We start from the raw sequence: 288,358 nt of genomic DNA, 5'->3' as shown, positions 1-288,358 counted from the left end.
CGTTGCATCTCTTGTAACATATCAGGTCCAAGAATAACTCTATCAACTCGATGATCCCAACTAATGGGTGTATGAAAATTTTGACCATACATTACTTCAAAGTGACTCATGTACAATGATTTATGATAGTAATTATCATAATAAAACTCTACCAATGGTAAATAGTATTCCCATTTACTTGGTCTACTCATTACATACATACATAACATGTCTTCTAAATTTTGATTTTTCCTTCTTTTTTTTTCCATTTGTCTGGGGATGATAAGATTTATTGAACTCTATATTTTTCCCAATTCCTTCAAACAAAGCTTTCCAAAATGTTGAAGTAAATTAACATCTCTATTAGACACAATCATCTTTATCATGCCATGCAACCGAAAGATTTATTTCATAAATATCTTAGCAAAATCAATTTCTTTGTGAGTGGACTTCATTGGAATAAAACCAACATAGATCCATCTTAAGCACGGATCTAACATGAGCCAAGAGAGATCAAATTTCTTCATGTACAAACTTTTCTGAGAGTGCAAAATATAATATGTAATTTTTCTTTGTTTAAGTTGTATTTTTGAATACTATATAGAGTACATAACTTAAACTTGTAAGTCCAAAAACTATTTGTTGGATTTCGAGAAAAAAAGATATACCTAAAAAAGGACCAACTGTAAAACATTGTCACTACTTCAAACGTTTTAACTATAAAAACTTTCCTTTCTTCAATAGTTTTATATAATATAAACATAATTTTTTTCAAACAATATATATTTTAAGTATACATCAATATTAATTCCTATTAAAATATTTTTTTGATCACCACATTCAATATTGTTATTATATGCAACATTAAAATATTTTCTTTTAATAATTTTTTAACTTATAATTACTTTTTATGAAAATAAATTACATCATATGGAAAACTAACTAAACATGCATATCATATTCATTTTTGTTTTTTAATTATAGGGGACATCAATTTTCTATTAAGAGAATATTTTTATTTTTATTTTAAGAGTGGCATGCGTCAACTCCACGGACGGACATACGTACACATCACCCTCATACTGGGTTGTAGAATGAGCCTCTCGGCTCAATGAGTTGTTTTTCTTAACTTGTCTACCACAACCATGATAGAATCATGTTGTTTACTTATCTTGGGAAACCCGATTATAAACTCCATGGTTATAGTCTCTCATTTCCACTCTGAAATTGGAAGAGGTTGTAACAAACATGTTGGATGCTTATGTTCAATCTTGACTTGTTGATATTCCAAGAATCTATAAATGTACTCAATGATCTCTCTCTTCATTCCAGGCCAATAAAAATGCTTCCTTACTATTGTTATCATTTTCTGATATCCTAAGTATCCAAAATATGGTTCTGTATGCAATTCATCCATGATCAACTTCTTTAATTCCTTTGAATTTGGCACATAAAATTTGTTATTATATAACAACAGTGTATCCTATGTTAGTCAATATCTCATACAACTCGAGATTTCTTTTCCTTGCTACAAAAACTCCTTAATTTGTTGAGAGTTTTCATCATGTTGTAAGGCATCATTTATCATAGAATTGAATCTAGTTTCAGTGGAACTAATTATCATAGTTCGATTCTCTTGAAAAAATTGAATTAGAGAATCTACCACATGTTTTTTCTTTCCTTTGATATGCCTAATTTTAAAGTCAAATTCATTGATCAACATTAGCCACCTAGCTTTCCTGGCATTCAAGCAAGGCTAGTCAAATAAAGACTCTAATCCACTGTGATCTCACATCAAAATAAATCTAATCCCAAGTAGATAATGTCACCACATTTTGAGTGCATGAACAATGGATACCAACTCTAAATCATGAGTCACACAATTCCGCTTATGTTCATCCAATTTGTTGGACTCACAACATATCACATACCCATCTTGCATGAGAACTCCACTGAGTCCATCCTTGCAAGTAGTAGTGCATACTTTGAATTATTTGCTTGGGTAAAAAATTATTAACAAAAGTGCATTGGTAGGTAAGTATTTCATTTGTTTAAACTTTCTTTGCAACCCTTGGACCAAACAAAATTCACCTCCCTTCTCTGCAATGAAGTAATTGGATGACCAATTTGAGAGAATCCTTTGATAAATCTCAAATAGTAACCAACAAATCTCATGAATGATTTCACTTACGTGACATTTCTCGAGGAAAACCAATCTCTAATGCCCTTTATCTTATCAATATCCACAACAACTCCTTGCTCTAAAATCATATGTCCCAAACAATAGATTTCTTTTTGGTAGAAATCACACTTGCTAAACTTGGCATATAACTTGTACTCTCTTAGCTATTGCAATACCATTCGAAGATGCTCATCATTCTCTTATTTTTGTCTTTGAATAAATAAGAATATCAACAATGAAAACTAAAACAAACTTGTCCAAATACTTATTGAGGATGTTGTTCATGAAACACTTGAATGTAGTTGGTACATTAGTTAACCCAAGAGGCACCACCATTAACTCATAATGCCCATATCTAGTCTGGAAAGTTTCTTTTATGAATGTCTTCATATTTTATTCAAACTTAGTGATACAAAGACCTTAAGTTTAACTTGGAAAACATTGTAGCTCCTCACAACTAGTCAAACAAATCATCAATCCTTGGTAGAGGATACTTGTTCTTAATGGTTACTTTGTTTAGTTTCCTATAATCTATACACAACCGAAGAGTGCCCTCTTTCTTCTTCACAAATAAAAATGGTGCTCTCTAAGGAGATACATTGGGTTTGATACTCCCTTTGTCCAACATTTCCTTCAACTAAATCTTTAACTCAATCAATTCAAGAGAACTCATCCTGTAAGGTACTTTGGACACCAGTACTACTCCCAACATAATATCTATTGAGAAATCCATATCTCCTTTAGGTGGAAGGCTTAATATTTCTTCCAAAAATACATCTTAAAATTCTTGCAAAATTTTGGATTCTTCAAGCTTTTCTTTTGTATTACCTATTGATTAGAACACATGTATGGCATATAACTGACATCCTTTTTGTTATAAATTAATTAAAAGAGCAATGAAATACATAACATATTGCGGAAACACAAATACAGAAATGCATGAAACAAGAGAGACACAAATATATATGGTTCACCCAATTTGGGCTACGTCCACGGAGAAACAACCATTCCTTCCTTTTATATTATCCAACAAAATGAAGAGAAACTACAACATATCCATTGTAATTTCCTCTTCACTCTCACACAACCTCCTCTCTCTCTCTCGCTAAGAATAATAATCCATATCTGCAATACAATTCCCTCATATAAACTGAGGGTTTCCTTCTAGGGAAAAAACTCTAAATTAACATAACTTCTACCGTCAGATTATCTGCCTGATGAATGACCCAGATTGACAACAAAATTACAATATTTTACAAGGCAAATTTCATCTATTTTTAGCTTTGGGGGTACTTCCCCCAAACCCTTGTCGGGGGGGCTCATTAAAAGTAGTCATCGACCCCCCCTAGACCCCTTTGACAATTATCATATGGGTGGTGTTGCTGCCCCGTTTAGGAACTGGGGTCCAACACATGTGAGACCTCCGAATCAAGAACATAATAAAGCTCCACACCCAACACTTTTATGTAACATTTCTTCAATTGCATTGTTGATACTTCTCTTATAGTCACAAGTTTAATTATGTCATTCAAAGTTATGGGCTTCCCATTCTTAGCCACACCTTCCAATGTCTTATGATATAAATCAACTTAACCTAATATGCCTCTAGCCAATCTATGCTAGTCAAAACATCATATGATCCTAAAGGAAATATATTCGAAGTTACGTGGGTTTGATACCCATTCATAACAATTGGGCATGCTTCCACCATTTCAGTTACCTTCCTCTTTATGCTTGTATCTTGTTGAACTAGTCATGATTTCTTATTCTTACTTCTCTTCTACTTCAACCACATATGCTTGATAATATGCTTGTTGATTATCCAAGGTTGCATGAATCCCAGGCATTGCTTTTGTTACATCATTGACTGTAGTAGCCTCTTGTACTTGGTACACCTTTCTCTTGTTGTCCTCTTGTCTATGGGGGCAATCTTGGAGTAAGTTCTCTTCTCCACAACCCCAACATTTCAAAGGCCTCTTTTTATGATCCCCTACCTTTCCTTCCACACTTTTTGTTGGCTTCATCTCACTTTGCATAAGATAACTCTGTTGAAGCTTACTTCTTGTTGGAAAACTCTTATTTGAACTCTTTCCATCAACTTTATGATGTTTGAGTATTGACTTCTTTTCCTTCATATCATGTTTGTCTTTCCTCTTCCAAGACTTTTACTATTTTTCTCTATGCTTTGATTGTTCATAACAACACTTGCCTTTCTTATAATTTCATCCAAAGTCTTCGACTCATCAAACTCTATCTGGCCTTGGTAAGAATTAGGCAATACAATGATGAATATTTGAATCTTCACTTTCTCATCCTTGATATAAGGCACATGGTGCAAAAAATCCAAAAATATGCTCGCATAGTCTTCTATAGAGAGTTATCTAAGCTTTAAATCATGAAATTATTTAACCTTTTCATTATAGTACCTTTACGATAGGTACTTCTTTCTAAAGTACTTTTATATTTGCTTTCAAGAGCTGTCCTTTTCTTATATTCCTTTTGTATTCTTGGAATCTTCTCACCATATGTATGTCTTTCCATGCATGTTATATATTGCTACTATGGCCTTCATGTTTGTTAGATAATCATACACATAGAAGTATTTCTTCAATCCTAATAGGCATGCTTCAACTTCCTCACCTTTCTTGGTCTCCTCACTAAAGGTGGGTGGTAATCCTTCTTGAATTCATCATGTAATGGAACTTTAGAGTGATTCTTTGTATTTTTCTTATGTTAGTTGTTGCTACTCATCCCATCTAATCTAGTTGTCCCATCACTAGAGGAATCAAAGGAGGAGCCTTCGCTAGAAGTAGACACATTCCTACTTCAATGTCTTTTCTTAGATGTATTCTTCCTTGTATTACTGATGATCAATACATGCTTCTAATTTTCTGAAGGGGTATCCATTTTCTTAGATGGGTATTTTCCATCATTGCCAACATTTGTCCTTGTTGCATCTGCTTTTGAATTTCAAACAAAAGTTGTAAGAACATTGCATTCAATTATGCCTATCTTTCCTGTTCTTTGAAGAGCCTTTCATTATCTGCTTTGCTACTCTGAAGGTCTTCCTTCAAACTCTTCATCGTCTCAATAAATTTAGGAGATGTTCCCTCTTCTCTACCCTTTTCCTTAAAGGAGATCATTTTACACTAAGTTATGCCTTCCTGTTGGACATCCTTCTCTTTCCTTTCATTGCTAGAAAGTCTTCTTATGTGCTAAAATAACACATAACTATTAGTACCATTAAAATCATACAATCAAACATGTTAGTTACCTTTAATTCGTTTTTTCCAAGACTATATCAGCCTACATGTTTATATTGTTGCATCAAACTTAAGTCAATCTTCAAGTATCATCAGTGTATTCATATATATAGTAAAATAATTTCACATAAGTACACATGCATGCATAAATATTATTAAAACCTATTTTTTTCATATACTTGAGCCCATCATGGTTCAATTCTAAACCTTAGCTCTAATAATACTCTATCACACACCAAACTCCTAATCCTTCATTAGCGTTGCGGGACATCACTTTTTTCTCAAACATAGTCCCTTAAAGCCTAATTAAGGATATGATATATCATTTGTTTTCCTATTTCTCTTGTGCTTTGCTATCACAACAACTAGTTCTCATTTCAAGAGCATTCAAGCTACCCAAATTCCTTAGGGCATATCTCTAAAGTTATAGCAAACTAATACATGAAACTTCTACCATAGACACCTTAAGATATTTTCTGTCTCTAAGCTTAAGGGTTTGAAACCTCAAATAAATAAAATTATAGTGAAAATAAAAAGCTAACATGTTTGAAGTATGATTTCAAGAGCATTCAAGATACTCGTCTTCCTTAGAGCATATCTCCAAAATTATAGTAAACCAAGATTTAAAAATCAATCCATATGTTTAGTGAGATTTCTCCTCATTATGGTCCAAGTTTCAGTCTCTAAAATGCCTTAGAAGAAAAGTTATAGCTAAAATGCCAATATGACATGTTTGAAGATGCATTTAGGAATCCTAAATTCCTCATATTATATATTCGAAAATATAGTGAACCAACATTGGAAAATTGAACTTTGTGTTTAGCAATATTTCCCCTTATTATGATCCAATTTTCAGCCTCTGAAACCTTTTAGGCAAAAAAATTTTTAGTGAAAATTCCAAGATGACTTATTTACCCCATAAATCACATTTTGATTTCCACCTTTAAACTCCAAGAATGACCCCAGAACTCTTCCTCAACTTCTTTTTTGCATCTCAAATCTATTTAAATTATAGGATAAATTTTGGACTTATATCTTGTAGAGAAAATTAAAGAAAAAAACTTCACACAATTAACATGGAAAACATGCATGCGCAAAACCAACCCATGAATTTGAAAATTTATTAATACAATCTCTACTAGGAAGAAAATATTTCTCAAATCAATTCAATTGCTTTACTTAGAGGTTAAGAAAATAATTAACAATTTTACCAACAACAAAATTCATATCCTCCACATGTTTATTTTTCGTAAATGAATCTCATTAAAGCAAAAAAACTTGTCGAGAATAAACAATTTCAACTATTACAATTTCATACATATATTGCTACAATAATTAATTTAATTTACCAAACATAGAAGTACTTATCTGATTTAGAAAAAGTGAATTTGGAACTAAAGAAGGATGAGTCAGTATCCACCCAACCATAGACAAGATTGTGTTTTAATCTTTCTCGTAGCCAACCACCCCCAAGCTAGATTCTTGATGCCTTGAGAGAAAACTAAACTTAGGGATTTAGCACACAATTTTCAGACCAAATTTAACATAAAGTGAAGGCCACTCTCCTTTACAATTTGGAAAAACTCAGTGTTCAACCTTTCCATCTTTGACTAGGCTCATAAAAATTCAAGAGGACCATGCAAGTCTGCACGACACAAGGGAGTCATTCTTTGATCTCTGTAATCCCTCAACCCACCCCTATTTAGTGCTCTATGTGCCACACACAAACAAGACAATTCACAATCCTCATATCCATCTAGTCCAAAGAAAAAGTGCAACAACACACCCACTTCCTATCACATAATTTGTCACTAATAACTCTTAACCAGTAACAAGGTATGAACTTCTACGAGTTTTTCCACCCTCTTGCAAATTCAAATTTATGAGTGAGAAGGAAAATAATGTATGAGAGAGAAAATGGAATAGCTAAAAATTTAAAGCAATAAGAACCTCTTGATTCCCCCCCCCTCCTCCCCCCCCCTCTAGATCAGCCTTCCCTTCATCCTCCAACCCCTTTGAATCCTTGTCAGCTGAAGAACCTTCTTCCCCTCCCCCTTCCCCTCGAGCAGCTTCTCCTCGCTCGATTCCTCCTCCTTCCCCCCCTCCCACCATTGAGAGAATCCTTACTAGAAACAAATCGAAAGAAGCCAGTCAACCCATAGATCCTCCGAGAAAAGTTGTTCGAAAGTCAAATAAAGAACTCAGAGATGAAACAGCTGCAAAAGAGATGGCAACGGGAGCACAACAACCTATGGAGTCATACTTAGGCAAGCTAAAAGGGAGTGGAGAAAAGGTAAAGGAGAAGACTGGATCCCACCCAACAAATGGTAAATAATGATCTTGGTCTATTGGAATTGTAGGGGTATGGGCTCTTCTTAAAACTGAAAGCAATCAAGGATTTATTAAAACAGGAGCAGCCAGACTTTCTCCTTATCCAGGAGACCAAAATCACCGAACAGGACTTTCAACAACAACTCCAATACTTCAAAAACTTCACAGGTTTATCAATAGGCTCAGAAGGGGCCTCAGGAGGAATAGGAACATTATGGAACAAGAATAAATGGGAAATCATAAACTCTCAACTCTGCAACTCGTGGGTCAAAACAGACTTGAAAAACAAAGGTACCCAGGAAGTCTACTACATCTATAACATTTATGCCCCAAACCATTACAGGGACAAAGCCAGCTGTTGGAACACCATAGACACAGATCTTCAATCTGTTCAAAATAGGAGAATAATTTTGGGGGGAGACATGAATGTAATAAGAAATGTGGAAGAAAAATTCGGAGACAACTACCATGCAGACTCCTCAAGCGATAAGCTAGAATCTATTATACAGTCCCACAACCTGATTGACATCCCTCTGTCCAACGGCAAATACACATGGAGTAATAAAATATCCGGCTCCCACAATATTAAAGAGAGATTGGACAGGTATTTACTTCAGGAAGGAATAGCAGCAAGTTTCCAGTCTATTAAGAGTCACTTAATCCACGCCTCAGCATCCGACCACAAGCCCGTGATCCTTAATCTGGATAAAGGCAGAAATTTGGGGCCACTCCCCTTCAAATATAATAAAACTTGGGATCTCCAAGAAGACTTCCGCACCCTCATCCAAAATCAGTGGGCCAAGGAAGTAATCGGATCGCCTCATTTTGTTTGGGAAACAAAATTAAAACATCTCAGAGCAGTTATCAAGCAGTGGGCAAGGGAAGCAGCGATCTTGGAAAACAAAAAAAAATCAGAACTTCTCATGAAGATGGAGCAATGGCACAAAGACAAAGAGCTCACTCAATATACAATCGCAGACTTGGAGCAGGAAAAAGCCATGTACAGGGAGCTCTATCGACAAAATAGAATAGAGGAAGAGGACCAAAGACAGAAATCTCGATGCCTCTGGCTGAAAGCAGGAAACAAAAACACCTCCTTTTTCCACAACAACATCAAACTCAGGAGAGTTGGTAACCAAATAGACAAAATAGAGGCAGAGGGAAAAGAGACTACTGATCAAGAAGAAATTAAAGAAGCAGCTCACAACCATTTCAATTCACTTCTCTCTGCTGCACCTTAGCAAATGGACAGCTCTGACTTTCTCAGTGCAATAGAGAGCAGACTATCAGATATTCACAACAAAGAGCTGGACCAGGACATCACAGAAGAGGAAATTCAAGCAGCGACCTTTAGCATGCAGCAAGATAAGGCCTCGGGGCCGGATGGGTTCACAGTTTCCTTCTACCGCAATCACTGGGAAACAATCAAAAAAGACTTTGTGCGGATGGTAAAGAATGTATTCAGAAACCATAAGATGGGAGAAAACACTAAGTCTTCCCACATTGCTCTGATCCCTAAGGAAGTGAACCCTCTCTCGTTTGATAGGTACCGCCCCATATCCTTGTGCAATGTTTCTTACAAGATTGTAACAAAAATCCTAGCCAATAGGCTCAAGAAATTCCTTCCTCTTTTAATATCTGAAAATCAGGGAGGTTTTGTTCCAAGCAGGCAAATAACTGACAATGTCATCTTGATTCAAGAAGCTATTCACAGCAGTCTTAACAGAGGAGAGCGAGGGATGATAATCAAACTTGATATGGCTAATGCATTCGACCGAGTCGACCACTCCTTCCTAACAGTAGCTCTCAAAAAATTTGGGCTCTCTAACAACTTCATCAGCATCATCAATGGGTGCATTTCCAACCCCTGGACTGCCCCCTTGATTAATGGTCGACCTAGCAAATATTTCAGAAGTTCCAGGGGGCTGAGACAAGGCTGTCCTCTTTCCCCATTCTTATACATTATCATGGCTGAGACCTTGACTATCCATCTAGAACACCTTCGTAGACAAAAGGAGATTACAGGAATCTGTATAGAAAGAGGGATAAAAGAGATAAATCACTCGCTCTTTGCGGATGATACTCTTCTAATTGGGGGAGCCTCCAGCCTAATGGCAAAAAGATTCAAGAGAGTGTTGGATGCTTTCCTAACAGCCTCAGGCGGTAAGCTGAACAACAGAAAATGCAAGATCTACACCTGGAATGTCCCTCTCCAAATACAACAAAGAATATCCTTGATACTGGACATTCCAGTGCAAAGGAATTGGAGCTCTTTCTCTTACTTAGGTCTGCCTCTGGCTAAAGAATCAGTCAAGGCAGAGATCTGGGTTAAACACATAGAAAAGATGAGAGGCCTCCTTCAGAGTTGGGGAGTGTCATGGCTTAACTTAGCAGGCAGAACGATCCTTATTAAGGCCATTCTCTCAGCTCTCCCAATTTATCAGTATGCGGTCATCATGGCCCCGGCCAGCACTCATAAACATATGGAACTAATCATGCGAAGTTTTCTTTGGTAGGGAGGAAAACAGGAGTCCAAGAAATTTAGCCTGGTCAAATGGGATCAGGTAACTCTACCATATGAAAAGGGAGGTCTCTCCATTAAAATTCCAAGTCTCTCCAATCGAGCTTTAGGGTTCAAATTGATTTGGAGAATTCTCTCAGGCAAAGGAACGTGGTGGGTGGAGGCCATAAAAAGAAAATACCTCAGAGGCTAGAACTCTAACATTCTTACTGAATCAATAGTAGACAGGCCCTGCACCCCGGTATGGAAACTTATCAAAAAAGTACTACCTCAATTTAGAGAAAATGCTTCCAAACTCCCTGGAAATGGAAAGGACACCAAGATCTGGTCAGACAGCATTATGGGATCTAAGCCGAGAAACCTTCTTCAAGGCCTCCGACCCCTTCAGAAATGGATGGAAGATAGAAATTTAACAACCTTGTTTGACATATCAATATGGAATCAAAACAGTTGGCATGACTGGAAGGATCTCCAAACCCCCATCGACCTCAGAGATCTTTGGCTCACCCTCAAGCTCTCTCTCTCTGGTTCCGCGCCTACCAATATTGGGACTGAAGACAGATATATCTGGGACTCCTGTGGAGGGAAATTCACGGTAAAAGAAGGATACAAAACCCTGCAAAACATAACGCACTCAGCAAATTGGAACCTATACACAGCTGTCTGGAAATCAGAGTGCCTCCCAAAGGTTAAACACTTCAATTGGACACTCCTTAAAGGAAAAATCCTCACAGCAGAGAACTTAAGGAAAAGAGGAATCCAGGGACCATCGATATGCTGCTTCTGCCGAGCAGAGGAGGAAAACATCCAGCACACCTTCTTACTTTGTCCCTTCTCTCAAAGCTGCTGGAAGCAGGTGACAAGCCCCATGGAAATTCGTGAAAGTTTTGATCAGATCTCCAATCTTCAGAAAAATTGGGGAAAAGGTTACCCCTTCTCCAGGAAAGGCAAACACAACATCAACAGAATGTGGAAATGTATCCCAGCCACCCTCTGCTGGCAACTTTGGCTAGCCAGGAATAACTATGTCTTCAACAATAAAAAGCCCAACATGGCTAGCATTCTTGCTAAGACAATAGCTAGCATCTCTGAATCCATCAGTACTAATTTCATAGCTCTCCCAGATCAGTCGAATTGGCATCAAGAAGAGAGAGATTGGTATGACAAATTCAGCCTCAACCACATCAAAAACCAACTCTCCCAGGCAAAAGCTTACAAGAAAAGGATAGACTGGAAACTCAGAGGACCTAAGGAAGAGGTTAAATAGTGGATTCTCGATCAGAAGCTCCCTTCTCTTCACTTTGATGGTGCATTGAAGAAAAACCCAGGGAAAGCTGGAGCAGGGGGCATCATTAAAGATCACAATGGGAAAACCATTTTAAGCTATGAATGGGGTCTGGGGAGCGCCTCCAACAATGCGGCTGAAGCGTACAACCTCCTACTCGGCACCTCAATCTTGAACAGACTGGGAATAAGGAATGCAATCTTATTGGGGGACTCGGCTATTTTCATTGCTGCCATGGTCACGGGCTCAGAGTTCATTAAGGCAGCCCTGAACAATATCAAGATCAGGATCCAGGATAACCTCAGACACATGGGAGATACAACCTTCAAACATGTCTTAAGAGAAAATAATTCGGAAGCAGACTCTTTAGCAACCAAGGCCGTCAGCAGACAGAGAGGCCAAATCAGAGAAAATGAGAGAATCTACGACAAGGCAATCTCGTAGCAGATCAAGTTGTCAGATAACCTCTCGGAACAATACCCTCAGAATCCGTCCGAAATCAAGTCATATCAGTAGTCACACTCTCCTCGACCTCCTCTTTTTCTCCTTCGCCAAGTCAATCTCACTCTGCTTCATCGTGATCAGTACAATATACTCTTACCATCACTCCCACAGGAATGCTCCGCCAAGTGGACCACCTCATGCCTCCCGTGACTCCCTTCCTTGGAATTCTGGTAAACATCCCCTCTCAATCCTCATTGACTGCTTCAAGGATCTTGAGCAGGATTTGGAATCAGTTATTTCCCAAAAAAATATTCCGACCTCCCATCATGACCGGCCTCCCTCGATGCTTTATATCCCTTCTTCTCCCCTCGCCCGACTCAGAACACTCTTGATCTATCAGAAACAGATTAGGAAAGCAATGCGTTCAGAGAAGCGCTTAGGCGCTCTCAGCAGCAGAAGCAGACAGTGCGTTCGTTCCTCCAAGCTCCCTTCGTCCCACACTTGTATTCAGCAGCCCAGCACCAAGCGAGGCAGTCCTCAAAGCAACTGTGAAGAGCCCGTCCCCTATTCAGCTCTCAGGTATAAATCGTGTCATTTCCAGACTCTTTGTTTGCTGACTCTCTTTTTTCTAGCAATGGCAGAGAACTCAGAGAACAGAAGGCAGAATGAAGCTCAGGAGGGCCATGAGCAGCAGGAGAACCCGCTGGACCGAGTGTTGGGAAACAACTCCTGCACTCTTTGCAAACAACACTGCTTCATGATCGCTCGGTTCATCAAACACCATAATGAACTTAAAGAAGACTTCCAGGCAGACAACCGGTCCAAGAGGAAAAAACTCGAAAAGCAAAGAGCAGAGATAGAGAGCCTCAAAGAGAAATGTAAACACCTGGAGGAGGCCATATCCCACATAAAGACCATCACTCAGAGCTTGCAAGCCGAGGCATCAACCAAAGCAAGCATTAAAAAGGAACCTGAAGACTCGGTCAATCAGTTCTGGTAATCAGCCATATGTCCAGTAAATTTTGTCTTCTCGCTGGCCTCTTTGTCCGGCAGTATAGCCGCTACTTATTTCAATTTATCCTCTCCAAGCCTAACTTTCAGAAGTCAGGGTCTGCGTACCCATTTTGGACTTCCTTCCTTCTATTTTCTTTAACTTATGTAACATCTCTCGCTACAAGCAGTTTTTTATAATATAAAAGTAGACGATCATGTTAAAAAAAAGAACCTCTTGATTGATCCTCCCTATTACTTTTATATTCACACCTTTACCCTTCATCTTCCCAACCTCTTGCTAGAAGCTTCTTGGGAAGATTAACCATCTCTCATAGTGGAGGCTTCTGTGAGAAGAGTAAATTTATTCTAACATTTCTGGATTACTCACATTAAACCCTTTATAGTCGATGTTTCGAGCCATCAAGTGTGGTTCATCCTCATGACATATATATGAATCTAATCCAACATTGATAGATAAATAGGTGAGAGATGCAGGAAAAAAATACGTTAGGTTAGTTTAACGTTGGGAGGTCAAAAATAAAACAAAATTTAAAAGGGAATAAACAAGATTCAAACGTTCAAATAATTAATTCTGACCTTTTCTTTTTATTATTGTTTATTATTTTATTGTTATTATATGGTCAAAGTCTATTTATTCTTCATATTATTTTAAAATGACTTTTTTCCTATATGTATGGTTATATTATTCTTTTCTTTTGTTATTATGTTTCGTTTATCTCTTTTTCTTTATTTATATTTTTTTTATTTAATTAATAGTATTTAATTTTTAATAATTTAATTATTACTAATTCTATAACCTTTGGATTTTTTTTTTACTTCCCTTCTCGTGTTCATATTCTTATTAATTATTTGAATGTTTGAATCTTGTTTATTTCCTTTTAAAATAATTTTCATTTTTTACCTCCCAACATTCAACTAACCTATCGTCTTTTTCCCCCACATCTCTCACCTATTTATCTATCATTGCTAGACCAAATTTCATATCTTTTTCCTAAGGATGAGCCACACCCGATGGCTTGAAACATCGACCATAAAAGCTTTAATGTGAGTAATCCAAAAATGTTAGAATATAATTAACCATCTCGTCAAAAGGGAAACTTAAATCAAGGAAATTTACCTGTCAAAGCATCATAATGCAGTGGCTTTTATCCTCCTTCCTTCAACTCTAGATATTTTTTTTATTAACAAAAATAAGCATTACATCACATCATAGATTTTTAACTCATGGCATCAATGTTGGTAACCCAACATTATATGTTCTCAATCACATCAAAAAAATGGGAAAATAAAAAGGGTGTCACACTAGAGTATTCACTAACCCCCAGGAGGTATTCCCCAATGAATTCAAAGCATTAAGTAAAACTCAATAAGGAAACCACCGGATTTGGACTTTTTCCTTTTCGAAAGATGTGAAGAATATTCTCCGCTTTAGGTTTGGTCACTTTCTTTATGAGGAATTCATCTCTGTCACTATCCATAAATTTGGGAAGTGATTTGCAAACTTGGAGGATCTTGTCTATTGTATCTCTCCTCCTCTAACTGAAATTTTTTCCAAAGTAAGTGCAACCTTCGCTGGAAATATCTTCAAGTAAGTGGCCTTTGTACCATCCTCTTTTGTTATTTCCCAGATAGTGTTCGTGGATTTCCTTTGATTTGCAATACTGTGGAAGTATTTTGTGTTTTCATCTCTAGCTTGAAGCCAGAGGGCTCTACTTTTGAGTATCCATTCTTTTTCCTTTTCAATGACGATTTTTGTTTTTTTCTTCGAGAATTTTTAACTCTAATTTCATGTCCTCTATGTAGACAACATTGTCATAGTTTTCCATAAGAGTTTGAATTTTAGCTTCCATTTCAAGCAAGTTTTTGTCATCTTGTTCCCTCTTATTTTTACCTTAGCTAATGATTTCATGTTTGGATCATTTAATGTTATGATGAAATTGAATGGGGGGATATTTTCACAAGAAGATGTTGTAAGGATTGCCATACTTTCCTAATGTCTTCCACAAGTGAAGGATCCTCAATCCAATGTGGGTTTAACTTGAATGACCCGACGTTTATTCTAATAGGAGACTCAATATCTAGGGTGATAGGACAATGATCAAAATCAACCCCCATCATCACTCATTGACAAAAAATTAGATTTGGGCGAGTATGGATTTAGAGACAAGGAAACAATCTAGTCGCTTCCCAATCCTCGTTTCCCTCATGCAATTGTTACTCCAAGTGGGAGTCATATTTGTAGGTAAAATGTTTGCCAGACCCATCTCATCCAATTTTTCAATAAGAAAATCAACTAGAGTATCTATTAAAGTAGAGGGCCCCCAAAATTTTGAAATCTCTAAAGTAAAATTTAAATTACCTCCTAGGATTGAGTTTCTAGGGAAGGTGTGCAAGAAAAAGAGAGTGGTAATCTGGAAGGGCTTCCTTCTAAGTAGGGCCCATAAAGGTTTATGAAAATGAAGAGTTATTTTGAGTCCTAGGAGCACATAATAGTGCCCAGTCCTAAGTGAATGGACTAGATGACCATCCTTCCAACGTCTAATAATTACTCCAAAGTTCCTAGTGGCATTTGTGGAAATTAAAGTCTAGCTTGGAATGATAGATTTTAGTAAAAATTAGGCCTTGGTTCCATCCATCATGGTTTCTTTTAAAAACTCATATGTGAAGAGTAGAGCTCAATGATTCTTTTGATGGCTAGTGTCTTTTAGGGGGAGGCCAAGCCCTTGCAATTTAATGAGAGGAGTCTCATATAGAACCCTTCACTTGCATAAACCTAGGACTCAAAATAACTCTTCACTTGCATAAACCTTTATGGGCCATGCTTATTTTGTGAGATAGATAACAATGATTTCCTTCCCCATCCATATTTCTTTGGGATGTCTTCTGCAAATGGTCCTAAACCACCCCCCGTATTCGGAACCAATAAGATAGGGATATATGATTCCAACGAGGGAGTCATAAATTATTAGGATTCAAGATTGTAAGGAGCCAAGGGGGGATCAAATGAGGGTTGAGAAAGTCCAGATTAGGGAGGAAGTTTGGGTATGAGAGGGGGTAGTGTAGGTAGTAGGGTGCACCGACGAGGCAAGAGGGAACATGGATGAGGAAGAAGGTAGAGATAGATACATGAGGGAGGCTAGGAACTCATATGGTGACAAAGAAGTGCTTGAAGGAAAGAACACAGGAGCATCCAAAGAAGAAGAAATGGAATTATAAAAAACGGGGGGCATGAAATGCATACTTATGAAGGGAGGGCCTTCTAGAGTAGGAGAGTATTTAGTCGGTGTTGATTGAGGTGCATGATAAGGAGAAATCATTGCGACCAGAGCTATACCCTGCTCTATCGAGGAAGCTTGAGGCTATAGAGAAGGAGAATGTGGTTTCTACACCACATACCGTCTTTATAACACTTTTTTTCCTTGGTCTTACTCATGAGACAGTCTTTCCCTAGACGTTTATAAGCATGATCTCTTCCACATTTGAAATGGACCCCCTCAAAGTTAAGGGCATGACAATGAGTAATCTAGCCCATTTTAATTGAAATCACATCTAGGAGTCCAGAGCATAGAATTAGACCTACAAGGTATGTAGCCATCCCCATATACCATGATTATTGGAAGGACAAGTCTTCCTTATATAAAAAACTAAACATATTACATGTTTATTTGGATACTTCTTTAGATAAAAAAATGAGAGGTAGTCCAAGTAATCAAACCCACATAGGAACCATACAAATATTTTTAGAGAAAGCATCAAAACTTATCAGCTATTTTTTTATAAATAGTGCCTAAGTACCCCACTTATAGTGTTGATGAAGGATTTTCTGAGCATCCTCTCTAGAGGCGATTATCTAGCCTAGCCAACCTTTTACCAGTATCATGCATTGAGGCATGTAGCCTAGTAAAAGAGTAAAATTTTCTTCAGTGTAGGATCTAAGAATTGCCATTGACGTTCTCTTGCTCACTAATTGACCTACTACTGTTGATTCTTCCATTTTGGAGATGTTGTTCAGTTTTATATCTTTTCCAAGTATGAGACTTGGTTCCTTCACCTTTCTTTTGATATAATTCTTGTTTTTCTTGGTGGGTTCCTTATCAAGAAGGGGAAGGGAGGTTGATAGTCCTTTCGAGTTAGTGCCTCTAGTCATCATGTCTAGGGTTAGGACATTATTTAGGAACCTAGCTCGAAAAGAGGGATTTGAGAAACACAGGAAATATATTGACAAATAGTGGGGGACTGGAACCAAAACAAAATATGGGATCACTACATCTAAGGGGAATGATGTGATGATAATATGCTAGATGTTGAGGGAGAGTGGTAGTGTTGGAATCCAGCAAAAAAGGAAAGGGGAATTAGTTAGATCCCTGAACCCTCACATGTCTTGTAGTCTCTGTGACAATTGGTCAGCGACTAAGTTACCATATCGTGAAATATTTTAATATTTTTTGTCAAAGTATGTTATGGTTTGTGAGTTGATCATTGAACCTTCATGTTTGATGAGGAGAGGGGAAAAGTGAGAGTTTTATGTGGAGAAAACAAAATACGTATCCAATCGTAGGGATCCTCTGAGAAATCTAGTTACTCTTCCTCCATTCTATCCTATCATAGAAAGGTACTGTTAGAAGAGGGCTATGATAGGAGATCCAAGCATGATTCTCTCAATTCTAAACAAAATATATTTGAAATTCAAATTTATTTAATTTAGAAATTATAAGCTTAATAAAGGAAGTTATTTTGATGCTACATTTAAGGTGATAAACTTGATATATTGTGGGGGGAATACATTGAAAATTTTATGTTCAACACATATGTTTTGTTGGACATGGTGTCTACAACAAAGTTACATTGGCATTGTTGATTACAAACAAGGCCATCCAAGACAATCATTAAATGGTGAGGCATCGACAATTAAATTCTTGTGGAAATCCTTCAAATAATAGGGTTGATCATATGCCACATCAATTGATTTTCTCACATGTTTGTCTAATCTAAAATTCATTTTTCATTGTGTATTTAAACATAGTATTTTCCTATATACAAAACTACTTTACTTTTACAAGCTAGATTATATAACTTTACTTTTACAAGCTAGATTATATATATATATATATATATTATAACTATTTAACAATTTCAATATTTTTTAATAAAGGATAAGCAAAATTCATTCAAATCAAGCAAAATCACCTTAAATTGATGTTACAGATGTTACATAAATATTCAAAGTTGTCAAAAATGGTTAGAGAGCCTTTATAGTATGCAGTATTAATAAATTAATTTCAATATTTCAACAATGTGAAATGTGATATAGAAAATTTCAAATTTATTGAAAAATAACCATAACTAGATTTGGTTGTTTATTTGATTTGAATTTAATATTAATTTTTACTTTTCTTATGGAAAACTTTACAGTGAAATTTTAAGGCATTTCCTTGTATCTCATGAATAATACTCAATATAAAATCATTGATGTTGATTATAATGTGGAATCTAATGGAGGCACTTAAAGTGAGCAGTAAAAGCATTAAAACCAGAGGATCATCACTTTGAGTTTTATACTTAAGTTAGCTCGGAAAAATCATATGTGAAAACCCAAAGGAAAACCTTATGGGAATATCCAAAGGAAAATATTATGGGAAATGTAGTGACCAACCCTATGATATTTTTTTTAGAGTGATACAGTAAACTAAGAATACAGCCATAAAAAGATAGCATTGAGAACTCAAAAATCTTAATCACTTATATAAAACATCCATGAAATTCACTGCATGACACATATCGTCTATTTTACATGTTGTTAACTATAGTCACAACGAAGTTATATAAAAGAACATTATAATAGCATAGGTATCGTTCACCAGGAAACGAGATTCAATCTTGACTTGCTGCTACTTTCACTCCCTTGTTGTCGTTCGCCTCCAAGTGTGAATTTTGACGTGCTTAATCCGAATGTATTGACCCACCGATTGACCTCCCAGCCTACTCCTTGGGTACTATCCTTCCTTGCGGACCCCCAAGCTACAATGGGGTTGTAAAATGGAGGAAATGTGCTAACTGATAGAGGAGAGCACTCCTTGGCTCAAGAGTCCCATCTCTAAAGTCCTCTACCTCACTAAACTCAACTATAGCTCGTAGTCACTTCTCTGACATAGTCTCATCCATCCAACAATAGGGTAAAAAGTCCCTTCTCCCATGGCTTTCCCCTTCTTTTATAGGAGGCTTCATAGGTGACACTTAGCATTTCATGCATAATTAATTATTTTTGTTAATCCAATAGTTTGGTTATTCACCCATCCATGTGTCACTCTTTCAACAAAGATTTCCAAGATTATCTACTTAGATTTTAATTTTAAAATAATATTTTTCCTCACCCAACAAGACTTCCTATTTCTTCTCCTAGTTGTCTCTTGATTCCCCTTTTTTACTCCTTAATTTGTGTTCATTACTAAAGTCAATTGATAAGTCTCAGATTTGGTCCCCTAACTACATCCTAATTTAACTCAATTTTCCGCCTAGATGGATATTCTTATGTTGATTGTTGCCACATGGAGGTTCTCTAAATTTCTCTAAAATTTAATTTATTAATTTTTATTTAATTCACCATCCTCTTTTATTAATGAAGTTTAGCTATTTTAGGATTAATATTTATACTTACTCTATGTCCCTCTTTCTCCCTTTTACCTAATTAAGTTACTTATGTACATTATCTACCTAATAATTTCCAAAATGGGAAGGGTAGAGTTCTAAAGGTAAAATATTTTATTTCTTCCTATTCTCCCCTTACCCCAACTTTTATTCTTGATTTAATTACCTCGTTTCTAACGTCATTTACCACTTGATGTGAATTTACAAGGTTTTCATTTATTGATTGTATTTATTAATTTATTTATTTTTAGTGGTTCCAAGGGTGCCAAGTTGGTTGTTCCCTTCAAGAACTTCCCTTGAAGTTCCAAGGGTGTCACACCTAACAGTTTATTTGTGATACCAAGGGTGCCAAATTGGTCATGCCCTTTAATAACTTCCCTTCAAGTTCTAAGGGTGCCATGCCACTTGCCCTTCAAGTATCCATTGGCTATGAGGGGAAAGTATAGATGCAACGACAAAGACTGTTATCATCTCTTATGTTGCATGTTATAGTGAGACTAATGGTGTTGGGGATCAAGGAATTCGCCTTGATATGCGCCCCCATTAAAATCCTCATGGGCGACCCAAATTTGGGACCTACCCCCAAAGCATCGTGATCTTCAAGGTGAAGGTGTTTCAACCATTCCAGCCCAAGTCATGACGGGAGTTCTAGTGGGTAATATCAAGGACACTGTCCCACCCCTCTTTTGTATTTCCATCCTACTATACAACCCCGTCACCCATATGTGAGTCATTCGACCAAGCAACTAATATGTGCCTGCAACCACTAACATATCAACTAATTTTCATTATTGATATTGATGGCTAGTGTCTTTTAGGGGGAGGCCAAGCCCTTGCAATTTAATGAGAGGAGTCTCATATGGAACCCTTCACTTGCATAAACCTAGGACTGGAAATAACTCTTCACTTGCATAAACCTTTATGGGCCATGCTTATTTTGTGAGATAGATAACAATGATTTCCTTCCCCATCCATATTTCTTTGGGATGTCTTCTGCAAATGTTCCTAAACCACCCCCTGTATTTGGAACCAATAAGATAGGGATATATGATTCCAACAAGGGAGTCATAAATGATTAGGATTCAAGATTGTAAGGAGCCAAGGGGGGATCAAATGAGTGTTGAGAAAGTCCAGATTAGGGAGGAAGTTTGGGGATGAGATGGGGTAGTGTAGGTAGTAGGGTGCACCGACGAGGCAAGAGGTAACATGGATGAGGAAGAAGGCAGAGATAGATCCATGAGGGAGGCTAGGAACTCATATGGTGACAAAGAAGTGCTTGAAGGAAAGAACACAGGAGCATCCAAAGAAGAAGAAATGGAATTATAAAAAACCGGGGGCATGAAATGCATACTTATGAAGGGAGGGCCTTCTAGAGTAGGAGAGTATTTAGTCGGTGTTGATTGAGGTGCATGATAAGGAGAAATCATTGCGACCAGAGCTATACCCTGCTCTATCGAGGAAGCTTGAGGCTATAGAGAAAGAGAATGTGATTTCTACACCACATACCATGTCTTTATAACACTTTTTTTCCTTTGGCTTACTCATGAGACAGTCTTTCCCTAGATGTTTATAAGCATGATCTCTTCCACATTTGAAATGGACCCCCTCAAAGTTAAGGGAATGACAATGAGTAATCTAGCCCATTTTAATTGAAATCACATCTAGGAGTCCAGAGCATAGAATTAGGCCTACAAGGTATGTAGCCATCCCCATATACCCTGATTATTGGAAGGACAAGTCTTCCTTGTATAAAAAACTGAACATATTACATGTTTATTTGGATACTTCTTTAGATCAAAAAATGAGAGTTAGTCCAAGTAATCAAACCGCCATAGGAACCATACAAATATTTTTAGAGAAAGCATCAAAACTTATCAGCTATTCTTTTATAAATAGTGCCTAAGTACCCCACTTATAGTGTTGATGAAGGATTTTCTGAGCATCCTCTCTAGAGGCGATTATCTAGCCTAGCCAACCTTTTACCAGTATCATGCATCGAGGCATGTAGCCTAGTAAAAGAGTAAATTTTTCTTCAGTGTAGGATCTAAGAATTGCCATTAATGTTCTCTTGCTCACTAATTGACCTACTACTGTTGATTCTTCCATTTTGGAGATGTTGTTCAGTTTTATATCTTTTCCAAGTATGAGACTTGGTTCCTTCACCTTTCTTTTGATATAATTCTTGTTTTTCTTGGTGGGTTCCTTATCAAGAAGGGGATGGGAGGTTGATAGTCCTTTTGAGTTAGTGCCTCTAGTCATCATGTCTAGGGTTAGGACATTATTTAGGAACCTAGCTCGAAAAGAGGGATTTGAGAAACACAGGAAATATATTGACAAATAGTGGGGGACTGGAACCACAACAAAATATGGGATCACTACATCTAAGGGGAATGAGGTGACGATAATATGCTAGATGTTGAGGGAGAGTGGTAGTGTTGGAATCCAGCTAAAAAGGAAAGGGTAATTAGTTAGATCCTTGAATCCTCACACGTCTTGTAGTCTTTGTGACAATTGGTGAGCGACTAAGTTACCATATCGTGAAATATTTTAATATTTTTTGTCAAAGTATGTTATGGTTTGTGATTTGATCATTGAACCTTCATGTTTGATGAGGAGAGGGGAAAAGTGAGAGTTTTATGTGGAGAAAACAAAATACGTACCCAATCGTAGGGATCCTCTGAGAAATCTAGTTACTCTTCCTCCATTCTATCCTATCATAGAAAGGTATTGTTAGAGGAGGGCTATGATAGGAGATCCAAGCATGATTCTCTCAATTCTAAACAAAATATATTTGAAATTCAAATTTATTTAATTTAGAAATTATAAGCTTAATAAAGGAAGTTATTTTTATGCTACATTTAAGGTGATAAACTCGATATTTTGTGGGGGGAATACATTGAAAATTTTATGTTCAACGCATATGTTTTGTTGCATATGGTGTCTACAACAAAGTTACATTGGCATGGTTGATTACAAACAAGGCCATCCAAGACAATCATTAAATGGTGAGGCATCGACAATTAAATTCTTGTGGAAATCCTTCAAATAACAGGGTGGATCATATGCCACATTAATTGATTTTCTCACATGTTTGTCTAATCTAAAATTCATTTTTCATTTGTGTATTTAAACATAGTATTTTCCTATATACAAAACTACTTTATTTTACAAGCTAGATATATATATATATATATATATATATATATATATATATATATATATATAAAATTCAAAATAACTATTTAACAATTTCAATATTTTTTAATAAAGGATAAGCAAAAGTCATTCAAATCGAGCAAAATCACCTTAAATTGATGCTACGGATGTTACATAAAGATTCAAAGTTGTCAAAAATGGTTAGAGAGCCTTTATAGTATGCAGTGTTAATAAATTAATTTCAATATTTCAACAATGTGAAATGTGATATAGAAATTTTCAAATTTATTGAAAAATAACCATAACTAGATTTGGTTGTTTATTTGATTTGAATTTAATATTAATTGTTACTTTTCTTATGGAAAACTTTACAGTGAAATTTTAGGGCATTTCCTTGTATCTCATGAATAATACTCAATATAAAATCATTGATGTTGATTATAATGTGGAATCTAATGGAGGCACTTAAAGTGAGCAGTAGAAGCATTAAAACTAGAGGATCAACACTTTGAGTTTTATACTTAAGTTAGCTCGGATAAATCTTATGGAAAACCCAAAGGAAAACCTTATGGGAAAATCGAAAGGAAAATATTATGGGAAATGTAGTGACCAACCCTATGATATTTTTTTTAGAGTAATACAGTAAACTAAGAATACAACCATAAAAAGATAGCATTGAGAACTCAAAAATCTTAAGCACTTATATAAAACATCCATGAAATTCACTGCATGACACATATCATCTATTTTACATGTTGTTAACTATAGTCACAATGAAGTTATATAAAAGAACATTATAATAGCATAGGTATTGTTCACCAGGAAACGAGATTCAATCTTGACTTGCTGCTACTTTCACTCCCTTGTTGTCGTTCGCCTCCAAGTGTGAATTTTGACGTGCTTAATCCGAATGTATTGACCCACCGATTGACCTCCCAGTCTACTCCTTGGGTACTATCCTTCCTTGCGGACCCCCAAGCTACAATGGGGTTGTAAAATGGAGGAAATGTTCTAACTGATAGAGGAGAGCACTCCTTGGCTCAAGAGTCCCATCTCTAAAGTCCTCTACCTCACTAAACTCAACTATAGCTCGTAGTCACTTCTCTGACATAGTCTCATCCATCCAACAATAGGGTAAAAAGTCCCTTCTCTCATGGCTTTCCCCTTCTTTTATAGGAGGCTTCATAGGTGACACTTGGCATTTCATGCATAATTAATTATTTTTGTTAATCCAATAGTTTGGTTATTCACCCATCCATGTGTCACTCTTTCAACAAAGATCTCCAAGATTATCTACTTAGATTTTAATTTTAAAATAATATTTTTCCTCACCCAACAAGACTTCCTATTTCTTCTCCTAGTTGTCTCTTGATCCCCCTTTTTTACTCCTTAATTTGTGTTCATTACTAAAGTCAATTGATAAGTCTCAGATTTGGTCCCCTAACTACATCCTAATTTAACTCAATTCTCTGCTTAGATGGATATTCTTAGGTTGGTTGTTGCCACATGGAGGTTCTCTAAATTTCTCTAAAATTTAATTTATTAATCTTGATTTAATTCACCATCCTCTTTTATTAATAAAGTTTAGCTATTTTAGGATTAATATTTATACTTACTCTATGTCCCTCTTTCTCCCTTTTACCTAATTAAGTTACTTATGTACGTTATCTACCTAATAATTTCCAACATGGGAAGAGTAGAGTTCTAAAGGTAAAATATTTTATTTCTTCCTATTCTCCCCTTACCCCAACTTTTATTCTTGATTTAATTACCTCGTTTCTAACATCATTTACCACTTTATGTGAATTTACAAGGTTTTCATTTATTGATTGTATTTATTAATTTATTTATTTTTAATGGTTCCAAGGGTGCCAAGTTGGTCGTTCCCTTCAAGAACTTCCCTTGAAGTTCCAAGGGTGTCACACCTAACAGTTTATTTGTGATATGAAGGGTGCCAAATTGGTCATGCCCTTTAATAACTTCCCTTCAAGTTCTAAGGGTGCCACGCCACTTGCCCTTCAAGTATCCATTGGCTATGAGGGGAAAGTATAGATGCAACGACAAAGATTGTTATCATCTCTTATGTTGCATGTTATAGTGAGACTAATGGTGTTGGGGATCAAGGAATTCGCATTGATGCGCGCCCCCATTAAAATCCTCATGAGCAACCCAAATTTGGGACCTACCCCCAAAGCATCGTGATCTTCAAGGTGAAGGTGTTTCAACCATTCTAGCCCAAGTCACGACGGGAGTTCTAGTGGGTAATATCAAGGACACTGTCCCACCCCTCTTTTGTATTTCCATCCTACTATACAACCCCATCACCCATATGTGAGTCATTCGACCAAGCAACTAATATGTGCCTACAACCACTAACATATCATCAATATATATATATATATATATATATATATATATATATATATATATATATATATATATATATATATATATATATATATCAGGTTTCAAAATTGACTTAAAATTTCATAGACAAAATATTAATTTCCATCAAATCAGGTGTCGTCAACTCATCATATGCGAGTGCCTCTAGTGGTTTCCTGTCATACTCAATAATCATCAGTAACAAAGTTTCTTAGTGTTAGTCATTGTCATAACATCATCATCAACATCACCTAGTCATTCGCATCATTGTTCATTGTGAACCAAAACTAATGTAAGTAGCTAACATAGGGGACACATCCATCATGGCTATCATCATCATAACATTAATGGAAACATACATATCTATTAAAGCTATCATCATCGTAATATCAATAGAAAACATACCTATTCATCAAAGCTATCATCATCATGATATCAATAGAAAGCATACATATCCTTTAATGTTATCATCATCATAATATCAATAGAAAACAAACATAACCATTAATGCTACAATCATCATAATATCAATAGAGAACATGCATAACCATTAATGATACAATCATCATAATACCAATAGAGAACATACATAACCATTAATGCTATCATCATCATAATACCAATGGATAAGATACATAAACATCACAACCACTAATAATAGAGTCATGTGTTTGGATCCTCAACCTGAGGTCCTCAAAGAATAAAGTGTGGGCCTTAGGGCTAAATAAATGTTAATGTCATATCACTCTCAGTCAACTAGAGCGGGGCACTACAGGAAAATCCAACGAATACCTTCCCACACCTCAAGGTGACACCCCTAGTAAATTCATTGGCATAAACTAGTGGATATCACTTAAGGGGATTTGAGGTGGACATTTATTAACATGAAATTAGTTAAATACCCAACAACATTGATAACAATCAATTAAAATAACCATTTTAAATTGTTTAAATACATTAACTTTTTTCCTTTTCCATGCTAGGTTGAACTATGTTGGGACTATCCCCAATGTCGAATGGCAGAATGATTTGCCAATCTCTAAGATGTTATCACCAAGATCATGCGATGATAGGTTGAGCCTAAACATCCTATGAAACAATTTGTATCCCCTATAGTTGACTCTCACCCTCAATCCCTTTCCATAAAATTTAAATATATGATCTCAAATAGGCTTTAAACCCCACACACATTAAATAATATATACCTCATGGATTTCTTTTTTAAATGCATTGTTTTATATTCTATTTATAAAAAATACAATAACTCCCATTAATAAAATATTATATTTAAAAATTAAATTGATTCAAATATTTTACATTTAAAAAATAAGATACATTTTAATATATATCCTCAACACTTACGCTCCATACTATTCCAGAATGGATTTTTGGAAAAGTTTGGATGAAAGTGGTTTGATGAAGGTCGGATCCCTCATAATAACTAGTGATTTAAATCTCACAATTTATAGTGAAGCAATTTGGGGGGCATGGGTTGACTGGATCCTCCGAGTCCATATTTCAAGGAGATCTCGGTCGTAACTACTTGGTTGGTGTTCAACCTTTCCCCCCATGAGGAGTTAAGAGATTGATCTTAAAGTGTTTGATCTGACCAATCCTAGGTTCTTATGTGACGTTTCTCAAAAGAAGATTATGGACCTTAAAGATCATAAAAGGTATATCTTGTGAATATAGTAGGAGACATGTAGGTTTAAAAGCCATACTATTTGGATAGTGACCGGCAATAATAATACTGCATTTTTTTCATCATTATGCTACATGGGAGACAAAAAAAATACTATATGGGAAATTATTGATGATGAGGGGGTTTAATTTGCATCTCATCCAAAGGCCGCGATTAAACATTTTGAGAATCTCTTTTTGGCTAGAGAGAATGTGGACATGTTCGATGAAGAGGATGACGGGACTGTTGGAGGACCTATCACATTGGAAGAAATTAATCGGGCCCTTAAATCCTTTGTAAAGGATAAGTGTCTCAGGCCCGACGACTGGACTGTTGATTTATTTAACCAGTTCTTGGATATTATGGGACATGATTTATTGATGATGGCAAAAGAATCTAGAACAAAGCGCCGTATTTCAAACGCTGTAAATTCCACTTTTATCGCCCTTAAACCAAAGTCTTCAAACACCTCTACCTTTTTGGACTTTCGACCTATATCTCTATGCAACATTTTATATAATATAATCTCTAATATCATTGCCTCACATTTCAAAGAAAAATTATTGTTCTATATTTCCCCGCAACAATTTGGGTTCCTCAATAAATGGCAAATTCATGACACCGTGGCCATTACACAAGAATTCATTCACATTATTAAGGCAATGATATTGAAGATGGATTTATTTAAGGCTTATGATTGTGTGGTTTGGTCTTTTTTTTAATTAATTCTCCACTAGATTCGGCTATTATGATAGTGTGGATTGGTCTTTTTTTAATTAATTCTCCACTAGATTCAGCTCTCACTGGAAGTGGTGGAATGGATCATTGTAGGTGTGTTTTCTATAAATTATGTTGGTGGAATGAATCATTGCATGTGTGTTTTCTATAAATTATGTTGTGCTTATTAATGGTGCTTTTTCCTCTTTTTTTAATGTGTCAAGTGGTTTACGATAAGGATGTCCTCTTGCTTCTCTATTTTTCTTTTTGGCTATCAATGGTTCGAGTAAGAAGTTAATTATGGCTAATCAATGTGGTTTGTTTCAAGGTGTTAAGATTTCCCAAAGAACTTTGGGGTGAAAGCATGAAGATGGGTTACACTTTTGGGCGAAATGTGGCAATGAAATTTCAAGTTTTTATTCTTCTATTGCATTGAAGCCACTATGACTTTTGATTCGAAGTAAAAAGACAAACTGTGGAGAATTATGTTGTCGTCCTAATGATATTTTTTGCAAAAGTATTTAGTGGCGTATAATATGTCAATTTTCCATTAAATGAAATGCTTGTTCTTGCAATTTTTCACATATCTTAAGAGGTATGCGTGTGTTCGAGTAGCATAACTTAGTCTAAAATGTGTACTTTAATATATATATATATATATATATATATATATATATATATATATATATATATATAAGTTTTTCATATTAAAAAATTATATATATATTTTTATAAATTTTGTATTATTTTTCGAAGTTGGCGAAGTAATATTTCAATTTCATTTTGCATGCACATGTGTTCACATAAGTTTTTTTTTTCAAATATTTAAATAAATTTAAAAACTAAGAGTACTTGTTGTAATAAATTTTCCGAATATATCCCATCGATATTGACTTGAAGATCGACGTTTCGAACCTAGAACTAAGGTTCATCATCACGATAAAAGTGTGCAAGTTGCTTGCACACTTTTATCGTGATGATGAACCTTAGTTCCAGGTTCGAAACGTTGATCTTCAAGTCAATTTGGATGGGATATATACGGAAAATTTATTACAACAAGCTACCAATCTCAGAAATCTAAAATCTAAAAACTAAGAATACTCTTTTGAAGAGGACTCGTAAACGAATATAATGGTATTTTTTGAAAATTTTTAGTTGTGTATATTTTATGATATTGATTTTTTATTCAACCTCTTTAAAATTGTTCAAAAAAATTTCAAGCATTATTTTTAAAAGAAATTAGATAAAAAATATCATATGAATTCAAAAAATGTCAAACTCATATGCCATTGGATAGAGGGTTCCTACCCGAATCCAGCATGGTCAACTCTATCACTTAAAGACAAATTCTTCTTAGAGTTTGCTAGGGTACAAAATGGTATCGCAGAAAAATTTGCATAAGAAGATCTAAAATTCTATTATTTAGGCCCTCAACAACTCCATCTTAAAATGCTTGATCAAATGTTTGAAATTTAAATTCCAAATAGCTCGATCGAGCTATCATAATTATCTTAAAAATTAATAATAATAATTGAAAAAAAAAACAAAAAATGAAGTCTCTCAATACTCATCTATAATCGAATTATAAAATTGATTTATTCCACAAAAATAATTTTTATAAATATTCAAATATATTTCAAACTCTAATTTTCCTTAATTATAAATCCAAATTTTATTTTATTTTACAAAAAAATAATTATAATAATATATAGATAACTTTCTATAATAATAAAAAAATTATTTGCTTTTTCAATTTTGAAATTCTTCAAAATAATAATTTGTTTGTGGTTTTGATTTTAAATATAACACATTTTTATACTTAATCATATTAAATTTTTTTATTTTTTATTTTTATATATATTATAATTTTTTTATTTTTTATTTTTATATTTAATCAAGTTATAATTTTTTTAAAGAAATTTTCAATAAAAATAAATAAATTATAATATAATAAATAAATAAAACAACAACCTAAATTTTATAATATTATTATTTTAAAAATAATTTCATAAGTATATTTAGATTTAGATTACTCAAATTCAAATTAGTCAAATAATGTTTTAAAATTTATGATTTCTTTTTTTTTGTTATTTTAAAATTACATATTGCAAATCTAAGTTGGGAGTAAAAATTTTACAAGTTGAAAGCCATTTATAACTATAGATACCATTGCATCCATTACAACTATATTAATTATAACTTACAACTATTAGTGCATTCATTTCTTTTCCTGAACAAGTGGATATCACTACATTATAATATATGTGTGTACCTGTGTGAGATTTTAATAAATATGATTATGACTAAAGGAATCATGTTTATTTTATAAAATATATATTCCTAGCAATCTCAAATCCATATTTTTGAGTATATACAAAATTATAATATTTATTAAATCAAATTGATAATTTTCTTATGTTTAATCAATTTATTATTTAAATTATAAAGTTGAAAATTTAAATTATATTAAAACTATTTTTTAAATTACTAAATTATAAATATAAGAATATTACAATTTCAATTGCGAGTAAGATAGATTTTTTTCAAATTTATACACAAAATACTAGAAATATAATAAAAATTAATCCACACCATTGTTAATTACTTATTTAAATATAATTAGTAATTTAATTTAATTTTTTTTCTAAATTATTGAATACTTCAAATTTTAAATATATAAATTTTAAATTTTCCAACTTTAACCCTGAATAGAGTTTTAAAAATTAAAATATACCCGAAATGTTTTGATTGGTTTATTTGACACAATAAAATCTTTACCGGGGAGAATTTGAAAAAACGAGGATTTCATGGCTCGAGAAAATGCCATATTCCTACAGAACATTGAAGATCAACTCCATTTATTTTTCAACGGTTCAGACGCACCACGGCTATGTCTTCTCAGCTAAACAACCTCTCATTTGCACACATTCGGCGTCAATCAAAATCAATGGGCAAACAAAATGTGAAAGAAAGGTTTAATTGGAAAACAATATTGGAACGTCTAAAACAATTTGTTTAATAGAATTGTGTTCCATAATATTGAGCTTTTACTTCGAATTAGCATACACAATGTATCTTGAGATTAAGTATTTTAATATTTAGAGATGTTAAGGAAAATTATATTAGTATAGGTTTATTATTCAAATGAGTTAAATAAATAATAATAATAATAAATTTAAATGTTTATTATATAAAAATTATTAAAAGGAAAAATTAAAAAATAATTTATTAGACTTTTTTCTTAATAAATTTATTGGTGCATATTTTTAAAAATTCAAATAATTTATTATGATAATTTATTACTATTTAAATCAACATATTAAAATATATATATATATATATAAATATTAATTATTGGTTTATCTTTTAATGGTATATACTTACTAAATTGTATAGCAATTGTATTTCATTTTTAATTGAAATAAGAATCTAACGCATAAAACCTTAGGAGAGAAGAGAAGAGAAATGGTGTTTGATAAGGGATACTTAAAATATTTTATTTTTAATAATGGATGAAGAAAAATTGAGAACAGTCTTTCAAATAATATTTCACATCCTGAAGATGAACCATCGTTGCTGGTTCGAAACGTCGATCGGAAGGAAATCTAATGCGATGTATCCGGAAGATAATATAGACAATGATGTAACTCGCAGAAACCTCAAAGACAAAATAATCACCCAATACGGAAGGGAGACAATGAAAGAAGTTCGCAGATTTGAACGACACAGATTGCTCTTAACGAAAAGGAAGACTGACCTTACATTCTTGAAGAGATGCAGAGATGTCGGCTAAGCATCTTGTCTATATATATGTGAAGAAAAATTGAGAATAGTCTTTCAAATAATATTTCACATCCTGAAGATGAACCATCGTTGCTGGTTTGAAACGTCGTTCGAAAAGAAACCTAATGCGATGTATCTGGAAGATAATCTACACAAGGATGATAAAGTATTTCAATTTTATATTAAAAAAAATTATGGTTGAGTTGGATGATGTTGTAATATAAAATTTAGGAGTTTGGTTTTTGCTTACATGTTTTTTTGTTGGTCAAAATCTTTCATTAATTCTTCAAAATACAAGAGGGTACATTGTGTTGGTCATTGTCTCTCCTCCTTTCACTCTGACCAAATTTTTTAGGGAGAAGATGATTTTTCAAAAAGCTAGTTAAACAACTAATATATTTACAAAAAGACAACATGACACAACTTATATGAAAACATTTGACAATATACACAAAACCATTTTCCAGATTGATATCAAGGTGGAGGGTTAATATTGGCACTAGGTGCTCTTGGCAACCCTTGACCCACAAGGACGTGATACTCTAGATGACCAATCCTCACCTTAAGCTCGTTCAACCGCTCTATAATCCATCTTTGGCCCCTTTTAACTGACAAAAACTGATCCAAAAGCTCCTCCTGAGTGTTTTGCAGGTCATTAATATAAGCAACAAATTCATTATTGTCCTCATATCGCTAATGATGGAGCCTATTCACCGAGGCTCGAATGTCTCTCAATTGCTCCATAATCAATCCCAAAGATGATAATTTCTCCACACATACCCTTGTCTGAATTATTTTCTCGGTCCTCCTCAATCTCCCCCCCCCGCACTCTAGCATCCTCATTGGTTGGTTGTCTCTGTTTTAAATATCTTTCCTGCCCTCCATGCTAACCGACTCCACAACGAACGTGGCCCCTTTGCCTCTACATCCCCACCACTATCCTGTAGCACCACTTATAGATAACAACACCTAAACACTTCACTTGAACCAGATTCAGATAAATAGACAAGCCTTGAAAACAATCTTCACTGCTTAGCCAGATGAGAGGGCTAAAAGGTTTAAATCGATGCCACAACCCCAAGACATAAAAATTTCTCAGAATGGAGTGACCTACTTCAAAGTTCAGAAACCCAATACTGGGCTAGCCTGCACGTTTCAAGTTAGAACCACAAATTCCTCCTAACACCTCCACACCAGAAATGATTGACACATATACAAAATTTACCCAACCCAGGCTTCTTCCAACTACCAATAGAATAAAATAAACATCATAGAGGAATGTCCCCGCAATGAAGACCTTCCCCCCAAGATTTTGACAAAGCAACTAGATGACCTAGAGAGTGCACCAACAAGTTACCCATAAGTTAAAAAATTTCTCATCATTATTCCCCCCAATAAACACAGACCCAACAAACCTTAGAGTACAATTTTCTGCCTCTGCAGTAGACTGAAGCTCCAAAAAGCCTAAAACACAAAATATTATCTGCAAGTCCTTTTCTAAACTAAAATCCCCCAAGTACAACCTACACTTTTTAACATTTACATTATAAGATGAGAAAAACCAAAGACCAGTACACATGCACAAAACAAAGATTCACTCTAGACTCTCAGAATTTTGAAACGCAATCACCACACACACATTATTAATCCAAGTATCCTCGTAGGAATATAAAACAACACACACCTTAATTACCTCGAGGCTGGAAATATGTAGAGATGCAGTTTGTCCCACAGAAGAATGGAGCGACCACGAGATAAGTCGACCCTCTGCTCACCAAATTAATTGCCCATAAAAACTATTGTGAGTTTCCCTTCTTCTCCATCCTAGACAAGGGTCCCAGATTACCATATGCTGGCATAATTCATGGTTGAAAGCAACATGAAAATTTGAATCCCTCACAATAGTTTGTCGCAGACCACCAAGATTCCAAGAACGCCCTGTTACGAAGACCTTCCTATACACCAAGAAACCACCAACCTCATAGCCTCTCCACTTCATCTCCCAACTAGTGGAATAATTCCACAACGCTAACACTCCAAACCATATAATCATCATGTCCTCTAGAGAATTATGGGTTGAGACCTGAGCCATCCACTTGCCCAAAGACCAAGGATCTATTTCGATGCACGAAGAATTAATGCCACATACCCCCATTTAATTTTCGTCCCTCACCCCCATCAAGGTGTCTTTTCTTACATATTATTTAATTATTTTTTATCCTTGATGTTTTAGTTCCAGCAATTATAAGCATGCCATGTATATTGTCCTACATATTGAAATAGTAAAAATATCATTCAACAAAATATATCAAATATAGTGAAAATATAGAGATTATGCACTTAAAGGGATTTAGCTATTAAGTCCACACGAATCTCCGTTACATCATCCTCACAACACATCTCCACTTTAGAATGAGTCATAAGGATGCCTTCACTTATGGCGTTGACTAGTTCTTGATTCAAGAAATGAAAAATGTCCATATCCTCCTTGTTGGATAGACAAATTATAAAAAGGAAGGAGTCCCGAGATGATGCATAGGCTGATAGGGGAGGATACAAGACATCCTCCTAAGGGAGGTTAAGGTGGGTTGAAATTTATCGAACTAGAGATTATAAAGAACCCATCTGTGATGCTAACTCTGGATATTTTAAGCAATGAATTTGCATGAAAGAACTAACATGCTCCTCCATTTCTCTAAGTTTTAGAATTCATGTTGTGGTCTCTACTACACACTTGTACCTAACACAATTTTTCACCTTAAACTTCTTGTCTAATTCTTCCTACCAACTATTCCAATGAATGGTGAAGTTCATTACACTACACCATGCTTCTACTATCTCATGCTCCTAGTGTTTAACTTCTCTCTAAACCTCCTAAATATACATAAAACAAAACATTTGGTTTTGCAATGTTTGTGTGCCATTGTCACCTTAGTTTTACATATTGTCTAAGTAAATCTTTCCATAGTTAGAGCACTCCATCCCACTTATAATACTTGTTTAGAGCTAGAGCCGAGAGTAGAGATGGTGAGAATAACATTGAACTAGACTACAAAGGCATTCCCAATAAACTCATATGCTTAAATTAACTCTTTGGTCATAATGAATATAATCACTCATGTAGGAGGGAAATGAATGAATTGAAGTGAGCAATGGAGGGGCCTTAATTCACCATCAACTATCGATTACATAATGGAACAAATGCTCAAATGTGTCATAAATACCTTGGTGCATTTCCAATTCATCGGAGATGCAAGAAATATATAAGCCTCTCTGTGCCCTTTCCCCCTAATTTGTTTGATGTAACCCTTCATTTAACCTAGCCAGTGCATTAGCTTCCTCATTTTTCTTTTGCAAAACATGAAAAAAGTCTACCTTAACAAAGTCTCAAGTTAAATGATGATCAATTGAGTAAATCCAAAGAGTTTAAAGTTTTGAAAAAATTATTGTTGTATTCTCAACCATCATCACTTAATATACTCATTTCACCCTTAAAACAACTAAACCTTAATAAAAAGATATACTATTATTTATACTTATTATTAATTAAATCTCTTAATCTCTGACCATACTTTATTTTATTTTTTCCTAAAATTAAATAACTTTACACCTACTATCTTAAAATTCAATAAAATATCATAAATATATATTTTTATGTATTTATTTAATTTTTATTTTCTTTCATTATATTCAATCCTTATTAGCTAAATTCCACTATGGAAAAAAACTCTAATCACAATAAGACTTTGATTATTGTATATTTTTATACCAATTTCAACTAAAATAGCAATAAAAAACAATTAATATACCATTTACACTACCAATGAGAATGCCCCCAACAAAAAGGACAAACAAACCATCATCCATTGACCTATGCCATATATTACTACAACAGAGGACAATATGCCATCTATTACTAAAGTACATGACAATTTCTAATTTAACTTGTAATTTTATAATGCCACGAGGATACTTGATATAAGTTGGTTGCTCTATGCTAGCCTTGAAAGTCAATATCAATGCCACAAAAGGAAAAGAGAATGAAGAGTACTTCCAAAATAGATGAAGTGAATCATGTGATCACGTACCATCATATAGTGAATCATGTGACAATGTACCATAATTTGTATGAGGGTATGGATAATAAAATACATGCACCTATTCTTGGAATAGATTATTCAACCTCCAATGAGTGGACATCACATGGTGAGCAGTCTCTCCATTAAGGTAGGGACTCAACCCTTTAATTAAAATAGCTAATATATTCTAAGGAACATCATCCATAATTTTCTAATGTGCTATGTCCACCTAATAATTGACCAACCCAAAGATCGTTTTTTAATTCATATTTTACATCATCACCTTCCCTTGTTCCACTAAACATCATGCGTATTCTCCAATATTCCCTCTCCAAACCATTTCCCCAATTTCTAATGGCATGCATTACATGCTTATTCTCTAGGTAGGACTAATTGTCTTTCTCCAGGGTGGAGCAAAAGTCAAATTCATAATACACTACCAAGCCATGCATATTTAGGTTGGAGGTGTTTATTTAATGGTGAATGGATCTTTAGAAAGCATTGAATCAAATGTTTGACTTTATAAAATGTGAGATGCAACCACCCATCCTCATAATTACCACCTAGTTTTAGGTCGAGTCCTCTATGGGGGAGTTAAAATAGGGTTTAAAGATGGACTTCAGCGACAATGGTACGGAAGGTCAAATTTCATTTGAATTGGGTAGCAATGAGATTTTCCTAGGAATAGGGTCTATGTAACCTTATTTGAGCATGTACAAACATGGGTAATTTATAGAAAATCTATTTAAAAAGAAAGCTGATTGTGGTCATGTTTTTAGCTTGGAATAACCAGAAAATATATTTAAAAAGCAATCTTATTGTGGTTGTTCTGTTTTTAGTTTGGAATAAGCATCCCAAGTAGTGAGATTGATTTTTTTTAATGTTATATTCAGTGGTTATAGTTATGGCTTTATAATATTTTTTTAAATTTCAATGTTTTCTGTTGTTTTTTATAAAAAAAAATTATAAGTTATAAGTAGTGTTAATTTTTTTTTTTTTTCACTTTTGAAATTTGGTAAAATTGTATGTATTTTTTGAAAATTTTAAAATCAAATAAATTTAAAAAATTTTGTTATCACTTGTAATGGAAAATTTATTTATATATTTTTTTTATGGAGAATTTATTCAATTTTGTTAATCTCTATAGAGCTCTCAGAAAAGTGATATAATCTAAATGTATAAGAGTGATATAATCCAAATGTATAAATATTCAAATTTATTCAAGATCATAACTCTAAATATTATAATACTACATCATGTATGTGAGGGAGTCATTATATAAAACATGAATTATGCATGGGTCTTGAATAAAAAAGGATTTTTAGACATGATTAAGACTAGTGGTATGTGAGGGAGTTATTTCCCCTAGACACCCTTTCTACAAATGCTGGTTTCTTTGATGGTGCATATCAAGCAAGGGTTTGTGGAGGCAGTGCAACCATCCTCCTTTCTGATAACACTTCCTTCTACATCTGTTTAAACACTAGAGTTGGCTCAAATACTAAGGTTGAGGTGGCAATTGCTTGGGCCCTTATTTTTGTGGTGGATTCCTTGAAAATTTCCTCGATCCACATTTATGGGGATTCAAAATGTGTGGTGGAATGGTTATCAGGAAATGGTCACTTAACAATCCTCTCCTTAAGCTATTGGTTGAATTGTATCCTTCATCTAAAGGGCCTCTTTAAATATTTGAGTTTCCATCACATCCACAAAGAATGGAACAACCAAGCTCACTTGCTTCCAAAAAATCCCTACAGGAGGAGGAAGGAAAAATATTATTTGAGGAGCGAAAGGGCCTTCAACTGATTAGGAAAGGGTCCTTCTAGATTCCAAACAACATGTAGCTGGTTCAGATGGACTATAGGTTCTAAATCTTCTTTTGATCAATTGTTTTTATGCTTATAAGTCGTTTGGGCAGAGTATTCCCAAAATTTTGTTTCTAGTTTTGCCAGTATGGATGGACTAACAAGAGTAATTTAGTTTCAACCTTCACATATTGTTGTTCTCATACTTTGCTGGTTCAGGCTTTATGGTGATCAGACCAATATTTGTTTCTATTTTTTAGATACGTTTGATGAAAGGATCATGTTTATTCTTTGTTCAGATCCACCAAGCTTTGTAATTTTGTTTTTCTATACTCCTTTAATAGAATGGACGATGTCTCCAATTTGGAAAAAAAACATTGTGGTTGATAACATGATGCATGGATGAACCACCACTTGGTACGATTTTGTGTGTTCAAGAAAATATCAATATTCGTGCATCCATTTAACATTTCTCATATGCATGGATTTAACCAAAAGTGGCAATTTTAAATGATATTACTTTGATTATCATTGGTTCCATGGAGAGGAAAATATAAGTGAATGAACATGAAATCATACTTTGTTATGGCTACTAGACCCAAAGATATAGATTTCAATAAAATGATGTGTCATCACTATGGAAGGTCTTATATAGATATGAATATAAAGAATTTAGAATATGTCTCGATGAGATACCCAAAAGGGTTATAAAATAGAGCTAATTTTGAGATCAAATTTACAATAAAATACTACATAAGTTTTAAAATAGGAAGTGTTCAAAGGACCTGCAATTTAGATTTGCTGGGACTTGGAATCTCTCCAATCCGATAAACTAATAAACTACATCGAAAAATTTATTGGATCCTTATTTCTAATGTGTCATTATATGGTGGAAGGCTTCAATAATTCCATTGTCTTGTTGATAATTTATTGATAACAATATGTTTGATGTAGATCTTGGGGGCAGAGATCCAAGAGGCTTAAATGTCGAGAGAGGAGGAGAGAAAAGATATAGATATGCTATAAAACTAATTACAAGAACATTGATAAAAATGAAAAATCTAAATACGTCACTAAAATATGAGGAAAGAGAGAAAGAGAAGAAGAAGAAGAATTACATTAAGAAGAACCATTACATGCAATGAGGCCAATTTTGGGACCTCTCCTTCTTGGCCTTCACTCTCTTCCTAATGCCTTATTATAAGGTGTCTTGTTGACTTAATCAACTTTAATTAGAGTTTAGTCCGTCACTTACATATATATCAAGATCCATTTTACATAAAAATAGGAATTTATGACTTATACATCCAAAATTAGACTATAAACCTCCCTAAGATTCGAATCAATCTCCCCCCTTAGAAAATAATGTTCCCATCATTCACCCATGCTAAGAAAATAAGGGACCACATTATATTTAGTGTACCATCATGATTACAATATGCTATGAGCCAATTAAGATAAGGATTTTGTGTGGTAACCCATAACCGCAGGGTTGCGGATGACCCACGACCAACATGATTATAATGTGCAAAGTGCCAATGGAGAGAAGGGTTTTGTGTGGTTAACCCATAACTATGGGTTTTTGGATGACACATAACCAAGTTGGAAATGGAAAGATTGGAGAAGGGTTTTGTGTGGTTTATTCATAACTATGGGTTTGTGGATTAACCATAACTGTGGTTTTCCTTTGAATTTTTTTTTGGCAATGGATTTCTTGTTGCAAATTTATTGATAAATTTTGCTACAACTGATGAAACCAAATTTTGTCAAAGAAACATTTGAGGTATTGAAGATACTTTTCCATTGATATAAGATATTTGCTCAGTAATGGTTTATGGGGTGAAAAAATCATTCCTGAAACTCAATGTAAGTACAATTGTGCTACATTATATACATGTGTGACTTCAATCTATCATATTTCTCACACTAGCAAACAAAACACAATTCTATAAAAACAAAAAAAATAATAATTTAAAATTAGCTATTATGTAGCCTTTGATTTTTTTATAGAGGTTGTGGCACCTACATAAATTTGGATGAAGATTGTTGCCTTATGTTCCATCCATGATTGTGCTTCTATGACAACCATACCATTGTGGGGAAGTTGAGAAATAAATGAAATGAGGTTTTCCAACCTTTTATGTGTGCATAAAATTATTTTGGTTATGACGCGGTTGTATAAATCTACAATAACAATGAATGTGAGAATACCAAGTGCATAGGGCCACAAAGGATGCTAAGGGTTCATAGAGAAACATGGGCTGCTATAGAGGTCATGGAACCTCCATGTTGTAGACCAATGCACATAGTGAATGGATGTAAGATTTCTCTTGCTATGGTGAATGAAGATCTAAGGGAAGATAACCCCTTAATGCTTGTGAACCAACTATGATACTTACAATATATGGCCCAACAAATGGACTCCAAAGGTGCCAAAATTAGGTTGTAAATTGTTGCAAAACATTGAAACTGAAATATCCTTCAGACCCTATTTCCCATGAAGTGGTAACCTACTCCAATACTGATGATACAAATCTTGGGGGTGGAGATCGAGGATGCTTGAATGTTGAGAGAAGAAGAGAGAAACCATATAATTCTACCATAAAACCAGTCACAACAACATTGATAAAAATGCAAGAAATGATTACATCATAAAAATGAGAGAGAGAGAGAGAGAGAGAGAGAGAGAGAGAGAGAGAGAGAGAGAGAGAGAATTGAAGAAGAAGAATTCCATTAAGAAGAGCCATTACATGTAATGAGGCCAATTTTGGGACCTCTTCTTCTCAACCTTCACTCTCTTCCTATTACTTTTTCGTAAGTTGTCTCATTGACAAAATCAACTTTAATTAGGTTTTACTCCATCAATTACGTATCTATCAAATTATGTTTTACATACAAATATGAATTTGTGACTTATACATATGAACTTAGACTATAAGCCCCCCTAAGATTAAAATTAATGTTGGCGTGGAAAACTCAATATGCTAGGTGGCACATGACCTTAAATCATTTTTTTGGTGCACTGGCATTATTTTTTGACTAATGCAAGCATGGAATACTGTTGTTGTTGACCTACTTATTGACATGGGTGGACACTTAAAATTAATTTACGCATCTAGGGTAGTTCTTCTGTCACCTAAAATACAAGTTCTAAATTATATTTGGTTGCTTTATGGATTTGAAATATCATAGAACCCAATGTAACATGTTGATGAGTTTATAAAACAACTTGTGAAAATTAAGGAACGTGGATGATGTAAATAACAAGTGTGATCCTTTATGTCGTAAGCCCCATCTCCACATGGCATGTGACCATAGTTTATTTGTAAGCTAAGTGGCCTTATTGTGCCATATCATAAGGATCTTCAAGTGGCCTTACAAGTCTTTGACCTTCGATCTTTAGGTTCTTTTATGTAGACAAGATTGTTGGGTTTGGAGTTTGATTATCTTCTCGATTCATAGGTATTGTTTCAACCATGTTTAGATCCTAGTCCTTGACCGGGGGTGGGGAGGATTTCCCCACCACTAATGCTGCCAGGAGGGGGGGGGGCAACAATTATTTGGGGCACCCCCCCGAAACAAAAATTAGATAAACAAAACTGCCTTGTAAAATATTGTAATTTCGTAGTCAATCTGGGCCGTTCATTAGACATAAGATCTGACAATAGAAGTTATATTAATTTAGGGTTTTTTTCCCTAGAAGGAAGCCCTCAGTTTATGTGAGGGAATCGTCTTGCAGTCGGGTATTATTCTACGAGAGAAAAACATAGGAGACTATGAGAGAGCGAAGAGGAAGTTACAACAAATTTTTTGTAGGTTGTATCCCTCCAGTTTGTTGGATAATATAAAAGAAAGGATAATTTGGTTGTTTCTCTGTGGACATAACCCAGATTGGGTGAACCACGTATATTTGTCTCTCTTGTTTTATGATTTTTTCTATTTGTGTTTCCACAATATTTGATGTGCTCCATTACTCTATTATATGATTTCTAGCAAAGATTACATTAGATGTTCACACCGTATGCTCTTGGGTTGATTTCATAACTAGTTGGATTCTCTTATTGCATGTGGCTATAAGTATATTAGGCTCTTTTACATACCCAAAATACTTGTGAATTGCATTACATAGTGGGTTTTTTGCATTTAATTTGCACATAGCTGTACAATTCACCCACCCTCATTTTGTACCAAAAGGCTATTTAATTGAGTTATGGTCTTAAGTTGATTTTGTAAAAAGAGTAATGTAATAAACAAACCATAAGAGTTAGGGTTTATTTGTCTTATGGACTTTGTCAAGTCTAAGGTTGAACACTTAAATGTTTTTTTTTAAAGAAAGTGCTCTTTGATTTTCAAGTACCCAAGATGAAAAGAAATATTTATGTTTTGAAGTCTAAAGTTGTTTGTTTTTGAAATTATGAGTATATTAATGTAAGTTATTTTGATGGTATGTTGGGGTAATGATAAAGACTATCTAGTGGGTGCATAAGTTGCATGACTTTCATGTGTAAGGCACACAATTTGCTACATAAGGCATTCTTGATTGTGCCACATTGGTATCGATGAATACAAAGGGAGAGTCATTAAATGTTGAGACATTGACAAATGATGCTTGCAAGAGACCACTATATAATAGTTAATCATATTGCGCAACACTAACTTCCTAGACATCAAATGGAATGTTGTAGTCATGATCGATAATTTTTATCCTTTGTCATGTATTTGCTCATAATATTTTCTCATATGTATAGTTACTCCAGTCTCACAATTTAGTTGAACTATACAACATGTGATTTTTTCCCCAAAGCCAAATAATAAGCTAATATATAAATTCTTTTTTCCAAGGAAGCATAATTAGAGTCCAATAAGCCAAATCGATACCTAAAACATGTAGAATAGCTGAAATAGACATTATTGATGTCACAAATAGATTTAAACGTGTTGAAACATGTAAAACACTCACAACATGCAATCTTGATAAATGGTTTTTAACTTTCCAACACCGCAAAATCAAAATTGATTGATTTTCAATTTTAAAAAGGAAAAACAAATATTTTCTCTCACATATATATAATCAAAAAGAAATATTATATACATGAATAAAATAAAAATAAAATTCTCTCTATATATTATAAAAACTAATATTTATATTCTTAATTTTTCCCAAATCCAAATTAAAAATAAATATTTAAAAAAAAATTGAATATTTAATTTAATTACACATGGCAATGTACATTCTAACACCACAAGGATATTTGATATTTAAAATAATTATATACCACAATGAATATTCTAACAGCACAAGGATATCTTATAGGAGTTAGGATGCTCAAAGATAATGTGCTAAACCTTTAAAGTCAATACCAACCAGCTGTTGGGAAATGAATCATGTGAAGGGTACGAATACTCAATAGCATGCCTCTTCCCTTAGAAGAAACAATCCAACATGCAATGAGTGCACATTATACGGTGGATGGGTGGGCATGGGTATTGTGCTCTGGCTTGTAATTCACATAGTGCAGGTCAGGTACTTTCCTCCTTTGTAGCTTTTCTAACATCACAAGTCAACCTAATAATTGATTCCCTAATAATTTTACATGCCCACCTTCCTGCTTCCCTCTAACAACATGCTCATTCTCCAATGATCATTTTACAAACCCTTTTTCCATTCACAATAGCATTTTCCAAAAGAACAAGCCAATTTGCAACCATTTACCTTTTCTACTCATGATTTTTTATGGCTCCACGACACTTTTTGACAGGTTAGCAAGATTCTATTTCATTCACATTTATTGTACGAAAATTTAGCACTCATTTGAAATTCAAAGATTTTTTTGACATAATATGAGTACCTTATAACCAATCAACTTTTATTTTTCATTGTATCTGATAATATAGTTTACGTATTTGATTCATGAATCTAGAGAAATAAAAAATCTAAAAATATTAAAATACAATTTTGAATTAAAATGCATTATTTTCATTTGAAATTCAAAGAAATTTTCACATAATAGGAATACTTTATAATCAACTTTTACTTTCATTGTATCTCATAATATAGTTGATAAGATAGTTTACATATAGTTGATAAGATAGTTTATATATTTGATTCATGAATTTATAAATCTAACAACAAATAAGTCAAAAATATTAAAACACAATTTTGAATTAAAATACATTATAGTTTATATATTCTTGAGGTCCAAATTCTTCTAAAAATTAGAATAAAATGTGCATTTTGTATCTATGAGATATATATCTTTATATTAGAGTTATATTGGATTTTCCAGTATGTCTTTTTTTCGTGGTATCCATTTGTATCTGAAATCGAATTTGTATATAAATATTGCTACCATGCCTCTTGATGAGTCCTCTTGAGCCACCACTACTAGGTCAGTTACCTTAGTTGCTCTCATGCTATCACCTTAATATGCACTGCCATCACCTCCTTAAATGTAACTCTCTTTACCCCATCTATGAATGCCTTCATTCTCTATAATTCCTAACAAAAATCATCTTTCCCTAACTACCTTAGAGAATGTTGAAGGTGTTCATTATGTTAGTCTCTAGATCCATTAAAAAACCTTCAATGACTATCTCCTCTCTAGTCGTGGTTGCCATCAACTTCTCCTTAGCTTCTCATAGCTCAACATTATGTCATAGAAACATTGACCTCAACTTTGAATATAGGGCAACCCTTGACCTCTCCTCGACAGTTTCAAATGATATAAGAGACCCTTATAGTGCGATATATGACGATTCCCGCATCTAGGCCAAATACTTTTGCTAACATGGGTTTATATGCAAATTCAACTAACTTTCACTAATACTTGTGAATATTCATCAATGAATCTCTACAACCTAGAAGTTGGAAATCCAAGAATAATCCTTCATATATCCTTGTCCTAAATGGTTTTTGGTTGTGGATTTTGACTATTTGAAAGATCTAGATCTCATCCTTATTATGGGTCATTGGTTTTGGGGTAGCACTAGCCTCTTCATTAAACTGTGGTTTTCAACTTTTGATCAAGAGATGGAGTCCTTCTCAACCCTTGTTTGAGTATGACTCCCTAATTCACCTCTCTAATGTTGGGTTTTTCATTCTCTAAAAGAGATAATGAATGTTAATAGAAAGTTTCACTTTCAAAGTGAAGAAATAAGTAATGATAAATAACCACCTATGTTCACATTTGTGTGAAAATGGATTTCTATAAGGGTTCTCAATAGGATCAACCCAATGGCCAAAGGTTGTACTTTGGTGTAGCCCCTATATTATAATAGGGGACATTCCATTGTAGATCTGATTTGATATTGTACAGATTTCATCCCACTACTTTATGGTCAACAAAAATACTAGAAATCAAATAAAGTAACTCATGTAGTGGCTGGGGGTCTAAGTTCAAATAAGACTACATGATCAACAAAGAATATCCCACTTCTTGACCTCATTTGAAAGCCCTAGAATCCTTAAGCTCCATTGGCCTCAAACGTAATAGCAGAGGAAGGGTCCTCTCCTTACTAGAAGAGATCCTCAAAATGCACCTTGGTGATCATTGAAGACCCCTTTCCTAGAGTAAAAATACACACTTGTTGAACATTGTGCTCTAAGCAAAAATTGAGTAATCCCATCCCATCCTAGATCCTACTAAAAACCCCAACTATAAAATCAATTGACCTAATAATACAAAAGTAGAACAAACCCATCTCCCCTAAAATTGAATGATATATAAAAAGTAATTAAAAATAATCAAAACTAAATTATAGCAAAGATAGAAAACATAACATAATTAAAGTAACAAAAAATATAAAAACCAACAATACCATATCAAACTCAACAAATACCTGTGAAAAAATAAAAATAGCAAATCTCATTAATAGATATCTACATACATGAGTTAGACACTATTACCACAATTTATTTAACATCTAGTATATGTTTCTTTTGAAAATTACCTTATAACCATTTTGTAAAAAGTTACTGCGACACAAAAACTCTTTAAAAAAATAAAACTTACTCCCTCAAAATTCCCCGCCCCATTTTAAGGTGACAAGACCGAAATAATGAAGTCATTCAATTTTTTTGCAATCAATTTCAATTTGCACTTTACATATAGATAAAACTACGATCCTTTATTCATCGATACAAGTGACCATTTCTATTATAAAATAATACTATTTTTTCTAAGTTTATTAAAAAGTCTATCTACTAAAATATTCGAACACAAGCATAGTGGATACATCTTATTTTTTTCCCGTCCTTGTCTAAAACGTGGATCAATTACATATTCCAAGTCTGTAGAAAATTAATGAATGGATTCTAGGACCATTCAAAAAATTTTAAATATAGGCTCATGATGGAGACCTAGAAGGTATAATGGGGATTTTAATAGTTTGCATTGGCAATATATTTGAGACCAACAAAATGGCAAATGAGTTTGATAATTATTATAACTTCATATTGATGCGAATCTTTGGTTATGAATCTATGGTTTTGGAATCAACATCTATCAATGTTCCAAGAAATAAAGCTATTAAGTTTCAATAACTTTATAATTAAAGGAACTCAGTACCAAGGAAATTCACTAGATAAGATAATTGGTATGAAAATTGTAAAAGTAAGTCTTACATAAATAAGTCTTTACATTCTAAGTTTAAAAGATCGTTTTTGTTGGTATTGATGTTAACATGTCTTGATGACGATTAGTCCTCCTGATGATGTGTGATGAGTGTTTGGCTTGATGCTCTTTTTGGTTGGAATTGATGTCAACGTGCTTATGGAATGACCTAGTGTAGGAATGAGAGGCTTAGTAGAGATGGATGAACGACATGTTATGATTGGCTTGTCATATGATGTTGCTGCTACAAGTGGTTGGAGTGTTACTACAAGTGTTGCATATGCTTCTACATGTGTTGGAAGCATTATATATGTTGCTACATATGTTGGAGGTGCTTCTACCGACGTTGGAGGCAGTTGGTGTTGGCATTATGACATAGGTGTTGTCCTTGATGGCAACTCACTCAGATGATAAATCACAGTACAATAGGTCAACAACACAGAGTTACAGATCAGACTTCACAAAACGAAGAAAGAGAGGTATACGCAGGTTCACCACTGTCAAAGCCGCGTATACACGCGGGTTCACTGTATACAAGTCGCATACACGTACACATGCACTTTCATAAAAGGAAAAGCGTGTATACCTTGGAAAACTAAGTTTTTGGTCCAAAGTATTTGGTCCATGGTATTTTGATCCATGGTATTGGTCCAAGGTATCGGGTCCGAGGTATTGACCTTAGGTATTTGGTCCAAGGTATTGGTTCTAAGTGGTTTTGGTCCATGGTATTGAGAAAGGCCTAAAACTATAAAAGGAGGAGAAAATCATTAGGCCAATGTGTGCAAGTATCGAATATCTGATGAAGTGTGAGATCTAATATGTAGGTTATTGGCTTATGGTCCTGTGCTTGATTCGATCCAAGGATGAACCTTAGAATTTGATGAAGGACAAGGTCTAATGATGTATTAGGATCTTAAGGGTTGAAGTGAATTATCTTTATGTGGTTTGATCATGTATCTAAATAACTAGTGCATGTTGTAGTCTGTAAATATGATGATCTGGGTATGACTGAAGTCTAGAATAGTTGTAATGTTTAAATCATCATTTACAGATCTGTACGCAGGTTCACTGTAGAAAAGAAGTTTATACACGTTGGTTCTACATATCAAAGCAGCGTATACATCATAAATTTGATTTGTAGATCTGTATGTTGGTTTGCTTTGAGGAAAGCGCGTATGCACGCAGGTTCGACACATGGAAGTAGTGTATACCTTATAAAATATGTTTTAGTTGCTTTTGTTTGCTGTTGCAGTGTTCTGGGTTCTGGCTTGGGTTCTGGTTACTATATTCTAGTGACAACATTCCGAATTATCAGATTGATGGGTTGTCAAAGTTATTGATTGATTCAATTGTGGTTGGTTCAAAAGGAGATTGGTTGATGCAGATATATTTGATGATTGAATGATTTTGTTAATGGATCCAGTTTGAAAATTTATGAAACGTGGTCCCTGGAAGAAAAGAGAAAGTTGTAGCCTTTTGTAGGCTGACACCTACATACTAGCTAGTACAAGAGCTAGGGGGTTGTAGCTCCCTTGCAGTAGAAGTTGGAGAACAAGAGAAGGTTGTAGCCTTCTACGCAGGTAGAAGCCTGTGTACTGGTATAAGATTGCACCGGTACAAAAATTGTAAACAAACTTTTCTTATTATTAAAAGAAGATAGAGACGATTGCAGCAAGTGGTTTTCACCCACATTGGGTTTCCACCTTATATCTTGGTGTTTATGTGTGATGCTTTATTATGCTTTTACTGCACTGTCTAATGAATTCTTGATATACTGATTAAAGTTCACTACATGATAATTTGGGTAAATCAAAAGATCTGTGCATATATGATGGTTTCATTAAGTATAGTTACGTATCCACACTAGTTCATTGAGCTGAAGTAGCGTATACAAATCAGTTTTGAAAATTAAATTATTGATCTAATAATACTGATTCACCCCCCCTCTCAGTATTATTTCCAACAATTGGTATTAGAGCAGGTCCTTCAAAAGAAGCTTGATCGCTTGAAGGTAGATCCATCATCATGAGTAATCAAGAAAGCGGGGGATCCATCAAACCGCCAATCTTTAATGGGAGAAACTTCGTTTATTGGAAGGTAAGAACCACACCCTATCTTCAATCTCTTGGAACAGATGTCTGGGAAATTGTGGAAGGAGGATATACATTTCCATCAGCAATTCCTCCATATACGACAGGTAAAAATCAATATGAAACCAATGCCAAGGATGTCAATACATTATTGGGAAGTCTGTCATAATCAGAGTTTTTCAAAGTTATGCAGCTCAAATCAACCAAAGAAATATGGGACAAAATCGTTCTAAGCTACGAAGGAGACTCTTAGGTAAAATGTGCTAAACTGCAAACTCTCAGAATTCAATATGAAACTCTCAAGATGCACAATGATGAAAGTATAGCTAGTTACTTCTTACGTATAGACGAGGTTGTTAATTGCATGAAGAATCTGGGTGAAGAGGTAAAGGAAGTTACCTTAGTTGAAAAAGTTTTAAGATCCTTATCTGCTGAATTTGAATCAAAAGTATCTGCCATAGAAGAAAAGCAAGATCTATAGACTATTACTATGACACAACTTCACGGAATCTTAACTACCTTTGAGATGAGAAAATGAGGTCCATCAGATATGAGAGAAACCACATTTAAAGCTTCAACAAAAGGAAAAGAAGAACTCAATGAATCAGGACATATTTCAGAAGAAGAAGAGGAAGTAAACTTTGTCAAGAAGCTTCAATGGGGTTCCAGAAGATTTAGAGGTAAACTACCTTTCAAATGTTTTGCCTGTGGTAGAGTCGGTCATTATGCTGCCAAATGTCCTCATAAAGATAAATATGATAAAGGGAAGGAATCTGCAAAATGGAATAGAAAACAAAGTGTAAGTAAAAAGAGCTACTATACTCATGAAGATAGCGATGGTTTATCAAATAGTGATGAAGATGAAAATAGTAATGACTATAGACTTCTGATGGCTTATGAAGATGATGACTTTTTGGATGTTTTAGATGAAGATGACCTTTATGAAGAAATCTCTAAACTCAAAATCTGTTTAGAAGAAAAGAATATGATTATAGATACCTTGACATACCAACTTGCTGAAAGAGAAAAACACAATGAAAAACTAGAATGTGAAATTGTGGGTCTAAGAAAGGATCTTGAGAAAACAAAAGCTCTCAATCTTATATTTGCTAAAGGATCAGCAACCTTAAATGAAATGATCAAAGTGCAGCATTCTCCTCTGATAAAGACAGGTCTTGGATATACTGAAGAAGCATATCAATCACAGAAGCGGTCAACCTCCACTAAAAGCTATCTTGATTCAACAAAGAGTAGTGAACAGTTTGACAATCACCAGTAAAGGCATAAAGTAGATCACCAGGTAAATCAGGCTCAATTTACTTCAAGGATGAACAAAAGCCACAATCAACCACAGGTAAATCGTACTCAATTTGCTTCAAATACAAATATCAATAGAAACTACAATCACCAGGTTAGTAGATTCTATAATCGCAGGAACTTCTTTAATGGTTAATGTTTCTCATGTCATAATTTTGGACACAAAGCTGCTCAATGTGTTTGTTACAAAACCATCATGACTAGAGAAGCATGAAATCAAAAGAATGTGACAGGGATCAAGAAAAGTTCCTATAATAACTTTTCTCTTCTTGAAAATGAAATAGAATGCTCAATCTATAACAACTTTGGCCATGAAGAATCTGAATGCAGGAGTAAATTTCAGCAAATATCTCAAAAGGAGCAAACTCCATTAAATCCCAAAATATGGAGAAAGAAAGAACCGCGAATAGAAAGATGTGGTATAGCCTTGTATGAAAAAGGACAAGAAAACCAGTGGTACATCGACAGTGGATGCTCAAAACACATGATAGGTGACAAAGAAAAACTACACTCATATAATGCCTTAGAAAGGAAAAGAGTGTCTCATTTGGAAACGACACTCCTGCTGTCATAAAAGGTGAAGGCTTTGTTTTCTTGAAAGAAAAAGTTAAAGTTGAGAATGTTATGTATGTTGATGGCTTAAAGCTTAACCTGTTGAGTGTGAGTCAAATGTGTGATCAAGGAAACGAAGTAGTGTTTCGATCAAATGGATGTGTTGTTCGTGAGCTTGATATAGGAGAAACTGTGATTAAAGGTACAAGAACTCCAAACAACCTATACATACTCAAGGGAGGACAACAACAGTGCTATCTACACAAAAATAATGAAAACTGGCTATGGCACAGAGGATTGGGACATCTAAGCTTTTCTCAGATAAGAAAAGCATGTAGATTCCAGGCTATTCGTGATCTTCCAAATATCAACATTCTTGAAAATACTATATGCAAATCATGTCAATTCGGTAAGCAAACAAGATCTCAATTCATCGAAAAGGAAGGGTCAGCGAGTAAGCCTCTTGAACTTGTTCATACTAATTTATGTAGACCATCAAGGAAAAAGTCACATCGTGGAGAAGAATACTTTATATTTTTCATTGATGATTTTTCCAGAATGTCTTGGATAGGTCTTCTAAAGCATAAAGATGAAGCATTTGAAAAGCTAAAAGCCTTCAAATCTTTGGTTGAAAATGAATCAGATCGCAAAATCAAATGCCTCAGATCTGATCGAGGAGGGGAATTTACCTCAGATGAATTCTTTGACTTTTGTGAACAACATGGAATAAAAAGGCAGTTCTCCACCGCAAGGACTCCTCAGCAAAATGGAGTGGTAGAAAGAATGAATATAACTGTTCAATAAATGGCTCGTGCTATGCTAGATGAATCTGGAACTCCTACAACCTTCTTGGGTGAAGTTGCATTCGCCGCTGTCACTATTCTCAACCAAGCAAATGTTCAGGTAAACAACACTCAAACTCCACATGAACTTTGGTATCGTAAGACTCCCACTGTAAAATACTTCAAAGTTTTTGGAAGCAAATGTTACATCAAAAGGACTGATGAAAAACTTGGTAAGTTTGAACCCAGAGCAAATGAAGGTATTCTTCTTGGCTACTCTTCCCAAAGTAAAGGATATAAATGTTATAATAAAATACTTGGGAAAATTATTGAAAGTATTAATGTCGTGGTTGATGAAGCATGAAAAAATCCAAAACAGATAAAAACCGAAGGTTATGGCAATGAAGAAGATGAGGAACATTTTCCCACATCAAATCACATTGATTCTGAAGAAGAAACCAATGAATCACCAGAAGAAGAGATAACAATAGGAGAAACGACTCCGTCCAGGTATGTTCAGAAAAATCATCTAGAAACTCAAATTTTAGGGGGAAAGGGGGTAGGTGTGCAGACAAGAAGAATCATCGCTGAAGCCTCAAGCTATCTAGCATTACTATCTTCCACCGAACCTCAAAATGTAAATGAAGCATGCAAAGATGAATGTTGGGTCAAGGCCATGAATGAAGAACTTGAGTAAATTGAAAAGAATAGTACTTGGGAATTAGTTCCTAAACCTCATGATAAGAATATCATAGGAACTAAATGGATATTCAAAAACAAGCTGAACGAAAATGGAGAAGTTATTAGAAACAAGGCCAGACTTGTTTGTAAAGGATATGCTCAACAAGAAGGTATAGATTTTGAAGAAACTTTTGCACCTGTTGCTAGAATTGAAGCCATGAGAATGTTTCTTGCTCTTTCTAGTATTTAGAGATTCAAACTATGCTAAATGGATGTAAAATCTGCCTTTCTTAATGGAGACTTAGAAGACGAAGTCTATATTGAACAACTAGAAGGATTCATACTTGGAAATGATGCAAAACTTGTATGCAAACTCAGAAAAGCTCTCTATGGTATAAAACAGGCTCCAAGGGCATGGTATTACCGTCTTGACAATTATCTCCACCAACAGGGTTTTTCAAAGGGGTCAGTAGACAACAATCTATATAAAAAGATGGACACTGATAAATTGCTAATAATTGTTGTGTGTGTTGATGATATCATTTTTGGTAGCAATGAAGAATCCATGAGTCTGAATTTTGCCTTAGTAATGCAGCAAGAATTTGAAATGTCCTTGCTTGGTGAGCTCACCTATTTTCTTGGTCTACAAGTTCAACAAAATAAAGATGGTATTTTTCTCTCACAAACCAAATATCTCAAACAGATCCTGAAAAAGTACGACATGGAAGATTCTAAACTAGTATGTACCCCAATGGTAACAGGATGCAATCTTAGCTCAAATGATGAATCAACAACAGTACATCAACCAACTTACAGATCCATGATTGGCAGTCTACTTTATCTAACAGGTACCCGATTGGACATCATGCATGCAGTGGGAATAGTTGGAAGATTCCAAGCAAATCCAAAGGAATCACACCTTCAGGCAGTCAAAAGGATTTTCAAATATCTTCAAGGAACACAGAACTTTGGTTTATGGTATCCTAGAGATACAGACCTTACACTTCATGCATATACAGATGCAGATTAAGCATGGAGTGTTGATGACAGAAAAAGCACTAGTGGTTATGCATTCTATATGGGTTCCAGGTTAGTGTCTTGGTTGAGCAAGAAACAAAGTTCAATTGCATTATCTACAACTGAAGCAGAATACATGCTTGTTGCATCTTGCTGCACACAACTACTTTGGATGATGCAAACCTTGCAAGACATTCAGATCACATGTACTCCACCCATCTCCATTCTATGTGATAATACAAGTGCCATTAGTATTTCAAAGAACCCAGTCATGCACTCCAAGACCAAGCACATACCTATCAAATATCATTTTTTACGTGAACAAGTGCTTGAACAAAAGGTCAAATTGGAGTATGTTCCCTCCAAAGAATAGGTTGCTGATATATTCACTAAACCACTATCCAGAGAGACATTTGAATATCTCAGGCAAAATCTAGGAGTAGTTGCTGCATCATCCTACCGTTAAAACCTATTTTCTTCAGAGAAATATGGTTATACGCGAGTTCCATAAAGCGTAATTGCGTACATACGCGGGTTTATGTGGGCATAGACGCGTATATGTTGGTTTAAAGAAAAGAAATGGGCCAGACTCAGAGAAAAGAAAAAGAAAAAGAGGGGTCTGCTATGGTTTTGTCAATTATCTGCTCTGTTTGATGATGGTTTCAATTTGTTGATAACATGTGGAAATATATTGGTCTTCATAAAGTTGTTGATAACTTGATGTATATCTGATTGATGATGATGCCTTGATAACTCTTTTGATATATGCAATGATCAGATCTGACAGTGAACATCTGACACAGGTTCAGGGGGAGCATATGCTTCTGATAATGCATTGTTGGCATTATCTCAGAAGATCTCATTACAGATTCACATAGTTGTTTTTGATTCAGGTGGAACAGGTTCAAGGGGAGAACATGGTTGATGGTCTGGATGCTGATTGACAGATGTTGCTGATGATAGTTGTTGATGACTATCATGGTCTTGTTTAAGATATTTAGTCTCTGTTATATATGTCATGTATATCATTTAATGTAAAGGTCATGAAAAGACCTAATTTGTAACCCCACTATGCATGGGACGGATGATGTGATGTTTCTTGTATAAAAATTTGGTATATCCCCGTTTGATTAGAAGATGTATGTATGTATGAGTCTTTGGTGATAGGAAGGTCATTGGTGATGTATGTATAGAGTCATGTTATCTTTTGGTAGACCTTGCTTGTGCTCAGGGGGAGCATGGACTCAATCATAGGAGCTTAATCAGCACACTTCAGCATATTATAGAAGTTCAACATGTACTCAGTGAGAGCATGACCCTTTTCCCTTGATGACAAAGGGGGAGAGTGACTTGGTTTTGCCATCAAGTCCAAAGTGTTATAGACATTTTTGTGCCTTACAACATAGAGCATGAAATGTCGACAATCTAAGGGATCCAAAGTCCCTAAACATGTTGTTCTTACCCTTAGAGGAACAAGGTCAGCAAACCACAGCACTGCAAATCAGTTCTCCACTGAAAAACACTCAAAAACAGGTCAATCTTGGATCAAAGCAGCTGCTCCACTAAGCATTTGCGCTGAATGTCAAGAGCTCTATGGTGTACCTGCGCTGCATTGCAAGTGAAACAAAGGCTACCTGCGCTGGGCGTACTTTGACATGTGGAGGAATCTTTTTCTCAATGTGCCAGTGCCCAGGAAGCTTCCAAAAAGACACTTGATCAAAAGATTCGCCTAATGATGAGTTAAGAGCTTCTAAAACTCCAAGTGGAAGACATAAACTCCAAGTGAAGAACTGAAGAACAACTGGAGTTGAAGAGGACAACAAGTCACACATCAAGCTGACTTATCTTCACTCCAAAACTCTATATAAGGATCTCATCCCATGGGATCTGGAGGGCGGAATTCAGTGCAAAGAATCGCTGTTGGTTTACAGTTGAGAGTATTGGGTGATTGCTTGAGGGAGGTGAAGAAGAGATTTCTCTCCGTCGGGAAGGTGATGCTGGATTGGACCTCTCATGGTTGTATCACCGCCTGAACCTTACTTCCATATATTAATAAAGCATTTGAGGTTCTTCTATTCGCATGTGTTTCAATGGTGTATTGTCTTACTTGCGTCTTTGATTTATGCTAATCCTTGAATCGATTATGAATGCATGCTTCTTGTAGTTTCCTTTTCTTGTCTTATTTGCAGGATCTCGTGTAGCTGGGCCCGTGAAAAGACTTGGAGCTGGGAGCAAGAGGCAAACAAAGGAGATTGGATCGACCATTTGCGCAAGACATCGGTAAGTGGATCTCTCCCTTTTATCTCTTGCATGTCATAAAGAAGAAACTTTAGATAGCTTTGCTTTCAGCTGTTGCTAAGGAACTGTCACCCTTAGAGTGGGTTAGGGTCATTCCGAGTTGGATACTTTCCCCCACAACAGACTGGCGACTCCACTGGGGAATCGTGTCTTGTTGGTAGCTTGTGTTTCTTGCTATTCATTTCTTAAACAAAGGGAGTACCGAATCGAACTGCATTCGAGTCCTTCGAATGCAAAGTAGAGGGCAGCTACTCTAGCCCAGTGCTGGGCATGTTTATGATCTGAAGAGCTGATCCACAAGGACTCTTTTTAGCTCTTTGTGATAGTGTTCATCTTCCTTTAATCATCCTCTAGTGTATACTTGACTGATAGCCTCTGATTTGGCCAAAAACCATTGATTTTTGAGCAAACTGTGACCCGGAATCTGAGAGAGACGAGAGTTGTCTCATCAGTGCAGCTGCAACAAAGGCTACCTGCACTGCAACGCAGGTCCCGAAGGGGCTACCTGCGCTACATCTCAGATTGACAGTGCAACACCTGCGCTGATCCAGTTTTGCCTTGTGCAGCTGGGATTCCCCACTGTCTGTTGCCCAGTTTTCAGTATTGTTTTTGCAGCCTGTTGTCAACCTGTATACCCAGCTGAAACCACTTCTCTTTGCCTTCATTCCGCCTCAGTTGTATGAAGAAATCGTGATTGTTCTTATTGTATTTCTTGCTGTCATTCACAGTTTCCCGTAGCGAAAGTGAACTAGTCTTGCTATGACCTCTTGGATCTAGACCTATGAGAAAGTGTCGTTGTGATTCTAAGAGCTAGTTTATTGCTGTTCATAGCTGCTTGAGCATTTGCTTTCGTTATATGGTTCGAATTTCAGTATTTCTTGTGTTGAAACAAGTGAATCTTAAGGTGTTCTTTTGATTATTGGACAAAACTTGTTTGCTTTCGCTTGAAATTGAATTCGAAATTATACAACAGCTTTCTTTTTGTAATACATCAACATTAAGGAAGAAGAAAAGAAATACTTGCATTGTGCATGTGCGTTTTGACAGTTTGCATGTCGATTTAGGAAAAGTGCATCAGTGTGTGCTCTATGATCTGTTTGAAAAGATGATGTCTTTCTTTTCCTTCAGTAGTTAAGGTTTTCATAAGTTGAAAGAATTGAAAAAGCTTGCTTATCATTCTTAGACTGAATTTAGGAGTTGTATCATACATCACGTGGTGATCCATAAAGGCAAACTGCTAAGCAAGATCAACCTAAAAAGAACTGAATTTATCTAACAACGCTTTGAAACATAACGAAACACAGTAGAGGTCTAGGTAGAGACGTGAACCGACGTCGTTAAACATAGTGACTGTCGATCTCTACGAAGGTGGGTGATTCCTCCTGAGGGACGATAGCACTAATACGGACTTGTGCCCCCGCGTACCGTCGCGTATATTGGGGGACCCCTATAGGAACAAAGCCTTTATCCATAGGAAGCCGTGTCGGCCGCCCTACTGATCGCGATGCAGTGAACACAGCATTCACGAAGATCGACCACTCGTACCGTAAAACGTATTCTGTGGTTTCGCGAAAGGTTTGGCACACCCTCTGCCTAGAACTCCAGAGTAGTTTCTTTTGGCCTTTTTCAAACTCTATAACTGAAAAAGTCCATCCGAGCATTTGTCACTTCGGGCTCGTTAATACATCGAAGGAGACTAGAGTCATCTTTAGCTTTTTCTCGACTCTTAAAAAGTGAAAAAGCAAGTTGTGTCTTAAAAAGCGTCTAAAATTAATTCATTTCGAAAACACATTACCCTGTGCATTGTTGGTTGATCAAGTAATCCGCAACCGTGGAAGAAAGTCAATCGATGAACCGTCGTTCGCGGAGGAACACGAGACAAACGTCTTTGTCCCCGGAATCGAAAACAACCCGGGCAAAGCGACCTCGTTCAACTGGTTCCAAATCTCCTGTCAAAGTTAGAACGAGTGTTCCAACGACATCTGAGGTTCCAGTTACTCCAAACATTTCTGGAAACCCTGCCCCTATTGAAGAAGTTCAACAGCCCCAGAAGGACAGTAACACTGATCCTGGTCTGAGAGCAAATACTTGTGTTACTGAATCAGTTCCATCAGTGATCGGTTCAGAGGGTCTTGCTCCTCAAACAACTGTCGCTATCGAAACAACCCCTTCTTCGGCACCAGAAATATTCTACGGACCTGACGGTCTTCCTCTTCCACCCGGTCTGATCGCAATAGAGGAAATGGTAGAAGATCCGCAAGCAACTACTCCAACACATTTTGGAGCAGGGATCACTCTACGTCCTACTGCATCAGAAGCTAGCCTATCACCCAGAGAAGTTCCTGAAGAATCACTAGGCAATCAATTGGATAGACTCAAAATGTCTGAATAACCGTCGACATCTAGGACTGTGCCAAATGACACAGCGACAGCAGAACTCCCTGCAGTCATTCCGACAATGTTCGCTGGCATACCATCTGTCCCTAACTCTCAACAGCTGGAGGGGGTCCCTTCGGGGGCCATGACGACAGTATGGTCTGTTCCTGTTTGTTCTCCCGGGTTAATACCCGGTAACTCCTATGTTGGAACTCAACAGATTGATCCTTTCGGAAATCAGTTTGGGCAATCCGGTCCTCGAGGTGTAATAAATCCTCTCGGTTCCGGACCACCACCGTATGGGGGGCAATATGCTTTTTCATTACCCCCTCCGGGAGGTTACCCATACGGGAGCTCACAACCATACTCAGGTTATACTGGAATAACTACAAGTGGTTGGATACCTATGCTACCCCAGCAACCAAGAGTTGTGTATTCTATGCAACAACAGATGCCTGTGACGAACATCCCGATGACACCAGCAATTGTGACTGTGTCGCAAGTTCAAACGATACCTGTTGCATGTCAACCTCAGTTTTCTCAGGTTGTAATGCAACAACCCTTTGATCCTGCAACCCAACCACAATCGCCGACTGGCGGGGCGACACAAGCACAAACGGGTACCCTTACCCCTCATCTTGGCCCAGTGGTAAGCATCGCACAACAACCAATGGTATCACAACCATGGTTGGTGCAGTATCAACAACTGCAGTTCCAACAAGTGTACCAAGGTACCGAGCAACAAATTTTTGCGAACAATGGACAACCGTACCTACAATACGGTTAAAACCAACCACTCTATGGTGGAGTAGTCCATCAACCGTATCAATCATATCAGCATCAATTACATTATGCTGGTATGCAAAGACCAACTGCTCAGGCGATTCCATCGTATCCTAGGTACGCTTCACCTAACCTGAGTCAACAGCTGCCATTCGTGGCAACTTTGGAGTTACCCGATTTACATCGGTTGACAAACGATCCGATTGCTTATGCCCCTTGGTGGCCAGCGATTCCTCACAAACTTCCCTCCGACATTCCTAAATTCAATGGAAATCCAGGCGAAGACCCGTCGAATCACGTCATGACCTTTCATCTATGGTGTTCATTGAACACTCTGAACGATGATTCGATAAGACTTCGCCTCTTCCAGAGGACATTGACAGGTCCGGCGGCCAAATGGTATATAGAATTGCCAAGAGCCTCTTTCGACAATTTCAGCTCCTTAGCCACGACTTTCTTAACCCATTTTCAATTACCTATCAGGTATGAAACAGGAACCGAGATACTGACCAACTTCAAACAGATGACAGCTACTCACATATCTGATCATATACATGAGTGGCGTCGCCGTCATAGGATGGTGAAAACATACGTTCCTGATCAGCTACTAGCTGAATGGTTTATAAAGTCATTACTTCCAGCTATAACGGAGGATGTGGCCAAGGGGGGAGTCGTAACAGAGGAGCAAGTCATTGCTCGTGCTCAATATTTAGACTTGGTATATACTCAGTCTGGCACGCTCTATGACAAAATACCTGATGCCCCCAGACCTGAATTTTCACTTCCTCCCCCTCCTAAATCGAATATTGACTCTCATGCCAGAGATGGCGTGATTGGCACTGCAAGCGCGAAGTCGAAAAGGGCTTCACCTCAGAAAGCCCGTAAGACTTCAGATCGAAATGCCCATGAAGAGATTCTTGCTTCGGAAGTAAATGCCATATCAGTGGATAAAGGCAAAGAAACCAATCAACCAGGAAGCAAGAAAAAACAAAACAAAGGGAAGAAGAAGCAACAGGATGATCCGTCACCTGAAAAAGCTTCTTCAAGCTCTCCTAGGAAAGGGAAACAGAAAGGGAAGCCACCTGGTCCATGTTTTATATGTGACGAGGATCATTGGACACAAGATTGTCCATACAAAGCTGAGCTCAAGAGATTCTTTAAAAGTCCAAAGAACCCAGCTGTGTTGACTGACCCGTTTCCCAACCTAGGTCAAAATATGGTTGATAGTGGAAATGCTTCCCCGTCGCAAGTGCTGATGTTGTCGATCTCTAAGCAGCAAAATGATGCTTTGATTTCGACAAGGAGCAAAGATTATGGGAATCCGCAACTGTCGAACGAAAAAGGTAAAGATCAACCTAGTAGTTCGACAACAACTTCGACAGAGGTTGTCCCACCCATAATGCCAGAATTAACGATAAAACCACCTAAGGGTGTAGTACACAAGTCGACGTTTAATCCTCGTGCCAGAGCGGCGCAGCATTATAACATAGTAGAAGATTTGGCTCAATCGCCATCCACTATGTTGACTCTAGAAGTACTACAAAATTGTCCATCCCAAAGGCAGGCATTGTTATCGGCAATAGGGGGGTTGATCCTAAGGATTCCAATCTTGTGTCCTTTGATCACAAAGGGTATGACCCTTAGTTACCAGCTCAAATAGCTTTCCTTATTCAAGTGAAGGCCCTCAACAAAACTGTTCACAAAACAATTATTGACGAGGGGGCATCGACATGTATTATGTCAATGAGCTGCTGGAAAACGCTAGGGTCACCAACCTTGTCAAGATCTTCGACAACACTAAAGGCTTTCGACGGTAGGACATATACCCCTTACGGTATCCTAAGTAACTTGAAAGTTGAACTAGGTGGAAAAACAGTAGAGATTGATGTTGAAGTCATAGATGGAAATCTGGATTACAACATCCTACTGGGAAGACCATGGATCTATGCCATGGCAGCTGTAGTGTCGACTTATTTTAGGAAGATCGCATTCCCGTTTGAAGGGGGATTACGGTCGTCGACCAACAGAACTTCCTCCTTAATGGTTCGCAAGTTACAGGAAGCATTCCCATGATCCATGAAAGCGACCATTCAATTCAAGATATAGGAGTAGGCTTGTTGAAAGACCCCACGATGATGGGGACTTTCTCGCTACCAAATCATATGTACATAGGAAATGTACCATTGGTGGCTACCTGCAACATGATATCTTCCACGAAAGTCGCAAAAGATAAAGTCGTCATGGATCGGGCAATGGTGTTGCACCCGAGCCCAATCGAAATATTGTAGCAATCAATGTTTCAGGCATGGGAGGCGAGCCCAAATCAATGCTCGTCAAGCGTTTGGGTAGATAGGTCAGGAGAATGTGGTACCCCTTTGGATCCTTGGTCACGAGTGCATGCAAGTGACGAAGGAATCCTGCAGTCAATGATGATTGAGGGGGCACCATGGAATGATAACCACCATCGTTCCCTTCCTCAGGAAGATACTCAAGGCGGCCTGTATCACCCTTCAGTATTTGAATTCCTAACAAATACTGTAAATACGGTGGATTCCGAGAGAAACCTATCCAATATAGAAGAGACTATAGCCATAAATATCTCGACCAAAACAGACATTGTAGAGAATATTTATGTTGGCAAAGGTTGTTCCCCTTCAGAACAAGAAATATATAAAGCTCTTTTCCGCGAATTTAGAGATGTCTTTGCTTGGTCATATGATGAAATGCCAGGCATTGACTCAAGTATCGTTGAACATGAAATTAAGATGTATCCTGATGTCAAACCAGTGAGACAACGGCTTCGGCAGGTGCACCCCAAGAAAGCCGCTGCTATTAAGGCAGAAGTTGAAAAACTCCTCCATGCTGGTTTCATCTACCCGGTTCCTCTAACCGATTGGGTATCGAATATTGTCCCTGTTATGAAGAAACAAGGAACAATACGAGTGTGCGTCGATTATAGGGATGTAAATCAAGCTTGTCCAAAGGACAACTACCCTACACCCTTCATCGACCAGATAATTGATGAATGCGCCGGATGTGAAATCTTTTCGTTTATGGACGGATTTTCCGGGTATAATCAAATTAATATCCGCCCACAGGACCAGTCAAAGACTGCATTTATTTGTCCGTGGGGCACCTTCGCTTATCGAAAATTACCCTTTGGTTTAAAGAACGCAGGGGCGACGTTTCAGAGAGCAATGAATTATGCTTTCCATGACATCAAGAACATCGTTCAACCTTATCTCGACGATCTTCCGGCTCATTCGCAAAAGCGGACTGATCATCCGCATCATTTAAGAGCAATATTTCTACGTTGCCGACACTACAAGATAAGACTCAATCCGCACAAATGTGTGTTTTGCGTCGGTTCTGGTCGTTTACTTGGCTTTATAGTCTCCAAGGATGGGATTCGTCTCGACCCTTGTAAGGTGCAGGCAATCATTAATTTGCCTCCACCTTCGAACTTGCTTCAAATTCAGAAACTCCAAGGGAAAGCAAACTTTCTGAGGAGGTTCATTCCGAATTACGCAGAACTTGCTAAAGGTTATACCCGTCTCCTGAAAAAGGATGTACCTTTCGTCTGGGACCAGGTTGCACAAGCTTCCTTTGGTGCTTTGAAAGAAGCGCTAGTCAAAGCATCATTAATGTACGCCCCAGACTATCTAAGGGATTTTAACCTGTATCTGGCTGCAGTAGATACGACCATTGCGATGGTTTTAGTTCAAGAAGTCGATGGAATTGAACACCCTATATATTATTTAAGTAAAAACTTAAATGATACGGAAAGTAGATATTCTCATGTTGAAAAGCTGGCATTGGCAGCTGTTCAAGCGATTCAAAGATTTCGGCATTATGTCCTCTTTAGGAAGACCACTGTATTGTCAGATTGCAACCCCATGACTTATATACTGTCGCGACAGTTGCTTGGGGGCAAATATTCAAAGTGGATAGCTATCCTTCAAGAGTTTGATCTGGAATTTGTGAAATCCAAATCAAAGAAAGCTTTAGTTTTCGCAGAATTATTATGCGATCTCCCATCATCATCCAACGATGAAACGTCCAAAGAATCGATCGTGGACGAAAGTTTGTTTCTGATATCAGCAAGTGATGAGTGGTATGGAGATATAATAGTTTATCTCCAAACCCAAAAGTTTCGGCCAGACACCTCTCACTCAGAACAAAAACGCATTCGATACCAAGCAAAAGACTACATGATCGTCGGTGATACGCTTTACCGTCGTGGTGTCGATACGGTCCTGAGAAGGTGTCTAACCCATGAGGAGGCCGAAAGAGCCCTGAATGAATGTCATTCAGGAACCTGTGGGGGGCATCAATCTGGATATGCTACAACACAAAGAATCTTATGAGCAGGATACCTCTGGCCAACCATGTTCAAAGATTGCATAACCGCAGTTAGAAGTTGCCATGCATGTCAGATTTTTGATAGCAAAACCAGAAGACCCCCCGCTCCTTTACAGCCAATAATAGCTGTGGGGCCTTTCGCCAAGTGGGGCATCGATTTCATGCAATGTAACCCCGCCTCGACCGGGGGGCATGGGTATATTATAGTCGCAGTTGACTATTTTACCAAATGGGCCGAGGCGATGCCTACATTGGATAACACTGGTGAAACAGCAGCCCTATTCTTTTTTAATCATGTGGTCGCTAGATTCGGCGTGCCACAGGCCATAGTAACAGATCATGGATCACATTTTCGCAATCACATGATGGTTGAATTAACTGCCAAACTAGGATTGTCTCACGACAGCTCTACTCCGTACTATCCACAAGCTAACGGACAAGTTGAAGCGATCAACAAAGTCCTGAAGCACATGCTGCAAAGGATGGTGGGAGTTCAAAAAAGAAGATGGCATTTGATCCTGTACTCGGCCTTGTGGGCCTACCGAACATCGGTAAGGAATGCCACTGGGTTCACACCGTTTCAACTGGTGTATGGCCTGGAGGCGATCCTACCAATCCAGTGTGAAATTTCGTCCCTTAAACTCGCAATTGATCTCCTCCCCGGGACCTCAGAAGAAGAAGCTCGTTTCTTGGAGTTAATCCAGTTGGATGAAACCCGTCGTGATGCCGCCTTGGCCAACGAAGCCCATAAGAAACGAGTCAAAGCGCAGTTCGACAAAAATGTCAAACCCCGTGTCTTCTCGGAAGGTGATTTGGTCTTGCTTTATGACCAAGAATCCGATAAATTGGGAGCTGGGAAATTCAAGTCCTTATGGATGGGCCCTTATATTGTTAAAAGTGTGTTAGCAAAAGGTGCCTACGAGTTGGTAGATTATGACGGAATTCCACTGGCGCAACCCCGCAACGGGTTGTACCTTAAGCGTTACTATGCCTAATAGTAACCTGTATGCTTTTGTTACATTTTTGTTTTCGCTAAAGCGTTTGTTCCGGTTTAAGTAATCCGCTTTTTACACTTATTGCAGATGTCAAATCCATTGGAACCATGGGTTGGATATGCTGACGGAGCGAGTCGTAGTTCGAGGAACCTATCCTCAGCAGCATGGGCCATTTTTAACCCAAGCGGCGAGTTAATGAGTTTCAGGGGGGTATGTATTGGTCAATCAACGAATAATATCGCTGAGTATAGCGCATTGATAGAGCTCCTCTCTGATGCCATTACCCATGGCATACGCCGGCTAGTCGTCAGGCTAGACTCACAGCTCGTGGTACTACAGCTCAAAGGTACCTACTCTGCCCGAAATCCAACTATTTATCGCAAGTTCCTAAGAGTTAAAATCTTGGAAAGACAGTTTGATTTTATCCAATATCAACACATTTCCAGAAACTTAAACACATTAACCGACTCATTAGCAAACTATGTGTTAGATAGACATTTGCAAATTTGATAAAAAGAGAAGCATCATCGATGTTTCATACATGGATCACATAAAAACCGAGATAAACCCCGAAAATAAAAAATATATATATATAACTGTTTACGGTTTACATATAATGTTCTGTAACCAAGAAAAAATCGGTCATACGACCCCAAAACTCAAAAATGGCTGGGGGGCACCCTAGCCTAGTGATGCTCATGATAACATGCCACGGCCTGTGCGATCATGCGCAGGAGACAAGACCATCGTCTAGGAACACCAGCAGTATGTCGCTGCAATCGCAGAGGCAACTCGTCTATCCATACATCCGGAATCCCGATGGTAAGACCCTCGACCTGTTCCTGCACAGCAGCAAGAGTCTCGGCCAAGTCAAGGTCACGGAGAATAGCCCTCCCTGGAGCCTCCCCTGCTGGGGCAGCGGCCGGAACTCCCGGACGAACTGCTGGACGGACGGGGCCCACATCTGCATGCACACATGAGTTTGATTAGAGTCTTGATAGAGTAAAGCACAAGGACATTATAAATAAAAAAACAGTAAACGGTGATAAGGTCAAAATATTTACCGATATCACCCCACTGCTCGCCATCCGGTAGTACCAAATCCGGATCACCTCGGAAATCCATGCCAATATATGGATACTCAGAAAAAGCCATATCCTGCCGCTCGAACCACCTAAAGAAGGCATCAGTAAAAGTAATCCGAGATTGACCTGCATGTCTAGCCATGTGGTCAACCCACCTCTACATGCGTGGCTCAGTAGGAGATGGCAAGTCGAGGGCAATGTACTGAGGTTGCATCACGGGTATCTTCTCCAAAGCGAAGGCAGTCAAAACTGAACCAAAGCCAAAATTATTCAGTCTCCTGTCCTTTACTTTGGTCAACTGGTTTTTCATCTGAACCAGTACTGCATCACACCAGTTAAAAACTTTCGGCTGAAGACACTCCAGGGCGTGCTGCACATATGACCTGTTGGCAACATGAGGGGATGCACTACCGGCCATCCTACAAATCGTGTACAGAATAGACCTGAGAGACCTGTCAGTAACATCACAGATAGAAATCTTGCCGTCTCTGCTCGGCTGGGATCCCTCCCTGCAATACTGACGGATATAATCTTTCACGGAATCGCTCCCTTGGGCCGAACCGGACAAGGAAATGAGGGCACCCCGCCTTGACAACCCAGTCAAGAAGTAAATGTCCACTATGGTCAAAGGGATGGACTTGCCCCTAATCTGGAACACTTGGTTAACAGGATCCCAAGCATCAAGCAGGTACTGCAGTAAACGTATCTGTGCCCTCATGCTAGATATATGGAAGAATTTTAGCAAGCCACAGTTCCGCAACGCGCTCACAGTAACAGGATCATGGAGGGCAATCATGTCCTCCTCTTCATGCTCTCGTTCTCGCCACGTAAGAGTCATTCTGCTCCAATAAACTCTGCAAAACAAACAAGAGGAGGAGTAAGATCCCTGACTCAGTAAAGAAAATGGCAAAAATCTCATAAAAAATTGTGCAACCAAGATGTTTTCTGCGCCCAACGCAGGTAGGGAAGGGTCTCACCTGCGTTGGGAGACAAACTGCCTTTGAAGAGAGAACCCCCAACGCAGGTTTCGATATGGGGCACCTGCGCTGATGGCAGAGCGCCCTAGAGAAACCCCAGGGGCTCATGGGGGCATGAAAACAAGCATAAAACTGAGAAATAAGACCATGAAAAGATAGAGCTAGGGTTTAGCTCCTACCTGGTGGAAACGGCGCTGAAAATCGTCCACAGAATCTCCCGAAATCAGCTGGTGAAAAATCAAGAGGAAGAGGCACCTCCAAAGCTCCAACAAACCAAATGCACATGAAATGGTAAAATGAGAGGTAAAAACATCTTTTAATTGCTTTTTACGTAGTTCAAAGTGAAATATTAGTATTTTTACTTCATGTTATCCGTTTCTAACAAGTTTGTTGCAGCAAATTGATGAAAACAGTACTATCTCTGGAAAAGAAAAACTAGTCATGGTAAAATATGAATTTGACCTTATCAAACGAGCAGTTTTGGCAAAGTTCATGCTCGTTAAAAAATAAACGCAAGATCCGAGCAGTTTTAATGCAGAAATTCATGCTCGTTAAAAAATAAACATAAGCTAGTGAGCAGGCTTCCCCCAGAGTTCAAGCTCATTCAGAAAAAATGAACCGGTAAATAACCATTTGAGACCGTAAATTCATCAGCCATAAAATCCTTGGTCGTGTTTGTGCACCGTCACCTCCACTTTTCATTTGGCCGATCATTCGCATCCACTTGATTGTTTACCTATTTTGAGGAATAACTGCGAAGAGTGATCCCACCTAGCCATCCTTGTAATACTGCCGTGATTGGAAAATTCCAACCTGTACCTGGAATCTGCTCCTATCCCTGTTTATCACTCGTTCCTCAAAATACGAGTCTTCTTTGAGCTCTTTTCACTGACTCGTAAAAAATGAAAAGTTTGCCGAGTTTTGGCCTTCCAGCTCGTCAAAAGGACCGGAAGAGCTATCCCTCCTCTAAATTTTAATCTTTTTGGACCTGAGGGATTATTGCACAAAAAGATCGAGCACTTGTCTAGTTCGGCTCGATAAAGATATCGAACATTCATCCCTTCTGTATTGTTTTATAGTTTTTCAGACTTAAGGGATTAGATGACGAAAAAGGACCCCTGGAGTCCACTTTATGTACCCTTTTCAGACTCTCTAAAAATGAAAAGGACCGAGTTGTCTTTGTCGCTGGGCTCGTTAAAAATATTAGATAGCGACAAACTTGTCTTTAGACGAGAACGAGTTTCCCTATCGCTAGGCTCGTTAAAACATAGCGATGGGCTTGCCCGAAGGGCAGGTTATAGATCAAGCATATGTTATCCTCCTCAAGCTTGACAAAAATAAAGAGGTACTGGTCAGAAATGACTGGGGAAAAATTGGGAAGAACCTCAAAGCTTAATGGTAGCAAGTCGCTCTTGAACATGACACTTCTGCCTCCGTAAATATCGGGTTGGGTTATTATCATTCACCGGTCCCTTCACCATGGTCTCGCCATACCATCCATACATGGGGTAATGCTACCGATCCATCACATCAGTGTCGTTATATGTTCAAGAGATGTCATTCAGAAAGTGTCAACCGGGTCCCATCCACTACCGTACATCATCTTTCATCCTTCCATGACCGCCACCCTGAATCATATTTCACAGATCGTTTTCACCATCATCACTAGCTCCGTTCCGTGTCACTGATGTGGGATTCATTAAGGCCCTCCTTTGACCGATCACTTCTTGTCGACATCAGCTCATTATCCAAGAAGTTGGTCTAGGAACACCCCCTCAGTACTTTGAAGCTTGCATGCCTCAATGGCAAGTTTCTCACTCCTGGCGATAGGTATACATTAATGACCTTCGACCAGGAGACTTTGCGTGGTGTTCGACGTCAGATCCTATATTCACACCACGTGAATTGTGCTGCAGTACCTTGAGGGTCATCATCATTATCGGTGATTCCTCTCGCGCTTGTTAACAGTTTACATTATTGACTGGTAATCAAGCGATGTCTTTCCATGTTCGACTTCAAGAAATTCTCACATGGATCGACTTGTACTAGAGTGAAGATCGGACAAGTTTGAAGACCCCGGATCTAGTTTCATCCATCCGGGCTGCGATATATATTCAGGAGATAAAAACATAGACATGTGCAGCAGATGATCATCCTACTAAAAGGATGATAATTAAAAGCAGAGAATTATCAGTCTATCATCAGACGATCGTCTGTTTATGTACAACGAATGTATTTATAAAGCTGAGCATGGGAAATGCCCGCATCAGCTAGATCATGGAAAGAAAGTATGAAAAGATAATGTATTGTATTGTATTTTGTTACAGGTCACCTCCCGACGATTGAATGAACTTCGGATCCTCCTAATAAAGCATTTCACCCGATAAACGACCTCATACTTTAGGGGGCAACTGTTATAGACATTTTTGTGCCTTACAGCATAGAGCATGAAATGTCGATAATCTAAGGGATCCAAAGTCCCTAAACATGTTGTTCTTACCCTTAGAGGAACAAGGTCAGCAAACCACAGCACTGCAAATCAGTTCTCCACTGAAAAACACTCAAAAACAGGTCAATCTTGGATCAAAGCAGCTGCTCCACTAAGCATCTGCGCTGAATTTCAAGAGCTCTATGGTGTACCTGCACTGCATTGCAAGTGCAACAAAGGCTACCTGCGCTGGGCGTACTTTGACATGTGGAGGAATCTTTTTCTCAATGTGCCAGTGCCCAGGAAGCTTCCAAAAAGACACTTGATCAAAAGATTCGCCTAATGATGAGTTAAGAGCTTCTAAAACTCCAAGTGGAAGACAGAAACTCCAAGTGAAGAACTGAAGAACAACTGGAGTTGAAGAGGACAACAAGTCACACATCAAGCTGACTTATCTTCACTCCAAAACTCTATATAAGGATCTCATCCCATGGGATCTGGAGGGCGGAATTCAGTGCAAAGAATCGCTGTTGGTTTACAGTTGAGAGTATTGGGTGATTGCTTGAGGGAGGTGAAGAAGAGATTTCTCTCCGTCGGGAAGGTGATGCTGGATTGGACCTCTCATGGTTGTATCACCGCCTGAACCTTACTTCCATATATTAATAAAGCATTTGAGGTTCTTCTATTCGCATGTGTTTCAATGGTGTATTGTCTTACTTGCGTCTTTGATTTATGCTAATCCTTGAATCGATTATGAATGCATGCTTCTTGTAGTTTCCTTTTCTTGTCTTATTTGCAGGATCTCGTGTAGCTGGGCCCGTGAAAAGACTTGGAGCTGGGAGCAAGAGGCAAACAAAGGAGATTGGATCGACCATTTGCGCAAGACATCGGTAAGTGGATCTCTCCCTTTTATCTCTTGCATGTCATAAAGAAGAAACTTTAGATAGCTTTGCTTTCAGCTGTTGCTAAGGAACTGTCACCCTTAGAGTGGGTTAGGGTCATTCCGAGTTGGATACTTTCCCCCACAACACAAAGGGGGAGATTGTTGGCATTATGAAATAGGTGTTGTCCTTGATGGCAACTCACTCAGATGACAGATCACAGTACAACATGTTAACAACACAGAGTTACAGATCAAACTTTACAGAATGAAGAAAGAGAGGTATATGCAGGTTCACCACTGTCCAAGCCGCATATACACGCAGGTTCACTGTATACAAGTCGCGTATACGTACACACACACTTTCACAAAAGGAAAAGCACGTATACCTTGAAAAACTAAGTTTTTGGTCCAAAGTATTTGGTCCATGATATTTTGATCCATGGTATTGGTCCAAGGTATCGGGTCCGAGGTATTGACCCCAGGCATTTGGTCCAAGGTATTGGTCCTAGGTGGTTTTGGTCCATGGTATTTAGAAAGGCCTAAAACTATAAAAGGAGGAAAAAATCATTAGGCCAATGTGTGCAAGTATCGAATATCTGATGAAGTGTGAGATCTAATATGCAGGTTATTGGCTTATGGCGTTGTGCTTGATTCGATCCAAGGATGAACCTTAGCGTTTGATGAAGGATAATATCTAATGATGTATTAGGATCTTAAGGGTTGAAGTGAATTATCTTTATGTGGTTTGATCATATACTGAATAACTGGCGCATGTTGTAGTCTGTAAATATGATGATCTAGGTATGACTAAAGTCTGGAATAGTTGTACTGTTTAAATCATCATTTACAGATTTGTATGTAGGTTCACTGTAAAAAAGAAGCATATGCATGTTGGTTCTGCATATCAAAGCAACGTATACATCATAAATTTGATTTGCATATCTGTATGCTGGTTTGCTTTGAGGAAAGCGTGTATGCATGCAGGTTCGACACATGGAAGTAGCGTATACCTTATAAAATATGTTTCAGTTGCTTTTGTTTGCTATTGCAGTGTTCTGGGTTCTAGCTTAGGTTCTGGCTTGGGTTCTGGTTACTATATTCTAGTGACAACATTCTGAATGATCACATTGATGGGTTGTCAAAGTGATTGATTGATTCGGTTGTGGTTGGTTCAAAAGGAGATTGGTTGATGTAGATATATTTGATGATTTAATGATGTTGTTGATGGATCCAGTCTAAAAATTTATGAAACGTGGTCCCTGGAAGAAAAGAGAAGGTTGTAGCCTTATGTAGGTGAGCACCTACATACTAGCTAGTACAAGAGCTAGGGGGTTGTAGCTCCCTTCCAGTAGAAGCTGGAGAATGAGAGAAGGTTGTAGCCTTTTGCAGGTAGAAACCTGCGTACTGGTATAAGATTGCACCAATACAAAAGTTGTAAATAGAATTTTCTTATTATTAAAAGTAGGCAGAGATGATAGCAGTAGGTGGTTTTCACCCACATTGGGTTTCCACCTTATATCTTGGTGTTTATGTGTGTTGCTTATGTATGATGCTTTATTTTGCTTTTATTGCACTATCTAATGAATTCCTGATATACTGATTAAAGTTCACTACATGATAATTTGGGTAAATCAAAAGATCTCTGCATATACGCTGGTTTCATTAAGTATAGTTGCGTATACATGCTAGTTCACTGAGATGAAGTAGCGTATACAAATCAATTTTGAAAATTAAATTATTGATCTGATAATACTGATTCACTCCCCTCTCAGTATTATTTCCAACAGTTGGATGACATGATGCTACTATTGTAGGAGTTGGAGATGTTGCTACAAGAGTTAGAGATGTTGCTACAGGTGTAGGAGGTGCTTGGACAGGTTGGGAGGTGTTGGCCTTGGTGATGAGGTTGGAAGACTAGGGACTGCTTGTCACTGACTTGTTATAGGATTCCGTGGCCTATGACATCAATTGCATACTTGTCACAGAGGTTTGGAGGTGTGTTCTAGAGTTGATGAAGGTGTTCCTAATGTTTGGCAGAGCTTTGAGCTGACTTGGTTGTGTTTTTACTTCATCCTCTACCGAGTCGTGTTGACGGTGAGTCATGGGAGCGACTAAAAATTTATAGGCACTAGTAGGCATGCCCGTGGGAACAACTGAGGAGATTTGGTCGAGTTTGTGTAGTGTTGTGCGTGCGACTGAGCTTTTTCATGAGTTTTTTTTCACATTCCTCACACAACTCAACTAATTTTGATATTACGACAACATTATTGATCAGAAATTTTTGACATATGGTCGGAAAAGTTAGTGGGGCCTCCAGAAACTAATCAAACTTGAAAATATGAAAAGGAAACTGGAGTCAGTGGCTTGATCGATTTATTGAGCTAAATCTGGATCAAATCAAGTATATGAACAGAGTTGTGGGGCTTAGTAGTTCTTGGTAATTGATGAGTTGAGCACCTCAATTCATCTATATATTAGAGATAGCTCAATGATAGTTTGGTTGGATGAGTTATGTGTTGACTGAGTGTGAGTTTGGAGGATAGTGTGCAACAGTTAGATGAAGTATGTTTCAGCCAATATATTGTGCATATAGTGAGGAGATGATTAGTGCTAAATTGCAAGAGTATTTGGAGATTGTTTTGCAGGTTGCGTGGAGAGATCATGTTGCAGTTTGTGGTGCAGATTTGGGTTTCAATTTTGTGCTTTGAAGAAATTTTTGTTGTGGTGTTCATGTTGAGCAGTTCTTGGTTCCAGTCTGAAATATTTTGAAACGAGAACCACATAGAGGATTGGAGTTGGAGGACTTCGGTGAAATAAATATAAGTGAGTAGTTTTCTCAATCCAATGGTGGTTGGATAGTTCGACAGAAACTGGGCGAGGCTCGTTGATCGTGGTGGCTTCCAATAAATCTGAGTCTATATAGTTGATTGATAGTTCAGGAGTTACCAGGTGAGGATTGTTGATCGTGGTAGCCTTCAACGGATGGAAGTTCGTAGATCCACATAAGAAAGAGTCTCTGTTTGACAGTAGCCATTTATATCTCTATGTAAAGAATTTGCTTGACTAATAGAATATTTGAGCAACACAGCAACAACAGGTGGTTTTTTTGTCTTGGAGAGGGTTTTCCACCAGACATACTTGTGTTTTATGTGTTGAACAGTTTTCATGTTTCATGTTCATTTTTGATGATTTGATTTCTATTTATGTGTTTTAGTTTATGCATGGTTAAATATTAATAATTTGGAGAAAAAATTATAAGTGCCTTCACTACTGATTCACCCCCCAATAATGATTTAGTTTCCAACAATTAATATCAGAGCGGGGCTATCAATTGAAGCTTTATTGCTGGAGAGTGGATCTTGGAATTTTTGGCAGAATTTTGCAATTTTTTCAAAATGGATCAACAAGGGGTTCCAGTACTTCATGGAGGTAAAGTTTCAACTCGGAGGATGGAATTGGATTCGTGTTTTATATCTCTTGATGAAAATATTTTGCTATCAGTAGAGTATGGAGTTAAAGATGAATTCAATGATTTGGCTAGAAGGATTATCTTGCATAGTATTTCAAAATCTGATGGCATGTATGTGAGACACTATGAGACTGCCAAAGAGATGTTGGACGTGTTGTAAAGTTTGTATCTTGGAGGAAAATTGCATTTTTTAGATATTGAGAAAAATGGAAAGGGTTCAACACATATTGTAGTAGTAAATCAATCCTCCTCACAAGAATAAGATGAAATTACCAATCATTCAAAAGAAGATGATGAAATCCTAAGTGATAGCGGTGATATATCGAGCATCAATCTTGAGACACAACAAAAAGGTATCAACAACAAACTTGAATAGAAATCCAATATAATGGCACTAGAAGAAAAAATTCAAAGGCTCATGGTTGAAAATAAAGATCAAAGAATATTATTGCAAATATTTGATGAAAAGGAGTGCGCATTCAAAGAGGAAATTTTAGATCTGGAAACTTAATTGGAAGAAGGAAGAAAGATAAAAAATGGAATAAGGAAAAAGTACAAGGAGTTGCAGGATGAGTGCCAAAAATTGAAAGCTAAAGAAAAATATGCAAGAAAAGAATTAGAGAGATTTAAAACTAGCGCTTAAGCTTCTACAAGAAAATAAGAAATTGTTGGAGCAACTAGTAGCAGTGAGGAAAAGGTAAATCAATAGTCATGCAAAAATCAGAAGAACAAGCATAGAAGGCCAAATTAGAAGAATAGAATTAGAAGATGTTATAATTGTGGAATATGTGGATATAAAACATCAATTTGCAGTAATGGAAAGATCAAACCATCTCATAAAAAAAAGTAGCCAAAGGAGAAACAACCTCAAGCATGCATGCAAAGAAGATATCCATCATTCAGGTATAATAGTCCATATTATGGTTATTATTTCTCATGCAAGGTTTTTGGCCATATGGCTATTGACTACAGGGCACATGCAAGGAATCCAAATTGGATCAACAGAAGATATCAACCCATTCCTTGTTTCCTTGGTCACATAAGATGTTTTTTGTGTGACAATATTGGCCATAAGGCCAAGGATTGTAAGCTGCCCATGTGTTTTAGGAGATCCAACCAGAGGGAGGAGAATATGCAAGGACAACCACATAAGAAGGAGGATCAACATATGAAATTTTGGAGGAGAAAAGAGCAGCAAGGAACTCCCATAAAAAACTGAGGCTTGCATGGTCTCAGGGGGAGCATATGGTTGCATCATGAGTTGCATGTATATTTTTGGATGTGCAACCATATCTGAAAGAGTGCATGAAGATAAATCTGCATATTGAGAGATGCATGTGTTCAGGGGGAGTTCATGAGGTTTGGAGTGCATTTTCATTTTTGATCTATTTCTATTCTGGTTTGGTTTTAGTTGGATCAACCATGTACATTTGTTGATAGTTTTTGGAGCAACTATATGTTTTGGTTTCTATTGATGCTAATGAGATTTTTTAGCCTTGTATTTTTATGTGCTTGATTATGGTGTGATGGAGGATCACACATTCAGGGGGAGAATTGTTGCTTCCTAATGGAGTTGCAGATGGTTGGCATTGTGTTCCTATGTAGGAGCATGCAATGCATATATTTGACATTGATGCAGGAAGGATTATTGTTGTTGTTATCACATATTGTAGGATGATGTGCTTGTATGACATAGTTGGTACATTGATAGTGCTCATATTGCTAAATCCGATTTATGTCATATTTTTCTATATATAGCTTCCATGGAGATCTGATGATGTGTTGGAGATAGTTCATCTAGAGTATGCACCTTATTGCTCATGCCTTCTATTCTAGATGAATCATGCATGTTGTTGATATGTATTAGATGGCTGAATCATGTGTTGTTATTGCATAGAGAGAGTATGATGTTTCTTATGATGTGTTGGATATTCATATGGTTAAGTCATGTTGATTTATATTGATTCTCATATTTGGAGAGAATACATTGTTTCACATGTTTATGGACCAAGATGCTGATGAGTTGATTTATGTTGTTGTTGATGTATAATGATGATTTGATGCTCACTTATTTGCTGCTTGTGCCTTATTGATGATATGTTGCCCACTTATGATGAGGAGATGATGAGTTTAGTGTTGCAAGTAGTGCTATAGTGCCAAATCTTATGATGTTACGGAAAATAGTGCTATAGTGCCAGATCTTATGATATCGCTGTTGACGCTGCCTATTGATGTGGTGTTCATGGCTTGAGTTAATAGTATATTGTTAGTTGATGAACCTCATGATGATATGGATATATTTGCTGCTACTTCTATGACATATTGATATGTTGCTGCCATTAGTTGATCTTGTTGTTGATGCATGTGGAGCATGGTGGTGGATGCTAGTGGTTATCATGATTTTTCTACAAGATCTTCATTGATGGGATGGTGATAGCCAAGGTGTTGAGTGTCCATACACTAGCACATGATGTTGCTAGTTCTTCTATTGTTGTTGCTACATGTTTAGATCTTATGTCATTGATCATGGAGGCCTTATGTTTTGATACATATGTTATGGATTGTATAATCATTGTTGCTGCTATATGGAGCATATTTTGTTGCTCATTTTTTCCCATGTACTCATGTGGTATCATTATTTTGAGGATGCATAAAGGAGAGCAACTTGCAATTGTAAAAGCCATGTACCTTTATTGTTCTATTTTGCTCGCATATTGCTTATGAAGAGACCCATGGTGCATTAAGGGAATTTTGAGGTCTAAAATGGGCCTCTTAAGGAAATTATAAAATAATAGTGGAAATAATAAAATAAAATTAGATTACATCATCAAATTTTAGAGGGAAAAAAGAAAAAAACTACTTTTTTCAACTTGTATTTTCATCTTATCCCCCTGTGGGTTTACTCAAATTTCTAGTGGGAACACTCGTTGGATGCAAAATTTGATTCCTCATACAAGGAGTACCCATGTTGCATACTTTCAATGGAACCCGCTACGTGAAAAATGAGAAATACATGAAAAACATGATTGCAATTATGTTTTTTTGTGTATTTCTCATTTTTCGTGTAGCAGGGTATATCGAATGTATGCAACATCGGTACTCTTTGGATGAGGAATTGAATTTTTTATCCAACAAGTACTGCCTCCTTAAATTTGAGTAAAACATTAGGGAGATAAGTTGAAAATAAGAGTTGAGAAGTAGTTTTATTATTTTTTAATCTTTTTACTTTTTTACTCCAAAAATGGTGAATCATCCCCCATGGTTGTTATCATAATATTGAATCCTATTGGTTATTATAAAGTTTATTTTGGTTGTACATTTTTCTTAGGAGGTCCATCTTAGACCTCAAAATTCCTCTAATGTCTAGTATGTCGTGCCATTAGCTATGTATGGGTCAATGGAAGTCCAAGTCATGTATTACTCGGTATATCCTTGATGTAGCACCACTATATTGGGTGCATGATGTAAACTTGGGTCCATAGGGTCATGGTAGGTGATAGGTGTGCTTATATAGGAGTCATATGTTAGTACTTGTTACAACTATACATTTTCTCCATGAAGCATTGTATGTATTGTACTTCATGGTATATCATTTCTCAAAGTCAGTTGGAGTCATGGTTCATGAGTAGTAGTCTCTTGCACTTGGCAAGGAGGCTTATTGTAGCAGGCATATGTGTTTCTACAAAAGCAGAGAGAGTGTGATTGTAGCTTCATTACATGCATAGGGGGAGCATGTGCAGTTTTAAGGATTGCATGTAATCGGCTAGAGGTGTTTGCAACTGAGCTCCTTGCTTCCCATTATTATCTTGCAAGAGAGACATCTTTGAGATGCATTTGTATGATGTTGAGTATGATAGGGGGATCACTTCTCTCATCCGACACATTATTGACATTTTTGTTTTAGTGTTTGTATGGACCTTTGCCATTGATGTCAAAGGGGGAGAGAATTGGATGGATAGAGATCAACTTCAGTGTTAGACAATGTATAGAGATCAGCCTCAGTTGTTGGAGATTATATTGGGGTTGACATCAATGTCAAAGGGGGAGATTGTTGAAATTGTAGTGTTGGCGTTGATGTCAACATTCTTATCACATGACCTAGTGCAGGAATGGGAGGTTGAGTAGAGATGGCTGCAAGGCATGTTATGATTGGTTTGTCATACGATGTTGCTGCTACAAGTGGTTGGAGTGTTGCTACATGTGTTGGAAGCATTGGATATGTTGCTACATATGTTGGAGGCGCTTCTACCAATGTTGGAGGAAGTTGGATGACATGATTCTATTACTATAGGAGTTGGAGATGCTACTACAGGAGTTAGAGATGTTTCTATAGGTGCAGGAGGTGCTTGGATAGGTTGTGGTTACTGATGGAGGAGCTGGAGGTGTTGGTCTTGGTGATGGGTTTGGCAAACTAGGAGCTGCTTGTCACTGATTTTTTGCAATATTCCTTGGTCTATGTCATCAATTTTAGGCTTGTCACAGAGGCTTGGAGGTGTCCTGGAGTTGATGAAGGTGTTCCTGATGTTCGACAGAGCTTTGAGCTGACTTGGTTGTGTTTTTCCTTCATCCTCTTCCTAGTCGCATGGATGGTGAGTCATGGGAGCGACTGAAACTTTACAGTCAATCGCAGGCAGGCCTGTGTGAGTGACTGAGGAGCTCCAATCGAGTTTGTGCAGTGTTGTACGTGCGATCGAGCCTTTTCACAAGTTTTCCTCTGCATTCCTCGTGCAACTCAACTAATTTTGATATGATGGAAACATTCTTGATCGAAACTTTTTGGCATATGGTCGGAAAATTTAGTGGGGCCTCTAGAAACTAATCAAAGTTGAAAATATCAAAAAGAAAGTGGAATTAGTGGCTTGATCGAGTCAATGAGATAAATCAGATCAATTCAAGTATATGAACATAGTTGTAGGGCTCAGTGGTTCTTGGTAATTATTGAGTTGAGCACCTCAGTTCATCTATATATTGGAGATAGCTCAATGATAGTTTGGTTGGATGAGTTATGTGTTGAGTGAGTGTGAGTTTGGAGGATAATGTGCAAGCTGTGTGATGCAAAATTTTTGAAGCAATTTGTAGGTGTTGCGGCAGTTAGATGAAGTATGTTTCAACCAATATTTTGTGCAACTAGTGAGGAGGTGATTAGAGTTTGATTGCAGGAGTATTTAGAGATTGTTTTTCATATTGTGTGGAGAGATTGGATTGCAGTTTGTGGTGCAAATTTGGGTTTCGATTTTGTGCTTTGAAGAGATTGTTGTTGTGGTGTTCATGTTGAGTAGTTCTTGTTCCAGTTTGAAATATTTTGAAATGAGAACCATATAGAGGAGTGGAGTTGGAGGACTTTGGTGAAATCAATATAAGTGAGAAATTTTCTCAATCCAATGGTGGTTGGATAGTTCGGCAGAAACTGGGTGAGGCTTGTTGGTCATGGTTGCTTCCAACAGATCAGAGTATGTAGAGTCAATTGATAGTTCTAGAGTAATCGGGCAAGGATCATTGATCGCGGTGGCCTTCAATGGATGGTAGTCCGTAGATCCACATGAGAAAGAGTCTCCATTTGATAGTATCCATTTATATCTCTCTGTAAATAATTTCATTGACTAATATTAGAATATTTGAGCAATGCAACAACAACGAGTGGTTTTTTTCCCTAAAGAGGGTTTTCCACAATACATACTTGTGTTTTATGTGTTGAATGGTTTTCATGTTTCATGTTCATTTTTGATGCTCTGATTTCTATTTATGTTTTTCAGTTTATGCAGGGTTAAAGATCAATAATTTGGAGAAAAAGTTATAAGTACCTTCACCACTGATTCAACCCCTCTCAATAATGATCTAGTTTCCAACAATTTTATTTATTTATTGACTATACATCGTATTAAAATTAGTTAAAATATAATAACGAATTATTAATATTTATTAAAAAATTAAAAATATAATAGTTGAACACTTCCGTAATATGTAAGTGTGTTATAAGAGAAGCCACATTATTCAAGTTAAAAAATATAGTGAAATTATGATTTTACTTATAATTTAAATACAAATGTTAATAAATAAAGTTCACGAAAAATTATGGTTGGGTTATTCATTATTAAATTTGTAATATAGATATAAGATATCTACGTTATTTGAGATTTAGAGAGTAAAGATATGGTTTGTTTAAAATAAAAAATATTTAACAAAAAATTATAAGAGATTGAATTCCGATGCTCATTTATTGTTTAACAAATATTTTATGCATGGTTGAATAAAGAATATATATATAAACGAAGCGGTTATATTTATATTATAAAGTATTTATTGTGTGAACAAAATTTATTTACATATGAAAATACAATACTTGTTTCATACAATACTTGTTTCTCTTATTTATGTTGTTTTAACATTCAATCTATAATAAAGTCTTTCTCTACGGGTTTTATGGACTATAATTTGGCATTGGTACTTTTTCATATAGTCTGAAAACTTAACCCATAAACAAAATATACTTGGAATACATAGATAATTGAAAGATTAAACATGCTTTGAGGGACCAGATTCATCAACTCCACTTCAAATGACCTCTTTTTTTTTGCTTGCTTTTGCGATTGCTGCACCACCATCGGAGTGTTCATGTTGCTCATTAGTATCAAAATATGACTCGTCGGACATGAATTCTTGAACCTCTTCAAAGAAGTCAAAGCTTGAAACCTCAACATTACTGGACATTAATTCTGCCTCCAACTTTGTGAATTTCCTTTCCACCATTGCCTCGAGTCCTTTGAATTTTTCGTCAGCCAATCTATCCCTCACTTCACTTCCACTCTCCATCAGATCCAATCTTCTGGTGAGAAGATCGATCCGACCCATTAATAATTTAAACAAGAGTTCCATTGTTTTCTTCCATCTCACCATTTCAGGCTCTAAGGGCTATTCGCCTCTTGTTGCCATCGCCCAATGATCCAGATGCAAACATATGTGGATTAAACACCAGGATAACTAGAGCGAAGGTGGCTAAAGACCCATATAAACCTTCTTAAAGAAGGTTTCCCCACCCTTTCCCCTGAAAATATGCTCCTGTATCTCCATTAAGACTTAATCCGCATCAAACTCTGAATCTGTTGCAGAATTGTCCTTCATGAGGAGCTAGACCGACATTATTCTCAGTGAATTTATGAATAACGGTGGGAGGGGTTATGATTTACCTTTCACCATTAATAAACCCAAAGGGGATCTCAAAGCACTTAGGATCGATCAAATCCATCCAATTTTCAAGTGTCCCGATCCTAGCATGTTTGGAGAATATCACTATGTACAAGAAATCACCATGTATCAGTCTGATTTTATTAAGGCCTCCAAGTGGTCTCTCTTTGATTATCATGGCAATGCCTTTGTGAATGTGGGAGTTAAATTCCCTTAACCAAAATTTCAAATAAATACTAGTTTTTTGGCTCTGCAATCCATGGTTATTCGAATTGGGTCATGGCATGGGTGAATCCCTTGTCATTTCATTAATTTTGATGGCTCCACTTTCAAGCCCCATCCCGAGGTTAGCCAATCTATCTGCCTCTCCATTCAGGCGCCTCAAAATGTGGAAGAGAGAGACTTCTTCAAAAAATTTCAACCGAAGTGCGATTCTTCTTAAAATAGGAGGAAATGAAGAATCATTAGTCGATAGAGACAATGGTCATTCTAACAACAATTATTGAATCCCTATGATTTTAAGCTCTCTTATGCCCCTTTTCTTGGCAATATCTAATCCTTTCCACAATGCTATATATTCAACTTTGTTGTTTGTAGTTGTACCTAATCCCCAAGTGTAACTTATCTCTTCATATTCCTTAGAGTAATATATCACCCCTCCCTCTCCTACTGCCCCTATTGAATAAATTATTTTATTAAAAATATATATAATATTGAAATTGATTTATTTGTTGATATATAGTATGAGTGGATCTAATGGTTGTGAGTATCATGTGTTTCTTCTTAAGAGGTCATACATTCAAATATAAAGCGAGGTAGTGTACTTCAAAAGGGAGTAGAGTATGTACACCTTCATACACATTAGCCGTCAAATAATTGCATGGAGGAAAATCCCTTGTCCCAAAATCAAGGGGTCTCATACACCAATTTGGTGTCTAACATGGTTGTAACCTTAAAATTAGAATGTTATTATCATTATTATTTACCATGCGATCAAACTTAAAGTCAAAGGAATTAGAAAATATCTTTATAATTTGATTATTGAGTCATTGACCCCAATCTATATCTTTAGAGAGATTCAAACCCCATGTGCCCTATTCTATACTAAATTTTGTTTGCATTGTGCTTAATACTTTAAACTATTGCATGTATTGTGATTTACGAGCTTTCATGAAAATGTAAAATAATGTAGAATAGTAGTCTATAACACATTAGCTTCAAGATCAACATGCGTAACAAAGTATCACAATTTAAGGTAATTGTTAGCCATTTATGCTTAAATGGCCTAAGCTATAAGGAAATTTTGTAAGAGTTTTGTTTCCACTTCCATGTATTACACTAATAGAAATCCCTTTATCAATTTTTTGAAAATGACTCATGTATGTGTCTTGTGCAACATGTGATTAATTATTTTTTATGGTCTTCACTAGATAAAGCAGAATGGCTTATGTCAATGGGTTACTTAGTTATGTGTTGATTTCACACAAAGATCTAGTAATTTACTATTGGCCAATGAAGATAGTATTTTTCTTTCCCGAATACATATTTTGATCCTCGATGGACTATTCATTCTCAACAAGGCTCAAAGACATTACATCAAAGTTCATCATGTCACTTCTAGGAATTGAACCTTGGTGGGGAGGATCACAATCATTTCTCCCAAACACTTGAGGTAAGCCAAATTGACCGATCAATGATGATAGTTTTGTATCTAATATTAGTTATATATATATTCTCTAATAAGTAATGAATGGTTGCATGCTAGTAGTTGTGTGATGCCTTAGGTGTCCAATGCAAGTATATACATGCATCTAATGTTAGTTTGAAAAATACAATATTTCTTGTAATGCATTGGTCTATGCATTTTGTTGTGGTTTTAAAACTATAATCTATTATTGCTTCAACTTATTGTTTTCCTTGATAATTCCTATAAGAGAGAGAAATATAAAAAACAACATAAATTCACATACAAACACTAGAGATTTACCTTGAAAACCATTAACAAGAAATCCAATACCTAATAGATGCCCATTATCCTTGGCCAAACCGACCAAACTAGGTCAACACTAGCTAATCGAGGCATCTTATAATGTAGTTATTCAAACCTTTAAATATGCTTCATCACATCAAAAATAATTAGTAAAACTATTAATGCCTAAATCTTGGTTGTCATAACTACTATATAGTTGAGGATTAACCCAATATTCCCCCTTTTGAACTTAACTTGGGATAAACACCTACCCCCTCTCTAAGTTTATAAACCAAGTATATGGCAATAGAAATGTTTCCCTATCACTTAAGTCTATGTCTATACTTTATACTAGTGAACCATTAAATTAGGGATACACATTCATATTTAGGTTTTATAGCCATATTCTCATTTACATCTAATAAAATCAAATCCATAAAAAATATTTACCATTGTATGCTTAAGCAATGATGCTTGAATTATCTACATGCTTCTTTTCTCACATTCCTCTTTGCTCCAAATAAAATGATCCAAATAAGGAATTGAAATAATTTTTTAGATTTTATCCTCAGTGTTCTTCCATTAGTGCAAACCATTACTTTAGTTTGTGTATCACATGCCTCTCTCCACAACATGCTCTTCTTTACAAGAGATTAGTGCCTTGTTTCCTCAATGGGCCCTCACTCAATTTCTTTCACTATTAGATTTCCTTTGTGTAGCAACAATAGCCATAGTATTTGCTACTACGATGGAGTCCTCTCTATTTTCTAGGATGCCAATGGTCTATACAACTTCTTGAAGACCAATGTGTTAAATTTCAGATTGCTCTATGCTATTTAAATTACTTTAGCCCAATTCAATTCTTGAATTACCAATCTTTAATCAATAATTAATAATTACAATAATCAAGAATAATTAAAGGTGGAACAATAAATGCAATGTTAAAGGAGTCAATCAACACATCAACAGGAGACACTAGATTTGGTCAAAGACCAAGGAAAAACCCACTACAGGGAAAACCCTTTGAAATTATTATTCTATTAGGTTGTCATAAAAAGTTCAGTAGATAATACAATGAGCCTAATACAAAAAATAATCTAGGAAAACTAACCCAACAACATTCATAAATATTCCCAACATCAATCCAGATCAAAGTCAACTTGTCTTGCCTTTGGTCAACTTCAATCAATTGCGGTCAAATATCAAAATCCAACCCTAGAGCTCAACTGCGTGGAGGAATAAGTATGAGTGCGGTTGAAACCTTCCAACCACATGGACGAGCATGCTAACCTACGATTGTAGCCAAAAATTTCTTGTGTGCAGCTTGCAGTTGGAAACCAAAACCCTAAAACACATGCGAACTTCGAATCTTGTAATCTCAGACATGTACGAACCAAATTTCTCAACCCAACCTCAAAAATATGTGAACTAATCAATGAAGAAGAGAAGAAGAATATGATTGGTGATGTCCAAATGAGCTTGAGGTCACTTGTATTTATAGGCTTCCAAGAGTGTCCATTTTCGTATTAGGGTCGACCTGATCAAATGTGACGTTGTGAGCTTTAATCCAAAAGTACACTTTCCCTTGTCAAAATTGAGCACTTCAGTAGTCAAAATTAGTCCTCTCGAAAAGAGGAATATAGTCCCATGGTTGGAATTTGTCACTAAGCTGCCAAATTAACACTCCCTCTCAGGTAGGGAGAAATTCAAACTGCATCATGTAATAATCATGTGTATCATGTCGTCATATCATGTCCCATCTCTTCTTAACTCTATCTGCTGAAACATTCTCAAATATAAAAAAAATAATCATCAGGGAGCTAAAGCTACCACCCTCTCAGACAATGAGGAAGGTCATATTGGGCACTCTCACCTCATGTCATCTCATTGAGTAATAGGCGAGATACAACTAACCAAGCAAGGATCACAAACATCTCATGATGTAATCAATGGGCGAGATACAACTTTCTATAAGAGGTAAGGATTACATCCATTCTATTGCCTACTGATATTCCCAGTAATAACCCTCAAACGTCACGTGGTAGAACACTTGCACCATAATCATCTTGGGTGAGATACCCAACTTACCAAAGGTAAGGATCACACACCCTCGAGCACTCTCTCAACCCATTGGCCAGATGGGGAGCGGTAATCCAAACAAGCCCAACTTGTGGGTATGATGCCAACTAGGTTATACCATAGTTTTAAAAACTGGAACCGATGATCAGACTGGTCCACCTAATAAACTAGGTTTCAAATTGGAACTGGTCAAACCGGGATTGGTTAGATCGCAATGAACCAGTTAAAAAAAAACACATGAAATAATTAATTTTTAATGAAAATAACTATTTTTAAGATTTAAAACCATGATTCCAAACTAATAGACACAAAATATGTAAAGTTTTCTCATATATATACCCATGTAAAGGTGAATATATCAAAATAGCACCAAGTGAAATACATATCAACGACATAATATATAATCAATGAGGCTCTAAATGACCTCTACGGTTAAAAAAAAGCCTACAAACTATGGGGCCACTGACCTACTACATGTCTACATATATGATATTAGTGATCAACATTATCACTTGAAACTTCTCATCATGATCAAACTCATTTCGTTGAGTGTCAACTCCCAAACTTTGCAACTGCTTGAGTCACAAACTTCTCTACTGGTTCGGTGACTTGAGTCTCAAACTTCTGAAGGTATTCTGCCCTAATATTCCCTATTACTTCATTTGATGCTCCACATGGATTTACATGGCCTCCTATCCTAGCAAAATGTTTCTTGAACATGTTAATACCCCCTCCTTCAATAGATTTTTGGCAATATTTGCAGATCATTTTTCCATCAATCATATCACAATGAGCTTATGCAATATCCTTGGCTTTTGGAGGCATGATGGCTACCACTTAGCTCAAACTCTCTCTTGTTCCACTACTCCAACAAAAACTTAACACTCTCCTAGCTCCCAATCAAACTCACAAAAACTCCAAATGAGATGTGCGAGGCAAATGAAGGGGGTGAGCTCCTTTTAAAGGGTTGGAGAGGGTGTTTTTGGAGGGAAACAACCCTTACTTTCCATCAAACACACCCAGGAAGCCTCCAAAAATACTCTGTGTGGGTTTGTCGTGGCCTTAGCAATGAATCGATCGATTTATGATAGAATCGACTGGTTTGACCATAAACTTGCCAATTTTGTCATAAAGCGATCAATTTGGTCCGATGTTTGTGTTTTTTTGGCTAAGTCAGCCCTTATACCGAGTTTTGTTTCCTGGTTCAACCCGATTGCCTAATGAACTGGCTGGGTTGACATGTTTCTGGTTCATGCCGAACGATTTTTAAAAATATGGGGTATAATCTGCATAGACCAAGATAGGGGGAGATACCTAACATGTCAAAATAGATAAGGATCACACACACCCTATGGGTAATAATAGGGGACATACCCGACCTACTGTAAGAGTAGGGATCACACACACCTATTTTCTAAAGTTCCCTCAACCTTAGGAGCCCTCAATACTCCATTCCCTCCTTGGGGAGCTCAACCAAGGAAGAAGAGATGGCTTAATGTCCTTGATCAACGATGACCCTTATCAGGAGGCGTCACATCTTTCAGTCCAAGATGCTCTCTGAAGACCAAGAACTTCCCTTTCAGTAAAGCCTTGGTGAGAATATTCACAATCTTCTCATATTTCAATATGTTATGGACTCTAACAACTCCTCTCTGCAACGTGTCTCGAATGTAATGATATTAAATCTCTATGTTCTTAGACTTGTCATGAAATACAAGATTATTTTCTAGACATATCTACTCTTGTTGTTGCAATATATCATTGTAGTGTCTAGTACTTGCTCAAATAGCTCTCCTAAGAGCTTCCTCAACTAGTCTGCTTCACATCTAGCCATGCTAGTGGTAATGTACTCTACCTCAGCCGTACTCAATGCTATGGACTTTTGCTTCCTACTCATCCAAGATATCATGGCAGATCCAAGGCTAAAACAATAACCAAACATACTCTTTCTATCGATAATGTTTCCTACCCAGTCAAGATCAGTATATCCATGAAGCCAAACGTCTTCGGTAGAATATCTCAGACCAAGGGTGATCGTCCCATGAAAATATCTCAAAATTTGTTTGGAAGCAATCCAATGTGCATGGAGAGGCTTGGCCATGAATTAAATCAATGTGTTCATTGCATAGCATATGTCTGAACGGGTTTTCACTAAGAACATCAGAGCTCTAATCAACTATCTATACTCAGATGGATTTGCCAAATCGGGTCCTACTACTTCTCCACGTAACTTCTTGAAATTCATTTTCTCTCCAACAACTTCATGACATATTTTCCTTGTGAAAGGAAAATCTCACCGAGCCTTTGCCATACCTCAAGGCCTAGAAAGTAGTGCATGAGTCCAAGGTCCTTCATCTTGAAATCACAGGGTAACTCCCTCTTACACTTGATCATTAGGGGCTCATGCCCTGTTAAGAATAAATCGTCAACATATAATACCAAAATCAATGACATACCTTGGATTAACTTGAAGTAGAATTTGGAATCAACATTGCTTCTTGTGAATCCCAACTTCACCAAATAATTATCTATGCAGGTGTACCATGCTCTGGGATATTGCTTCAAGCCATATAATGCCTTCTTCAACCTACAATCATGAATCTTTCGATTCTCTTCTTCAAATCCCCGTGGCTGCTCAATGTACACTTCTTCTTGTAACATGCCTTGGATGAATGTTGTCTTCACATCCATCTGATGAATGGTCCATCCTTGACTTTTGGCAAGAGAAACTATCAAAAAAATGGTTGTATATCAAGCTATAGGTGCAATTATATCATCATAATCTTCTACCTCTTTATGGGAGAATCCTCTGGCCACAAACCTTTCTTTATATTTCTCAATGATACCATCAACAGTTCCATGCTTTATTTTGAATAACCATTTTGAATTCACCACAAATTTCCCTTCCGATCCCGACACAACATCCCATACGTCATTATTCATTATTGATTCATATTATTCAGCCATAACATCCTTCCAAAATTGTTCTTTCACGACTTCTTCAAAGGTGGGAGGTTTGGCTTGAATCATAGTCCTCATAGCTGCAACATATCCCTGATATCTTCATGGATTCTTGCTTTCTCTAAATTATCTTTGAATAGGAACTCGTTTCTCATCATCCTCTAATGTGTCATGAAGGCAAAGTAGTCTCTTCCTAATAGGAGGATCACATGGAGGAGGATCTAAGGGGTCCATGGGATCATTAACAATCTCTGTCTCGGAATTGGGCACATAAGGACCATCTAAAATACCCACATCTTAATTCTTCTTCTCAAGAGGAGGAGGCAGAGGAAGGTCCCTTGCTTTCTCCCTGCTAATTTCAACCTTCCTATGACTAGGAATATATATTCTAAATGCTTTAGAATTTTTGAAATATCCAACAAATGTACCTTTTCTTCCTGTGGATTCTATCTTGTTTCTTTTGCCCTCCAGGACAAGGAAATATACAGGGCAACCAAAGATACGAAGATGACCAGCATCGAGATTGACACTTGTGAACACTTCTTCAGGGGTCTTGTTGCCCGATTCTTGATGAGGCACCCTATTTTGAACATATACGACATCATTCATTGCTTCTCCCCAAAGAAACTTTGGCAACTTTTGATCATGGAGCATGGAACGAGAGGCTTCTACAATACACATGTTCTTTCTTTCAGCTACTCAATTTTGTTTGGGAGTATAGGGCACAATTGTCTCTTTCTTGATACCTTCCTTCTTGCATAACAATGAACTAATTTGAGATGTACTCTCCACCGTTGTCGGACCTTAATATTGTAATTTTCTTCCATGTTTGATTTTTGACCAAGGCTTTGAAATCCTTGAACATTTCTAAGGCTTCATCCTTGTGCTTCAAATAGTATATCCACGTCTTTCTTGAGAATTAATCAATGAAGGTGATGTAGTAGAGATGGCCACCAATAGAATGTATGGGCATCAGACCACATATGCCAGAGTGAATGAGATGGAGAATGTCATTTTTCGTGTTCTCACTAGAGGGGAATGGTCCCCTTGTCTTGTTTCCACTATAACAACCTAGAATTACTCCATCATGTTGGTATTGAACATCGAGAATACCAAAGACCAACTTATTCAATTTCAAAAGAGCATAATAATTTAGATGGGCCAATCTTCTGTGCCATAGCTCGCTTAGATGATTAGTATCATGGACCAATGCTAGAAGAGGTCTATTGTTAAATTATGAAACTATGGTCAAATTCCACTTTGTATAGCCCATTTGATGGAGATTATGATTGCATTGAATTCCTCTTTTTGAGAGGACCAAACTCAACCTGAATATCACTCAAATAAGATAAGGGAAAGTGTAATTATGAAGGAAATTCCACATATGCACATTTGGACAAGGTCGGCCCCAAAGCAAATTGGACACCTATGGAAGCCTATAAATACAAGTGATCTCAAGCTCATTTGGACACCACCAGGCATATTATTCTTCTCTTCTTCATTGATTGGCTCGCATAGGTCTAAGGTAGGGATGACAACAAAGGTTCACAAAGGTCTGAAATTACAAGGTCTGAGGCTCGCATTTTTAAGGGTTTTGAGGTTATAGTAATTGGCTTTCCACAGGGTAGATTCAGCCATAGTCGTAGGCATCACAAACTCAAGGGAGTGACTGGAGACCTTCAGTCGCATGCAAAACTCCTTATCCATGCAATCATAAAGTTTGAATGAGTTTTGACCATTGACTGCAGTTGACCGCAATGAACCACAGATAGGAAAAGTTGTCTTTGATATATCTTGATGCTCGAATCATATTTATGAATGTTTTTGGGTTGTTGGATGATATTTTATTGAGCTCATTATACTCCTAGCCGAACATTTTATGACAATCCAATAGAAGAATGTTTTTCAAAGGGTTTCCCCCTAGTGGGGTTTTCCCCTGGTCTTTGACCAAATCTGGTGTCTCTTGTTGATGTGTTGATTGTCTCCTTTGTCATTGCATTTATTGTTCTATCTTCAATTACCATTGATGAATGGAAAATTTAATTGATATTTGAAAGATTTCTAAATGAAGTATTGAATTGAGCTAAAGTAATTGATACAACATAGAAAAAATTGAAAATTTAACATGGAATTAGAGCCAAGGTCAAGGACAAGCCCAAAAGGAGACAAGCATTGAAGAAATCATCTGTGGAAAGTTGAAGGATCTGATCTAGTCATGTCAAGATGTCTTCCTTCTTCAAGTAAAATTGAGAGTTGGGTGACTCATCTAATTTTGCTGCATGGAAAGTCAGGTTGGAGATAATAGATGATAACAATGATGTTCTAGATTACATTCAAGGTAAAGTACCCGAGCCTTCAGAGAATGCTTCTACTGTTGTCAAGAACAAGCACAAGAAAGGTGAGTTAAAATCAAAGCAAATTATAGCTGATGGTTTACAAGATAATCTACTTGCATATGTTGGAAATTTGAGAACATCTAAAGATATGTATGATAAGATAGCTGCCATGTATGAAGTCAAAATTTTGAATGAAATCATCTTCTTCAAAGGTCAACTCAAAGACACAAAAATGAAAAAAGGAGAGTTTGTGAAATCCTACATTATAAGGATATCTCGCCTTAGAGACTAATTGCAAAGAGTTGGGTAAACTATGTTTGATAGGGAATTGGTGATCTTAACTCTAAGAGGTCTCCCTCCAACCTTAATAACTACCAAAAGAAACAACAATGTCCTATTGTCATTTGATGAAATTTTTTGAAATCTTACTCAAGAAGAATCAAGGATGATGTCAAGAGGAAGGATTTGAAAGCATGAAGAGGGAGATCCCACTGTATTCATTTCACAAAAAAAGAAGAATAAAGGAAAAGAAGGTCCATCAAGAAAGTCTCCACCTTGAGATACAAAGAGAAGGAATGATAGAACATAATCTCACATTGAATGCTACAATGGTCACAAGAAGAGTTATTAGGGTCAAGATTGCCCTGATAAGAACAATGGTCCATGCTCCTTGAAAGGTCAACTCAAAGACACAAAAATGAAAAAAGGAGAGTTTGTGAAATCCTACATTATAAGAATATTTTGCCTTAGAGATTAATTGCAAAGAGTTGGGGAAACTGTCTCTGACAGGTAATTGGTGATCTTAACTCTAAGATGCCCCCCTCCAACCTTAATCATTACCATAAGAAACAACAATGTCCTCTTGTCATTTGATGAAATTGTTTGAAATCTTACTCAAGAAGAATCAAGGATGATGTCAAGAGGAAGGATTTGAAAGCATGAAGAGGGAGATCCCCCTGTATTCGTTTCACAAAATAAGAAGAATAAAGGAAAAGAAGGTCCATCAAGAAAGCTTCCACCTCGAGATACAAATAGAAGGAATGATAGAACATAATATCACATTGAATGCTACAATTTTCACAAGAAGGGTCATTAGGGTCAATATTGCCTCGATAAGAACAATGGTCCATGCTCCTTGAAAGGTCAACTCAAAGACACAAAAATGAAAATGGAGAGTTTGTGCAATCCTACATTATAAGGATATCTCGCCTTAGAGATTAATTGCAAAGAGTTGGGGAAACTGTGTCTAACAGGGAATTGGTGATCTTAAATCTAATAGGTCTCCCTCCAACCTTAATCACTACCATAAGAAACAACAATGTCCTCTTGTCATTTGATGAAATTGTTTGAAATATTACTCAAGAAGAATCAAGGATGATGTCAAGAGGAAGGATTTGAAAGCATGAAGAGGGAGAGCCTGCTGTATTCGTTTCACAAAATAAGAAGAATAAAGGAAAATAAGGTCCATCAAGAAAGCCTCCACCTCGAGATACAAAGAGAAGGAATGATAGAACATAATCTCACATTGAATGCTACAATTGTCACAAGAAGGGTCATTAGGGTCGATATTTCCCTGATAAGAACAATGGTCCATGCTCCTTGAAAGGTCAACTAAAAGACACAAAAATGAAAAAAAGGATAGTTTGTGCAATCCTACATTATAAGGATATCTCGCCTTAGAGATTAATTGAAAAGAGTTTGGGAAATTGTGTCTGACAGGGAATTGGTGATCTTAACTCTAAGAGGTCTCCCTCCAACCTTATTCACTACCAAAAGAAATAACAATGTCCTCATGTCATTTGATGAAATTGTTTGAAATCTTACTCAAGAAGAATCAAGGATAATGTCAAGAAGAAGGATTTAAAAGCATGAAGAGGTAGAGCCAGCTATATTCATTTCACAAATAAGAAGAATAAAGGAAAAGAAGGTCCATCAAGAAAGCCTCCACATCGAGATACAAAGAGAAGGAATGATAGAACATAATCTCACATTGAATGCTACAATTGTCACAAGAAGGGTCATTAGGGTCGAGATTGCCCAGATAACAATAATGGGCCATGCTCCTTGAAAGGTTAACTCAAAGACACAAAAATTAAAAAATGAGGGTTTGTGCAATCCTACATTATAAAGATATCTCACCTTAGAGATTAATTGTAAAGAGTTGGGGAAATTGTGTCTAACAGGGAATCGGTGATCTTAACTCTAAGAGGTCTCCCTAAAACCTTAATAACTACCATAAGAAACAATAAATTCCTCTTGTTATTTAATGAAATTGTTTGAAATCTTACTCAATAAGAATCAAGGATGATGTAAAGAGGAAGTATTTGAAAGCATGAAGAGGGAGAGCCCGCTTTATTCATTTCACAAAATAAGAAGAATAAATGAAAATAAGGTCCATCAAGAAAGCCTCCACCTTGAGATATAAAGAGAAGGAATGATAGAACATAATCTCACATTGAATGCTACAATTGTCACAAGAAGGGTAATAAGGGTCGATATTTCCCCGATAAGAACAATGGTCCATGCTCCTTGAAAGGTCAACTCAAAGACGCAAAAATGAAAAAAAGAGAGTTTGTGTAATCCTACATTATAAGGATATCTCGCCTTAGAGATTAATTGCAAAAAGTTGGGGAAACTGTGTCTCACAGGGAATTGGTGATCTTAACTCTAATAGGTCTCCCTCCAACCTTAATCACTACCATAAGAAACAATAAAGTCCTCTTGTCATTTGATGAAATTGTTTGAAATATTACTCAAGAAGAATTAAGGATGATGTCAAGAGGAAGGATTTGAAAGCATGAAGAGGGAGAGATCGCTGTATTCGTTTCATAAAATAAGAAGAATAAAGGAAAAGAAGGTCCATCAAGAAATCCTCCACATCGAGATACAAAGAGAAAGAATGATAGAACATAATCTCACATTGAATGCTAAAATTGTCACAAGAAAGGTTACTAGGGTTGATATTGCCCCGATAAGAACAATGGTCCATGCTCCTTGAAAGGTCAACTCAAAGACACAAAAATGAAAAAAGGAGAGTTTGTGCAATCCTACATTATTAGGATATCTCACCTTAGAGATTAATTGCAAAGAGTTGGAGAAACTGTGTTTGTCAGGGAATTGGTGATCTTAACTCTAAGAGGTCTCCCTCCAACCTTAATCGCTACCATAAGAAACAACAATGTCCTCTTGTCATTTGATGAAATTTTTTGAAATATTACTCAAGAAGAATCAAGGATGATGTCAAGAGGAAGGATTTGAAAGCATGAAGAGGGAGAGCCCGTTGTATTCGTTTCACAAAATAAGAAAAATAAAGGAAAAGAAGGTCCATCAAGAAAGAATCCACCTCGAGATACAAAGAGAAGGAATGATAGAACATAATCTCACATTGAATGCTACAATTGTCACAAGAAGGGTCATTAGGGTCGAGATTTCCCCGATAAGAACAATGGTCCATGCTCCTTGAAAGGTCAACTCAAAGACACAAAAATGAAAAAAGGAGAGTTTGTGCAATCCTGCATTATAAGGATATCTCGCCTTAGAGATTAATTGCAAAGAGTTGGGGAAACTGTGTCTAACAGGGAATTGGTGATCTTAACTCTAATAGGTTTGCCACCAACCTTAATCACTACCAAAAGAAATAACAATGTCCTCATGTCATTTGATGAAATTGTTTGAAATCTTACTCAAGAAGAATCAAGGATAATGTCAAGAAGAAGGATTTAAAAGCATGAAGAGGTAGAGCTAGCTATATTCATTTCACAAATAAGAAGAATAAAGGAAAAGAAGGTCCATCAAGAAAGCCTCCACATCGAGATACAAAGAGAAGGAATGATAGAACATAATCTCACATTGAATGCTACAATTGTCACAAGAAGGGTCATTAGGGTCGAGATTTCCCAGATAAGAATAATGGGCCATGCTCCTTGAAAGGTTAACTCAAAGACACAAAAATGAAAAAAGGAGGGTTTGTGCAATCCTACATTATAAAGATATCTCACCTTAGAGATTAAATGTAAAGAGTTGGGGAAACTGTGTCTAACAGGGAATCGGTGATCTTAACTCTAAGAGGTCTCCCTAAAACCTTAATAACTACCATAAGAAACAATAAATTCCTCTTGTTATTTAATGAAATTGTTTGAAATCTTACTCAAGAAGAATCAAGGATGATGTAAAGAGGAAGTATTTGAAAGCATGAAGAGGGAGAGCCCACTTTATTCATTTCACAAAATAAGAAGAATAAATGAAAATAAGGTCCATCAAGAAAGCCTCCACCTTGAGATATAAAGAGAAGGAATGATAGAACATAATCTCACATTGAATGCTACAATTGTCACAAGAAGGGTAATAAGGGTCGAGATTTCCCTGATAAGAACAATGGTCCATGCTCCTTGAAAGGTCAACTCAAAGACGCAAAAATGAAAAAAAGAGAGTTTGTGTAATCCTACATTATAAGGATATCTCGCCTTAGAGATTAATTGCAAAAAGTTGGGGAAACTGTGTCTCACAGGGAATTGGTGATCTTAACTCTAATAGGTCTCCCTCCAACCTTAATCACTACCATAAGAAACAATAAAGTCCTCTTGTCATTTGATGAAATTGTTTGAAATATTACTCAAGAAGAATCAAGGATGATGTCAAGAGGAAGGATTTGAAAGCATGAAGAGGGAGAGATCACTGTATTCGTTTCATAAAATAAGAAGAATAAAGGAAAATAAGGTCCATCAAGAAATCCTCCACATCGAGATACAAAGAGAAAGAATGATAGAACATAATCTCACATTGAATGCTAAAATTGTCACAAGAAAGGTTACTAGGGTTGATATTGCCCCGATAAGAACAATGGCCCATGCTCCTTGAAAGGTCAACTCAAAGACACAAAAATGAAAAAAGGAGAGTTTGTGCAATCCCACATTATAAGGATATCTTGCCTTAGAGATTAATTGCAAAGAGTTGGGGAAACTGTGTTTGTCAGGGAATTGGTGATCTTAACTCTAAGAGGTCTCCCTCCAACCTTAATCGCTACCATAAGAAACAACAATGTCCTCTTGTCATTTGATGAAATTGTTTGAAATCTTACTCAAGAAGAATCAAGGATGATGTCAAGAGGAAGGATTTGAAAGCATGAAGAGGGAGAGCCTGTTGTATTCGTTTCACAAAATAAGAAAAATAAAGGAAAAGAAGGTCCATCAAGAAAGCATCCACCTTGAGATACAAAGAGAAGGAATGATAGAACATAATCTCACATTGAAAGCTACAATTGTCACAAGAAGGGTCATTAGGGTCGAGATTGCCCTGATAAGAACAATGGTCCATGCTCCTTGAAAGGTCCACTCAAAGACACAAAAATGAAAAAAGGAGAGTTTGTGCAATCCTACATTATAAGGATATCTCTCCTTAGAGATTAATTGCAAAGAGTTGGGGAAACTGTATCCAACAGGGAATTGGTGATCTTAACTCTAATAGGTCTCCCACCAACCTTAATCACTATCATAAGAAACAACAATGTCCTCTTGTCATTTGATGAAATTGTTTGAAATCTTACTCAAGAATAATCAAGGATGATGTCAAGAGGAAGGATTTGAAAGCATGAAGAGGGAGAGCCCGCTATATTCGTTTCACACAATAAGAAGAATAAAGGAAAAGAAGGTCCATCAAGAAAGCCTCCACCTCGAGATACAAAGAGAAGGAATGATAGAATATAATCTCACATTGAATGCTACAATTGTCACAATAAGGGTCATTAGAGTGGAGATTGCCCCAATAAGAACAATGGTCCATGCTCCTTGAAAGGTCAACTCAAAGACACAATGTTATGAAACCAGCTCAAGAAAAGATAGAAAAGATAAATCCACACCTTAGAATTTAGCCTCTTCGAGGGGGCAACCTCCTTTACATTACATAAATGAACAATTCTTGGATGATTCAAATGACAAAACCTCCTTTCTATATATAGGAGTCTAAGGAGCCACAATATAATCCAACCGACCTAACAATAATAATATAAATCCACAAAAATAACAATAGAGGGATTCTATGGGGAACAGAAATAACAATATGGGGGTAATAGGGGCACAACAATATAAATAAGGGGTATAACTACAATAGTAATGGGGTAATCACTAGTATTATAGGGACCCAACATGCCCCTCTCCTTCAAAAAAGTGTTGTCCTCAACGCTTGCGTAGTTCTGGATACTTCTGCATAAAATTCTCATCCTCCCATGTGGAATCTTCAACGGATAAGTTCTTCCACTTGATAAGATACTCTGAAATTGATCGATTTCGTAGCTGTCGAGTTCTTGTTTTTGTGACTGCTTCCGGTTCCAATATAATTTTTCCTTCCTCGTCAAGTTTTGGCAATATTGTTTGGACTGGGAGCTTGTCGCCTATAACCTTCTTTAAACATGAAACATGGAAAACTGGGTGCAATCGAGAAGCTGCGGGAAGCTCCAATTTGTATGCCATAGTACCAATCTTTTGCAACACCTTGTACGGACCATAATACTTTGGTGATAATTTATTATCCTTCTTAGCTTGCTTTAGGGACATTTTCCTATATGGCTGTAGCCGAAGGAATACCCAATCACCTACATCAAAACTTCTTTCACTGCGATGTTGATCCGCCTGTTGTTTCATTCTATTTTGTGCCAACACGAGGTTATCCTTTAAGATTTGGAGGACTTGTTGTTGATGTACGATGTGATGTTCCATTGCCTGAACCTTAGAATTTTCTCTTAAATATGATGTGATGGATGGTGGTTGATACCCATAAAGTGCCATAAATGGGGTCATTTTTGTTGCTGTATGGAAGGAAGTGTTATACCACCATTCAGCCAGAGGCAACCATTTGACCCATTGTGTCTGTTTATCAGATACAAAGCAACAAAGATATTCTTCCAAACATTTGTTTACTATCTCAGTTTGCCCATCAGATTGAGGATGATAAGATGAGCTATGAGCTAACTGAGTACCAAGACAAGAAAATAATTCTGTCCAAAAATTTCTAGTGAAAATAGGATCTCTGTCACTTACAATAATCTTTGGGTTTCCATGTAGCTTTTGAATTGTTTCCATAAATGCAGTAGAAACTGTACTGGCTTTAAATGGATGTGATAATGCACAAAAGTGTGCATACTTGGTAAGTCTATCAACTACCACCATGATGACACTCTTTCCCTCAGACTTGGGTAAACCTGTGATAAAATCCATTGAAACCTCCTCCCAATGTTGGCTTGGAATGGATAAAGGTTGTAATAGACCCGATGTCTTAATTGTTTCAACTTTATTTTGTTGGCAAACCAAACATTCTGCCACAAACTTTTGAATATCTGATTTAAGGCCATCCCAAAAAAAATTCCTTCTTAACCCTGTGGTAAGTTTTTAAAAATCCTGAGTTCCCTCCTAAGGGAGAAGTGTGCAATTCCATAAGAATCTTTTGTTTTAGCTGGGAATTCTTACAGAGGTATAAGCGATCTTTGTACCATAATGAATCATTTTTCCAGCTAAATGTATCAGATGTACTGGAATCTTGTTGTAGCTTTCGAATAAGTGCCCACACTTCTTCGTCATTCTTCCATTCCTCCCTTGCTTCGTTTATCCAATCTGGTTGGATAATAGAAATGGCGCACAACAATGCTTCCACATCCTCATCCTTTCTTGAGAGTGCATCTGCCACCACATTTTGCTTCCCTTTTTTGTAGATGATTTCAAAGTCATAACCCAACATCTTTGTGACCCACTTTTTTTGCTCTTCAGAGGATAATCTTTGTTCTAAAAAGTATTTAAGGCTATCATGATCCGTTTTTACCTTGAAGTGTCTTCCCATTAGGTAGGGTCGCCATTTCTTAAGTGCATGGAGTATTGCCAACATTTCCTTCTCATAAATAGCTTTGCTTAAAAACTTTCCCTTGATTGGACGACTTTCAAAAGCAATGGGTCTTTCATCTTGCATTAGAACAACACCAATTCCATTTCCTGAAGCATCACATTCCACAATAAAGGTTTTTGTGAAGTCCGGTGTAGCTAAGACCGGTGCTTGGCACATTGCCTCTTTAAGATGTTCAAAGGCCTTTGCTGCTTCCGGAGTCCATGAAAATGCATCTTTCTTCAATAATGTTGTTAGAGGTGCTGCTATTCTCCCATAATTCTTAACAAACTTGCGATAATACCCTGTCAACCCAAGAAATCCTCGCAGATGCTTTATGGATGTGGGGATTTTCCATTCCTTAATGGCTTTAATTTTGCTAGGGTCTAACTTAACTCCTTCATGAGATACAATATGACCCAAATATTCCACCTCCTGGACTCCAAAGAAACATTTGGATCTTTTTGCATATAATTGTTTCTCCTCCAATAGTTGTAGCACCCTGTCAACATGTTCAACATGATCCTTCCAAGACTTGCTGTAGATTAGTATATCATCAAAAAATACTAACACAAATTTTCTAAGGAATGGTTTGAAAATTGAATTCATCAAACCTTGAAATGTTGAAGGTGCATTGGTAAGGCCAAAAGGCATGACCAAAAATTCATAATGACCCTCATGAGTTCTAAATGCCGTTTTTGGAATGTCTTCAATCTTCATTCTGATTTGATGATATCCCGAACGAAGATCCAACTTGGTGAAGTAAATTGATCCATGCAATTCATCCAGTAATTCATCAATGACAGGAATGGGGAACTTATCTTTAATAGTGAGCTTGTTGAGCTCCCTATAATCCGGACACATGTGCCATGATCCATCCTTCTTGTGCACCAATACTACTGGAGCAGAGAAAGAACTTTGACTCGGTTGAATTATACCAGCCTCTAGCATTTCTGCAACCATATGTTCAATTTCACTTTTTTGGACATAGGGATATCTGTACGGCCTGATGTTTGGAGGAACACTTCCTGGAATCAGATGAATAGCATGATCATGATCACGCATAGGTGGGAGACCTTTGGGAGTCTCAAATACCTTGGAATGATTGTCCAGGACTTTTTGGAGATCTGGAGAAATAGATGATTCCGATGTGGAAACATCTAGCGAACATAATTGTGCAATTACACCTCTTTGCTCCTTTTTTAGAAGCTTTGTCATACCATTAGAGCTGATTATCTTTCCCGGTTTCCCTGCAATACCCCTTAATTCAACTTCCTTTCCTTCTGTAGAAAATTTGATGAAAAGTTCTTGAAAATTAAAAGCTATTGTACCCAAGGATTGTAGCCATTGGACTCCTAGTACAACATCAGCACCTCCCATTGGAATGGAAAGCATTGGGCTAGTCAATACATATTCTCCCATGGATAGCTTGATATTATGGCACTTTCCAGAGAAATTTATTGTTCCTCCATTTGCAATCATCACTTGACACTCTGGTGCTGGATATAGGAAGCAATTCAATTCTTTTGCTACCCTACAATGAATAAAATTGTGGGTGCTTCCTGAATCAATCAACACTATTACCTTTTTCTTCTTGATTTGTCCTTCTATCTTGATGGTTTGAGGAGTGGTAATTCCCACCAATGCATTACAAGATATGGTCGGATTTATTTGTTCTTCATCTAGGCTTTGTTCCTGGAATATATCCTCTTCTTTTGACCTTTCTTGCTCCTTTTCTTCTTCCTCTTCACAATCTATGTAGAATAATTTCTTCTCAGCACACTTATGACCTTTAGTGTATTTGCTATCACAACTGTAACAAAGCCCTTTTGCTCTTTTTTCTTCCAATTGTTGTGGTGTCAACCTTATAGGTTGTGGAAGACTAGGGGCAACAACACTTCCGTCTTTATAGTTGTGAGTGGTATGCTTCTTGGTTGCCATAATTTTGCTTTCCATTTTTCTTGCTAACCTGAATGCCTTCTCTAATGAATCAAGTTCCAAAACGTGAACATCATGTTGGATATTATCCTTTAAAGACCCTATGAACACATCAATCCTATGCTCCTCTGGAATATATTTTACCCTTATGTTCAATTTTTGGAACTCCTCAATGTGCTCCATTATTGAACCCTTTTGTTTGAGACTTATCAATTGGCTAAAAAATGTGTTGCTTTTTGTATCCTCATAATGTGCTATCAATTCTTCCGTAAAAATTGCCCAAGTGATAAATTGTTTACGAGAACAAAGCCATTGATACCATACAAACTGATTTGGTTCCAAATATACAGTTGCCATACGTACCTTTTGTGTTTTTTGCACATTATTGAGATCGAAGAATTGCTCCATCTGTAATATCCATGTGGCGGGATCCTTGCCATCAAAATTCCTCATATCGATTTTTGGAATATGGTGGGTCTTCGATCCAACATTAGAGTCTATGGAATCATGATTAACATTTCTTTGGTTCACATCATGAGTTTCCTTTACAACCTTTTCACCCTTAGTATGTATTTCTTGTAGAAAATTTGTCAAATCTGTCTTCAAATCTGCCATGTCTGTCTTCAAATCTGTCTTCAAATCATCCATCTTAGCTTCCATGCCCTTTATCTTAGATTCCACGCCATTTATCTTAGATTCCATGCCATTTATCTTAGATTCCACGCCATTTATCTTAGCTTCTGTTAGCTTTTGTGAGCGTGACATTTGTTGCACTTGTTCTTGTAATTTTGATATATCATGTATCATTTCTTCCTCTTCTTCATGAGTCATGCTAGAGCTTTCAGGTTCCTTACTAGGTGTTGGAATTTTCTTTCCTCGGGGCATCAGTTACTGATAATAATGCTTTACTATGCCCTTTCAATTCCTTCAAACCAAGCTTATGCAAAAATAATAAAAAAACTACACACCTTTTTCACTTTGTAGAAGACTGATATTGAATCTGATGTATCTCTGTAATTTTGGATCATCCAGTCCTGAAATTGCAACCTGTGGTAGCCTTTTGCGTCCTCTTTCCATTGCCACAAGTCTGACCCAATTTGGTTTCTCCAAGGAAGAGTTATGCGAAATCCCCACAATGACTTGATTATAGACTAGTTCAGTAGAGAAAACTTGTACGACATGCCACAAGTCACTTTTTCAATCTATGGATCTGAAAAATGCTTGCAAGAAACTACAGTCCGTCCTCTTTCTGTACCTTCTTAAGAAATTTCAATCTGATGCCCAGAGAGAAAGTTATGATGATTTTCCCCAGGTCACCTGTTTGGACTGTAATTCAGGAGTCTGAAAAAAGACCAACTTCCTCATATCATATCTCCACAAATATAGTGCGAAAAGCTCTGAAATTCGGACCCAAGCTTCAGCGCGATTTCTTCTCAAATGGGTTTTTTTTTGCAACTTCTGAAATGTTACAAAAAAATGTTATAGCGAAAATGCCACGATGACCTGTTTGGAGTAGCGAAACCCTAGAATCCAAAGCTCTGATACCAAATGTTATGAAACCAGCTCAAGAAAAGATAGAAAAGATAAATCCACGCCTTAGAATTCAGCCTCTTCGAGGGGGCAACCTCCTTTACATTACATAAATGAACAATTCTTGGATGATTCAAATGACAAAACCTCCTTTCTATATATAGGAGTCTAAAGAGCCACAATATAATCCATCCGACCTAACAATAATAATATAAAGCCACAAAAATAACAATAGAGGGATTCTATGGGGCAGAGAAATAACAATATGGGGGTAATTGTTATAGACAATTTTGTGCCTTACAGCAACAAGCATGAATTGTCAATAATCCAAGGGATCCAAAGTTCCCTAAACATGATGTTCTTACCCCTAGAGGAACAAGATCAACAAACCAACAGCTCTCAGATCAGTTCTCCACCTGAAAACACTCAAAAACAAGCAATCCTGAAATCAAAGCAGGTGCTCCACTAGGTTTCTGCGCTGAAACTCAGTTGCTCCATGGTATACCTGCGTTGCAAAGCAAGTGGAACAAAGGCCACCTGCGCTGAGCGAGATGGGACAAGTGGCACACTGAGTCATTGCTCTGGAATCTTCCAAAAATGACACTTGGATCAGGTATTTCACCTTGTGATGAGTCAGAGGCTCTGTTTCTCCAAGTGGAAGCAAGGTTCTCCAAGTGGACTCAAGAACTGAAGATCAACTAAAGATTAACTGAAGAGAGAGAGGACACAAGGCAGCTACACATCAGTTGCAAGCTGACTCATCCTTTCTCAATTCATCTATATATTGAGCTCTCTCCTATGAGCTCAGGAGGCTGGAATTCTGTGCAAATTAATGATATGCTGTTGGTTTCACTATAGAGCTATTGGGTGATTGCTTGAGAGAGGTGAAGAGGAGAAATTCTTCCTGCTGGGAAGTGTTGCTGGATTAGGACCTTCAATGGTTGTAACACTCTCAGAACCTTTACTTCTTCATTAATAAAATCTATTGAGGTTCTTCTATATGCTCTTGTTTCAATGATATATTGTGATGATTGTATATTTGATTTACACTAATCTATGAATCAGTTATGATTGCATGTTGCTTGTAGTTTCCTTCTTTGCTATTTTGCAGGATCTCACTGTAGCTGGGTTAGCAATAGAGCAAGGAGCTGGGAGTAAGCAGCCATAAAGAAGAGTTTGGATTCAACATTAAGCGCAAGGCAACGGTTAGTGCATTTATCTAATCTCTTTTGCTTTCATAAAGAAGTAAACCTTAAGTAGTTTTCTTTACAGTTGTTGCTGAGGTACTATCACCCTTAGAGTGGGATAGGGTCATCCGAGTCGGATACTTTTCCCTACAACAAAATGGCGACTCCACTGGGGATCGTATCCATTTGATTGTGTTTGTAGTATTTTGCTATTCATTTCCTGAACAAAAGAGTACCAAATCGAAAAGATTTTGACTATATCAAAAGCGAAGTAGAGGGCAGCTACTCTAGCTCATTTCTGAGCAAGTTCATGATTTGAAGAGCTGATCTACAAAGATCCTTGTAAGCTCTTAGTGATAGCTTTTCACCTTCCTTATCATCCCTTTGAGTGTGCTTGACTGATTGCTTCTGATTTGAGCAAAAACTGTGCATTTTTGAGAAAATTATGACCCGGAAACTGTGAAAACGCAACTTTCGTTTTCCAAAGCAGGTAGTACACAGGCTACCTGCTTTGCAACGCAGGTCCCGAAGGGGCTACCTGCGCTGAGAGCCAGACTGGCTGTGCAGCACCTGCGTTGGCCCAATTTTGCCTAGTGCTGTTGGGGTTTCCTCCTTTTCTCTTGCCTGTTTTCACTATAGATTTGGCTGCCAGTTACCAGTCTTGCACCTGTTCTGAAACCAACATTACTTGCCATCATTCTGCCTCTGTTATATAACGAAATTGTACTTGTTCTTTTGTATTTCTTAATCATTTACAATTTCCCATAACGAAGAGTAAACTAGTCTTGCTTTTGGCCTCTTAGATCTGAACCTGTGTTAGGCATTTTTCTGGTCTAAAGAGTTAGCTTGTTTGCTGTCCATAGCTGATTAGTCATTTTACTTTCGTCATTATGGTTTGATTTCATGCATTTCCAGTGATTAAACAAGTGAATCTTAAGGTTTCTTTTGATTTTGGACAAACTTGTTTGTTTTCACTTTAAATCGAAATCAAAGTTATATAACAACTTTCTTTTTGTAACCCATCTACATTAAGAAAGGGAAAAGAAAATACATGCATTGTGCATTTTGCATTTGAAAAAGTTTGCATGATGATTTAGGAGAAAGTGCATTAGTTTGTGCTGTATGAGCTGTGTGAAAAGAATTTGCCTTTCTTCTCCCTCAGTAGTTAAGATTTTCATCAGTCAAAAAGATTTGAAAAAGCTTGCTTCTCATCTTAGGCTGCATTTAGGAATTTGTCATATACATCTTGTGGTGAACCTTGAAAGGCAAACTTTAAAAAGATCAACTTAAAATATACTGAATGAACCTAACAACGCATTGTAACATAACGCAAACATCTAGAGGTCTAGGTAGAGACGTGTTCCGGCGTCGTTAAACATAGTGACTGTCGATCTCTACGAAGGTGGGCGATTCCTCCTGAGAGTCGGTGGCACTAATACGGACTTGTGCTCCCACGTACCGTCGCGTATATATTGGGAGACCCCTATAGGCAATTAGCCTTTATCCATAGGAAGCCGTGTCGGCAGCCCTATTGATCGTGATGCAGTGAACACAACATTCACGAAGATCGACCACCCGTACCGTAAAACGTATTCTGTGGTTTCGCGAAAGGTTTGGCACACCCTCTGCCTAGATCTCCAGAGCAGTTTCTTTTGGCCCTTTTCAAACTCTATAACTGAAAAGGTCCAACCAAGCATTTGTCACTTCGGGCTCGTTAATACATCGAAGGAGACTAGAGTCATCTTTAGCTTTTTCTCGACTCTTAAAACATGAAAAAGCAAAGTTATGTTTAAAAGCGTCTAATAAAATTCATTCAAATCGGAAACACAAATTTCCCCCTTTATATTTTAGTTGATCGAGTAATCCGCAATCGTGGAAGAAAGTCAATTGAATATCCGTCGTTCTCGGAGGCTTGCGAGTCAACCGTCTTTGTCTCCGGAATCGAAAACAATCCGGGCAAAGCGAACTCGTCGAACCAGTTCAAAATCTCCTTTAAAAGTTAGAACAAGTGTTCCAACAACATCTGAGATTCTGGTCACTCCAAACATTTCCGGAAACCCTGCCTCCATAGAAGAAGTTCAACCGCCACAGAGGGACAGTAATACTGATCCTAGTCTGGGGGCAAATACTTGTATGACTGAACCAGTTCCATCTGTAACTGGTCCAGAGAGTTTTGTTCCTCAAACATCTGTCGCTTTTGATACAACCCCTTCTTCGGCACCGGAAATCTTTTACGGACCTGACGGTCTTCCTCTTCCACCTGGTCTGATTGCGATAGAGGAAATTATAGAGGAACCGCAAGTATCCACTCCAATTCAGTTTGGAGTAGGGGTCACTCTATTTCCTGCTACAACAAAAGTTTGTCCATCACCAGTGGAAGTTCCTGTAGAATCACTAGGCGATCAATTGGATAGACTAAAAATGTCTGAACAACCGTCAACATCTAGGACTGTGTCAAATGACACGGCGACGGCAGAATTACCTGCTGCAAATCCAACAATGTTCGCCGGCATACCATCTGTCCCAACTAGCTCTCAATCGCTAGAAGGAGTCCACCAAGAGACTATCTCGACAGTATGGTCTGTTCCTGTTTGTTCCAGAGTAATGTCTGGTAACTCTCATGGTGAGACTCATCAAATTGACCCTTTTGGGAATCTAATTAGGCCATCTAGTCCTCCAGGACAATCAATTGCCTTGAGTTCTGGATTGCTACCGTATGGGGGGCAGTATGCCCTTTCATTACCCCCTCCGGGAGGGTACCCATACGGGAGTTCTCAACCTTATTCAAGTTATGGTGGAATTACAACGAGTAGTTGGGTACCTATGCTATCCCAGCCACCAAGAGTTGTATATTCTATGCAACAGTGTGTACCTGTGACAAACATCCCAACTACACCGGCTATTGTGACCGTGTTGCAAGTTCAAACAATGCCTGTTGTATGTCAACCTCAGATTTCTCAGGTTCTCATGCAACAGCCCCTTGACCCTGCGACCCAACCACAATCGCCTACTGGTGGGGCAACACAAGTACAGTCGGGTACAACTACCCCACATCTTGGTCCAATGGTTAGTATAGCGCAACAACCCATGGTGTCGCAACCGTGGATAGTGCAATACCAACAGCCGCAATTCCAACAAGTGTACCAGGGTTCTGAACAGCAAATCTTTGCGAATACAGGACAACCATATATTCAAAATGGTCAAAATCAACCACTTTATAGTGGTCAAGTCCATCAACCGTATCAGTCATACCAACATCAACTCCATTATGCTGGTATGCAAAGACCAACTGTTCAAGCGATTCCATCGTACCCTGGTTACGCTTCACCTAACTTGAATCAACAGTTACCATTCGTGGCGACTTTAGAGTTGCCTGATTTACATCGGTTAACCAATGATCCAATTGCTTACGCCCCATGGTGGCCAGTGATCCCGCACAAACTTCCATCCGACATTCCTAAATTCAATGGAAATCCAGGTGAAGACCCGTCGAATCATGTGATGACATTTCATCTATGGTGTTCGTCGAACACTTTAAATGACGATTCGATAAGGCTTCGCCTCTTTCAGAGGACATTGACAGGTCTAGCGGCAAAATGGTATATAGAATTGCCTAGAGCTTCGTTCGACAATTTTAGCTCCCTTGCCACAACATTCTTAACCCACTTTCAATTACCAATAAGGTATGAAATGGGAACAGAGATATTGACTAATTTCAAACAGACAACCGCAACTCATATATCAGATCATATACATGAGTGGCGACGTCGACGAAGAATGGTTAAAACATACGTTCCTGATCAGCTTTTAGCTGAGTGGTTTATAAAGTCGTTACTTCCGGCCATAACGGAAGATGTGGCAAAGGGAGGAGTCGTAACAGAAGAGCAGGTTATCGCTCGTGCACAATATTTGGACTTAGTATATACTCAGTCCGACACGCTCTATGACAAAATACCAGACGCCCCTAGACCAGAGTTTTCAATCCCTCCTCCTCCTAAATCAAATAGTGACTCTCATGCCGGCGATGGCGTGATTGGCACGGCAAATGCGAATCCGAAAAGGACCAATCAAAAGAAGGCCCGTAAGGATTCGAATCAAAATACGCATGAAGAAGTTCTTGCTTCGGAAGTAAATGCCGTATCGACAGATAAGGGCAAAGAAACCAATCAACCAGGAAGCAAGAAGAATCAAAACGAAGGGAAGAAAGATCAAAGAAAGTCACCTCCTCGAAAAACTCCTCGTAGAAAGGAGAAAACACCTAGGAGATGTCACATATGTGACGATGATCATTGGACAGTAGATTGCCCATACAAAGCTGAGTTTAAAAGATTCGTAAAGAATCCGCATACTCCAGCTGTGTTGACTGATCCTTTTCCCGACCCAAGTCAAAATCTGGTTGATAGTGGAAATGCTTCCCCATCACAAGTTATGATGTTGTCAAGTTTTAAGCGCCAAGATGATGCTTTAATTTCAACATTAAACAAAAACCATGGGAATTCACAGTTGTTGGATGGCAAGAGAAAAGGTCGATCAGGCAGTTCGACAACAACTTCGACAGAAGTTGTGCCGCCATCCAATACAAGAAGCATTCCAACGATCCATGGAGGCAATCATCCTCTCCAATATATCGGAGTAATTTTCCTAAAAGGCCCTTCTCTAATGGGCACTTTTGCCCCACCACCACCAAGTAATCTTACGGAGATGGGTGCAACGGAATATGAAGCCTTCTATTTTTAATGGATCTAAAAGTTTCGAGGATAGTTCCTATCTCAAGTCAACCTCGTTTAAAAAATGAAATAAAGAGTAAAGAGGATAGTTCTTTACGATGTCAATCTCATTAAAAAATGAAATGTCCCCTTAAGAATTAGAGGACATATGCCTCGTCCGCATTTTTATGCTGGGGGCATCAAGATTGAGCAAGGTTTGAACGCATTCAAGCTCGTTAAAAAATGAACTGCCCCTTAAAGTTTAGGGGGCATATGCCTCGTCTGCATTATTATGCTGGGGGCATCCAGAAATCGAGCAGTTTTAGCAATGTTCATGCTCGTTAAAAAATAAACGCAAGAATCGAGCAGTTTTTTTATAGAGTTCATGCTCGTTAAAAAATAAACACAAATTGTGAGCAATCTTTCCCTAACAGTTCAAGCTCACCCAGAAAAAATGAACCGGTAAATAACCTTGAGAAATGACAGCCATATTAAAAGCCCTTGGTCGTGTTTAAATGCCGTCACCTCCATCCGTTCATTTGGCCAATCGTTCATCTCCATATGTTTGTTTACCCATTTTGAGGAACAACTGCGAAGAGTGATTTCACTTAGCCATCCTTGTGACACTGCCGTGATTGGAAAATTCCAACCTATACCTGGAATCTGCTGCTATCCCTGTTTATCACTCGTTCCTCAAAAGACGAGTCTTCTTTGAGCTCTTTTCACTGACTCGTAAAATATGAAAAGTTTGCCGAGTTTTGGCCTTCCAGCTCGTTAAAAGGACCGGAAGAGCCATCCATCCTCTAGATTTTAATCTTTTTGGACCTGAGGGATTATTGCACAAAAAGACCGAGCGCTTGTTTTGTTCGGCTCGTTAAAGAAATCGAAAATTCATCCCTTTTGTATTGTTTTATACTTTTTCGGACTTAAGGGATTAAATGACGAAAATGAATTTTGGAGTTGACCTTCCGTACCTTTTCAGACTCTCTAAAAATGAAAAGGACCGAGTTTTCCTTGTCGTTAGACTCGTTAAAATGATTAAATAGCGACAAACTTGTCTTTAGACGAGAACAAGTTTCCCTATCGCTAGGCTCGTTAAAACATAGCGATGGGCTTGCCCGAAGGGCAGGTTATAGAACAAGCATATGTTATGCTCCTCAAGCTTGACAAAAATAAAGAGGTACTGGTCAGCAATGACTGGGGAAAAATTGGGAGAACCTCACAGCATTAATGGTAGCAAGTCGCTCTTGAACATGACACTTTGTCCTCCGTATCACATCGGGTTGGGTTGTTTCATTCACCGGTCTCATAACCATGGTCCTCGCCACACCATCCACAATTGGGGTAATGCTACCAATCCATCACATCAGTGTCGTTATATGTTCAAGAGATGTGGTTCTGCAAAGAGTCAACCGTGTCCCATCCACTGCCATACATTATCCTTCATCCACTTCATGGCCGCCACCCTGAATCATACATCACAGTTTGTTTTCACCTCATCACAATCACTAGCTCCGTTCCATGTCACTGATGTGGGATTCATTAAGGCCCTCCTTTGACGGATCGCTCCTTGTCGACATCAGCTCATTATCCAAGGAGTTGATCTAGGAACACCCCCTTCAGTACTTTGAAGCTTGCATGCCTCAATGGCAAGTTTCTCACTTCCGGCGACAGGTATACATCAATGACCTTCGACCAGAAGATTTTGCATGGTGGTCGACGCCAAGTCCTTTATTCCCACCATGTGAATTGTACTGCCGTACCTTGAGGGTCATCATCCTTATCGGTGATTCCTCTCTCGCTTGTTAACGGTTTACATCATTGACCGGTAATCAAGCGATGTCTTTCCATGTTCGACTTCAATAAATTCTCACATGGATCGACTTGTACATCGAGTGAAGATCGGAAGAGATTGAAGACCCCGGATCTAGTTTCATCCATCCGGGCTGCGATATATATTAAGGACATAAAGACATTTGATATGTACATCATTACAGCAGATGATCATCCTTCTCAAAGGATGATAATTTCAGCAGAGAATTATCAGTCTACAATCAGACGATCGTCTGTTCTGTGTACCAAAATGTATTTATAAAGCTGAGCATGGGAATGCCCGCCTCAGCTAGATCATGAAAATGTATGAAAAATAATGTATTGTATTGTATCTTATTACAGGACACTTCTCAGCAGATTGAATGAACTTCAGATCCTCTCAATAAGCATTTCACCCGATAAACGACCTCATACTTTAGGGGGCATCTGTTATAGACAATTTTGTGCCTTACAGCAACAATCATGAATTGTCAATAATCCAAGGGATCCAAAGTTCCCTAAACATGATGTTCTTACCCCTAGAGGAACAAGATCAACAAACCAACAGCTCTCAGATCAGTTCTCCACCTGAAAACACTAAAAAACAAGCAATCCTGAAATCAAAGCAGGTGCTCCACTAGGTTTCTGCGCTGAAACTCAGTTGCTCCATGGATTACCTGCGTTGCAAAGCAAGTGGAACAAAGGCCACCTGCGCTGAGCGAGATGGGACAAGTGGCACACTGAGTCATTGCTCTGGAATCTTCCAAAAATGACACTTGGATCAGGTATTTCGCCTTGTGATGAGTCAGAGGCTCTGTTTCTCCAAGTGGAAGCAAGGTTCTCCAAGTGGACTCAAGAACTGAAGATCAACTAAAGATTAACTGAAGAGAGAGAGGACACAAGGCAGCTACACATCAGTTGCAAGCTGACTCATCCTTTCTCAATTCATCTATATATTGAGCTCTCTCCTATGAGCTCAGGAGGCTGGAATTCTGTGCAAAGTAATGATATGCTGTTGGTTTCACTATAGAGCTATTGGGTGATTGCTTGAGAGAGGTGAAGAGGAGAAATTCTTCCTGCTGGGAAGTGTTGCTGGATTAGGACCTTCAATGGTTGTAACACTCTCAGAACCTTTACTTCTTCATTAATAAAAGCTATTGAGGTTCTTCTATATGCTCTTGTTTCAATGATATATTGTGATGATTGTATATTTGATTTACACTAATCTATGAATCAGTTATGATTGCATGTTGCTTGTAGTTTCCTTCTTTGCTATTTTGCAGGATCTCACTGTAGCTGGGTTAGCAATAGAGCAAGGAGCTGGGAGTAAGCAGCCATAAAGAAGAGTTTGGATTCGACATTAAGCGCAAGGCAACGGTTAGTGCATTTATCTAATCTCTTTTGCTTTCATAAAGAAGTAAACCTTAAGTAGTTTTCTTTACAGTTGTTGCTGAGGTACTATCACCCTTAGAGTGGGATAGGGTCATCCGAGTCGGATACTTTTCCCTACAATAGTAATAGGGGCACAACAATATAAATAAGGGGTATAACTACAATAGTAATGGGGTAATCACTAGTATTATAGGGACCCAACACACAAAAATGAAAAAATGAGAGTTTGTGCATTCCTACATTATGAGGATATCCCGCCTTAGAGATTAATGGCAAAGAGTTGGGGAAACTGTCTATGACAGAGAATTGGTGATCTTAACTCTAAGAGGTCTCCCTCCAACCTTAATCACTACCATAAGAAACAACATTGTCCTCTTGTCATTTGATGAAATTGTTTGAAATCTTACTCAAGAAGAATCAAGGATGATGTAAAGAGGAAGGATTTGAAAGCATGAAGAGGGAGAGCCTGCTGTATTTGTTTCACAAAATAAGAAGAATAAAGGAAAAGAAGGTCCATCAAGAAAGCATCCACCTCATGATACAAAGAGAAGGAATGATAGAACATAATCTCACATTGAATGCTACAATTGTCACAAGAAGGGTAATTAGGGTCGAGATTGTCCCGATAAGAAAAATGGTCCATGCTCCTTGAAAGGTCAACTAAAAGACACAAAAATGAAAAAAGGAGAGTTTGTGAAATCCTACATTATAAGGACATCTCACCTTAGAGATTAATTGCAAAGAGTCAAGGAAACTGTATCTGACAGGGAATTGGTGATCTTAACTCTAAGATGTCTCCCTCCAACCTTAATCACTACCATAAGAGACAACAATGTCGTGTTGTCATTTAATTAAATTGTTTGAAATCTTACTCAAGAAGAATCAAGGATGATGTCAAGAGGAAGGATTTGAAAGCATGAAGAGGGAGAGTCCCCTATATTCATTTCACAAAATAAGAAGAATAAAGGAAAAGAAGGTCCATTAGGAAAGCCTCCACCTTGAGATACAAAGAGAAGAAATGATAGAACATAATCTCACATTGAATTCTACAATTGTCACAAGAAGGGTCATTAGGGTCCAGATTTCCCTGATAAGAACAATGGTACATGCTCCTTGAAAGGTCAACTCAAAGACACCAAAATGAAAAAAGGAGAGTTTGTGCAATCCCACATTATAAGGATATCTTGCCTTAGAGATTAATTGCAAAGAGTTGGGGAAACTGTTTGATAGGGAATTGGTGATCTTAACTCTAAGAGGTCTCCCTCCAACCTTAATCACTACCATAAGAAACAACAATGTCCTCTTTTCATTTGATGAAATTGTTTGAAATATTACTCAAGAATAATCAAGGATGATGTGAAGAGGAAGGATTTGAAAGCATGAAGAGGGAGAGCCTGCTGTATTCGTTTCAAAAAATAAGAAGAATAAAGGAAAAGATGGTCCATCAAGAAAGCCTCCACCTTGAGATACAAAGAGAAGGAATGATAGAAAATAATCTCACATTGAATGCTACAATTGTCACAGGAAGGGTCATTAGCGTTGAGATTGCCCCGATAAGAACAATGGTCCATGCTCCTTGAAAGGTCATCCCAAAGACACAAAAATGAAAAAAGTATAGTTTGTGCAATCCTACATTATAAGGATATCTCGGCTTAGATATTAATTGCAAAGAGTTGGGGAAACTGTGTTTGACAAGGAATTGGTGATCCTAACTCTAAGATGTCTCCCTCCAACCTTAATCACTACCATAAGAAACAACAATGTCCTCATGTCATTTGATGAAATTGTTTGAAATATTACTCAAGAAGAATCAAGGATGATGTCAAGAGGAAGGATTTGAAATCATGAAGAGGGAGAGCCCGCTGTATTCATTTCACAAAATAAGAAGAATAAAGGAAAAGAAGGTCCATCAAGAAAGCCTCCACCTCGAGGTACAAAGAGAAGGAATGATAGAACATAATCTCACATTAAATGCTACGATTGTCACAAGAAGGGTCATTAGGGTCGAGATTTCCCTGATAAGAACAATCGTCCATGCTACAACATAGACACAATTGATACCAATCATGTGAGCGAGCTACGACACCGAAGATTGGCCCATCTACATTATGATGCTCTTCCTAAATTGGAGAAATTGGTCTCAGGGATTCTCAAGATTCAAGCTCAACATGATGGATATGTCTAGGATGTGGCAGTGGGAAGAAGACAATGGGACCATTCCCCTTTAGTGAGAACAAGAAAAATGGCATCCTCCATCTCATTCATTCTGACTTGGGTGGTCCAATTCATGTACACTCTCTTGGTGGCCATCTTTATTACATCACCTTCATTGATGATTTTTCAAGAAAGACGTGGATATATTATTTGAAGAAGAAGGATGAAGCCTTAGAAATGTTCAAGGATTTCAAAGCTTTGATCGAAATTCAAACATGGAAGAAAATCAAGATATTCAGATCTGATAATGGTGGAGAGTACACTTTGAATGAATTCATTGATTTTTTCAAGAAGGAAACGAATGTGCCCTATACTCTCGAAAAAAATGGAGTGGCTGAAATAAAGAATAAGTACATTTTAGAAGCTGCTCGTGCCATGCTACATGATCAAAAGCTGCCAAAGTTCGTTTGGGAAGAAGCAACAAATGATGTCATATATGTTTAAAACAGGGTACCTCATCAAGCGTTGGACAACAAGACCCCCAAAGAAGTATTAAGAGGTTCCAAGCCCGATGTTGGTCATCTCCCTATCTTTGGTTTCCCCATATATTTTCATGTTCTGAAGGAGAAAAGAAACAAATTGGAAGCCACTGGAAGAAAAGGTACGTTTGTTGCATATTGTGAAAACTATAAAGCATTTAGAATATATATTCATAGTCAAAGAAAGGTTGAAATTAGCAGGGATGTTACATTCGATGAAGATGTCACCCTTGGAAAGTAAAGGGATCTTCTTCTGCCTCCTCCTCTTGAGAAGAATGATGATATGGATATTTTGGATGGTCCTTCTGTGCTTGAATCTGAGACAAACATTGCTGATGATCCCATGGATCCATTAGATCCTCCTCCATGTGATCCTCCCACCGGGAAGATGCCACTTTGACTTCGACACACATTACAAGGTGATGAGAAATGAGCTCCTGTTCAAAGATCATTTAGAGAAAGGAAGAAGCGATGCATGTACCAAGGATATGTTGCAACCATGAGCACTATGATTTAAGTCAAACCTCCCACATTCGAAGAAGCTGTAAAAGAACATGTTTGGAAAGATGCTATGACTGAAGAATATGAATCGATTATGGAGAATGAAGTATGGGAAATTGTGATGAGACTGAAGGGGAAATATGTGGTGACTTCAAAGTGGCTATTCAAGATCAAGCATGGAGTTGATGGTAGCATTAAGAAATAAAAGGAAAGGTTTGTGGCTTGAGGATTGTCCTAGAAAGAGGGAGAATATTATGATGATATATTTGCCCCTGTGCCTCGATATACAACCATTTGTTTGATAGTTTCCCTTATCGTAAGTCAAGGATGGACTCTTCATCAGATGGACGTAAAGACAACATTCCTCCATGGTATGTTACAAGAAGAAGTCTATGTTGAGCAGCCACAAGGATTTGAAGTAGAGGATCAAAGGACACATGTTTGTAGATTGAAGAAGGCATTGTATGGTTTGAAACAATTCCGCAAAGCATTGTAGTGAGCCCCTGATTATTGAGTGTAAGAGGGAGCTAGCCTATGAATTCGATATGAAGGACCTTGGACTCTTCCACTAATTTATAGGCCTTGAGGTGTGGAAAATGGCCAGTGAGATTTTCCTTTCACAAAGAAAATATGTTGTGAAGTTATTGGAAAGATTTGGAATGAGAGAATGCAAGTCGCTTCCCACACCGATGGAAATGAACTTCAAGAAGTTATGTCAAGAAGTTGCAGGACCTGATTTGGTGAATCCATCAGAGTATGGACAATTGATTGGGGCTATGATGTTCCTAGTGAACACTCGTTCAAACATATTCTATGTAGTGAATACATTGAGTCAATTCATGAATAAGCCTCTCCATGCACACTGGATCGCTGCCGAACACATTTTGAGATATTTTCATGGGACTATCATAGTTGGTATGATATATTATTATGGAGATGCTCGATTTCATGGATACACTGACGCTGACTAGGAAGGAAACATTTTCGACAGGAAGAGTACGTATAGATGTTGTTTCAGCCTTGGATCTGCCATGATATTGTGGATGAGCAGGAAGCAGAAGTTTGTAGCTTTAAGTATCACTGAGGTAGAGTATATTTCCGCTAGCATGGATAACTGCGAAGCAGTTTGGTTGAGGGAAATATTTGGATAGCTATTTGAGTAGGTCTTAGATACTACAATGATATATTGCGATAACATGAGTGGGGTCCTTGTGGCAGAGAATCTTGTATTTCATGACAATTACAAGCACATAGAGATTCAATATCACTTCATTCGAGAAATGGTACATAGAGGAGCCATTCGAATCCATCACATATCGACAAATGAGCAATATTGCAGATATTCTCACCAAGGATTTGTAGAAAGGGAAGTTCTAGGTCTTTAGAGAGTAGCTTGGGCGGATGGATGTGACCCCTCCTGACAAGGGACATCACTGATCGAGAACATTGAGCCAAATCTCCCCACCTTTCTAAGCTCCCAAGGTGATGAATTGAGATAGAGGGCTTATGGGATTTACGGGTCTCTGGAAAATAGGGTCATATGTGTTGCTCCCCTATCGGTTACCCATAGGTTTGGAGAGGCTTATCTCCTATCTTGGTCTTTGTAGAGTATACCCCAGTTACCATCATACCCACAAGCTCGGCTTGTTGGGATTACTACTCCCCATCTGGCCAACGGGGTGAAAGTGTACTTGGGGTTGTACAACCCAAGCTGATTATGATGTAAGTGTTCTACCACATGAATCTTGAGGTTCATCGTTGGGAAGATCAATGAGAAATAGGATGGGTTAATATGTGCTCCCATATATCAACTATTTTTCTTTATGGGGTTGTAGATGTTCAAATCCCCCATGAGGTTCTGGGTTGAGATGTGCTCCCTGATGTAAATTTAGGTTGATATGTGATCCTTGATATTGTTCTCAAATTGAGATGTGCTCGCTGACGTTATAGAGGGTGGAATCTAATTCTCACTGTTTCTTCTTCTTTATATTCAAGAATTTTTTAGTAGGTAGAGTTGAACAGAGATGGGAAATGGTATAACGACAAGATATACATGACAGGATGCTCAATGAAAAAATATTGACAAGTGGAATTCTCTCTAGAGAGGGAGTGTTAAGTTATGAAACTATTTTCAAGTTCCACTTTGGAAAAATCATTTGATGGAGATTAATATTTCATTGACTTCCTCTTTTCGAGAGGACCAAAATAGACCTATATATCACTCAAATCGGATAAGGGAAAGTGTACTTATGAAGGAAAGCCCACATATGCACATTTGGACAAGGTTGACCCCAAAGAAAAGTGGACACTTATGGAAGCCTATAAATACAAGTGACATCAAGGTCATTTGGAAACCACCAAGCATATTCTTCTTCTCTCATTCATTGATTGGATCACACAAGTATGAGGTGGGGACAATAACAAAGGTTCACAAAGGTCTGAAATTATAGGGCCTGAGGCTTGCATTTATTTTAGGGTTTTTGGGTTACAGTCGTTGGCTTGCTCCATGGTAGATTCGTTTATAGTCACAAGCATCATAGGCTCAAGGGAGTGACTGGAAACCTTCATTCGCATGCACAAATCCTCATCCATGCGACCAAAAATTTTGATTGAGGTTTGATCATTGATCATAGTTGACCGCAATTGGCCACAGACATGAAAAAGTGTCTTCGATATATCTTGATGCTGGAATCATATTTCTGGATGTGTTAGGTTTGTTGAATGATATTTTATTGGTCTCGTTTTACTCTCTACTGAAATTTTTATGACAATCTAATAGAATAATATTTGTCAAAGTGTTTTCTCCCTAGTGGGGTTTTTCCCTGGTCTTTGACCAAATTTGGTGTCTCTTGTTGATGTGTTGATTGTCTCCTTTGTCAATTCATTTATTGCTCTATCTTCAATTACTATTTATGAATGGAAAATTTAATTAATATTTGAAATATTTATAAATGAAGTATTGAATTGGGCTAACGTAATTGATACAACATAGAACAATTTGAAAATTTAACATTTACTAGTGACTCTATAAAGTCCTTCAAATCTCGATCCCAATGTGAATGCATTTCTCATAGGTGATCCAACAAGCCAAGTAAGAACCTTTCCCTTGATGAAGGAAACCATCATTCCTTTTTATTTCAAAGCAGATATTGATACCAAATTCTTCTTCAATTATGATAGATACATCACATTATGGAGCAAAACAGATTCCTTGTAATCCAAATGAAAGTCAATGGACCCAAAACCTTTAACAATATGTGTGGAGTTGTCTCCAAGAATATTTTTCAAATTTCACTCCCTATCTACCAAATTAGAGAGAACTTCCTTATACCTAGAGAAATGATGAGTGGCCCCACTATCAACTAACCAACTATCCCACAAATCTGGAGGAGAGTAACTAGTGAGTGCAGAAATAAGAATATATCCAGATTGATTTGCAACATTATTTTCATACCTGGAGTATCTTGACTTCTTTTGAGGATGATTGGCTTCTTAAAGATCATTTTGAGCATCTCTTCTTCTTCTTTCATCTCATCCATTGTGATCATTTCTTCGGTCATATCTTATTCTTTGATAATTAAACCTATTGTGGCCGCTTCTAGTGTTGTAGCGTGGACCACTGTTATTCTTGGGGAAATTTCAAGGATAGTGGCCTTTTGTAGCATTCAATGGGAAATGATTCCTTGACTCTTCTAATCCTTCTATTTCAATTTCAAGGAGGAGGCTTTCTTGAACTTGATGGACCTCCTTTTCCTTTCTTCTTTTTGTCATGGGTGACAAATGCGACAGACTCTCCTGCTTCATGCATTTTTATCCTGCCCCTTGATATGATCTTTGATTCTTCTTGAATGAAAGTTCCAAAAATCTTATCAAAGGAGGGAAAATTGTTGTTATTTCTTATAGTGGTTTCCAAAATAGGAGGGATACCTTTAAGAGTTATAATCACCAATTCCATGTCAGGCACAATTTATCCAACTCTTTTCAATTGATCTCTAAGATGAGATATCTTCATAATGTAGGATTTCACAAACTCTCCTTTGTTAATATTCATATCTTTGAGTTGATATTTCAACAAGATGATTTCATTCAAATTGTTGACTTCATACATGCCAAGTATCTTATCATACATGTCCTTATACTTCCTCAAATTTCCAACACATGTAAGAAAATTATCTTGTAAACTATAATCTATAATTTGCTTTTGTTTTAACTCACCTTTCTTGTACTTGTTATTGGTAGAAACAAAAGCATTCTTTTGAGGCTCAGGTACTTTTCCTTGAATGTATTCCAACACATCATTGTTATCAACTATGATCTCCAACCTGATCTTCCATGCAACAAAGTTAGATGAGTCACCAAAATTTTCATGTTACTTGAAGAAAGAGGATGACATATTGACTTGATTAGGTATGCTCCTTTAACTTTCCAAAGATGATTGCTTCAACGCTTGTCTCCTTTTTGGCTTGTCCTTCACCTTAGCTCTAATACCATGTTAAATTTCAGACTGCTCTATGGTGTTTCAATTACTTTAGCCCAATTCAATTCTTCAATTAACAATCTTTCATCAATAATTAATAATTCTAATCATAAAAAATAATTGAATAAAGAATGGTAAATGAAATGATAAAGGAGACAATCAACATAACAACAAGAGACACTAGATTTGGTCAAACACTAGGGAAAAACCCACTATAGGGAAAACCCTTTGAAATTGTTCTTCTATTAGATTGTCATAAGCTGCTCAACAGAGAATACAATGAGACTAACAAAAAAAATCATCCAATAAAATTAACCCAACAACATTTACAAATATGTTCCCAGCATCAATCCAGATCAGAGTCAACTTGTCCTGGCTTCGGTCAATTGTAATCAACTGCGTTCAAATGTCAAAATTCAACCCTAGAGATCAAATGCATAGAGGAATAGGTATGAGTGTGGTTTAAACATTCCAACTGCATGGATGAGCCAACCAACCTGCGGTTGTAGCCAAAAACTACTTGTGTGCAACTTGTAGTAAAAAACCAAAACCCTAAAACACTTGCAATCCTCAGATCCTGTAATCTCAGACCTATACGAACCAAATTTCTTGACCCAACCTTAGACCTGTGTAAACCAATAAATGAAGAAGAGAAGAAGAAGAGGCTTGGTGATGTCCAAATGAGCTTGAGGTCACTTGTATTTATAGGATTCCAGGGGTGTCCATTTTCCTATTATGGTCGACCTGATCAAATGTGAGGTTGTGGGCTTCAATCCAAAATAACACTTTCCTTTGTCCAAATTGAGCGCTTCAATAGTAAAAAATGGTCCTCTTGAAAAGAGGAATCTAGTCCCATGGTTGTAATTTGTCACTAAGATAAAAATTTTACAAAATCATCATTTCACCATCAATAATATATAGATATTCTTTATAGGTTTCCTCTCCAGCAAATAATAGACAATTTTCTATAGGCCTTCCAAAAATATCATAATCCTCTAAAAATGCTCTAAGTACAACATGGGAGTAAGAAAATTTACTAAATGGGTCACCACCCTAACTTTTGTAGGTTTTAATCCTGTATAATTGTTGTAAATATATTCTTAATAAAATAGAAAATATGCAATGGAAAACACACAAATTAATGCAAATATTTTATCCTATAAACTCAATCAAGGAAAATTTGTAAGATTTATTTTAAATATACATTCTTTTGTACAATAATAAAATACAATACATATCCCATGAAATCCATAAATTGTTGATCCATTTACCATGGATTATAATACAACCACAATTCCATAACTAAAACTACAAAACCAACGGTAAAACCACCATATGCCACAGAAAAGATAAAGGACTAAATCTTGTGCCAAAAACAAATGGAAAAAACAAGCCATTTTTTTTTGAGGGCATTTCCCCTGACCGCCCACTACACCCAGTGCAAGTACAACACACGAGGTATGCAAATAATATAACACATACCCCACAATCTCCTACTTGTTGTTGTCTTGGCACACAAGGGGTTGCAGGAGTACATGATCAACAATCCACGGAAATAATGCCCATTGTTTCTCTACACTAAGGTAACTTCTCAATCAATTATACAGGGTACATGAAAGATCATGCTTTGATTTGTAAGTTTGTGGGGGCCTAGCCATCTGAGAAAGATCTGGCCAAATGGATACAACAGAGATGGAAGCCCAAGGGACACATAGACCTAAAACTAGGTGCAAAGGGCTTTTTAATAGTCATTTTTTCCAATCTGGAAGATAAGGAGAGGATTTTTGAGGAAGGACCCTACTTCTTGAACAACGTTGGTCTATTTATGAGGCACTGGGAAGAATGCTACAACCCAGACAAGGAAAAAATGCTAGCGACACCTATATGGGTCAGGCTGTTTGGACTCCCAATTGAGTTTTGGGATCTAGAGGTTTTGGAAGGTATAGGGAACTCAATTGGGACATTTGTTAAATTAGTCAAGACCATTAGAAGAGGAATATATACGTCCTACACCAGGATCTGCGTATACATGAATATCATAGAACCGCTACTGGACTATATTGAAGTGGAGTACCATGATGAGGTCTGGCAACAACTAGTGGATTACGAGCATATTCCATTCCGCTGCAGAAGATGCCATGAATATGGTCATCTCTTCAAACAATGCCCTATGAACGCAACTGGAGCATCAACAGGAAAGGGAGAGGAAGCGAGGAAGGAGGCAGAGGCAAGCAGGGAGGATGAAGAAGGTTTTACAGAAGTTCCTATTCGAAGGAAACCTCAAAAAGGACCGATTCATCTGAAACCATCTGTTAAAGTAGTAACCCAGGAAAACCAGAACAAGTTTGGGGTATTACAAGAAGAGGAAATGGAAACGGAAAGGGAAGACAGTGACGAAGAACCAGTGGAACCTATAAAGGTAGACAAGGGAAAAGATACAATGCAAACAAATCTGGAATAGGAGAAGGAAGGTGAGAGCACCGGAATCCCTCGAGACCAGACCCAAATGGAGATAGACCCCTAGAAGGACAAAGGGAGTGAAGAGGAACAAGTCATGAAGAGACTTCTACATGAGTGGAGGCATCTGGATGAAAGATTCATACCAGAAGAACAAAAGCAATTATACAAAGACATGTTCCAAAAATACAAGGAGAAAGGAGGGGCAGCCACAATAAACCAACCAGAACAGTTAGGATCGCAAGGAGGACAAAGCACAGAACTGGGTAATGCAGGAAAAGGTGGAAGAAAATGAGGAAGAAGACCTATGAGCGAGACTATCCAAATGGTTGGTGAAATGCTGGTCAACTCAGGACGAGTCATACCTCTGTCAGAGGTATTCCAACAACCCCTCAAATTGTTAAAATGATAATTACAACATGGAATATTAGAGGGCCGAATAGTAAAGGGAAACAAAGATATCTGAGAGATTGATTGAAAAAAGATAAACCCAACATAATGATAATACAAGAAACAAAGATTAGTGAACAGAAAATGAAGGAGATAATGAGAAAATTCAAACCTCAATATGAAATAATTGGTCAGGATGCCATAGGAAGTGCAGGGGGTGTTACAATTCTTTGGAACCCAGAGGAGATCCAATTTGAAAACTGGGTAAGCGTGCCTCGAATTCTTTCGGGAAAATTTAGGATTATAGGTTCACAGGAATGGGTCCTTCTCACTGGGGTATATGGTCCTCATTTACTGAGTGAACGCAAGACCTTTCTTCAGAACTTGGGAAAAATCTGAAGCTTCTTCCCAGATAATCCATGGATGGTAGGAGGAGACTTCAACATGATCGCATCTCTAAGGGAAAAAAGAGAAGGCCTGAGAAGACCAGACACGGAAATGGAAGCCTTCGATGATATGATAGCGGAACAAAGACTGGTTGACATTCCCACAATAAATGGGATTCACACATGGAACAACAGAAGAGGAGGCATATACCAAATTGCCTCAAGGCTAGATAGATTCTTAATATCAGAACAAATAATAAATAGGGATATATTCATTGAAGCAAAGTTTCTACCGGGAATGGGTTCCGATCAATGGCCGATCAAACCAGAAATTGACATTAAAGATAGCCCCAAAAAACACCCTTTCCGGTTTGAGGCCTTTTGGCTCAGGAATCAGAAGTTCATGACGAAAGTGGAAGAATGGTGGAAACAAAGCCAATAGAGGGGAAGAAGTAGAATGCAGACCTTCCAATTAAAATTAAAGGAACTCAAGGAGAAAATAAAAAAATGGAACAAGGAGGAATTTGGGAACATCTTCAAGGACCAGAAGATTCTAGACCAGAAAATGAGGAACCTGCAGCAAGAAATCATATCAGAAGGCAGAAGCGAGGAACGGGCTAGAGAGGAAGGGGTGTTGATAAGCCAAATTGAAGAACGAAGGAAACAGGAGGAGATTCTCTGGAAACAAAAATCAAGAGTGAATTGGTTAAGAGAAGGGGAGAGGAACACGAAGTTCTTCCATCAGGCCATGATTCAGCAGAGACAAAGAAATAGAATCTTCTCCATAAAAAATGAAGACGGACTTCACCTAACCCAGCACGAGGAAATGGAACAGACTCTCGTTGGTTACTTCAAAGACCTCCTTATAGAACCCCAAGAGGATAGAAGAGAAGCTATTAGGAGAATCTGCAATGAGATCCCAAGTATGATTACCAGAGACCAAAACCTAGCTCTTATGAGAGCCGCAACCCTGGAAGAAGTGGAAGAGATCATGAAAGGGATGAAGAAGAACAAATCTCTTGGACGAGATGGATTCACAGTGGAGTTCTACCAAGCAGGATGGAAATTCTTGGGGCAAGACATTTTGGATGTGGTAGAAGAATCGCGGAGAAATCAAAAGGTATGTCCAGGAATAAACTCGACACTCTTGTCTCTTATACCTAAAACTGCTAAGTCTGAAAATGGCCAAGGTTTTAGACCCATTGATTTATGTAATGTAATATATAATATTATTTCAACTCTTATGGCCAAAATACTAAAGACAATACTTTCAAGCATTATCTCTCCGGAACAAACCAAGTTTGTGGAAGGTCGGAAAATTCTGGATGGCTTGGTTGCATCACAAGAAGTTGTTCATTCTTTGAAATCTAAGAAGGAAGCTGGAATGATGATCAAGTTGAATCTCTCAAAGGCTTATGGCCTTCTGAACTGGGCATACCTTAAATCGGTATTAGCGGCCTTCGTTTTTGCAATAGATGGATAGAGTGGGTCTCTGATATGATCTCCACACCAAATTTTTCCATCCCGCTGAATGGAATGCCAACTTTAACCTTCAATGCATCAAGAGGATTGAGGCAGGGGGACCCTCTTTCCCCATTCTTGTTCATCATTGCGGAGGAAGGTCTAGGAAGATACATCAAAAAGGAATTGTGGGAGAGAAAATCAAAGGGCTGCGGATATGGGGAAACAACTTGCCAATTACACACCAGCAATTCGTGGATGATATCATGCTATTCTGTGCAGTCTCTCTAAGAGAAGTAAAAAGAATAAAAGGGATCCTAGACCTCTTCATGGAAGCTTTAGGTACTCAAATCAACAAGGAGAAATCTTGTACATTCTTCTTCAACACTACAGGTAATGTCAAAACTTATCTGACAAGAATATTGGGTTTTCGTTCGGGGGACTTACCCAAAAAATACCTAGGTACCCCATTAGCCCTAAATCCTCCAAAGATGGAAAATTGGCAACAAACCATTGAAAAACTCAAGAACCGACTGGCGAACTGGTCCTACCAAAATCTGAATATAGCAGGAAGAGCAGTTATGCTCAAAGCAGTCTTACAAGCAATCCCAATCTACCCACTTTCGGCAACGGTAGCCCCCAAAGGTGCATGCGCCAAAATGGTGGAGATATTCAAGAAATTCCTTTGGGGAAGAATGAATCAACAAAATAAATGGGCTCTGATATCCTGGAAGGTCCTGATAAGGAGTAAGGAAGAAGGAGGATTTGGTTTGAGAGATCCATACACCCTGAACCAAGTAATGGGAGCGAAGCTCTGGTGGAGATGGATGATGGGAGGAGGAGACCTATGGAAAAGAATATGGACGCAAAAATATAACATGCCCACAACAACAGAAGAAATCCTAAGACTTGAGGAAACACCAAGAGGCTCTACAATATGGAACCTGGCCAGTCAAAACAGAGACATAGTATCCAAGCATGTCTTTTGGGAAATTCGGAACGGAAATTCAGCCAAATTCTAGGAAGAAGCTTGGCAACAAAGGGAGAAAATGAATGAGGTGCAGGGTCTCAGAAACACATGCCAGAGGGCAAAATAGGAAGGACTGAATTATGTAAGTGATTTCTAGAATGAAGAAAGCCAGGAGGAGTATTGGAGAACTTGGAAGAAACCGGAAGCGTGGGATAGACATATTGACATAGAACAAAGAGAGCTGTATATAAGAGAAATGAAGTCAAGGAGAATAGCTATCAGAACAGGTCCAGATATACTGAGATGGGGTCATTCAACGAAGGGAACCTTCACGATCAAAGAAGCCTACCAACTCACCATGCAGTAGGAACAAGACGAACTGGCACCCCTATGGAAACAAATATGGCAGAGGAACTGGTGGCCAAAAGTGACTCATTTTCTATGGCTTGTAGGTAAAGGACGCATTCTGACATGGGATCAGCTTCAAAAGCGTGGATTCCAAGGCCCCCCAGATGCTGCCTATGCAAGCAAGACCAAGAAACGCAAGAACATATTCTGAACTCTTGTCCTCTAGCCCAGCAACAATGGGAAGAAATCATAAGACTCTTTGGGGGAACAAACAGAGATCCTCATAACATCAAAGAAACTATTAAACAATGGGGGCGAGGTCAATTCACGAGCCCGGTGGTTAGAAGAGCCTGGATTCTAGCAGTAGGAATGAATATGTGGATGATATGGAAAGAAAGAAATCAGAGAATATTTCAAAACAAAGAGATGCCTCGAGAGCTGGTCTAGAAAACAACCCAAAGCCATATAAGAGAAACTATTTTAGCGGAAACTTGGAACCAAGAGGATTGGAAAATGACACCGGAGGAAGAAAAGATCCTGACCAAACTAAATTTAGAACAGGGTATGGTTTCTCCCTAGAAGTGGAAAGTGCCTGAAACAAACATCCATAGCCCTATCCATTTCTCTCACCCCTCTGAAGGTTTCATCAAACTAAATTTTGATGGGGCCTCCAAAGGAAACCCAGGGCCAGCAGGGCTCAGAGGCATTTTCCGGGATGGCCAAGGGCGGACAAGATGGGTGTATGCAGACCATGGAGGTATCATAAGCAATAATGAAGCAGAACTAATGGCAGTTTATCAAGGATTAAGAATAGCGATAAGAAATGGATACAATAACCTGGAAATAGAGGGCGACTCCAAACTGGTGATAGATATGCTTAGGAAACTCAATAATGGCAAGGCTTGGGAAAAAGTGGCGAAAAGTTGGAGGATGGCTAGCCTAATCCAGGATCTAGCAACCCTCATAAAGAGAATTGATTATAAGATCATAAAACATGTCAGAAGGGATGGTAACAAAGCAGTGGATTTCCTAGCTAATTGGGGAAGTAATGAACAAGGTGGCAAGCTGGATAGTATATGGCTGACACATCTTGAGGAGCCCAGATTGGAGCCCCTCAAAATAATCATTACCCAAGATCATCATGAGGACATGACTTCAAGTTAGCAGAGACAGGTGGCCCCTGATCAGGGTGAGAGAAGTGGAGAGTACGACCAGAATGCCAGTGCAGGGGAGAGGTTGGCTAGGCCGGCCACCAACTACCCTCATAATAATTCAAAGGGACGCGGTGGCATCCTGCATGCCTGAGGGTATTCCGAGGCATCGAGGTGACAGGAGAGTGGGGGAAGAGGAAGGAGGAGACGGTGGCGGAAGTGGGATGGGATGTAGGACAAATGGGAAAGGGTTAATGAAGGGGGTTGAGGGGGGAATAGAGATTAGTGTGCAGTGAAGGAAGGTGGAGAACGGAGTGGAGTGGGAGCTAGATTCTTTAGCGGTCAAGTGAAAGTCCGAGTATGTGTTCTTAGTTTCAATTCCTGCATCTCTTTCGACCATTCATAGTATGTTGGAGGGGGGGGGGAGCTAGGCATCACTGAGGGAAGGAGGTGTCTGAGTGGGTCCGCAATTTACACTGTAACGCACAGTAAAGTGGCGAAGGAGGGCAAGATGGGAAATGTGGAGGAAGGGGTGGTGCCGAATGGGGCAAAGGTTTGTATGGTAAGGAAGTGCGAGGACCAGAACAATGGCTTGCCGGGGTACTGTAGGAGCAGGGCAAAGGGGCAACCTGAGGAAGATAAGCATGCAATCTGGGTGAGGGATAGGACAACTGAGGGCCCACCCTTACCTATCCCAAGGGGAGAGAGACCAGGGAGTATCCAGACCAATGGGAGAAACTAGAGTGGGGAGGGCAAGCCTAGCGACAAGGATATGCAAGTGTTGGGGATAAGTGTAATCTCTGATAATCTAACTTTGATGTTGATCATTGTAAACATGCGACTGTAGAGGGAAAGATGGCTCGCCTGGGAAAAGGAAGGGGTTGCGGAGGAATAGGGTGGCAAACCCAGCTAGGCAGAAACGACCTGACGACCTCCACACCAGTATATCAGAGGCGTAGCAGGAAAACCATGAGGACGACTGTGCAAGAGGCAACACATGCATACAAAGAAGGAACAGACGCTGACATTCGTCAGCTCATACAGGAAATGGAAGACAATGTCATGGAAGAAGACTCTGAGCCCGAGATGGGGGAATGGGGAGATATCATCCCCGACCCGGGGCATACCAGAGGAAGGATGACACTCTACAAGCAGGCTTTGCATGTGTACTGGGTGCTGAAGCACTTACTTGCCAGGGCGCTGGAGCAAGTGGCGGGCGAAATGGCAGAAATCGCCCAAGGTATGCCAAATATTAAGAAAGACATGAAAAACCTGCAAATCATAATGATTATGCAGGACAGCAAGCTGGATGAAATCCAGCAACAACTGAAGAAACTAGCTCCAGTACCGGGGGACTTGGCGACAACACCTGAAAATGTGGAAGACCGAAAGGATTAATTCATGCAGTTTATAGTCTGTTTATTTTTGCGGATAGCATTTTCTTTTCCATAGTTTTATGTTAGGTTGGAACATGTTTAGTGACTTTTGTTGCGAGGTTTACTTAGCGTGGATTGAAAGACTTAGTAATTTTTGCTACTGGATGGCCTATAATAATTTAAGGTGGCCAAAAGACTTGGTTTCCCATTTGGGCAAGTTGAGGCCACCAAAATGCTGTATATGGATCAACTTGATTTTATATAAATATAAAAAGAAAGGCACTACCGCAGCTTACAAAAAAGAAGAAGATAACTTCTCAATCCTCATAGATTTTATTAATGGATCCAGAACATTCTTCAAAATGTCCACCTTCACCAACAACACCTTCTTTTTTCCACCATATCTCTCACAAAGTGATACTAAAAATCAAAGTGATTTGTCTTCAAATGGTACACAAGGGTTTTCACTAGGAAGATTGCATATGACTATCACGATCTATCCTTAAAGTTTGATATACCAATCCAATACTTGAACAAAATATATACAACATTACTACTTCCTTGCTTGTATGAGTGGTTGCCACATCAATAACTTCTTTAGTAACTTGAGAGTGCCGCTATAGTTTGTCTCTTGTTCATCCAACTAATTTCTCCTTTAAATAGGTTAAACATATATTTAGATCTTCTATCATCCATATCTCTAGCTTATTTTTCATCAACAAACCCATGTATATCCAACACTTTGTCCAATTCTAGTCTTCCTTGGTAGCACATCCTATAACTAGTAGTACCATGAAAATACTTGAAATCACTCTTTAATGTTATCCAATGCTCCTTGGTTTTTACATACACTTTCTCAATAATCCCATTACATGTGCAGTGTGTTATAGTATAAATAATTGCATACATCAAATTTCCAACCACACATGCATAGGGAACACAATACATGTTCTCTTCCTCTTATTGTGTCTCAGGAACCATTCTACAGATAAATTTACACCTACAAGAATAATGGTTTGGATGGTATCATTATATTTTTCCTCATCCAACCTAATTCTTTTTGAGTGGAAAAAGTGAAGGAATGAACTCATATGACCATTTTTACTAGTGGGATTTAATTTGGAAAATTGGGGTTTGAAATATTCTAAAAGTATTTTGAGGAATAAAATGGATTTTTTTAGTCGAACTTTGCAACATAAGTGTAGAACCCTATAGAATTATTTTACAAGCAAGTAATTTTCTAACGACATAATAATTGACTCAATTGGAGTATGTATGCAAAAGTTATGCCACCCTGAACTTGACCTTCCTGTTTTGACTACCATGATTTGAGAGGGTGCGACGTCAACCCCCATTATTCATGGAAAAGGGGCTAGCCACATTATAATGATGAAGAAGAATCTAGGAGAGTCCATATTGTAATTCTAGTCAAGGGTTGAAGGAGCCAAACGTAACCACTAGCAGGCTATCAAGATCTATTATAACCGAGACACTATGAGGGAAGGGGTTCATTTCTATTCAAGTACATTTTGTTCCATATATAAGTAGAGTAGCCAAGAGTGCATAGGGAGAGAGAAAATTGAGAGTATTTTTGAATTATATTAACCCATAGGCCACATGTCTCACTTTTTTGTACTTGCATCCATTTCCATCAGAGAAAGAGAAAACATAGCAACCTCACCTTTCAATTGGGTTTTCTCCCGAAAGAGTTTCCAAGGTCATTTCTTTTTTTTGAAAATAAAATAAGTTGTAATACTGTAAAAAGGAGGTATTTACATGATCCAACAACCCTGGCTATTCTGACAGTTAACTGGACAGAGTTACAATGCGGCTTTACAATATATGCATTCTTCTTACTTAGAGAGTTACAGAGATCAGTACAAGGTAAATAGACAATAACCAAAATTACAGTCGACTCCATAAAGAAACCAATGGACTGATCTGAGCCTGGAATGTCAGATCTAAGGGCATTTATTTTTTGGATCATTTCCACTGCCGCCTTCTCTGCCGCGACTGTGCGTCTGGAAGGGTGGTAAATAAAAAAGGTTCTATCAACACTCATTATGGGTTGGGAGTGACCAGGTCATCATCCAAACTTATCCGCTGCTCCTCGGTGCTTCCCTCTTGCGACGCTATGGCAGACGAATGACTGGATGAGGCTCCTGCCATTTCCTTCTTGATGCTTGGATAGTAGTCAACTGGCGAATGCAGTTTGGCAGTGGAATTCTTATTTAGGACAATATATTGGGGAGATTCATGAGTGATGAAGTGTTAGTGGTGGAAAACTTCAATGAAAATCACAAATTTATTTGTGAGGCTGTCAATTTTGCTCTCAACCACCTTGGAGCATTCTGCTTTCTCCTGCTGAGCCAAAACCAAAATGGTATTCATTTGCCACCAGATGTCGATGGAGTGCACGTAGAGATTTTCTCTAGCTATGGTGAGAGTGGGGTCTGTTATAGACATATTTGGGCACTGCAACCCCAATCACATATGTCCATAAACCAAGGGCTTCTAAGTCCCTAAAAGTGTTGTTTCATACCCTAAAGGAGCGAGGTTAGCTGATTACATCATCTCCCAGAAGTTCTCCCTAAAAAACTGCTCAGAACTGGTCAAAACTGGATCATCTCACTTGCTCCATGGCCAGGGTGCGATGCATCTCACCTTGTACACACGGGAGGTGTGATGCATACTGAAAAGGTCTTCTGTAGGGTGTGATGAGTGAGAATAGACAAATGGCAGAGACAGTTTGCTAAGTGGATGATCAAGGAATCTTCTAGAAACTTCTCATATGACACTTGCCTTTCAGAATTCACCCAAGGATGAGTAAGAGATCAAAGAAATCTCCAAGTGGAACCAAGAACTATCAGTGGAATGACACTAATAAAAAACCCAGGGCTGACTCACACCTCTAAAAATATCTATATATGGATCCCTCATCTTAGAGATCTAGAGGCTGGAGGTTGGAATTTGGTAATTTGCAAAGAAGTCCTGTTGGTTTCTCTCTGAAGACATTGTTGGGTGATCTTGCTTTGTATGAGGTGAAGAGGGCTTTCAAGCTGGGAGGATGGAATTGGGTTAGACCAAGTGGTTGTAATCCTCTCTTCTACTACTTTTACTAATAAAGCTATTTGAGTTTTCCTCCATATTCTTATGTATCTCTGAATATTGTGTTGATATATGCATTTGTATGGTCAATATATATATGATCCTATATTGTTTATAGTGATAGATCTCTATGCTTTGATGGTATTATGTTGCTGTGAATCTACAGGTGCTCTTTGAAGCGGGACAAGTAAGGAAGCAGTGGCGAGATTCTGTCAAAGGAGAAAGGAAACAAGCAAGAAGCCAAGCGGAAGACTAAGTTTGGTACTCTCTGCTTCTTTCTCATCTCTCTCTCGTAAAGGAAAAACAAGTAACTTTAATATGTTTGTTTCTAAGATAGCTACCCGTCTTAGTGGGACTAGCAGCTCTGAATATACACTATATTTCTTGATAACAAAATGGCGACTCCACTGGGGAATGATTAGTTTGATTTCTTGTCTCTATTTGTTTGATTCATAAACCATAGACGGAGCCTGAAGTTAAGTCAGCTAGCCTTCGAATTGCATTTTCTATGCAAGTGAAAAGTAGATCAATGCTGCTTCAGTCAATCTCCGGGTTTGTTTATGAACTGAACAATTGACTTGCAAACATCCTAAGTGCCCTAGAGGTAGCTTGAGTAACCTCATTAGATCAGCCCATGTACTTTGTAGTTACTGATTATCATTTGCTCTGCCTAAATCCTTGAACTAAATTGCAAATTGTGACAAAAAAACAAGTTAAAGTCTCATCCCTGGACCATCACACCTTGTCTTCATGGCAATCTAGATGCATCGCACCTCCCGTGTGCAGTAGGTGAGATGCATCCCTGTTTCCCTGTGTTACAGGTGCAATGATTAGATATAGTTTTGCCTCCAGATTTTGGTTTTTTCTTCACTCTCTTCAGCTTGATTCAGGAGTTTTGCTTCCTGTGATCAGTAGACCACTGTTGAAACCCCCTTCCTTTGCATCATCCAACCTCCATTGTGCAAAGATTTGTGAATGTTTTTTGTGTATCTTTCGCCATTCACAGTTCTCATTTACAAAATGGTAGCTTAATCGAACTGTCGTCTTTGGATTTGAAAGTGTCGCAATTGTCATTTTCAGTCAAGGAAAAGAATCCTTCTCTTTTTGATAGTCGATTACACTGTTACTCTTGTATTTGATCTGAATTAATAGTACTTCAAGTGCCGAAAGCAGTTTTCAATTCAAAATCGCAAAGAGTCGTCTTGTCTCCCTTTTTGGTTTTTTTTTGAAAAGAAAATCGTTAGTACTGTCACTTTGAAAGAAGAAATAATTCACATTTGTATTGAGCATTATTTTTGTCATTCATACATTAAGAAAATGGAAAACAAATACATGCATGTGCATTTGCATTTAGACTGCTTGTTGATTTTGATTTAGGACAGTGCATCTAGTGTGTGCTCTCTGCTCTATGTTGAAAGGATTTCGTTTCTCTTTCCTTAGTAGCTAGGATATTCATTGTAGAAAGAAGATTAAACAACTGTTTATCATCTTAGATTGCATTTTAGGAATTGTATATCTACATCACGCGGTGAACCTTAAAGGCAAACTTCTTAAGAAAGATCAACTTTAAAATAAATTCAATGAACATAAAAACTCTTTGGAATCTAACACACAACTTCTAGAAGTCTAGGCTAGAGACGTATTCTGGTGTCGTAAAGCCTGGTAACTGTCGCTTTCATCGTAGGTTGGGTGATTCCTCCTCTTTGAGACGACAAGTGCTAGTATGGACTTGTGCTCCCACGTATCGTCGAGCATATATTGGGAGACCACAATAGGCTATATCCTTTATCCTTAGGAAGCCGTGTCTGCTGCCCTATCGATCGCAATGCATTGAACATAACATTCGGGAAGATTTACTGCCGTACCGTAAAAAGTATTTTGCATTTTTGCGATTGGTTTGGTAATCCCTCTGTCTAGATTTCCAGAGTAGTCTCTTTCGTTCCTTTTTAGACTCCTTAAAGGAAAAGGTCCATCTTAGCACTTGTCACTTCAGGCTCATTAAAAATCGAAGGTGACTAGAGTCATCTTTAGCTTTTTCTCAACTCTTAAAAATTGAAAAAGCAAGTTGTGTCAAAGCGTCTAAAATTCATTTAATTCAAAATAACATTTTCCCTTCTTATTTTGAGTTGATCAAATAATCCACAATCGTGGAAGAAAGTCAATCAAAACCCCATCATTTATGGAGACTAACCAGTCAATTGTCATTAACTCCAGAAACGAAACCATTACGGGCCAAGCGAACTCGTTTAACTGGGTCGAAGTCTCTTGGTTTGTTTGAAACTTGTGTTTCAACATCCTCTGAGACTCCAGTTACTCCAACTGTTTCTGGTATCCCTACCTCTACAGAAGAAGTTCTACAGTTACAAGTGGACATTAGAACTGATCCTAGTGTAACAGTAAACACTTCTATCCCTAAACCAACTCCAACTAGAGTTGATTCGGAAGGTTTTACCCCTCCAACATCTGTCACTGCAGAATCTATACCTTCTTCGGCACTAGAAATATTTTACGGACCTGACGGTCTACCTCTTCCACCTAGATTGGTCGCTATAGAAGAGATTACGGAGGATCTTCCATCTAGTACTCCATCGCATTTTGGAATTGGGATCCACCTTTGTCCTTTTACTTCAGAAGTTAATACCTCTTCACCGCAAGTTCCTGTAGAATTGCTAGGAAGTCTTTTGGATAGACTCGATATGTCTGAACAACCATCGACATCCAGGACTGTGTCGTCCGATACAACGGTAGCAAAACCTCCTGTCACCACTCCGACGATGTTCGCTGGTATACCATCTATCCCAACTAGCTCTCAACCACTAGAAGGAGTCCACCCAGGGACTATTTCGACAGTATGGTCAGTTCCCGTTTGTTCGTCTGGAATAGTATCTGGAATCCCTTATGTTGAATCTCAACAAATTGATCCTTCACAACAATATCAATTTGGCCAGTCTGGTCTCCAAAGTCCAATCATTCCTTTGAGCACTGGATTACCGCCATATGGGGGGCACTATGCCCTTTTGTTGTTCCCTCTTGGAGGACAACCATATGAGAGTTCACAACCGAATTCAGGTCAAATTGGAATCACATCCAGCGGTTGGGTGCAAATACTTCCTCAACAACCAAGAGTTGTATACTCAATGCAACCGAATCTACCTGTGTCGAATATCCCCACTACACCAGCTATTGTGACAGTGTCGCAAGTACAAGAATTGCCTGTTGCATGCCAACCTCAAGTTTCTGAGGTTATTGTACAACACCCTCTTGTCTCCATGACACGACCACAATCACCAATTAGTGGCTCCTTAACTAGAGTGACTCAGCCCCAAATGGGTACTATTACCCCTCATCTTGGTCAAATGTCCAGTATTGGGCAACAACAAATGGTTTCACAACCATGGCTGGTGCAACATCAACAACCTCAATTCCAACAAGCTTACCAAGGACCTGAGCAACAAAAATTTGCAGGTAATGGGCAACCGTATATTCAAAACGGTTATCACCAGTTGTCTCAAATTGGTTATGCCCAACAACCTTATCAAAGTTATCAACATCAAATACATTATGCTGGTATGAAAAGACCCACTACTCAGGCGATCCCATCTTATCCTGGGTACACTTCACCGAACCTGAATCAACAGTTTCCCTTCATGGCGACTTTAGAATTACTAGATCTAAATCGGCTAACGAATGATCCAATCGCTTATGCCCCTTGGTGGCCGGCGATTCCTCATAAACTTCCGTCAGATATTCCTAAGTTTAATGGAAATCTGGGTGAAGATCCATCGAATCATGTGATGACCTTCCATCTGTGGTGTTCCTCCAACACTCTAAATGATGATTCGATTAAGCTTCGCCTTTTCTAGCGAACGTTAACTGGTCCAACAAAAAAATGGTACATCGAATTTCCTAGAGCTTCATTTGATAAATTTAGTTCCCTTTCCACCACCTTTTTAACCCATTTTCAGTTACCAATAAGGTACAAAACAGGAATAGAGCTTCTTACCAATTTCAAACAGACGATGGCCACTCACATATCTGATCATATTCATGAATGGCGACGTCGTCGTAGAATGGTAAAAACATATGTCCCTGATCAGCTACTAGCTGAATGGTTTATTAAGTCTTTGTTACCTTCTATTACGGAAGACGTGGCAAAGGGAGGAGTCGTCACTGAAGAGCAGGTCATTGCTCGTGCGCAATATCTAGACTTGATCTATACTCAGTCTGGCATGCTCTATGACAAAATCCCTGATGCTCCAAGACCAGAATTTTCCATTCCTCCTCCTCCTAATTCAAACAAGTGCTCTCATGCCGATGATGGCGTGATAGGTATGACAAGCACGAAATTGACAAAGGCTACATCCAAGAAAGCCTGTAAGGTTTCTGATCAAAATGAAAATGAAGAACTTCTCGCCTCGGAGGTTAATGACGTGTCAACTGACAAAGGCAAAGAACCGAAGCAATCAGGAGGTAAGAAGAAAGGGAAGAGAAAAAAGAAGAAACATTATGATTCATCTCCTGAAAAATATTCTGCAAACCCTTCTGGGCAAAGGAAACCCCCTTCGGGGTGTCAGATATGCAATGAGGATCATCAGATGAGAGATTGTCCACATAAAGTTGAAGTTAAGAGACTCTTTAAGAGTTCAAAAACCTCAGCAGTATTGACTGATCCATTTCCAAACCTGGGAACCAATCTGGTTGCTAATGACAATGCATCCCCATCCCAAGTGCTTATGTTGTCCATTTCGAAACAAAAAAATGATGCTTTGATATCGACAAGGAATAAAGATTACGGGAATCCACAGCTGTCGAACAACAAGGCTACTGATCAACCTAGTAGTTTGACAACAACTTCGACCGAAGTTGTGCCACCCATCATTCCTGAGCTAACGATAAATCCGCCAAAGGGAGTAGTACACAAATCGACATTTAATCCTCGTGCCAGAGCGACACAAAATTATAATATAGTAGAGGACTTGGCCCAATCGCCGTCCGCTATGTCGACACTTGAAGTACTGTAAAATTGCCCCTCCCAAAAGCAAGATCTATTATCAGCAATAGGTGGGATTGACCCAGCAGATTCCAATCTTGTGGCCTTTAATCATAAAGGATATGAACCTCAGTTACCAACTCAACTCGCTTTCCTCATTCAAGTGAAAGCCCTTAACAAAACTGTTCATCGAACAATTATTGATGAGGGGGCATCTACATGTATTATGTCAATGAGTTGTTGGAAAACTTTAGGCTCACCACCCTTGTCATGATCATCAATGACGTTAAAAGCATTTGATGGATGAACATACACTCCATACGGGATTTTAAGTAACTTGCAAGTCGAACTAGGGGGGGAAATATTAGAAATTGATGTTGAAGTTATCGATGGAAATCTCGATTATAACATCGTACTGGGAAGGCCTTGGATTTATGCTATGGCTGCTGTTGTGTCGACATACTTCATAAATATTGCATTTCCCTTCCAAGGAGGAATTACAATCATCGACCAACAAACATTTCTCCCCAACAGTTCACAAGTTACGGGAAGCATTCCAATGATCCATGGAAGCTCTCAATTGCTTCAAAATGTCTGAGTAGGCCTCCTAATGGACACTTGCTTAATGGGTACTTTCGCCCTACCGCCTCCGAGTAATCTTGCAAAAGTGACCACGGTGGGAACCTGCAATATGATATCTTCTATACCTAAAGGATTCAGAAGATTCCTGAATATTTTGTTAGCATGGATCATCGCCATTTTAGAAATATTGTAGCAATCAATTTTCTTGGCCTCATGGGCAAACCCAAATCAATGCTCATCAAGTGTTTGGATAGATAAGTCTAAGGAATATGGCACCTCTTCAAATCCTTGGTCACATGTAAATTCTACAGACGAAGGAATTGTTCAGTCAATGATCATAGAGGGGGCACCATGGGAAGATTACCACCATCATTCCCATCTTCCGGATTACTGTGAAGATGATTCCAACAACCTTAATCATCCTTCAGTTTTTGATTTTCTATGAAATACAGTAAATACGGTGGATTATGAGGATATTTCTCTTACTGTGTCAACCTCATTAAAAAATGAAACAACTCCCTTTCCAAATCGATTCTTTGATTACAATCTTGTAAAATCCAAGTCGAATCTTTCAAATATTTCGAAGGTAAACCTTCATTCCAACCACCGCGATGAATGCAATGAAGCTTGGGGGGCACACACCTCGATTTGCGTCATTATGCGGGGGGCATGCGAACTTATAACAAGCATAGTTTCTCGTTTCAAGCTTGTGTAAACATGAAACCGAATTCTAGCATATGTTGTCGCATGGTTCAAGCTCATTAAAAAATGAACCACGCCATGAGCAGTTTTACGTGAAGTTCAAGCTCGTTAAAAAATAAACCTAGCAATGAGTAGTTTTAAGCAAAGTTCAAGTCATTAAAAATTAAACCTAGCAATGAGCATATGTTCCACCAAAGTTTAAGCTCGCTAAAAAATAAACTTGCCTCCGGTAAATAACCATTGTGAATTCATTATCATCAGCTTTTGAGCCTTGGTTGTGTCCTTACCATCACCTCCACTCTGTTTTATCTGATCATATGCCTCCATTTGATTGTTTACCCCTTTTGAGGAACAACTGCGACGAGTGATTCTATTAGCTACCTTCTTTACACTGTCGTGATTGAAAAAGTTCCAAACATTACCTGGGACCAGCTGCTATCTGAAAACATCACTCATTCCTCAAAAAACGAGTCTCCTTTAAGCTCTTTTCATATGACTCGTAAAATATGAAAATATTGCCGAGCAATTGGCCTCTCCAGCTCGTTAAAGTGATTAGAAGTGCTATCCCTCCTCTAGATTTTAATATTTTTGGACCTGAGGGATTATTACACAAAAAGATCGAGCGCTTGTCTTGTTCAACTTGTTAAAACTATCGAAAAGTCATCCCTTTCGCATTGTTTTATACTTTTTCGGACTTAAGGGATTATACTATGAAAAAGGAATATTGGAGTTTCCTTTCCTTCTCTTTTTAGAATCTCTAAAATTGAAAAGGAACGAGTTATCCTTGTCGTTCAACTTGTTAAAACAATAGCGACAAACTTGTCCATTCAGACAAGAGCGAGTTTCACTGTCGCTAGGCTCGTTAAAACATAGCGACGGGTTTGCCCGAAGGGCAGATTATAGAACAAGAATATGTTATCCTCATAGAAAATTTTAGGGGCGAATGTTTGCCCTTTGGCGAAATTAAGGGGTTTTAAATTTTTAGTGGGCGAATATTTTGTATCATAGCACATTTTTACAAATCACCTCAAATAGCCCACCTTATTTCAAGGGAGAGGGTAAGAAAGGTAAACTTAGCCCTTGAAATTAGGAGTTACAACCTTCCATTCGCCCATTTTCAAGAATAGGTTTTATTTAAGTGAATCCATTCACCTATGTTCAAGAATAGGTTTTATTTAAGTGAATCCTATGGGCTAAAGGCCCAAATACCATATTTATAAAAGAGGTATGGTAAATTAATAAAAATATAAATAAATGAGAGGTATGGTAAATAAATAAAACATTTTTTATATTTACTCCATAAGTCACCTTATATACATGCAAGAGTGTAAACAAATAAAAATATAAGTAAAGTGGAGGTATGGTAAATAAATAAAACCTCTTTTTATACTTACTCAAAAGGTATGGTAAATAAATCAAAATATAAATAAACTAGATGCATGGTAAATAAATAAAACCTCTTTTTATATTTAGTCCATAACCCTCGTTCTATTTATGAAGGCTCAAGAAAGAGGTCTTATTTAAGTGAATCCTATGGGCCAAATACCATATTTGTAAAAGAGGTATGGTAAATTAATAAAAATATAAATAAACGAGAGGTTTGGTAAAAAAATAAAACATTTTTTTTTATATTTACTCCATAAGTCACCTTGTATTTACGAACACTCAAAAAATGCGTTATATTTAGGTGAAACCTATGGGCAAAATACTATGGGACAAATACCATGGACTAGATTGTTATTAATACCATGCAAAAAAACATTATTAACCCTAATATTAGTATTAATAAAAATAAAAATGGCACATGGTATTGACCCATGGTATTCACGTGGAATGTAGCCTATTTAAATGGGGGAATTAAACCGGCATAGATCCATCTTTACTCTGGATCTACTAACCGCCGAGAGGTATCAAATATCGTGACATTCAAACTAGCATAGAGTGAAAAAGTATTTGATCCGATCAAGAGTAAAAATGGATGTTGTAATTTAATGTATGTTAAACATTTTAGCTTGGTTAAAATAAAAAATAAAATAAAAATCAACTATTAATTTTATTAATTTTTATAAATTACTAATAGTAATTTTTAAGCTATAGGTTTATGATAACCCATGGTATTGACCCATGGTAATACCATGGTATTCATGTGAGCATAGACTATTTAAAGGGGAAATTCTATCATCATCCATCTTAATTTTGGGTCTACCAAGTGCTCAGAGGCATAAATAGATTTCATCCCCCTAAGAGTGGTAGATGTGGAGTTAAGATGGATATAGGTTGGTTTTTATGATAATGAAGATATTAAATAGACTTAGGAAATTATATTGTAAAAACATCTTAAGGTGAATGGTTAAAGCATAGACATTGGACAAGTATATTTGTATACTTTTGTTTTAAACTGAAACAAATCCAGGGCTAAAAGGAATGGATTGATTGCACTAGTCATCCTTCTATAACTTTCCAACATATGTTGGAGTAAACAGATTGTAATTTGGGTAATTTTTCTAATTGCAAACAGGAACATACTTGTGTATTGGCAGGGTGGTTACAAGGTCCCTAGAAGTGATGAATTTGAATTTTTCTTGGTTTTATATATAATATTAGGTTTTTTCTCATTCTTTATGTGAATGGCACGAGTGAATTTTATCCTACACCCACTAGGTTAACGATATGTAATTTCGGTAATTTTGATTTCAAAAGATATTTTAAAGAAATGCAATGATTTCATTTGTGTATTCAATAAACACAAGATTTTATAATTGAGTAAAATATTCGCCATGCCTGGTGAGAGATTCGCCAAAAAATTATATACATATCATATTATTGATAAAATCGCCTTCCATTTTTCCTATATACCATGGAGATTCGCCCATTTATTATACATGTAAATTTAGGGGGGGTTCTTAAAATTTTTCTTGGTTATCCTCCTCAAGCTTGACAAAAATAAAGAGGTACTGGTCAGAAATGACTGGGGAAAATTGGGAAGAAAACTTGAAGGAACTTTATTGGTAGCAGGTCGCTCTTGAACATGACACTTTCACTCCATCACCATGATTGAGTCGGGTTGGGTTATTTTGTTCACCGGTCGTATCACCATTGGTCCACCGTACCATCCACTTTTGGGGTTAATGCTACCAATCCATTTCAGTGTCGCTGATATGTTCAAGAGAAGTCGCTTAAAGAATTCACCTACCCGGCTTGTGTCTCATCCGCTGCAATACCTTCATACTTCATTCTTTTATGACCGCCACCCTGAACCTTATATAATCAGATCGTTTTCACCTCTACGAAATCATTTGCTCCATTCCGTGTCGTAGATGTGGGATCCATTAATGCCCTCCTATGACGGGTCACTTCTTGTCGACATCAGCTCATTATCCAAGAAGCTGACCTAGGAACAACCCTTTCAGTACTTTGAAGCTTGCATGCCTCAATGGCAAGTTTCTCACTTCCGGCGACAGGTTTAAATTAATGGCCTTCGACCGAAAGATTTTGCGTGGTGTTTGACATCGACTCATATATTCACACCACGTGAATTGTACTGTAGTACCTTGAGGGTCATCATCATCATTGGTGATTCCTCTCGCGCCTGTTAACAACTTACATCATTGGTTGGTAATCAGGCGATGTCTTTCCATGTTTGACATCAGAACATCTTTTCACATGGACCGACTTGTACTTTCGGGCGAAGATTGAACGATTTTTGAAGACCCTAGATCTAGTTTCATCCATCCGGGCTGCGATATATTTAGGAAAATAAAGACATCAAATGTACATCATTGCTGCACAGATAATCATCCAAACTAAGGGATGATGGCTCTACCAGAATCATCAGTCTGCACATAGACGATTGTCTGTCCTATGTACATGAAAAAGAATTTATCAAGTTGAGCATGGGAATGCCTGCCTCAGCTAGATCATGAAAATATTATGAAGATAATGTATTGCATTGTATCTTATTACAGGTCACCTTCCAATTCGAAAAACCTTGGATTCTCATTATAAAGTATTTCACCCGACATCAAAAAGATTTACGACCTCATGCTTTAAGGGGTAACTATTATAGACATATTTGGGCACTGCAACCCCAATCACATATGTCCACAAACCAAGGGCTTCTAAGTCCCTAAAAGTGTTGTTTCATACCCTAAAGGAGCAAGGTCAACTGATTACATCATCTCCCAGAAGTTCTCCCTGAAAAACTGCTTAGAACTGGTCAAAACTAGATCATCTCACTTGCTCCATGGCCAGGGTGCGATGCATCTCACCTTGTACACATGGGAGGTGCGATGCATACTGAAAAGGCCTTCTGTAGGGTGCGATGAGCGAGAATAGACAAATGGCAGAGATAGTTTGCTAAGTGGATGATCAAGGAATCTTCTAGAAACTTCTCATATGACACTTGCCTCTCAGAATTCGCCCAGGGATGAGTAAGAGATCAAAGAAATCTCCAAGTGGAACCAAGAACTATCAGTGGAATGAAACTAATCAAAAACTTAGAGCTAATTCATGCCTCTGCAAATATCTATATATGGATCCCTCATCTTAGAGATCCAGAGGCTAGAGGTTGGAATTTGGTAATTTGCAAAGAAGTGCTGTTGGTTTCTCTTTGAAGACATTATTGGGTGATCTTGCTTTGTATGAGGTGAAGATGGTTTTCAAGCTGGGAGGATGGCGCTGGGTCAGACCAAGTGGTTGTAATCTTCTCTTCTACTACTTTTACTAATAAAGCTATTTGAGTTTTCCTCCATATTCTTGTGTATCTCTGAATATTGTGTTGATATATGCATTTGTATGGTCAATATATATCTGATCCTATATTGTTTACAGTGATATATCTCTATGCTTTGATGGTATTATGCTGCTGTGAATCTACAGGTGCTCTTTGAAGCGGGATAAGTAAGGAAGCAATGGCGAGATTCTGTCAAAGGAGAAAGGAAACAAGCAAGGAGCCAAGCAGAAGACTAAGGTTGGTACTCTCTGCTTCTTTCTCATCTCTCTCTCGTAAAGGAAAAACAAGTAACTTTAATCTGTTTGTTTCTAAGATAGCTACCCATCTTAGTGGGACTAGCAGCTATAAATAGACACTAGATTTCCCAATAACAGGGTCAGGAATCCAGGAAAAGTTGGCTTCTACCTCCTTCGAAGGAATGCCTCTTCGTAATGCTCTAGACTAATCCTCTAAGTTAGAAATTATCTCTTGGGTATCTGGGTTAACCGCCATAGAGAAGTTTAGTGTTGCACGCCTCGCAGAATACTCTGCATGGGTGGTGGGAGGAGAACCTAAATAGTTCCATCAAGAGGTTCCTATGGATCGACCGCACCCCCGATTGGGAGATGAGCTGGAGGTGTGCCTAGGAGCCATGGGGGATAAGGGGGTAGATAATAGGTTGAGCAGGGGAGGAAAATGGAAACACCAGGGGAATAGAGATGGCGAAATGCTGGAAAGGAGAGGGTGAGGGGAGGTATTCATAGGGGCGGGGGAGTCTCAGGGGGCGAGGTTCTGAGGAAAGGGGAGTGAAGATGGAGTGCGGGAGGTGTCAGTGTTAGGTGGAGAGGGTACTTCATAATACCGATTGCAAAGAAGGGTGACGACCCCACTGGAGAGTATAGCTGTGAGAGGGTAATGAATCACGACTGTCGAACAATGGATGATCCTTAGCCTATGAACGTCAGAACTGCCAACCTACGAAATCCTTGAACCATTATTGATGTAACTGGTGATTCTCAAACAATTATTGTTCGTTTTTTTAGTTGTCCTTAGTTTTGATGAATTTCTAGTGCTAACGGAGATCGCTGATGAGCCTCACCATTGGTTAGTTATATTGGCCTTAATTCACGTCCTAGCTTAGTCAAACCAACTATTCTAAGAACTTATTGCATACTTTTGATTATATTTTATTTACGAGATGAGTTAGAGTTGGATATTTTGCTTTGTGTTCTAATGTGCATGTTATGTAGGAATAAAGGATAAAAGCAAGGAAAAATGCAGGAATAAAGGATAAAAGCAAGGAATTGTGGCAAATAACTTGGTAAAAAATCAAATGGGACAAGGGAGAGGAATTATAGGAGGCAAATCCTCCTCATTTACTACCCCTCCATTCAAATATTCCTCCATCATCTTAGAGTGAAAACAACCAAATCATGAGAACTAAAAGACAATCGAGCAAGTGAAAGTGACAGAAACCAGTTTATCTTGAGTGGGAGCCAAGCCTCCCTAATGGGAAGGAAGTCGTTGGAGACTTCAGATGTATAAGTAGAGAGGCTTAGGACCTCAACAGGATTCAAATTCTTATTGTAAAACTCTATTTTATTTATGAGCTGAAATACTTGTGACAATTTGTTATGTAATCCATGTTTTTTATAATAAAGATGAGTTCTGTTTTGAGCCAACACTGAGTTAACTCAGAGGGTTGAAGCTCTTGGGTTAGGGCCCAACCCAAGCAGGCAAAGCTCCTCTTTATTGTACATGTATGCTAGCATAGATTTCTGGTTCAGTTCATTTGCTTAAGTAACTTCCTGGTTTTCTATTCATTTGCTTAAGTAGCTTGATTTCCATTACAGCAGTATAGCATAGCTTCCTGGTTTTCTGTTCATTTGCTTAAGAAGTTGCATTCCCATTACAGTGGTGTAGAGTAGATTGGTTGTGCTTTAGTTTAATTCCATTTGTGTTTTATTTTCAATTAGCAGGTTAGCTAGGAGAAAAAGATCACCATAAGGTTGTCCACAAGTGTCTTGGCTATGCCTCCTCCCTTTGTGACCATGTTGAGGAAGAGACCCTTCAGCAATCCAAAAAACACAGGTTTCTAGTTCTCACATGAGCTTTGGAGTTTGTTGTTTGATGCAGTTACTTGTTGCATTTCATTATCATCGTTTTCCCTCACTCCCAGTCCACCCTCACCCTCACTAGTTTTGCTGTCATTTTCATTTGGAACCTCCTTCAGCACGTTCTTCATGCATCATTTCCTCACCGTCCGATCCACAACAAACCCGACCAATCACCGTCCATTCATTAGTTTACCCAACGACCATCACGCGCGAAGTCTTACACCTACTTTGTGCGCTCCAATCTCCACCTTCAATCTATCTCTTGATCTAATGGCTATCGCGTCACCTCAAGATTTTATGCACCCCAATCTCCACCGTCGATCTGTCTAGCCTAATCCGACGGCTATTGTGCAATCTCGCACGGATTCTTGCATGAACATTATCCACTCGAGAGCATGCGAGAAATGTGGTTTTCTCGTGCTACGTGTCACCCATTTAGGTTAATCGTGTGAAATTTCAAAATACAGCTTACAACTTTGAGGCTGCATGAGAAACTGCTTACTGCCTCTAAAAACCCACTCCATCATTTCCGCACATTTCTTTCACGATAAGATCTCTGTCGTTCACTTGCTGATTAATCCTCTTCGTCCATCCATTCACTTAATTCCTTGCAATAAGATCTCCACCGTTCATCTGCTTCGTTACCCTGTTCGTTCACCTATTCCCTAAATCACCCACGATAAGATCTCCGCCGTTCATCCTGTTCATTAACCCTGTTCATCCATCTATTCACTTAAGGCCCCGCGATAAGATCTTTATCGTCCATCTTATGTTCATTAATCGATCCAATGGTCCCTATGCACTACTGCATCCTTACGTCCTCCTTTCACCAATTTCGATCTCCAACTGCTCTTCCGCTTGAAAATAGATTTATTTTAGTTCCTTTGCTTACACCTTAGTATAGTTTAATTCTCTTTACCTCTGCAACTTAGATAGCAACATTAGGTTAGTGTTGATTTAGCAATTCTCATTAGCATAGCTATTTAGATGGTTAGTTAGGTTATGGTGTGGTTTAGTATTACATGTTGTTTTCTTCATTACTGCAATAGAGTAGCTCTCTCTTAGAATAGATTTTTTCTTCTTCCATCAAAGAATTAAGCTTCTTCTGACCCTATAAAAGTATGGCTTGGAACCCCTAGGGTCTCTTACCAGATGAACAGTGACAACATGCAAGACCTTCACTTTTACTTGTGCATATAACACTGTCACCTCCAAATTTGTACGAACCCTGGGTTGATAATTAAATTTGGTAGCCCTGGGAGTTGCAACATTCTTGTTGTAATACCTAGGCTCATCACTTTTTTGCACCGTTGTCGGGGAGTTGTCTAAGTAGAATGTGATTACTGCTTTCTTCTATTTCTAGTCTCCAATTTTCTTCCATCAGTTTATTTCTACAAAAGTAATCTAGTTTCATCCTTTCTTTCAGTTGTCATGATCCGCTTTCCTTTCTTTGTTAGTAGCTTCCTTTCTTTCATGTGTTATTATCTGCTTTCCTTTTCATTATGCAAGTAGAATTTCAATTTAGCAAGTAGTCTTTTTCTGTCAGTAGTCTTCCTTCAATCAACAATTTCATTCTACAAGTAGAATTTCAATTTAGCAAGTAGTTTTTCTTGTTAGTGGTTTTTCATTCAATCAACAATGTCCTCTCTGCAGAGTAATTTCCAGCATAAAAAAAAAAAATCTTACAAAAACCAACTCAAAAACATTTCCTTTCATGCCTCGTAGGAATAAGGACAATTCAGGGAAATTCTTGTCAAATGCCCCCACTGCATCCAACAGTCAACCTTCTCTCTTCTTTAGTGATGGTGAATTGGAAGACCCGTTAGGTGAGAAACCTTACATATTTGAGGAACGTGCAGGGGAAGAAGAAGAGAAAGAACCCATTCCTACTGAACCAATGGCTGAAAACTGAAATGACAGAGGAAATAGGGAGAGAATTGAGGGTGCCTTCCCCATTAGGGAGACCAACGGGGACACTAAGATGAAGAATATAAGCCCCTCTGGTCTAGCTCATTTCCATGGCCTGACCACAGAGGACCCTGGCACTTTCCTATTTGAGTTTGTTGTTATATGTTGAACCTATGACCATACAGATGATGACCAAAAGTTAAAATTGTTTCCATATACCCTCAAGGATGCAACATTGTGTTGGTTCATGGGTTTACCTAGAGATAACATCACAAATTGGGCTCACATACAACAAGCTTTTAACAACAAATATAGGGACTACTTTAGGTCAAAGGATACTAAAGAATATATTCTTAGGATGACCATAGGCCATGATGAATCCTTAGAAGACTATGAAGAAAGATTCTAGCTTAGTTACAAAAGGGCTAGGTGCACACTTGACTGTGAGTCACTGAAGCTGGTCCTGCTTAGAGGAGTAAGGGAGGATCTTCTGGATACCTTACATATGATAGCAGGAGGAGATATCTACCAATTACCCTATGAGGATATTAAGAATGTCTTTAGAAACCATTCTAGGGAAACCAGGAAAAAGGGTAGGGGTAGTCAACCTATGGCCAGTACATCATCCTCCAACTCATCCACCAAGGATGAAATTGGAAATATGTTGGAAGATTTCAAAAGTGATATGCTGCAAACCCTTGTCTTGCAATTGGGCACCATGAACATCAAAAGAAAGAAAGAGGAAGCAGAGAGAGACTTGGCCATGTGTTGTCCTAGATGCACCAGGAGACATCCTAGGAATGAATGTCCATTGAAATATATTAAGATTTGATCAGTCTGTGAAGAAAACCACTCCACAGACAAGTGCCCTTCTTTACCTGGACTCAAAGTTGTATATCAAGGAGCTGAAGGGGTCACTAAGCAGTTGTGCTACATCAACCAAAGGAGACCTCCTGGGCCTAGACCATACCAGTCGGGTATGCAAGGGTCGTCCCATGCATATTACAACCCTAACCAACCACAACTATACCTTCTTGGGGACCCCTTGCTCATCCTTCCTAGTCTACACCCCCTCCTTGGTCCTATACATCTCAGTATCATTCCAAGCTAGCCAACCAATCATTTCAATGTTATGTTCAGCCACAACATCAGTGTAATACCCCACTCCAGGGGTGGAGGCTCCAATTCAACAATGTTCCAGCCCTATTGCCTCCACCACCTACCCAAGCACAACTCTTGCACTCTGCTCCACCCAAACAACCCTAGATTCCTGCCCAGCCAAATCTAAACCCAAACAATAGGTAGACTCAACAAGTATATAGGGGAGAGACATCATACCCAACTTATGCTATAGAAATCTAGGAGATCAACCTAAGATCTGGGATAATTCTCCCTGATAACCAACCTCCATCTCCACATAGGGAGGTTGAGGAAGAAAGAGAGGATAGCAACCTTAAAGTAAATCCACCCTTTCCTAAGAGATTAGCCCAACCACTCTAGCCTACCTCAGAAGAAACTGAACTTCTGGGAGAATTGAAAAAGCTATGTATAAAGACCCCCCTTCTCCAGGCAATCAAGGATGTTCCCATTTACAATATGTTGAGTAAGGAGAAGTGCTTCAAGCATCCAGGAATAAGAAAAAGGGATGCCCCTACCATTAATGTCATTGGGCAGTTTTTTGACTTAATGTTGGGGTAGGTATTATGTCTGAAATATTTGGACCCTGGAAGCCCTGTAGTAGATGTGCACATCAATGGCACCATTGTCCCAGACACTCTGATTGATCTTGGGGTTGCCATTAATGTGATGAATAAGGACACCATGCTCAAGCTCAACCTCCAAGGGTCATTGAGGAAGACCACAATAGTTCTGCAACTTGCAGACCATTCCATACTCACCCCTGAGGGAATTGTGGAGGATGTGATGGTCTCCATTGACTCTTGGGATTACCCTGCAGATTTCCTAGTTCTCCAGCCTAAGGATAAGCTTACTGGTTACTCTCTCATCCTTGGGAGGCCATGGTGTGCCACAACTAATGCTTAATTAGCTGCAGAGCTAGGAATATGACTATCAAGAATGGGCATATGTCTAAACAGTTAGTCCTATACCCTCCTGCTCAACCTTTCCTAGAGTATGATTTACCTTTATGGTTGGAGGAGGAGAAAGAAGATGAGGTTTATTTTTCCCAACTTTATGCTTTGGAAGCAACCATAGGAGGAGGACAACAAGATGAGGATGACTTAATTGAACACCTGCTCCAAAGTCCAACTCCTAGTTCATTACCATTAGAAGAAGAAGTAAGGGAAACCCAGAAAAATCATCCAATTGACTTATGCCTGGCCATTTACAACCCACTCCATGTCAAAACCATAGAATTCGACCCAGAGAAAACTTTGAAAATTAATCCATCTCTGTCTGCTCTTGAAGAGGAAGAGTTATGCAACATGTTGAGAGAAAACCTAGAATCCTTCGCTTGGAGTTACAAGGAAATGAAGGGAGTACACCCCTTAGTGTGTACTCACCACATATACATCAAAGAAGGTTACAAGCTAGTCAGGAAACCACAAAGGAGGATGAATACAACCCTTAAAGGCATAGTCAAAGAGGAACTGTAAAAACTGCTAGATGCAAGATTCATTTACCCTATCTCTGAAAGTGATTGGGTCTCTCCTTTAGTGTTAGTTCCCAAGAAAAATGGTAAGCAGAGGATTTGTGTTGATTATAGGGAGTTGAACAAAGCCACAAAGAAGGATCATTTTCCCCTACCCTTCATTGACCAAGTGTTAGATGGCCTAGTAGTGAAGAAGTTTTTTTCCTTCATAGATGGATTCAATGGGTACAACCAAATCCAAATCTACCCAGAAGACCAGGATAAGACCAAATTCACCTGTCCTTGGGGTACTTTTGCCTATAGGGTCCTTCCTTTTGGCCTATGCAATGCTCCTGCCACTTTCCAGAGAGCAGTCTTGATTATTTTTGCTGAATTAGTACATGATGTTATGGAAATCTATATGGATGACTTTACCCCTTATGGTTTTGATTTTCAAGAAGACTTGACTAACCTAGGAAAACTATTGCACAAATGCATTGAAATGAATCTGTCTCTCTGTCTAGAAAAATGTGAATTCTTAATGACTGAAGGGATCGTGCTAGGTCATTCAATATCTCAGCAAGGACTGCAGGTAGACCCAAAAAAAATAGCAATCATCCAAAGGGTCCTACCTCCACAAAAATAGAGATATGTCAGGAGTTTCTTAGGGTTAGCTGGATACTATAGAAGGTTCATAAAGGTCTTCAGAAAGTTGGCCTCTCCTTTTTTTGGGTTTTTGGCCAAAGATTCTGAGTTTATATGGTCAAAAAGTTGTCAAGAGGCCTTAGACATTCTAAAGAATAAGTTAACCACTGCACCAATCCTTAGAGGCCCAAACTGGGCCCTCCCTTTTCATATTCATACTGATGCCTCACACAAAGCCATAGGAGAAACCTTAGGCCAGGAAGAGGAGAAATTGCCCTATGCCATCTATTTTATCAGTAAGAACCTATCAAAGGCTGAGCTAAACTATATTGCGACTGAAAAGGAACTGCTGGTTGTTGTGCATTCATTAAACAAATTTAGGCATTACATTACAGGCTATCAAACATTTGTGCATACTGATCATGATGCAATCAAATATTTAATGAACAAACCAGATGTGAATGCTAGAATTATAAGATGGTTACTTTTATTACAACAGTTTGATCTAACTATTTTTGATAAGCCTGATAAGGAAACTGTTGTTGTAGACTTTCTATCTAGGATTAATTTGCCTGTAGTTGAAGAAGGAATGGTAGATGACCAATTACCAGATGAGCATTTGTTTGCTATTTCAGTTCTCTCCCCATGGTTTGTTGATATAGAAAACTATTTGGTATCAACACAATTCCCACCAAACACGCCCTCCAAAGAAAAGAGAAAGATAGTCAGAAAAAGTGCCCCCCTTCACCTGGATTGGGGGCAATATGTTCAAACTTGGCCCATATCAAATCTTGAGAAGGTGTGTAAGGGAGGAGGAAGTTTTTGACATCCTTCTGACCTGTCATGATGGGCCTTGTGGAGGTCACTTTACAACAAAGAGTACAACATTCAAAGTGTTGCAAGCAGGCTATTATTGGCTTACTCTTCATCAGGATGTGAAAAAGTACATTAGTCAGTGTGATCGGTTCCAGATGATGGGAAAGCCTACTCCAAGGGATGAAATTCCCCTACAACCTCAAGTGACTTTCGAGCCATTTGACAAGTGGAGCATGGAATTCATTGGGCCTATCAACCATCCTTCAAAGCAAAAGGAGTACATTATTGTGTGCATTCATTATTTGACTAAGTGGGTTGAAACCAATGTTATTAAGGTAGCAACAGAAGAGAAGGTGGCTGAATTCCTAAGGGAGAATGTATTCTACAAATTTGGCTACCCTAGAGAGCTAGTCAGAGACCAAGGAAACCAATTTACCTCCAGCATGATTGAAGAACTGCACAACCATCACAAAATCAAGCATAGGACCTCCACTCCTTATCATCCACAAGATAATGGGCAAGTGGAGGTGACCAACAAGGCATTGAAGAACATCTTAACCAAGTTAGTGGGCAACAATAGGAAGGATTGGGCAGAGAGACCAGTTGAGGCCACCTAGGCTTATAATACAACATGGAAGATCACCATTAGATTTACACCCTATGAGCTGGTTTATGGGAAAAAGGCTTTGATCTCCTTTGAGTTTGAATATAACACATTAAGGATGGTAGCCCAACTAGATTTGGATCTCAGCCATTCACAAAAATAAAGATTGTTGCATTTGAATGGCTTGGATGAATTCAGATTGCATACCCTCCTATATACAAAGATAATTAGCTTTAGAGGAAGATCTGGAATGACAAACATATCAAGGAGAAGCAATTTCAAGAGGGAGACTGGGCATTGTTATATGAATAAAGACTTCAAGGGCAAGCTAAAGACAAGATGGCTCAGACCTTATGTGGTGGAAAGATGCCATGATAATGGTTCATTGCAAATCAAAAATATAGATGAAGAATCCATTCCATTGCTTGTTAATGGAGATTGATTGAAAATGTATAAGAGGTCTTTATCAAAACAAGAGTTCACTGACAATATCAATAAGACAATGATGACAGTGGAGCAAGTTCCAGCTCCTCCCTCATCAGGGCACTGAAAAAGAGAAAAAAGAATAAGGATTTAATTGAAAACCTCCATGAGGTTCCTGAGTCCCATATTTGGGTTGAAAACCTCGTAAGGCAGCCCAAGGATGAGAAAAGATGAAAAAGAGTAAGCAGATCCTAGGGTGAAAACCTTCCTTGAGGCATCCTGGGTAGATATCTAGGGTGAAAACCTCTCTGAGGTAGCCTAAGTGTTTAAAATAAAATAAAATATAATAATAAAAGGAAAAAAAGAAAAAAGACATAATTGTTATTTGCAGGTGGGTGAGAAAGACAATCAAGGAGCAAAGAGAAGATCCAAAGGGAACCCTACCTCACATATGTTCATATCCTCCACTCCTTACCATGCATCCCTCCATGAATTCCATTGTTTTTTTTACTTCATTACTTCAATTTAAGGTGAAGATTGTGTTTTCTACAAGTTCCCCTATATTCCTACAGGATCCCCTGAATGGTAGGTTGGTTAGGTCCCCAAAATTCATTGTAGACATGATCTAACCCCTCACCTCATCCATTACCATCATCCCTGCACTCACAGACACTCCTAATCCCTCTCTCCATTCATTGTAACATCCTCATAGCACCATCCAACAGCATGATCAAGAAATTCTAAGAGAGACACCAAACATTGCCAAGTGGTATCCAAGAGCTACACAACAACGACAACATCAAATCTGCAGTCACAGACACCATCAGTAGAGAACAGAGGAGGAAGAAGAATGACCATGTAACAAATGAACAATGCAACACCTCTGATCCTCGACAAACTGCAGCATGGCATCGAGACCACAGGTAAGTATCCCACTCACTCACTCATATGCATCATTTGATCAAACTTTGTAAAGGTTACAAGGTAGTTGGTTTGTAAGTGAAAAGGTGGCCAATTAACTTGGCCACCTTCATTTAGTCATCACACACAAAGCAGGGTGTCCTCTCACACATGGCTGTAGTCAACTCAAAGAACAGAAGATGAGTAGGACAAGAAGTGGTTAACTATGGATTTAACAACTGTGGGAGATGATTACAAGGAGTGGGAATGATGAGGTGGTATAAAAGGAAACAAAACATCATTTGCATGCATTCATGCATTCCACTTCCTTGAAACTCCCTCACTCAAGTAGCTCCCATAACTCTGGCCACCCACTGGAAGCAAGGATCCATCGTTTTGCAAGAGAATTCCTACAAGAACAGTCTACAAGAGCAGTCTACAAGATACACAAAGGCAGTCTACAGGATAGGCAGAGAGGGGTTCAAGAGGGAATATCAAGAGAATTGTCCACTGCCACCATTCTAAAGAGGTAGGATCTAAAAATCCATCCCCATTTACAAGCAAATGAACTAGAAGTCCTCTAAAAAGCTAGTGGATTACATACACATGAAACTCTGTTTTCTCAAGAATTTTCTCATTCCTTCACTCCACACAACAAAATCCATGCCACTGTTATAGTTAGAGGGCTCACAATAGATCTCACCCCAGATTTCATTAGTAGGGTCACCACACTTCCCCTAGGAATTGCATGGAGAAAAGAAGACAAAGCAGATAGTCAGGTGGCAAAAAGGAAATTATTTTTAGAAGGTGAAGAACCCATAGAGGATAGAAATGGAGTAAGGAGGAACAGTCTGCCATACCCATGGAGTGAGGTAGGCTACCAACTCATCAAATATATCTCATATGAGGGTAGGTACAGTGTTGTTTATGGCTACCATTTTAGGATGCTTGAAGAACTAAGATTTGGGGTAGAAACACCAATTCACCAAAGACTCAACATACCCTATTTCTTGATGCAATCACTCATAGACTCCAGCAACAAAGTAAAGGAAGGGAATTCCCAACAGTTGGCTCACCATGGTTTGATCAGAATCCTCATTGAGGATGCCCTCCAAAACCTCAGGATCCCTATAAAATGGTCAGTCTTCAAAGACTTACCAATATAGGATGACATCAAAACCCTCATCTATGATGTCAGTCCTTCTGTCAGACAGGAAGAAGGCATTGAAACAGAAGGGGAAGAACACAAGGAGGAGTCACCTAGGGTGTCTCTAGAGGCCCTTGAGAGTACAACTATAGAAAAAGGAAAACTAACTAGCATGTATGGCCAACCTCTCCTTGGAGGCCATCCAGTGTAGGATGCCAATTAAATACTATGCTCTTTACCTTAGAGAACAATGGTTTCAATTTTAGATTAAAACACTAGCATAGAGGTGCACCATGCCATTTCAAGATTGCAGGTAGTTTATTGATCTTTGTGATCAAAGTGCACTAGAGCATAGGGCCAAAATGGCTGAGTTATACTTGCACAACATGGCCCTCACAGACATGAATATTTGGGATCCTAATGCAGAGCTAGGAGATCTAAAATTAATGGCTTTGGCATCATCGATGAACCATGAGAAATCAAGGGTTGTAAAGATGGAAATAATATTGGTCAAAGAGCAAAATGAACCTCTTTTCTAAGAGCTAAACAATAAAATCCCATGGCCCTAATCAGCACCAATAATCTAATTGCAAATGATCCTTAGCTGGCACCTAGATATCTTGCTGCCCAAGAGAAAGCGATTTCACATTTTGAGGATAAGAGGCTGATAAGAGATGATAATATACATGCTTGCTAAAGGAGATGGAAAAGACTACCACACAGCTTGAAGATCAAAGAATATCACTCCCCTCAAAGGTTGAGAGAGGCACTCAATAGGACACCTATGTATAAGCAATCAATGCAAAGGTTGAAGGTCAATTGGATACGCTTAAAACTCAGTCCACCACTACTCCTAGGGATGCTAGAAGGGAGAAGAGAAAAAGAGGAAAAGAGGCAGCAGAAAGAAGTAGAATGAAAAGCAGGCTTCTATAAACAAGAAGAAGAGACCACAACAGAAGCATGGGATGTCAGATAGGATACCAAAGCCATGAAGGACATGGACATTGACTAAGTTGCTCAGAGGATGAGAAACACTTTCAGTAGGGGGTGATGATGAGCCTCATCATTGGGTAATTATATGGGCCTTAATTCACCTCCTAGCTTAGTCAAACCAACTATTCTCACAACTTATTGCATACTTTTGATTATATTTTGTTTATGAGATGAGTTAGAGTTGGATATTTTGCTTTGTGGTCTAATGTGCATGTAATGCAGGAATAAAGGATAAAATCAAGGAACTGTGGCAAAGACCTTGGTCAAAACTCGAATGGGACAAGGGAGAGGAATTATAGGAGGCAAATCCTCCTCATTTACTACCCCTCCATTTGAATATTCCTCCATCAGCTCAGAGTGCAAACAACCAAATCATGAGGACTAAAAGACAGCCGAGCAAGTGAAAGTGACAGAAACCGGTTTATCTTGAGTGGGGAGCCAAGCCTCTATAATGGGAAGGAAGTCATTGGAGACTTCAGATGTATAAGTAGAGAGGCTTAGGACCTCAGTAGGATTCATATTCTTATTGTAAAACTCTACTTTATTTCTGAGCTGCAAGACTTGTGACTTTTCTTATGCAATCCATGGTTTTTATAATAAAGATAAGTTTTGTTTTGAGCCAGCACTGAGTTAACTCAGAGGGCTGAAGCTCTTGGGTTAGGTCCCAGTCTGAGCAACCAAAGTTCCTCTTTATTTTACATGTATGCTAGATTAGATTTATGTTTCTGTTCATTCGCTTAAGTAGCTACATTTCCATTACAGTAGTATAGCATAGCTTCCCGTTTTTCTGTTCATTTTCTTAAGTAGCTACATTCCCATTACAGTAGTGTCGAATAGATCGGTTGTGCTTTAGTTTACTTCCATTTGTGTTTATTTTCAATTAGCATGTTAGCTAGGAGAAAAATATCACCATAAGGTTGTCCGTAGGTGTCTCGGCCTTGCCTCCTCCCTCTGGGACCATGACTTGAGGAAGAGACCCTTAAGCAATCCCAAAAACATAGGTTTCTAGTTCTCACATGAGCTTTGGAGTTTTTTGTTTGATGCAGTTACTTGTTTCATTTCATTACCATCATTTTCCCTCATTCTCGGTCCAACCTCACCCTCACTAGTTTTTCTGCCATTTTCATTTGAAACCTCCTTCAACCCGTTCTTCATGCATCGTTTCCTCACCGTCCGATCCACAACAAACCTGACCAATCACCGTCTGATTCATTAGTTTACCCAACAGCCATCGCGTGCAAAGTCTTCCACCTACTTTATGTACTCCAATCTCCACCATTGATCTGTCTCTTGAGCCAATGGCTATCGCTTCACCTTAATACTTTATGTGCCCCAATATCCAACATTGATCTATCTATCTTGATCCGACGGCTATTGCGCAATCTCGTGTGGATTCTTGTACGATGGTTATCCACCTGAGAGCACGTGAGAAAAGTGGTTTTCTTGTGCTATTGTCACCCAGTTAGGCTAATCGCGTGAAATTTCAAAATACAACTTACAACTTTGAGGGCGCACAAGAAACTGCTTACTGCCTCCGAAAACCCGCTCAATCATTTATGCACGTTTCTTTCATGATAAGATCTCCACCGTTCACCTGCTGATTAATCCTATTCGTCCATCCATTTACTTAATTCCTCACGACAAGATCTCCACTGTTCATCTGCTTCGTTACCCTGTTCGTCCATCCATTCACTTAATTCCTCGCGATAAGATCTTCGTCGTTCATCTGCTTCGTTACCCTATTCGTTCACCTATTCCCTAAATCGTCTGCGATAAGATATCTGCCATTCATCTTGTTCATTAACCCTTTTCATCCATCTATTCATTTAAGCCCCTGTAATAAGATCTTTTCCATCCATCTTTTGTTCGTTGATCAATCCAATGGTCCCTATGCACTACTACGTTCTTACGTCCTCCTTTCACCAATTTCGATGTTCGACTGCTCTTCCGCTTGAAAACAAATTTAGTTTAGTTCCTTTGCTTACACCTTAGTATAGTTTAATGCTCTTTACCTCTACAAATTAGATAACAACATTAGGTTAGTGTTGATTTAGAAATTTTGTTTAGCATAGTTGTTTAGATGGTTAGTTAGGTTATGGTGTGGTTTAGCATTACATGTTGTTTTCTTCATTACTGTAGTAGAGTAACTCTCTATTAGAATAGATTTTCTCTTCTTCCATCAAAGAATTAAGCTTCTTCTGACCCTATAGAAGTCTGGCTTGGAACCCCTGGGGTCTCTTTCCAGATGAGCAATGACAACAGGCATGACCTTCACTTTTACTTGTGCATATAACATTGCCAACTCCAATTTTGTACGAACCCCAGGTTGATAAGTAAAGCTGGTAGCCCTAGGAGTTGCAACATTCTTGTTGCAATACCTAGGCTCATCAATCACTATCTTCTAGGTCATGCCATGATTTGAAGCACCATTGGAGGTTACCTACTGTACCTTCATTAGCCAACCTGTCTGCCAACTTGTTCCCTTCTCTCCTGATTGCCTGGAAGTGTAGCCCTTCCATGCTTTAAATGTTGCTTTTGATTCTCTGAAGGATTTTTTTTAAGTTCCAATTGTCCGATACCTTGGCTGCGTCCATCCCCTGCTGGAGTTTCCTACTCACCTGCGTTGCTAGTGTAGAATCACCTTCGATGATTAGGGGGCTAAACTTGTGGTTCTTTGTAATGTTGATTCCATGTTCCAGGGCATGTAGTTTAGTGGCATTATTGGTCGAAGAGCCAATGTTTCCCTCGTAAATCCACAGGATTTCCCCTTGAGCATTCCTGAAGACCCCCCCGAAGCCCACCAAGCCCGAGTTACCTTTGGCATCTCCATCATAATTAAGCTTAATTATCCCTTGCTCTAGGGGTGACCATTTACCATCCAGTCCTATGTATCTAGAAATGGGGGAGGGATTAGGGGAGAGAGCGAGATGGAGATCCAACATGGTAAGAATTCTCAAGTCTGTGATACTGAGCGGGTCAATGGAAACCTATAGAATAGAGGAGGCCAACGACTCCTGGATTGATTTCTTGATATTGGAGAGTATGAATTCCTCCTATAAGGAGGTTCCCAAAAATAATATGGCATTCCTTTCCTTCCAAAGCGCCCAACATATAATGCTCGGGATGAGATTCCAAGCCCTATTGATAAGAGGATTGGGGGAGAAGGAAGAATGCCAGTTTTTGATGGTGTTAAGAATGGAGGAGGGATATTGATCCATTGCTCTAAATACCAAAATAACCCAATTCCATAACTTATTTGCATAGGGGAATTCATTCAGCAAGTGATTGGAGGTTTCTTATTTTTGTTGACATAGTTAGCATCTGGATGGTCTGATAAATCCTTTTTTTTAGATTGTCCCAAGTTATAATTTTCTTGTGCATTACAATCCAGAGGAAGATGGAGATTTTTGGCCAATGTCTTTTGTTCCACATCAGTTTCCATTTGGGCTATGATTGGAGATGGCCATGAAGAGCTCCTTTATATTGAAGTTCCCTGCTGGGTTTTGTCACCAACGTATCTTTTCCCCTGTGTTGTGAATGCAACAAGATGATGGAGTTTAGTGGACAGAAGTCGCCTTCACTAAGTGGGCCCGCAGGCTATTTTTTGGCGCAAAGTCTATTTTTATACTATGTCTATTTTTAGACATATGGATCATGGTCTATGAGTTGCAGTATGTTATTTATGGATGATTGGTCATGTTGGTAAAAATAGATGGAATTCTATTTTTAGGCATATGAGCAGGTTTCTATTTTTAGATTGCCAGGCTAAAAATAGAACAGTCAAATATTATTGTCTCATAATAATATTTGGACTATAAACATTATGTTATCCTCTTGGAGCACTTCAGTTTGAGCTACAGATGTGGCACATGCAACTGTCAGAAAGAAATACACTTTCTTTGTGGGTCAGTTGAGATATTGCATGCAGGACTTCAGTTAGAACTCACGTGGTTGAGTTTGGTGGAGTTGATTGTGGAGTTGATGGAGTTGTGTTCAGCTTGACTTGGTTGAACTAGTTGTATTTTAGTCTAACTAAAGAATAATCTAGTGATGAGTTGTGTGAATTAAATTATTAATTAATTCACTAATTATTAACTCATAAAGCAACTGAAGAATACATCAGTTAACTCAGAGAATGTATAGTTCAGTGGAGACAGATGTTAGAGGTTGAGATTGCTATCAGTTGTGGCTATAGATGTGACTATAGTTGTGCATGAGATTTGCACATGCATGAATGGAGATTTCCCATGAGGCTTGCGTAGTATACCAAGGGAATTCATTTTTACAGAGTGAATCATTTCTCTTGCAGATTGCGCAGTGGAGGCAGGCAAAGCAGTGGAGGAGATTTGAGCTGTGATTGATCAGATCTGAGCTAGTTTTGTGTGTAACAGGTGGAGATAGTACTGAGTACTTGTGAGGAGTATTTTACTATGTATTGTTACATGTTATCTATCATTATAATATATAGATAGTGTGGGGTTTTCAGTTGTATTCTTTCCCCGGGTTACATACTGTGTTAATGTGTGCATGCGATTGATGTTTCATTGTTTTTGATGCGGCTAAATTGATGATCAACGTAGAGGAGGTTATGTATTGTGCATGTATTCTGCAATAGTGTATAATCAGGATAATCTCTGTGAATAAGTGATTAATTATTCAAAATTTATACATGGTATCAGAGCTGTTGATCATCAGATCTATTATTCAGAAAGTGTTTACATTTTATTTCTTCAGGCAGAGTCTATAATCCGGCCAGGTAGCCTCTGGATTCATCCTTATTTTGGAAGGTGAGATATCCGGTAAAAGCCCATACAGTCAATCTATGTGATGAGCCCCAATTTTGGTACAATTTGAGCTAATTTTGGCCTATTCTACTTGCTCAAACCATTCATTTTTATTGCTTATGCATGCATTTCTTAGTTTATTCATGTTGTTTGTAGGAAGAAGGGTAGGCACTCTCTCTACGTGACTGATGCATGTTGATTCTAGGTTTTGGCATTAAAAGGGAGGAAAAGACAACGAAAAAGGAGTTAAGGAGACAACGAGGTGGCACTGCGGGTTTTGGGAGAGGATGTCCACGGTTCTAGGGACATCCCTCGTGATTCCCATCAAGAACTCCGAGCTCTAAATCCATCTCCCCTCCGAGCTTAAAAAACGGCCAGCTGTTCTATAGGAACAACAGTTATAAACTGCTCTACAGGAACAACAATTATGTCCATCCTACAGGATCAGCAGTTAAACTCTAGTTGGACAGCCGAGCTCCTAAAATGTAGGACACTTGTTGGATCATCGTTTTTGTATAAGTATGAAGGCTTTAGCCTTAGATAGGTTGTTGAAACTCTCGTATTGCTATTGTAGTTTTGGAGCACAGTTCAGTTTTCGTTCCTTTTTGTAAGACAATTTGGCATGATATCAGTTATGAATAAAGAAGGCAGTTTGTGATCTAGTTCTGAGTTTTTCTTAAGGAGACTATAGCTCTCAGGTTAGGGCCCAACCTGAGAGCCATAGATCCCCTCTGCTGTAGTGTTGTTTCCATTTCCTTTCAGCACTGTGAGCTTTCTATTTACACATGCAATTCGAATTACAGGTTGTTGAGTTGGTCTTTTTCATGAAGTAGATAGGAGTTTGCTTATAGTGAATTTTTTTCCATTTGCTTAGTGTAGGAAAGGATAAATATAATCGATTGGAGCTCCAACAAAAAGGTTGTTAAGGCTCACTGCCGTCTCATCTGAGATTGGAGTGAAGTCCATGATTAACCACCAAAAATACGCATTTCTTGATTCCATGATTGCTGCCAACACAGACACGTTAAGTTAGATGCTTCTACATGATTCACACCTGCACCACACTTCCTTACCACAGCTTCATGCACGTTCTCTTTCGCATTTCGATTGCTGCTCATTGAATTTACAAGCACAAGTAGTTTAGGTTGATGCATTTTTGGTTAAGTAACAGTCATAATCATTTGTTTCACTTACACTGCTCTCTCTCTCTCGTTCCATCACTTTGTCCTCCATCTTGATCACGCATGCAGACATCTCTTTGACCCCTGCTCCGCTCTGTTACCTCACCAAGTCTTTCATTCCTCACATGTTCCCATTCTCTAGCCTTTCGTTGACATAGCCCTTCACCTTCCATCCTCCTCCCTACACTCACTTCCCATCCTAATCTTTCACTTCTTCAGCCATCACCAGCCTCATCCCTACCTTACACATCTCCCTCTACCATTTCATCATCCCTCCATCACTCCAAACGCTCACGGTAGGTCATCCTGTAGCCATTTATAGACATCCTGTAGAAAACAGAGTATCCTGTAGGAGTCTCCACAGCCATCCTGTAGGAGGCCACTCTCTCGGTTGCTGAGCATCTGAATGCGAGGAACCTCTGTGGATGGGTGCTAAGGATCCCTAGGGACCTCTCCTAGCCTCCCCAACCTATCCCACGCTTTCCTTCCTTCTCCATCCCATCTGCACAACCAAACCCTAGTTAGCTCAAGATCACCTTCATCCCACACAAACTTAAAAGAAAATACAAAAACATAACTTTCATGATGCAAGTAGTTTAGAGTGATGCATTTTCATTTATCAGAGGTAGTGACAGCATTGGTAGAAGTTGCATTTACATTCCATGCATTGTAGAGGTCAGACTAGTTAAATTAGGGTTTCCTAGGTTTACATGCTTTGATTTGCTTTCAGTTCATTTTTGTCAAGTAGACTAGCTTTCCTTTGAGATTAGCTTTCGTCCATCAATTAGCAAGCTTCTTCTGAGAGCCTATAGAAGTTGGCTTGAGCCCTAGCGGACTTGTGCCAGCTGACCAAGTGACAGCTGCGACAAGAGCTAGTACTTGTGCATATAGCACCGTCGCTTCCAAGTTTGTACGAACTACCGGGTTGATAAAAATGAGAGACAGGAAGCCCCAGGAGTTGTAGCATTATTGCTACAATACTGGAGCTCACCATCTTTTTGGCGCCGTTGCCGGGGAAGCGTCAGAGTATTAGTAATTGTTGCTTTTCTTCTACTTCCATACTCTTACTTCTGCTCAGTAGTTTACTTCATTTCCCCTTTTGCAAAAGTAGCTTAGCATTTCTTGCTTTCCTAGATTAGCATTTCCTGCTTTCCTAGATTAATATTTCCTGCTTTCCTAGATTAGCTTTCCTATTTTGCAATTTCATTTGAGCAATATAGTTAGTTGTAGATCACTTTGTTTCAGTTTTGCAGGTACCAAAGAAAAAGAAAAAGCACTCAAAACAAAAGAAAAAAAAGGTCCTTTCCATTTCATGCCTCGTAGGAACCGTGATAGATCAGGCAAATTCCTACCAAACACCCCCACCACATCACTGAGTCACCCTTCACTCTTCTTTGGTGACCGTGACCTAGAGGAACCTATAGGTGAACATCCGAAGATACATCAAGACCCTATAGAAGAAGAAGAGTTAGAGACCACTCCATCTATAGCCATGGCTGATAATAGGAGAGAAGATGAGAGAATATAAGGAGCTTTCCCCATCCGAGAGACCAATGGATAGATGAGAATGAAAAACATTAGCCCCTCTGCTTTGCCTCACTTCCATGGACTGACCACTGAGGATCCTGATACCTTCTTATTTGAGTTTGCTGTCCTTTGTAGAACCTATGACTATACTGAAGATGAGCAAAAGCTGAAGCTTTTCCCTTCCACCCTTAAGGATGCAGCCCTACGCTAGTTCATGGGATTACCTGGGAATAGCATAGCTACTTGGGCTCAGATGCAGCAAGCCTTCAATACCAAGTATAGGGATTATTGTAGGTCCAAGGAAACTAAGGGAGAGATCTTTCGAATGACCATGGGGAATGATGAGTCTTTAGAGGATTATGAGGAGAGGTTCCAACTTAGTTATAAACGGGCCAGGTGCACACTCGACCCTGAATCCCTCAAGTTGGTTCTACTCCGAGGAGTCCCTGAAGATCTCTTAGACACCCTTCACATGTTAGTTGGGGGGGACATTTACCAACTGCCTTATGAGGACATCAAGACTGTGTTCCGAAATCATTCTAGGGCAGCTAGGAAAAGAGGTAGAGGAAATTCCCTCTCCACTGGTGTCCCCTTCTCCAAACATGAGTTTACAAACCAATTAGAAGATCTTAAGAGTGAGGTGAGACAGACCATTGCCATGCAGCTGGACACATTCAGGATCCAGCAGAAGAAAGAAGAAGCTGAGAGAGCCTTGGCTATTTTCTGTCCTAGGTGCACCAGAAGACACCCTAAGAACGAATGCCCATTGCATTCGGTTGAAGTGTGTTTTGTTTGTGAGGAGGACCATCCTACCAATCAGTGTCCCACCTTACCTGGGTTTAAAGCCATGTACCAAGGGACTGAAGCCCCCACTGAACCTCTCTACTTCATCAATCAAAGGAGGCCTCAAGGATCTAGACCTTATCAGCAGGGGATGCAAGGGGCATCTCAAGCCTATTACAACCCCAACCAATCGACTCCTATGCCTTCCTGGGGTCCCCCTGCTCACCCTTCTTGGTCCATGCCTCCTCCATGGTCTTATCCACCTCAGTATCCTACTCAACCTCCCTCTCATCCATATCACTCACATACCCAGTTGCAGCCTCAATGGAGTGCTCCTCAGTCGGGGTGGAGGCCCCAATACAACACTCCTCCTGCCATTTTGCCTCCACCACCAGTCCAACCTCAGCCTTTACCTCCTTCTCCTCCTAGGCAACCTCAGATGCCTGCTCAACCGAACCCGAACCCCAACAATAGACAGGCTCAGCAGGTATATACTGGGGAGACCTCGTGCCCTACCTATGCTGTGGAGATCCAGGAGATCAATCTTAGATCTGGAAAGACTCTTCCAGATCGCCAACCTCCTCCCCCAGAGGATGAGGAAAATCATCAGGAGAGTGAACCAAAGCCTATTCCACCCTTTCCTGAGAGACTAACAGCCACCACACAACCTAACCCAGAAGAATATGAGCTTTTGGGTGAGCTCAAGCAGTTGTGTGTAAAAATCCCACTTCTCCAAGCCATCAAGGATGTGCCTATATATAACAAGCTGGTTAAGGAGAAGTGTTTCAAGCACCCAGGCAGACGGAAGAAAGATGCCTCAACTATCAATGTCATAGGACAACTGTCTGACCTGATGCTAGGACAAGTCATCTGCCCAAAGTACCTAGATCCTGGAAGTCCTGTAGTAGATGTTCACATCAATGACACCATTATCCCCCACACCTTGATTGATCTGGGGGCAGCCATCAATGTGATGACCAGAGATACCATGCTTAAACTCAATCTTCAGGGTTCCTTGAGGAAGACCTCGACAGTACTGCAATTAGCAGATCGCTCCACCGTGACTCCCGAAGGGATTGTGGAGGATGTCTTGGTCTCTATTGATTCTTGGGAATACCCTGCAGACTTCCTGGTTCTGCAACCAAAGGCCAAGCTTACTGGATACCCTCTCATCTTGGGAAGGCCTTGGTTAGCTACTGCAGATGCTTACATAAGTTGTCAGGCAGGAAACATGACCATCAAGAATGGTCCCATGTCCAAGCAACTTGTGCTATACCCTCCTGCCCAACCTTCTTTAGAGCATGATTTACCCCTCTGGTTGGAAGAAGGAGAAGAAGACGAGGTGTATTCAGCACCTCTGTGTACCATAGAAGCCAATAGAAGAGACCCTCCTACCGAGGATGATCTGATTGAGACCCTGATCCAGAATCCACCTTCCAATGCACTATCTTTAGAGAAGTTGGTGGAGGATGCCCAAGCTAGCACCTCAGTGGACCTCTGTACAACCGACCCTGTCACTCCCAGAGTCAAAAGTGTGGAGTTTGGCCCTGAGAGAGCATTAAAGATCAGCTCCTCCCTATCTCCTTCCCAGGAGAAGGAGTTGTGTAGCCTATTGGCCAGCCACTTAGATGCCTTTGCTTGGAGCTATAAGGAGATGAAAGGAGTCCATCCCTCGGTCTGTACCCATCATATATACATCAAAGAGGATTGTAAACCAGTTAGGCAACCCCAGAGGAGGATGAATCCAGCCCTCAAGGACATTGTCAAGGAAGAGTTGCAAAAACTGTTGGATGTCGGATTCATCTACCCCATCTCAGATAGTGAATGGGTGTCCCCTCTAGTGTTGGTTCCCAAGAAGAATGGGAAGTGGAGGATCTCTGTAGATTACCGTGAGCTGAAAAAAGCTACCAAGAAAGACCATTTCCCCCTACCCTTCATAGATCAAGTGTTGGATGGACTGGCAGGAAAGAAGTTCTTCTCTTTCCTGGATGGGTTTAGCGGGTACAATCAAATCCAAATCAGCCCGGAAGACCAAGATAAGACCACCTTCACCTGTCCTTGGGGTACCTTTGCCTACAGAGTCCTTCCCTTTGGGCTATGCAATGCTCCTGCTACTTTTCAGAGAGCTGTCTTAAGCATCTTCTCGGAGTTGGTCCATGATGCAGTGGAAATATACATGGATGACTTTACCCCTTATGGGGCCAACTTCTAGGAAGCATTGTCCAACTTGGGAAAGGTCCTCACCAAGTGCACTGAGATGAACTTGTCCCTTAGTCCTGAAAAATGTAAATTCCTAATGACTGAGGGGACCGTGCTAGGCCATACTATTTCTTCCCAAGGATTGCAGGTGGATCCCAACAAAATTGCCCTCATCAAGAGGGTTCCACCTCCTCAAAAAGTAAGGGATGTCCGGAGTTTCTTGGGATTAGCAGGATACTACCGGAGATTCATTAAGGACTTCAGCAAGTTAGCCTCACCATTGTTTGGTCTGTTGGCAAAAGATGTGGAGTTTAAGTGGACTGACAATTGTTAGAAGAGTTTGAATGAGATAAAGGACAAGTTGGTGTCAATACCAATCTTGAGAGGTCCAAACTGGGCCCTACCTTTCCACATCCACACTGATGCCTCAAACAAAGCCATAGGTGCAGCCTTAGGACAAGTTGAGGAAAAACTTCCATATGCCATTTACTTCGTTAGAAAAAATTTGTCCAAAGCCGAGCTGAACTACACTGTAACTGAGAAGGAATTCTTAGCTGTGGTCCATGCACTGAACAAGTTCCGACATTATATTACCGGTTACCAGACTTTTGTACATACTGACCATGCTGCTATTAGATACTTGATGAATAAACCAGATGTGAATGCTTGTATTATTAGATGGTTACTTTTATTGCAGCAGTTTGATCTAACCATTGTTGATAAACCAGGGAGAGAAAATGTTGTTGCTGACTTCTTGTCTAGATTGGATTTGTCTGCAGATGAAGATGGGACGGTGGATGACCAGATGCCTGATGAGCATCTGTTTGCTATATCAGTACTCTCTCCATGGTTTGCTGATATAGCAAACTACCTTGTTTCAGCTCAGTTCCCTCCGCACCTCTCTTCAAAAGAGAAGATCAAAATCATCAGAAAGAGTGCTTCATTTACATGGATTGGGGGCAATCTGTTCAAGCTTGGCCCCGATCAGATCTTAAGGCGTTGTGTAAGGGAAGAGGAAGTCTTTGACATCCTCGTCACCTGTCATGATGGGCCTTGTGGAGGACACTTTGCAGCAAAGAGAACTGCCTTCAAGATTCTGCAGGCAGGCTACTATTGGCCCACACTGCATCAAGATGTCAGAAGATATGTCAGCCAGTGCGACCAATGCCAAAGAATGGGAAAACCGACCCAAAGGGATGAGATGTCTCTCCAACCTCAAGTGACTCTTGAGCCATTTGAGAAGTGGGGCATGGACTTTGTGGGTCCAATCAATCCCTCTTCGAGGCAAAGATCCTACATCATTGTGTGCACTGACTACCTGACGAAGTGGGCAGAGACCAAAGCCATCAAAGCAGCAACAGAAGAAAAAGTGGCCGAGTTCTTGAGAGAGAACATCTTCTATAAGTTTGGCTATCCAAGAGAGCTGGTCACCGATCAAGGGAGCCAGTTCACCTCCCACTTGGTTGAAGATCTCCTAGCCCATCACAAGATCAAGCATAGAACCTCCACCCCCTATCATCCTCAAGCAAATGGGCAGGTGGAGGTCACCAATAGAGCATTAGAGGGGATCTTGACCAAAGTGGTGAGCAGCAGCAGAAAGGACTGGGCAGATCGCCCGGTTGAAGCCACCTGGGCTTACAACACCACTTGGAAGACCACCACCGGCTTCACACCTTATGAGCTGGTCTATGGGAAGAAAGCTTTGCTGTCCATTGAGTTTGAGTATAACACTTTGAGGATGGCAGCTCAGCTGGACTTAGATCTCAGCCATGCACATCAAGAAAGGTTGTTGCAGCTGAATGGACTGGATGAGCACCGCATGCAGGCCCTCCTTCACTCAGAAGTGGTTCAACTTCAGAGGAAGGTGTGGCATGACCAACATCTCCATGACAAGCAATTTCAGCCGGGAGATTGGGCTTTGTTGTATGACTCCAGATTCAAAGATTTCAAGGGGAAGTTGAGAACCAGATGGCTAGGGCCATACGTAGTGGAGCAGTGCCATGATAATGGATCTGTCCTCATTCGAACCATTGATGGGGAAGCCATTCCCATGCTTGTCAATGGGCACCGGTTGAAGATCTACAGGAAGCCTCCCTCAAGACAAGAGTTTATCAGCACTATGGAGAAATCTGTTTTGGTCATAGAGAAGGGTTCTGCCTCCATTTTGGGCATACCCTGAAGAAAAAGAAAAAAAAGAAAAAAAAAGAAAAAAAAAAGAAAAAAAAAGAAAAAAAAAGAGAAAAAAGAAAAAAAAAGAAGAAAAATAATAAAGATCCTTGGGTGAAAACCTCTCTGAGGCGCCCAAGGCAGGCAGTAGGGGTGAAAACCTCATTGAGGCGCTCCTATTGTCTTTTCAAAAAAAAAAGAGAAAGTTTAAGAAAAAAGATCCTTGAGTGAAAACCTCCCTGGGGCGCTCAGGGCAGGTAGCAAGGGTGAAAACCTCTCTAGGGCGCCCCTGCTATCTTTTCAAAAAAAAAAAAAAAAAAATAAAAAAAGATAAAAAGAAAAACAATAAGCACAATAAAAGTTTTGCATGCAGATGTTCTATGGAGGAGAAGAAGCCTCTCCACTCCAAGCCAGGGGCCTTCATCATGCTATCAAAGGATGTTATCAACACCTCCTCCAAGAATAACAATGTTTTTCAAGGTATGTGCAATTTTCATCATGATTTGGATCTTCTACAGGAAGATACAGTTTTCTACAGGAACAGATAGTCTTCCTACAGGAAGACGCAGATCTTCTACAGGAAAGTGTAAAATTTCTACAGGAAGCTCTGTGTTCTACAGGAAACTTCCTGTAGAAGGTTGCGACGGCCGAAATGTGTTTTAAATGAAGATCTAGCCACTGAGGAATGGATTGAATGCATGCATGCCACTAATGGCACCCCTGAACATTGCTATTATCTGGCTCGACCATCCTCGTCGCCATGCAAACAAGATCCCTGGAGCAGCACAACAAAGCAATGAGTTCTCGTGGAAAAAACGTCTGTCAAAGAAAAACCAAGCACCGAGAGCCATACCACATCCACGTTATGCATCAGAAGCGCTGGGGTCGTAATCGAGAAGTCAGAACCGCCAGCATGCAGCATGCACCCAAGGAGGTGAGACTGTTGCAAGGCTCCCGCGGGAATCCTGTAGCAGTCCAACCTGCAGGAGTGGATGCCATTCATCGCCCAGCTATCTGCAAGAAAAACGCGGGCGCATGCAACCAGAACGTCCACCACAGCGCCAGCATCCCGTGACCACGAGCCTCCGGACTGTGTAAGCCACATGCAGCAGGTAGATCCGTCGTCCAAAAACCTGAAAATCATATGCAGACGCGCGCAGGTAAGTGTTCTAATCCTTTTCTCCATCAAATTGCATGGATATTGCTTTGATTTGTTTTGCATGGCATAAAGGTGAATGGTTGAGCAACCGTAAGGCCAGTTGACTGGCCACATCGGCTAGTGAAGGGATAGTAGGATGATGAGGTGGCAGCCACAACAAAGGACACACGCAACACGCACGTGAAGATCAGTCCCGTCAACCGTGAAACGAGTTTAACCGAAAAGGGCGGCGGCAGATCTGTGGGAATGAATGCGGCAGCAAGTGAATGTGCAGGCGGATGATGGGTGACGTCACCCAACGGTCCGGCGGGGCCAACTCACCCCCCGCGCCACGAGCTGCGCCGATTCAAAATCTAATCGGCTCGATTAAGCGTGTATATCCATCAACCTCACTTCAAGACTCGAGTAGCTCCTCTGATTACCTCTGCATGTTTATACGCTAAGCTCTCGGCTACCTGAACGCTGGTAAGGCACCTCTCGACCGCTGTCCAACTATAGCTCCCTCCGAAGTCTGCGCACTGCTCCTACAGGAACAGTTTCTACAGGAAGCAATATCTACAGGAAAGCAGTATCTACAGGAAGGTGAAGTCTTCACGTGAAAAAGGTGGCGGAAAAGAGGTAACCCTGAAACTCCTTCCGCAATTGGTTTTCAAAGGTGGCAAGGTCATTATTCACAATCTGGTCATAAAAGATATTGGATTACCGTGCCTATACCATCGCTTCTACAGGATAGCAGTATAATTCGACTGTGGTTTTGTGAATTCATTGCATGCTCTGTCTATAAGACCGAATTTCCTTTGTATCTACCGCCTTTTGTCAATACCACTATGTTCGCCATGCCTGGTGGGTTTATCAGGCGAGAACCCACAGATTCCGCCAAATTAAGGAGAAACGAGGCAGTGGTTGAGCTCTTCACTAGAGCACAATGGTTTCCTTTTTGTGATAAGCTACGAGGCTACGATGATGAAGTAGCCGAGGAATTCTTGCAGGCCTTGAAGCCTAAATCCCCGACACTAGCCATGGTAAGCTTCCGAGGCCTCAGCCTCCAACTCACCCTAGAGCACATAAGTCGAGTCACGGAACTGCCCATGGGTCTGCCGTGGGATAAAGAAGAGCGGAAGCAGAGCCAGAAAGCAAAGAAGGAGTTCTTCCTGCCTGAAGAATCATTCACACAGGACAAAAATGGAGTGAAAAGGACAAGCCTGTTGCCACCGTGGAACGAAGTCAGTTTGCAAATTATGAAATATATCACCTGTGAGGGCCGTTACAGCATCATATATGCGTATCACTTCAGGCTGCTCAATGAACTAAGACACCAGATTGACCTCCCTGCGGCACAGAGGCTGAGCATTCCTTACTTTTTACTGCAGTCCTTGATAGAGTGCTCTACAAAGCTCAAGGACGGAATCCCTGATCAGATAGCCCATCATGGGCTGATAAAATTGCTTGTGGAGGACGCTCTCCACTCATATAAAGTCCCCCTCACATGGGAATCATTTAGGAACTTAACAAGAGAAGGGGACATAAAAATGTTGCTTGAAGAAACGGGGTCCTCTAGCGGTGAAGAAGAAGAGCCCGTAGCCAAGAGTAAGAAAGGGAAAAGAAAAAAGGTCCTGACTCCATCACAGAAGAAAGAACGAAAAGAGAAGGAGGAGGGAAAGGATGACAGAGCAAAAGAAGACACCCCCATCCTGTCAGCAAGGGAACAGAGGTTGAAAAGCAGGGCAGTCAAAACTGAGGTGGTCCCTGCCAGCCCAAGCACCTCGTCAGCTCCTGCAGGCAAAGCCAAAAGAAAAATCCATGCAGCCAAGAAAGAAAAGGTGGCGGAAGTTGCATCTACAGGAACGCAAGCACAGGCTTCTACAGGAAGCCCGAAAACACAAAAACAGGCTTCTACAGGAAGCCCGAAAACAAAGACAAAGGCTTCTACAGGAAGCCCGAAAATCAGTAAGGAGCAGGCTTCTACAGGAAGCCCAAGAGCAACAACCAAGGCTTCTACAGGAAGCCCGAAAATCATTGGAGGACAGGCTTCTACAGGAGGCCCAAAAACGGAGACAGAGGCTTCTACAGGAAGCCCGAAAGTGCAACCACAGGCTCCTACAGGAAGCCCGAAGACAGAGACAGGGGCTCCTACAAGAAGCCCGAGATTGGAAAGAGGGGCTTCTACAAGAGGCTCGAAGGTCATTGAGAAACAGCCTCCTACAGGGAGTCTGAAGACAAAGAAAGAGTCTTCTACAGGAAGCCCGGAAGTGGGCAAAGCAGGGTCTTCCACAGGAAGCCCGGAAGTGGGCAAAGCAGGGTCTTCCACAGGAAGCCCGAAGTCTAAAAAGGAAAGGCCCCCCACAAGGAGCTCCGAGAGAGCAAATCGCAAGAAAGAGAAGGCTGGCATTCTTGAGAAGGAGGCAGCAGTGGCACTAACTGCCCTCAGCACACCTCCAAAACCGAAAGAGAAAAGGGAGAGGGAGACCCCTCTACCACCTGAAGTCAGGAGGAGCAAGAGGATGACCACGGGCAAGCCACAGCCTCCACCCGGCAGCCAAACCACTTCAGGGGATGTACCTACTTCACCCAGTCCAAGGACTCCCTCTAAAACATCGGCCACCCCAGAAAAGGGGAGCCCAAAAATAACCTCCTGGACTCGAAAGATAGGCCAGTCACCTTCCGAAGCCCGACTCAAGGAAATGGAAAAGGGGAAGGAAGCATCACCTTCATCACCACCAGGGGCAGAGAAGGCAGGGCCATCAAAAGAAGAAAAGAAAGAGCCTGTTCCGGTCCTGAGTCCTCAGCCAAGGACGAGAAGCAGGAGCAAGGTTGCTCAAGGATGAGCAAATGGTTCAGCTGGGGGGTGATGATGAGCCCCAATTTTGGTACAATTTGGGCTCATTTTGGCCTATTCTACTTGCTTAAACCATTCATTTTTATTGCTTATGCATGCATTTCTTAGTTTATTCATGTTGTTTGTAGGAAGAAGGGTAGGCACTCTCTCTACGTGACTGATGCATGTTGATTCCAGGTTTTGGCATTAAAAGGGAGCAAAAGACAACGAAAAAGGAGTTAAGGAAACAACGAGGTGGCACTGCGGGTTTTGGGAGAGGATGTCCACGGTTCTAGGGACATCCCTCGTGATTCCCATCAAGAACTCCGAGCTCTAAATCCATCTCCCCTCTGAGCTTAAAAAACGGCCAGCTGTTCTACAGGAACAGCAGTTATAAACTGCTCTACAGGAACAACAATTATGTCCATCCTACAGGATCAGCAGTTAAACTCTAGTTGGACAGCCGAGCTCCTAAAATGTAGGACACTTGTTGGATCATCGTTTTTGTATAAGTATGAAGGCTTTAGCCTTAGATAGGTTGTTGAAACTCTCGTATTGCTATTGTAGTTTTGGAGCACAGTTCAGTTTTCGTTCCTTTTTGTAAGCCAATTTGGCATGATATCAGTTATGAATAAAGAAGGCAGTTTGTGATCTAGTTCTGAGTTTTTCTTAAGGAGACTATAGCTCTCAGGTTAGGGCCCAACCTGAGAGCCATAGATCCCCTCTGCTGTAGTGTTGTTTCCATTTCCTTTCAGCACTGTGAGCTTTCTATTTACACATGCAATTCGAATTACAGGTTGTTGAGTTGGTCTTTTTCATGAAGTAGATAGGAGTTTGCTTATAGTGAATTTGTTTCCATTTTCTTAGTGTAGCAGAGGATAAATATAATCGATTGGAGCTCCAACAAAAAGGTTGTTAAGGCTCACTGCCGTCTCATCTGAGATTGGAGTGAAGTCCATGATTAACCACCAAAAATACGCATTTCTTGATTCCATGATTGCTGCCAACACAGACACGTTAAGTTAGATGCTTCTACATGATTCACACCTGCACCACACTTCCTTACCACAGCTTCATGCACGTTCTCTTTCGCATTTCGATTACTGCTCATTGAATTTACAAGCACAAGTAGTTTAGGTTGATGCATTTTTGGTTAAGTAACAGTCATAATCATTTGTTTCACTTACACTGCTCTCTCTCTCTCGTTCCATCACTTTGTCCTCCATCTTGATCATGCATGCAGACATCTCTTTGATCCCTGCTCCGCTCTGTTACCTCACCAAGTCTTTCATTCCTCACATGTTCCCATTCTCTAGCCTTTCGTTGACATAGCCCTTCACCTTCCATCCTCCTCCCTACACTCACTTCCCATCCTAATATTTCACTTCTTCAGCCATCACCAGCCTCATCCCTACCTTACACATCTCCCTCTACCATTTCATCATCCCTCCATCACTCCAAATGCTCACGGTAGGTCATCCTGTAGCCATTTATAGACATCCTGTAGAAAACAGAGTATCTTGTAGGATTCTCCACAACCATCCTGTAGGAGGCCACTCTCTCGGTTGCTGAGCATATGAATGCGAGGAACCTCTGTGGATGGGTGCTAAGGATCCCTAGGGACCTCTCCTAGCCTCCCCAACCTATCCCACGATTTCCTTCCTTCTCCATCCCATCTGCACAACCAAACCCTAGTTAGCTCAAGATCACCATCATCCCACACACACTTAAAAGAAAATACAAAAACATAACTTTCATGATGCAAGTAGTTTAGAATGATGCATTTTCATTTATCAGAGGTAGTGACAGCATTGGTAGAAGTTGCATTTACATTCCATGCATTGTAGAGGTCAGACTAGTTAAATTAGGGTTTCCTAGGTTTACATGCTTTGATTTGCTTTCAGTTCATTTTTGTCAAGTAGACTAGCTTTCCTTTGAGATTAGCTTTCGTCCATCAATTAGCAAGCTTCTTATGAGAGCCTATAGAAGTTGGCTTGAGCCCTAGCAGACTTGTGCCAGCTGACCAAGTGACAGCTGCGACAAGAGCTAGTACTTGTGCATATAGCACCGTCGCTTCCAAGTTTGTACGAACTACCGGGTTGATAAAAATGAGAGACAGGAAGCCCCAGGAGTTGTAGCATTATTGCTACAATACTGGAGCTCACCACTATGTACGAGAAATACTTTGTTCTCATGAATTCTAGATCAGAGGCGGTTGAGTTGTTGAGCTGGTGGAATTCGAATTTGTAGCAGTGTTTTCTTGGTGTCAACGTGGCAATGTCTTTCAATGGATTGCGATTGGAGTATGCTCTTGAGGGAAACTCGAACTATATTGCATGGAAGGACAGGATGGAGGTGGTGTTAGATGATAATGGGCTGAAGGAGTTCATAGAGGCTGAGGTACCAAAGCCTACTGATGCTGCCGAAGCTGAGGTTTGGCAAAAGAAGACAACAAAGTGTCGAAGGATTCTGTTGGAGGGTGTGAAGGATCACATTGTGTCCAGCCTGCATAGAAAGGCTTCTCCATACTTGATGTGGAAAGCATTGACAGATCTATTCCAAAGAAAGAGCGATCAGAGGAAGCTGGTTCTCAAGGATAAACTTAGAAACATTAAATGCAAGAAGGGAGACAGTATGCCCAACTATCTCACGAAGTTCACTCAGTGCAGGGATGAGCTGGGAAGTGTGGGTGTGACTGTCGATGATGAGGACTTGGTGAGCTTGGCTCTCCTTGGTCTTTCAAATAGTTGGCATTCCTATCAGGACTCTGTCAATGGTCGGGAGAAATTTCCAGGATGGGAGAGACTTTGGTCAAATCTTGTGCAGGAGGAGATCAGGCAGAATGCCAGGGACGGATCTTCATCAAAGGGAACTGATGAAGAAAATTGCGCTTTGGCTGCCAAAGAAAAGAAGGGGAAGAACAAGAAAGCTTCTCATTCCGGTGCGAAAGGCAAGAAGCAGGACATGTCCAAGGTGAAGTTCTTTCACTGTCACCAGCATGGACACTATGCCACTAATTGTCCGCAGAAGAAGAAGAACAAGCAAGCTGCTGGATCTGTAGCAGGAGAGGCTCTAGCCTCACAGTTTGAGCTTGGTTTCAAGTGTGATGGGATCGGTGTGGTTCTTGGACAATGGTGCGTCTTTTCACATGACAGGAGATTGAGATTTGTTTTCTGATCTGGAGGAGAAAGTTCTTAGAGTGCACATCGAGATGGGCGATGATGGTAGATACAGTGCGACCGGTATTGGTACCATTTCCTTTGAGAGGGAGTCTGGTAAACCCTTCATATTGAAGGAAGTGATGCATGTTCCAGGATTGAAGAAGAATCTTATCTCTGTGGAGATGTTAGAAGACAAGGGATATGATGTTGTTTTCAGCGAGGGAAAGGCTTTCCTGTGCAACAAGACAACTGGAGAAACCTGGAAGATAGGGGTTCGAGTGAGGAACCTTTATCAGTTGCATGTAGATGGCTGCGCAGCAATGGCATGCAAGGCAGAAGGATTGGTGAGCCAGGATGATGGCGAGCTGTGGCACAGGAGATTGGGTCACCTTCACCATGGAGCCTTGAAGATACTGCAGCAGATCACTACAGGGCTTCCTAAAGGCACTCTTGCGTAGTCATATCAGTGCAAGGGGTGTACTTTGGGAAAGTTTGTGAAAGCCACCTTTCACGAGAAGGATAGTCGCACCACGATGATCCTTGAGAGAATTCACATAGACGTGTGTGGACCTTTCTCAGTAGCTTTGACAACAAAACACAGGTATTATGTGATCTTTGTTGATGATTTCTCTCAAAAGTGTTGGATCTTTTTCATGCAGAAGAAGAACGAGAGCGCTGGTTGAGAAGGAGTCAGGGAAGAAGGTGAAGGCTCTTAGGAGCGATAATGGTGGTGAATACATCTCTGGTGAGTTCAAGGAATTTTGCAGTGCAGAAGGGATTCAAAGAGATCTCATAGCTCCCCATAACCCACATCATAACGAGGTTGCTGAGCGGAAGAACAGAACGATCGTGGGTGCTGCACGAGCGATGTTGCATGATCAAGGACTACCCCTTCACTTGTGGGCAGAAGCATGCAATACTGCAGTATATGTGCAGAACCGTTGTCCTCACAGGATACTTGGCATGAGTACACCCGAGGAGGCTTATTCTTGTAAGAAGCCTGATCTTTCTCATTTGAGGATTTTTCGTGCTAACATTTACATGCATGTGACGAAGGATGCCAAGAAGAAGTTGGAGCCGAATGAAGAGGTTAGGATATTTGTGGGGTACACTGATATGCCCCACAACTATCGTGTGTATTTTCCAGATAGTGGCAAGACTGTTGTGCGACGAGATATAAAATTTCAGGAGGAGAAAGCCATGAAGTGTTCGCTTGAGAGGGAGCCACACTTGCATGTAGATGAGGAGCTATTAGTTCCTAAGGATGAGCTTCAGGACGCGGGTCAGCCACATGATGAAGCTCATGGAGTGGAAGAGACCACTCATGCAGCGCCAACCATCAGAGGGCGAAAGCGCTTGACAAAAGTTGAGTGACTGGCTCAAGATGCAGAGAAGGTTGTAGGACCACCTACAGCTCAACGTAGACAGAGACAGTCACCCGATCGGTACACTGGATACATGGCTCTTGTGAGCAAATGTGTTGTGACTAAGCCATCCTCTTTCGAGGAAGTTGTGGAGGATCCCGCATAGGTAGACGCCATGGTGGAAGAGTATGATTCGATTGTCAGAAACAGTGCATGGGAGATTGTCCCAAGACCAGAATGGAAATCAGTGGTGGGTTCGAGATGGATCTACAAAGTTAAGCAGGCATCTGACGGGAGTGTGGAGAAGTACAAGGCAAGATTTGTTGCCCGAGGCTTTCCACAGATAGAGGGGATCGATTATGAGGAGACCTTTGCACCTATCGCAAGGTATTCTTCCATATGGATGATTCTTGCTCTCTCAGCGCAGATGGGGTGGCACATTCATCAGATGGATGTGAAAAATGCGTTCCTCAAGGAAGTCATTAAGGAGGAGGTGTATATTGAGCAGCCTGAAGGTTTCGAGATATTCAACAGCGAGTCGCATGTGTGCAAGCTCAAGAGAGCACTGTATGGGTTGAAACAAGCACCACGTGCTTGGTACACACAGATAGACAGTTATTTCACCAGACTTGGATTCTCCAAGAGTGAGGCGGATCCTAACCTATACCAGATTGTGGTGGAGGGTAATTTTTATCATTGTACTTTTATGTAGATGATTTGATTCTAACAGGTGATGAGCTGTTGATACTTTCATGCAAGGAGGATCTTGCTAAGGAGATTGAGATGAAGGACTTGGGCCTCCTTCATTATTTCCTGGGATTGGAAATTTGGCAGCGCAGTGATGGACTATTTGTTTCTTAGGGTACGTATGCTCGGGAGATACTGGAGAAGTTCAACATGCAAGGCTGCAAGCCTGTTGATACTACTCTTCCTGGAGGTTGGAGGAAGGAGGATGCCACTTCAACAGAAGAAGTGGATGCCACTGTTTATCGACAGTTGGTGGGGTCGCTTATGTATCTGGTCAATACACAACCCGATATATGCTATGCTGTTAACTAGCTTTCACAAGCTATGGTTAAGCCAACCAAGCTCTTCTGGAAGGCAGGCAAGCATGTATTGTGTTATTTGAGAGGCACATCGGGATATGGATTGTGGTACAGATAGGAGGATGAGGTGAAGCTATGTGGCTTCACGGATGCAGATTGGGCAAGGAGCCCAACGGACAGAAAGAGCACATCAAGAGGGGTCTTTAGTATTGGGTTGACAACAATTTCTTGGTACAGCAGGAAGCAGAGATCCGTGGCACTCAGTTCAGCAGAGGCCGAGTATATGGCAGCAAGTTTGGCTGCATGCAAGGCTATATGGATGAGGAAGATCCTAGTTGGGTTGTTTGGTTCTCACTTGGAGCCTACTATGATTTATTGTGATAACCATAGTTGCATTAAACTCTCGGCTAATCCTGTATTTCATGATAGATCCAAGCACATTGACATCAGGTACCATCATATCAGAGATTGTATGCAGCGGAGAGTCATGTTAGTTTCATACATTCCAACAGAGGATCAGGATGCTGATATCTTGACGAAGGCGCTCACCAGGAGAAAATTCGAATACCGTCGAGGAAGGATAGGGGTTGCTGATAATCCATATCTTGTTGAGAGGGAGTGTTGAGAATGCAACAAGATGATGGAGCTTAGTGGAAAGAAGTCGCCTTCACTAAGTGGGAACGCAGGCTATTTTTGGCGCAAAGTCTATTTTTAGACATATGGATCATGGTCTATGAGTTGCAACATGTTATTTGTGGATGATTGGTCATGTTGGTAAAAATATATGGACTTCTATTTTTAGACATATGGGCAGGTTTCTACTTTTAGACTTCTAGGCTAAAAATAGAACAGTCAAATATTATTGTCTCATAATAATATTTTGAATATAAACATTATGTTATCCTCTTGGAGCACTTCAGTTTGAGCTACAGATGTGATAGATGCAGCTGTCAGAAGGAAATACGCCTTCTTTGTGGGTTAGTTGAGCTATTGCATGCAATACTTTAGTTAGAACTCATGTGGTTGAGTTTGGTGGAGTTGATTGTGGAGTTGATGGAGTTGTGTTCAGTTTGACTTGGTTGAACTAGCTGTATTTTAGTCTAACTAAAGAATACTCTAGTGATGAGTTGTGTGAATTAAAATATTAATCAATTCACTAATTATTAACTCATAAAGCAACTGAAGAATACATCAGTTAACTTAGTGCATGTACAATTCAATGGAGACAGGTGTTAGAGGTTGAGATTGCTATCAGTTGTGACTATAGATGTGACTATAGTTGTGCATGAGATTTACACATGCATGGATGGAGATTGCCCATGAGGCTTCTGTAGTATACCAAGGGAATTCATTTTTACAGAGTGAATCATTTCTCTTGCAGATTGCGCAGTGGATGCAGGCAAGGCAGTGGAGGAGATTTGAGTTGTGATTGATCAGATCTGAGCTAGTTTTGTGTGTAACAAGTGGAGATAGTACTGAGTACTTGTGAGGTGTATTGTACTATGTATTGTTACATGTTCTCTATCATTATAATATACAGATAGTGTGGGGTTTTCAGCTGTATGCTTTCCCCGGGTTACATATTGTGTTAATGTATGCATGCGATTGATGTTTCATTGTTTTTGATGTTGTTAAATTGATGATCAACGTAGAGGAGGTTATGTATTGTGCATGTATTCCGCAATAGTGTATAATCAGTATAATCTCTGTGAATAAGTGATTAATTATTCAAAATTTCTACACTCGGAAGTGTCATAGATAATTTTCCTCTTTTGGAGTTCACCTGATTCCACACCCAAGGGTTGATTGGGGTTTCCCACTCTTTCTCATCAATCCATTCTCTCCACTGATCACCTTCTATGCTAGGTTTCCAATAGTGAAAGATCCTGTTCCTACCCCTATTTTGCATTTCGTACTTGATCTATTGATATTGGTCCTTATTAAGGTCTGGCCTTTTCGGACAGGAATCTTCCCAGAAGAGTGCCTTGTCCCCATTTCCCACCTCCCAGAAATTGTGTTTCTAGATTATTGCCGAGTTTTCCAAAGCCTGATTCCATATTACCAAGCCTTTAATGCTTCCATTGAGCCTTATAATTTGCTCCTGCAGGTGGGTGGGAGCATATTTTTCCTTCCATAGGGTTCCCCTAGTGGAATTGGGGTTAACAATCCATCTCCACAGAGTTTTGGCTCCCAAGGCTTTTCCTAGAATCTCATTATCCCTAATTCCCAGGCCACCATATTTTTTGGATCTGCACATTTTCTCCCATGCTACAAGAGCCCATTTATTTCTTTATTTTATTTTATTTTTATTATTATTTTTTTCGCACCTCTCCATAAGACATTCCTTTGCAGATTTATGATTGCATTAGAGATTAATTTTGGGGCAGCGAGAGCCAAATATAAGTAATGAGGAATGGCTTGTAGAACACATTTTACAAGAACAAGGTGGCCAACTAGGTTTAGCGATCGAAAGGTCCAGTTTGCCAGCCTCTTTTCTACTTTATTTAATAGGGCTTCCCAAGTGGAACGAGCCATAGGCTTGTCGGTGAGGGGAACCCCTAGGTATTTGGAGGGGAGGGTGCTTATAGGGAAATCAAGAATTCTAGCAATGTTTCTTTGAATGGACGAAGAGGTATTGAAGAAGAACAATTTAGATTTTTCTTGATTGATGGAGGTGCCAGAGGCAGCAAAGAAGTCAGACATAATGGCCTTGAAGGAGGAGGCTTCTTTAGCAGTAGGGAGACCCATAAGTAGAGTGTCATCCACAAATTTTTGGTGCATTGAAGGAGGAGTTGAAGCATAGAGCTTGAGGCTAGTTAGGTCATTGGAAGATAAGGCAACAAAAATGGAGCAGTTGAGCCTTTCAACCATTATGACGAAGAGAAAGGGTGAAATCGGCCCCTTCTGCCTGATGCCTCTAGAGGGGTGGAAGGGAAGAGAGGGGGAGCCATTCAGGAGGATTTAGAAAAAATCTCCTGAACCCATCACCATTATCCATTTAATACACTCTTTGTGGAACCTGTAGGCTGCTAGAACTTCTCTCATGTAGGCCCAACTGATTTTGTCAAAGGTCTTGGACATATCAAGTTGGATCATCATTCCAGGTTTCTTTTGCATTTTGAGGGAGTGGATTAGTTCATGGGAGAGGATAATACTGTCCATTATCTACCTACCTTCCACATAGCCTATTTGGTGATGGGAGATTAGAAGAGGTAAGATGATTTTCAAGCGGTTGGACAAAACTTTGGAGATGATCTTGTATATGACATTGCAGAGGGCTATGGGACGAAACTTGTCCGGGGAGTCTGCTGTGTCGCCTTTGGGAATTAGAGTGAGAAAGGTGGAATTTAGATATTTTAGGACCAACTTTGGATTCTGGATTCCTCTACTAGGGCATGGACCTCATTTTTAAAGATAGGCCAGCAGGCTTTGTAGAAATCAATGGTAAACCCATCTAGTCTAGGAGATTTCCCATTGGGCATACTCATGACTACTTCCTCCACCTCCTGAGATGAAAACTTTCTCAGGAGCATTTTTTTATGATCCTCAGTGAGGATCTCAGGGATGTGGTTGGTAATTTTTTGTATATTCTCTATCTAATATTCCTTGGCTATGTGAGGAGAGTGTTGAAGTACTGAGATAGTTCTTCTTCCATTTCATCCTGAGAATGAATGAGGTATACCTGTTAGTTATTTAGAGTTAGAATTTTGTTATTCCTTTTATGATGGATCATCGATTTGTGGAAGAAGGCAATGTTCCTTTCCCCACATTTTAGCCAGTTTATTCTAGATTTATATTGCCAAAGTTTCTCTTCTTGAGTGGCTCTTTCCTCCCAGATTTGTTGTAATTTAAGCTCTTCTTGTTTTCTATGATTTGTGATACCTTCATTGATGATTTTCTATTGGAGAAGTTCCATTTTGTGCTCCAAGTTTCTTTTTTCGGTGATGATATTGCAAAAAGTTTTCCTGTTCCATTTTTTGATTAGTTTCTATTGAAAGGTGTACATATTATTACCAGTTCTAATGGTTGGGTTGTCCTACCATTGCCTCATCATGCCTAGGAAATCTGGGTGATCCAACCAAAAGGCTTCGAATTCGAAAGTCTTGTTTTTGGGGCCTAGAGAGATATGTATCCTCAGTGAGATCGACCAGTGATCAGAGCCAGCTTGCAGGAGAATTTGAGCCTCCATTTCCTAGGAGGTGAGGTAGGCTTCCTTAGAGAGGAGGAAATGATCTAGCCTGAAATATATTTGTCGTTCTCCTCCTCTTTTATTATTCCAACTAATGGAACCATTACTTGTAGGGTTATCAATGATATTGAGGCTTTATATAGTGGCTAGAAAGGCCTATAAATCCCTGTCCAGTTTTTGAATTCCTCCCTTCTTTTCCCCCAAATTTGTTATCATGTTGAAGTCCCCACCTATTATTTTGTAAGGCATGTTGATGGAATCCATCAATTTTGAGATACCTTGAAGCATCTTGATTCGATCAGTCACCATATGGGGGGAATAGATATTGGTGATGTAGATCTTGTCATTAGAGCCTATAATTCTCAAGACAATAGTAATGGAATGATGAGTGGCAGCATAGGAGATGAGATTGAACTGCGATATTTTCCATAGGTTCATGATTCCTCTCGCTGATCCTATGGAAAATTTGGCTATGTAACTGTAGTGCTTGAAGCAGATTTTTTGCAGGAGAGGAAGTTGAGCAGACTCAATTTCGGTTTCTTGAATGAGGAGGATGTCAGATTTATTGACAAGGATCCTATTTTTCAAGATTATTTTCTTTCTAGGACCATTAAGTCCTCTTATATTCCAAGAGATGCAATTCATACTTAAAGAGAGGGGGTTAGGGCTATGGATTTTACATTTCCTTCATTGATGAGCTTGGTCCCCAATTCTTGGAGAAGCTGGCTAGTGGTTTTTCTTCCCCTTTTTCTGTTTGGTCCTTTTGGGCTGTAACTTCCTATTGAAATGTTTGCTATGATGCCTTTATATGCATTGTTATCCAGTGGAGGATGAACTGCACTGTTCTTAAGATCCTATTGGATGAGACATGCTCCTATTTTTTGAATTTGGTGTTTTGGGATTGCTTCTATACCATTTATCTTCCATTCCTATGTTATAGATGCTAGGTTTACTCCTTCCAGTGCTTCTTCAATAACACTTTCCTATGGGGCTTCATCCATCAATATCTGTTCCATTTCTGTATCCTCCTGAGAGTTCTCATTTTCCCTATTGCTTTGATCTGCTTCTCTGTCCTCTTGTTCCCTGTTTGCCTCAATTTTCTTGTATTCTCTTGTTTCCTCACTTGTCAGGTAGTTCGGAGATGACTATTCTTGCTGATTGACTAGGGAATCAAAATGGTTTTGATTAACAACATGTTGTTGTTACTTCTTTGTGTTGTTTTTCTTGTTATTTTAGTTTCTTGTGTTGACTCTGGTGAAGCCCTCACTGTCCTTTTTCTTTCTTGCATGTTCAATGTTTTGAGGGGTTTTCTTTTGCGGATAGTCCCTAAAGAGGTGGACATGTTCATGGAACTTCTTCCACCTAAAGGGGATGTGTTTGTAATCTATACTTTGGAGCCAAACTTCATCCCTGAATATTAGTTTAGTGGCATCTAGGAGGGCTCCAGAGACATCTATATACACACATATTATGGCATAGGAAACATAGTGTCTGCTTTTGGTGCCTTTAAACATTTTTATGTACTCTCCTAGTTGATATCCTATGAATTTTAGGACCGAAGGAGCCCAGTAATCCATAGGAAAGGAGTAAAGGTGCACCCAAACTGAGACTCTAGTAAAATCCTCCTTCTCTAGAGTGAATTTTTCTTTCCAAAATGTCATATACAATCTTGCTCAGTTGAAGAAGTAGGTGCCTCCTTCATATAACCTGTCTCTATCTTCTAGGATATTGAAAATTACTTTGAAGAACCCCTTGGATCCCAGTTGAAGTATGATTCCAACCCTTGGTTCCCATTTGGTTTGTATCCACCAGTTCAGGGCTTTCTCTGTGGGCCATATGCCAATGAATTTGCAGATGACTACATGTTCTTGTATGTACTCTCTGTAAACGGCTACTCCTGAGTCATGGATTTCCAACTACGATATTTTCTTAGCTATTGGGTTACACTTATTTCATATTTTTGTTTCTTCTGGTTGCGTCTGACCCTTTGTTGTGACCGCCTCTGTTGTTGAGGGGAAAATAGGGGTGGTGCCTTTTGTTGAGTGCTTCCCAGCCAATTTTTCTTTCCCCTGCCTCATTTTGCTAGTCTCTGGTTTCTCTTTTGAGGAGCAGAATGTGGTGCTGGAGGCCAGCTTGCTAAAGAAGGAGTCCTGGTCTAGCGGGAGACCTATTACCATATCCTTGAAGCAAAGGGCTCCAGGGCCCGAATCTTGATCCACCGTGGGAGAGGGAGGTACTGGTTATGTATGTTGGGGGCTCAACTCACCAAGGGTGGCACCATAGGGTTGAGGAACCTGGTTAGGTTTCCCCAATCAAGGGATCGTCCTCGCAAGCTCATGCATATGAACCGTGACTGTCATGGGGACCCCCACTGTTGAACTCCCAATCCAAGGTCATATCTTCAGTTATATGGATGGGAACAATTTTATTTACATCTATTCTCTATTTTATGCAATTTTTACATGACAACCATAAAGCAATAACTTAATAAATCGATAATTCTATGGAAATAACTCTCATAGTATATTTCATATTTTTGGTAAGATCTATTGTGAAGAAATATCTAGTGGAATGTCCATGTAGTTTATGGATCATTTTGGTATCAAAGCCAAGTTTCTTTGGGTTGTAGGGGATCTATACCGATTAAGCTAAAAGTCACAAAACCTCAGTCATGACCAAAAAATATGTGAATAACCCTCAAGATCCTACAAAGAAGATGTTTTTATAGTTGGAAGCATAAGTCATAGATATAAAATGTAATGTGAGCCTTGTCATGGCGACCCCAACCAATAAGGAGATGGAGGTTCTAATGATGAGGTCATATCAAAGGGGAAATCAATAGATCATGAAGACAAATAGAGGGAATATAAAAAAGAAATCAAAAAAGGAACAAACCAGTTCAAGTGTCATGAACCATTCATAGTCCCTATTCAATATGGTAGCAAAGGTTGAAATCAAGAAATATCAATGTGAGATAGATGTTATGAATTTAAATCAATGGTTGCAAAAATTAGAAGTTTATTTTAATGTTCATCATATAGAGGAAGAACAAAATATTTCATTTTCTCGAACAAAATTAGAGGGTCATTCCTAACTTGGCGGGAAAGCCACACAAAGACCTTAAGATTGGACAAATATCCTCTAGTGACTAGGTGGGAGGATTTTAAAACCCTCATAAATTCACAATATTTCCAATTGAATATACAAAGGACTGGTGGATTTGGTGGCATTACTTTAGGTTGAAGCATGGGAAAAGTATACAAGGGCACACCATAGAATTTAGAAATATTTCCATGCTACTAGGTATCTAGGGGGTCAACATAGCCATCTGCGGAAGAAAGTGATGTTTTTCAACCCTATATTGGTGGATAAGGCTTTTGTATAAGAACATTTCCTAGAGAATATAAGGCATAAGAAAGGGAAATCAAGTGGAATAAAGTAAAAATAGCACCAGGAAGCTTCCAAGGAAGGGAAGAAGAAGTGGAAAGAGGGAAAGGACAAAATAAAACATACATATCACAACAATGCAAATACCTCAATAACCACTGTAACTGTTATGAAACCAGCTCAAGAAAATATAGAAAAGATAGATCAACGCCTTAGAATTCAGCCTCTTCGAGGGGGCAACCTCCTTTACATTACATAAATGAATAATTCTTGGATGATTTAAATGAAAAAACCTCCTTTATATATAAGAGTCTAAGGAGTCACAGTATAATCCAGCCGACCTAACAATAATAATATAAAGCCACAAAAATAACAATAGAGGGGTTCTATGGGGCACATAAACAACAACATGGGGGTAATAGGGGCACAACAATATAAATAAGGGGTATAACTACAATAGTAATGGGGTAATCACTAGTATTATTGGGACCCAACATGCCCCTCTCCTTCAAAAAAGTGTTGTCCTCAACGCTTGAGTAGTTCTGGATACTTCTGCATAAAATTCTCATCCTCCCATGTGGAATCTTCAGCGGATAAGTTCTTCCACTTGATAAGATACTCTGAAATTGATTGATTTCGTAGCTGTCGAGTTCTTGTTTCTGTGACTGCTTCTGGTTCCAATATAATTTTTCCTTCCTCGTCAAGTTCTGGCAATATTGTTTGAACTGGGAGCTTGTCGCCTATAACCTTCTTTAAACATGAAACATGGAAAAATGGGTGCAATCGAGAAGCTGCAGGAAGCTCCAATTTGTATGCCATAGTACCAATCTTTTGCAACACCTTGTACGGACCATAATACTTTGGTGATAATTTATTATCCTTCTTCGCTTGCTTTAGGGACATTTGCTTATATGGTTGTAGCCGTAGGAATACCCAATCACCTACACCAAAACTTCTTTCACTGCGATGTTGATCTGCCTGTTGTTTCATTCTATTTTGTGCCAACACGAGGTTATCCTTTAAGAGTTGGAGGACTTGTTGTTGATGTTCGATGTGATGTTCCATTGCCTGAACCTTAGAATTTTCTCTTAAATATGATGTGATGGATGGTGGTTGATACCCATAAAGTGCCATAAATGGGGTCATTTTTGTTGATGTATGGAAGGAAGTGTTATACCACCATTCAGCCAGAGGCAACCATTTGACCCATTGTGTTTGTTTATCAGATACAAAGCAACGAAGATATCCTTCCAAACATTTATTTACTATCTCAGTTTGCCCATCAAATTGAGGATGATAAGATGAGCTATGAGCTAACTGAGTACCAAGACAAGAAAATAATTCTGTCCAAAAATTTCCAGTGAAAATTGGATCTCTGTCACTTAAAATAATCTTTGGGTTTCCATGTAGCTTTTGAATTGTTTCCATAAATGCAGTAGAAACTGTACTAGCTTTAAATGGATGTGATAATGCACAAAAGTGTGCATACTTGGTAAGTCTGTCAACTACCACCATGATGACACTCTTTCCCTCAGACTTTGGTAAACCTGTGATAAAATCCATTGAAACCTCCTCCCAACGTTGGCTTGGAATGGATAAAGGTTGTAATAGACCCGGTGTCTTAATTGTTTCAACTTTATTTTGTTGGAAAACCAAACATTCCGCCACAAACTTTTGAATATCTGATTTAAGGCCATCCCAAAAAAATTCCTTCTTAACCCTGTGGTAAGTTTTTAAAAATCCTGAGTGCCCTCCTAAGGGAGAAGTGTGCAATTCCATAAGAATCTTTTGTTTTAGCTGGGAATTCTTACAGAGGTATAAGCGATATTTGTACCATAACGAATCATTTTGCCAGCTAAATGTATCAGACGTATTGGAATCTTGTTGTAGCTTTTGAATAAGTGCCCACACTTCTTCATCATTCTTCCATTCCTCCCTTGCTTCATTTATCCAATCTGGTTGGATAATAGAAATGGCGCACAACAATGCTTCCACATCCTCATCCTTTCTTGAGAGTGCATCTGCCACCACATTTTGCTTCCCTTTTTGTAGATGATTTCAAAGTCATAACCCAACATCTTTGTGACCCACTTTTGTTGCTATTCAGAGGATAATATTTTTTCTAAAAAGTATTTAAGGCTATCATGATCCGTTTTTACCTTGAAGTGTCTCCCCATTAGGTAGGGTCACCATTTCTTAAGTGAATGGAGTATTGCCAACATTTCCTTATCATAAATAGCTTTGCTTAAAAACTTTCCCTTGATTGGACGACTTTCAAAAGCAATGGGTCTTTCATCTTGCATTAGAACAACATCAATTCCATTTCTTGAAGCATCACATTCCACAATAAAGGTTTTTGTGAAGTCCGGTGTAGCTAAGACCGGTGCTTGGCACATTGCCTCTTTAAGATGTTCAAAGGACTTTGTTGCTTCCGGATTCCATGAAAATGCATCTTTCTTCAATAATGTTGTTAGAGGTGCTGCTATTCTCCCATAATTCTTAACAAACTTGCGATAATACCCTGTCAACCTAAGAAATCCTCGCAGATTCTTTATGGATGCTAGGGTCTACCTTAACTCCTTCATGAGATACAATATGACCCAAATATTCCACCTCCTGGACTCCAAAGAAACATTTGGATCTTTTTGCATATAATTGTTTCTCCTCCAATAGTTGAAGCACCCTGTCAACATGTTCAACATGATCCTTCCAAGACTTGCTGTAGATTAGTATATCATCAAAAAATACTATCACAAATTTTCTAAGGAATGGTTTGAAAATTGAATTCATCAAACCTTGAAATGTTGAAGGTGCATTGGTAAGGCCAAAAGGCATGACCAAAAATTCATAATGAACCTCATGAGTTCTAAATGCCGATTTCGGAATGTATTCAATCTTCATTCTGATTTGATGATATCCCGAACGAAGATCCAACTTGGTGAAGTAAATTGATCCATGCAATTCATCCAGTAATTCATCAATGATAGGAATGGGGAACTTATCTTTAATAGTGAGCTTGTTGAGCTCCCTATAATCCGGACACATGCGCCATGATCCATCCTTCTTGTGCACCAATACTACTGGAGCAGAGAAAGAACTTTGACTTGGTTGAATTATACCAGCCTCTAGCATTTCTGCAACCATATGTTCAATTTCACTTTTTTGGACATAGGGATATCTGTATGGCTTGATGTTTGGAGGAACACTTCCTGGAATCAGATGAATAGCATGATCATGATCACGCATAGGTGGGAGACCTTGGGGAGTCTCAAATACCTTGTAATGATTGTCCAAGACTTTTGGAGATATGGAGAAATAGATGATTCCGATGTGGAAACATCTAGCAAACATAATTGTGCAATTACACCTCTTTGCTCCTTTTTTAGAAGCTTTGTCATACCATTAGAGCTAATTATCTTTCCTGGTTTCCCTGTAATACCCCTTAATTCAACTTCCTTTCCTTCCGTAGAAAATTTGATGAAAAATTCTTGAAAATTAAAAGCTATTGTACCCAAGGATTGTAGCCATTGGACTCCTAGTACAACATCAGCACCTCCCATTGGAATGGAAAGCATTGGGCTAGTCAATACATATTCTCCCATGGATAGCTTGATATTATGGCACCTTCCAAAGCAATTTATTGTTCCTCCATTTGAAATCATCACTTGACACTCTGGTGCTAGATATAGGAAGAAATTCAATTCTTTTGTTACCCTACAATGAATAAAATTGTGGGTGCTTCTTGAATTAATCAACACTATTACCTTTTTCTTCTTGATTTGTCCTTCTATCTTGATGGTTTGAGGAGTGGTAATTCCCGCCAATGCATTACAAGATATGGTCAGATTTATTTGTTCTTCATCTAGGCTTTGTTCCTGGAGTATATCTTCTTCTTTTGACCTTTCTTGCTCCTTTTCTTCTTCCTCTTCACAATCTATGTAGAATAATTTCTTTTCAGGACACTTATGACCTTTAGTGTATTTGCTATCACAACTGTAACAAAGCCCTTTTGCTCTTTTTTCTTCCAATTGTTGTGGTTTCAACCTTATAGGTTGTGGAAGACTAGGGGCAACAACACTTCCGTCTTTATAGTTGTGAGTGATATGCTTCCTGGTTGCCATAATTTTGCTTTCCATTTTTCATGCTAACCTGAATGCCTTCTCTAATGAATCAGGTTCCCAAAGGTGAACATCATGTTGGATATTATCCTTTAAAGACCCTATGAACACATCAATCCTATGCTCCTCTGGAATATCTTTTACCCTTATGTTCAATTTTTGGAACTCCTCAATGTGCTCCATTACTGAACCCTTTTGTTTGAGACTTATCAATTGGCTAAAAAAAGTGTTTCTTTTTGTATCTTCATAATGTGCTATCAATTCTTCCGTAAAAATTGCCCAAGTGATAAATTTTTTACGAGAGAAAAGCCATTGATACCATACAAACTGATTTGGTTCCAAATATACAGTTGCCATACGTACCTTTTGTGCATTTTGCACATTATTGAGATCGAAGAACTGCTCCATCTGTAATATCCATGTGGCGGGATCCTTGCCATCAAACTTCCTCGTATCGATTTTTGGAATATGGTGGGTCTTCGATCCAACATTAGAGTCTATGGAATCATGATTAACATTACTTTTGTTCACATTATGAGTTTCCTTTACAACCTTTTCACCCTTAGTAAGTATTTCTTGTAGAAAATTTGTCAAATCTGTCTTCAAATCTGCCATGTCTCTCTTCAAATCTGTCTTCGAATCATCCATATTAGCTTCCATGCCCTTTATCTTAGATTCCATGCCATTTATCTTTGATTCCACACCATTTATCTTAGATTCCATGCCATTTATCTTAGCTTCTGTTAGCTTTTGTGAGCGTGACATTTGTTGCACTTGTTCTTGTAATTTTGATATATCATGTAGCATTTCTTCCTCTTCTTCATGAGTCATGCTAGAGCTTTCAGGTTCCTTACTAGGTGTTTGCATTTTATTTCCTCAGGGCATCAGTTACCAATAATAATGCTTTACTATGCCCTTTGGATTTCGTTAAACCAAGCTTATGCAAAAATTATAAAAAAAATACACACCTTTTTTCACTTTGTAGAAGCCTGATATTGAATCTGATGTATCTTTGTAATTTTGGATCATTCAGTTCTAAAATGCAACCTGTAGTAGCCTTCTGCGTCCTCTTTCCAATGCCACAAGTCTGACCCAAATTGGATTCTCCAAGGAAGAGTTATGTGAAATCTCCCACAGTGACTTGCTTCTAGAAAAATTCAGTAGAGCAAACTTGTACGACGTGCCATGAGTCACTGTTTCAACCTTTGGATCTGAAACATGCACACAAGAAACTACAGTCAGTCCTCTTTCTATACCTTCTTACGAAATTTCAATCCGATCCCCAGAGAGGAAGTTATGACGACTTTCCGCAGGTCACCGTTTTTGAATGTAATTCAGGAGTCTGCAAAAAGACCAACTTCCTCAGATCATATCTCCACAAATATCGTGCAAAAAGTTCTGAAATTCAGACCCAAGGTTCAGCGTGATTTCTTGTCAAATGGGTTTTTTTACGACTTTTGAAATGTCACAGAAAAAAGTTAGAGCGAAAATTCCACGATGACCTGTTAGGAGCAGCGAAACCCTAGAATCCAAAGCTCTGATACCAAATGTTATGAAACCAGATCAAGAAAAGATAGAAAAGATAGATCAACACCTTAGAATTCAGCGTCTTCGAGGGGGCAACCTTCTTTACATTACATAAATGAACAATTCTTGGATGATTCAAATGAAAAAACCTCCTTTCTATATATAGGAGTCTAAGGAGTCACAATATAATCCAGCCAACCTAACAATAACAATATAAAGCCACAAAAATAACAATAGAGGGGTTCTATGGGGCACAGAAATAACAACATGGGGGTAATAGGGGAACAACAATATAAATAAGGGGTATAAATACAATAGTAATGGGGTAATCACTAGTATTATAGGGACCCAACAGTAACATTGACAAACATATGAAGGAGAAGTGTTGGAAATTGCATCTAGAGCTCAAATTGAAGACCAAAAAGAAACATACTAAGAAAACAAATCTCATGGCCACAAATTTAAGTAATTAGGTGGAAAGAAATTCTAATATGGATGAGAAGATCTTTTGTACTTTAGTGTAGAAGGGGATGAATCTAAGCAGCCTTCAGAAATAGAAAGAGAATAAAAAGACCATACTCTTCCATATAAAGATACAGTTCAAGAAGAGAATTTTTGATGCTCTATTCGACTTAGGATAATAGGAAAATATCATTGTAGCAACGATGGTTAACAAATTGGGATTGGAAGATCATGTTAATCCAATCCCATATCCATTGGGATGGATAAATAAGGATGTCGAAATAAAGGTAACCAAATAGTGAAAAATCAGATTTTATTTCAATGTTGATTTTATTAATGAAGTTGAACTAGATGTAGTTCCCCTTATTGTATGTGGAGTGGTGTTTGGAACTCCATATATGTACAATTAGGATGTAATATTCATGTGGAGATCTAATCAATATTGCCTCATCAATGATGGAAAATCCTTTGCCATCAATGTACACAAGGGAAAGTCCAAAATTTCACTGGTAAGTACCAACCAAGCCAAGAAACTGATCAGTTCTAGCAAGAAGTATGTTTATAGTTTTTAAGAGAAAACCAGTCTATAGAAGAGTCAATGAGAGTGCATTCATCCTTGGAGGGGTGTACTAAGGAACAAAAATAAAAACTAGAAGAGTTACTACATGCAGATAGTAGTTTTTTCCATGAGCCTATAGGGCTATCGTGCAAGAGGGAAGTGGAGCATGGGATCCAATTGTTGCCAAACTCATAATTTCCAAACATTGGATTGTACAAGTAGTTTTCTATAGAATGAAGTGAGGTGAAGAAGAATTTGTATTAGCTACTGGAACAAGGTGTCATTAGACGAAGTACTCCACCATGTGGGTCATCCATCATCATTGTGCTAAAGAAGGATGGGACTTGGTAGATGTGTATGATTATACGGTGTTAAACAAGATTATGCTAAAAAATAGGTACCTCCTACCCAAGTTAGATGATCTAATGGATTGGTTATAATAAGCTAAATACTCCACCAAGATATACTTAAAGTCTGGATACCACCAAGATCATGTCAGAGAGGAAGATACTTGGAAGATCGCCTTCAAAATTAGGGAAATTTTGTATTAGTAATTATTCATGTCGTTTGGCCTATGCAATTCACCGATGATATTTATGAGGTTAATGAATGATATACTACACCATTTTATAAATTCATTTGTTATTTTCTATTTGGATGACACACTGGTATACAATGTTACTTGGGAGAAAAACATCTTACATTTGATGTACGTGCTAGAGACGTTAAAGAAATGCTAGATTTCACAAAATCTCAAGTAGTGTGAGTTTGCACAACAATCTCTGGTGTCTTTGGGATATGTGATAGGTGGGGGAGAGTTGAAGATAGATCATGCCAATATGGGCTCCATGATGAAGTGGCTAGTGTCTAATATTGTTTCTAAGGGTAGGAGTTTCATTGGGACAACAAAGAGCCTAAGGAAATTCATAGCCTCATTTCCAGGAGTAGCAACACCAGTCCATGCCATAAAAATGAGTGGTAAGAGTTTCTAGTGGGGAAAGGGTTAGTAGAGGACCTTTCAGGAGTTAAAAAAGAATATTAGTCAAGCGTTGATTCTAGCATTAGCCTTCGAAATGGAGACAAACGTGAGTAGGTATGCTATGGGAGTAGCCTTTATGCAAGGAGGAAGGCCTCTATGCTACGAGTCTAAGGAATTTCATGGGGTGGTTCTCAACTACCTTATCTACGACAGGGATATCTATGCCATGATGCAAGCTGTGAATAATTGGAAACACTATCTGACAGGAAAGGAGGTAGTAAACCACATAGATCACCAACCATTACAATACCTACAGGCCCAAAGTAAGCTACAAGATACTAGGCATTACGAGCAAATGGGGTTTTTAAACTAGTTCCATTTAGTGATCAAGTACAAGAAAGGTAACACAAACAACTTGGATCACATTATTTTAAGGCCACCTACATCAAATATCAAAACTTTGGGAACTCTTCTGCACATGGAGCCATTCACCCATGATGCATTCAAAGAAGCTTATTCAGAGGATGATTACTTCAAGGAGGTGTTTCAATAGTTGTAGAGCAATAATCATGTGCATGATGGTAATAACATAGTTGAATACCATCTCGAAGATGGGTTACTCTGCATGTTGGGTTACTCTACAAGCTGGATAATTGATGTGTTCCTAAACTTGGGTTACTGCAAATAATTAGAGAGGCTCACACCTCTAAGGTTGCAGGGAAATTTGGTGTAGGGATGATAATGACCAACTTGCAGAGGTAAGTGTATTGGCCTAGGATGCAAGAAAAGGTAGCCATATTCACAAGAGGATGCATGCTTTGTTGTATTAGGAAGTATAGTAACATGAATCAGGGTCTATATCATTCCTTTCATGTACCCACTCATCCTTGAGAAACAATTTCCATGGACTTTGTGGGAGGTTTACCAACAACTGGGAAGGGACATAACTACCTATTCGTGGTAGTTGACAAGTTCAGTAAGATGTGTTTTCTAATGCCCTGAAAAAAGATCATCAATGGGAAAGAAGCAGGGAACTTGTTATTTTGACAGGTTTGGGTGCACTTTGGGATACCAAGGAGCATCATTTCAAATAGGGAGACAAGATTTCTTATTGCATTTTGGATTGCATTATGGGAGAACATAAACATAAAGCTAAAGAGGTATACACCATTCCATCCATAGATAGATGGGAAAATAGAAGTAGTAAATGTGACTTTGGTGCAACTTTTGAGGGGTTACAATCATAAGAATCGAAAAAATTGGGATGAAAATTTTGTATATATACAACACTCTTATAACAAAGTAGTCCACACTTCTACTAGTAAGTCTCCATTTGAAACTTATTTTTGATATTTTCCACCTTCACCTTTGGATATTGCATATGAGGAGCAAGGAGGAGTGAGAGAGGATCTTACAAGGGATTCCTTAAGGGTAGGAAAACTTATTGAGAAGGTTAGGCAAATCCATCTACAGGTACAAGAGACACTTAAAAATTCAAAGGAAAAATATAAGGTCGGGCATGATGAACATAAACAAAAGAGGTTGTTTAAGGTGGGAGACAAAGTATGGTTACAGTTGTACAAGGAGAGGCTATAGGTTCCTAGTAAGAATATCAAGGATCTATAATATGATCCCTTTGAAATACTAGAGAAGGTGGGATATAATGCATATAGACTTAGTATACCCCCATACATGTGCATTTAATCAGTGGTGAATGCATAGAATATGAAACTATATGAGTCTTCCATGCTAGATAAGGTAGAGGAATAAGTCCTACATTCTATAGAGATTTGGCAAAATATGCTCAAGTATAGTTGATAGAGGATATAATTTTGTAAAAGAGGCCTATAACTCCAAGATAATAGCGGCATGGACTTTGGTAGATTGACAATTTCTAGGAAAAGCTAAATGGTATGCCAAAGAGAAGGTGGAGGGAAACTGTCATCACCTTATTCAATATACATCAATATACACTTTTAGGGACCAAAAAGCCATAAAAAATGGGGAAGTATGATATATATTGGATAATTATATTGTTTTTCATCCATTTTGATGTTTTTATTGTGGAAAAAGTGGAGGAATCAACTCACAAGACCATTTTTACCAGTGGGGTCTAGTTTAGAAATTTAGGGTCTGAAACCTTTCAAAAGTAGCTTGAAGCATCAATCCTTTTTTTTTTTTTGGGGGGGGGGGGTAATTTTTTTTCACTATTATGTGGCACCCCCTAGTGCTACTATACACACAAATACCTTTCCAACGATGCAAGAATTACCTCAATCAGAGTTTTTATGCAACATTTCTTCCACTAGGATGTTGATTTTCATGTTTTGACCACCATGATCGGAGAGTATGCCACGTCATCCACCAATATTCATGAAAAAGGGGCTAGCCATAGGACCATGATGATGAATAATTTAGACTATTCCATATTCTAATTCTAGTTAAGAGCTTAAGGAGTCAAACCTAACCACTAGTAGGCTATTTGGCTATGTTATAACCAGACCACTAGGAGAAAAAGGGGTTCCATTATATTCTAGTGCATTTTGTTCCATAGATGAGAAGAGTAGCCAAGAGTGGATAGGGAGAGAGAAAATAGAGAGGATTTATGTACTGAATCAACTCATAGGTCATAGGTCTTAATTCTTTGTACTTGCATCCATTTCCATTCAAAGAAAGAGAGAGAAAGGTAGCCACACATTCCAACTAGGATTTCTCCTAAAAGGGTTTCCCAAGTCATATCTTGCAGTTTATGGTTTTTAGTGATTGTATTTTGACATGTTCTATATTTTTTGCAATACCTATATTACATGCATAAAAACAATAACTTAATAAATCTAGTAGTCTAAGGAAAATAACCCTCATAGTATATATTTCATATTTTCAATATAAATTTATCATATCTGTTGTGACAAACAATCCAATGGAATATCCAAAACAGTTTATGGATCAAATAGGAACCTTCACTAGTTTGTGTTCTAGCATATTAAATCTCTATAATATTATCTCAACATACTATGACTTATCTAAAGTTTCCTATTTTCCTGATGTCTTTTAATTTCTATGCCTAAAATAAAATTTGTAGCACCAAGATCTTTCATGTCAAATTGAGATGACAATTAAGTTTTCACTTCTTGGATCATTTCCCTGTTATTTCCCATCATCAACATATCATCCACATACAATACCAAATAAATAATAGGATCACCAATTAATTTTAAGTACACAAAGTAATATGGTTTGCTCCTTGTGAAGCCAAGTCCTAATATTTAAGTATCAAATTTTTGGTTCCTTGGTGATTTCTTCAACCCATACAAGGACTTTTTCAACCTACATAGAACCTATTTCTTTCCTTTCACAATGTATCTGTTGATGAATATTTTTGGTGGAAATATATAGATTGCTATTATAAAAAAAATTAAAATGTGAGAGCAATAATTTAGACAAAATATGGTAAGAACAACAAAGATTTTTCATTGATATAGTAAAGATAATGTTTAGATAAGGTATGCATAGACTAGGTAGATTTAGATATACTTAAGGAAACTTCTTTGACAAATGACATCGTTTACAAGAAATGTGGTCAAATGCTAACAAACATAACAACTAGATAAAACAGATCTTGCTGCAATAAGCTCAAAGGGACACGTTAAGGGACTGTTATGTTACTGCACAAAAAGTCAACAATAGAACTGAAAAAAATAGTAAGATTCAATTTTTAGTAACTAAGATCATATATACCTTTGACAATAAGAGGTATTATAAACCTCCGGCGGTGTTTCTACTTAAAACAATCCCTATAAAACAATGTTTGTGAATAACAATCACCTAAACACAAAAATATTGAACCCAAATGAAGAACAATAACTAATACCACTTGTGGCATAGCCCAAAGATCTCCCTCTCTCCTTCATATGCATGCGTTTTATAATCTGGGTTTTAAAAATAGAAAATAAACAATGGCAAGAGCATAAAACATAAAAGAGATATACACAGAGATTTTCCCCTGGATCCAAAAACTGAGACTACCAGTTTGATTTTTCATTATATTCCTTTCAATGTTACAATGCATATATATACATGTATAAATATTCATAAACACCAATCCATTAACCTTGGATTAGAAAATAACCATAGTTCCCTTGACCAGATTTACAAGATACCATGGGCAGAAAACCATCATGCCCAAAACCATGTGCAAAAACCATGCACAAAACCATACGTAGGTCCGCTAACCTAATATAGGGTCCAATTTTTTTTCCCAGGGGCTAACAAACACCCAACAGGGAGGACCCACATCCATATTTCATTTACCATCACAAATAATACTTCAAATGCATGATCATCAACTATATAAAATAGGCATGCATCACATAAATAAGTTAGCCAACTAATTAAACTTTATGCTCATAAAAAAGGCTAATATGTCCAAAATTGTGAGAATGTCCCCTTTTTCCAACCAACCAAATATCAAACTATAACATCATAGCACCTCTGTCCAATGAGATAATTCAAAAAGTAATCCAATGATGTGCATGCCAAAAATATTAGAATTGTTCAAACATTTCTAAATTTCATGAAATTCTCTGTCAACAACTGAACATTAGCATATATCAAAACTTGTAACCAAATGGAGAGGCATTGCTTTTATCTTCTGATAAAAACTTCTCTATTTTAAAACTAAGTTTATTTGCCTCACCTTATGGTTGATCTTGGGAAACCTATGGGGCAGTGATAGTGATATCAAGCCTGGAATATGTTCGAGAATTTTGTTTAGGATCTTCTACAGAGGCAGGATTAACAGGGGACAAGAGAAAAGGTCTTGAAGGAGATGTAGAGTGTTGATGAGTGTGGCTAGCAAAAAAAGGTGTAGAAATAAATTTTGAATATGCATGAAATATTTTCTTTCTAGATAGAGGGCGAGCATTACGAATAGTGGAACGAGAGATAGAAACAAGATCAAGGATATTTGAAGTATTTCCCTAAGCATCATGAGTATGCTCAGGTGGATTTTGAATAGGCTCCCAACCATTATTTGCATCTACAGGTGAATTGACATGTGCAACTTCTAGAATCTCTCAAATGTTAGGATGAGGTTGTAGGGATAGTTATTTTGGTAAACTCGAGGAAAACATGATACATTAGGAAAACATGATACATCAGGAGACCACAAATTGAGGTGACCAGTGGTGGCAAGTTGGTGGAATTCATCAGAGTCAACATTAAAACGAACAAAAAAAATAATTGTTTCTGTCGAAATCCCACCATCTTGGTGGCCTGTTCCTCCTTCCTTTGCCTCTACCCGAACCTCGTGATTTCAAATTCATTTTGTATTAATAAAAATATCATTAAAACCATTAACAGGAAGCAAACAACAACTCATTTCTCTTTTAAAATTGTTGCAAATCAAATTCCATTCTAAAGTCAATTACTTTTACATACTTGCAGGGTTATTGGATAGAGGCAGGTCGAATGAGGGAAATTGAACAGTAGAAAATAGAAGTGCATCGTAATTTAAAATTGTTCCCTTTACTCTTTAATGATAGGTTAGGTTTTATTAAAAAAAGCGCAGGGTAAATGGAGGGATTTTGTAGGACAAGAAACAATAAGTTTAATTCTTGTTTTTCTTTTCTATTTGCATTTCCATTCTGTAACATCATAAAAAATAATGCTCTTCATTATTTCAAAAGCATACTTCATGGAATAAGAATCTATTTAGAATTGTATTTAAAATGGCAATTTAACTCTCATATAAAAGAATTTAATTGCGTCAGAAGTTTTCAAAATTATTAGACATTTGTGCATAAATAATAACTTATAGCAGGAAACATGGATACATAAAATGAGCTGAGCAAAATATTGTGTGTGGATGAAATTAGTTAGGGTTTTCGAATAGCCCAATGAGTATTCTCATAACTGTAACAAGTTTTTTGCACTTTTTATTTTCTACAATGCGAAGGCGTCTGAAAAGTTTTCATAATAGAAGATCAAACTCCACAATATGGGTTTGAAACCCATTTTTTTGCAAAGAAAATGTACGATAAAATCCTTTAATTGTTTGCAGTGTAGAACTTGGAAAGACATGCTAGGGTTTGGAATAACCCAACTGGGTTTTGACTTAAGACTGCACGGGGAAAGGTTTCGAACTAGGCTTCAGACTCTTTCTTTTTGCAGCAAGGAATGGATGCAAGGAAGAGTAATACAAATATTTCATGAGGAGGTAGGGTGCCTTTAGGATTCACATGCAGGCTAAAAAAAATGGTGGCTAAGTAATTGAGGAGTTCACGAAAGGAGACAAGCAAGTAGGTAAAATAATCAACCATTGAAAAACAAATGAATTTACACAACTTATCCATGTGCTTACTTGTTAAATGTGGGAATTAGAAATATTATTTCCATGAACTCCCCTTAAGCTGACAGTCCAACTCTCATAGGTGGGCACTAGCAGTAAAAACCAGTAGTAAAAAGCAATTTTTGGGTTGAGGTGTAAATAAATAATACTATCAGGGATGAACAATAAACTAAAATTACAATCGGAAGGCTTCATATGGTTTCCATAGAAATGCATTAATTTTTCCTGATGGATGACGTTCCTTAAGGTGGTGCATTAACTACTGAACATGGATCATATCATATCACCCAAAACAATTGTAATTCTAATTCGTGTAGTTTTTACTTTTTTCAAGGCTAGTTAAAGGCATAAAGTGGAAAATGCATTATTTTTACTTGTTTTTTTTACTGATCATCCATTTGATATGTTTTTTATCATGCTATTTTTTAGCTTCATGATTGATTTGAAAATGTTCCTATAAGGAAAAATGCATTTGTACTATTACACACCAAATGGGTAACACCGTAGAAGGAAAATAATCTCCTACATTTTATAGTTATACGAATAGCCAGCTAGTTAGCAACCCATGATACTCACTATTCAATGATGATGTGTCATGTGCCTCCACCATCTACATCATCCACATACTTCTTACCATATGGCACTTCCACTTGGATGAAGGTGGGGAACTATTCAAAAGGTACTTTGATCATTTTGCAATCGAGTTCTTATACTTTTTTTGTTTTAGGAATTTAGTATGGATAAAGGGGTGATATAGAAGATTGACCAATTTTAATTATAAATATATTCTCTCACCTTAGCAAGGGGGTTAATATTTAACCCTATTCCAGTAGGACATACCTTAAGGCCTTAGGGTTATAGGAGGGGTACTAATTCAAAAACCCATATTGAAATAACATGTTCATTCTCCCATACACCATACTTGACACTTTCTATGCCACATTACAAGCCCATTATACTATATCTATTATTCAAGTCTAACTTGTCATTGGTTCATCAGGATTTGGCACCATGATGTTCTCACTCCTTAGGTGGGATTGGGAAACATTGCCTTTGAGGTTGATGCATAAAAAGAATGAAAAAACATACCATGGCCATAATGAAATAATAAAGAAAGAGATTAAATGAAAAATAAGGTTAGGACATAAAATAACACTTGGGAAAAATCCTAGCATGAGCTCTTCCCTCATTTTTCCATCACCTTGTTCTTGAGCACATAATGCTCCATTCATCAAAAGGAACCGTTGCATTTCCAAACCCTGATGAAATGTGGACTATCTCATATTAAGGGGTAATATTAAATTCTACATCATAATGAGAAAACTCTAACCCTTGAGTTATGCACCATAATACAAAGAATTATAATGGAAAAGTAAAAATCACACTAGAAGGGTGGAAAAATTAGGTTGAGCAAGGTATCTCATGACTCCATGATTTATCCCTCCACATTTATTCACTTAGTGTGTAGAATCCCCATCAACTAGTCCCCTTGACCATGGAACTTGGCCATGAACTCTTTTCCCCTCCATTTCCCTACATTTACACTATAACCTATTAATTGAAAGTTTAACCTTGGAAATGCCACTTTCCCTTGAAGGTTGGAAGCAACTAATGAGATTGACTATTAGCCACCTTTGTAAAGGTAGGGAACACCCTTATGGGACTCGGTCTAGTTAGGTAAAGAAAATCTTATTCATGTTTGAAGTATTAATATTCCCTTACCATCCAAGTTTGGTAAACTTGGATGCTCATATGATATTAGTCTCTAATGCATGGTTTCTTTCACTTGAGTTCGTGTTGGTCTTATTAGGTGGTTTATAGTAGCCTAGGATTTGAGGGCACCCACTCCCCATGTGCCTAGGCCTTTCCGAGAGATAGATGACTTAACATATGCAATAGTGAGAGCGTTGGTCCTTATGATGACTTGAGTAGATGCTACATGTACAAAATCACCCCCAAGAACGAATATGTTGATCTCCTTTGACCCAACATAAAGGATTCTTGATGATTGAACCACTGGACCCAACATGTCCCCCAAGATGTCCTTGACACTACCTAATGGGAAGGCCATGATTCAAAGCCCTGGTGAAGATGTTATTCCATGGGAGGACCAGGGAGGGCTTGTTGCACTTGATGGAGCCCTAATGCTGAAAATGAGAAGCCTTGCATTGACCATTGGAGACCTATCGAGATGAGGTGGTGACACCCCAACTAGAATTGGGACTGCAGAGGATGACTTGAGGTGGATTTGAGGGACATTACTCAAATATTGGAACAAACTCATTTTTAGCCTTTATCACACCATGACAAGGCATTTGGAGCACAAAAAGGGTGTGATGTCATCATTTATGGGGCTATTATTCACACATGTGGGAATTTATGACATGTTTTATAAATTGAGCTTCTAGGTTGGCTTGTAACCCAAGGTTCATTTGATGTCAAACTTGTTTTATGGCATTCATTAGCTAAAATTAATTTAGGTATACCTCATATAAGTAGAGGTCACCTCATTGTTTTATATCATAATCACTTGTGGAGTATTTCAGCCTCCTTAGAGGATTTAAAACTAGCTGATATGACTTGTATTCTTGTGGAGATGTGATCTATTATGGAATTTTTTTTCTTTTGGACACTAGATATTCTTGTGGATACATAATTTTGGGATAATAAAGGATGTGTTCATGCATTTATTGTAAGTACTTTAATTGTTGATTATATTTTGAATGATTATTGCATGGAATGGTTATTGACAATTGTTAGGGTTTTTATGTGCTACTTTAATTGAATATTCTTCTATGAAATTTTTGCAATGTAGTACATGTTTTAACTAAATAATGTATGCCATCCCTTGAATAATATTCATGTTAAGATATCTTCATGACTCTATCCCCTCATAAAGTGATAGCTAAGGTTTTTCCGACCCTTACTCATTACTAGTGTTTAATATTTCTATTAGTAGGTCTCCCTTAGACTCCATCACCTAAATAAAAAGCATTGGCATCCACATAGGTGACCAAAAATCATTGAAAAACATATTTTAAATTTTTTTTCTCCCTCTCCCTCACATTTTCATCCCTTCAAGGCAAGTCGTTATGCTAGGGCATAGGACTGAATTCAACTAGGAGGAGTGTGTTGGCCTATAGTAAGGTTATACACATTGTTTGAGTCTCATTTCATCAAAATCAACCCTTTTCCATGGTTTATTTTACCTTTTTAGGGCTGACATCACATTCTCTAGATAATTTTTCCCTAGGGTAAACCTTAACCTAAACGTAGGCATTAACTTAGGGCTTCTTTAAGGCTTATTGCTCCAATTGTTGATCAAATCAATTTTTGGAAATCATTTTCTTGGTCTTATGCACCTTGGTAGGTGTTCATCCTTTCCTATTTATTAATCCCCAATTCATAAGTTCCTTAGATAGGCCTCTTGAAGTGTATGCTATTCCTTGTCTTTGTTGGATTGAACCTTGTTCTTAAGAAGAGTACCCTTCTTGAGCCTATCCATTTGTCACCTTTGAGCCATAGAATTAAAATACCTATTAGGTGACTGATACTGGGAAGTCTCCCTGTGGTGAAAGTCCACTAAAGAGTAGGAGTTGGTGTGCCATGGTGACAGTAAGCCTCCACCTCATAATGTTGTCCCTTGTTCTAGTTATTTTCTTGTGAGCTCAGTCATAAGACCTATGAGATTTTGAGGCAACATCATTCCATTTTTGTTGTTGGGGAGACTTTGAGTCGACATCCTCATTATTTGAAGATAAACCTTCACTCTTGTTGCCTCCAAATCTAGCATATCTTGTGAGATGGTTCACGAGATAAGAGCTAGAACAAGTGACAACACTATGAGTTGGAGACCCACTATCACCACAACTCACCAGCTCCTTCTCTTTAGTGGACTGTAACCACAAGGGAAGCTTCCTTGTATTGGTTACCTAATAGGTATTCAAAGTCTATAACGTAGAGGCAAAAAAGGATAGGCTCAGGAATGAAACTTAGCTCACGGACAAGGCTTAATCCAACAAATACAAGGAAAATTTTGCACTCCAATAGGCTTATTTAGGGAACGTATGACCCACGGTTTAAGGAGTAGGCAAGGATAAAGGATTACCAAGGTACATAAGGCCAAAAAAAGGATTGTTTATGATGGATATCAAAAATTTGAGAAACGAGACTTTAATAAACCCTGAGTTGAAGCCTAGTGTTAGATTAGGGTTTACCCTGCAGAAAAATTACCTACAACCTATTATTTCAACCCTAAAATGGTAATTTTTTACCATGGTAAAATGCTTATTTTGATGGAATGACACAAATGAGTTAGAACCCTCCTATATACCAACACACTCCTAGTTGAATTCTACCCTAACCCTAGCCTAATGACTTTCCTTGAAGGGCCAAAAATGTTAAGGAGAAAGATAAAATCAATTTTAAAGAGTTTTTATATGTTGTGATTACCAATTTGGATGGCCAATTCTTGATTCTTGGGTGATGGAGTTTAAGGGATACCTACAAATGGAAATATCAAACCATAGTATGAAGTAAGGGCAAGAAAAACCCTAGTTTTCAAAACCCTAGCTACCAATTTATGATGGGATAGAGTCATGAAGATAGCTAACATGAAGATTAATTCAAGGGATTTCCACACATTCATTTAATTAATACGTACACACAATGGTTTTCTAATATTCCATAGAAAAATATTTAATAAAACTAGCACATAGGAACCCTAACTACAAGCATTCCATGCAATAACTATTCAAAAAATAATCAATAACAAGGGTACTTACAATAAATGCATGAAAAAATATTGTATTATCCTAAAATGATGTCTCCACAACAAGAGATAATCTCTAAAATAAAAATTTCCACAATATATCACATCTCCGCAAGAATATAAGACACTTTCAACTAGTCCAAAATACTCCAAGGAGGTCGAATTCTCCAGAAGTGGTGATGGGAATTAAGAATGAGGTGACCTCTATTTATATGAGGTCTACCTTAGTTAACTTTAGTTAATTAATCCTATAAAACAATTTTAACATGAAATAAACCTTAGGTTACAAGCAAACCCACTAGCTTAATGCTAAAACAAGCCATAAATTCCCACACTTGTGAGCCATATCCTCATAAACAATGAAATCGTGGCATTTTTTCACTCCAAATGCCATGTCATGGTGTGATGAAGGCTGAAAATATGTGTGTGTTCCTGTATCATCCAAAATTTGAGGAGTGTCCCTCAAATCCACCTCAAGTCATTCTCTTGGGTGCCAAGTCCAGGTAGGGTGTAACCATGTCCTCACCATGGGTCTTGAATGGTAAAAAAGGGTATCCTCTCTCTATCCTTAGGGCTCCATCAAGTTCAAGAATCCCTTCCTAGTTTCTCATGGAAGAACATCCTCATATGGGTTTTGAATCATGGCCTCACCATTAAGTTGTGTTAAGGCCACCCTGGGGGTATGTTAGGTCCAATACTGTAATAATAAAGAATCCTCTGTTCTAGATCAAATAATAACAATGTTTGGGGTCCTAAGGGTGCTTTGGAACATGTGTCATATGATTAAGTCATCATAAGGCCCAAAGATCTCAACAATACATCTACAAAGTCATTGATCTCTTTGAAAGGCTTGGGTACCTGTGGAGTGGGTGCCCTTAAGGCCTAGGTTGTTATGGACCACCCCACAAGACTGACATGAACTCAAGTGAAAGAAACCATCCATTAGATACTAAGACCATATGAGCATCTAAGTGGACCAAGCTTGGATGTTAAGGGAATATTAATACTTCAAACTTGGATCACATTCTAATATCTAACTAGATCAAGTCTCGTAAAGGTGTTCCCTACCTTGATATAGGTGGCTAGTGGTGAACCCTATTAGGTTCTTCCAGCCTTCAAGGGGAAGTGGAATTTCAAAGGTCAACCCCTTAATAAATATGTGTTAGTGTAAATGTATAACAATAGAGGGGAAAATTCTTCATGGCCAAGTGCCATGGTCAAGGGGGATAACTAATGGGGAGTCCACATCCTAATGGAGGCATGAGTTACCCTACTTGACTTGATTTTTGCACCTCTCTATTGCCCCTTTTACATTTTATTGATAATTATTTATATTATAGTGCATAGCTCAAGGGTTAGATATTTCTCTTTATGCTATAGAATTTTATATTACCCCTTAAGATGAGACAATTCATCGTTCATTAGGGTTTGGTACATGCAAGGGTTCCTTTTGATGTAAAGGAGCATCATGTGATCAAGAATTGGGTGATGGATAATGAGTAAGAAAGATCTCATGCTAGGATTTTTTCCACGTACTAACTTATGTTTTAGTCATCTTTTGCATTTTGATTTTTTTTTTTTTTCTTTTGTTGTGGCCATGATGTGATTTTCCATTATTTTAGCTGCATCAACCTCCAATGCAATGTTTTGAAACCATACCCAAGGAGTGTGGACATGAGGGTGCCAAATTCAAGTGAACCAATGACAAATTAGACCTGAATAATGGGTGTGGTATAAATGGCTTGTAATGTGGGATATAAAATGATAAGTATGGTGTAGGGGATAATGAAAACACTATCTTAATTTGTGTTTTCCAAGTAGCGCCCCTCCTATAATCCTAAGGCCGAGAGGTCTGAGTGGACTAGGGGAAAAGATTAACCCCCTTAAGGTGAAACAATAGATTTACATTCAAGATTAGTTAATCTTCCAAATGACCCCTTTATCCATACTAAATTCCAAAAATAAACAAAATAAGCACCCAATCACAAAATTATCAAAGAAACTTTTGCTTAACAACCGACCTTCATCCAAGTGGAAGTGTCAAGTGGTGAGAGGTGTATGGTTGATGTAGATGGAAGAGGCATATGGCATATAATCATTGAATAGTGAATGTCAGGATCTATTGGTTGGATGGCTATATGGATGGCTGTCAAATGTAGGAGAAAATGTGTCTCCTATGGGATTACTCATTTTGGTGGGTAACAAATCCATTTTAAGAGAACATTTATGATGAAAATATAGTCTATACTGGAAAATCCTACATCTCATAAGAATGGAAGAAGAGGGTCCTAAAATGCTCTTAACATATCATAAAAGGAAAATTGAGTCCTCTAATAACATGTTCTAAACAAATTAAACATGAAGAAAATAGTTATACCTTGGATCCAATACTCCATGGCTCCATTAAACTTTGAAGTGATCTTTGGAGACCCCCACCCTTTATAAATGACTACCACTCATTCATGGTGAAAAATCAAAGAATCCAAAAAATAATCTAAGGGATTTTGAGAGAGGAGGTTCGTCTCACCTAGTTAAAGAGATTAAGGATGATGTAGTCATGAATTTGTTTTCCCTATCATTGAAATATTATGTCAAATAATGGTTCATGTCCCTTTCTAAGAATTCTATTGACTCAAAGATCGATCTTTCCAAAGCATTTTAGTTTATGTGAGTTGGAGAAAGGGATATTGTTGAGTTATATATGTGTGTGTGTGTGTGTGTGTGTGTGTGTGTGTATGTGTGTCCTAGTGAGAAAGATGACCTTGAAAATATTTGGGAGTCTAACTAAAGGTTCAACAACATAGTTTCCTTGTTTGACAGAGGCAGAAACATAGGTTGGAACAGGAGCAGCACTAAAAGTAGTGGTGGGTACAGAGCCTATATAGCCAATTGTTTACCCATCATAAGACCTAGAACCACCTATATAAGAGACAGTAGCAAGAGTAAAGGCAGAAGAATAGAGACGGTTTACTAGGTAGACTGGGTAAAAGACACAAATCCACCATCAGAAGAACCTACAACACTAGGTCTTTCACCAGGTCTTTCATTTATTTCATAAGTACTAGGATTTGCACCTGTACCAGGCTTAGGGTTTTTCTCCTTTCTTTTACCATCCTAGTGATCAAGATTCTTTTCTTGATGAAAAAGGTGTTCTAGATCCTTCAACAACAACTTCTTCCAGAGCATCCATCCCTGTTCCAATTTACGCAACCTAAGAAACTAAAATCCACTATTGAGTTAATACTCTAAACTTACCTCCAAGCATTAGTTGAGGAAATGGCCTACCTCATAAGGGACAAGAAACCTAAAACACTTTGGTAAGATTAAGATGAAGCCCTTCAAATCTCTGATCTTCAAGAGAAATAAAAAATAAAACCTAAGAATTCCTTAGTATCCAATGTTGATTTTATCAAATACCTTGATATTAGTTTTTAAATCTTGATTCGTGTTTTATTGAAAAACTATAGCACAATAATTTCCCAAATCAAGAGGATAGAAGAAGAACGTATTGAAAAGGAAGTGACCTCCAACAAGACGAAGGATGAAGTAAATAATGACCCACCTATTGTCTTGTATACTTGACAATTAAACGAGGAACATCCCCCATTCTTTATAACCCTTGAGGTGAACGATTTCCTCCACCATGATTTCATGCTTGATTCAAGTTCATCAACTAATATAATTCCATTAGAAATCATGAAGAAATTAGGCCTGTATATCTCAAGGGAATATAAAAATTTGTGTATAATTGACTTTATGGTTGTGGAAGTGTGGAATCATAGAGAATTTTTCTAACAACCTACAAGGGTATCTTGAAAACAATATCACCATGGATGTCATTGTTTTCAACATCCCCGATGGTTGTGTTGGCATTATGGCTAATGTATTGTCTATGATGGAAACCTACTGATAAAGATGTCAAAATTATGATAGTAGGATGATTATGCAGATTGGTACAAATGTTACAGGTGATATGGACGAAGGAAGGTTAGTTCAAAGACAAATGGATGATAAAATAAAATTTTGATAAAGTATACACGGGTCATGGCAAACAAGGTTGCGTACATACACAAGTATTGTAAAGAAAATTCATGTATATAATTCACACCATGGTAATCTGGATACCAGGAGTCATTACCATGGTATTGGCCCATAGTAATAGGTGTGACAACAATCATTTGATCTTGTCAAATAATACCAATTACATTACTAAGGGATTGGGCTAAGGTATTGACTAAGGCTAAAGCTATATAAAGAGATGGAGATCAAGGTGTTGTGTGTGAAAGTATTGGGTTGTCTATGAATGACTTGATTTGGAACAGGTGTGTACCAGAGAGCAAAGAGAAGACTCAGATCTAAAAGATCTGAAATATGTTTACATATATTCTTGATTTATTTACTTGTTTCAAATGTATAAGTAGTTAATATTGATGAAAATTTGATATTGTGATCTAAATGATTTATTCGGAATTATATAGTAATAACAATAAAGGTTGTAGAAAGTAAAATTGTGTTTGTAACAAATTTTTTCAAATCTGTATATTGGTATATTTGGAAAAATTCATGTAAATACATGGATCCATCTCTGTAGGATTGCATATATGTTCTACGAAATAATTTTCAGTATGTATAGATCTATACATGGGTGTTGTGCATGGTAAGTGTGCACATACATTGATATTCCTTGTGGAATTCACGTATACAAACTAGGGTTTGATATGATGATTCATGTTTACAATTGAAGTTGTCTGGTTTACTTGTTATTGTCTATAGATGATGTCTATCATTTTGATCTATTTATGATAGTGAAAATTGAGGTTGAATTGATCAATTTTTTATTAGGGTGCATGATCATAAATATGTGTTTGGTTCAATAATCTGTAATCGCTGAAATGGTCTATGTATAGTTCAATGATTAATGATTTAGTGCTCAGTGTTATGATATCTGTACGTAGGTGTTATACAAAGAAATCATGTATATATGAGAGTATTATTCAGTATAGTCACGCAAAAAATTTGATATTTGTTGTTTCTAGTTGGTTTTTACATTCAGTGTCTTGATGCTTCAATGTTTTAGTTGATTTGAAGTGTGGTAGTATCTTAGCTTTAGTACTTCAGTTTGTTTGGGTTTATGGTTGATATGGGTCCAGTTTGAAAATTTGATGAAAGGTGGCCTACAGGTTGTGTGATGATTGTTTGACAGGTGGATCTAGTCTGAAATATTTTGAAAAGTGGTCCATAAGGAGTTGAGGCTTGCAACCTTGAAAAAGGGGGTAGGAGATCCCTTCCAATAGGAGTTGATAAATGAGTTCAGGGGTTGTAGCTCCCTTCCAGTGGGTGCTGGAGAATGAGAGAATATTGTAGCCTTATAGAGGTGGGTGGCTATGTACTCACAAGAGTCTGCATCAATACAAATGTAATATTATTTTTTTCTTTATATCATAAGAATGAAGACAAAGACAACAACAACGATGTTTTTATCCCATATTGGGTTTCCAACTAAAATCCTGGTGTTCTATGTGTGTTTGTTGTGATTTCATTATGTTCTCTATTGCATACTGAAAATTAAATAATCCACTGATGCACTGGTTAAGCGTAATCATCTGATAGAATACATAAAAATCAGTAAAATGGATATAGAATGTTTTCTTTCTCTGAAGTAGCATACATATGCAAGTTTCCTTAATAAAAATAGCACATATTTTTCGGAATATAAAATTTTGAAGTCTGAATTTAAAATACTAATTCACCCCCCCCCACCCCCCACCTCTTAGTGTTTTTTCCTACAATTGGTATCAAAGTAGGTCCCTCAGAAGAAGCTTGATCGCTTAAAGGGAGATCCATCAAGATGAGAAGTCAAGAGGGAGTATCTTCTATCAAGCCACCTTTGTTTAATGGAACTAACTTGGTATTTTGGAAAGTTATAATGAGAGCATATTTGCAGTCACTTGGAGCTGATGTATGGGAAATCATTGAAGGAGGATATCAATACCCATCCTCCATTCCCACAGATGATGTAGGGAAGAAACAATATGAGACCAATGAAAAGGTAGTCAATTCTCTCTTAGGAAGCTTCACAGAATCAGAATTTGTGAAGGTCATGTAGGTAAATACCGCAAAATCTATATGGGACAAGATTATCGAAATCTATGAAGGTGACACTAAGGTAAAGAGTACTAAACTTCAAACGTTTAGAAGTCAATATGAGACTATCATAATGCATAATGATGAAAGTATTGCAAGATTTTTCCTTAGGGTAGATGAGATCATTAACTCAATGAAAAACCTTGTTGATGAAATAAAATATTCTACTGTTGTTGAGAAAATTCTAAGATCTCTAACCTCAAAGTTCGATTCCAAATTCTTTGCCATTGAAGAAATGCAGGATTTGAAGAATCTCAGTATTGAACAACTCCATGGGATTTTAATAGCCTATGAAATGACAAAAGGGGGCCCATCAAATTTTAGAGAAGCAACATTAAAAGCTACATACAAAGGGAAGTAAAAGGAAGAGCTTAAGGAAATAGGTTACGTTTTAGATGATGAAGAAGTGAATTTCATGAAGAAACTTCAAGTAGGAACTGGCAGGTTTAGAGGTAAGCTTCCTTTCAAATGTCTTTCCCATGGAAGGGTTGGTCACTATGTTGCTAAATGTCCTTATAAATAAAATCATGAAAAAAAGGAAGAATTCTCCAAAAAGAAATGTTAAAAGAAGGTTTGATAACAAAAAAAAGATTTTATACTCACGAAGATAGTGAATATTCTTCCAATAATGAGGATGTTGAATCTAATCAAGATTGTCAATTGCTTATGGCATTTGAAGAAAAATGTGTAGATGAATTTGGCGATGTTTTTATGTATGCTCTAGAAGAAAAGGAAACTTGTATGTATAAGTAAAATACTTGAGTTGAAGAAATAACTCAGCTAAAAATATGTCTAGAAGAAGTTAAACCAGCTGAAGAAGTTTTGAAGAAACAAGTTCTAGAAAAGGAAATACACTATGAAAATTTAGAACTTGAAATAGTGGGTCTAAGAAAGGAACTTGAGAAAACAAGGGCTCTAAATATTAGATTTGCTAAAGGATATGAGACTTTAGAAGAAATCATCAAAGTGCAACACTCTCCTCTAATCAAAATAGGTCTTGGATACAATTCAAATGGTGAATCATAAAAAACTATAAAATCTTCTGAAACAGGTACATGAAGCTACGCCAATGCAGTAAAAGGAAGTGATCATTAGAATCATACTTCTTAGCAAAAGAATGAAGGATCAAATACCTCTCAAGAAAAACAAGCTTACCATAATCAAAGGCCAATATACTCAAGAAGGTATTATACTCCTAGGTATTCCTACTTCAATGGGAAATGCTTCACTTGTCACAATTTTGGTCACAAAGTTGTTCAGTGTGTTGCTTATAAAACTATTATGACTAGAGAAGCAAGAAAACAAAATAATGGGATCAAAGCAAAGAAATATTCTTATAATGGTTTCTCAACTCTTCAAGATGAAACTGAATGTTCTCTTTGCAATAACTTTGGTCATAAAGAAACTGAATGCAAAAGTAGAATGGGACCATCTTACCAACATGAACATAAGACAATAACACCCAAGGTATGGAAAAAGAAAACTACAGACTCTGAAAATTGTGGTCTAGCTTTGTATGTAGGAGATCAAGAAAATTTGTGGTAAATTGATAGTGTATTTTCAAAGCATATGATAGGTGACAAAGATAAGTTTATTTCTTTTAATGAAATAAAGAAAGAAAAGAATGTAACTTTTGGTAATAACTCACCTGCTGCTATCAAAGGGAAAGGAACCGTGTTGTTAAAGAAAAAGGTCAAGGATGGAAATGTTTTATTTGTTGATGGATTAAGACATAACTTGTTAAGTGTTAGTAAAATGTGTGACCAAGGGCATGAAGTTGTTTTCAGATCAAAGAATTGTGTGGTAAGAAATCTAGACATAGGTAAGATCATAATAAAGGGAACAAGAACTTTGGGCAATGTCTATGTCTTGGGATGCAGCCAAGAACATTATTACTTAAGCAAATATGAAGAAAGCTGGTTTTGGAACAAAAGTTTAGGACACCTTAGTTTTTATCAATTATACCAATGAAGCAGAATGGGAGCAGTTCGTGACTTGCCCAACATCTCTCCACTTGAAAATAACATCTGCAAATTATGTCAATTTGGTAAGCAAGCCAGAGTTCAGTGTAATTCTAAAGAAGGTAGTTCAAGTAAGCCACTTGAACTTATTCATACTGATTTGTGTGGTCGTATGAGAAAAAATCCTCCTTGTGGTGAACAATACTTCATATTATTCATTAATGATTTTACAAGAATGTGTTGGATTAGATTACTAAAACATAAAGATGAAGCATTTGATAAATTTAAAGTATTCAAGGCTCGAGTGGAAAATGAGTTATATTTGAAAATCAAATGTCTTAGATATGACAGAGGAGGAGAGTTTATATCAAATTAGTTTTTCAATTTATGTGAACAACATGGAATCAAAAGACAATTTTCTATAGCTAAGACTCCTCAACAAAATGGAATAGTAGAAAGAATGAATCGAACAATCCAACAAATGGCATGTGCCATGTTTGTTGAGTTAGAAAAGCCTCATACCTTCTAGGGGGGAGAATTAACACATACAACTGTAAATATACTTAACAAAGCTCATGTTTGAGTAAAAAATGATAAAAATCCATATGAACTATGCTTTGGTAAACCTGCGACTGTCAAACACTTTATAATTTTTGGAAGCAAATGTTGTTGGGCATGGAATCCCCCCCATGACATGTTTTGGGGCTTAAAACCCAAGTTTTGAGTTGGTATTACTGTAAGAACTCTGCGAATTGTGGCCGCGGAGTGTGAATTGTATGTTAGAGCCATAGTGTTTTCCGCCCTAAGTTTTGAATGTAGTGTCGGCCTACCCATGGTCTGCGGACCATGGGATTGTATAAATAGAGCGAGGCTCTAAGTTGTAAATTATTTAGTTAACAAATGGATGGAGTCTAGAAGATAGCGAGCATAGAGTAAGAGCCTAAGTGTCTTGGGTTGTAGTAGTAGGACGAGGCTCTGTAGATGAGTGCGCAGAGGCCTAGTAGAGTCCGCAACTGAGTGTGTGGACCCCTACAGCTGAGTGCGTAGGGCGGAGTCGAGTCTGTAACCAAGGAAGGAGAATAATAAAGAGAAGTTTTATTTGAATTCTGTGCGTTTGTTCTTGTGTTATTTATTGTTTGATATCATTTTCAATTATACTGTTTATTTACTCCGTGTACATATATGAATGGCGAATATTGTTAAGTATAATTGAAAGCATATAGATAAGCTAAGTTGATCAACTAATACTGGGTTACTAATAAGGATTTGGGTAATAACACTGTTTGGGCGCTAAGTAGGGCTGCACAAGGGCAGCATAGCAGGTTGCGAGGTACTGGTAAGTGCACGAAGCAATGTGCGTGTAGGGTCAAACCGTGGACCACTTGGATACCATCAGACATCTCTAGGGTGCAAAAACTTGGTTCTAGCACCCTCCCATAGTACTTCAGGTGAGACCTTAGTCTGCACTCCGCGGACCGTTGCCGAAAGGGCCAGTAGTACCGAGATTTGTTTGGCTAAATCACCTATGAACCTGGGTCAGGCCCCAACAAGCCAACAAATGGTTTCGTTGTCGGGACCGAGATCTGCATAAGGGATCTTTGATGTCGTGTCACTGAAATCCAACAAAGAAAGAAATTGAAGGGTGGTTGGACAGGAAGATTCACGAGTTTGCGGCACAGGAAAACAGGAATTCGCGAGTATCTAAGGAACAGTGGTTGGGGCACTACTTATATACAAAAATCCATGAAATTTTCTTTGCATCCTTTCCCTCTGAGTTGTATGAGTGGATCACGAAGCTAGCAGACAATCAGGGAAGGTGTAGGCTCAACAAAACAATCCCGTGGACTCCAGAATTAGTGTGCAGACTAGAAGCGTTAGAAAATAAGATCGCATGATTTGTGGACCATTGGCTCGATCGAATCATAGGGGGATTTATCACTGAGTTCGTGGTAGACACGACTGTTAGCTATAGCGAGGCAGAGTGTCATTTCCTAAAGGGACTGCGAGATAAGTACATTAAATATTTGAATATCTAGATTAAAATGCTACTATGTGAAAAGCGGGTTATGTGAATAAATTAATGTTTGGGACTACGTGAAGTGGGAAGATCTACATAAATAGAAGTAGTGAAGAATTAGAAACTAGTCCCTTAAATTCACCCTCGCGGGAGAGAGAGGAGGAGCTCGCGAAAGTTTCTTCGAGAAGTGCAATTAGTCTGATAAGGAAACAAATTATGCGCATACCACCTCCACCTACACCGCTTCCAGTCTCACCATCTTCACCTCCATTTCCACCCACCCCACCTCCGCCACCTCCACAGTTCAATATGGCGAGCGTGATCAAACAACCGGTATTCATAGGAGTAGGGAACGGAGATCCGGACCAATTTTGGTTCGTAGTAAGGGCGATATGGGAAGCACAAGGAGTTGTGGATGACAATATAAAGAAGGCTACACTAGTAAGTGCGTTGCAGGATCGTGCACTAACGTGGTACATTAAGCATTCTAATGACCATCCAAATGTAGGAATCGCAGATATCTAAGCCACGCTGAATAGGGAATTTAGCATACCAAAATTGGAGACACAATCAATTATCGAGTTTAAGGAAATCACAATGATTCTGGGCGAGACCCCCTGGGATCTGGACCAGAGATGGAAGATTATGATTTGCGAAGCCAACATCACCTTGACAGATGGGCATCACCGCGCATGGTTTTTAGCGTCACTAACACCACATTTAAGGACAACGCTGTCACAATAAAAGCTATCCACCCAGGCCGAAGCTTTGGAGATTGAAATGAGATTGCACGAGATTCTTATACAAGATCTTGGTCTGGGAGTCCAAAATTTGTGTCTAGAAATGCAGAGTTTGAAATAGGATAGAATACCTCGACTAGAGGTGCGTGAGGAGGTATGGTGCATAAAATGCAAAGGCCAGGGGCATGACAAAGACCACTATCCAGTTTTCATGAATTAATTAGTGGGAGGAGGTCCGATGCCGTTAAGACCTGAGGCATAAGCAAGACCGAGCATGATGCCTACATTGTGGTGCATGATCTGTCAAATAGGAGGATTTTGTGTGTGGAGCATGATTGTTCAGAGGTCTTTATTTCAGTCGGATGTATACCCCAGGAAGTTTGTACACCCCTCCACGTGGGGGGGTGTGGGGGGGCCGACCCCCCCGGCTAGGGGGTTCGGGGGCCAATGGTACCCCGACGGGGGCTCGGGCGCAGCGCCCCCGAAGCTAAAAACAGATGTAAAATTACCTTGTAAAAGTATAGTAATTTCTAGTCAATGTGGGCCATTCATTAGGCGAATGATATGACAGTAGAACTTATGTTTTTTTTAGGGTTTTTTGCCCTAGAAGGCAACCCTTCTCTTTGTATGAGGGCATTGTATTTGAGGCTGTGTAATAGATGTGTATTCTCTGAGCGAGAAATAGAGAGGTGAGACTATGAGAGAAAACATAGGATATTACAACGGATCTGCTGTAGGTTGTGTCTCTTCATTTTACTGGATAATATAAAGGAAGGACTGGCTGTTCGGGGTGGACGTAGCCCAAACTGGGTGAACCACGTATATCTGTGTCTCTCTTGTTTTATGTGCTTTCTGTGTTTATATTTCTGCAACATTTTATGTGTTCCATTGCTTCGTAATATATAATATTCTAACAACTGGTATCAGAGCCGAAGGTCTATTTGGCTGATAAACTCGTAGGAAAGAAGGGTTCCTCGTTCAAGTGGGAGCAATGGCAGAATATGGTAAGTTTAGGGTCAAGAAATTTAACGGCCAAAACTTCTCGCTGTAGAAGATGCAGATGGAAGATTATCTGTATTAGAAAGATCTATACCTACCATTGGGCGGAAAAACAAAGATGCTGACGGGTATGACAGATGAAGAATGGAACCTTCTTGATAGAAAGGCACTCAGAAGAGTACAGTTGTGCCTCGTAGCATTGGCCGCATTCAACATTTTGAAGGAAACAATGACAGAGGGTTTTATTAAGGCGTTGGAGAAACTATATGAAAAACCCTCGGCCTCAAACAAGGTATTTCTTATGAAACGATTATTTAAGATGAAGATGTCGGAAGGTGGATCTGTTGCAGACCATTTAAATGATTTTAATATTGTTACAAGTCAGTTATGTTCTGTAGGGGTAAACTTTGATGATGAAGTTAGAGCTCTGTTATTCTTGTGCTCATTACCAAAAAGTTGGAATGGTTTAGTAATGGCCATTAGTAACTCTGTTTCTGGATCTAGTACTTTAAAGTTTGATGATGTTGTCGGTGCTATCCCTAGTGAGGAAATGTGATGGAAAAGCTCTAGTGAGACATCGAGTAATGCTTTGAGTGCAGAGTCTGGGGGAAGAAAAATGGAAAGAGGAAAGAGCTCAGGATATCGTAGTAAATCAAGGAAAGGCAGATCCAAGTCTAGATCGGGGATAGTGTGCTGGAAATGTGGAAAGAAAGGACACCTAAATAAATACTGTAGATCTCGGAAGGGAAAAGAAGGAGATGCACAACAAGAAAACAATCATGAAGAAAATGTGACAGGTGAGGTGTTACAAGATGCTTTGATTCTTTCTTTTGAAAATATTACTGATTCCTGGGTGGTAGATTCAAGGGCCTTATTCCATGCCACACCTGATAAGAAATACTTTCATGACTATGTCCAAGGAGATTTTGGACAAGTTCGTTTGGGTGATGATAAACCCTGTAAAATTTTTGGAATGGGTAAGGTTCTTGTAAAATAGAAAAATGGAAACCAATGGCTGCTAAAGGAGGTAAGGCATGTTCCAGATCTAAAGAAAAATCTAATTTCAACAGTGTAGTTAGGAGGTGAAGGTTGTGTGAAAAATTTCATAGATAAAGCTTGTAAGGTTACCAAAGGATCCCTGGTAATAGAGAAAGGCGAAAAGGTTGGTACATTATATTTATGCAATGGTATTTCTAACTTTGTTAATGCTTTAACTTCCAAAGGAGCAGATGCAACATTATGGCATCATAGGCTCGGACAGAGGAGTGAAAAGGGGATGAATATTCTTCACTCAAGGAATTTGTTACCAGGTTTGAAGAATGTTGATTTGGATTTTTGTGAGAATTGCATTTATCGAAAACAAAAGAGAGTCAGATTTCTCAGAGTTGGGAAAGAAAAGAAAAGCGAAAAATTAGAGCTTGTGCATACAGATGTATGGGGACGTACTCAGGTATCATCTCTCAGTCGCTCTCGTTATTATGTTACTTTTATTGATGATGCAACTAGAAAAAATTGGATTTATTGTATTAAGAATAAATCTGATGTATTTGATACTTTCAAGAAATGGAAAGCTTTGGTTGAGATTGAGACAAGAAAGAAATTGAAGTGTCTCAGATCAGACAATGGAGGTGAATATTGCAGCAACGAGTTTGATAGGTACTGTTCAGAGCATGGAATTCGTAGACAGAAGATAGTTCCAAGAACACCACAAGAAAATGGTGTGTCAGAAAGGATGAACAGAACAATCATGGAGCGTGCAAGGTGCATGAGATTGCATGCAAGATTGCCTTTACAATTTTGGGCAGATGCTATAGATACTGCTGTTTATCTAATAAACATAGGGCCTTCAAGTTCTTTGGATGGTGGTGTTCCAGAGGAAGCATGGATAGGAAAAAAGGTAAACTACTCCTTTTTAAGCCTTTTGGTTGTGAGGCCTTTGTCCATATTGATAAAGAAAATAGAACAAAGCTTGAGGCAAAGTCAAAGAAATGTACCTTTATTGGATATGGTGTTAATGATTTTGGTTATTGCTTATATGATTACGAAAATCACAAAATCATTAGGAGCAGAGATGTAATATTCAATGAAAAGGTCTTGTATAAGAATCATTTGCAGGAAAAGAAACAAGAAAAATAAAACAAGGAATACACAATTCTTGATGAAATCACTGAAAAAGTAAAGGTGCTTGAAAATAATAATAATCAACAACCACAACAACAACAACCACCACAACAGCAACAGGCACCCCAAACCCCTGAAAGTGGTGTTAGAAGATCTACCAGGATAAGTAGACCCCCTGAACGATACTCTCCTTCATTATATTATTTATTGTTGATTGATTATGGTGAACCCGAATGTTATGAAGAAGCAATGCAGGTTGAAAGTAGGAAGAAGTGGGAGGTAGCCATGGAAGAAGAGATGGACTCCTTAATGCATAACTAGACTTGGGACTTAGTCAGGTTGCCTACAGGAAAAACTACATTGAAGAATAAATGGGTTTACAAGCTGAAGGAAGAAAATGGAGGAAAACAGAGGTACAAAGCTAGACTTGTGGTGAAGGGGTTTGCACAGAATATAGGTATTGATTTTGATGAAATATTTTCTCTTGTTGTTAAAATGACTTCAATAAGAACTATTCTAAGTCTAGTAGCAACTGAAGATTTGCATCTTGAGAAATTAGATGTAAAGACAACATTTCTCCATGGGGATTTGGAGGAAGAGATATATATGCAGCAACCACAAGGATATGAGGTAAAAGGGAAGGAGAAATTAGTGTGCAGGTTGAAGAAGAGCTTGTATGGCTTAAAACAGGCTCCAAGGCAGTGGTATATAAAATTTGACAAGTTTATGTCTGAATAGGGTTATACTAGATGTCACTCTAATCATTGTGTTTATCTGAAAAAGCAAAATGATGGCAGCTATATTATATTGTTATTGTATGTAGATGAAATTCTTGTTGCGGGGTCTAACATGCAGGAAATAAATGTGCTCAAAAGAAAATTGGCAAATGAAGGATTTGGGAGCTGCAAAACAGATCCTTGGTATGAGAATAACTAGAGACAGGAAAAATCTTAAATTAACATTGGCTCAGAATGAGTACATACAAAAGGTGTTGAAAATATTTAATATGCACAATGAAAAACCAGTTAGTACACCTTTTGCTAGCCATTTCAAACTTAGTAAGGAAATGTGCGTAAAGACCCAAGAAGACATGGATTATATGTCTAAAGTTCCATATGCATCAGCAGTTGGAAGCTTAATGTATGCAATGGTCTACACAAGGCCTGATATGACACATGCAGTGGGAGTTGTAAGCAGGTACATGAACAATCCAGGAAAGGAACATTGGATGGCGGTGAAATGGATTCTCAGATATTTGAAAGGTACCACAAATCAAGCATTATGCTTTGGTTGTTCAAACATTTCTCCATAGGGATATGTTGATGCAGATATGGCAGGTGACAGAGATAACAAAAGGAGCACTACAGGATATGTATTTACTGTAGGTGGAACAGCTGTCAGTTGGGTTTCAAAAATCCAAAGTGTTGTTGCACTTTCAACAATAGAAGAAGAGTATGTTGCTACTACAGAGGCTAGTAAAGAAATGATTTAGTTACAAAGGTTTATGGGTGAATAGGTTAAGGAGCATGATATGGGCACATTATACAGTGATAGCCAAAGTGCCATTCATCTTGCAAAGAACTCAACATTTCATTCCAGGACTAAACACATACAGCTCAAGTACCATTTCATACGATCAGTGTTGGAAGATGGAGAGTTGAAGTTGGAAATAATACATACTAGCCAGAATCCTGCAGATATGCTAACAAAAGTTGTAACCAGGGAGAAACTGAGAATATGCTTAGTTTCAATTGGTCTTCAGGGATGACGATGAAGATGAGAAACAACCAGGTACAAAGAGGAGTCATTTTCCAGCAAATGAAGCAGCGATGGAGTTGCTACACTCATTCTCCAAGTGGGAGATTGTTGTGTGTGGAACATGATTGTTCAGAGGTCTTTGTTTCAGCCGGATGTATACCCCAGGAAGTTTGTACACCCGTCCATGCGGGGGGGACTTTCCCCCTGCGGAGGTCTGGGGGGGTCGATCCCCCTTGGCTGGGGGGTCTGGGGGCAAGCGGTCCCCCGACGGGGGCCCCCGAAGCTAAAAACAGATGTAAAATTGCCTTGTAAAAGTATAGTAATTTCTAGTCAATTTGGGCCATTCATTAGGCGGATGATTTGACGGTAGAACTTATGTTTAGTTTAGGGTTTTTTGCCCTAGAAGGCAACCCCTCTCTTTGTATGAGGGCATTGTATTTGAGGTTGTGTAATAGATGTGTATTCTCTGAGCGAGAAACAGAGAGGTGAGACTGTGAGAGAAAACAGAGGATATTATAGCGGATCTGCTGTAGGTTGTGTCTCTTCATTTTGCTCGATACTATAAAGGAAGGATTGGCTGTTCAGGGTGGACGTAGCCCAAACTGGGTGAACCACGTATATCTGTGTCTCTCTTGTTTTATGCATTTTCTGTGTTTATATTTCTGCAATATTTTATGTGTTCCATTGCTCCATAATGTATAATATTCTAACAGAGGAAAGCACGCTACGGATGATTGTCATCTATTGTAGAAGTATACATAGACGTCCTGACAATTGTTTTGTAATTTCTGTAGGTCGGTAGGTCATGATGAGTGCACCTGTAGAAGTTACGAGCTGATAATGGATTAGACCCCTGCCTATAGAGTGCAGAACGAAACACGAGCCCTCGATCCAAAGGCCAGAATGGTGCGCATCGGATTTTAGGGGCGTGGACGAGGTCGAGGTGGAATTGGACCAGGAAGGGGTCGCAGACAACTAATTTGTTACAATTTTGGAGGGCCAGGGCACTATGCCCACGATTATACGAATCCTACGAGAACATCATGTTTATACTATACTCAAGTTGATCATGAGGCAGAAGACTGCCCTACACTGATAGTGAGGCTGTGCGAGAAAGGGTTACTCCAGCCTCCCCCGACTCAGAATTTGCAAATGATGAGGTCTAAGCCCCACGAAGAGGACCCGAACGTAAACATAGTGCTCAGAAGCGGTATCACAACTGGAGAGGACAAAGGTAAGTAGCTAGAAGAAAGTGCGTGGGTTCACAAGGCTCCTACAAAGGAACCTGAATTTGATTTGGAGCGCACGAAGGAGACATTCATGGAAGCTAAAAAGAGCTTCATGGAGGCCTCCACTTCAGGTAGTAAGGATCAACTAGAACTAGGGATGGATCCTTCAATGCTCACTACCTTTCTGGATACATGCATGAAACTGCTACGTGACACCAAGTCTATAAAAGGACTACAAGAACTTATAACTAGGTGCGCAGGGTCAGGAGAATCACACGTAATCTGGAAACTTGGAAAGCATGCATTGCGAACACGAAGGGAAATGAGATTGACCGCACAAATCAGAGAGTACGAAATGGATCAGGTAATTCTGGATCTTATATCAGACGAGAATGTACTATCGAAACAAACATGGGAATGCATGGGCAGACTCGTGCTACAATGGTATCCTATTCAATTGCGAATGACGAATAAGCAGAAGATCTTAACCATGGGGAGATTGCAAAGGGTAACGGTGGATATTGAGGGTGCGAGCACGCTGGCAGATTTCGAAGTGATAGAGATTTTCGATGATAGAAATCCATATCCCGCACTACTGGGCATAGACTGGGCCACTAATATGAACAAATTCATAAATCTAAAGAAGCACAAAATGATTTTTGAAAAAAAGTCAGTACGCGTAGTAGTACCACTAGATCCTGCCGAAGGAGCGCGATACACTGAATCGATGCATGACGATGATAGTGATGATGATCTCGATTATATTTATAAGATAACCACGTGAGAATAGGATAGGGTGAATCCAACAACATATGGTGGGATTTCGTGGGAGCATGAAATCTCCTACACTTCAGATTCGGATGAAGAAATAGAACGATGGCATAATCAACTGCACAAAGTAACCACGCTCAATTGTAACATGATGATAAGATCATTGTGTTGTGTGACAACAGAGGTAAGGGATCTACTATGTATGACCGGTGACAGTGGTGGATGAATTCCTGAACAAATTTGAGAGCGACATTCCAGAACAGCAGCGATTTGACGCTCTAAAATGGGCGCTACGTGGTACGCCCACAAGATGGTAGGGTGATGAGCCCCAGAAATGGGTAATTATATGTGTTACACAGTAATTTGTCACTGTCTCCCTGTCAGTCACCCTACTGTGTCAGCAGTTCACAATAATCAAGTTCATGCCTTCTGAACTGGCCAGAAACCCATTTTTCTAAAGTTTTCCTCATCAGCGCGTCTGTTTCTAAAATACCCGCGCTGACTGGCGCTTCATAACAGACCACATGCGCTGCCAGCACGGAAGCACACGACTTTTCCGCGCTGATCGAATTTCATGGCCAGTGCAGCCTCTGCTTGTATTAACCCGCGTTGACAACAGCTTGACCATTATTGCCTTGCGACGTCAGCGCGCCAGCCCAGTTATTCACTCGCGCTGATCCAGTTTGGGCGAATTTGTTCCAACAGCCAGCCTTCCAGATAACTCCAGACTTGGTTGTTGGCCTTGTGAGTATCGACTCCCTTCTATGGCATGTCTGTTCGACCCTTTGCAACTACTTCCCTTGAAGATAAGCTCATCCTTCCACCATTCAAGGAGACTCCTTCTCCTATATAAACCTCTACCATTACCATGAGCAGCTAGTTTGGAATAGCTTGGATTGTGTGGAGCTTATAGTGCTCAGATTGCTGCTACTATAGGTAGTTGGTGTGATAAGTGTGGAAGTGTTTGATTGCTTAGGGAAGGTTGTGTTGTGTTGCTTGTGTGAGAGAGAGAGTTTCTTGTCTTGGGAGAATCATTTCCAAAGGTGAATGCTTAAGAGACTTGCTGACTGGCCCCTCCTAAGAAGGATACCGACGTCAGAACATTTGGTTGTACTCTTCTCTGTTTGATTAATAATAGATGACTACTATTATTGTTCCATTCTGATTTGTCCCTGCAATGGTTAAATGCGAATTACATCTTTTCTGACTGATGTATGGTTGCTTTTATTAGATTTCACGCTTGTGTTTGTTTCCTCTTCATGTGTGCAGGTATCTATTCGCGGAGATCGCTGAGGATCGTGACCAGCCAGAGCAAAGGAGCGAAGGTGGCATCTCTTCATCAAACAACAATGCTGGAATCCAAGTAGGTGTTCTTTGCCTACCTTTTAATTGCAATTAGGAACTTGCATAGTAGCATTGACTGATTGTTGCTAGACCCACTCTGGGCTAGTAGGGATCACCTCTATCCGTAGAGGGGATTTGCCTCTCCAACAATTTGGCGACTCCGCTGGGGAGTTCAGCCTTTTGTCTCGTGTGTCCATTCTTTTGTTTGAATTTGATTGTTCTCTCTTTTCGAGTTTGGGGATTAGTTCTCTGCTTTTAGGCTTCCTGGGTCAATCTGGGAGGTGTATGAATTGTTTAAAGAGTTCTGGCCTTGGTTTGGGAGTTCTTGGCTTGCTTTTGCCTCTTTTTTAAACTCAACCCGGTTTATATCAAAACAGTTGCGCTGACAGCGCTTAGTTGTTTCTTTAAACCTGTTGTCATCGCGCTTGTACGTAAAACAGTCGCGACGGTTCTGAAATCGAACCAGCACGCTTAATCCGTGTCCTTCCGCACTGACAACGCCAAGTTGCTACGCGTGACCTAGTTTCAGCGCACAGTTGCTGAAGGCTACCCGCGCTGATCCTGTAAAATTGAAATTGTCTCAGTTTTACCTCCTGAACCTGTTGGTTTGGCTATCTCCAGCTCTTTCTACTTGGTTTGTGACTTGATATTCATTGTTTGAACTGTTGCACACTTGCTTGCAAAGCCTTGTCGAACGAATTTCATTTTTGCGCCTCGTGACCTAGTGCCATCATCCAGTTTTCACTGGACCAACCTTGTTTTGTTCGCTTGTTCACTTGTTCGCAAAAGTTCGTTGCTACTTGCCTTTGCTACTGCGTAAACCTTCCTTTTCGCTTTCTTTGCTTGGTTGTTTAGGTGATTGTCCTCAAACCAGCCCTTCGGTTGTTTCGGCTACTCTTCGCCACCCAGACATAGATTACAATTGCTTGGGTTCAACCAACTCTTTTCACGCTTGTTGTGCGTTCCATTGAGTGATTTTTGTTTTCTTTACTCGGTGTTGTTGTCTCTCAAAATTCATTGTAAGTGCATTATGTCATTGAAAAGAAAATCGAACTAATATCTTTTGCATTCAATAGTTGATCAAAGAAAGAACATTTTGTTGATTTGCATTCTCAAAAGGAAAGTCTCATTTCTTTGTCATTAGCTGCATTAGATTGTTTGATTGATTGAGTTCGTTTGGTTTGTTTGAAAGCTCTTAACCTTCTCATAGTTAGAATTCATCGAACAAAATGATGTTCTTTGGCATGTAGCTTGCATCTAGGTAATTGTGAGAGACCATACGATAGAGCCTGAAATTGAAACTTAATTTCAAGATCAACCATAAAATGAACTGAATAAACCTAAAAACGCATTGGAACTAAACACAAATATCTAGAGGTCTAGGTTAGAGACGTGTTCCGGCGTCTTTAAACATAGTCACTATTGTTTCACATTACGGTTGGGTGATTCCTCCTTCTGTGACTCGATAGTGGTCTAATACGGACTGTGCTCCCACGTACTGTCGCGTATATAGGGAGACCCCACTAGGCTTTTATCCTTGATCCATAGGAAGCCGAGTCTTCCGCCTTGTGAACCGTAACACACCGAACACAACATTCAGGAAGATTGACTGCAGTACGGAAAGTCCTTGGCTCTCATACGATTGCTAAGGTGTATAAGCAGTTTTACAGATCGCTTGGTAAACCCTTTACCTAGAGTCTCCAGAGCAGTCACTTTTGATCCTTTTCGGACTCCCTAAATGAAAAGGTGCCTGTGAGCGTCTTGTCACTTCGTGCTCATTAAACATTCGAAGGAGACTGGAGTCATATTTTCGTCCTTTTCTCGACTCTTGAAACATGAAAAGGTCAAGTTTGGTTCCTATGTCTTAAAAATTTATTCGGCCACGATAACATCACCTGGTTAGATCTTGTGTGCGTTAGCTTGAGTAGGGTCTTTATCGTTAGTTTTCTTTAGGTTTTCTAAGGGGTTTTGTCATCCTGGCTGACCTGTCAACTCCCGGTCTGAGTGATCAAGGTTCTCCATCTTCTGTTGCTCCCGAGGTACCAGTTGTAAGCGATACTCTTCCCATTGTTCCGAGTATCCAGCCTATCAACGTACGTGCCCCAGGCGACGAAGATTACACAGAAGATTGGAATCCTATCTGGGAGCCTGACAGCGACTATACCCCTCGTACTCCTCTCGGTATGTCGTCTACGATGTCTACTTCCCCCATGGATGAGACATCTTCCAGCACAGGTGAGATACCCGTGGCATCAGATATTGAAACTCCGATCCCAGCTACCTCTCCACTCCCTCCACGATATCAGTCAGTGAGGGATAGGATAGCTGCTAGAACTACTTCTACGACTATATGGGATCCTAGTCTTATTGCCACCACGGGGCCCTTTATTTCGCGACCTCTTAATACGCCTGTTACTTCAGGTCTTAATACGCCTGTTACCTCAGTTCCCACAAATCCGACCGTTTGTGTAGCGCACTCGACTCCGGTCGTCAGTGCTGTGACAACATCCTCATCTACAAACCCTGGGGCTGGTCCCTCTTACAGTCAGGGCCAGCCAGGGGTTTCGTTTGGAGTCATCGATCCTGCACAAAGTGCTCAACCCTCTTTAGGTGGTGTTCCAGGAGCAGGGCCGTATGATGCCCATGGGCAACCCATTGTGGACCCGGATTACCAAGGTCCACTCTTTTATTATGATGCTAACGGTCAATACCTCGAGAACGTTTCATCCCTGCCTCGTCAACCTTTCGTTGAAAACTCGGCACCGTTAGACGTTACGTATGATCCCGTTACTCATACTTTTCGCGGGCGCCGGAATCCTCCCGGACAGCCCCAAGGACCGCCAAATCAAGGCCAGCCACCTTATGTGCAAACCCCTCAAGGGCAACCACTTTATGGCCCGCCTTACCCAGGACAATCTGGGGGCCCACAGGGACAACCCTACCCGGGACAACCCTCGGCCGTTGGGGGTCCGTTGTTTTCATATCAGAGTCAACCTTCTGGATATCCAGGGCAACCTGGTACCCAACAAGGTTACGCAACTGGACAACCAGGGCAGCCTTACATTCAACAAGGCCAACCCGGTTTCCAGCAGGGGTACCCATCTGGACAAGCTGGGCAAGTTTACACTCCTCAGAGTCAACCAACGGTCCAACAAGGATATCCTCTTGGGCAGGGGGGGCAACCCTACTTACAGCAGGGCCAACCTACTGCCCAGTCTGGTCATCTTTTTGGGCAAGGTGGGCAACCCTACGTTCAGCAGGGTCAACCCACTGCTCAATCCATGCATCCTTCTGGGCAAGGGGGGCAGCCTTCTATACAGCAAGGCCAACCCACTGCTCAGCCTATGCACCAAGGGGGGCAACCTGCTATATAGCAAGGCCAGCCCTCTGCTCAGTCTGTGCACCCTGGGGGGCAGACGGGCCAACCTTCTATGCAGCAAGGTCAACCCGCTGTCCGCCCTAATCATCCATCTGGACAAGCTGGCCAACCTCAGGGTCAACCAGCTGTTCAGCCGGCTCAATCATCTGTTCCGCAAGGACAACCCTTGGTGGTCCACGGACAACCTGGCACCCAGCAAGTTCATCCTGCTGGCCAGCCAGGTCCATCCCAAATCCAACCAAGTCAACCTTCGGGCCAGATGATCCAAGCCCAGCCGGTTCAAGGACATTATTCTGGGCCTCAAACTCAAATGGGTTATCAAATGCAAGGTGGGCCACAGCCTCAACCTTCTTACCAGATGCAGCCTCCTTATCAGGCTCAGTATGGGGCCCAGCAGTCATATGGCTACCAGCAACCCCAGGGGCAAACTCAGTTTGCTCCTTACCAAAATTATCAACAACCGCAGGTCACTCCTTACCAAAATTATCAGTATGTTGCACCTGTAGGGCAAGTTGCTAATACGTGGGGAGCTGGGGGGCAGACACAGGGACAACTGTCCGCATATGGCCAGAATCTGTATGGACAGAACTCCTATGGGCAAGGTCCCTATGCACCAGGCCCTTTCGGGCCAGGTCCATCTGGACAGAGCCCATGGGGGCAACCACCACCTGGTTGGAACCCTAATTTTGCCTCGAATCCGCAGCCACAAATGTCCTTTAACCCTCAGTTACCGTTCTTAGCGACGTTGGAACTGCCTGATGTGTCCAAGTTAACAAATGACACTATTTTGCATAATCCATATTGGCCACCAGTTCCAACCAAAATACCAGGTGATTGTCCAAAGTTTGATGGCAAAGCTGGAGAAGATCCTCAGGCCCATGTAATGACTTATCACCTTTTGTGTTCATCGAACTCATGGCTTGATGATTCTATCCGACTCCGCCTCTTCCAGAGAACTCTCACCGGTTTGGCCGCTAAGTGGTACATCGAACTGAATCGCGACATGTTTCAAGATTTCAACTCGTTGGCTATGGCCTTCTTGACTCATTTTCAGTTACCTATTTGGTATGAGACTGGGACACATCTCCTCACGTCTCTCAAACAGGATACGACTACGCACATCTCTGATCATATACATGAATGGAGAAGGCGTCGTCGCCTGATCAAGTTTTGGATTCCTGATCAACTCCTGACCGATTGGTTCACGACTTCCTTTGTCCCTAAGATTTCAAAAGACATCGCAATGGGAGCGTGTGTGACTGAAGAGCAAGCAATCGCGCGAGCTTAGTACCTCGACTTAGTGTACTCTCAGTTGGGTACTTTGTATGAGTATTTGCCAGATGCCCCGAGGCCTGGACAGCCCAAGGCTCCACCAAAGCCTTCTGTTGATGGAGTCATTGGTTCTGTGAATTCGTCATCAAAGAAATCGGCCGCGAACCCTGGGAAGCAGAAACAGAACGCCTCTAATGAAAATGCTTCTCAGGGCCAATCAATTTCTGGGAGTACCTCCGACATAAACGCCGTTCAGTCCACTGCGGCGGACAAATCCTCAAAAGGGAAAAAGAAAGGGAAAGCTAAAGATAAATCTGGACAGCCCAAGCAGGATCCCCCTAAGCCTCCCTCCGAGGAAGGAGCTAAGCGAAAACCTAAGTATCCTTGTCTCATCTGCGATGAGGATCACTATACCAAGGATTGCCCAAGGCGGTCCGAAGTTAGTCGACTTTTGAAAGGTGCTCCGGGGCCTCCTGCTGTGCTTAAAGAGCCTTTCCCTTCCCAGCAGACCCAAATGGTGGCAGATCCGTCTCAATCCTCTTCCTCGTTCGGTTCTCAAGTGTTCATGGCTGGAACGATCCCCATCCATGTTTCAACTCGAGCGAAAGATTATCCATCTCAAGCCGGGAAAGAGCCGGAGGTTCCCTCCAGCGCTCCTCCATCCAGTTCTGGTCCCCTTCACATCGAACGACCCAGCACTGAGACGATCCCCCGACCCCCTCCCAAAGGTGTACTCAGGAAGTCATCTTATAACCCCAATACTCGTGCTGCCCAGCACTATAGCATTCTTGAGGACTTAGCTCAGGCTCCGTCTGCTATGTCCGCATTAGAAGTCCTCCAGAGCTGCCCCTCCCAGAGGAAGTCCTTGCTATCATCCATTGGTGGCATCGACCCGGCGGATTCGGATTTAATTTCTTTTGATCTCGAGGGTTTCGCATAGAGACTGCCTCACCAAGTGGCTTTCCTTATACAGGTCCTCATCAATGGCAAAACGATTCATCGTACAGTCATTGATGAGGGTGCCTCGACCTGCATCATGTCTGTTGCTTGCTGGAAGGCTATTGGTTCTCCTGCTCTGAGCCAGTCTCCTACGACCCTGGAAGCTTTCGATGGAAGAGAATCTCGTCCATATGGTATCCTCCCACGATTGCATATCTCTTTAGAAGGGAAAACCGTAGAGGTAGAGGTTGAAGTTATTGACGCTAATCTCTCTTACAACCTCTTGCTTGGACGAAGCTGGACATACGCCATGCAAGCCATGGCTTCCTCCTTGTTCCGTGTCGCTCGCTTCCCTCATCAAGGGAGAATCTTCACGGTGGACCAGCTGTCCTTTTTTGCTTCTTCTTCTGAAGGTAATGTGCCGTTCGTGGAGCATACCTCCAAGTCATTAGTGAGTGTGGGTGCCGGACTGTTCAAAGATCCCTCCTTAATGGGAGTCTTTCCCCTCCCACCTCCGAATCTCGCCCCTGTTAACATGATTTCAGTACGTTCTGATCCATGGGTTCTTCCTCCCTTGAATCAGGAAGACTCTTGGGGTGATATGATGCCGTTGAGTCCTGCCGAGCTCAACTACATCGAAATTGTCGCTGCATCGGCTCCCCCTCATGAACCTGCTTTTCTAAGCAGTGTTCCTGATTCATATGATCATTTCCCTTGGCTGGGTGATGAGGCCACTTCGGATCCCCTGAAGGAAACATTTCCCTCCGATGAGGCCATCATAGAGACTATGTCTCTCGAAGAGCTCCCTTGGTCAGATCACCACCATCGTTCTTCGTTTCTCCCTCCACATTCGGAAATGGTCGCATGTCTCGAGCGGTTTGCTTCATGTGTCCCATCTCCGCCCCTCCAAACACCTATTCAGCTATATCAAGTGTCTTCGGAGGGCAATATGGGTAACATCACGCAAACCCAGCCTATCGACATCTCTGTCAAATCAGGGATTGTCGAGAATATTTTCATTGGAGTCACATGCACTCCTGAGGAAGTTCAACTCTATACTGCTTTATTTCGTGAATTCCGTGATGTCTTCGCATGGTCTTACGAGGAAATGCCCGACATCGACCCTAGTATTGTGGTGCACGAAATACCTACTTATCCAGATGTTAAGCCTGTTTGTCAGTGCTTACGCCCAGTGCACCCTCAAAAGGCTGCAGCCATCAAGGCCGAAGTCGAAAAGCTTCTTCGAGCTGGTTTCATCTATGCCATTCCCCTCACGGAGTGGGTGTCCAATATAGTCCTGTAAATAAAAAACAGGGCACTATACGGGTCTGTGTTGACTACCGCGATATCAATCGTGCCTGTCCAAAAGATAACTTTCCTACGCCTTTCATTGATCAACTTATTGATGACTGCGCAGGAAGTGAGATTTATTCGTTTATGGACGACTTCTCTGGCTATAACCAGATCAACATAGCCCCTGCAGACCAGCATAAGACAACTTTCATTTGTCCTTGGGGAACCTTCGCTTATAAGAAGCTCCCTTTCGGTCTCAAAAATGCCGGTGCCACCTTCCAGCATGCGATGTCATATGATTTTCATGGTATTCGACACATTGTACATCCTTACCTGGATGACCTCCCAACCCATTCAGCTAAGCGTCAGGACCATCCATCTCATCTACGCGAAATTTTTCTCCGCTGTCGACACTACCGAATTCGACTCAACCCGCATAAGTGTGTCTTCTGCGTAGAATCTGGTCGACTACTCGGGTTCATCGTCTCCTGGGAAGGCATCCGTTTGGATCCCCTCAAAGTCAAGGCCATCTTGAATCTTCCTCCCCCTGCCTCTTTGCAGCAATTGCAAAGCTTGCAGGGTAAAGCTAATTTTCTTAGACGATTCATTCCGAATTATGCCGAGGTGGCTAAGGGTTTCACACGGTTATTAAAGCGAGATACACCCTTTTGTTGGGATGCTATCGCCCAGGAGTCTTTCACACGCCTTAAAGACCTTCTTGTCTCAGCTCCGCTCTTAAGACCTCCGAATTACCACCGTGATTACACCCTCTATCTAGCTGCTGCCGACACCACCATCGGCATGGTTCTAGTGCAGGATGATGATGCCGGCACCGAGCACGTTATCTATTATCTTAGTCGCAACCTTCTGGATACGAAAACTCACTACGCATATGTCGAGAAGTTGGCATTGGCAGCTGTCTGCGCCGTCCAACGATTCTGGCGTTATATCCTGTTGCGCACAACGACCGTGATCTCTGACTGCAACCCCATGACCTACATTCTGTCGCGTCAACTGCTGGGGGGAAAATACTCGAAGTGGATTGTAATCCTCCAAGAGTTCGACTTGGAATTCACTGCGGCCAAGTCTAAGAAATCTCTGGTCTTTGCTGAACTACTCTATTCCTTACCATCTCATTCTGCACCATCTCGTCCGGAGGAGCATATCCCGGATGAAACATTGTTTCTCATCAGCACCCTCGACCCGTGGTACGGGGACATTATCGTATATTTGCAGACGTCTTCCTTCCGTCCAAATGTATCGAAAGATGCTCGACGGCGAATTCGTCACCAATCTCAACCCTATCGCATTTTGGGCGATACCCTGTACCGCCTCGGCGTTGATTCTGTTCTCCGCCGATGTTTGACTCTCGAGGAGGCTGAGCGGGTGTTGAATGACTGCCACTCTGGTGCTTGTGGTAGTCACATGTCCGGATATGCTACCGCCCAGAAAATTCTCCGTGCTGGTTACTTCTGGCCTTCTATCTTCAAAGATTGCATTCTTGCCGTTCGCGCATGCCATGAATGCCAAGTATACCACCGGAAAATGCATGCTCCTCCTGCACCACTGCACCTTGTTGTCACCGTAGGTCCATTTGCCAAATGGGGCATCGATTATACGTCCTGTAACCCTTGTTCGGCCGGGGGGCATGGGTATATCATCGTTGCCGTGGATTATTTCACCAAGTGGGCCGAAGCGATGCCTACATTGAACGAAGACGGTTACACAACGGCGCAGTTTTTATTTAATCATGTCATTACTCATTTCGGAGTCCCTCAAGCTATTGTCACGGATCACGGAAAGCATTTCCCTAATCACATGATGACAGAACTAACGACCCAACTAGGCTTGCGTCAAGATAGTTCGACACCGTACTATCCACAATCCAATGGTCAAGTCGAGGACATGAACAAAGTTTTGATCACTATGCTTCAACGCACCGTCAATACGCACAAGTCTAATTGGCATCTGATGTTGTTCCCAGCCTTGTGGGCCTACCAGACTTCTGTGAAGGATGCCACCGGTTTCACTCCGTTTCAGTTGGTTTATGGACTGGAGGCCACCCTTCCCATTGAGTGCGAGATTCCTTCGTTGAAATTAGCTGTCGAGTTGCTTCCCAACACCACTCCGGTGGAGTAACGGCTTCTTTACCTAGAACGGTTGGACGAGACTCGTCGTTTAGCTTCTCTGGCTATCGAAGCGCAAAAGAAGAGAGTCAAGGCTCACTTTGACCATAATATTCATCCTCGTTCCTTCGTCGAGGGAGATCTAGTACTGCTCTATGATCAAGGTAAAGATAAGATGGGGGCAGGAAAACTCGAATCCATGTGGCTAGGTCCCTATATCGTGAAGAAAGTTTTACAAAAGGGCGCATATGAGTTGATTGATTACGAAGGAAATCCTCTTGACAAGCCCTGCAATGGGCTTTATTTGAAGAAATATTATGCATGACTTTGTGCACTTAGTTGGTACATACGCGTGTTTAGTGTGTTTTGTGTGCATGATTTCATGTTTTTCTTTGGTGTGAAGGCGTGTTTGCCTCTTATTGTGTTTTCTCCTTCTTGTGCAGATGTCTAGTGCACCTTATGTTGGTTTCGCTGATGGCGCCTGCCGTAGTACTTGCAATTTGTCCTCTACGGCGTGGGCAATCTATGATCCTCACGGAGAGTTGCTAGATCTTCAAGGAGTCTGCCTCGGTCGTACCACTAATAATGTTGCCGAATACAGTGCCGTAATTGAGCTACTGGACGAAGCAGTTGATCTTGGCATTCGTGCAATGATGGTAAACCTGGACTCCCAGCTGGTCGTTCATCAACTCAACGGGCGATATTCCGTCAGAGACCAACGTATCCTAAGGTTGTATCTATGTGTCAGATTTTTAGAAAGGAATTTTGACTATATCACATAGCAACATATTCCGAGACGATTAAACACGTTGACTGATGCATTAGCAAATCGTGTGTTAGACAGACATTTGCGAAATAGATAAACATCATACAAGAAAACATAGAAAGCATAATAAGACCATAGAGTAAAGCATATGTAAATAAGATATTTCCCAAGCATAGTTTGCATGCGTGTCGTGTGTGCTTTTAAGCTTGCATTTAAAACATTAAAATACATGGGTCATGTGTTGTGCAATTCATACATAAGATTACATTTGTACTGAACATTTGCATAGCATAAGCAAAACATCATCATATGTAACAAGATCCATCCAAAAATCGGTATGTATATATATATATATATATCGTGTGGCGCACTAAGGCGCTCAAAAATAAGTGTATATGTCAAAAATAGAGTCATGGTCCTCGATACATCCGAGACATATGTCTCTCAAAACATCAGTGGAAGTAAACCTAGGCGACTACTGTGCTGGGTTATGCTCTCTGTAGCATACAGCTGCTCGTGCCACCCGCCTCAAAAGGCGGTGCATCCTGGGTGCCACCCCCACTGTGTGGATCTGATGCTCTATAGGGACCTCCTCGACCCCCTGGTAATCCGACACTCCCTCCAGCAAACCCTCGAGGTTGCGAGCTACAGTCTCCGACGTATCCACTCCTGGAGGAACCAAGGCCAGGGCTCCAGCTCCTTGCCCCTCTCTCCGTGTCGTTGGGGCTAGGCCAATGGGTCTCACAGGTCCCACATCTGCATACAGTGACATTTATTAAGACATGTACATGAAAAATCAAAAAACATTAAAAAATATTGAAAAGAGATCAAGTATCATACCTCCGTCGTCCCAATGCTCTCCTGCGGGCAGTGGCATGTCAGGATCGTTGCGGAAGTCCATGCCAGCATATGGCCAGTCCTCCACAATGACAACCTGGCGGTCCAGCCACTCTCTGAAATACACTCCCCAAGATACTGGGCGGCCTCCACCTCCACGTGGCATGACACGGGCCCATCGGCTGGCCCTCGTCTCCCGGGGACCTCTAGGTGGATCCACAGCCATCGTCTGTAACTGTAAAGCTGGCACCCGCTCCAGCATGAGCGGAAGAAGAAGCGACCCATATGCAAACTGCTTCGTCTCTCCGCGACGGCAGTTGTTTAGTTGCCTCTTCATGCTGTTAGTCACAGCTGTCGCCCAGTTGAAAATAGTGGGCTGTAGGCACTCCAAAGCTAGCAGTAGTTGGTTCTTCGAGGCCTCATGATTGGCCAAAGAACCCGCTGCTCGTGTCACTAGGAAGAGTATAGTGCGAAGAGGCATGTCTCGCACTGTCGGGATACCAACCTTCCCGCTCCGTGTTTTCGCGGCTCCTGGGCATACTCGAGCCATCAGCTGGTCCAGTGTCTCACCGCTGGGTCGCTGCCCTTCCAGGATGGGCATTTGACCCCGGCGTGACAATCCAGTCAAAAAGTAAATGTCCGTGGAGTCAAACTCGATATCCTCACCACGGATTCTAAATTTCCCATCTACGGGGTTCCAAGCTCTGATTAGGAACTCCAGTAAGTCAGGTTGCGCCCTCAGGTGTGGAGTCAGGAAGAATTTCAGGAAACCGCATGCCCGCATTGCATTTCGGCATTCGGGAAGTGCATAAGCCGCTATATCCTCGTCATCATGGGATCTCTCTTGCCACACAAAAGACATTTTTCCCTGCAAGACCATGAAAAAACATTAGAGTGCTAATTGTGGAAGTTTGAACGTTCATTTTATTAAAAATCAAATTTTTCTGTGCCAGCGCGATTGTTTTTAAAACAGTCGTGCTAAAAATGGCGCCCCTTTGATTTTTCCTTGGGTCAGCGCGGAAGCACACGTGTTTTCCGCGCTGACCCAAGAGGTGGTACGTGTAAAAATAAGTCGATCAGCGCGGTCCCGCGCGGGAAACCCGCGCTGACCGAGAGCGCATCAACGCTCAAAAAATCCGCCCATAGGGCCACATTCCACCATGGAATTGCTCAAAAAAATGCTCAAAATGAAACGCAGGGAGAGGAGAACCTACCTGGAAGAAGCTGCCGGATGAATGGTGTCCGCACGGGCTGGAAATCGCTCCGTCAACTTTTCAGCTCCTCAACGTTCTTCACGATCCAAAATGGTAACAATGGTAAAAAATGACTTTTACCCCCCTATTTATGGTAAAAAACTCATAATTTGCTATAATTTCTTGTCAATGTGGGTTTTTGTCGTATTTTCACCATGGATTTAGCACTAATGTCACTGTATTATGCCTTTATGCATGTTTTAATATGTTTTTACACATGTCGAACAGATTTATGCGGGTGGTGTTCTTGTGCAGGTTCAGGTACCCGGCGTGGTCGTAAGCAGTCTTTCGTATACTTGGTCCCAAAAATGTCGTCTTTGAGCTCTTTTCCGACATAAATCAAGAAAAGATTGCCGAGCTTCCTTTCGGCTCGTTAAAGGGAATGAGAGGTGGTCGTTTTAAGCTCTTTTTCCGACCGTGTAGCTTAAAAAGATTGCCAGGTGTTTGTCGTTTCGCACTCGTTATTGGCTCTAAAATGACGTGTTTCCGACCGTTTTTTTACTTTTTCGGGTCGAAGGCACTATTTACGAAAAGTACTCCTCGATCGTAATGGTCGGGCGGTTCTTTCGAGCATTGTTTTATACTTTTCCAGGCTCGAGAGACACAACTTTACGAAAAAGGACCCCCCTGGAGTCTCCTTTTCCGCTGTCTTTTCAGACTCTCTAAACAAGAAAAGACGCCGAGTTTTTCCTTTGTCAGGCTCGTTAAACACTTGATGACATCGGGCATCGTCGAAATGACACTCTCCGAGCATATGCTATCCCCGTCAAGCTTGTCATCCAAAAATAACCGGGGTACCTGCCAGAAATGGTGGGGAAAATGGAACTGAAATTGTCGTGTCGGCAGTATGTCGCTCTTGAACATGGCACTGGTCTGCATTCGTGTCGGGTGGGAATTTCTCATTTTGTTTCACAACTGACCTCCGTGGGTGCGGGTTATCCTATTTGACCTCTCATTTGCTCATTTTCATCGTCATCATACCCTCTGCTCATTTGATGTCAAATACTGCCAAATCCACTGTCGTGCTGCCGATATGTTCAAGAGAAGTTGACCTCTACAATAATACAACCTCATCTGCTATCTCACACAAATCATTTTACCTCTGTCTCGTGTCGATGATGTGGGAAACATTATGGCCCACTGTCGATCAAGGTCCCTTCCCGTCGACTTCAACTCATTATCCGGGAAGGTGACTTAAAGACTCCCTTCAGGTGCCTTAGAGCTTGCATGCCTCAATGGCAAGTTCTTCGTGTTCGACGCGAGGTTTTCATCATTGGCCTCCGATCAGATGATTCTGCGGGTGTTCGACACCAGCTCACTGATTCACATGCCGCGGATTGTACCTATAGTACCTTGAGGGCCATTGTCATTATTGGTGGTACCTCTCGCGTCTGTTAACAGTTCCCATCATTGACTGGTAATCAGACGATGTCCATGCATGTTCGACTTCAGCTCATGTATTCACATGCTTGGACTTGTACTTTGTTCAGATCGGGACGGAGCGCAAGACCCTAGATCTCTGTCTGTTATGGTCCAGGTTGCGATTTTGTGGATGATCTTTACATGACTCATTGATGGATGGCTGCGCCCATACCTGAGTCTTCATGGATGGCTGCGACCATACCTTATCATTATTCTGGTCTCTTTAGCTGGGTGGCTGCGTCCATTCCACAGACCTTTCGCACGTCTTTCGGATGGCTGCGCCCATGCCTAGACTGCATGTACTTGATTATCAGAGATATTCGGTCCTTCCTGGTGGTGTTCCGGTTCGGCAAGTTTTGTAAAGCATTTCACCCCTCCCACTCTCTCGGTCTTCATGCTTTAGGGGGCATCTGTTACACAGTAATTTTTCACTGTCTCCCTGTCAGTCACCCTACTGTGTCAGGATTTCACAATAATCAAGTTCATGCCTTCTGAACTGGCCAGAAACCCACTTTTCTAAAGTTTTCTCTTCAGCGCGTCTGTTTCTAAAATACCCGCACTGACTGGCGCTTCATAACAGACCGCATGCGATGCCAGCGCGGAAGCACACGACTTCTCCGCGCTGATCAAATTTCATGGCGAGCGCAGCCTCTACTTGTATTAACCCGCGCTGACAATAGCTTGACCGTTATTGCCTTGCGACGTCAGCGCGCCAACCTAGTTATTCACCCGCGCTGATCCAGTTTGGGCGAATTTGTTCCAACAGCTAGCCTTCCAGATAACTCCAGACTTGGTTGTTGGCCTTGTGAGTATCGACTCCCTTCTATGGCATGTCTGTTCGACCCTTTGCAACTACATCCCTTGAAGATAAGCTCATCCTTCCACCATTCAAGGAGACTCCTTCTCCTATATAAACCTCTACCATTAGCATGAGCAGCTAGTTTGGAATAGCTTGGATTGTGTGGAGCTTATAGTGCTCAGATTGCTGCTACTATAGGTAGTTGGTGTGATAAGTGTGGAAGTGTTTGATTTCTTAGGGAAGGTTGTGTTGTGTTGCTTGTGTGAGAGAGAGAGTTTCTTGTCTTGGGAGAATCATTTCCAAAGGTGAATGCTTAAGAGACTTGCTGACTGGCCCCTCCTGAGAAGGATACCGACGTCAGAACATTTGGTTGTACTCTTCTCTGTTTGATTAATAATAGATGACTACTATTATTGTTCCATTCTCATTTGTCCCTGCAATGGTTAAATGCGAATTACATCTTTTCTGACTGATGTATGGTTGCTTTTATTAGATTTCACGCTTGTGTTTGTTTCCTCTTCGTGTGTGCAGGTATCTATTCGCGGAGATCGCGAAGGATCGTGACCAGCCAGAGCGAAGGAGCGAAGGTGGCATCTCTTCATCAAACAACAGTGCTGGAATCCAAGTAGGTGTTCTTTGCCTACCTTTTAATTGCAATTAGGAACTTGCATAGTAGCATTGACTGATTGTTGCTAGACCCACTCTGGGCTAGTAGGGATCGCCTCTATCCGTAGAGGGGATTTGCCTCTCCAACAATATGGGCCCATTTTGCCTCTTGATTCGACTTAATCCACCATTCTCATTAGTTTATTGCACGTTTTTTATTATATTTATGCTAATAGAGTGAATTGGGTTAGTCATTATGCCAAAAAGTCTAATGTGTGCTTTATATAGATTTTTGGTCAATTTTGAGACAAAATCAAAGGTTTAATGAGCATTTGGCAATGAAATTTGAGGAAGAACAAGGAAGAGGATTTGTAGGAGGGTGTCCCCTTAATTTATGAACCCTTACCTCGAATTCTCCATCAGAAACTCGAAGAACAAAGGTCCACTTTCCAAGGGGCAGTTGAGCAAGTAAAGAAGGACTGCTATTTATCTCCAGTTCTGGGAAGCCGAGCTCCTTGATTTTAGGAGGGATGTTGGGGGAATCCATTTGTATAAATAGGGGGGTTTAGGGCCTCAGTTTTTTTTAGTTGGATGTTAGCCAGTCCTTAATATATTTTCACACTTTTGTGCAACCTTGTACTCAACTCATTTTCGAGCTCTTTTTGAAGACAGTTTATGTGATGTAACTGCATTTTTTTGATAAATGAAGATGGAAAAATGTTTGAGCCAACATTGATCTTTTCCAGAGGGATGAAGCTCTTGGGTTAGGGGCCAACCCAAGCTGCCCAACACCTCCTTTGTGTATTTATATGTTTTTGCTTTCATTCATGAGATAATTTTTGTTGTTTAGGTTCATCTTGCTTTGTTAAATTAGGTTGCTTTTGATGGTTAGAATAGTTGTTTTTGTTTCAAGTTGTTTAAGTAAGTTGCTACAGTGACAGAAAAAGATCCAAAAAGGCCAACAACAGGTCTTGATCTCCTTTCTCCCTTCTTGGGACCATGGTTTGAGGTCAAGGCACTACTGCTGCCACCAAAAACACAGTTTTTGCTCTTCCATGCAACTGCTAGTGTGATCCTTTGATTTGGAAAAGTTGATATTGGTCCAGATTTAATTGCTTAGATCATTCCATGTCCTTTTACCATAGTTCTCTCGCATGCTTTTCTGTTCATAAGGTATTGTTCAACATTTTCTGGTTTTAGGTCAGAAATTAGGTTAAGATAGACAAAACTCTGTTTTTTAGTTCTTGCTTTGGTCAGTTTTGAGAAGTAAATGTGCAGATCTCTTGTAGGACATCCCAACTCATCATTCCTCCATAAAAAAACCAGCACCAACTCACTTCTCCTTGATTTCCCAACTCATTTGCAACATTTCGCCAGTCTTCCCTAATTTCTGCATTTTTCCATAAAGTTGCTTTCTTGCCCCTTTAACAAATCCAACCATCTCCTTCGTCCCTAATATTCCTTGACAAGTTATAGACCCCCCAACACCTTCATCTAGCCTTTATTTTCCTTTTCCCATCATTTTTCCACCTTCACACCTCCAAAAACCACTTTCCGCCTCCTCTTGTAGATCCCCTGCAGCCTCCTGTAGAATTTCCTGTGAATGATTTTTCGAAGTCTGATCATAATGGAAGTATCTAGAAGGGTAATAGAGGATTCTTAGGACCCCTCCACACGTTCCTCACCTTCTGCAAAAGCCAACTCTATCTCCTTTTGCCACCAAACCTCTGCACAGCCACAACCAATTAAAACACAAGCATAATAATTCCACATAAAAATGCTCAAAAGTACAAAAAGATGATTTCTTCTCATTTCTCTTCAGAAGTAGCTTGAATAAATGCAATTTTCCTTTTCAGTAGTCAATGGAACCCATTTCAGTAGTTTCCATCTTTTTTCTTGCAAAAGTAGGGTTAGTGGGTAAACTAGGGTTTGCTAGGGTTTGCGTTTCATTTCAGTTTTCCTTCTCTTTCTGCAAGTAGAATAGCCTCTGTAGAGTTAGCTTTCTTTCATCATAGTTAAAAGCTTTTTCTGAGAACTCATAGAAGGTGGCTAAAGCTCCTAGCAAACTTGCGCCAGCTGATCAAGTGACAATCTGCAGTAAGAGCTAGTACTTGTGCATATAGCACCGTCGCTTCCAAGTTTGTTATGAACTACCGGGTTGATAAAAGTAAAGAAGAGAGCCCTAGGAGTTGCAGCATTATTGCTACAATACTAGAGTTCACTACTCTTTTTGGCACTGTTATCGGGGGAGCGTCATAGTACTTTGTGATTATTGCTTTTCTTCTATTCTCTACTGCAAAATTTTGCTAAGTAGTTTGTTTCGGCAAAAGTGGAGTAGTTGTTTCATTTCAATTCTGAAATTTCACTTCTGCAATTTCAATTATGAAAAAGTAGATTAGGCATTTCCTTCTTTCATCTTAAATCCTTCAATTTCCATTTCAGCAAGCGTAAATTAGTCATTTCCTTCTTTCATTTCATTTCTTCAATTTCCATTTCAACAAGAGTAGATTAGTCATTTCCTGCTCTCATTTCAATTTAGCAATTTCCATTCCAGCAAAGTAGATTAGTCATTTCCTTGCTCTCATTTCAATTCTGCAATTTCATTTCAGCAAGATTGATTTTAGTCAGTTGCAATTTGTCGTTCAATCCATTTTGGTTTTGCAGGTACAAGAAGAAAGAAGAAGAAGAAGAAGAAGATTTCATTTCATGCCTCATAGGAGTAGAGATAATTCAGAAAAATGTTTGCCCAACACCCGCACTACTTCACACGGCCAACCTTCTCTCTTCTTCGGTGGTTGCAATGAAGAAACACCCTTAGGTAACAGCCAGACATATTTGAAGAACCTATAGGGGAAGAAGAAGAAGAAAAAATTCCTCTGGAGCCAATGGCTGAAAACAGAAATGTTGGGAGCAATACCTTTTCTTCCAACTCATCCATTAGAAGTGAATTGGAGAATCGGCTGGAAGATTTCAAGAGCGAGATGCAGCAGATTCTTGCCATGCATATCAAGAGAAAACAAGAGGAAGCAGAGAGGGCTTTGGCCATGTTTAGTTCTAGGTGCACTAGGAGGCATCCTAGGAATGAATTCCCATTGAAATCAATAGAGGTTTGTTCAATCTATGAAGAAAATCATTCTACAGACAAGTGCCATTTCTTGCCCAGATTTAAAGTTATGTACCAAGGGGCTGAAGCAGTCACTAAAAAGACCTATTACATAAACCAAAGGAGGCTGCATGGACCTAGACCAAATCAGCAGGGGATGCAAGGGACATCTCAAGCATACTACAACCCCAACCAAGTCACTTCTATACCTTCTTGGGGCCCCCCTGCTCATCCTTCTTGGTCCACACCTCCTCCTTGGTCCTTCACATCTCCATATTATGCCCAACCAGCTGCTCATCCATTTCACCCCTATGCTCAGCCACAACCTCAGTGGAATGCACCTCATCAGGGATGGAGGCCCCAGTACAACTCTCCTCCCACTCTTTTGCCTCCACCACCTTCTCAACTGCAACCATTGCCTCCTGTTCCACTAAGGCAACCCCAAATGCCTGCTCAATCGAACTCAAACCTGAATAACAGATAGGCCCAACAATTATATAGTGGGGAACGATCATTTCCAAAGATGCACATTGGAGTAGCTTAACCCAATTGCAAAGCTAAGGTACAACACTTCCAAACAACTCCTCTTGAGCTTAATAATATTCACCATAGCTCAGGAAGAGTATTGCAAAAAATAGATTATATTGATATCATTGAAGGACCACATCCAACAGAAGAAGATGCAAAAGAGAATATCAAAGAACCATGGGCTACACTTGATGAAGAGAAGACATCAGAATCAGAGATCGAGAGAGCTCCCTCATGGTTACCATCAAATCCTCCATGTATTCAAGAGAAAAATCAGCAAAAAGAGGAAGATGTGAAGGTCATGATAGAAGAAGATATGAAGAATGATCTAGATCAACAAAAGGACCAAGGACATCACAACTATATTCAAATATGGTTCCAAACAGTCCTTAAGTTGCAGCAATAGTCTCTTCCTCAACTATGCTTGATCTCTTCAAAGTCAAATCATTTGGTCTCTAAAATCCGAATATCTGTCAAAGCATGCATTTCAAGCCTCCACATCATTTTGTCTATCATCTCTATGTGAACATGGCTCCATTGGAAGTATTATTATATTTGAAAATGATTTTGTTTTTCAAGTAGGGTAGGGTAGAAAAAAAAGAAGTGAAAAATAAGAGAAAAAATAAAAATCTAAGGTGGAAACCTCCTCGGAGGCACCTCAGATTGGCTCATTGATTGAAAACCTCCATGAGGCAGTCAATGGGTTCGAAAGAAGAGAAAAGAAAAAGAGAATAAGATCCTTGGGTGAAAACCTCCCTTGGAGGCGCCCAAGGTAGGCCATTAGGGTGAAAACCTCCTTGAGGTGCCCTAGTTGTTTTCAAAAAAAAAAAAGAGAAAAAGAAAAAGAGAAATGAATTTCCAGTTGTATTGCAGGTTTGCAGGAGAACTTCAGGAAGTAGCAGCAGGGGCCAAGGAAACTCTGAAACCAGCCTATCCTACCTTCCCTCACCTTTCTCCATCATTCTTGACATTCTTTCCACCTCACTGTGCTTCTTTTCTGAAAACTGTGTTTTCTACAGGAGACTCCTGTAGAAATTACAGAGAGCTAGAAATGGATTTTAAAAGCAGTTTGGGGAACATGGAAGCTTCATAAAGGGTTTATATATCCCCCTGCAATCTTCAAACCTCTCTCTTATAAATTCCAAGTCCGCATTACAACCCAAGCTCATTTTTTCCTATTGTCCAAAAAACTGCAGAATGCTTTGATACAAAAAATACATAGAGCAGAAATTTGTTTTTTCCTTAACTTGAAAACCGTGCATCCATTTAAAAAACTACTTCATGGGGAGTTGTATAGGGATGATGGAAACATGCCCAAGCAATTTCAGCCAATTCCAGTGCACGGTTTCCAATAAATTAGCCTCCATCACCTTCAGCCATATTTACATTTTCTCCATATCCGTGCATCCATTTAAAACCCTGTTTCATGGGGAGATGCATATGGGTGATAGTAACATGCCCAAGCAATTTCAACAAATTCCAATGCAAGGTTTCCAATAAATCAGCCTCCATCACCTTTAGTGATTTTCAATTTTTCTCGAAATTCGTGCATCCATTGACCACACTTTTTCTATGGGAGGTGCATAATGATGATGGAAACATGCTCAGAAAATTTTAGGTCAATACAATCTACCGTTTGGGAGATATGGACAAAACAAGTCACTGTCCCATTAAAATCTAGCATCAGCAGCATGAGCATGCAAATTTGAAGGTTGAAGCAGACTCCTGCAACTTAGATTCAGCTAGAGGATGCATGCACAAGAAGAAAAGTCACACATCAGGCAGCAACAAAGCATAGCAGTTGATACCCTTAAAAATCAAGCTCCAAAAGCAGAATCAGCCACAGATGTGTAGAACGTGCAAGCATCAGGATCTTGATTGAAGATCACCTGTACAAGGAAGCTGAGCCACCAATCCAAAAGCCACGGGCGCCAGTAGTAGAAATCCATGAGCAGAACGCCAAATTTTGAGCATGCAACAACATGGTAGCGACTAACAGGTAAGTGACAACACCCGTTCCTTTGTTGCATGAGTATAATTTAGAAACTGCATGGACAAGTGAGATGGTTGTGATTAAAGGAGATCGGTGGCTAGCTAACTGGCCACCCTCGTCCAGTTCAGACAGAGCCTCGTCCAGTTCAAACAGCGTTCATTGGGTGCAATTGACACGTGTGTTCAACCAACTCAGGAAGAAAAACTCAGAACAAGAAGTGGTGGTGGCGTATAACAGAAATGATGGAAGTGATTGTGGGCAGACGACATGAAATACCATAATGGCACTCGAGTAGGGACCAACGGTCCGTATGGGGATAATGTACTCTCCCTTCCACCTCACCTCGTCACTGCAGAACACGCCATAATCTTAAGTACACCACGGTAGAAAGCCTCCCCCACCATTTGTTTTCATTTGCATCGATGAGTTCTCAGCTGCAACAACTTACCTACCACCTTCAGAACCTTGAAACAATCTCTCTCTGCCAGTTTTCAAAACCCTTCCGCTTATCGGGCTCTATAGGAGCATTATTGCACTCTACAGGAGCGAAAACACTGTCTACAGGAACCTTTCTATAGGAAGGCCAGAGAGCAGCTTTGTAGAGGGAAAATTCGAAATTTTTGCCAAATTCGAGCTCGAAAAAGTTAGGCTTAGAAAACCCACTCTGCATGTTATATATCTATAAAAGGTGGTGGGATTTGGAGAGAAGTACTGAGTTAAAAAGAGAAGAAAAGTGAGAACAGAAGTCTGCTTGTGTTTTGAAATATATATACAGTCTCTCCATTTTTACTTTCTACACTGAAATTCTGTCTCTTTCTCCTCCGAGGTATTCTGCTGTGTAAAGAAGGGATGCAACCATAAAAAATCAAGCTTGTAAAAAAAAAAGAAAAAAGTGAATTTGCATTGGGAAGTTTGTTTATTTTATGAGAAAGAAAAAATGTTGTTTTATATACTCTCTATTTTGTCAAAATATTGTTTCCCTCAAACAGACCAAGAGGTAAATTAAGTTTAAGAATAGATTTTTAAGGGAAGGAAAGTTGCAATTTGTTAAAAAGGAAGAACACACAATTTTTTTTTTTCTCTCTCTCTCTAGTTCCAGAAAGAAAACCTCAACTGTTCCTCTATTTCCAGGTTTGAAATTTTCTGCGTTCCTCCTCACCTGATATATTACAGTAGTCTCTAAACATCATCACTTACATAATCCCCATAGCCTGACAGATTTTCAGGAACATGACTAAAGAGGATGATATAAAAACTCTCACTGATGACCTTAGTCCACCCAAAAGTGAAGATGAGGAACAAAAATGGGAAGCTGAGAAGAAAATCCATGAAGAAGAACAGAACATTCAATTGGAAGAAGAGGAACCCCACATAGAAGAAGAAGAAAACAGAGAGGAGAAGAGAAACATGACACCACCAAAGATGAGCCTAAAGTAGAGAAGAAGACAGAGTCAAAAGCAAAAAAAGGGAGAACCATAGCAGAGAAAAAGAAGAGGACAAGAACTGAAAAGAAGAAGCCTAAGACATTTCAGAAAAACGCTACCACAGGAAAGGCAGAAACTAAAAAAGCAGAGGAGAAAACAAAATCAGAGACATCAGACACAAAACCAACAGAAACAGGAAAAACAACAAATGAAGAAGAAGAAAAAAAACAGTGGGAAAAGTTGGATGCAAAAGCTGGATTCCATGATAGGGAAGAGGATCTCATATCTGAGCCATGGAATGTTAGGGAGGCCATCAATGCCATCAAGGATGAGGAGATGGATTAGTTGCTAAGAGGATGAGTAACACCTTCAGTAGGGGGGTGATGATGAGCCCCATAAATGGGTAATTATATGGGCTCGTTTTGCCTCTTAATTCAACTTAATCCACCATTATCATTAGCTTATTGCATGTTTTTGATTATATTTATGCTAATAGAGTGAATTGGGTTAGTCATTATGCCAAAAAGTCTAATGTGTGCTTTATGCAGATTTTTTGTCAATTTTGAGACAAAATCAAAAGTTTAATGAGAATTTGGTAGCCAAATTCGAGGAAGAACAAGGGAGAGGATTTGTAGGAGGGTTTCCCCTTCATTTATGAACCCTTACCTCGAATTCTCCATCAGAAACTCGGAGCACAAAGGTCCACTTTCCAAGGGGCAGCCGAGCAAGTAAAGAAGGACTGTTGTTTATCTCCAGTTCTGGGAAGCCGAGCTCCTTGATTTTAGGAGGGATGTTTGGGGACTCCATTTGTATAAATAGGGGGGCTTAGGGCCTCAGTTTTTTTAGTTGGATGTTAACCAGCTCTTAGTATATTTTCACACTTTTGTGCATCCTTGTACTCAACTCATTTTTGAGCTCTTTTTGAAGACAATTTATGTGATATAATTGCTATTTTTTTGATAAATGAAGATGGAATAGTTTTTGAGCCAAAACTGATCTTTTCCATAGGGCTTAAGCTCTTGGGTTAGGGCCCAACCCAAGCTATCCAACACCTCCTTTGTGTATTTATATGTTTTTGCTTTCATTCATGAGATAATTTCTGTTGTTTAGGTTCATCTTGCTTTGTTAAATTAGGTTGCTTTTGATGATTAGAATAATTGTTTTTGTTTCAAGTTGTTTAAGTAAGTTGCTACAGTGACAGAAAAAGATCCAAAAACGCCAACGATAGGTCTTGATCTCCATTCTTCCTTCTTGGGACCATGGTTTGAAGTCAAGGCATTACTGCTACCACCAAAAACACAGTTTTTGCTCTTCCATGCAACTGCTAGTGTGATCCTTTGATTTGGAAAAGTTGATATTGGTCCAGATTTAATTTCTTAGATCATTCCATGTCATTTTACCATAGTTATCTCACATGTTTTTTTGTTCATAAGGTATTGTTCAACATTTTCTGGTTTTAGGTTAGAAATTAGGTTAAGATAGACAAAACTCTATTTTTTAGTTCTTGCTTTGGTCAGTTTTGAGAAGTAAATGTGCAGATCTCATGTAGGACATCCTAACTCATCATTCCTCCATAAAACATCCATCACCAACTCACTTATCCCCAATTTCCCAACTCATTTGCAACATTTCGCCAATCTGCCCTAATTTCTGCGTTTTTCCATAAAGCTGCTTTCTTGCCCCTTGAACAAATCCAACCATCTCCTTCGTCCTTGATCTTCCTTGACAAGTTATAGACGCCCAACAACTTCATACAACCTTAATTTTCCTTTTCCCATCATTTTTCCACCTTCACACCTCCAAAAACCACTTTCGACCTCCTCTTGTAGATCCCCTGCAGCCTCCTATAGAATTTCCTGTTAGTGATTTTTTGAAGTTTGATCGTAATGGAAGTCTCTAGAAGGGTACTAGGGGTGTTCTTAGGACCCCTCCGCACCTTCCTCACCTTCTGGAAAAGCCAACTCCATCTCCTTTTGCCACCAAACCTCTGCACAACCACAACCAGTTAAAACACAAGCATAATAATTCCACATAAAAATGCTCAAAAGTACAAAAAGATGATTTCTTCTCATTTCTCTTTAGAAGTAGCTTGAATAAATGAAATTTTCCTTTTCAATAGTCAATGGCACCCATTTCAGTAGTTTCCATACTTTTTCTTGCAAAAGTAGGGTTAGTGGGTAAACTGGGGTTTGCTAGGGTTTGCGTTCCATTTCAGTTTTCCTTCTCTTTCTGCAAGTAGAATAGCCTCTGTAGAGTTAGATTTCTTTCATCACAGTTAAAAGCTTCTTCTGAGAATTCATAGAAGTTGGCTAAAGCTCCTAGCGAACTTGCACCAGCTGATCAAGTGACAACCTGCAGTAAGAGCTAGTACTTGTGCACACAACACCGTCACTTCCAAGTTTGTTACGAACTACCGGGTTGATAAAAGTAAAGTAGGGAGCCCCAGGAATTGCAACATTATTGCTGCAATACTGGAGCTCACCATGGGGTATGCACCAGTAGAGTTTCAAGGATTGGCGCAAATGTAGGAGGGAGATGCTTATACGATTTGGAAAACCCCAGCTACAAGTGAGAGCTGGTTATGAGGGACAAAACAGTTTGCGCGCCCACCTTTCCTGATGGATCCAGATGTATGGCACACAACCCAAACAAACCCACACCACTCCCAGAATAGAAAATAGGAACAAAACGAAATGGCAAGAAAGATGAAGCGGATCAAATATTATCCGCGGAGAAGCATTTGACCAGGTGTGCGAAGTGCTGAACAAGGTCCACCACGTGAGACGCACTGACTAGGACCTACATGTACCAACGGTTCGATGGGTCTATAGGACCATGTGAAAAACCCTGACCGTGAGAACAATTCCAAGGCCGCGGAATGAAGCAGGGATCGTAATCTCTGAGGAGCATGCAAATATGAATCCGCACGTAATAGCACCCATAGATTTGACAGTGCATGAAGCCTGGGATGAAGAAATCACACAGCTACACGAAGCAGAACACATAAGACTTCAGGAAGCAATTCAGTAGGGAAACTTTAGACTTCGTGAACTTGAAAAGGACCGGGTACGGCTAAGGAAGAAAGGCATTTTAATGGACACAGAGGTCAAGAGGTTGGAAAACAACATAAAGGGAGCATTCCTCGTCAATAAACCAAGGATGGCAAGGCAAGGTGCGAACGATCATACTAATGAATTAGAGGACTATCGCCGAGAATTGGTTAGTCTGCTACCATGGCTAGGACCACATATCACCAAACACAGTAACCAAGGAAGCACATTACAAGTAATAGAGCACATGGCACCGATCGCCACAATGACAGATGAGGATTTTTTGCGGACTATGCTGGAGGGCGGGATGGAGCCCCACACCGGTGGTGCGACCACCTGAATAGCCGTAGGAGGGACAATGTTAGCGGTCCAGGCAGCTGAAAGGGAGCGCGGGACTATAAATTATTCTACTTGGGAGCTGCGTGCTCTGAGAGGTGCGCGTAGGAACAAAGTGCCACAAGGTCTGCGATTGCGCATGGAGGGCTGCGCTGCTACATGGGTTGGCTGGGAAGTGATTGTTGGTGTCACTATTCATGATAGGATGTTTGATTTGAGGCCAACTGGAGCGGGCGATGGGCATTTAAGGTGAAAGTTATGGGCAAGATTTGGGAAAATCTGCCGCCAATGAAGCATTGATGGCCCTAAATGGGGGGGAACAGTCGAATTTGAATTCAAAAAGCACTATAAAACTCAAAGGGCTAGCCAGTGTAAAACACTTCGTCATTTGAGCATTGAACGGTTGAGCAGAGCACAAAGTATTCAGAGCCGAGTGATAATAGAGACTTGAGTTTGTGAGAGACAAAATACTGTGTAGAAATGATGATGGCCACTAAGGATGGGTTGGGAATTGAGGAAGGAACTGTCGGTGAGGCTGCGCAAATCCCCATGGTACAGGATTTTCCTGAAGGCACTGGGGTCATGAGATAAATCCCCAAATCACCCCGGATGCCAAGACCAAAGAAAGATAAGTAGGCAATGGGACCAGTACGCGTGTCCCTGAGGAATCCGTGGCACAGTGAGTTATCAATGGAAGAAAAAGGAAAGGTAGTTACCATTGAAACAGATGAAGAGGAAGAATACTTGCAGGCCTTGATTGCCGCCGCAGAGGAAGACATCCAACCGTTGTGCTCTGTAGCAAAATTGCCCACGTATGTCCCTCCGTGAAAAGGGAAAACCAAAATACCGAAGGATCTGGATGCAATGAAGAGCGCACTCCAGACCCCGCTCCTCCCTGATGGAATTGTCTTTGAGGGTTCTCACCTAGGCGGTGTGCCCACCATGAAATTTGAATACTGGGACCTCACGGATAGCGATAAGTTCCCGTACCTAGAGACGATAAATCTGATGAAGCAGAATACAGAGGGGTGATAGTGTTAGAGCCATGAAAATGGTTGCGTGGTGTGGAAAAGGCTGGGTTGCTACATTTGTTATGGATAACACATTTCCACCGCGCCCATCACCATTTTCGTCATCAGTGAACTGCTCTACTTGGTGTATGATGGGTATATATGGTTGGAGGATCCTATTCCCATCTCGACGGACCTCATCCACCGAATTTCTTGGCTTCCCGATAAAGGAAAAGACCTCGAGACGATAGCCGGGAAAAGCAGCGATTTGGCTCTTGCAAAGGCCATGAAGGAAAAGTATAAGCTCGAAAGAAAAAGAGGGGTTACGCTATCACCAGTATCAAGGACAAAGGGGTGCATGTAGCCACCCAACTCCTAGACGGTAAAGTGATGAGAAAATTCCACGCCGATGAGGTACTAGCGCTGGTGGTTGCGTTGTTGAACAATGTGAGGAGGGGGTCCAGTTCAACTGGGCTGAGTTCCTCTGTGAGGAGTTTTTGACAAACTATCATGAGGCCCAAGAGTAGGGTAAGACCTTCCCATGTGGTTGCTCTTATCCACCTTGTTGGTAGCGGGAAAACTGTTAGAGGATAGTCAGTTCCCGAATATTAACCAAGAATTACCAGAGGCCGCGAAGTACGCTTCACTCTGGGCCACCAAGGATGCAAAACGGATTCGCGATACAAAATTTTTTTTGGGTGGTCATGGGATCAACAGGAGACCACACTTGTCACTGACGGTACATAATAGTCTGCAGAGTTTTGCAGACTTCAGGGTGGATATGCACAATATATACATCAGGGTGTGAAAGGATCCGACATAGCAGTGGACAAAGCTACCATTTATCGCCACTAATGACACAATCTTTACTGTGTTAGAGACATGGCCTCCCGAGTGGCGTGCCCCAGATTTGGCAGAATTGGAGAAGGTGGCAGCACAAAAAAATAAGGATGATGCCAAGCTGCATGTCACCCAGCTGGTCGAGAGAAGGCAAAACAAAAAAGCGAGAGTCGAGGTAAGGGCGGTCCATGAAATGGTACGAGAAGCCACAAAGCATAAGAAGGCCGCAAAAGCAACATCAACAGCGAAAATAGCAGAGGCGGCAACAACACAAAGATAGGAGGGCCAAGTAGCGTCCTCAGGGCAGGAGGCAGAGGACACATAAATAACAGAAGGGAGCACAGATGCAGGGACCACATCCACACCACTCAAGCGCCCATGCATCGAAGAAAAATTGGGCTCAAGGAAGAAGGTCAAGGCCTCGAAGCTGGCCATTGACCCAATCACCTTAACTGAAGGTGATCTCCATGACATCGGCATGACAGTTTGGAATGTCACCAGTGAAGCGCTCCAAGAGTATATGATAGAGCATCAGACTGTGTTGGGTGCCCTAAGGGTGCAGCTACAGGAGTTATAGGTGCACCTCCCTTAGGAAGGTACCTTGTCTACCCACATCGCAGCAGGCACATCAGTAGCAGAACAGATGCTACGCGCGAAGATGGAAAATACGATAGTATTGCCAGATGGAGCACTAGTCTCGGAAAACACGATGGATTGGGTGATGCTTAATATGATGAAAGGCCTTGGCCTTAATTTGGCTGCCCTTCCCTAGGACACACTATATCAGCTGCAGGATGGGATAACAACAAAACTTTGAGCTAGGGAGAGCCACACGATCCAGGTTCCAAGCGAGCATAAGGTTAATATAGAACAGCTTAGCTTGCATCGCGACGAGTTGGTGTCGTAGAACCAACAATTGGTGCAGACAATTTATGACGCTTGCCAGTGCATCCCAAATTTGTCCATTGTAGCAGATATACTGGTAAAAGTGCGGATCCACTTTTTGGCAAGTGGAGTCTGCAACGTGTGAGAAGAAACAACAAGAGTGTAGCTAGAGCTGAATCTCCAGATTACTGAGTTGCGTTTGAAGGCACAACCTTACACTCCCCTAGAGGTCAGAAAGCAGCACACCAGCACTATTGTAGCAGGGATGGAAGAGATTGGAGGTGCAGTGCATGACTGTACCAACATGTTGGATCAGGCACTTGAGGTCCTCACGACGTTGCAGGAGGACCCCAACATCTAGCGACTGGAGACCAAGGCATGCGAACTATAGGAACAATATGACAACATGAGAGGGACTGCACAGACGGTAGTCCTCACTCAGCGGCTTGCAAGGATGCAACAAGCCAAGGCATTAAAGGAGAAAGTGGATGTGGCACGCCACAGGGAAGTAGTTATCAAAGTGCACGTCCAACCATGGATTGATGAAGCCTTCACAATCACAATAGATATTGAAGGAAATATCGTGCAGATTTAGGGGAAACATGCACAGATGCAGGGCAGTACGCTGGACATAGAGGTCTCAAAAGACGGAGTGCAGCAGGTTCAGCAAACAACAGCTCAGTGCGTTGTAGACATCAAGATCGTTCAGGATCAGCTGGAGGGACTTCACGCCAATATTGTTGCGCCGACCGAGTGACTCGAGGGCGAGTCACGATGCTTGTTTTGGGGACTTGTTGGGCATGGAATCCCCCCATGACATGTTTTGGGGCTTAAATCCCAAGTTTTGAGTTGGTATTATTGTAAAAACTCCGCGAATTGCAGCCGTGGAGCGCGAATTGTATGTTAGAGTCATAGGGTTGTCCGCCCTAAGTTTTGAATGTAGTGTCAGCCTACACATGGTTCACAGACCATGGGATTGTATAAATAGAGCGAGGCTCTAAGTTGTAAATTAGTTAGTTAACAAACGGATGGAGTCTAGAAGATAGTGAGCATAGAGTAAGATTCTAAGTGTCTTGGGTCGTAGTCGTAGGAAGAGGCTCTGTAGCTATGTGCACAGAGGCCTAGTAGAGTCCGCAGGTGAGTGCACGAACCCCTGCAATTGAGTGTGCAGGGTGGAGTCGAGCCTGTAACCAAGGAAGGAGAATAATAAATAGAAGTTTTATCTGAATGCCGTGCATCTGTTGTTGTGTTATTTCCTATTTGATATCATTTGCAATTATATTGTTTATTTACTGCGCATATGTATGTGAATGGTGAATATTGTTAAGTATAACTAAAAGCATACAGATAAGCTAAGTTGATCAACTAATACCGGGTTACTAATAAGGATTTGGGTAATAACACTATTCAGGCCCTGAGTAGGGCTGCGTGAGGGCAACATCGCAGGCTGCGAGGTACTGGTAAGTGTGCGAAGCAACATGTGCGTAAGTTCAAACCATGGACCACTTGGATACCATCAGACATCTCTACGGTGTGGAAACCTAGTTCTAGCACCCTCCCATACTACTTCGAGTGAGACTTCAGTCCTCGCTCCGCGGACTATTGCCGAAAGGGCCAGTATTACCGAGATTTATTTGGCTAAATCACCTCTGAACCTGAGTCAGACCCCAACAAGCCAACAAATGTTACATAAATAAAAATGATGATAAGCTTAAAAGGTTTGAATCTAGAGATAATGAAGGAATCCTTCTTGGATACTCTTCTAGAAGCAAGTGATATAAATGTTAAAATAAAAGGCTTCAAAAGATTTTTGAATGCATAGATGTTGTGATTGATGAAGCATCCACATGTACTAAAAGAGAAGCACCAACATATGATGAACCTCTCCCTAATACAAACCAAAATATTGTAGGAGAAGGAAATAGAGAAGTGTCAAAAGAAGGAAATGAAAATACAGATACATGAGAAAGGACTCCTTCAAGGTATGTTAAGAAAAATCATCCTGAATCTCAAATTATAGGTGAAAAGTAAGTAGGAATACAAACTAGAAGAACTCTTGTTGCAACTTCTAGTTACTTAGCCTTATTGTTGGACACCTAATCCTCAATGGGTTAGTGTGGAAGCCGAATAGACAAAGTAGTCCAAGAGACCTTGGGATGTGAAACCCAACGGTCACATATTGTACTATAAATGTAAATCATTTGTTAATAAAAATTGCACTCTCATGATTTATCATTCATATTTCTCTTGCTGTCCATGTGTGTTTAACATGGTATCAGAGCAGGCATATTCTTGCCCTGCATAATTAATTTGAGCCATTTGTTTTATGGCCTTTCTGTGTAGTTTATTTCTGCCATGAACTTCATGAATATTTCTTTAGCTAAATTTTAGCTACAACCTGTTAATACCGTTGCTGGTGCCTGATCTCCATATAGAAGCGCATCCATACTCCTCACACTGCCTGCGCTGCTCCTCCATATAATTAGCTGCTCCTGACACTACATACACTACCTCCTGAGAATTTTCTACCTGAAATCCGCTGCTGACTAACACCCCTGACCTGATATTTTCTCTGGGCTCTCTGCCTTGAACGCTGAACGCTGTATGGGGCCTCCACGCAGGAATACACATTGAATGTGTTATTCATTTGAACGCTGCTCCATTATTATGTATGCGCTGTCCATATTCATTTAAACATTTACGCCTTGAATGCCTCTCCTCCCAGGTTGCGCAGGTATGCATAACGCATCAACATTCCCTTCACCGTGAGTTACTTCTCTCTATCTCCACTCAGAAACGCCCCTTTGTCTGTCAGATGTGATTTTTGGGTACTTGATTGTTTTGGCAGGGGCCGTTTATATTCTTTAGGCATTATAATGCTCAGCGCTCCAAAGCCCTGGCCTCTCTTCCTCATCTTGAAGCTTTGGTCTACCACCGCTCAATTTCTTTTCGTTCTATTTTCAGAGCGGAAGCCGTCAAGGGTTTCACGGGTTTTCTGTTTCTGATATCTTTGAAATCCCTGGTGTCACCGGACAGCTCTGAAGGACGCGCCTTTAACCTTTTAAATAAAATTTCATTTCCTTTGCAGAATAGAAGCCAGAAGCTTGAGCTCGAAATGCTTAGAGCCTACAAGTAATGGTACTAATGATATTAGCAAGACTAATGTTAATGGTTCCCCGTCTGCGAAACCCTCTGATAAAGAACATAAAGATAGTTCGTTAGATAATAAGAAGACTTCCCGTCGGTTTATTTCTCCAGCTCTGTACACTACCCCTGCCGCAACTCCTATTCCTTCTGATAACGTTGAATCCTTTAATCCATCTCCTTATGTTGTTGATCTTAAAAGACGGGGGCCTCCTATTGTGAGAGATGGCAAGGGATTTGATCGCTGGGCAAAGGTGGAGGGTAATGACGGAGAGAGGGAAAATGGTGTTAGAAATGGGACAAAACCCTGTGGTGGACCGGTTATGGCTTCGGCTGCTCTGTGTGAAACTTCGACTCCTGTGAGTTCTTCAGCCCATTCAGCTGGTTTGGAAATTGTCGAGAAGGCATCGCCAGGCTGTGAAAAATTCAGCTGCTGTGTATTTACAAGTTGACTAGCATATGCATTGGTCGTTCTGGTCAATTTGTGCGTTAATCTTTGCGTTTTCTGGAAGTTGAAACCTCTGCCACTATGAAAGCTGCCTGCCTAACATCGAGGTATGTGTTCTGTTGGGTGAAGTTTTTGATGGTCAAGGCCGATATATATTGCATGGTGAAGCTGCTTCTTGGAAGACCGATATACCTGTATGTTGGAGTATTCATGTGTGCGCTCAATTTTTTATGAAAACCCTGTATGGTGCAAGATTATGAGTCGAATTTATTTTTGAAGGATGGTTTAACATGGTATGAGTCGAATTTATCTAATTCCAGGGTTTGAATTTTAAAGTGGTGTTAATACTGGGGTTTTTCCCGTGAAATTTGCTATGGTTGGAGAAAGAACGGTATAAACCTTCTGTAATTTTTCCCGGGAAGGCTTTTGATTCCTGAACCGGACCCTCTAGAGACAGTATAGAATAACGTTTGTTATGTGGAGACGGGGCCATTCAATTATTTGACAGAATTGGTGTGGTGCTAGCCTTTCTTAGTGTCGTGTTCAATGTGCACAAGATTTGTTGTTTCGTGGTTGAAGATCTAGCGCATATTTGGATTTATCCTACTGTGTTCATAGCATGTGTCCTTTCACACAAAACTAGTGGGGAGAAAGTTTAGGGCATATGGTATCTCTGACTGGAAGCCAGGCAATGGGCATTATGGGCGGGTGATTCAGTTTGGACCTAAGTTGTAATATCATTCTTTAACTTGCTCAAAATGTATACCATGAAATGAAGAAATATGTTAAATGTATATTGAGGAAAGTATATAAGAGAATTATGTGAATAATCTGGACTATATATCTACAGCAGTGGATGAGTTTAGCAGATTTTTTTTGGTCGGTATTGTACAGTTGTTGGAGCTCCGGTGTAAAATTGATAAAATACATTGTATTTCTTGAATAGATGACTGTGTAAAGCTTGCATCCTTGCTGATATATATTTCTGAGTGGAAAAACAAGTATTTTATTTGTTGTAGCGTTTGAGTCTCATTGTTTGGGAAAGAACAATATACTTTCCTTGTATATGAATGCAACCAACCATCGTTGTGTGTGGATTTGGAGAATAAGTGTAGCGTTAAAATATTGCTTTTGATTCATTCCTCAAGGAATAATCTCATTTGATTGTTGTAGTTTTCTGGGAGAACAAACTTTGAGAATACCTTGTAGTGACATTGGTTCATAGTTGGTTTAAGTGTAAGTTTAACATTGGAGAAAATGGCTAGAATCAATGAAGTATTAGAGTTCCTCAAAACTCTGATATTGTCTACTACTCATGATGCATTAAAAATCAGCAAAGTTTCTCTCATAGACATTCAGGTCTGTCTACAAAATGCACAAGAGAAAATTGATTTTTTGCAGCTCAAATCTCAGCTACAACAAGAATAATTAAAACAGAGGAATCATCATTCTGAACCTGTTTCTGTTCAGAACAATGAAAACAGACTCCCATAAACAGTAAGTCAATAAAGTTACAGTTCATTCAGATTTAGTACCCCATAAAGCAGCAGTTGTACATGCAGATGCAAAAACTTAGCTTGCACTTCCCAAGCCCATCTTCAGACCTTGGGAACAACTTTTCCACAACAAGCATAGAAATGGTCTTGGATATGAGAAGGACTTGTCCTTTCATATTCCAGACTATGCCAAGCCTATTTAGTTTCAGAGTACTGGATTCATTCATGATAGTTCACTTGCTCCTCATGACAGTTCAGCTTCAGCTGTTCCAAACTCTACCCTTCTTCCACAGCAACAACAACAACAACAACAAATTGTGAAATGCCAACACTGTGAACGAGTTGGCCATTTGAAAGATCACTTTTTTTATTTTCATCCATGTCAGCACTGTCATAAAACCACCCATTCTTCACACAGATGCTTCAGAAACAAACGTCCTACAAGAACAAAGATTCATCTTGGATGGATCGCTTCTTGGCAATGGGAATCAACAACTAAGAAAATATTCCAAACAACTATCAAAACTTCTTCCAGAGTATTGAACAGTCTTGTAGTTGAGTTTTCTCCATCATCTCACCTTGTATCTGACAGGGGGGAAATGATGGTCATCTACAAACTTCAAAGTCTATTGGGTCCCTATAATACTACTGATTACCTCATTACTATTGTAGTTATACCCCTTATTTATATTGTTGTGCCCCTATTACCCCCATATTGTTATTTTTGTGCCCCATAGAATCCCTCTATTGTTATTTTTGTGGCTTTATATTATTATTGTTAGGTCGGCTGGATTATATTGTGACTCCTTAGACTCCTATATATAGAAAGGAGGTTTTGTCATTTGAATCATCCAAGAATTGTTCATTTATGTAATGTAAAGGAGGTTTCCCCCTCAAAGAGGCTGAATTCTAAGGCGTTGATCTATCTTTTCTATCTTTTCTTGAGTTGGTTTCATAACATTTGGTATCAGAGCTTTGGATTCTAGGGTTTCGTTGCTCCAAACAGGTCATCGTGGAATTTTCGCTATAACGTTTTTTCTGTGACGTTTCAGAAGTCACAAAAAAACCCATTTGAGAAGAAATCGTGTTGAACATTGGGTCCACATTTTAGAGCGTTTTGCGCGATATTTGCGGAGATATGATCTGAGGAAGTTGGTCTTTTTGCAGACTCCTGAATTACATTCAAAATAGGTGACTTGGGGAAAATCGTCATAAATTTCTCTCTGGGAATCAGATTGAAATTTCGTAAGAAGGTACAGAAAGAGGACAAACTGTAGTTTCTTGTATATATTTTTCAGAACCAAATATCAAGAATTTTACACGTGGCACTTCATACAACTTCGCTCTTCTGGAAAGGTCTATAATGAAGTCATCTTGGGAGATTGTGCATAACTCTTTCTTGGAGAATCCAATTTGGATCAGACTGGTGGCATTAGAAAGAGGACATAGAGAGCTACTACAGATCACAAATTCAAAACTAGATGATTGGAAAGTACAAAGATACATCAGAGGCAATATCGAGCTCCTACAAAGTGAAAAAAGGTGTGTAGATTTTTTAAATTTTTGCTTAAACTTGGTTTGAAAATTTATTTTGAAGGAATTCAAAGGGCATAGTAGAGCATTATTATCGGTAACTGATGCCTCGAGGAAAGAAAATGCAAACACCTAGTAAGGAACCTGAAAGCTCTAGCATGACTCATGAAGAAGAGGAAGAAATGCTACATGATATATCAAAATTACAAGAACAAGTGCAACAAATGTCACGCTCACAAAAGTTAACAGAAGCTAAGAAAAATGGGGTGGAAGCTAATATGAATGGCATGGAAGCTAAGATCGACAATTTGAAGATAGATTTGAACACAAATTTGAAGACAGGCATGGCAGATTTGAAGACAGAATTGACAAATTTTCTACAAGAAATACTTACTAATGGTGAAAAGGTAGTAAAGGAAACTCATGATGGGAACAAAAGAAATGTTAATCATGTTTCCATAGATGATAATGTTGGATCGAAGAATCACCATATTCCAAAAATCGATATGAGGAAGTTTGATGGCAAGGATCTCGCCACATGGATATTACAGATGGAGCAATTCTTCGATCTCAATAATGTGCAAAACGCACAAAAGGTATGTATGGCAACTGTATATTTGGAACCAAATTAGTTTGTATGGCATCAATGGCTTTGTTCTCGTAAACAATTTATCACTTGGGCAATTTTTACGGAAGAATTGATAGCACATTATGAGTATACAAAAAGCAACACTTTTTTTAGCCAATTGATAAGTCTCAAACAAAAGGGTTCAATAATGGAGCACATTGAGGAGTTCCAAAAATTGAACATAAGGGTAAAAGATATTCCAGAGGAGCATAGGATTGATGTGTTCATAGGGTCTTTAAAGGATAATATCCAACATGATGTTCACCTTTGGGAACCTGATTCATTAGAGAAGGCATTCAGGTTAGCAAGAAAAATGGAAAGAAAAATTATGGCAACTAGGAAGCATACCACTCACAACTATAAAGACGGAAGTGTTGTTGCCCCTAGTCTTCCACAATCTACAAGGTTGACACCACAACAATTGGAAGAAAAAAGAGCAAAAGGGCTTTGTTACAGTTATTATAGGAAATACACAAAAGGTCATAAGTGCGTTGAGAAAAAATTATTCTACATAGATTGTGAAGAGGAAGAAGAAAAGGAGCAAGAAATGTCAAAAGAAGAGGATATACTCCAGGAACAAAGCCTAGATGAAGAACAAATAAATCCGACCATATCTTGTAATGCATTGGCGGGAATTACCACTCCTCAAACCGTCAAGATAGAAGGACAAATCAAGAAGAAAAAGGTAATAGTGTTGATTGATTCAGGAAGCACCCACAATTTTATTCATTGTAGGGTAGCAAAAGAATTGAATTGCTTCCTATATCCAGCACCAGAGTGTCAAGTGATGATTGCAAATGGAGGAACAATAAATTGCTCTGCAAAGTGCCATAATATCAAGCTATCCATGGGAGAATATGTATTGACTAGCCCAATGCTTTCCATTCCAATGGGAGGTGCTGATGTTGTACTAGGAGTCCAATGGCTACAATCCTTGGGTACAATAGCTTTTAATTTTCAAGAACTGTTCATCAAATTTTCTATGGAAGGAAAGGAAGTTGAATTAAGGGGTATTGTAGGGAAACCACGAAAGATCAGCTCTAATGGCATGACTAAGCTTCTAAAAAGGGAGCAAAGAGGTGTAATTGCACAATTATGTTCGCTAGATGTTTCCACATTGGAACCATCTATTTCTCCAGATCTCCAAAAAGTCCTGGACAATCATTCCAAGGTATTTGAGACTCCCAAAGGTCTCCCACCTATGCGTGATCATGATCATGCTATTCATCTGATTCCAGGAAGTGTTCCTCCAAACATCAGGCCGTACAGATATCCCTATGTCCAAAAAAGTGAAATTGAACGTATGGTTGTAGAAATGATAGAGGCTGGTATAATTCAACCGAGTCAACGTTCTTTCTCTGCTCCAGTAGTATTAGTGCACAAGAAGGATGGATCATGGCGCATTTTTCCGGATTATAGGGAGCTCAACAAGCTCACTATTAAAGATAAGTTCCCCATTCCTGTTATTGATGAATTACTGGATGAATTGCATGGATCAATTTACTTCACCAAGTTGGATCTTTGTTCGGGATATCATCAAATCAGAATGAAGATTGAAGACATTCCGAAAACGGAATTTAGAACTCATGAGGGTCATTATGAATTTTTGGTCATGCCTTTTGGCCTTACCAATGCACCTTCAACATTTCAAGGTTTGATGAATTCAATTTTCAAACCATTCCTTAGAAAATTTGTGTTAGTATTTTTTGATGATATACTAATCTACAACAAGTCTTGGAAGGATCATGTTGAACATGTTGACAGGGTGCTACAACTATTGGAGGAGAAACAATTATATGCAAAAAGATCCAAATGTTTCTTTGGAGTCTAGGAGCTGGAATATTTGGGTCATATTGTATCTCATGAAGGAGTTAAGGTAGACCCTAGCAAGATTAAAGCCATTAAGGAATGGAAAATCCCCATATCCATAAAGCATCTGCGAGGATTTCTTGGGTTGACGGGGTATTATCGCAAGTTTGTTAAGAATTATGGGAGAATAGCAGCACCTCTAACAACATTATTGAAGAAAGATTCATTTTCATGGACTCCGGAAGCAACAAAGGCCTTTGAACATCTTAAAGAGGCAATGTATCAAGCACCGGTCTTAGCTACACCGGACTTCACAAAAACCTTTATTGTGGAATGTGATGCTTCAGGAAATGGAATTGGTGCTGTTCTAATGCAAGATGAAAGACCCATTGCTTTTGAAAGTCGTCCAATCAAGGGAAAGTTTTTAAGAAAAGCTATTTATGAGAAGGAAATGTTGGCAATACTCCATGCACTTAAGAAATGGCGACCCTACCTAATGGGAAGACACTTCAAGGTAAAAACAGATCATGATAGCCTTAAATACTTTTTAGAACAAAGATTATCCTCTGAAGAGCAACAAAAGTGGGTCACAAAGATGTTGGGTTATGACTTTGAAATCATCTACAAAAAGGGAAGCAAAATGTGGTTGCAGATGCACTCTCAAGAAAGGATGAGGATGTGGAAGCATTGTTGTGTGCCATTTCTATTATCCAACCAGATTGGATAAATGAAGCGAGGGAGGAATGGAAGAATGACGAAGAAGTGTGGGCACTTATTCGAAAGCTACAACAAGATTCCAGTACTTCTGATACATTTAGCTGGCAAAATGATTCGTTATGGTACAAAGATCGCTTATACCTCTGTAAGAATTCCCAGCTAAAACAAAAGATTCTTATGGAATTGCACACTTCTCCCTTAGGAGAGCACTCAGGATCTTTAAAAACTTACCACAGGGTTAAGAAGGAATTTTTTTGGGATGGCCTTAAATCAGATATTCAAAAGTTTGTGGCGGAATGTTTGGTTTGCCAAAAAATAAATTTGAAACAATTAAGACACCGGGTCTATTACAACCTTTATCCATTCCAAGCCAACGTTGGGAGGAGGTTTCAATGGATTTTATCACAGGTTTACCCAAGTCTGAGGGAAAGAGTGTCATCATGGTGGTAGTTGACAGACTTACCAAGTATGCACACTTTTGTGCATTATCACATCCATTTAAAGCCAGTACAGTTTCTACTGCATTTATGGAAACAGTTCAAAAGCGACATGGAAACCCAAAGATTATTGTAAGTGACAGAGATCCCATTTTCACTGGAAATTTTTGGACAAAATTATTTTCTTGTCTTGGTACTCAGTTAGCCCATAGCTCATCTTATCATCCTCAATCTGATGGGAAAACGGAGATAGTAAACAAATGTTTGGAATGATATCTTCGTTGCTTTGTATCTGATAAACAGACACAATGGGTCAAATGGTTGCCTCTCGCTAAATGGTGGTATAACACTTCCTTCCATACAACAACAAAAATGACCCCATTTATGGCACTTTATGGGTATCAACCACCATCCATCACATCATATTTAAGAGAAAATTCTAAGGTTCAGGCAATGGAACATCACATCGAACATCAACAACAAGTCCTCCAACTCTTAAAGGATAACCTCATGTTGGCAAAAAATAGAATGAAACAACAGGAAGATCAACATCGCAGTGAAAGAAGTTTTGATGTAGGTGATTGGGTATTCCTACGGCTACAACCATATAAGAAAATGTCCCTAAAGCAAGCTAAGAATGATAATAAATTATCACCAAAGTATTATGGTTCGTACAAGGTGTTGCAAAATATTGGTACTATAGCATACATATTGGAGCTTCCTGCAACTTCTCGATTGCACCCAGTTTTCAATGTTTCATGTTTAAAGAAGGTTATAGGCGACAAGCTCCCAATTCAAACAATATTGCCAGAACTTAACGAGGAAGGAAAAATTATATTGGAACCGGAAGCAGTCACATAAATAAGAACTCGACAGCTACGAAATCGATCAATTTCAGAGTATCTTATCAAGTGGAAGAACTTATCCGCTGAAGATTCCACGTGGGAGGATGAAAATTTTATGCAGAAGTATCCAGAACTACTCAAGCGTTGAGGACAACACTTTTTTGAAGGAGAGGGGCATGTTGGGTCCCTATAATACTAGTGATTACCCCATTACTATTGTAGTTATACCCCTTATTTATATTGTTGTGCCCCTATTCCCCCCATATTGTTATTTCTGTGCCCCGTAGAATACCTCTATTGTTATTTTTGTGGCTTTATATTATTATTGTTAGGTTGGCTGGATTATATTGTGACTCCTTAGACTCCTATATATAGAAATGAGGTTTTGTCATTTGAATCATCCAAGAATTGTTCGTTTATGTAATGTAAAGGAGGTTGCCCCCTCGAAGAGGCTAAATTCTAAGGCGTTGATCTATCTGTTCTATCTTTTTTTGAGCTGGTTTCATAACAAAGTCTCATCAAGCAAGCCTGAGCCACAACCTGCCACACCAATTTTAGAGTTGTAGCCAGCAACAAAGATGCCCCTGAAAATGCCTTCAGTTGGTAACCTGGGATACTTCCTCTAGTAGAAGACTTAAGCTTCTTGCCAGTTTTGGAAGAATTCCAGGAACACAATTGAGAACACTTCCTCTAGCAGAAGACACCAGCTTCTTGCCAGATTTGGAAGAGTTCCAGGAATTGCATTAAGCATTCCAGAGTTGTTGGTTATCCTTAAACCATCACAGGTTGAGACTTCCCTTTTCAGGTTGAAGTTCTCCCTTTTATTCGGGGTGAGACCTCCCTTTCATGGTTGAAGGTTTCCCTCTTCAAAACAATAGAAGCACTTCCTCTAGCAAAAAACTTCAGTTTCTTGCCAGTTTTGGAAGAGTTCCGGGAACTGAACTAAGCGTTCCAGTGTTGGTGGTCATCCTTAAACCACCGCCCTTTATACCAACATTTAAGAGAGCACATTCAGCCTAGTGCTGCCATGCATTTTTGCACATTTTGTATTACAGCTCTCTTCTTGGACTCATACATAACCCTTCAGATTAAGGGGGGGAATGTTGGACACCTAATCCTCAATGGGTTAGTGTGGAAGCTGAATAGACAAAGTAGTCCAAGAGACCTTGGGATGTGAAACTCAACGGTCACATATTGTACTATAAATGTAAATCATTTGTTAATAAAAATTGCACTCTCATGATTTATCATTCATATTTCTCTTGTTGTCCATGTGTGTTTAAAACTTATTATCCACAATTGAACCTCAAAATGTGAATCAAGCAAGAAAAGATGAATTTTGGGTTAAGGCAATGCATGAAGAACTTGATCAAATAGAAAAGGACCATACATGCGAATTAGTAACAAGGCCTCATGATAAAAATGTTGTTGGGACAAAATGGGTGTTCAAGAACAAACTAAATGAAAATGGAGAAGTAATTCAGAACAAATCAAGACTTGTATGCAAAGTTTGTACTCAACATGAAGGGATAGACTTTGAAGAAACATTTGCACCTGTAGCTAGACTTGAAGCCATAAGAACGTTTCTTGCATTTTCAAGTTTTCATAGCTTTAAATTATATCAAATGGATGTTAAATCTGCATTCTTAAATGGGGATCTAGAAGAAGAAGTCTATATTGAACAACCTGAAGGGTTAATTCTTGGGAATGATAAAAATATTGTGTGCAAACTTAAGAAGTTATTGTATGGATTAAAACAAGCTTCTCGTGCATGGTATAATCATCTTAACAGGCACCTTCGGAAATAAGGCTTCAAAAACTGGTCTGCAGATAGCAACCCATATATCAAAATTGATAAAGATAAACTTTTGATAGTTGTTGTTTATGTAGATGATATCATATTTGAAAGCAATGTAGAATCTATGAGTCAAGTATTTGCTTCAGTGCAACTAGAATTTGAAATGTCTCTACTTGTGAACTAACATACTTTCTTAGTATTCAAGTTCAACAAACTAAGAATGGTATCTTTATTTCTCAAACCAGGTACCTCAAACAAATTTTGAAGAAATATGGAATGGAAGATTGCAATTTGGTATGCACATCAATGGTAACAGGATGAAATCTTAGTCAAAATGATTCTTCTCCTTCAGTCAATCAACCAAAATACAGATCTATGATTGGAAGCTTGCTCTACCTTATAGTACAAGACCAAACATTATGCTTGCAATTGGAATTGTTAGACTATTTCAAGCAAATCCTAAGGAAACTCATCTCCAAGAAGTTAAAAGAATATTCAAGTATCTAGAAGGAACTTAATATTTTTGTCTATGGTACCCCCAAAATGCATATTTTTCACTTCATGCTTACACAAATACAGATTGGGTACTTAATATTGATGATCACAAGAGTACTAGTGGAGGAGCATTTTATTTTGGAACCTACTTAGTTTCATGGCTCAACAACAAACAAAGCTCGATCGCTTTATCTACTGTTGAGGAAGCATATGTAACTATTTCATATTGTTGTACTCAACTTCTATGGATGATACACACATTGCAAGACATTCAAGTCACTTGTCCTTAGTCTGTACCTATTCTCTGTGACAATACTAGTGCCATAAGTATCTCTAAGAATCCTGTCATGCACTCAAAAACCAAGCACATCCCAATCAAATATCCTTTTTTGAGAGAACAAGTGCTTGAAAAAAAGGTCAAAATGGAGTATGTTCCTTCAAAGGAACAAGTTGCAAATATATTTACAAAGCCAGAATTCCTTCAAGTGATTCCTTTGAATATCCCAGACAGAAATTAGGAATGATTCTTGCTTCATAACTCTACTAATTATTTTGACAAGTATGTCATGTTAAGGGGGAGCTGTGACTGTAAATTACTACAATTTATTTTTGTACGTGGATGATGTGAAGGGAAGTCATGTATGTACGTGGTTTCTGAGTTATAAATATGTGTATACATCTTAGTGATTGATAAAAATGGCTTAGATTCAGGGGGAGCCTCCTATATGCATTCACCATTTCATGTTTGGTATTTTGTTTCTAACATTGGTTTGTTGTAGTTTGTTGGTTCAAAGGGAGAAAGTATTATAACCCTGAAGTCGCTTGTTAGAATTATGGATTCATAATCATGTCTTGTTGCATATATTTTATAATGTATGGATATTTTTACTATTACTATTGGATATTTATATGTTGTTGTTTTGTCACTAGTTATCAACAATGCATGGATTTCAAATGATAAATTTTATCTATTAACATGCTTGACGAGGAGGATGTGTTTGCTATGATCAATGTTGATTTTTGGTTATTGATTGATGAAGTTACTTGGTAATTCTTGGAAGCATTGCATATTTAGTACCATGTTAATGGTGATGAGGAGTTTGATATTCCATTTATGAGAAGGATGTTCGTGTTGCTTCTATGATGCTGGTATTAAATATTCATGTTATAGGTTCCTATATGATATATGGTGGTTGTTGATGACTATCATGATCTTACAACCTCGTTATTGAGGTCATGGTTTTGGTTATATATGTCCTGTGTGTTCCTTTATGTAAAATTCATGTAAATACCCATGTTGTAAATCATTGTTAAATTCAGTCATGCATGAGCTATTGGGATCAATTCATGTTATGTATGAAATCCCATTATTTTGGGCAATTGATGTAATGTTGGGTCAAATATGTAACCCCATTGTGTTGGGTGATTGACGTAATCATGAGTCATTTTGTGTTGGGTGATTGACGTAATCATGAGTCATTGGTGATAGGAAAGGTCGTATTTGGTTGAGTCATAAATTCTTATGTTTTTATTGTATGTCCTTAGAGGTTCCATCATATGCTGAGGGGGAGTATGGTCAATATGAAGTTTTCATATTCAACAGGTCAGACCTACAATGAACTTATGTATAAAGCGAGAGAGAAGCCTTCATTCAGCGGTGGTGAACCCTTTTCCCTTAATGTCAAAGGGGGAGAGAACCTTGGTGTTTGGAGAAGACTGCTTGGAGAAGCTTGGTAATAAGTCTTGGAATTTACATGTGTGTTTGTAGGTGCTTACAGATGATGACCAAACATCAAAGTGGTTGCCATCAAGTCCAAATGGGGAGATTTTTGGCATTATGGCTAATGTGTTGTCCTTGATGGTAACCTACTTGATAAATATGTCAACATTATGATAACATGATGATTATGCAGACTGGTACAAATGTTATAGGTGATATGGACAAAGGAAGGTCAGCTCAGAGATAGATGGATGACAAAAAAAAAGTTTGAGAAAGAATATGCGGGTCTTGAGAAACAAGGTCACTTACATATATAGTTATTGTGAAGAAAAGTGGTGTACAAAATCTGCATCATGGTAATATGGATACCAAGGATCTTTACCATGGTATTGGCCCATAGTAATGGGTGCGACAATAGTTATTTGATCCTGTCAAAGAATACCAATGACATTACTAAGGGATTGGCCTAAGGTATTGACTAAGGCTAAATCTATATAAAGAGATGGAGATCAAGGTGTTGTGTGTGCAAGTATTGGGTTGTCTATGAATGATTTGATCTGAAACAGGTGTGCACTAGGGAGCAAGGAGAAGACTCAAATCTGAAATATCTGAAATATGTTGACATATATGCTTGATTGATTTACTTGTTGCAAATGTCTAAGTAGCTAATATTGATGAAACTATGATACTGTGATCTAAATGATTTATTCAGAAGTCTATAGTATTGACAGTAAAGGTCACAGAAAGTAAAATTGTGTTTGTATTGAAAGTTTTTCAAATCTGTATGTAGGTATTGTTAGTGTCAGTCTTTGCAACCTTCGTCCAGTGATCAAACATGCTCTTACAAAGTGATTTTAAGGTGTCAAGCTCAAATTTTGTCATTTCAGTGAGTCTTCAAGCAAAATTTGGTCACTAGGCATTAGGTCTAGGGTTTGATTTTACCCTTGTCAAAGTTGTCCAAATTTTGGTCCATATCACCATTCAGCTGAGTGTACCATCATTCAGAGAGTTGTTATTATCATGTCAAGTCCCACTGGGTCATTTTACACCTTGTTCATGCTTCAGTTGCGCCTAGGTAAGGTCATTTCCCTCTTCTAGGGTTTTGGAAGGAAATTTCTCTTGGACTGTCAAAACATCGACAAAACTTATCTCCTGATGTTCATACACCTTCCCCTATCCTTAAAGTACCTTATCAAACACTTCCCATCACTGAGATCCCCCAAATTCCTCATTTTCGCACAAACCCTAGTTTCTTACTACAACTTGGAAATTTTCTAGGTTGGACCTATGTTTCACATTTTTGGACCCCTTCCCCTCACTCAATCTTTGAAATTCCACTTTCCCCTACTTCTTGACATCCCCCCTACTTCCCAAAATTTCTTCAAGAATTTAGAAGCTCCCTATCCCCTTCATTTCGCTTCATTTCGACAAATCTCTTGTTCCATACATTAGGGTAGGTTTTACTCAAATGATGTTTCTGAGCAAGAAAAGATGAATTTGGGAAAAATGAGAGAGGTTTTTGTCCACAACAGGTGAAAGAAGAAAAAAGTCGTTCACTTTTTACAAAGGTGTCATAGTTTTGGAGAAATGCCAAAAATACAATTGCCTCGGGAGAATTGATGCACCTCTAAAGTTACCTTGGGAAAATTAAGTTTTCTCCTAACTTGGTTGGCCAAATGACTTTCGTGATGAGTCAAATGATAACTAGACACAAATATTTTTCCAATGAACTATCATGAGCTCAATTTGGAGTTGAGGAGGGCATTCAAAAGTTGACTGTAATAGCACTCTGCCTTTAGGCAGCCTCATTGGCACATTTTGACCAGTCTTGGGAGATTTGATTTTTTACAGGGAAAATGAACTCCAAATTCAAAAATTTCACTTGTGTTAGAAAGTATATGCAAAGACCTTTCCAATGAGCTATCCTACGCCCAATTTGGACACTGGGAAGGCCTCCAAAAGTCACCTACAAAAAGGCACGACACACAGAGGGAGCGTGGTGCACAGGGGGAGATTTCCCAGTGTAAAACACTGGCGCGGCGCACATGGGAGGTGCGGCGCATAGGGATAAAAGGCCTGAAGTTGACTAAAATCTTCCTCCAGAACTGAAAATTCTTCATTCCACAAGTTTTCCACAAGCAAACAAGGTCATTGTGCAAATCAAGATCATAAAGAAACATTGCAAAGTGATTAGGAGAGCAAAGGGTGCATCGTGCATGTTTGAGTGAGTTGGAGGCAGTTCCAAGGAGCGTGACGCATATACTCAGGGGTGCGGTGCACGACGCACACAGACCAAGGGCCGAAACAAGTGCCAAATCACTCCAAATTTTTGTGAATGCTATCAAATTGAAAGGTAGGATTTATAACCTCACTTTCTCATTAAATTTTATCAATGATATGATGGTTTATACCAATGTTTGAAATGCAACCAAATGCATAAAATCAACCATAAGAAATCACCAAAAAACATGAATGGCTAGGGTTGCTAAAGTGAGTTGTTAGTGCCATGGTTCCATTCCACCCATCATTTTCCCCTCACCTACCATTTTTCCCATCCTCCCTTTATCATTTTTCCTAAAATCCCTGCCCTAAAATACTACCAACCCTCTCCCCTATCCCTCCACTATTTGGTCAACATGACACCCCAAACCCTACCTTGTTAAAACCCCAAACCCTACCCTAGCAAGATACCCAAACTCCTCCCATATCCTTAAAAAAATTTCTCCCTATAACCCCTATTCCCATTACATTACTCCCTTCCTAATACTCCCTGTTTCATTGTTCCCCTTGGTGACAGACATCACAAAGGCACCCAGCCTCACACCATCATCAAAGGGCAGCCTATGTACAGTATACACAACAGTCATGGCTTCACAACATTCATTGGAGTATGAGATGGAGACACACAGTGATTGGCGAAAGCAAACAAGGACAGGGACATGCTCAAGAACACAAAAAACCACTATTGGGCACGGAACAAGGTTGGCAAGGCATGAATAAGGAATTTGAAGGCAAACCTAAAGAAGGCATCAAAAAGGCAAAAGAGGAAAAAAGAGCATGATCGACTCCGGATATTGGCCGAGGCAATCCTTGGCCCACCATAACACTTAATGAAGAAGCTCCAGACCAAATTTCAAGAAATTTGGAGCACATTTTGAAATTTTGAAATTTTTTGTGCAAAAAACAGGGATTTTCTCCCTGTGCGCCGCGCCACTGGCGCGACGCTAAAATTCTAGAGCTCCAAATGAGGAATGGCTTGCAGTTTTGGATTCAGCATGGAAAATTATGACTACTGGTGTCTGGGCAAGAAATTTGGGCAAGATCTGAGTCTCCTAAAGGTCAAAAAACACCCAAAAATGGCCTCTCTGCCACTTTTTTGACACACAGAAAGTAGTCTTGGGAGAATGGAGATTTTGAGGGGAAAATGAGCACCAAATTTGAAAATTCCAGTTGGGTTAGAAATTAGACAGGACAGGCTTTCCAACAAGCACACTTGGGCACATTTTTGACACCTACAAGTGCCCTAAACAATCCCCAAAGTAGCGCGACGCACAGAGGAAAAATTGCCAATTTGCTTCCGTTTCGTAAAATTTCGGTTCGCGACTTCTCCAAGTGGGCCCGCTCATCTACACTTCGGTTTTTTGGCACCAAAGGTGGCATTTAAAGTGTTTTTTTCTCCATATTGGCTTCTATCGAAGTGGCGAAGGAAGGAAAACGGTCACCCAAGCCAAATGTCATGTTTGTAGCACTGCACCTATAGCTGATGGTTGGCTCTCCATCTCCATTTTTGCAATGATTCGAGTAACTCCCCAACCATTGGGCATTCTCTCTCTTCCTCACACATTCTATATATTGTATGCAAGTTATTTGCAAAGGGTTGGTTGGCTTGTAACTTCTGGGAGACTGTGGGAAAGAAACTTTGTTTCTTGACTGTGTATTTTTGACAGAGAATTAATGAAAGGCAGCGGCTCTGTTTCATGAGATTCTTGTGGTTGCGAGTGTAGCAAATGTGTTTCTTATGTTTTCATATGTATTTCGTTATGTTTCATAACAATTCATGTTCATTTCCAGTGAAATTTTATGAGTGAGATTAGGTAGAATTCAATTTTATTGCTTTGTCTGTGGGAAAATTTCATGTTCAGTGTTATTCTTCTGTTGAAAAGGATTCATGTCACTATGCACTTTTCGCTTTCTTCAGCAATCTATTCATGATGCGGTACCTCAAACTAAATTGTTACATTTTCCGCCTACCTTGCCTCACGGAATAATTTGTGCCTTTGTATTAAATTCTTTGTTGTTTGCTGAGCGCCGGTCCCATAACATCCCAGAAGCTCGGTCATTCATAAAAATCGTTTCCAAAATCCTTATTCACTTACTAGCCTAAGGTAAATATTGCATTGTAAGTCATCTCAAACCATTTTCAATCATCTATTCACTAAGCATGACTCGGAGAGAGCCCTCTCTTGCTCTGGTAGGGCTAGCTACTAGACTGAGCTGGTTTGTGGTTACCCTAATTTTTGCCTTCCTTCAACCTGAGGCAGATTTAGGTGATAACATTTATGTTTGGGAATAGTGGCATACATATGTGGATCCATCTCTGTAAGGTCACGTATATATTTTGTGAATTAATTTTCGGCATATGAAGATATTTACGCGGGTGTTGTGCATGGTAAGCATGCACATACATTGATATTCCTTATGGAAGTCACGTATACAAACTAGGGTTTGATATGATGATTGACGTTTATAGTTGATGTTGTTTGGTTGAATTCTTGTTGTCTATCCATGATGTCTCTATCATGATGATCTATGTCTGACACTGAAAACTGAGGTTGAATTGATCAGTTTTTGACTAGGTGTATGATAAAAAATATGTGATTGGTTCAATGATCTATAACTGGTGAAATGGTCTATGTATGGTTCAGTGATTAATGATTTAGTGTTCACTGTTCTGAGATCTGTATGTCTTGGGCATGGAATCCCCTCACAACATGTTTTGGGGCTCATATCCCAAGTTTTGGTCAAATATGTTGTAAGACTTCGTGAATTGCAGGCGCGGAGCGCGAAATGTATATTGAGTCATAAGGTTGTCGCCTTAAGTGTTGTAATGTAACGCAATGTCATGTCGGCCTACCCATGGTCCGCAGACCATGGGATTGTATAAATAGAGCGAGGCTCTAAGTTGTAAAGATAGCTAATTGGAGATAATGAGAGATGGATTAATGTAATGATCTAGTAGTGGATAGAGAAGTCTAAGTGTATTGGGTCGTAGTAGTAGGAAGAGGCTCTGTCGTTGGGTGCGCAGAGGCCTAGTAGAGTCTGTAGCTGAGTGTGCGGACCCCTACAACTGAGAGTGTAGGGTGAAGTTGAGGTTGTAGCCCAAGAAGAAGAGTAATAAAGATAAGTTTGATTCTAAATACTGTGTATTTGGTTTTGTATGATTTTCTATGCATTTGTACTATGTTGTTTATCGCGCGCACTTATATGAATATTGAACAATATTAAGTATAATTGGGCTCATATAGAAAAGTTAAGTAATAAGATATATTAGGTTAAGAACTTAGGTAATAACATAGATCACACCTCGACTAGAGCAGTGCGAAGGCAACATTGCAGGTTGCGAGGTACTAATAGGAGCACATAGCGACGTGTGCATAGGGTCAAACCGCGGACCACCAACAAACCATCAAGCATCTCTAGGGTGTGGAAACCTATTTCTAGCACCCACCCATACTACTTCAGGTGAGACCTCAGTCTGTGCTCCACCGACTGTTGCCGAAAGGGCCAGTAGTACTGGGATTTGTTTGGATAAATAACCTCTGAACCTGGGTCAGGCCCATACAAGCCAACAGTACATAGGTGTTATACAGAGAAAACACATATATATGTGAGTCTTATTCAGTAAAATCGTGTACAAAATTTGATATTTGTTGTTTTTGGTTGGGTTATGCATTTAGTGACTTGATACTTTAGAATTTCGGTTCATTTGCAGTGTGAGAGTGTCTCAGATTTAGTACTTCACTTTGTTTGATTTTATGGTTGGTATGGGTCCAATTTGAAAATTTGATGAAAGGTGGCCTACAGGTTGTGTGATGATTGTTTGACAATTGGATCCAGTCTGAAATATTCTGAAAAGTGGTTCACAAAGCATTGAGGGTTGCAACATTCAGAAAGCGGGTAGGAGCTCCATTCCAGTAGGAGTTGGTAAACAAGTTGAGGGGTTATAGCTCCCTTCTAGTGGGTGCTAGAGAACGAGAGAAGATTGTAGCCTTTTACAGGTGGGTGCACGCATACTGAGAAGAGTTTGCATCGAGACAAATGTAATATTTCTTTATATCATAATAAAGATGACAGATACATCAATAACGATGCTATTCTCCCACAGTGGGTTTCCACCTAAAATCCTAGTGTTCTATGTGTGTTTGCTATGATTTATTTATTTTCACTTTTTCATACTAATAATTAATTAATCTACTGATGCACTGATTAAGGATAATCAATTTAATAGAATACATAAAAATCAGTAAACTGGATGTACGCTAGTATCTTTATATGAAGTAGCGTACATACGCAGGTTGCCTTAATAACAATAGCGTATATCTTTTAGAATATAAAATTTGGAAGTTTGAATTTAAAATACTGATTAAACCCACCGACTCCCCCCAACCCCCCCCCCCCCCCGCCCACCACCTCTCCCCCCCCCAATAGCTTGGGGAACATTATTGTTAGAAAATGGGCATCTTTTATTAGATGGACCATCCAAATGGGTATTTCAGATATCAAGGTTGCCATGGGAGAAAACTATTACACCCTTATATTTTGAAAGTTATCAACTCAACCTTTGATTGAAATACTTTGTGCTACTTTAGATGAAGACATAGAAGAATATTATGGATATGGGGAATGGAGGTTTTTATCAAAAGGTTTATGCCTCCCGAACTAGATATTAATGGAGTGTGGACCATGTAATTCGATTGTACATGCTCAAAGTCTAGTTCTAGGGAAAGAATTGTTTTGATATCACCCTCTAAGGTGCACATTTTTATTCTTTATAAGTTGGAATTTGATTGCACAAATAATGTAACCAAGTATGAAGCCCTAGATTTAGGTATGGATATGGTCGTTAGTAAAGGGATACAACACTTAAAAGTCATAGGGAATTCTGATCTGATTGCATCTCAGATTAGGGAATCAATTAATGAAAAAAAAGAAAAAGAAAAAACTCAAAAGGTATAGAACTCACATATTACATATTATAGAATGCTTCGAAAAATTTGGTAATTAAGTTGTCCCAAGAGGCTAGAACTCTATGGAGAATTCCCTTGAGGTGGTTGCATCAATATTGCGATCACCAAGAAATGATATCACTAAGCTAGGAGAATTTACAATGCAGGTCATATTTAGGCCTTCAATACCAGATAATTAAGAACATTGGTTGGTTTTTGAAGATGACAATCAAATAGTGGGTTTCTGTCAAAATGATTTATCTAGTCAAAATGACAAAGGAGAAAACGAGGGAGCCACAGAAAAGGAGTTATCTATGGAAAATACATTTGACTGAAATGACAAAAGTAGGGTCAAAGATAATTTTGATGGTTCACGTGATATTATTGAAATCAATCTAGGTTCTAATTTGGCTCCTCAAATGATCAACGTATGAAATGGATTGTCATAGGTTGAAAGAATTAAACTAGAAAAAATCGTTAGGTAATTTAAATATGTGTTTTCTTGGTCATATCAATATCTAAAGGCTTACACTAAAGAATTCATTCAACATACTATCCCTCTTGAAGGAGGGGATAAGACCGCGTGACAAAAATTGAGAAATATAAACCATAAATTATCCCTATTGATTAAGGAGAGCTTCAAAAGATGTTGGATTCCAAAATAATTTCTCTGTAAGACATCCCTCATAGATATCTAACCTTGTGGTTACTCTAAAGAAGATTGGTAATATTAGGATGTGTGTTAATTTCAAGGATCTTACTTAAGCATGCCTTAAGGAAATTTACCCAGCATTATCAAACATAGAAAATTTATTACAACAAGTCACTAGATCTAAAATTGTGTCCATGCTTGAATGATTTTGGGTTATAACTAGGTGGTAATAAAGGAAGAAGATTAGTTGAAAACTACTTTCATCACCCTTCCAGGAACTCACAAATATTTGAGAATTCCTTTTGGACTAGTTAAATGCAAGTTGTACCTTTCAATGAGTAATGGATTTTTCCTTTTGGGATCTTATTGTTAGAATCATGGAAATATTTTAAGATGACTTGACCGTAGCTTCCAAACAAAAGTAGGACCATTATAAGCATCTTAGAAAGGTTTTCGAAAGGTGAAAAAAGTATGGAATATCCTTGAACCCTAAGAAGTCAATTTTTGCAGTAGATCAAGGAAAGATACTATGACATATTTTCACAAAGGATGGAATTAGCATTGATTTAGAAAGAATTGAGTCTATCAAGAATATTGCACCACCTAAAGATAAGAAATCTCTAAGATCATTTTTTGGTAAAATCAATTTTAAAGAATATTCATTCCATTTTTTTTCAAAATAGTCAAATCCATGAACGACCTTTTAAATAAAGAAGGTTCATACACATGGGATGACAAAAGGGGATAGTCGTTTCAAGATATTAAACAAAGAATGATATTGACCCCATTCCTAATTGGACTTGACTACTTAAAATATTTTATTATCTACTCGTTTGCCTCTAAAGATACAATTGTTGGGGCATTAATGCAAAAAGATGAAGAAATAAATGATAAACCAATAACATTTATTAGAAAACATCTACGGGTTGTTGAAGTCAGATACACTCTCACTAAAAAGCAAGTTTATGCTCTCGTCAAGTCCCTTAAGCATTTTTGAGCATATGTAGATATAATAGGATCCATGCCTTCATCCCTTACCTAGAGATGAGATATGTCCTAACCCAAAATGATTATTTTGGATCAAGGGGAAAATGGGTTTCTAAAATCCAAGAATATGACCTTGATATACAGGCTAAGAAAATAGTAAAAGGCCAAGGTTTGGCACAAATGTTAATAGAAGTAAAGACCAAATCTCTCCAAATAGGTGATGGGGAACAAATTTGTGCAATCACTATTGAACTAGAAGATGATAGATGATATAGAAGATGATAAATGATATTCTAATATCATATACTACATAAATAACTTTTCCACCCCTCCCATATTGGTTGATGACAAGAGAAGAGCTCTAATACTAAAAGCCACTAAATATTACTTAAAGAAAAATGGGTTAGGATGGATGAGCCCTCATGGGGTCATCCTTCGATGCGTGAACAAAAAATAAGTTGATAAACTAATTAAGGAATTTCTTTCTATATTTTGTGGAGGCTATTATGTCCCTAGAACTACCACCCATAAAATACTCAGAACAGGTTATTACTCACATACTATCTTTGGTGACACTCTAAAATTTGTTATAACTTTTCAACCATGCCAATTATTCTACTAATGGTCGTAAGTGGAATTTGATGGCCATAAATTATCTAACCAAGTGGGTTAAAGCAATTCCTACTAAAAATACCAATGACTAGGTGGTGATTGACTTTCTTGAAGATCGTACTATTACTAGATTCTAGGTACCATCCAAGATTGTGTCTAATAATGCTAAGTTCTTTAACTCCATTACACTTGCATCCATTTGTTATAAGTATGGACGTATTGTCCCACTCTTCAAATTATTATACCCAAGGAAATGGCCAAGTGGAATATACTAATAAGAACCTAATGATTGTTGGGTTGTGTTATATTCTTTCCATGACTAGCTCCCCTAATTAACCAGGGGGTTAGAGTGGGGGCGGAGCCCCCTCCTTCATTGCACCGATTACGCAGCGGGGGGGTCACAAGGAATTTGAGGGGGTAGTTAGCCCCCATATATGGAGTCTGGGGTAGTGGCTTGGTGAATTTTTTTTTGGACCCTATATTAGCTGGGCAGACCTACCTATGGTTTTGTGCATGGTTTTCACACATGGTTTTGGGCGCGATGGTTTTCGGTCCATGGTATTGGATGCTTCGACATGTAGATATATGTATTGTAACATTGAAAGGAACATAATGAAAAATAAAGCTGGTAGTCCCGATATTGGGATCCAAGGGAAAATCTCTGTGTATATGTGTTTTATGTGTTATGCTCTCGCATTGTTTATTTTCTGTTCTTAGAATTCACATGTAGTTAATTTCTGTGTGGGGTTAAAACCTATAATGGTGATTATCAAGAAAATTGTAGACAAAGACAAAATAATTTTTGAGACATGTTTTCAGCGATAATCACATCAAAAATTCATTTGCCGACACATTTCGAACCAACCAGTGTGGTTCTTTGCCATGACAAGATGAAAAGGCAGATCAGGGCATGAATATAAATAGAGAGCAATGTAGAGACTCGGGTTCAATGAACGGTTATAATAAACGGCTAGTATATAAATAATATATTTTTATTTTTATAATTTCTAAAAAAAATGGCTAGTTTATAAATAATAATTTTGTAACGGTTAGTTTATAAATAATTATATTTATAATTTATATAAAAATGGCTAGTACATAAAAAACAATTCTAAGGTTAGTTTATAAAAAAATATTTTTCAAACTAATCTAGAAAAGGTTAAATATAAATAAAAAGAAAACAAACATTCAAAGTCAAAAGTAAAAAAAAGAGCGAATTCAAAAATAACCGAAGGGATCAAGACCCTATTAACAAGTAATGGAGCCTCGAACTTATTAAAAATATAACCTATGAGAAAACAATGCCATAATTAAAAGTTAAAAATGAAAAATTAATCAAATAATGAAAATTAATGAAATTCAAACTCAAAGTAATCAAAGAAAGATTCAAGAAACAAGGTAAAAATAAAGCGGGGTAGGCCTAATAGTAAACACAAGGAATTAATAAAATAAATAAGGTCTAATCTAAAAAACAAATTAAGAGGGGATAAGAAAAATCAAGAAGATAAAATACTCAAAACATCAGAGAAAATTAAAAACACAAACAAATAAATAAAAAGAAACATACAAAGAAGGAAGTAAGTTTTTTTCTTCAAGAAGACAAGATAGGGACCCAACTTCTACTATATTCCAACCATCATCTCTATTCAAATTATTGGGCCTCCTTTCTATCTCTAAGGCCACCCTAAATTTACAATGATGTAAATGACTAACCCTGGCAATGACCTAGCCATCCTCAACATAGTTTTGATGCTTAGATTTATTTGCGTGTTCTGCCAAGGCAGAGGAGCGGGTCCTACCATGCTTAATTTCAACAACGTGTTCACGAATCCTTTGATTAATCGAGCGACCAATCTCACCAATGTAGGGAGTCCCACAAGAGCAAGGGATAACATAAACACCTTTCATATTTTTAAGGTCCACTAGGTCTTTGACAGATCTTAGGGAACTTCGGATGGTATTGAGAGGCCTAAAGGTTGAAAGAACATTATGCTTTTTTAAGATCTTGGGAATCTTGTCAGTGGCCCCCTTTATAAAAGGGAGATGAACCCCCAAAAAATGATCCCTAGGTTCTTTCTTAGCTCTAGGAAATATTTCCGCTTTGGGGAAAGCCTTAGAGAATTGGTGTTTAATATACCCATTATTAAGAAAAAATTTAAGGAGGTCTTCTTTCTCGTCATTAAGATGCTTGTCATCAGAAACTCTTACAAATCTAGTTGCTAAAGTGTTAAGAACACCAAGCTTATGATCCAGGAAATGATGATATTTACCATGAAGATATTGCTCCGTGTGAGTTTTCTTCCGATAGACTTGATGTGAAAAAGAACCATCATCATTCCTAGAAAGGAGGACATCAAGGAAGGGTATACTGCCATTACTTTCAAATTCCATGGTGAACTTTATGGAACTAGATTGATCATTAAGATGAGGGAAGAAAAGGTCCAACTCTTCCTTACCATTGGACCAGATGACAAAGGTGTCATCGAGAAACCTCTTCCACAACTTAGGCAAAATACGAGAAGAGGATAAGGATTTTGATTCAAAATCCTCCATAAAAATATTATCTACCACAGGGGAGAGGGGGGAACCCATGGTGAAACCACAAGTTTTCTCATAGAATTATCCATCAAAAGAGAAGAAGGTAGAGGTGAGACAAATACTAACTAATCCAGACGTATCAGGATCCATAATATGCTTAATGACTTCAATGGCCTCATTGAAAGGAATATTAGTATAGAGGGAGACCACATCAAAACTCACAAGCTTGTCATCTGGATCAAGCTTAATGACCTTTAACTCATGGACAAACATATTAGAGTCCTTGTAAAAGGATTTTGTATGGCTAACAAGGGGCTTAATATTTAAGGCCAAATATTTACCCAGAAGATAGGTCGCCCCTCCAATAGTGTTGACAATGGGTCTCAAAGGAGCCCCTTCTTTATGAATCTTTGGAAGGTCGTAGATCCTTGGGGTAAGAGGGCTACTCTCAATGAGCTTATGACTGAACATGCTAACCGAGCTACTGAATTTTATAGCAAGAGCCAAACTTTTGAAGACCTTCTTTAGAGGATTCTTATTAAGTTTTCTGTAGCTCCCGCTATTACAAAGGTGGTCCAACATCTTACTAACATAATCATTTTTATCAAGAATAACCACCGCACCACCTTTGTCAGCTTTGATAACAACAACATTCTTGTTATTGCTTAATGCATTGAGCACATAAAACTTAGGTTTTGTGATTTTTTTCTTGGAGGGATTAGGCTTCCTGAGGACAACAACACAATCTTGTCTGATGATATCTTTAGTGACATCAGGTAAGTCCTTGATACCATATTCAATGTCACAAATGATGTCATCGACCAAGATCTTTCTAGGAGCCAAAGAAAATTCAAACCTTTCTCCAAAATACTAAAGACCTGAGGATCAAAAGAAAAGCTAGAGAGATTGAAAACCCTATTACTAGAGGGGGAGAGAGAATTAGACTGACCATTATTACACAAATGAAAAGACCTATTATTGACGAAATCGTTATTACTATCAACACTATTATTAATATTAATTATAGAATCATTATCCCTAGAGACATTGGAAGGTGAATCTATCCCTTTTTTAGTGAATGGTCAACTCTTGAAAGAGTATTTTCCTAGAATATCCTAAAAAAAGAGTGCATATAATTAGTCGCAATGCATATTGTGTGAGCATTATAAAATATTAAATTCTCATAATTTTGTGTTTCATTATAGATTTGGTTACATTTTATGTATGGATGTATTATTATCATATAAAACTAGGGTTATAACCAACACCTAGTGCACATGCCCCCAAAAAAAATGACTTGGATGTGTAGGTAACATAGCTAAGAGTCCAAGGATTGTTGGATTTCTCATGAAATCATTTTTGAGCATGTATATCATGTAGTCTACAATGAGCCCATGACATCGAGTTAGAGCCAAATATTACCCACCAAAATGAGTAACCCTATAGGAGTAAAAGTTTCTCCTACTTTTTTCAATCTCATGGAAAACTAGCCAGTGAGTAGCCCTTGATACTCACGATTTGGTGATGATATGTCATTTTCCTCCACGATATGCATCATCCACATACCTCTCACCATATGGAACTTCCACTTGGATGAATTTGGGAAACTATTCAAAAGTTACTTTGATAATCTTGAAATCAGGTGCTTATACTTGTTTGTTTTGGGCATTTGTATGGATAAAGGGGTGATTTAGAAGATTGATCAATCTTGGCTATAAATATGTTCTCTCACCTTACTAGGTGGGTTAAGATTTAACCGTAGTCTAGTGGGAGCTTCCATAAGGGTGCAGGGTTATAGGAGGATCACTACTTGGGAAACCCTGGATTGAAATGACATCTTCATTCTCCCTTTGACCATACTTGACACTTTCCATCCCACATTACAAGCGCATTATAACAAATCCATTCTTCAAGTCTAACTTGTCATTATTCATTGGGATTTGGCACGCTCATGTACAAACTTCTTTCGTAGGGCCAAGAAACATTGCCCCGGAGGTTGATGCTTCTAAAATAATGACAAAGCATATCATGGCCAGAACAAAAGAAAAATAAAGGAATCAAAATGCAAAAGATGGCCAAGACATAAAATAGCATGTGGGAAAAATCCTAGCATGACCTCTACCCTCCTCATTTGTCTATAATATGGTTCCTAAGCACATGTTTCTCCACTACATCAAAAGGAACCGTTTTATGTCCTAGCCCTAATGAGCAATGAATTGTATCATCTTAAGGGGTAATATTTAATGCCAAATCACAAAGAGAAATATTTAACCCTTTAGTTATGCACCATAATACAAAGAATTATCAGGAAAAAGTAAAAGGTGCACTAGAGGGGTGGAAAAAGCAGGTTGAGCATGGTAACACATGACACCATAATTTCCCCATCCTTCACATTTATACACTCAGGGTGTGGACTTCCCATCAATTGGTCCCCCTAACCATGACACTTGGACATGAAGCCTTTTCCTCTCCATTGCCATACATTTACACTAGCACCTATTGATTGAAGGGTTGACCTCAAAAATGCCACTTCCCCTAGATGATTATAAGAAGCTAATAGCTTTGACCATTGGCCATATCTATCAAGGTAGGGAAAACCTTTAGAAGACTTGGTCTAGTTATATATTGGAAGGTGATCTACGTTTGAAGTATTAATATGACCGTAACATCCAAGTTTGGTCCACTTGGATGTTCATATGATATTAGTCTATAATGGATGGTTTCTTTCACTTGAGTTCATGTTAGTCATGTTAGGTGGTCCATAATAGCTCAAGCCTTGAGGGTACCCACTCCACAAGTACCTAAGAATTTTACAGATAGATGACATAGAAGATGTAACATTGAGAGCATCAGGCCTTATGATGGCTTAAGCATATGCTACATCTCCCAAAACACCCCAAAGACCCAGGACACTAATATTATTTGACCTATCAAGAAGGATTCATGATGATTTGTTGGGTAGGGGTCCCATAGGTCTAAGTTTTGTCTGAGTCATGTAAAGACTCTATAGTTTGAGGAGCAGAGCGTGAGTAGCATAGGGTTATAAGTGTCAAAGGAGCTTTACGGCGGGTAAAAGTCCCTTATTTTAATAAAGGGATGGGATCATCTAGAAGTATTTTGAGCTCCACCCATGGTTTGTGGACCATGGTATTGTAAGGGTAAAAGCATATATAAAGGGATGTTTTAGCAAGTCTAAGGAAAAGGAATGAGTCAATTGATGAAATATCTTTAAGCCAATTTTTGTGAGATATTTTTGTAGTCAGGTGAAGGGGAAGGATCCTGCAGTTATGTGCGTGAAGACCTTGGTATGCCTGCAGCTGTGTTTGCAGGGCCCTGTAGTTGTGTGCGAAGGGTCAGAAATATTGTATCTGTGAAGAATTGAACTAATAAAGAAGAATTGAGACAGATCTGTGTATTTATGTATGTTCACATAGTTTTTGTGTTTTAGCCTTTTTATGATTTGTTTTCATACATTTCTTCTGCAATTTCATCACGAAGGTTCAAATACTATTTTATATGATGAATAATACATTTTAGACTAGTTATGCACAGTTCACTAATCTGTTAAGTAGGAAAACACTTTATGACTGTAAAAATAAGGTTAACGGTTCGCGAAGGTTAGATTAAGCCCTAAAATGTTATAAAAATTACAACCACACTGCATAGTCCCTTTGGATGCAGAAACCTGGTTCTAGCATCCCCCAATATCGCCTCGGGTGAGACCACGGCCTACGCAAGCAAGTCATTGCCAAAAGGGCCGGTGATATAGGGTTTTGTTGGTTAGCGCAGTGAACTCTAAACCCAAATCTAAGCCTCTGAAGCCAAAAAATGGTTATGTTTCCAGGATCGAGATCTATTGGAGGGATGTGTGATGTGGCTACCGACTAAAAAAGAGATCCAAAATTGGGTAGATTCGAATTTGCACGAATTTACAACACAAGGAAGAAGAGATCCGTGCCAATGGAAAGAAAGGTGGTTATAGAGGTATATCTATATAGAACAACATGAGATATTTTTCGCGTCATTGACTAATGATTTACATGAGTGACTTTCAAAGCTAGTGGAAAATTGACCTTATTGGAAACACGACGATCCTATTGTGTGGACCCTGGTGTTGATTAAGGGACTTAAGGAGTCTGGAAATAAGGTCGCAAGAGATGTTGATTACTGGATTGATAGTATCCTTGGAGGCTTTATTACTGAATTTGCAATTGACACAACAATATCCTACATTGAAGCTAAGTGAAAATGATCAAAGGTCCATGAGGTAAGTATCTGAATTCCTTAAATCTCTAGATTAAGATTTCGTTATGTGAAAAGTTATTATGACTATAGATTTACGTTTAAAAGAGGTTAGATTGGATCTACGCGAAGTGGAAAAAGATTCAGATCCAATCGTGACAAATATATTGAGGATGAGTACAATCCGTTATTGGGTGAATTAGATAGCAAAGAAGAAAGGAGAAACCCTAGTACATCTAGAGGTGTAGTAGAGTCAGAAAATCAAGGCACTTATGGGATTCATCACCCATCCACTCCACCTCCACCTTCACCTCCACCTCATACACCTACAACTCCACCTCAACCTCCACTATTCGACATGGCTAACATAACGAAGATACCTATCTTTAAGGGTTAGGGATCAGAGGATCCTGGTCAATTTTGGTTTGTCGTTGTTATGAAACCTTCTCACAAAAAGATAGAAAAGATATATCAATGACTTAAAAATCAACCTCTTCGAGGGGGAAACATCCTTTACATTACAAAAATGAATAATTCTTGGATGATACAAATGACAAGAGCTCCTTTCTATATATAGGAGTCTAAGGGGTCATAATATAATTAGAGTCGACATAACAATAATAATGTAAGGGCACAACAATAACAATAGTGGGTTTCTATGGGGCACAATAATAACAATATGGGGACTACATGGGCCCACCAATACAATAAGGGGGTTGCATTAACAAAAATAAGGGGTTACACTAGTAGTATAGGGATCTAACATGCCCCTCTCCTTCAAAAAGTGTTGTCCTTAACACTTGAGTAGTTCTGGATGCTTCTGTATAAAATTCTTATCCTCCCATGTGGAATCTTCAACAAGTAAGTTCTTCCACTTGATGAGATACTCTAAAATTGATCGATTCCATAACATTCAATTTCTTGTTTTTGTGACTGCTTTTAGTTCCAATATGATTTTTCCTTCCTTATCAAGTTCTGCCAATGTTATTTGAATTGGGATCTTCTCAACTATAACCTTCTTTAAGCATGAAACATGGAAAATTGGGTGCACTCGGGAAGATGCAGGAAGCTCCAATTTATATGCCATATTACTAATATTTTTTAATGTACAGACCATAATACTTTGGTGATAATTTATTATCCTTCTTAGCTTGCTTGAGGGACATTTGTTTGTATGGTTGTAGTCGTAGAAATACCAAGTCACCTACATCAAAACTTCCTTTGCTGCGATGTTGATCTGCCTATTGTTTCATTCTATTCTTCTCCAAAGTGGGGTTATCCTTTAAAATTTGGAGAACTTGTTGTTGATGCTCGAAGTGATCTTTCATTGCTTGAATCTTTTTCTTCTTGATATTTCCTTCTATATTGAGAGTTTGAGGAGTGGTAATTCTTGCCAATGCATTACAATATATGGTCAGATTCATTTCTTGATGCTCGATGTGATCTTTCATTTCTTGAACCTTTTTCTTCTTGATATGTCCTTCTATCTTGAGAGTTTGGGGAGTGGTAATTCTTGCAAATGCTTTACAATATATGATCAAATTCATTTCTTCTTTCTCTGGGGTTGGTTCCTGGTGTATATCCTCTTCTTTTAATGTTTCTTGATCATTTTCTGCCTCCTATTCACAGTTTATGTAAAATAATTTCTTCTCAGCACACTTATGACCTTTAGTGTATTTGCCATCACAAATGTAACAAATCCCTTTTTCTCTTTTTTCCTCCAATTGTTGTGGTGTAAACCTTGTAGGTTTTGGAAGGATAGGAGAAAAAACACTTCCATATTTATTGTGAGTGGTAGGATTCCTTGTTTCCCTAATTTCATTTTCAATTTTTCTTACCAACTTGAATGCCTTCTCTAATGAATCAGGTTCCCAAAGATGAACCTCATGTTGAATGTTATCCTTTAAAGTCCCTATGAAGACATCAATCCTTTGCTTCTCTAGAATATAATTTACCCTTATATTCAATTTTTGGAAGTCCTCAATGTGCTCTACCATTGAACCCTTTTGTTTGATATTTATCAATTGGCTAGAGAAGGTGTTTCTCTTTGTATCCTCATGATGTGCTATCATTTCCTATGTGAAAATTGACCAAGTGATAAGTGGTTTACGAGAAAAAATCCCTTTATACCATAAAAAAGTATTTGATTCTAAATATAAAGATGAAATATGTACCTTTTGTAACATTTGTACATCATGTAGATCAAAATATTTCTCCATCTGTAGTATCCAATTTACCAGATCCTTACCGTCAATCTTCCTCATATCACATTTTCTTGATTTTAGGAGCTCGATCTTGAAATGACTATAACTCTATAATTTCAGATCTCCAAGTTCTGAAATTGTGAACTATAGTATCCCTCTGAGTTCTCTTTCCAACGCCACCAGTCTGATTGAAATTGGATTCTCCAAGCATGTGTTATGCCCAATCTCCCAAGATGACCTGATTATACACTGTTTCAGGAGAGCGAAATTGTATGCAGTGCCACATGTGAATATTTCAACCTTCGGGCCAGAAAACGAAGCACAACAAACTACAATCCGTCCTCTTTCTATAGCTTCTTACGAAATTTCAATTTGATACTTAGAGAGAAAGGTATGACGATTTTCCCAAGGTCAACTATTTGGGATGTAATTCGGGAGCTTGAAAAGACCCTAGCTTCCTTGGATCATATCTTTGAAAATCAAGTGAGAAAAGATATGAAATTTGGACCCAAGATTTAGCATGATTTCGGCTCAAATGGGTTTTCATTTCGGAGTCTAAGCCTTCGTAGAACAAAACTTATAGCGAAAATCCACGATGACCTGTTTGTGATGGAATATTGGAGCTTGCACAAACCCTAACTTCCTTAGATCATATCTCCGAAAATATTGCGAGATAAGATCTGAAATTCAAACTCGAGGTTCAAAACGATTTCAGCTCAAATGGGTTTTGTTTTTAGCTTTTGAAACTTTGTAGCGAAAATTTATAGCAAAAATACCACGATGACCTATTTGGAACAACGAAACCCTAGAATCCAAAGTTGTGATACCAAATGTTATGAAACCAGCTCACAAAAAGATAGAAAAGATAGATCAATGACTTAAAAAGCAACCTCTTCAAGGGGGAAACATCCTTTACATTACACAAATGAACAATTCTTGGATGATACTAATGAGAATAACTCCTTTCTATATATAGGAGTCTAAGGGGTCATAATATAATTAGAGCCGACATAAAAATAATAATGTAAAGGCACAACAATAACAATAATGGGCTTCGATGGGGAACAATAATAACAATATGGGGACTACATGGGCACAATAATATAATAATTGGGTTGCACTAATAGCAATAAGCGATTACACTAGTAGTATATGGACCTAACAGTTGCAGAAGTTGTGTGGAAAGTGTAGCAGATCAATGGCAATGATATGAGGAAAGTGCGGCTTGTCACAGCGTTGTAGGATAGAGTGATGTCATGGTATATCAAGTACAATATGGTGAATCTAGATGCTTCATTAGCTGCGGTGAAGAACACACTAAACGCGGAGTTTAAGAATCCCAAGTGACAGCCACAATGTATTACAAAAAGAAAAGAAATTAAGCAAGTCATTAATGAAACTACCTGGCACGTAGATCAGAGGTTAAAATGTTTGATGGGACAAGCCAACTTCCATATCTCTGATGAATTGCACAAAGAGTGGTATATAGATGCATTATTGCCACACCTCAAATTACCACTATTGCAACAAAATATTGGGATGCATGCAGAAGCATTAGAAATCGTGATGAAATTAGAAGCTTCGCCGGTACAAGATACTCACATAGGGGTTCAACAAATACAATCCCAGTTGGCAAGTTTGCATATAGAGTTGCAAGATCTAAATAAAGGAAATGATTTCTGGTTTGAGACGCGCTCAAAAGTATGGTGCCTAAAGTGTAAAAAGGAAGGTCACTATAAGAACCAGTATCCTACCTATCCTGATTATTTGGCTGGCAGATGTCCCAATCCTTTAAATCCGGATCATAGTGTTGGACCAAGTACCAAAACGAGCATATGGTCTAGTATTTATTGAGTTGCAGGCCAACACCCGACTGATCACTGCTATTTTCTACAAAAATATGTGCAATCATTGCAGCAATTATTTTGTAAGTTTTGTCAATTAGTAGGACATGATGAGAGCCATTGTCGCAGCTATGAATTGATGATAGATTGAACCTCGGCATATAGGATGCAAGCTGAAGGTTGCACGCACAAAGATAATGGTTCACCTATGGTCTGTGAAGGATTTCAAGGTCGAGGATGTGGTCGAGGAGGAGGCGTTGGATGAGGACAGGGTCAGATCATATGCTATAATTGTGGTGAAGCTGGACATCATGTGCAAGATTTTTAGAATCCCACTCACCCTTCATGTGATTATTGTAGACAATTTGACCATGTGATAGAAGATTGCCTTATTTTAATGGCTAATATGTAGGAAAATAAGAATCAATAGCCTGCACATAATATCCAAATGATGCGATCCGAACTGCACGAGGATGATCCAATCATTAATATAGTGACACGAAGTGGTGCGACTACCGGAGAAGATAGAGTAGAAGGTAAAAGGGTTGTGGATGATACATGAGTTAGAAAGACATGTGAAAAGAGTATTGGGTTCGACCTGTAGAAGGAAAAGGCAATGTTCTTGGGGGCGAAGAAGAGTTTCATGGACCTAAGAGCTTCGACATCAAATACGTAGATGCAACTAGTACCAAGGACGAATGATACTGAAGTAGGTACTGTGACGGAGAACCCTGATTCAACTGTTCTGAAGTCCTTTCTACAGATGTGTATGAAGTTGCTAAGGGACAAGAAAGTTGTGGAAGGGTTTCAAGAATTGATCGACAACTGTGTTAGTAAAGATAATCCAAAACCTAAGAAATGCGTGGTAAATAAGGTTAACAAGAATAAGAAAAGGAATGGCCGAGAAATGCCATTAACTGCACAAATTGGTGAATTTAAAATGGATCAAGTAATTCTAGACTTAGGATCAGATGCAAATGTGTTGCAGAAGCAGACTTGGAAGTGGATGGGGCAACCAAAGATGCAATGGTCACCAATTCAGCTCCGCATGGCCAATCAACAAAAGATTATCCCGATGGGTCAGTTGCAAGGCGTTATGGTGGATATTGAAGGAGTAAGCGTGAGGGTGGACTTCAAAGTCATTGAGATTGTGGACGACAATAATTCGTATCCAGCTTTTCTTGAAATTGATTGTGATTTTGATATGGACTCCATAATCAATCTAAAAAGGAGTATGGTATTTGAAAAGAACAGTACCAGGGTCATTGTTCCCTTAAATCCCTCTGAAGGAGCGCGATATATAGAAACCACCCGCAAAGAATATGATGATGAAGATATTGAAAAAATCTATAGGTTAACTGTGTGCGACAAGGATTGGATCAACCCCACCGCAGATGGAAGGATAAGTTGGGAGAAGGATAGTTCATGTCATTCAGACTTGGATGAAGAATTGGAGAACTGGCAGAACTGGTTTCACAAAGTTTCTACTCTGCACTATAATAGAATGACAAAATCTCTTCGCTGCATATGTATCGAGGTACGTAACTTACCACATTATGATGGGATATGTGATGTCAGTGTATTTCTAGATAAATTTGAAAGGGATATACCAGAAGAACAATGATTCCAGGCCTTGGATCTGGCTTTGAGGGCTACACCTGCGCGCTGGTGGGGTACACATAAGGATAATATAGGAGGTTGGCGGGAGTACAAATGATTGATGAGGCTCAAGTTTGGTCACACAAACACAAGGATCACAAAGAAATACAATGGAAAAGATGATCCTCGAGATCATTTGTCTCGTTGGACTAAGGCATGGGGTGAAGAACCTCGACCATAATGGGTACATGTATTTGTTCACACTTTGGATGTGATACCAATGAATTGGTATCTTGAAACGGGGCTACGCCATGGTATTGCCGATTGGAACGATATGAAAGGAAAGTTTTATATTTACCTTTAGCTTTGAGAATGGATTTTAGTGTATAGATGATGCCCTTCAAGAAATTAGATCAGCAATTTTCCGGACACCTAAGGAGCCAATGACTTGGGTACAACCTAACTAGAACGCACAATTGCAACACACACTGTAATTATATAATATGATTGCTGAGGAGGGCGAGGAAGATTCGTGCAACATTAATATCTCTGTGTCAGAAGGATAACGTGAAGTGGAAATACCAGAATTGGAAATACCTGATTTAACACAACCTGTTAAGAAGTAGCAGTTCAACATAGGCTCAGAGGTAGAGCCCAAGTTTGCACACATAGGAGATTACTTGGATGAAGATATAGTAGGAAAGGTCACCAAGTTACTGCATGAGTACCAAGAGTTGTTCCCAATGACGTTCATGGAGTTAAACGACATCGTGGGAGACCTGGGCACCATGAAAATCACTTTGAAGCTATATGCAAAGCTTGTAAAACAACAACCATATAGGCTCAAACCAAAGTACAAGGAGAAGGTAAAGGAGGAACTTAAGAAGATGGTCACAAATGGCATAATCGAACTTGTGGAAGAATCTAACTGGGTGAGTCTAATGGTAGTACAAGAGGAAAAGACCAAGGGAGAAATAAGGATCTATGTCAAATTAAGGAAGCTAAATGATTAATGCGTACATGAATTGTTCCCAACATCGTTCATGGATAAAGTTTTAGAAAATGTAGGAGGAAAGGAGGCCTACTCCGTTACGGATGGGTTTTTAGTGTATCATTAGATTATGATAGCGCTGGAAGATAGGAGTAAGACCACCTTCGCTACTGAATGAGGATCCTTTCAATATACAATCATGTCATTTGGGTTAAAGAATGCACCGACAATATTTTCCAGAGTTGTCATCGCAACGTTTAAATAATTCACTCACAAGTTTCTAGAAGTTTACTTTAATGTTTGGATAGTCTTTAGATTTTTGAAAAATCATGTCTCAAGCCTGCACTTGATGTTGGATATCTGCAAGAAGTATCAAATATCATTAAACCTGAAGAAGTGTATTTTTTGTTTACCTTATGGAATTTTGCTGGGACATGTTGTCTATAAGAAAGGGTTGATGGTGGATCCTACAAAAATCGTTGTTATTATTAATTCTGACCCGTCGAAGAATGTGAAGCAGCTACGCGCAACTCTTGGACACACTGGATATTATCAAAAATTCATTAAGGCATATGTGTAGATCACCATGTTGATGGAGAAATTACTAAAGAAAGATGCCATCTTCTATTGGGATGATGAGTGTCAGAAGAGCCTTGACATTTTAAGGGAGAAAATGGTCACTACGTCGATCCTGGTGTTTCCAGATTGGAAGAAGGAGTTCCATGTTCATGTGGATGTATCATGTATAGATTTGGGAGCTGTCTTAGCGCAACCAAGAGAGGGGGATCTTGATCACCCCATTCCATTTTCAAGTCACAAATTGTCTAAGGCGGAGAGGAATTATTCCATGATGAAGTGAGAAGGCCTGGCTATGGTGTACGTGATGTAGAAGTTCAGGAATTATTTGTTGGGTGCGCACTTCAAGATGTTCACGAACCATTCCACCCTAAAATACTTGGTGAACTAGCCTGTGTTGGGGGGGATATTTTTAGATGGCTATTGTTGTTTCAAGAATATGATTTTGAAGTAATCGTCAAGCCAAGATGGCTGAACACTGGGCCTCATCATCTATCTCGAATTGAGAAAGGTTAAGAACCGACCAACATTGAAGAAGCATTGTCTGATGCGAAAATCTTCGTAGTAAGGTTTGCTAATGAAAATTTTGCAGATATTATTAAATTTTTGACTACCAGACTAGCCCTTGCAGAGTATACAATGCAACAGAAGAAAGAACTAGTAGTTAGGGTGGCAGATTTCTCTCTGATTGATGGGCATATGTATAAAATGGGCCTTGATGAAATATTGCATAGATATCTCCCTGAGCATGAATGACATAGTATATTGGTACAAGCACAAGAGAATGCTATGACGAATGTGTGCAACTTCAACATAATGATTGGGATGTGCCCATACCTGCAATGTTATGGGCATACAAGACTACTTGCAAGATGCTGATAGGGAAGATTTAGTTCAAGCTGGTGTATGGACAGGAAGCTGTAATGTCGATGGAATATTATGTACCAAGTCTTAGAATTGTAGCAGTCATGAATATGGAAGAAAATGATATTATAGAAGAAATATTGGAACAATTTCTCACACTAGAAGAAGATTTCTTTCTTACAGAATTTCAACAGCAAGTACATAAAGCTCGGGAAAAGGCATGGAAAGATCAACATATTAAGCAACGAACTTTTAAGAATGGAGACTTGGTTTTGCTATACGATAGTAAGTTCGCGCAATTCCCTGGTAAGTTCAAGATGCATTGGCTAGGCCCATACATTATCAAGGATATCTCAAATGGTGGTGCAGTTCAGCTCATGAAGCTGAATGGTGAATTATTTTTTATATGATTAAATGGGAGTAGATTGAAACTCTACAGGGGAAATTCCATACCTAGGGCTGCGCGATGACTATATGAATGGAGGACAATGTTAGTCCTATAGATAGTTGGAAGGAAGCACGGAGTATAAAGTACTCTCCCAATGAAGGACCTTGTCGAAGAAGGAGGGTTGCACGACATTAAGGAGGATGGCACAAGTGGAGACATCTACGACGCATAAGGGGTAACTATGCTACAGGGAGGGGCCGATGCAGTTCATTTAGAATATGACCGTTGGGGATGATTTGACAGGGAAATTGTCGTTAAAAGGAGCAGGGGAAACACATTTAAGGAGCATATCTGGGAAAATCTACCGCCAAATCCACATTTATTAGGAAGACTTGGAGGGAATTGAGTGGTTTGAATTTGAAAAAGTCTATAAATATGGCACCCCGCTCCACATTCAGACACTTTGTTTGTTGAGAATTCGTTATGATTTTTTGCGCCTAAGTGTGAGCCAAGAATTCTATTGCATGTATGATTGGAGTTGGAAGGAGCTTAAGAAAGGTTTTATGAGTCGAGGGCTAGAATCCATTGTGAATGCTTCATAACCGGCACATACTACTGCACCAAGATTGCCAAGAACTAAGCCTACTGTCGCAGCAACAACGACCAAGAAGAAAAAGAAGCCACAAAGAACCCCGATTAGGAAATTGCCAAGGAAAATCCTCGCAGAAGTATGGAGTAAGGAGAAAATGGATACACAGAAGCAACCAATGGAGCCCCAATATCTGGATGATGTAGAAATAGCAGGCGATTTGAGGATATCAATGCAGGAAAAGTGGAACCAATCTCCAGGTTACCACCCTATATGTTGCTGAGGAAGCCAACTACAAAGGTAACAAAGGACCCAAATTCTATATTTACACCTGTGTTAGAAACGGAAGTGCCGATTGAGGGATAATTGTTGGCTAGGGTGCCACACATATGCATGGATGACTGGGATTTGAATGATCGCAACAAGTATCCCCAATTCGAGCCCAACAAGTACTTCCAATCTATTTATTACGAAGAAGCTGGAGTGACAAGGGTTGAGCCAATGAAGTGGGTAACTCAGATTCAACACCCTTGGTTGTTGAATATGCTTTATGTTCCACACTTTGGGTGCAAGAACATAAACACAATATATGTGCCCCAACTATTGACATTGGTACATGATGGGTGTTTGTGGCTCGCAACACCCATCCCGATTGACAATATGTTAATCTGAAGGATTATTGTGCTGCCTCACCAAGGATCGAACCCTAATGATGCATGTGTTGGGAAATATTAGGAGAAAAAGCTGGCTGATCAAATGAAGAATGACTTTGGCATAGTCAAGAAGTCCCAGGGCTATGTTATTAGTTCTATTAATGATGAGGCTATGCATTTTTTCCCATGCATTTTGGCTAGTAAGATCATGAGGAAGTGTCAGGCAGACGAAGTGCCGACCCTAATTGTATCCTTGGCTGCGCAGTGCAGCAAGGGGGTCCAGTTTAATTGGGATGGGTATCTATGTCAGGAGTTTTTGGATGACTCTTGAGAAGCATAGGAATAAGGGAATCCATTCTACTACGCTTAGCTATTATCTTAACCGCATTGGTAGCATGGCGAACACTAGAGGATTCACAGTTCCCCAATGTGGAAATTGATGTGTGTGAGGCTGCGAAGTTTGCCTCATTGTGG

This window comes from Pinus tabuliformis, chromosome 6 (genome assembly GCF_031772625.1).
Source record: "Pinus tabuliformis cultivar Carrire ecotype Pingquan chromosome 6, CPIR1, whole genome shotgun sequence".
NCBI lineage: Eukaryota > Viridiplantae > Streptophyta > Pinopsida > Pinales > Pinaceae > Pinus > Pinus tabuliformis.
The sequence above is the reverse complement of the archived record's forward strand: the minus strand, read 5'-3'. Positions refer to the sequence as shown.